At 40.8% G+C, this 243,954-nt stretch overlaps 12 protein-coding genes across 29 annotated transcripts; 5 read left to right on the forward strand and 7 right to left on the reverse strand.

Annotated features, from left to right (window-relative positions):
* The first annotated feature begins 7,861 nt into the window (after window positions 1-7,861).
* On the forward strand, window positions 7,862-20,797 carry CHRNB4 (cholinergic receptor nicotinic beta 4 subunit). Its single transcript, XM_003209356.5, has 6 exons — window positions 7,862-8,300; window positions 12,575-12,720; window positions 13,988-14,032; window positions 14,158-14,267; window positions 17,128-18,100; window positions 20,013-20,797. The coding sequence occupies exons 1-6, from the start codon at window positions 8,246-8,248 to the stop codon at window positions 20,151-20,153; spliced, it is 1,470 nt and encodes a 489-aa protein (XP_003209404.1). The 5' UTR covers window positions 7,862-8,245; the 3' UTR covers window positions 20,154-20,797.
* Window positions 20,798-25,670: 4,873 nt separating this feature from the next.
* Window positions 25,671-32,261, forward strand: CHRNA3 (cholinergic receptor nicotinic alpha 3 subunit). The gene is made up of 6 exons (XM_003209357.5): window positions 25,671-25,884; window positions 27,132-27,271; window positions 27,342-27,386; window positions 28,325-28,434; window positions 29,661-30,672; window positions 31,290-32,261. Exons 1-6 carry the CDS (start codon window positions 25,830-25,832, stop codon window positions 31,416-31,418), a joined length of 1,491 nt encoding a protein of 496 aa, XP_003209405.1. The 5' UTR covers window positions 25,671-25,829; the 3' UTR covers window positions 31,419-32,261.
* On the reverse strand, window positions 32,262-47,084 carry CHRNA5 (cholinergic receptor nicotinic alpha 5 subunit). The gene is made up of 6 exons (XM_085234341.1): window positions 44,931-47,084; window positions 39,522-39,673; window positions 39,049-39,093; window positions 37,780-37,889; window positions 35,972-36,803; window positions 32,262-34,068 (listed from the first exon to the last, which is right to left on the reverse strand). The coding sequence occupies exons 1-6, from the start codon at window positions 45,046-45,048 to the stop codon at window positions 33,907-33,909; spliced, it is 1,419 nt and encodes a 472-aa protein (XP_085090467.1). The 5' UTR covers window positions 45,049-47,084; the 3' UTR covers window positions 32,262-33,906.
* A 3,113-nt stretch (window positions 47,085-50,197) lies between these two features.
* On the reverse strand, window positions 50,198-57,645 carry PSMA4 (proteasome 20S subunit alpha 4). 3 transcript variants are annotated; one of them, XM_085234343.1, is made up of 9 exons: window positions 57,491-57,645; window positions 57,254-57,282; window positions 57,048-57,090; window positions 55,960-56,122; window positions 52,564-52,641; window positions 52,265-52,353; window positions 51,414-51,544; window positions 51,075-51,198; window positions 50,198-50,600 (listed from the first exon to the last, which is right to left on the reverse strand). In XM_085234343.1, exons 2-9 carry the CDS (start codon window positions 57,254-57,256, stop codon window positions 50,446-50,448), a joined length of 786 nt encoding a protein of 261 aa, XP_085090469.1. In that variant the 5' UTR covers window positions 57,257-57,282; window positions 57,491-57,645; the 3' UTR covers window positions 50,198-50,445. The 3 variants fall into 3 exon arrangements, with proteins under 3 accessions (XP_085090469.1, XP_010715646.1, XP_085090470.1); XM_010717344.4 differs by lacking the exons at window positions 57,254-57,282; window positions 57,491-57,645 and having other exon boundaries at window positions 56,965-57,090; XM_085234344.1 differs by lacking the exons at window positions 57,048-57,090; window positions 57,254-57,282; window positions 57,491-57,645 and adding an exon at window positions 56,980-57,000.
* Window positions 57,646-57,968: 323 nt separating this feature from the next.
* HYKK (hydroxylysine kinase) lies at window positions 57,969-63,765 on the reverse strand. Of its 2 annotated transcripts, none has more exons than XM_085234342.1 (5): window positions 63,614-63,765; window positions 62,925-63,266; window positions 61,466-61,608; window positions 59,047-59,230; window positions 57,969-58,864 (listed from the first exon to the last, which is right to left on the reverse strand). In XM_085234342.1, exons 2-5 carry the CDS (start codon window positions 63,259-63,261, stop codon window positions 58,392-58,394), a joined length of 1,137 nt encoding a protein of 378 aa, XP_085090468.1. In that variant the 5' UTR covers window positions 63,262-63,266; window positions 63,614-63,765; the 3' UTR covers window positions 57,969-58,391. The 2 variants fall into 2 exon arrangements, with proteins under 2 accessions (XP_085090468.1, XP_010715644.1); XM_010717342.4 differs by having other exon boundaries at window positions 63,545-63,700.
* Window positions 63,766-67,220: 3,455 nt separating this feature from the next.
* IREB2 (iron responsive element binding protein 2) lies at window positions 67,221-89,418 on the reverse strand. 3 transcript variants are annotated; one of them, XM_085234339.1, is made up of 22 exons: window positions 89,261-89,417; window positions 87,407-87,496; window positions 84,256-84,421; window positions 82,978-83,115; window positions 80,807-81,031; window positions 79,375-79,444; window positions 78,042-78,225; window positions 77,403-77,542; window positions 76,535-76,706; window positions 75,685-75,785; window positions 75,021-75,137; window positions 73,657-73,816; window positions 72,729-72,864; window positions 71,975-72,059; window positions 71,265-71,421; window positions 70,853-70,977; window positions 70,486-70,590; window positions 70,103-70,245; window positions 69,214-69,361; window positions 69,005-69,127; window positions 68,155-68,340; window positions 67,221-67,633 (listed from the first exon to the last, which is right to left on the reverse strand). In XM_085234339.1, the coding sequence occupies exons 1-22, from the start codon at window positions 89,277-89,279 to the stop codon at window positions 67,523-67,525; spliced, it is 2,901 nt and encodes a 966-aa protein (XP_085090465.1). In that variant the 5' UTR covers window positions 89,280-89,417; the 3' UTR covers window positions 67,221-67,522. The 3 variants fall into 3 exon arrangements, 2 of the variants coding, with proteins under 2 accessions (XP_085090465.1, XP_085090466.1); XR_014885993.1 differs by lacking the exons at window positions 67,221-67,633; window positions 68,155-68,340; window positions 69,005-69,127 and adding an exon at window positions 69,904-69,978 and having other exon boundaries at window positions 69,218-69,361; window positions 89,261-89,418; XM_085234340.1 differs by lacking the exons at window positions 82,978-83,115; window positions 84,256-84,421; window positions 87,407-87,496; window positions 89,261-89,417 and adding an exon at window positions 82,133-82,155.
* A 15,682-nt stretch (window positions 89,419-105,100) lies between these two features.
* On the reverse strand, window positions 105,101-125,759 carry CRABP1 (cellular retinoic acid binding protein 1). 2 transcript variants are annotated; one of them, XM_085234027.1, is made up of 4 exons: window positions 125,649-125,759; window positions 116,888-117,066; window positions 114,037-114,150; window positions 105,101-105,425 (listed from the first exon to the last, which is right to left on the reverse strand). In XM_085234027.1, exons 2-4 carry the CDS (start codon window positions 117,053-117,055, stop codon window positions 105,375-105,377), a joined length of 333 nt encoding a protein of 110 aa, XP_085090153.1. In that variant the 5' UTR covers window positions 117,056-117,066; window positions 125,649-125,759; the 3' UTR covers window positions 105,101-105,374. The 2 variants fall into 2 exon arrangements, with proteins under 2 accessions (XP_085090153.1, XP_085090154.1); XM_085234028.1 differs by lacking the exon at window positions 125,649-125,759 and adding an exon at window positions 117,381-117,548.
* Window positions 125,760-135,614: 9,855 nt separating this feature from the next.
* On the forward strand, window positions 135,615-143,161 carry SKIC8 (SKI8 subunit of superkiller complex). Of its 4 annotated transcripts, none has more exons than XM_010717340.4 (11): window positions 135,615-135,690; window positions 135,852-135,895; window positions 135,988-136,015; window positions 137,265-137,370; window positions 138,237-138,409; window positions 139,506-139,654; window positions 139,850-139,943; window positions 140,679-140,772; window positions 141,461-141,553; window positions 142,088-142,166; window positions 142,878-143,161. In XM_010717340.4, exons 2-11 carry the CDS (start codon window positions 135,884-135,886, stop codon window positions 142,965-142,967), a joined length of 918 nt encoding a protein of 305 aa, XP_010715642.1. In that variant the 5' UTR covers window positions 135,615-135,690; window positions 135,852-135,883; the 3' UTR covers window positions 142,968-143,161. The 4 variants fall into 4 exon arrangements, with proteins under 4 accessions (XP_010715642.1, XP_003209407.1, XP_010715643.1 ...); XM_003209359.5 differs by having other exon boundaries at window positions 135,633-135,700; XM_010717341.4 differs by having other exon boundaries at window positions 135,663-135,767.
* Window positions 143,162-143,982: 821 nt separating this feature from the next.
* On the reverse strand, window positions 143,983-149,122 carry DNAJA4 (DnaJ heat shock protein family (Hsp40) member A4). The gene is made up of 7 exons (XM_003209360.5): window positions 148,981-149,122; window positions 147,489-147,669; window positions 146,490-146,594; window positions 145,517-145,744; window positions 145,204-145,434; window positions 144,661-144,761; window positions 143,983-144,586 (listed from the first exon to the last, which is right to left on the reverse strand). The coding sequence occupies exons 1-7, from the start codon at window positions 149,110-149,112 to the stop codon at window positions 144,368-144,370; spliced, it is 1,197 nt and encodes a 398-aa protein (XP_003209408.1). The 5' UTR covers window positions 149,113-149,122; the 3' UTR covers window positions 143,983-144,367.
* A 134-nt stretch (window positions 149,123-149,256) lies between these two features.
* ACSBG1 (acyl-CoA synthetase bubblegum family member 1) lies at window positions 149,257-183,488 on the forward strand. Of its 7 annotated transcripts, XM_085234011.1 has the most exons (17): window positions 149,265-149,393; window positions 150,011-150,054; window positions 150,608-150,687; window positions 154,282-154,400; window positions 160,279-160,346; window positions 168,406-168,623; window positions 169,234-169,322; window positions 170,082-170,202; window positions 170,679-170,759; window positions 173,506-173,655; window positions 175,473-175,649; window positions 176,195-176,376; window positions 177,389-177,622; window positions 178,085-178,302; window positions 180,942-181,081; window positions 181,664-181,910; window positions 182,947-183,488. In XM_085234011.1, the coding sequence occupies exons 4-17, from the start codon at window positions 154,351-154,353 to the stop codon at window positions 183,021-183,023; spliced, it is 2,052 nt and encodes a 683-aa protein (XP_085090137.1). In that variant the 5' UTR covers window positions 149,265-149,393; window positions 150,011-150,054; window positions 150,608-150,687; window positions 154,282-154,350; the 3' UTR covers window positions 183,024-183,488. The 7 variants fall into 7 exon arrangements, with proteins under 7 accessions (XP_085090136.1, XP_085090139.1, XP_010715638.2 ...); XM_085234010.1 differs by lacking the exon at window positions 150,011-150,054 and having other exon boundaries at window positions 149,257-149,393; XM_085234013.1 differs by lacking the exon at window positions 150,011-150,054 and having other exon boundaries at window positions 149,257-149,393; window positions 160,282-160,346.
* A 598-nt stretch (window positions 183,489-184,086) lies between these two features.
* IDH3A (isocitrate dehydrogenase (NAD(+)) 3 catalytic subunit alpha) lies at window positions 184,087-196,267 on the reverse strand. Of its 3 annotated transcripts, none has more exons than XM_085234021.1 (11): window positions 196,097-196,267; window positions 194,939-194,977; window positions 193,285-193,368; window positions 191,887-192,001; window positions 191,154-191,341; window positions 190,742-190,875; window positions 190,061-190,163; window positions 189,917-189,981; window positions 188,255-188,339; window positions 187,633-187,785; window positions 184,087-185,741 (listed from the first exon to the last, which is right to left on the reverse strand). In XM_085234021.1, exons 1-11 carry the CDS (start codon window positions 196,121-196,123, stop codon window positions 185,658-185,660), a joined length of 1,077 nt encoding a protein of 358 aa, XP_085090147.1. In that variant the 5' UTR covers window positions 196,124-196,267; the 3' UTR covers window positions 184,087-185,657. The 3 variants fall into 3 exon arrangements, with proteins under 3 accessions (XP_085090147.1, XP_085090146.1, XP_003209409.2); XM_085234020.1 differs by having other exon boundaries at window positions 194,915-194,977; XM_003209361.3 differs by lacking the exon at window positions 196,097-196,267 and having other exon boundaries at window positions 194,915-195,022.
* Window positions 196,268-196,456: 189 nt separating this feature from the next.
* On the forward strand, window positions 196,457-231,561 carry CIB2 (calcium and integrin binding family member 2). The gene is made up of 6 exons (XM_003209377.5): window positions 196,457-197,416; window positions 205,082-205,116; window positions 216,063-216,174; window positions 225,131-225,278; window positions 225,379-225,574; window positions 230,441-231,561. The coding sequence occupies exons 1-6, from the start codon at window positions 197,366-197,368 to the stop codon at window positions 230,460-230,462; spliced, it is 564 nt and encodes a 187-aa protein (XP_003209425.1). The 5' UTR covers window positions 196,457-197,365; the 3' UTR covers window positions 230,463-231,561.
* The last annotated feature ends 12,393 nt before the right edge of the window (window positions 231,562-243,954 follow it).

Consider the following 243,954-nt stretch of genomic DNA (forward strand, 5'->3'; position numbering starts at 1 on the left):
TGGATGGGAGACAGAAACCTTTGGACTCCACTACAATAACTGTATTTTTTTCCTGGCAGACATCTTATGTGAATGACAGAGGAATAACCCATATGTGTCAACGTGTTATCCTAAAAGCCTCAGTGCACAAACCAGCCATTACTATACTGGCACAGGATCAACACAGTGAAAGCAAGGAAGGATGGAGCAACGTGCAGTTCTGCCTCAATGAAGAAGCATGATTTAAAGAAATCAAGGGAAGTTCTTCACACGTCACAGCGATGTGCTCTGCAGCACAGCACTGCTGAGTTTTCCAAATGGCCACGTATGCACCAGAAAGTTATCTATTGCTATTAGCATCCTGCAGAATACAGGGGCATCCTGAAAAGATAAACAATTTTACAGTGATCTTTTTAATACAATTCTGTCCTGTGTAAAATTCACCAACTTCAGAGAGAAACCTCAAACTGCACTATCCTGAGTACGATCTGCAGGTCTGGCACTACACCATGAAATTCCACAAACTGCTTGAAAATATTGTGATTTATTCATAATATCTACTTCTATCATTCAGTAGAGCTTGTCTCAATAACTTACCAATTAGTGCAGAGCACACAGTAGTACTAAACCACCTTACAATTTCTATCTGCCTCACTGAATGTGTGTTTGCCTTTGCTCGGCCTGCTGACTCTTTACTGTCTGTACTCCTGGGACCCCTATGTTTCATTGCACTGCAACGTTGTACACTTTGTAATTTTTGGCAGTCATAGTAAACAGTTGTTTGTTGTAGGATTTCACTACAGGCTGCTGCAGATCTTTCAGTGGAAAGGTATAAATACTGAAAAAACTGGTTTGATAAAGTAGAATAAACAAATTTGAATTAAAAGGGGCAATTCTACTGTTCTAATTCTAGAAAGCACCTTATAAATACAAAAACCTTTTCACTGAAGCTCTGTCAAAGGATGTAACTCTGCTTTTATGGGAATGCTGGAAACTAGCAAGAATTAAAGCAACTTGGCAGGCAAAGAAGCATAGCTTCTTAGCCCAAATAACGTAGCAAGATAGATGAACATGAAGCTTCCTACTCCTGGAATTTACTTTTAAACTTTTTACTTCAAAAAGTGAGAGCACACAAAAATGCTTACATCACACATAGGAACACCCTCATATTAGCTATGTCCTTAAACATGCACATACTTTGCTCTTCTTTTGTTAAGTTCATACAAAATGCAGACATTGCAGGAATGACTTGGGCTTCATTTACAGTGTTTTAAAAGAACGTGTAACTGCCACCAAGCTGATACTCCTACCTAAGTTAGGAAGGAGCTTCTGGGATAATACGTCTTTCTGGAGCAAGCATCAAATTCTTTTTGGGTCACAGTGTAGAGACTGAAAGGAAGAGTTATTTCATCAGCGAACAGAAAAGAATAACTGACCAAACCTCATGGTTGAGATCCTGGTGAGAACTAAAATAAGCATATTTCAAACTCAGGCAGGAGCTGTAGCAAATATCAACAAAAACTTGTGATCAGCAAGAGCAAAGGCTGTAAGTGATCTGTGGACTAAAATGAGCATAGATGTAGTCTTAGAAGAAAACAATGCAATTATCTTAGATATTTCTATAGCACCTGATGTTTTGGAAGTGAAGTTAAACACTGAGACCTACTTTCTCTTCTCTATATGAATCAAAAGCCTTGAAGAGAGGAAGCTGGAGGGAAGATAATGGCTGAGTTCACAGTGGGTGTGAATTAACTTCCCAAGATACTTCAGCTTCATATAAAACACGGAAAAATGGTTACCTAACCTAAATCCATTACAAATCTTAAAGAACATGATGAGCACCATGAAGTGGACTGAGAAATGTGCAGTAAATCGCTGCAAAACATGGCATTTTCTTGCATTCTGCCATGCTGAGACTATCTTGCTTGAAATATTCCCCAGCATTCCATTTTCCGTTGACAGATACTTTATCTACTGAAACTTTAAAAGCACTTTCCCCTAGTTAGAATTTGGTTCCTCTCCCCCTTTTATATATGTACATTCTCAAAGGCATCAGTAGGATCTCCAGTGCCTTACATCAGCTGCCTACATAAATCTATTTTATTTTATTAGGCCATGTTGTTCTGCAGTGGCCATTTCATAGGTCTATTTCCCATCTCCTCCTCATCATGTTATACAATCTCACTTGAAAGATTTTTGTATTTTTCATCCCAAGAGAATTCACCTCAGTAAACTTCAAGGAAGAATCTAGAGAGCTGGAGAACATCTTTTCTACCAAAGACATAAGAGTGACATGCACTCTAGAAAAATCAATCTATTTTATTCAGTCATTATTTTCTAAAATTAAGAAGAGAATTTACACTCAGTTTACAAATTCCTCATCCTGTTCTTATTTTCTTATCAGTTGGAATTTTGCATTACACAAACTGAGCTAAAATTCAACCATATCTCTGAGTTTCTTTTGGATCTTATTTGTGATTTTTCACAAAGGAAAACCTCTCATTAACTCAGTGATAGAATTCAATTGCACTTCCCTTTTTTAGCCTCCATTAAATCAGCAGCTTGATAATCAGGAAATATTATTAGACTCAAATCCCCATAAGGTGTCTGTCTTCACTTTCTAACCACCAAAGTCTATACAGAGGATGGTTCCTGTAGCTATTTTTACCTTTTAACATTTATCCAACACTCATGAGCCATCACAGTCATACAACATGAAGTACATTATAAATTTTGAGTTTTGTTCTTCAGTATGCAATCTCAGCTTCAGAATGAAAACCATTTCAAACAGTGTCTTGGCATGAACTCAGTAACACTGTTTAGGGTTTTGGTAGAGAGTGTTTCAATGAGGCTATCCCTTAATGCTGTAATTCATGAGCTGGGCTTAATCCTGCCATGGTACAGTTTATATGAGATTTATATGTCAGTTTATATGATTTAATGGAGGTGAATAGTTACAGCATCACAAAGTTTAGATTAAAAGACTCATAATCATTGGTTAACCTAGGTTATAAGAGTGAATAATGAACATGGGCTTCTCATTTCTACCACATTCACAGTAATAGATCACCATAGTGAGAAAAAAATATAGCTCTGACTTTACCAAATAACTGATATTAGACTCTACCACGTTGTCCCAAAACAGAAAAGCTAGCAGGCTAAATATTCAGGCTATCCTCAAACATTTTATCAAACCTTTTCCAGCTCCTGAACCTACTCAGGCGTGTCCAAGCTGATGTACTCAGGAGAACGTTCCTTTTCAATAAAGCACTAGTTCTTTCCAGCCTCAAATCTCCTGAATACCAACAAACGTACATCTCAGATGTATCTCAAAAAGCAATACTTGAATAAATGTTTACTTGAATAATTAGGCTTTCAGTGGATACACTTAGACATCATTAAAACGGCTTGTTACTATGCTGATGCTGGTCAGCACAGAACTGAAATGTTGGACTGTATGTGTGAGTAGCAGGTTAGGCTGCAATGAATCTCAAAGCATATAAGAGGATGCAAAAAAGATTGATAAAAATAAAAGTATAATCTCCAAAACAGCATAACACACCCTCACCTGCTGCTTCTGCAGTGCTTTAGAAAACACTCTGGAACTGTTAACATTTGTGCAGTTTTTAAGGTCAATGATGCTGACAATATTAAGTGTCAGATGCTTTACTGCCTCAAAGAAAGTACAAATAAAACTCATCTGCTAGTTCACAAAACATACAGAATTATAGCTAGAAAAAATCAACCAGGAAAGGAAACCATTTTTTACCATGAGTGGTTTTATCTACCATCAGACATATTACAAGATCAAAAGGTGGCTTTTTCATTGATCCTTAATCATGTGTATTTTGATAATGAGAGCCAGATCCACATCTATTTCTATGGAATCATTTATATGCATCATTTGTGTTATTATCATAGTCACAGCGTTATTACTGGTAATTCCCTGGAATCACAGAATCAGAGAATTGCACGGTTTGGAAGGGAACTCAAGAGGTCACTGAGTCCAACCTCCTGCTAAAGCAGCTCCCTGCAGCAGGTCGCACGGGTCAGTGTCCAGATGGGTCTTGAATATCTCCATAGAAAGAGATTCCACCACCTCTCTGGGCAGCCCGTTCCAGTGCTCTGTCATCCTTACCAAAAAGTTGTTCTTCTGCACGTTTGTATGGAACTTCCTATGTTCAAGATTTAGGCCATTGCTCCTTGTCCTATTACTGTGCACCACTAAGAGCCTGGCCTCATCCATTTGCCTCTCACCTCCCTTTAGATATTAAAATTAATCAGATTCTCCATTATGCACTGATGACAACTCTCTGGGCTCTGACAGTCAGCCAGTTCTCAAGCCACCTCAGCATCCACTCATCTATCTCACACTTTCTAAATTTCACAACAAAGATATTGTGAAACATCCAGGGAGACATTTGAATGACCTAGAAAGGGTTTGGGGCAGATAATACTATGATGACGTATCAGGCATCTATATGCAGTATCACCATTGTCCCAAACCTTAAAGGAGTGTTATTTGATAATTTGGTAGCTACCACAGCCCTGTCTTGTACCATCATTCGCAGAAGTGGGATGGAATCGTACTCTTTCTGAGGACAGCTTATTACAAATACTCATCCATGTTGTTCAGATTCCACTTGGAAGGCAAATATTAACACACTGATGCAGTAGGAAGTGGACTTCATGAATTCATTTCACACATAGGCCACCAATGTATGGTTTGTCTCTGGATGAAAACTCACTATCCCTTACAATGCATCTACTAACCCTTACCAAAAAAAAAAAAAAAAGGAAAGGAAAGAAAAAAGAAAAAAAGCTCAGTAAATTCCAAAAATAAATACAAAATAGATGACAATATACCAAACATGATACATCCATCCATCCATCCATGCCCTTCCCCCTTCGTCCTAACAGTAACTGTCTGGTATGAGGACATGAGGACACAGCTAGGGTCATCCAACTGCAGTGCCAGTTTTGTTTTGCTTTGTAGACTTAGCAATGCTGTAGTATGACCTGATTTAATGAGGCTACAGCAGAACAACTTTTCCCCCCAAAATCAGCACTAGAATGGCTGAAGTACCAATTTGGTGTAATCTCATCTCTAACAGAACTGTATCTGTGCTAATAGGGAAAAAAAATATTTGAAAAATGCAGAATGTTAGTTTCAATACATCTGTTCTAGTGAAGTCCTTTGGAAAGCATTGATTGGGCAAAACCATGATTTCACCTGCAAGTGGAACACAGTGGCTATTTACAGAACTTACTTGTAAGGTTCAATCTTTCAGCTGATCAGAATGCCAAGTCTGCCTTGATGCTGATGAGATGAGCCAGGACCTTGGCAGATATCACTGAAGTTCATTCAGATGTAAGATGCTAGAAATACAGAATTTGCCATTAGTTGACATTTTCTGCAGTAACTTTCAAGCAGAAAGTGACAGCTATTCTGCAAGCACAAATCTAAGTCAATCTCATGTGTTCTGTAATGCCAGTGTTTTACAGGATGATCTGAAGTCCCTTATTGATTCAGTTCAGGCACGAGTTAAGCCTTGAAATTCATTTATATGTCATAACTGCTAGAAACTAATTGTGGCCTTCCACCTTGAAGTTTTTTTGTGCTGTTGTTTTTCCCAGTGATATCCCTATATCTGTACCTGTCTCACTGTGGTGAAAAACTGCAAACCATGCTGCTTTTGCTTTGGAAGCTCCAGTATTTCCTCTCTGAATGAATATATCTTAGTCAGTTTTGTTCTATCTTGAGCTGCTATTCAATTCTTAAGCATCAAGCAGTGTAGATGGTGCAAGCTCAATGCTTCAGGGTCTATACATCTGTTACTCCTGTGACTGCTGCTGAAGCATAGAGTCCAGGTTGGCAGATGGAAGATTTGCCTTTGAGGAGAAATAGGTCATATATCAGAAAGTAAAAATATAGAAACAGATGCAGTCTTTCTTCCCCAACAGACTGGTACTTTACCCAACAATACCCTTAATAACTGAAGGAGCAGCTACTTGAGAGCAATTCTCTATACATTATGGAAGGTAGCATTGTCTAGCAAACACAAGAGTGTAAGAGGTCTGATGACACGGGTCTCAGACAAGGTACAAGCCGAGTACGCGGTGGTGAGGAGCAATAAGCAGGGGGTTCAGTGTAAATGTTTCGCTTGGGACATACTAGAGTTTTGACTGTTAAAAGAGAGTCATTTTCTTTGGGAAAGCTCAATTTCTACATGTGCTTCATTTCTCCTCTGCTTTTTTCCAGCTTAGATTTTTACCACAGTTAGTCCATTTACATGCAGTTACTCGGATTCCGCTGGCGTTTTTCATCCAAGCACTGTCCTTACAGTGACTGTTCTGTTTGTTCTCATCCCCAGTCAGTTCCCACACTAATCTGAAGGAAGAATTCTAACCTCACATGTAGGCCAACTCCAGCTAACACAAAGTGAATAAGAGAGAAAAGGCACTAGTAGAAGCACAAAAAAAGACCTGCAGTAACATGCAGGAGCTAGCACAGGGGATCTCTGATACCAGGCTGAACCTAATCTTTAAGGTGAGCAGCAGTGGCACATTTATGTTCATACGGTTAGTGAAGAGGCAACAGCAAGCTGTAGTTAGTAGTTAGAAGAAATCAAAGGCCGTTATTTTTTTAAATAATAGTTAAAATGACCCTGTAAAGTTTGGGAAATTACAACTGAGGGTGCTACATTAAAGGAGAGTGACAAAGGTGAGAAGGAACAAATCATACCTCTCATGATAGAAGGTTGCAAGTTTTTTGAAGAACTACTGAGAAGTCTCAGTAGAGGACGTGGTATAGCTAAAATAACCTGAGTTTTCAGAGTAAGGGAAGGCAACAGTTCAAGATACTTCATCAAAACTGACTCAAACCACCTTGTTTTAAAGAAGTAGAAATCCATGCTGTGAGTGCTTTTTTACTCTTCGCACTGAACTCATCCTCCCCACCTACAGAAATGAGCCCAAAACAACTGATGAACTGGTCAGGGATGCAACATAGTTGTAGATAACACAATTACAACAACAACGAATTGAGTAAGGCTCATAGTAGCTCCTTTAAAGACAGCAAAAGAACATACTGGCCTATTTAGTGGAAAAAAGGTGGCTAAAGTGCCTAGGGGAAGGTAAATAATTGCTCAAAGCAACACTGAGAGTTTGCCTTAAAACAGCAGCAGCTGACCTTCTCCAAAAAGCTGCAGTTCCGCAGCAACTGTGCTATATGCAGAAATAAAGATTAAGTGCCTAGTGCATACAGAGGTTATGCTGGTAAATCAGGAATGTCTCCACTGGGAGTCTGACTGCTGGGAGGTGGGATGAGAGCAAACTGCATCCTGCGATCAGCTTAAACAGAGAGGAATCTCAGTACATAAAATAGTAATTACAGGATTAACATCTGTTTTCTATGAAGAAGCTTCAGTCTGTCCTACGGTGCTTGCAAAGGACAGGTAAGTTCTTTTTTCTCCTTCCTTCCACGTGTATTTCCATGGCAAGTTTCAAAGCACCCAATACTGTACACTCTGCTGAACTCCTCAGCTGTAAATGACAACTTCCACAGAATTTCCCTATCATTCCTTTGGAGAATCTTCATGGCTACAGCCATTTATCAGCAGGCTGCATTTATTTTCTTATGAAATCCAGCCAAATGCTACAGACAACAAATTCCCCCTCTCTCTTCTGCAGCTCCCAAAAAGCCTTTTGGAGTTCATAGGATCATACGTGTGGGTCTTAGAGTGTTGTAATCAGGCAATTGAGCTTTTCTCTTGACGTAGAAGATGACCTCTGCTAGGTCTGTAATTTATTCACGTGACTTTTACTAACAGGTCCTACAGCACAAAGTTATATCCAGCTCTTCTCACGCTGCTGTTCCCAACTCCTGCATTTATTAACCAGAAAGCCTTCCAAATGTTATCTAGTAGCACAAATTAAGCAGTTTTGTTCTGCGGATCATGTTCCTTAGCTTGCTCTTTCATTTCCTCTCATTCAACATTATCACATTATGTTCTCTCTTCTTATGTGCTTTTCCTCTACACAAAGCTCTTTAAACAGCTGCAAAGGGGGAGGGACCACAATGCTTATGAAAACTCCACTTTGCAGAATGCTTCTGCCAGGTCCTACTGTCTGTCTCTTTCCAGGGATTTAATACCTCCAAGATTCAGGATTGCTTTTACATCTCTTGCTTGTGCAAACCTGACAACAGAGCCTACTGCCAGCTGTCTTAATTGAAGAGCAGTAACCACCTCTTCCTGTTACTGCCATGAGGAATACGTACACTCTCTTTCTCTTTGTAGTGGGCTCCTTCTATTTCAACGGTAAGTGATCTTTTCTTTCAGATACAGTTTGCAGAGCAGTGATAGCTTTTGTGGCTGGGAGGTAGGACAGTGATATAAGCTCTCAAACCGTTTCTACCACTTCAGTAGCTTGCAGACTTTAAGAAGATGCATGAAATATATTGTTTTAGTGTTGTTTCTGGCTCATTAGGTAGCAGCAAATCCACTATTATGGATATGTACAGACTGTAAGTTGGAGATAAAATGACAGAGTAGTAGGAAATTACAGTGATAATCACTAAAGAATGCTCCTTTTGATTCTTCCACGATCATCTGTGTCTGGAAAAGCAAGTAGTGACAGTGAAAAAATAAAAATGGAACTAAGACATAAGCCATGAGACAGATCTTCTCTACAATTATTGACCCAAGTTCATATATTTGCTAAGTTCTTACTTCCTAATCGTTTGATTTGTATGTAACTAGTGATTAAATCAAGTTGTAATATATAAATGCATGTTAAAAAATGTAAATGTCTATTAAGACCAGTTTTTTTTAGCCCATCAGCTTTTCTTGCATTTGTTTAAGCCAACACGCACAGCTCAGTAGCAGCACAGAACATTTACCACGGGAGCATCTTCCACAGGGCGACTCCACTGAAGTGTCTGGAGCGAAACTGAAACTGAATTAGGACAAAATCACATCTTTCTCGTATTTACCTATTCACATGTTTTTCCTTCTTCAGTCACTGAAAGGCAACTTTTGTAGACATCTGCTATGGAAGCAGAGTGAGGGCCTACCTTAGATTACATATGTTTAAACTCATTAGCATTTCCTTTTTATTCCCATTAATTGCAGTAGGAAAATTGAAATAGTCTTTACAATAAAATAAATTCACTGCTACTTCCATTGGAACAATAAGCATTCCAAATTAGTGCACATTACTGTAAGACACTATATTAACCTTTTTACTCGAGTCCACTGAGAAGTAACAACATCATTAAGTGATTTCGGAGAAGATAAATGTTATCTTGTTGCTGCATCCCACTTGCTATTTCCTAATTACAGATGGGAATTTGGTATGTCACCACTGTTGACATAAATCATATGTGATGGAGGAGAGAACAAAAAAGACAATATGTTGTACAAGGTATTATTTCTAAGCAAATATTATTTCAACAGTTATTAAAATGTCTGGTCAGCGATATGGGGAAACATTCCTTATCTTAAATGTTACCATTTAGACAGTGATAACTGTGCACATGCCTGTATCTGTCAACATTGCTCCATATTCTGTTCTATTCACACCTAACACTTTTGTAATGCCACTCTGAAATAAGCAATGAAGGACAGCCTGAAGAGATATTTCATTTTTTATATATAAATTAGACCATGTAAATGGGAAAAATTACACTGGGTAAAGAATCAAATCTGTTTTTGTTTCTTCTATTGTGAAACTAGAAGCATCCTGCAGCAATTTATTTAATGGTCATAACTCCCACAGAGAATACAAACTTACTGCAGAATCTGGACTGCAAGCTACAGGCAATTGCTCTCCTTGACACGGAACAGATGTGCAGCATGTTCAGTGAGGCTACAATTTCTTTAGCTCAGGATCCACTCCGGTACTTTTCCCCAATTACAGCTTCCAGTACACAAATACAGTCTACCCCCAGATGAAGGCTGCTTCATCATTCTTGCTAAGATCATCTGTCCAAAAGCATCATTTTACTCCCCGTAACATTTCTGTTGATGACTGCTACTTTGAAAAACAAAACAAAACAAGAATTAGCGAGCAGAAAAAAGAGCACTTGCATTTTTTCCAACTCTGAGGGGAAAAACATACGTATTCCAGTGCAGTCATGAACATCATGAAATGCACAAAGGACAAACTTGAATGACCGGTAATTTTGTTTTCATTAGGTGACATCTGGTTACAGTAATATTGGTAATGGAAAATAGATGATAAAAATGATTTTAGAACCATTCGTTTTTATAGTTTACTTACAGGAGATTGGACCTAGCAACCTTTAAAGCAGTGCATTGCTGACATCTAGTGGTATTGGTTGTAAGCATCTAATTGAAATTTTTGATATTTATTCTTGATGATTAATTATTATTATTGAAAGGCTGGGATGAGGTGGCGGTTTTGAACAGAATAATCCTTCGCTGTGGGAGCCCCTTCCCTAAAACAGAGAGGAGTTTCTCAAAGGGATTCATTATTTAACAAACCATTTTTATAATATGTCGTGGCAATTATTCATCTGCACAGTTTATTGACAGTGAAAACAATTCAAACAAGAATTCACTCTTTGCTAGCAGCACTCAGCACTGTATGAAACAAACCAAATGACAATCTACTTATATTTGAACTACAGCAGCCTGCTTATATCACTTACATATGTAGCAACAGGATTTTTGTTGAAAACAAAACAATAAAAATAACTAACCAAGACTCTCTCTAGTTCCCACAAGGCTTTTCAGCTATCCTTCTAAACACAAAATGATCCATTCTTGGGGTGCAGTCCCACTTTCTACACAGTATCAAGTTTAGCTCCATCTTGATTGCAAAACAGAAGGAAAAAAAAAAACAACAGAATCTGAAGCTTAGCAAGGATCAGCATAGCTCTAGCTTGATAAGCCTTTGATTAGGGGGGCTTACACTGAGAATGAACATAATATTAAAATATGACATAGTACAAGGGCTTTTATAATGACTTGGAAAGAAGTGCAAAGCAAGTGTGAATCAGAAAACAAACCAACACAACACTGGTATTCTCCAAGATGGCTTGAGATGTGCTTGAGAAGCCTACTCTGAAGGACATTGTTATGGTTAAGCATGTGTGGCACAAATGTCTGTGCCATAGCACATACTGGTTTTAACAGAATTAAAATGAGCCTGGTGAGTATCTCTTCCTTTCCCCAGAGCTTGAGTGAAAAAGCTGCTCGTAGAAAAATGAAAGATCTGTTTGACAAAGCTCTCTTCCATGTCTCTCTACTTGCTTACTGGATCATAAACAAGAAGTTCTTACAGTATTTATTAATCTGAGTGGAATTCAGAAGTACCAAATTTCAAGAGAGATCTGTCTCCCTCCAGTAGCCTGGAGCCCAGTTCACATGGAAACTAGACACCAAAACGCACACAGACCTTGGCTGCTTACGTACATCATTCTGGTCTTCCGACATCTGCCTTTCTCTGGATCTCATGGATATGCTACAGCATAAAAAGCACAATAAATTTAAAACACTTGTATGTGGTGTTTTACTGAGTGGAACCACTCAGGAAAGCAATTAAGCAAATATGCTGCAGAGACACTATTCTCATTTCTGCACTTTCTGGGGTAGCTCAGTACCCTTTCCTATTGAAGAATCAATCCATTCTCTGGACTAGAATCTGTTTTCAAAAGCACGCGTGTCCCTGTCAAGTGTATCACACAACACAGAATTACTCTACATACCCAGAACTGCTCCCATGCAAGGGGTCCATACAGTCAGCAGGATGTCACCAGGACCTTAGGCATCACTATTATTATGTGGCCAACAGAGGTTTGAAAAGTGTCATCAAAAAGCACAAGTAAGAACATGGAACAGATGCATTTACCTCTGGAGTTGTGCCATAAGTCATTGTGCTCCATGCAGAATGTTCAGGCTTGTTTGACAGCAGCTTGCTGATCCTGTATTTTGCAGTTACCAAACTAAATTTGAAATATCTCTGCTAGTCCAAATCAAATCAGGTTTTTTTTTTCCCCACATGAAGTAGGGGTTAGATAAGCACTTCTAATTTTCATAGAAAATCATTCTGAAACAGAAACATTGCAGGCTATCATTGCATGTTAGTGATAGCATGCTATCACTATGACTTCTGCAGCTCACCCACATTGATTGCTCTTTCAGTTTCTAAGTGCGACTGCAATCATTTTTCTGCCTCCTAAGACAGTGAAGAGAGAAGTCACACCCAGACTTCCTTCCCTGAGATCTTTGAAACATTCTTTCTCTGCTGATAAGAGCGTGGGTTTGCTTCCACTTTGCAACTGAGTTCCCAAAAGTACTTGTCAATCTGAGCTTCACCTCATACTGTAGAAAGAAACCCACGGCACCCTGATTTACCTGCTTTAATCCGTGCTCTGTGACAGACAGCCCACTTCAGCAGGATGTTGGTGCAAGCACCATTCCTTCTGTTCATGCAAGCCTACAACAATCATTAGAAGATCAAAGGCCCTCATTATTTCATGAAAATGATGTGATGCACAGGAATTCTGTGATCCCCACAGCTTGGCCCTTGGTGTCCCTTCTGTAACCCCTTATCTGATGTCTTACAGGAAGCACTGCAGCAGATGCTGAGGAAAAGCTAATGAACCACCTACTGAGTCCTGACAGGTACAACAAGTTAATTCGCCCAGCTGTCAACTCATCCCAGTTGGTATCTATAGAACTGCAGGTTTCCCTGGCACAGCTCATCAGTGTGGTAAGCTCAAATTAAGCTGTTCCTTTTTAATTCATTACTATCCGCTACATACTAAATAAAAGTCAGACTGTTGTTATCTATCCCTATTATTTTATAATTTACATAATATTTAGTAGGCAAGACCCATACGTGCAATTTACTGGTTTTCCATCTACAACAGGAAGATCAGTCTATGCCTAAGCAATAAGGATAGCAGCCAGATCTTCAATAAAATCCCACTGATCAAAAATCAAAATCATTCTATTATCTCAGTGCAGCTGACATAAGTTACACTAGGTCAGGATCTATTCTGTACTGTGTATGTAATACTAAGCCATCTTTTGCATTGCAAAATGCAAAATGTGGTTTACTGGTATGAAAACAAGCAAGAAGACAGCTTAAGATCCCACAGGATATCAGCAAAGCACAGTGAAATGTTGCCAAGAGAAAGACATGCTAGTTCTGCCAGGAATAGCTTAAATCAACCATTAAATATCAATCATAAACCATTAAATCAATCCTCATGTAAGAAACTCCCCACCTTCAATAAAATTGACTTCAAAGGGTCTGAAAGATATTTTTACTCCAACTTAACATGTGTTTAACAGTCCTTCCAAGGATTGTTGATGCCAAGACAGGTTTAGCCATTAACAGCAGCGTGAATAAAACCTAGCACATAAGTGGGAATGATTTCATGAATTGGGACTTTCAGCTCTGCTGCTCTTTCCCTGGGTGAAAAAGGATACAGACAGTTGGTTCTCTGCACGGGCAGGGATCAAGAATGATGCAGTTCAGTCCCTGTCTCCCTGTGCCTTCACTCTTCAGGCAGAAGGCAAAATAAATGATATTATGGGTTCTAAGAATATCAAGCATCTTCAGCAGCAAGAAAGTATTTTCTTTCTCTATAGAAATCTCTCCAATTCTCTGATCTTGTTCATTCAGTAGAACCCCAGATGCACAGATCTGCTGCAGATAAACTTCTACCAGTTCCATGAAGCAGAGCCTGCCAGCCCAGAGCTTTCATGACAAACCTTACATAAACTTTACACAAATTATTGGGCTCCTGGTGGCCAAAGTGTGCCTTCTGTTTCAAATCAAATCCTCAGGAAAAAAAAAAAAAAAGAATCAGCTTGTGGGGAGAAATTGTTCCCAAGTAACAACATTCATACCAGTCACAACTGTTTTTGTCAAAAGCCACTTGGAGCCATATACATGGAGAGTGACTATATATTGGCAGTATACTGCTGCAATAATACTGAACAACTTTTCTCATTGTCTTTCCCTGCAGAATGAACGAGAGCAGATCATGACTACAAATGTCTGGTTAAACCAGGTAAGAAAACCCACGGAAGCATGCTCTTGCAATCCACAAACGCAACTGCTTTCTCTCCATCATAGTGATTGTTTTGTTTGTCTGGTCTGGATACTCGCATCACAACTGTACAATTCCTCTCTTAGGAGTGGATTGATTATCGTTTGGCTTGGAAGCCTTCTGACTACGAAGGAATAAATATGCTGAGAATACCTGCAAAACATATCTGGCTGCCAGACATTGTGCTTTACAATAAGTAAGTAAAACATCCATAGTTTATGCAGACAGCAAACAAAATCATAATCGTGTATCAAGAAAAAAAGCATCGGAACCAATGAAATAGGTCCTATAAAATTCCAAAGCTAAATTATAGCTGGTATCAAGTATATCTGACAGAGGTATTGGCCTTAAAGATTTCAGCAAAACAAAGTCTTAGACATTCCAGCAGACCTGGGCCATGTCTGCAGCACGGGTTGTTACAACACCAGAACATCTCAGCTTACAGCTGAGACACAAGTCTTTATCAGATTAGATTATATGTCAAGCATGAGCTATAGGTACAAGCACAGCTGCACACCGACCACATTTCCAAAAAGACATTTCTATCCAATACCTTAGGCACTCAGCTGCATTTTTGCCTCTACTACTTCTTCTGTCCTTTAACACAGACTCCAGGACATAAACCTATTACAAAGTCACAGGCATCAGAATTCTGCCAGTTAACATTCATTTTCAAAACCAGATTATGTTCTATTTTCATAAAGCATTCAAAAATCGATTCAAAAATCGATTCATATCATGAATCTGTCAACATTTGACCCTGTTGCTTCACAGCACTAAGAAAAAGAAAAGCTTGGTAGCAGAATAGTCCAATACTGGCTTTCCACAAACAAATAACTGTCAATTTTTATGTCTGTTTGGTTTAAGTCTCTAGCAGATCCCTGAAGTAAATGATATCAAGTCTTTAAGAAAAACAAACAACAAGCAAAAACACACAGTAACTGAAATGTATAATGCAATTTCATGATACTTTGAAAACCAGTGAATTCAAGAATACATAATGGTTTACTAACATGTACAGATGGGAAACGTAGGAAGTTTATATATATCTGAATTAAGTCCCTGGAATCCTACTGCTGGAGATGGGCTTAGAGAAATATTTAAATACTAAAAACTACTGCGTTAGTCACAGAATAATTCAGCCAGTGGATTAGGATGTATTCTGCCTGGTCAAATCTTGTTCTGCTAAATTGTGACACTGCCCTCTGGCTTCTTTCTCCCTTATTCCCCAAATGGTAATGCTTAATGGATTGCAGGGGCAAGGAACTTTTTGAAAGCATCCTAAACGCATGGAAACAAGCTAAAGCATCCCCATATCAAACCTTTTACAGCAGAACAAAGATTCAAATTAAACCCTTAGATAAAGGACCAGCTCCTTTCTACAACTTTCTCCTGCAGAAGCAATGTTTCATAGGCATCAGCCTCAAAGCCAAGGGCAGCCCAGAAGTCTACCCACTATGTCATATGGCTAAGCTATTAACTAATTCAGGGAGACAGAGTATGCCAGAGAGATATCATTTATTTACTAAAAGCAAACAAATAATACCAAAACAAACAACAACAAAAAAAACACAGAATGGCAGAAAACTAAAGACTCCTAGCACTGTTGCCATTTGCTTCAGCATCTGGTTGGTCCACTGCCTACTGAACCAGCTACGAGGCTCCCACCAGCAGCAGGAAGCCTTTGCACAGCCAAACGTAACTGATCTGGAGAGCAGCAACACAGGTGCCAAGCTTTGGATGCTTGTATAAATTCCTTGCTTGGAAAAATCAGCCTTAGCACCAAAACAGCTCTATTTTAATGACATTTTTAATTAACTTTTAAGGAGCAAATGTCCCATTGCAGTAAAAGGGTACTTGTTAATCACAGTCAGTTGATATTCACTGGTTTATGCTTTGATTTTTCTCTTTTATTTTTTACACTCAACGTGTTGTCTCTACATTATATACATTTATTTACGTATTATCTCTAGGTTACACACATTTCTTTACAACTGTATTTGTTTATCGAAAAGAGATGGGATGTATCTAGTCTAGACTCATTTTTGCAGTCTAACAGTGCTAACCCAGTGTCAATAAAAGCAGTTGTGTTTCCTCAGTGGTCAAGAAAGAGTCACTGACAGCTGCTCCTCCCTGCTGTAACAATTTCCTTTGGTAGTAAGACTGGTTGAGTTTGTTGCATAGCACATCTGGAAAAATGCATTGAACATGCTTAGAAACATTAGATTTCAAGAATATTTCTCAGCAACTGACCACTTTGAATTACTGCCTCGGGACACTTTGCAGGTTAAAAAACCCCACGTTAATTGCCCAGAAATACTGGACAGGAAACCACTCTGAATGCTGACTGACAGTGATCTTCTCCCTGAACTAAAAGACCCATCATAACACACGAGACTCTCCTGGGGAAGTGCAGCATTCAGAGGAGATACAAAGCCAAGATCATTTGTGGGCATTAAGAACTCCGTGGCTTGTCCGTCCTGGTTTTGTAACACGCAAACATTAACTGGAATGATGTGATAAATTATAAACCACATAATTACATTTTCTCTGCCTGCACCCTCCCTGCATTTCCAGCTAACACTGCTCATCCCTATTTCCTTGTCTAAGTCATTTGGGAGTGTTGCTGTGTGCTCCTGGCTGTGGCTGTGTTCCTAATCAAAGGTACCTCCATTTTCATGCTGAACGATCCCGTTTTTACCCAGCTTTCAAAGATGCTATAAGCCTTAATTACTTTAAGAAATATTTAAACATACTTCGAGTTCTTTGGATAAAATGTGCGCATTTTTTAATTTAATCATCATTTTATAAAAATTGTTTACTGTAACTACTGGACAAAATATCAGTTCTCTGCCTGGGAGAAATGCATACATTAATCTCCCTGTCAAATTATATAGCTGCCTACAATGTAGAATTCAATACTGAAATCTTACCAACCTTCAACTCTAGCAGCTGAGGCCCACAAGACAAAGAATGGTGAAGTTTTTCTGTCTTGAACTTTTCCTCTTAATGTTTGCTGGTCTTCTCTCCTGTTTCTGCCCTGTTTCTTTCACTAGTGCGGATGGTACATATGAAGTTTCACTATACACAAATGCAATTGTACAGAATAATGGAAGCATTCGCTGGTTGCCTCCAGCAATTTACAAGAGTGCCTGCAAGATTGAGGTTAAGCATTTCCCATTTGATCAACAAAACTGCACCTTAAAGTTCCGGTCTTGGACGTATGATCATACAGAAATTGATATGGTACTGAAAACTTCCATGGCAAGCATGGATGACTTTACACCAAGTGGAGAATGGGACATTGTAGCACTCCCAGGAAGAAGAACTGTAAATCCTTTGGATCCCAATTATGTTGATGTGACATATGACTTCATTATTAAAAGGAAACCTCTTTTTTATACCATCAATCTTATAATTCCTTGTGTGCTAATTACATCCTTAGCCATCCTGGTGTTCTACTTGCCTTCAGACTGTGGCGAAAAAATGACCTTATGCATATCTGTGTTGCTTGCTTTGACCGTGTTCTTATTGCTGATCTCCAAAATTGTTCCTCCAACATCTCTAGATGTTCCACTGATTGGGAAGTATCTCATGTTTACAATGGTACTGGTGACCTTCTCGATAGTTACTAGTGTCTGCGTACTCAATGTCCACCACAGATCTCCAAGTACTCACACCATGCCTCCGTGGGTAAAGCTGGTTTTCCTTGAAAGACTCCCAGCCTATCTGTTCATGAAGCGTCCAGAAAATAATTCTCCACGGCAAAAGCCATGCAACTGCAAGAAGACAAGAGCAGAGAATCTTTGCATGGACCAAGCTGACTTCTACAAGAACTCTACTTACTTTGTGAACACAGCCTCTGCAAAGAAGTACGACATGAAAATCACTGACACTCTTGACAATGTCAGCAGCCATCGAGATTTTAGGTTAAGAACAGGCACAAAATTTTCTCCTGAAGTCCAAGAAGCAATTGATGGAGTCAGCTTTATAGCAGAGCACATGAAAAGTGATGACAACGACCAGAGTGTAAGTAAATCTCCAAACTTCTCTTGTCCTCCTCTGTAGCATGCTTTCTTTCAGGAAGGAGATTTGTTACCTTGAAGGCTTTAAAGATATTCTAGCGAAGGGTTAAAAAAAAACTTAATGAATATTAATTTGGTAAATCACTATGACCACACAAAAAGAGAACGCTGATCAGCAAGTCAGGAAACACCCTTGAAAAAGCTGTCTTGTCACCTTCAAGTAGTGTTTGGCAGGGAAAACAGTAATGCTGATTGCCAGGTCAGAGAGAACTCTATCTGAAAATATTTTTCCCCATCATATTCAGACAGACTGTAACACATCAGCTCATGTTAACCAGTGTACCTGCAGCTCAACCTCTGTGAACACCTGAAGATCTCTGTCTCTAATTCAGCGAGATGAGCTGCTATTTAAGTTGCTCTGCTACAGCAAACATGATGGGTAGAATCAAAATTCCAATGCCAGCAGAACTGATACTTCTTCCATTTGAGTTAAATCACACTTGTTATTGGCTATGAGAAGGACAGGATTCAGGACAGAAGCAAGCAGTGCTGCTGCTGTCCTGTTCACATGTCCTTCCCGAGCTACTAGCCAGCACATTACAGCTGGTGCAAACACACCACAGATAATGCTCAGAAATACTCAGGTGGTTCAGAGTTTTGTTTAGATCACAGTTAAGGAAAATTGCCAAGCATCCCCTCTGTCATCCTGCTCAGTCCTGGATCCCAGTAGGACTGTAAGTTCTTCATTCCTGCCAAGCAGACTAAATGAAGCCTGGCTTCTGATACTGCAGAAGTCCCTTGAGGAACATGCTGCTGAGTAGTTCATGTTTTCTATTAACTGAAATTACTGTCAATATAAATGAAGATAAGATGCTAACATTCAACACGACCTACCCGCATTGAAGCTGACTGAAAAGAAGCACACTTCACAGAGCAGGCAAAAAGTTTTCTAATAGCTCAGAAATCCTTGTAAGAATATGTTGCATTTTAAAAGATCCAACTGAGACTAAAAGCAACTTCCAAGGGTATTTCATACATTAAAAATGAATAGAATGCTTTTCACACAGGGTCCTCTGATACCATATATTACTGTTTTATGGATTCGTAACCTTAATTTCTGCTATCTTCCTTCGTGATCACGGCCTGATAACTGTTAGTGTGCATTTACTACAGCCTCATTTCAGAAGTGCAAAATTTCCATTAGCAGCAGTGGGAATTAGAAGTGTGTGCTGAAGGAAAAATTTGTCATGTTCTAATCTAAGAGACAAGATAAATGGTGAAGTCACTGAGGTGACAATGTCCCACATTTAATGAGAATCAATGACAGAGGAAAAATAATCATTCTTGAGATGCAAACGAAGATTGATATATTCATCCTTTGCAATGAAAGCCAGAAAGTCACTTCAGTTTGAGAACAGAATCCAAGACTACCTTATTTTATCTGTTTCACACACAACACAAGTAAGGCCGAGGGGATTTTAATAAAAGCAACAGTATTAATATTCATTAAATCCCTTGATTAAGAAGACTGCTGGTAAGAAAAGTCAGAGGCTAACCTTGTTTAACGGCAGTAATTACTCTCTCTCTTTGTCCAAAGAGATTAATAGCATCTGCAAATTGAAATTAAAGAAAAAAAGTCCTTAATTGGATTACACCGTAGGTCCTTCCGGAACACCAGGCAGCCATGCCCTGCACCTCACACATCAAAGGCAGCTAAGAAATATTTACAGTATATTTTTCTCCACTGCTGGGAATGGTAGCAGGAGAAAAATTCCTTCCCAAGTCTAAAGTAATTTTGTTCCCTAGACCTTGAGGTTTGTTTCCTTTTACTTTCATAAACAAAGACTGCATCAGCAAGAGGAAGAGCAAAATAACATGACAAATTGCTAATATCTTTAACTGGCTTTTTTTTCCAGGTCATTGAAGACTGGAAGTATGTTGCCATGGTAGTGGACAGGCTGTTTCTCTGGATATTTGTCCTTGTTTGTGTTCTGGGGACTGTTGGATTATTTCTGCAGCCGCTCTTTCAAAACCACATTGCTGCCACGAACCCTTAGCTCTTATCTCAAACTGTCAATGCCCACACAGATGCTGGGTCTCATCATGCTCTCAGCTTCCCTCTGCTAAATCCAGAGAGATGTCAGAAGAGTTGCTCTCCCATCGGATTTATGGTAGGGACGTGGAAAGCAGCAACATTATTTTGATAGGAAAAAATATATTAAAAAAAAAAAAAAAAGAATCATTTTTCCCAATGAGTTCAGTACTTCTGGTGATCTCATGGCTCTTTTTTCAACTCTCTGAAGCCAGAATATTAAAGAAAGACATTTCCTGTATAATATGCCAGCTTGGCTCACAAGGATTATTTATTAAAAGGGTATTTTATATACATTGCCTCAGGAAAGCCATTTTCTTTCCTTAGAACACTGCAGTTTCCTTACTACAAAGAAGGCATTTATTTCCTCAAATGCATCAAAATGATTTGTGTCTGATTTATACAGAGGTTGGTGGGTGGGATCATTGTTTAGCTGTGTTGATTGTGATATTTAAGACTGAACTGAGAAACAGAGCCATATTTCTGGTTTCTCATTGTGCTGTCCCTGCTAGTAGGTTAATCAACAGGGGCCAAATTAATATGTAATATTAACATTTATATGCTCTGTTCAGTGACAAAATGTAAATAAAATGCAAAAATTCTCCTTTATATATAGTCCTGAAATGTTCCTACAACTTTTAACAGCTCATATAAGTGGCATTCACATACACCTTCATGAATCTAAGGCTAAAAGTAGAAGAAAGCATCCTGGGGACAAACCAGCTGTGAAAGGTGGCTAAGACACCTGAGAACAAACCTGCATGTTTTGCTGAGGAGATGTTAAAGCAGGTTTAAATACCATCCTAAACAAACATGTATCTGCTATAAAAGTACACAACACGGGTAGTCTTGACAAAGAACGGATGAGGGCCTGAGCATCCTGCCACAGGACAATCCCACCAAACACTGTTTCAGCCTACCTCTTAACCTCCACAAAGAGAAGCACAGTCTTGATATTCTTCAAGCTAAACCAACCTCAGCTTCTCCTACAGGTGTTATCAGGACACACACCTAAGTTACAAGCACTGACAGGTACAACTAATGACTAGTGTACAAATTTGAAGTTCACTACTTGTGCAGGGGATCTGGCTCACCTGTTCTGGGGGAGGATTAGCAGACACTTAAAGCGGTCTTCTTCAGCAGGCTGCTTCTGGAGACACCTCTAGCCTGATCTGCTTTCATTAGAACTTAGTGATGTCCCTACCTTGATTACTGCTACACATAATGACACAGATATACACATGCCACAGAAACTTTCCTAATTGCTCACAGAAATTCCAGGACCTTTGCTGATCTATGCGTTCCCTCCCCACCTCTCCCTAAGGGTGGCAATGCTCTTGTCCTCTCCCAGACATTAACTGCTCTGGACATACCCCATGGGGCCTGGATGAAGGTGTGGAGTCAAAAGGGTTAAATCTGCTTCTCTCACCTCAAATGTCTAATCTTAAACCTAAATAGCACAGCTGTTTTGCTGCAGCAACAGAAACCGGCTGTGAGATGAGAGGCAACCCAAGGGAATGGAGGAGCACTTTGCCCATCTCAGGAGACTCCTCTGTGTTAGGTTATCTGCAAGCAGCTGCCATGGCATAGGATATCATAAGCACATGTGCACACAATGCCCCAGCTGCTAGGTAGTTCCTTTCTGCTTACAGAGAAGCCAGAGGGAAGCCAGAGCAGCTGCCGGTGCTGTGCAGTGTAAAGGTGGAATCAGTGAGTCAGCCTCAAACACTGCAGTCCACCCAGCAAACTGCTGCTGGGCCTGCCTGAAGCACAGAGCCTTTTCTGTGCTCCTCTCCCCACAACAGCACTTCTGTCTCTGTTGCACCCTCAGCCATCAGTCTCCTACCAGTCATTACCCCTCTCCCCAGTCCCATCTTTTCCACTTCTCCATTTGATGCTGCCTGAATGGAATTGAATTGAGGCCCCCAGAATTTCTGCCTCACGGTCAGTCTTACTCTTCACAAGTAGCCACAACTGACAACTGGCTCCATAACTGCTCCTTCAGACAAATTCTCTCTTGCAAAGACAAAAGTTTCAGAAATGATTTGGCATCTCAGCAGGCAGCCACCACAGAGCTCAAGCAAATGGAGGCCTCTGACCTGACAAACACAGAAAGGGCTCTCAAAAGGCACAGCCCTGCCCCCAGGAGCATCCCTTAGGAGCTAGGGCTCCTCATTCAGGATATGGTGAGCTCTGGTGCTTTCCTTATACCAGAGCCACCTGACACCTCTTCAATCATGAGTAAGGCAATATACTTTTCCCTGTTGTGCTTCGGAGAAATGATTGTATTTTTGTAAACTTGTCAGAAGTACTTTGATCTACAGAAAACTTCAGAATGGAAAATTTCACCCAAGTCGTAAAAGTTTTGAAGAATTTTATCCTCATAAAATCGCAGTTTGGAACTCAGAAATGCTACATTTGCCTCTCAGCAGCTCCACCTATGTAAAGCCATCCCAGCTTATCTTGTCAGACAATCACAGGGTTTTCCATTTTGATTTCTTGACAAAATTTCAAAAATATAAATCTTCCAGAGAAATGGAAGCACTAAAAATGTCAGACTACAGACCAACACAAATACAAGGTTCGAGTTCATCAAACAAGGTTTTTACAGCAATGTTTTCCATTAAAAAAAAAAAAGAACATGGTCATTCTGCTAAACTGTTTCAGTGAAAGCACTCAACCAACCTTTGCTTCCCTTCTAGTGAGGAAAAGGCTCTGGTGACACCATCTCCATTCCCTTCCATTACAAAAGCCTTGAACACAACATCCTGCGTGCCCTCAGAATGTGGAGCACTGCCAGCACCACCACACGTGTGCCATCTGTATCTGGGATTGTCTCTGCACTCCCACAGCGAAAACAAATGAAGACCAGCACAGACAGCTTTTAATAGCAGAAGCACCAATACTGCAGAGTAGAGTGGGAGAATAATCTTTTTCTCATCACATGAGTTGGTCATGATTTGATCTTAACAAATCTTATCAGAGAAACACACAAAGTAGGGACATGACATGACATGGGGTTTTTAAAAAGCAAAGGCAACGTGGATAAAATGCAGATATTCTTAGGTGGATGAACTTTCCCTTGCCTATAAGAATCCTTCTTCTATGTAGTTCTGCAATGCAGTCATGGTGACGTGTTCTTATCGTATCACTCTCCCCAGACATAGAAAATAATCCTGCTACAAACCTGAGCTGATTTACCAGGAGCTCCATCATGTGATGTTAGAGACAAAATATCTGTGCATTCAAACACAGCTGGACATTTCAGCAATTTGGCAAATAAACAAAATATCTGTATTTCTGGCTACAATGGCTCTTCACTGCTTCTAGAGATCAGCCATTTCCAAACTCTTCTGGTTTAGACACTGAATTTTGGGGAATATTTGGCCTTTGATGCTTTAGCTCATTTCTAGCTGGGACTAAAAAGAAACAAACAAAAATCCCAGTTGTAATGCTGCTCATTCATGGAAAGCATGAAGGCAAAATGAGAAGGAAGACAAGGAAACGTATCCATAAAGGGTTAAGCTACAAGACCAAATGCCTGTGTTTACTCTCTCTCTCTCTCTCTCAAAAAAAAAAAAAAAGAAAAAAAGAAAAAAAAAAGAAATAAAATCAAATGGACAGTAAAGCCTATTTCCTCAAAGCTAATAGAATTACAGAAATTATCCTAAGAGCATGTGTCTGGGGACGCAGTGAATGATGTTCTGAGAGATAGAGCAAACAGGATAAACAAGCTCTGTGCCAACAGCAGCTGAATCCAGCCTGATGCTCATTCTCCCGGCGCTACCTCTTAACAGCACCAAATGGGGTTGGCGTTTATTCTTCCCTAGCAGCAGGGAGAGAAGCACCTGGTGGGCACAGCCCCATGTCCCACACAGCTTCCCTCTCACCACCACCCAAAAGAAGGGTGCAGTCCCACTGTGCTCTCTCCCCTCCTCCTCCCTCCGCACCAGCTGCTGGATGTGTGCAGCAGAGCCCTGCATCACCTGGTTGTTCCAGGGGAGGCAAAAAGCAAGACTCAATTTAACACAGAAGCTGATGGGCACCTGGGGAATGAGCCACACTGCAAACCTCAATTTTGACTGAAAGGGAAACAAATCAAATGCTGGGGACTCTGAAAGGTTGATAGAGGATGATCCTTACCCAAACGGCTTTGGTTGTTTTTTTGTTGGTTTGTTTGGGGGAATTTTTTCTTTTTTAACTCCAGAGTTATGAGAGTTTTAGAGTATTTTATGAGTGAGAAAAGATTAAAACGATTATTTCTGCAGTGAAAACCTACAGGTCTTAAGAAGCTCTTCAAGGACAATGCATAGAGAGTAACCTCCACCAGAACTTCAAATAGAATGTCCCACTGTCCCTCATCTTCTTTCCCCAAAAGGTTTCAACAATAGGTACTTTTGGGATCGGGCTGGGATCTTACACCTTTCCTAAATCCCACCTTCCCAACTCATGAAAAAAAGAACTGTCCAAAGACAGTTACTCTGAAACTCTTTGGCCATGCTAGGCCTCCAACTCAAACCTCTGCTCTTATTGATCTCATCACTCTGCACTTAGATCCTAGCAACTTATGTATGTCAAATTGAATCACAGAATCATGGAATGGCCTGGGTTGAAAAGGACAACAATGATCATCTTGTTTCAACCCCCTGCTATGTGCAGGGTTGCCAACCAGCAGACCAGGCTGCCCAGAGCCACATCCAGCCTGGGCTTGAATGCCTCCAGGGATGGGGCATCCACAGCCTCCTTGGGCAGCCTGTTCCAGGGCGTCACCACCCTCTGAGTGAAAAACTTCCTCCTAACATCCAACCTAAACCTCCCCTGTCTCAGTTTAAAACCATCCCCCCTTGTCCTATTGCTATCCACCCTTGTAAGCAGCCATTCCCCCTCCTGTTTATACGCTCCCTTCAGGTACTGGAAGGCCACAACGAGGTCTCCCCAGAGCCTTGTCTTCTCCAAGCTAAACAAGCCCAGTTCCCTCAACCTTTCTTCACAGCAGAGGTGCTCCAGGCCAGTACGTGCTGAATTACTCCTTGGAACAGCACCATCCTTTTCTCACAATGAAGAAGCAGGCTTCAGTTAGGCACCTAGCACTTGTGTTTGCATGGATGAGAGATAGCCAAGAAGAAACTTTCAACATTCACAGCGTAATTGGAAATTTGGGTCTCATGATCTCAGTTTACTGCTAAATCACGCATCCCTAATACCAATATTCATTTTGGCACAATCCAATTATAAGATTTTCATTAACTAGACTTCTCCTAGTAACTTGGCACGAGCCTCTTACAAAGAAGGATTTTGTACAGCAACTGACTGAAAAAATCTTCAGCATTGCCAAATTACCACGTTCACCTACGTACCATTTCACGGACTTTTACCCACACTGGGAAGCTGCTCATTGCCCACAGTATTTGTCTGCAATTGATTCTGTTTTCCCTGCTCCGACTACCTGGGTAGCAGGGTCGGGGACAGCCCAGCCCAGCTGACAGGAGCGCACTGCGCAGCGCCGTGCCGGGGTGCTGCTGCTCACAGGCATTGCACGCATCACAGGAACGGAGCTGCCCACGCAGGCTGTGCTCGTACAATCCTGGCAGCTCAGCTCATCTCCGGCAGCCTCTGTCGCCAGGCTGTCATTCATAACACCATGCAGAGCATACACGCGCTCCTCTTAACTGCTGCTGTTTGCATCCTCTTTCAAGGTGAGTGATCCTTAATTTGTTTATCTGTTGTTGGTAGAGGAGGAACTGAGGAGGTGAGCAGGAGACGGCTTGGGTGCCAATTTATTTTAAGAAGTGTGGAAGCTTATGCCAAACTAAGGGATGAAATGTGCAGAATCCTACCACAGTTTGTTACACTGTTGGGCTTTTTTGTCTTGTTTTGCTTCTAATTCTTCCTTCTGAGGTAATTAAGTCATCCTGATTCAATATGCCAAACGAGACACACAAAGCCATATTAACGTTGAGAAGAGAAAGCACCTTACATGTAAAGGCTTGGTTTTATATACTGTGGAGCAATTAAGGACTAGAAGAGAGACAATATTAAAAAGTTTTAAACGTGTGCTGCAAACAGTGCCTTACCTCTGCAAACAAAGCAGCAAAATCTTTAAATTTTAAAAAACAAAACATTAATACGCTTATTCTGGAGATAAAGCGGGCAATAGATTTAATCCAACAGCTGGTGGCACACTAAAAGGCTGGCAATTTGGGACTGGCCATCATAAAGAGTCACTATAACTTAGCTTTAACGTGACTTATCAAAGAGATTGAGTATTTATTCCAGGAAGCCTTGATCTGGGAGATGAAGCACCAAAACAACAACCACACAACAGGGCAATGCTAGCAGTTCAGAAGAATCAAAGAAATATGTTCATTTTTCAATTAGCAACATGGCTTGAGCGATTTCGCTAATCTGAGAAATGAAATCACCTTCCAAGTGTTATCTGAATACAGCTACACGTGAGGGGAACTTCCTTGTCCCAGGGAAATAAGGGCTCTTACAAAGACCAGAAAGTAACACCTGCTGTTAAACACCTCAGCTCCATCACCTGCAGGTACCTCTGCTTCATTTATGAAAAATACTAGCCAGGAGGGTGAAAAGATAATAAATGTCCTCGCAAACATCTGTTGATTTACGGTCTAAAGGGGCTGCGGGGTTCATTCAGCAGGCGTTAGCTCTGTGCCTTTGACAAGTTTGCTGTAACACCCAGAAAGCAGCACAAAACAGGTCCTTCTGTTTGGAGCACCGGGAGCCGCGCTGCCCGCGCGAGACTTTAAGGAAGAGCCTCCTAAAAGGAAAGCGGTGCTGCGCTGACCGGTGCTCGGAGCAAACAGCTGCTGGACAGCTTAGCACACAGCCTCCCCACCAGCTGCACGTTGCTGTGCCGTACATCAGCACGGCTCAGGGTATCCCAGGGCAGATACAGCAGATCTCTGCCCTCGCCCCGCAGGCTGCGGCGGCTCCGAGCCCGAGCACCGGCTGTACGCGGCTCTCTTCAAGAACTACAACCAGTTCGTCCGCCCGGTAAAGAACATCTCGGACCCCGTCATCATCCAGTTCGAGGTGTCCATGTCCCAGCTGGTCAAAGTGGTGAGTGTTCGACCCCACCTGGCGCCCGCGGGAGGGCCGGCCCCGCGCCCGACACGCCTTTGTTTTACAGGACGAAGTCAACCAGATCATGGAGACCAACCTGTGGCTGAAGCACGTGAGTAGTGCTCCCCGAACCCGGTGGGACGAGCCCGGGACGAGGCGGCCGCCCAACGGGGTGTTGCGGGGATCACACGCGGAGCCTCTGGGCCGTTCCCCTCAGCGCCTCGCTGCCCGGCGCTCTGCTGCCCCCCAGCGGCACGCGGCAGCACCTCGGCACGCGGCGCGCACTTTCCCGCCTCGGGCCCTGTGAGAGCCCCCCTAAGGCTAGCGCACCTCAACCAACACAACCACCACCAACTCCTCACATCAGCACAGCGTTTAAATACGGGGCCTACGTCGGGGTGCAGCTGTTAAACTGAGGGCGATCAGCTGCAGCAGTATACCTACGCTCAGCGTAGTCCTCGAGCACCGTGTTTTGCTCTAGAATGTTGTCACGGTGGATAGGAAGGCACACGGAGGGGAGGCTCGGCACGGGGGTCTCTCAGGTCACACAGCCGCTCCGACACAACAATGCTACCTTTGCTTAAAAGGAACTTCATAGGTTAAAAAGGCAATTACTTACTGTGGTGGTCAGCATAACCAACTTAATAGGCAGCTTCATCTTAATCATCAATTTGGCTAAGCTGGGTTTTAATGAGCACTAATGAACAGTTGCTTGACTGAATAATGCCAGCTGGGTCTGTCCTTCAGTGCTTTCACACAGCAACCTATCAATCCATTTCCACTGTTCAGCAGTGCTTTTTGAGACCTAAGTTATTACTCCCATCCTACACTGCCTTCCTTTTTCACGTTGTTTCATTGGTACAGGGACTGAGTCACCTCTATACCCACACAAACACTTGACATGGATGCGTGATTAAGAAACATCTGATCATGGTGGTATCCAAAACAAAACAGCCTAAAAGCCATCCCACAGCACTTGCTTTGACTCTAGTCCATACGATTTTGATTTCTTGCAAACTTAATGCCCTTACTCATTTCTTCTCTAATTAGATCTGGAATGATTACAAGCTTCGGTGGAATCCAGTGGATTATGGAGGTGCTGAATTCATCCGAGTGCCCTCTGGCCAGATCTGGAAGCCAGATATTGTATTATATAACAAGTAAGACTCCTACATACCTGTTTTCTTAATTCGGTCATAGCAGCTCTAAACTCAAAGAAGGAAGATCTGTGTGAGATAGAAGCAAGAATTCTTTGCTGTGGTGGTGGTGAGGTGCTGGAGCAGGTTTCCCAGAGAAAGTGTTTTGCCCCATCCTTGGAAGTGCTCCAGGCCAGGCTGAATGGGGCTGTGAGCAACCTGACCCAGTGAAAGCTATCTGAGCCCTATGGCAAGGGCTTGAAACTATATGGTCTTTAAGGTCCATTCCAACCCCAACCATTCTGTGATTCTACAGGAGGAACTGCTGCTGATTTTTTAAAATCTAATGAATACCAACAAATTCAGTGAACTTGCTGAAAAAGCCTACTTTCCAATGTCCCATCTCTCTGCTACTTACATGCCATCCAAATCAGCATCGCTGGCTATGAGCCAGGTCCTAACCTGAAGGTGCAAGCACTGAGGGGGGGAGGAGGGTAGGCCAAAGCGAGGTATACTTTTTCCCTTCACAAGACCCCAATTTTACTACTGTTTTTCACTCTGCTGACAAGGGAAATGACAATAGGTTCCCTTGGACTCCAGTTTTCTTATCTGAGTCAGACTGAAACATACAAACAAGCTAGTTCTAACTTTCTATCCGTTAAACTCATAATTTGATGCCTTTCCTATAGCAGCATACAAAAGTAACAGCTAAAACACGACTGTGAAGAGCCAAACCATAATTAAATGGATCCCTCTGCTCTCAGTCTGATGTGTTTAACCACACAGATCCAAAGCCTAAGTCTGTGGAAGCGCAGTGACACTGCTACTTTTCTAACTGCACCATAAAAATGAAGATTACATTTTCAGTTTTACTTTTTGTATAAACAAATGTAATTGTCACATGGACCTTGATGGGACCAGGGGAGCGATACAAAACTTTAAAAAAGCCTCACTGAATACACAATTCAGGCAAAGATGCACCCCAACACTACTTAATGCCTTCATGGTCCGCAGAAGAGGTGGAGATATCAGTACTGCAGATACTGTTTATGAATTTACGAAGCTTTTATTTATTTTAACTATGATAATTTATGACAACCACTGACAGTCCTGCTTATTGACATGGAGCTGAATTGCATATGTAATTGCTGGCTTCCACCAACCGTATTAAAGATTTAATGTCTATGAACTGACAACATAAAACTATCTGGATCAGTTGCATCCTGATGTTATTTTCATTTGCTTTGCAGTGCAGTTGGGGATTTCCAGGTTGATGACAAGACAAAGGCCCTACTGAAGTACACGGGTGATGTGACCTGGATACCCCCAGCTATATTTAAAAGCTCATGTAAAATAGATGTAACCTACTTCCCATTTGACTATCAGAACTGCACCATGAAGTTTGGTTCCTGGTCTTATGATAAAGCCAAAATTGACTTGGTATTAATCGGCTCTACAATGAACCTGAAAGATTACTGGGAGAGTGGAGAATGGGCCATTATTAAAGCTCCTGGGTATAAACATGACATTAAATATAACTGCTGTGAAGAGATCTATACAGACATCACATACTCTCTTTACATTAGACGCTTACCTTTATTTTACACTATCAACATGATTATTCCATGTCTGCTGATTTCTTTTCTGACTGTATTAGTTTTCTATTTGCCCTCAGACTGTGGTGAAAAGGTGACACTCTGTATATCAGTCCTTCTGTCTTTAACAGTGTTTCTTCTTGTTATCACTGAAACCATACCTTCTACTTCCCTGGTGATCCCACTTATTGGGGAATACCTCCTTTTCACTATGATATTTGTAACTCTGTCTATTGTCATTACGGTATTCGTTCTTAACGTGCACTACAGAACACCCAAGACACACACCATGCCTGTGTGGGTGAGAACTATCTTCTTGAACTTACTTCCCAGGATCATGTTTATGACAAGGCCGACCAGCGATGAAGAGAATAATCAGAAGCCAAAGCCATTTTACACTTCTGAGTTTTCAAACTTAAATTGCTTCAACAGCTCTGAAATCAAAAGCTGTAAAGATGGCTTTGTATGTCAAGACATGGCATGCAGCTGTTGCCAGTATCAACGAATGAAGTTTTCTGATTTCAGTGGCAATCTCACAAGAAGTTCCAGCTCTGAATCTGTAGATCCTCTGTTTTCATTTTCAGTTCTGTCACCAGAAATGAGAGAAGCTATTGAAAGTGTTAAATACATTGCAGAAAATATGAAAATGCAGAATGAAGCAAAAGAGGTAAGAATATATTTTGCTATTTCTCAAACTGCATTTACAATCAATCTGCTTTGAAGAAAAAACAAACAACACAGACCACTGTTTGGTATAAGTAAATTACATAAGCTGTATTACAAACACATGCAACTTTGAATATAGATAATTTTGGGGAGCAGCTCTCTTGTACAATGTTCTCTTTATTGACAACACATCTCGCATGAGAACGTAATAAAATTTCAGCATTACCTACGAAATGTATACCAAACATGTAGGTAACTGTGTACCAATTCATCTGCAACATACTGTTTAAACACCAGTAGTGTATTCCAGTAAGCTTTTCTGGCTAATCTTGATCATCTAAGAACATAAAGTATCCACTGAAAGTGGATACTTTCAATGTTGGCATACAGAAGTAGTATCCCATGAAGTTTGATGAATTGGTGAACAACTTTCTGTATCTGTAGCAGCTTTTGATTTAGCACAAATAGCGTATTCAAACAAAGCTGCTTCAAGATGATTTCATCAGTGAAAACATAGGAAAGCTGAAAAGAATTCTTTGCACACTATGTGAAATATTCCTAATTGCTAATGCTAATTATTAATCTAACAAACATGCCTACTTAATATTTATTTTTCAGATTCAGGATGACTGGAAATATGTTGCCATGGTAATTGATCGCATTTTTCTATGGGTTTTCATCCTGGTATGTATTCTGGGAACAGCAGGATTGTTTTTACAACCTTTGATGACTGGAGATGACATGTAAAAGCTTAAAACATCACGCTGTGAAATCAAATAAAACTTGTGCCAACCAAACTCTGCACTCTTACCCCAGCACCTGATAGCTCTTCTGTGTGTTTCAGTAGTAGAATAAGGATCCCTCTTGACTTCAACTTTGCTTGACCTAGAAGGCTTTATTAAAAAAATGTGATAACATGAAAAAAAAATATTTTAAAAGTTTCTCTCCAAGTAATATGTGCTGTGCTTGCCAGCTCCTTTTCACGATAGCTGGAAAAGATGTGGGTTGTATGTAAAACTTCATAGGAACTATTTAAGAAGCTGCTGATAAACTGAAAATTATACAGACATTCAGAGAATCAAGACAGGTTCAGTACTTCAGGCTACCAGAGTTGAATGGAAGATACTTAACACCAGACATGATAGGACCTTTGGAAATAAGTTCATATTAATTTAACGTGTGCCCTGCTAAGGACGAAATGGTTTTGGAGGCATACATACCAAATGCTACAGAACACTGCCACCCAGTGTATAAACCCATCCAAACTGTGGGAAGAAAGGTCTGTGGGCAGGTTTGTTACGAAAGGATTAATAGGTGAGTAATAGATGATGGTTTTATTACAAGGGAAAGCAAGTGGATACAAAATACTCCTGTAAAGTATGCTAAAATTATGTCTTAGGTATGTCTTGTTTTAAATCAGTAACTGAAGATGATTTGAGAGCTTGGATAAACAATACAACAAAAATACTGTAATGAGATTTTTTTAAGTGTATAAATTGTTCTCTCTGTACCAAACTGGAAACTTTTTAGAGATAGTGGTATCAAATGAGGTAACATTTATAAAAATAAAGAGAATCAAGCTGTTGAAAATTGTGATTTTCTTTCATTTATTTTGACCAAGAGACAAAACTACATTAGTTACATCTCAGCACATTCAGAAAGGAGTTACGTAAGTAAAGACCCATGCTTCTGAGTCTATTAAAAATAATTTCATTCCACGCACACCTGAGGATGAGCTGGAAACCTCAAGGATTCCAACATATCTTCTTCATCCACAGATATTGTGATCTGATTATAGAAATGACTGAAAGAACCTTCATGCATTTGCAAAAATTGTTAGTTACTAGTATAAAGGCTGGAACTCTGTTGGCCACGCTGCCAATTACCCCATGATATAATTAAGAGTCTTCAGACATTATTGAACAAGGTACAGAAGGGGAGCTAAGAAGATACATGGCTAATATCCTTGGTTTGTTTTCTTTTCTGATAAGGGTAAACTGTAATAAGTAATTCAAAGCTAAGGAGGACTATAAAAAGAAACTTTGCATTTGGAAAGGAAACAAGATGCCCAAAGCTCTTGTGCAATTTTCACACACAGTTTCTGATGCAGTAATATTAGAAATACTGACAAAGTTATTATACTAATGGATTAAAGCAGACTGCAAATTCACTTTTAAAATAAATTATGATGGGAAAGCAGAAAATACTGATATCTAACGCCAGATGGAATTATTTATACCAACCAGAATTATTTATAATTTGGTAAAAAATAATAGCATGTTTTTACAGATTAGTTGGCATCATTTCCCTGTGCAGGGGACTTGAAAAGCTGTACATTAGCCCTGCAGGATACAGCTGTGTTATGAAGAAACAAAGAAACTAACAAAACCAAAAGTGTAGGAAAAACATTCTCTTCTAGAGTCTCTGCCAGAAATAAAACTTTTAAGAATAACAGCACTGGAATCAATTTGAAGAATTAACACCCATTATTTAATTAATGTAGTTTAGAGATATAATAAATAATTTTATTAATAATAATTATTAATTTTAAATATGAATATACATATATGAGATATAGCTGACACAGAGACATCAATACTCACGTATCCTGTAAGCATTTTAAGGCTCAATATATCACATGGTCACATCAGTATGGTAGAATTAACAAGATTTTAAGTTTAGCAGAAAATTCCACTGAGAATTTATAAAGGCATAACGCAGTCAGAATGCTCTGTTTATTGGTCTGCTGAAAAGGAAGGAAGTTCAAGTGATGTTTTTATCATAATTTTTCATTTACTGTGTAGATACAAGTTCTCATTTGCATAATATAATAAGTTGACAAACAACTCTATTGTGCAAGCATCTGCAAAAATTTAATAATAAATATAATATTTTCCACAGTAACTTAATAATGGGACTGCAGTGATCTTCATTAAAAAAATCTCAATCCTTCTCCTTCTCGGTAGGTGTCAGTATATACTGCTTCTAACACACACATGCAAATATTTGCAAAGGTCTTTGATTTTGACCTGATGTACAAGTATCTTCGTAGACTGGCACTAAGCACATTGACTTCTGTGAGTCCTACGTGTCATGCTTTAACAACATAATTTTTAAGTTTAGGACTTTATTTTTTTTTCCTATCAGAAACATGCCTACAAAGAACATGCATGGAAACTTAACACTACAAAACCTTTTTAGAATGATGTTAGCAGGAGACAGATCCAAAAATATCTTATGTATTTGTACTGCCTATATGCACAGGTACTATTATACTTGCCCATTTATGAATAACAGGAATAAATAACACAAGTGATCCAATTATTGAAACCAGAAGAAAGGCCCATAAGAACATTCGATCAAGCACCTGAGCAATAAATTTCCAGTCTTCAACAACCTAAAAAACAAAGAACATAAGAGCTGTCCAGTACGTGCAAGAGTGGGTGAAAATACAGCATCAGACTCTGCAGTAATTAATCACTTCACGTTTTCCTCCCCCTCCTAGTCAGGTCAATTTGATAACCCCCTTCTTTTCAATATATACATGTATTAATAAATCACACTGTGGCCCACAGCAGGAAAACGCTTCTCTCTACATAGACCAGTAAAATATGCAGCTAAAATGCTAAATTTTAGTGTATCAGTTGACCCTGATGAGCATTGAACATCCTCAGTTACACAGAGAGAAAATCAGTGTGCAATTTAGTAACATACTGGAGGATTTAGGATTCATGCCACAGCCTCACCATAGAGTCGGACTCCCAGGCAGAAGCTAGATGCTAAAGTTGCAAACAATTAGGAGCAGACAGCAGCTCTAGCATTACACATAACATCTGACAACTGTGAAGTTACTGGTGCATGGAATTACACTTCAGGAAGAACACTCACGGTGCTTTCAAGACTGTTTCCCTTTTTGAAAGGATTATTTGTATCTACACACAGTTTTGCAAGTACAGCCGATATAATCATGCAAGCAAATTAAAGCTGCCAAAAAAGCAACTTTCATTTCAGTTGGAGCTATCTGCATTTCCCAGGCCTACTGCATCCTGCAAGGCAAGGCTACAACACCAGCTGTGTAAACTTTATTTTCAACAACCAGGGCTAAAATCTTTCTGCAATCAAAGCCTGCATTCCCCAGAGGCCAAATAACAAAATGTAAGTGAATCCCCAGTCAGCTGTATGTTCAGTTCTGATGTTTAGAGTTGCAGCAACCAAAAAACAAAATACCTATCAACTCTCTTGCCACGTACAATTGAGTAAAGTAATTTAATAAAGAGAATCAACTCACAGTTTACTCAAAGCTATATTTAAGCAAACTGTTCTATTTGTGCTGTATATACATGGACATACTCTGCACTGTATATACAAGAATCCTATTTTGACGGTACAGTAGGTATTCAAAATCCAGACTGGGTCCCTTGTGATAATATCAGAGTACAGTCCTGAGAAGCTGCATGAGAAGAATTAATTTGCTCCAAGGCTAACATAAGAGTACATACCTCTCTCAGCAACTATTACAAGTGGTGCTAGTTTAAAGCAAGGAAGGAAAACTAATTTGTAATGATCTTACCTGCACAGCATAAATACCCACACTAAGGATAGCTCAGTGTGCAAATGCACAGACTGAAAAATATCCTTTAAATTGTATCAAAAGTTGTCAAAGGGAAATGATAACAGGGCTAGAAGAGATCAGTCAAGAGGTCATCCAGTCAAAGTCTGATCTCAGCACAAAATAATTAATCTATGGTGACAACCTGTATTTAAACTAATACAAATTATGGAATTTAAAATTGTCTACATCTGGAAAGAAAAAGGCTTAGCAGGAGTTATTCTGGAATTGTAAATCAAATGTATTTTTCAGGTAGCCTGCAGGTACAACACTAAAATGAAAAATATCTACTTCTTTCATTATGAAAACAACGTGTAGCAGCACTGCAGGTAACAATTACTGTACATGCTCTTGTAACAGCCGTGTGTCTCTGAAAATATTTGATTAACAACAAAATGGACTTCTATAAGAAAGCATAAATATGTCAAGAGTTCACGTATGGCATTATACCAACCTGGTACCTCAGTATTGGAGCATACCTTACTTCTTTCCAGCAGAAACAAGTGTATGACTTCCAGTGAAGTATAAAAACTAGAAAACCTAGCACATATTGAATGTGACCACATAGTGAACTATTCCTCCTTGTTGTTGTTGTGCTTCGTTTCAGTTGGCTTGTTCTTTTTTTTTTTTTTTTTTTTTTTTTTAATTTCCACTTTTAACAAAATGAGTTTAATATGACTAAAACACCCACCTCACGAACTTCATTTTCCTTCATAACATGCCTTGTGATATATCGGATAGAGTCTAGAGCTGCTTCCAAGGTGTTTCTAGACGATTCTGATCCACTCATATTTCCTTTTTCCTCCTTCTGAGCAAAGTATCTATCTACATGACTTCTCATGCAAAGCAGTTTGGGAAGTTTGTGAAGAAATATCTTGCGAACCCAAGGTGCCATGGCATTGTGTGTAGATGAAGAACGGTGATGAATATTGATAGCAAAGACTGTTATCACAATGGACAATGTCACAAATATCATAGTAAACACCAAGTATTCTCCTATAAGCGGGATAACTTTAGAAGACGATGGAATAATCTCTTCAATGACAAGAAGAAAAACAGTCAGAGATACCAGGACTGAAGTGCACAGGGAAATTTTTTCACCTTCATTTGAAGGAAGATAGAAGACGAGGACAGTTAGAAAAGAAAGTCCAATGCAAGGAATGATGAGAAACAATGTGTAAAAAAGTGGTAAACGTCTAATTATAAACGAATATGTAACAAAGGGATACCAGCAGCATCCATCAGTTCTATTTCCTTTGCTCCCTGTTGCAGTCACTATTTCCCATTCTCCATTATCAAAAAAGTCTCTTTTGTCAACATCATAATCTTCTAAAATTATATCAACCTGGGAGCCATCGTAAGTCCAGGAACCAAATTTCATAGAGCAGTTTTGGAGGTCAAAAGGAAAGAAGGTTACATCAATAGTACAAGAACTTTTATAATTTGCTGGTGGAGTCCAAGCAATGGTGCCATCATATTTTACCACAGTTTTAGTAGATGTCCCCTCAAAACGTCCATCTGCACTGAAAGAAAAAGAGATATATGGAGGAAGAGATGTTTTGTTATTGTTGTTTTAGCTGTTTGCTCCTTCTTTCTCCCCTTTCACCGCCAAAATTTTGTTTTGTGCTGTGTTCACAGTTTACTTCTTGTGATTGGTTGTTTTTTTGGGGGGTTTGTTGGTTCATGGGTTTGGTTTTTTTGGGGTGGGAGGTTTGTTGTTTGTTTTGGTTTTGTTTTTTAACCTGAATCTCACACAGCTAATTACCTTCACAAAAGTGAAGAACATTGTCAAGCCATTAAAAGATCTGTACAACTTACAGCAGCCCTGATGATTCAAGCAAGGGATTGTAGAAATCCTGACCTTTAGCAGCCTGACCAAACCCTGATCTTTCTATTGGTAATACAGCACAAATACTTCTAAATCTGGAGAAATACAATAATTGGGGAAAAAAAACAACCACACCACTTGTGCTCCACTTCCAAGCTTGAAATCATAATCAGTCTCTCTTGACTCACCAAGCCAGAAAACTTTAGAAGTGTTGCATATGCACCTGAATTGATTAGAAAGGTTCGTTCAAAACTCATTTCCTCTGGGGTCCATCAATTCTTGAAGAAAACAAACTTACTGTTAAGTGCATTTCATTTTAAATCCATGCCAAATATGAGTTACAACAGTATAAACTAGTTACTCTCCTCCAGCTGCATACTGCCTCTACATTATTAGCTTGCACCCAAGGCTGTGCAAGACGTAGTCTTCCAAATAACAGTTTACAAGAAGAAATGGAAATAAACATTTTGAAGAGACTAAAAAAGACACAGTAAAGAAATAAAATAAAACTTGCATTTAATGTAGCAACAAAATCACTGCATTTAGAGGCAAATTCTAAATGTACTAAACGTACATACACATACCACATACAAGAAGCCTCCTACAAGCAGGTTGGAGAGTAACGTTAGAAAGAGAAAAAGGTATTCTATATAAAAAGATTAAAATCTTACTTGTCATATAACACAATGTCTGGGATCCAAATAGAATCCGATGGGACACGAATAGATGTTATTCCAGCATACTCTTCAGGGTTCCATCTTAATTTTACATCTATCCATTCCTGTAGATGCAAGAGGTGTAGAAATCAGAATAAAGGTGGAGTTTATTTAAGCAGGACATGATCAGACAAAAATAGACATACAGGCAACTTAAAATAAATAAATGCATCACACTTCTGTAAGTTTTCTGAAATTCACATACAACACTGAATTTGCTGAACAGACAACTAACGACATTGTCCAGCATTTGTTTTTTATTATAAGAGCCACTTGACACTATTTCTGTACAGACCTTACAAGATTAAAATTTTTTTCAGAGCATGTTTACAGAAGTAAAAGTATTATAGAGATAGTATTTTATATTTGAACTAAAAGCTCAAGAGGGGCAAATGCTCAGAAACTTGCATTTTTCATCAGAGAGAATTGTGAATACATTCAGGTCAGTTCTTATTTCATTTGAGCTGACTTAACTGCAATAAGTTCTGCTTGCTAAGTAGTAATAAAGCTTTCTTGAAAATAAATGCCTGAACTTGCAGTTATTGGAGAGAAGAGAATGGAAAGAACAAGAAAAAAATAGCCAAAATAAAAATAATTTAGTAAGCCAGTAAATATAATTAGAACCTGCAACCACTTCTCTAAGTTAAATTAAAAATGATTTGTGAGAAGCATTTCCCAGGCTAATAGTGGCCACTAAGTTTAGCATGGGACTTGGATTATTATCAAGCCTGTAGCTTCCTCTTGCCCATAAACAAATGCTGTGATGAGGCAAATCAGCTTTTTATAGCAAGTACATACAACTCTGAAATTGAAAACTTCAGTAATAGTTATTCACTGAACGCCTGACAGGAGAAATATCTTAAAACAAATATATAAAAATATACACAAACCCTTCATACTTCTCTTAACACAGTTCTTGAAAGAAAACTTATTTTACGGAGACAATGATTTTCATCATGGTGATAACACACACCTTGCTCTATTCAGCAGCCATACAATGCAGACTCAAAATTCTTTTTATAAGGTACTCTTAAAAACATTTCACTTTTTTTAAACTGGATTTTGTAACAATTCATCCTTTCAAGCATTTCCAGTGACTTAATGTAAACATACTATGTAAAGTAAGAACTACTGCATCTGAGCAAACAAATATTTAGGAAAGTTACATCCAATTTTCAATTTGCAGTTACGAAACCTCAGAATTCACTGCTGTTTTATACATACCTGTTTCAGCCAGACATTTGTGGTCATCAGCTGATTCTTCTCATCCTATAAAAATGAAATGTATTTATTAAAACAAAATAATTGTATTGCACATAGTAACTAACTGCTACAGTTGATGCAAGTTTGTGATGTAAAAAACTGAAAGCACCCCTAAACCATTCCAGTCTTTGCTAATACACTTTTAGGAGAACTTTTAAAACTTAACAGTTATGTCCTTATATTATTTAACTGCTTAAAAAGCAGTATTTTCCCCCTCCTGTGATTCTCTTTCCTCTCTGCCTTTTTTTCATGTGACTGTATTTCATGCACTCTTACTGTTTTTCTATGGAAACAAGATGGAACAAGAAACCTGTGGAGGAAAAACTCCAAGTGGAAAAACCAACTGATTCGATTTGAGAAGAATTTGAAGAAAATAAGTTTTGGGGAAAAAAAAAAAGTGAAATAAAAGAAACAAGCTTATTTACTGCACATACCACATCTACTAGCTGAGAGATTGCAAGACCAAACTTGATTTTTATCGTGTCATTCAAGTGTTCCACTGGACGAACCCATCTTTGATAGTCTTCAAATAAACGTTTAAACAAACGATCTTCACTCTTGGCAATAAAAGAAGGTTCAGATACACCTGCACAATAAAAGCAACTTATTAACAGTGATTTAAACAAGTAGAGCACGTATGCGTGCATATGCTCAGGTAGTACTAAGTTTCTCATCCCCTTCCATCTAGAAGCATGGCCAAGGCTGTGTCAGAATGTTACAAAATGACCTGGCTATATAAGCACCTCAGTACTGCCAGCACATGTACTGCTTAAGAGATGAAGATTCTTTTACTACTAATAGTAACAAAGGCAAAATGCACTCATGTCATTTAACTTATAGCACTTACCACGTGCCATGCAACCATGGAAATCTCTAAAACTCAAAACTTATCTATGAGGAGTTGAAGTTCTACTGTTCTAAACCAAAGTGGTACTTTTAAAAACCAGCATATAGGCCTTCAGTACATTGCAGAGCTTCTGCTCCTGTTTGAAACGTAGCTGTCTTCACCTTGCTTCTTCTAACATTTGTGCACGTGTGACACGTAAACTTTGCAGTACTTGTAAAGTACTTTTCCCCACATCTTTTTTATTTTATAGACATGTGCTAATCTGTTTACCAGTAAATCCTCTATTTTTCTACAGACAGGAAGGCACCTTTCTTTTTTAAGTAATAGCATGCAGTCAGTCACTTCATTGTCAGAGTGCTCAGGGATCCATTTCACTGCCTGGAGACTGACTGATGACCTACCACAGCCAAAGTCTTTGTACAGTTAACAAAGAACAGCAAATTAAATGTCTCCTCCCATCTCCCTGGAGAACGGAATGTTTGGAAGAGCTTTGGAAAATAACAAACGATGACCCAGGAGGTCACACAGACCACCAGAATGCATGAACACCTGCTTCAGAAAAGGGGCTTGCTGCTCACTGATGAGATTTCAACTGACTGAAACTACTGCAAAAGAAAGACTTCATAATTATTACAGGCAGTCTAAGGGGCAAAGTAATCTAAAGATGTTCACAAACATCTCTTTTTAATGCACCATTATATAAAGCTACGGCACGACCTCTCTAGAAATGATGTGCTCACTAACAGTATCCATCTAAAAAAAGATGCATCGAAAATAGGAAAGCACCACAGAATGGCATAAACAGATTAAAACCAGAGGCAGACATGCACGCGAGGAGAGATTTAAAAGATTAATATTATTTTGCTTGGCAAGGAGGTGAATTTAGTGCACGCCACAGAAGACGATGAGGTAGTGAACGATGCTTGCAGAAAAATGACTGTTTAACCTTTCTTGTGAAAGAAGACAAAGGAAAGAGAAGGATCAATTAAAAGCAATGTAAGAGATCTCTATTTAAATGAAGTTTATTATCACAAATATTCAGCGAATCACAATGATCTGACACTGCAGAGGACTAACATTCCAGAATTGCCTAAGATTGCAGGGCTGTGGTTAGGGCAGGTAGCACGATGTTTGCCTGTCACTCATTTTTAACACGACCTGGATCAACAATGCTTGCATTTGTGGCAGACTTGGCTAGACTGAAGACACCAACTGAAAGGCACCAGAGCTCCCTGCCTGCAGCTGCACCCAGCCCAGACAAGCGCAGCACAGCAGTTTTGGTTTCCTCCCACCCATCACAGCACTCTGCTGGCAGTGGCAGCTTCTGCTGTGCTGTGCTGTGAGGGTCTGACCATGAGGGAATTTCTCCACCTCGGTCAGCATTGCTGGTCAGAACAGTGCAGCAGAACCACTATTATAAATTTTTACTGATATTTAAGCTCAAAGCCTCGTTAGCCAAGGGCTTTTTCCCATTCGTAACTATACACAGATTTGCCAAGCCCTGCTTATTACAGACATCTGAGAGAACACTTCCTGAAGACACAACTTAATTTCTCTGTTTCTATATCCCTATTTCCTCAATTATGAATAGTTTTGTGTACATTCCAGCCTAATGTTTCATAAATACATGATTTTTGTATGAGCATTAATTGCATTTTCCTTTTACAGTTCCAACGCTACCAAATTTTGTGAACAATTTATGAGCATTAATTGACCTTGAAGCAATGCAGAGGCAGAGTTGCACTGTCACAACTGTGCTCCTGTAAGATGACCTCCTGTGCACCAACACAGCACCCTCCAGGTACACACCATTTGCAGACACAGCTTCTCTTATGCTGAGCTAAATGGCGATGTGTGCCCTTACCACTTTTCCACGCTTAATAGCAAGGTTTTCAAACACCTCACACTCAGACCTACAGTATATTCACTGATTTAATGAGATTACCATATTTGCTAACAGCATAATTCAACTAATTATCTTCCTCTCTGTCATGGAAATACCCATACGTTTTCATGCTTCTAGCTCGCTTTTCTGCTTACTAATAATCTGTAAGAGGAAGTTATATCCAGAAGGAGGTTGGAGGCAGTAACAAAGTCTGAAGAATGGGCAAAAATAAAACAAGCCCTTCATCTTTCTCTATGTTATTTAATAGAACCACACAGCTCCTCCATTGCAAGGACTGCATGTGTCCAATTACTCTTCTTTGTGTATTTGCATGCTTTAAAAATTACCAAGTGTGTAACCGTTGTTTATTGGTGTTAGCACTAATTAAAAAAATCTGAAAAACTGGTGGTTAGCAGAAAAAGAAGAGAGCAAAAGAGGGGCAATACAGCTGGCAGCAAGGCAGCAGGCACTTGGAGGAGGCTACACCACTGGAAAAGAGCAGGAAGAAGTTAAACCTATGGAAAGGATGAGCAAAGTGGAGAACAAGCCTCACACTGAAGTGGGTTTTCAGCTCCTGAAGGGCCACTCTAAGCATGCCTGTACCAGTGCAGTTTTAGCCAGGTGGTGCTCAATAACTTCTGCAGCCTAAACCGCAGGTAGCTGCACTCTACAGTGATAAATCCTGGAGGCAACACTTACTTCTGTTTGCACCCAAAGCTCTCTCCACTCAGTCCTCCTCAGTGTGACTTTGTGTGGAGGACAAAATAAAAAAATCAAACCAGGAAGTGGCCAAAATTTGAATTCTGCAATCACAGACAATCATTTCTATGCCAAGAGCACTCATTTTTTGTATCATTAGCTTAAGAACATTGATGCAGTGGGAGCATACTTTTGACAGAGTTACAATGGGTTAAAAATCAAGTAGGAAATGCAATTAGTAACAGAAACAACTGGATCACTACTTGGTACTTTTTGAGAAGAGATCCATGGTGCAGGGTGCTTCTTAGAAGTCTAATATTATAATTTAGAATCTCTAGCACAGATTTCTTATTTAATATCACTACAATGAGAAAGAACACTATGAAGGATAATCATCACGTCCATATATCCGTATTTTATAATTAAAACTTGCTTTAATGGTATTCTAGTGTAGTGTACAGCCTGCTATCCATAAATCTGCCTGCTACAAACTGCAGCACACCCAACAGCTTGCCTGCATACCAGGGAGTTGCATTAACACAGCACACCTGCTTGGGTACACTTGCACATTCATTATGGCAATACTCTAATTTTCAGTGTCTTTCACATAACTTATTACAAATGAAGCACTTTGAAGGCTAAAAATGCAGTGGAAACACTTCGTATCTTATTCTACAACTGTCCCATGGCCATTTCAAGGGAGATTTAAAATTTCCACCTTTCCTATAAACTCTAAATTTTCTCCACCGAGCACTGGTGATTGTCCTCTGCATTCCCCGAGCAGATCTGGTCACATCAGATTACGATGGGAGCTGGTGACAATTTTAAGTGCAAGCCACAGTACTATTGCACAGACAGGAAAAAGTAGAGCAAGATTACTTTCAATATTAACTATACAGATCTTAAAAATATAAAGAAAAAAATATAAAGAAAGCTTAACACAAAGAGAGAACTCCCTGCCACTGCTTCATTAATCAGAAGATATATGTAAAATCACGACAAATCCCTCTACTCCTTAAAACTATCACAAGTTACAGTTTCTGCACGGGCTTCAGTTTCGTCAGAGGATATCTAGATATTTCCAAGGTTAAGAGTACAATCAAGACAGACCTGTGTTGCAGGAACTTGTACATATTTCCATTTATTTCAGGCTGTTCAAGTCATTTGGAGCATTTCTGTTTGCTCTCCCCCAGCACAGCAGTATCGTGCCAGCCAGCAGCAGAGCAAAGTGACGTATTGCAGACATGAAACTGTCAGAGATTTCCAACTGCAACACTGCTTAGCCCTAACCAGTATGAACAAAGGCATGTAGAAAGCAGGGAAAACAGTTCTTACATTCACTTGAATTTAAAAGATCAAAGTTTTCAACTTGATAATTGGAAAGTATAACTAGACCGTCCCCTAAGAGCTTAGCATCAAGAGATAATTACTGCTCGTACTAATGAGTGCATGTACAAATTTTATAATGACAGCAGCATGCTATACTGTCACGCATCCTGCGGTTCATCAGGAAATAGATACAATCACCTTCAGGCTGCCTGTTTGGAGCCCTGTTTTTGCTCCAAACATCTGCACTGTGGATTGTATCATAAAAGCACGGGGGTGGCAGGCAGCCCTCTGCGCTCTGCAAGGAGCGCAAGGATGAGCAAGTACACAGAACATCCACAGCCAAACTGTTTGCTCATACAGACCTAATCTAGAGGGTATGCATTGCAGAAGTAAGCATTCTAAGAATCACCAAAGAAAACATAAAGAGGAAAAGGGGGGTGGAAATAAACAAATAAATCCCCTTTGGGAGGGGAAGGCGCGTGGCTTCCTGCTGTCAGGAAGAAGCACGGGTCCCATCAGAGATCTCCACCATCTTCTGCTATGATGGAAAAGGCTGCATTTCCAAATACTGTGTTACAGTATAACCTTTTCAGTCACATTTCGCAGTAACAGATTGCAATTGTGTACGCTGAATTAAAAACAAGAGGGCGATGCAATCGAGTTCCCTACATAGGGCTATTTCGTAACTTTGAGCTTTCAGAAAAGCCAACTTTATTTTCCGTTAATATCCCTTCTGCTCGTATATTGCGACTCCCGGATTATCATTCTTTTTGGCAGAAGCCTTAGCAACGCGCCCATAAAACACTTAGAAATAATTCTCGATCAATAATTCCTTGAAGGAACATCAATTTTGCTCCTTCAAGCTTCGTTTCCCGCCCTCGCGCACTGCCTCGCACCCCTCAGCCCGCGCTGTGCCCGCAGCGGGCCGTGAGGCGGCCGCTCCTCAACTCCGGGAGACAACGCGCTGCCCCGCGCCCCTCCGCACCGCGGAGTGACAGCAGCGCTCCCCCTTCAGCCCAGAGCCGGGCTGCGGCCCCAGGGACGAGCGGTACCCCCCGCCCGGCTCCCCGCCGAGCGCCTTACCCGCCTGAGAGGCGCGGACGGCAGGGCCGGCTCCGGGCTTCCCGAGGACGGCTGCGAAGAGGCAGGTGAAGAGAAGCAGGGGGCGGCCGCAGCGCAGCCCGGCGCTCAGCTCGGCCATGGCCCCGCCGCCTCCGAGCCCCACGGCGGGCACGGGGCGCCGCTGCCGGCGGGAGGCGCTGGCCACGCCCCGCGCGGAGCGGCCGAGGGGGGCGAGGGGCGGGGATCGCCTGGCTGCCCGCCCTCACTCCCTCACCGCCTCCCTCATGGCAGCGGCCCGGGCCGGTGCTCCGCAGCCCCGCTGGGGTTCAGAGGTGTCGGCTCTCGGCTGTGCGGTAGGAGCGCTGCTTCTGAGGGAGAGCTCCGAGCCGGCGCTGTCTGACCGCTCTTCCACACAGAATTAGAATTACAGTTTTTAAGTCAGAATGGCTTGGAAGTTTTAATCGCAAAACAAATTAATAGATGCAAGCTAAAAAAAGACATAAGATAATTCCACCTGCCGCGGGTAGCTAACGTATATAATGAAAGCTCCTTACAGGACCTATTCTCAATACCTGGTAACCAAAAAGCTGGGAGAAGGGATAACTTTAAATGCACCAACTGTGAAATATTAGTGACTTTTTTCCTAACTTGCCATAATGTTAATACACAGAGTGTGCACAGCAACAGCAGCACTGGAAGCAGCCAGCACAAAGCGAGACGTGCTCACATGGAAGACACCGTTCAGATTTGTACTTTTAGAGAGGAAAGCTGTGGGAGATGGGCTGAGCAGCTCTGCACAGCACTGCCCACAACGACTTCCTCCAGTCCAAAAAAATGACCAGCATTTGTAGGTCCTGGAACGAGCCTTACTCAGAGTGGTAACGTATAACCACAACAAAATTCTCTCCTTCAAGTATTCATGCTCAAGTATAGAAAAATGGTGTGGCTATTTATGTTCAACGACCAACACGGCTACTTCAGCATCAGTCCCACTCTGAGTTGCTGAACTCTTGTATTTCTTATTGTCTGCCTGTCCTGCAGCCATGCTTGGGCTGCGTGTGTCATTGGGCTGTGTGTGTGACAGACATACTGCAGTCAGTGTGGAAGGAAGGCTGCTTACACAGGAGTTCCTCCCAGCACCCAGCATTGATCACAATGCTCTGCAGTAAGCACGCTCATTCCTCATATTGAGAATCTGCCTGTATGCTGCATGCCCTCCACCGTCAAAACATCCAGCGTGTGGCTCTTATTGTGAAGTGCTCAGTGCATAGGCAGTGGTCAGCACAAGATTGGAGAGTAAACGAAAGCCCAAAGCATGGCACGGAAATCAAACAAGCAACCTTCCCAACAATCAAACCCACCAACGCCGTATTCTTTCATGTTGCAGTGGAATTTGGATGTTTTCTGTGTGCTCAAAAAAATTACTGGGCATTGCTTCAACTGGAATTACAAATCTATTGTTTGTGATGAGTGCTCCCCCACTGCACTGCACCTGCTGCTCCTGACCTAAGGTTACCACACAAAGTCTATGTTCCTATTATCAGCAGATGAGCATGGTGTAAACGCATTTCAGAGCCACGTTCAGTTAGCAGAGCTAAACATAGCTGCCACTTCAACGTGCAGGACGTAGCTAACTGGATTTATTACATAACCGTGAATTTGTTTGCAGCTGCGTCCCAGCCTGACCAAACAGATGCTGGAAGATATAAAAGGATTGAATTGTCTACATTGCATGCCCAAACTTTGACTAAATATTTTATGTAGATCATCTGGCAATTTTGCTGTATTATTACTGGTATAGAAAAGACTACTAAACAAGAAACCTTTTTTTTTTCTTCTGATTTGGGCTTGGAGCAAAACGTTAATACTGACAGTAGCATGCTAAGCTTAATATTTATCGCTAAGTGAGACTGAAACAATTACAGAACTGCCTGGGCCCTTCTCAGCAGGAGCTGACAGCTGAAGGTCTCCACTGAAGTATGTGAATCCCCAGCAAATTGGCTGATGGCAGCTTTTACTGGGCACTGCGGAGAGCTTTTAACTGGAAAACCAAATGCCAAATTAATCACAGATAAAAACAGCAAACTGCTCCGTTCTCTTTGTAAAAAATCTTTTGGAAAAAATGTCTGAGAAGTTGAATTTTCTCCTGCTGAAAGCAGAGAACTATAGAGCCACTGAAGGGTACTCTCAGTTCTCTCAGATGAAATATTCTAGCAGTTTTTCTCATTGTAAGAGAAATGATTACAGTTAAAACCTGAAAACAAGGACAACTTTTACTGCACAAAAGCTGTATAAGAAGCTTTCCTTGAAGAACATAGAAGACATTTAAAGAGGTCTCACAACCTCAGTGTTCTGAAGGTACATTTCTCTTTTGTGTGACGTACCTGAGCGCGTTACCACCACGGACTTCGATGTCTTGTGTACACTTGGATGTGTTATCAGTGCATCACATACAGCTCTGTGCCCTCCAAAACCTTTACATTTAAATACGTGCAATCCTTAGCCTGTTCACTCATACAACACAGTAGAGAACTATTATCCCCAGTTTTAAGAATCTGAACTGAAAGTATAAATAAGTGACTCGAGGACATCACAAAACAGAAGCAGCAGCCAAATTTAACACATCCTTTATCACCTTGTGTGCTTTTTAAAGTAATTAAAACAAAATAATGGGATGACTAGGGACTTGCATCTGAAGTAACCTTCTGTGTTTCAGTGCATACTGTGGTAAATCACACAGGTAACAGTGCTAGAAGGTATATGCTCTTCATTTGAAAAGAATTGCCATTAGAAATTTCTATTTATTTATTTATTTAACTTTCATTATCTCTTAAGCTACCTAGAATAACAAAACACATGACCATTTATTAGGACAACCTATTTGTGAGTATTGTGTAGTACAATCTAGCAAGTTCGATTGTGCATCCAAGTAAGATATAAACCCTCCAGTCTTTAAATTTACTAACATCATATTGGGCAAACCATTGCAAGCAAATACTTTTACCTAATCTGAAAGACTTCCATGGGACCACATGAAGCTCTGGTGTCAAAATAACATCTAATCCATGGTAATAGCTAATATTTGATATACTCATGTAATACCTGGTAAACTCCATACTGGCACCAAGCACACCCAAAATAATACATAAATAAAAAAATAAAAGAGGAAAATCATTCTGATTAGCAAAGATAACTCAAATGCATCACCAGAATTAATTTTCTGGTCTTATGAGTTCTGTGTAGCTACAGTAGAGATCAGAAAATATAAAACATCCCAGCTTTTGATTATTGCAGAATCTGAGAAGTTCCCCTTTCACCAGCAAATGAAGCAGTTAGGCAAAGAAATAGTGTTGGTAATTCTTTAAACAAAGATCCATATGTACTTTTTACCTCTCTTCCTTAGAAACAGCAACATTTAAGAAACAATATCTTAATAAATCTATAAACAACCTAGAAATACTTCTACTACTACACCAAGACTTCTCATGTGATTTACACACATTGATGAACCCTGACTTAAATGCTGTAATGGATTTCTAGAAGACAGAAAGCACTTCTAGAGTCTGTTGTAATTTAAGTGATCTTTGACAAGTTGAAAAGAACCTCTGTGTCAGCACTGCTACTTTTCAGGCATATTCCAAGCATTATGAAACAACCATCATCAGGGATATCAGTGATTCAGAAATCTGCAAAAGATGCTGGTATTCTCTGATACCTTTAATGAAATATAAGAACACTGCATGCTAAATTCTCTACACATAAATGGAGCTTGAGGTATTTATACAATCCTTTGTTATGGAGATTAAATCTTACTGCATGTTGGCTGCAACTATTCAGGACTTTTTACACTATCATTCCTAGGTTATGACCTAAAAGAAAAGGTCTAGTATTGCACAAGGTGCAAAAAAACTCAGTCTAACCTTATTAGCTACAAAACTTGAATACTGACAAAGTACTAATTACAGAAGATTAAAGCAATTGAAACAATTGCTCTGCACTGAGACTTGGAAAATTCATAAGCAAGTCCTGTGGCTGCATAGAACCACATCACCCTTACCTCACTACACAAACAGCTGTGGCCAACATGAATGCAGTACATCCACACAAGCTGTAGTACAGACACCTGAATCCAGACTCCTTCCTCTGTTCTCAACACTGAATCTTAGAGCAATGAGACAAAAAAAAACAAAAGGGTTTTGTTGAGACTGATGATGGCAATGTATATTTTACCAGCCAAAAATTTCTGGGGTTGGTTAAAAATAGGATACACAGTATGGATTCACTCTGGTTCCTTAAAGTCTTATTAAATCCTGCAAACATCCGATATCTTTCACAGTGAAAGGCAAAAAGCCTGTACACATTCCCACAAAATCCAGTCAGTAGTGAGGCTGAATCATCATCCCCACAGTTTGAATTTCAGCAGATAGGACCTCTCAATTAAGAATGTTAATCAAGAGTGCTTCTCATCCTGCTTTTTTTTTTTTTTTTTTTTTTTTATAATACAACTGAAAGAGCATAAAAGAATTATCAGTTACTTGTTTGCATTTCCTCTGCAAACTTTGCGTTGCTTTTTTTGGAACTAGATCTTCATTATTTTGCATTCAGCATAGGGACAAACCAAACAGAAATTATTCTGATTTCTAATTCATGTACAAGTACTGTGATTCTCATGTGGTTCACTACTTTGCTTTCTACACTGTTGTTTGACAGACAAGGGAATTGAATTCTTTGGGGAAGTGTAAGTGACACTAAGCTACAGAATATAAAACATGCCTAGAGCCTTTCAGGATAAAATGTAGAATAATCAATGTAGCTTCAGAACTGCACACTATTTTCTTTAACTGTTTGCATTCAGACAAGATAGTGCATCATTTTAATGTGGCCTTTATAAAACGTCTTCCTAATTTGTGTGCACATAGTATGATTGATTTCTTAGAAAGCAGGCACTCATTCAAGGTTATGCTAAATGGAACACATTTGCTACAGGGCATGATTAACACATTACTGCTTGCATGACCATGGGTTTGATACAGCCTGCTACAGAAGGAAGCTGGCCAAAATTGAAACTTGGCATGCCAGTACATTCTATTTTGTTGTTTGTGAAATGACCACAAACTATTCCAGACCTTGAAGCCCCCTTCACTACTTGAAAAGGCACCCTCCTGCCTTGCAATTCACACACACAGCCTACAACTGGCATAAACCACGTTGTTATGTTTTAAAGCAATCGGTTCCCTCAAGGACAGCACATAGACAGGCATTACTGAGGAAATAAAGACACTCATCACTATTCTTCTTTAATTTTATTCCATAATAAAAAATAGATGAAAGAAAGGGTGTTCAAGAATTAAAGCAATTATTGGTCAATATAAGGAACAGAAAACTAATTATCTTGATGATGATTAAGGACCTGATTCAGCAGAAGTAATTCTGTGTTCTCCCATGGCATATTTGTAGGCTTCTACAAAACAGAAAACCAGATTACCTTTAACTGAAGCAGGTCCTATGCTATTTTCAGAACACTTGACCTGAAATTCTATTTATCCTTCTCTTTTTGCTCTTTTTCCTTCTTTTCACGTTCAGCTTTTGCTTCTTCCTCCTCATGCTGTTTTATCAACTGCTCCACCTCCTTTTGCTTCAGAACCCTTATTACTGTTTTTCCATTCTCTCTTGTCAGCGTTGCAATTTCAACTGAAACACAGGGAACAGACAGTGGCATTACATACCGTCCTTTTGAAAGAAAATCATCAGAAAGGTCAAGTTGTTACACCTGACAATGAAGCAGAGGGTTCTTGTCCTGCCTCCATCTAAAAAACTGCCTGATTGGCAAGCCGTGGCAGCAGTCTTTTTCTGCAGCAGCCCTGTTCTGCAGCAGTTCATTCACAGCTCTCCAGCGGTTCTTCCACCAGGCACAGAACCACTTCTGCTGCTGCACCGAGGCCTAGCCAAACCATGGTTAAGCACCTGGAGCTGGCCAAAGATCATCCTCATCCAAGGCAACTGCATGTCACTTAGCAAAGTTAATGAGGATCATCAAAATTATTTTCTTACATAAGCCCTAAAATCCAATAAACCACAGCTGAAGTATAAAAAATTCTCAACACACTCTCTATTTTTAATACATTTATATATTTATAAGTCATCCAGAACTAGAGAACTGCTTACCTTTCTCTGCAGAAAGTTTGCTGACATCCATGGTCTTATTTAGAACCTTAATGGCTAATGCGAGTGCAGTCTTTAAGGTCATTTCGCCTTCTTTGTAGTCTTGTTTCAGCATTGACACAGCTGCCTATGAATTCCACAGAAATTTAAATGGTATCATTGGGCAATCAAACTATTTTTTTTGCCAGATAATATCAGAACATGAGGAACTGTGTTTCTACAGTTATCCATTTCTGCTCTGCACTCACAATCAACAACTCAGCTTAATTACTACAGTGTCATTTACATAGTTTTTCTTTAGTTTGCTTTACTTTTTGAGAGAGAAAAGTAGAAAGAACTTACAGCACTGTTATTGCCAATGCACGTAGCTTTCCATCCTCCATAATTCCCACTGGGATCACTTTGATACAGCTGAAATCCATAATGCTTATCCCAACCGATATACAGCAATGAAACACCAAAAGGACGTTTTCCTGTTGGAAAGCAGGCCATTAGTAACCTAAATTCAGGAACAAGATTGGTCATAGTGACAATTACTTTCTTTGATTTCCTTTGTCAAATCCATTCCTGTGAAGTAGGATTTAACAGACTGTTCTGCACTTCTGTTACTTGAGATAAGCATTACAGCGTTTGTCCCTAAGTGCTGGGGGATGGGAGGCAGGGAGAACTAGCAGAGATTGCTTTCATTTAACCCCAGCAGCAGCTTATCTCCGTCTCCAAAAATTGGAATTTATCACTCCAGGACTTCAAATCAAACCTCAGCATTTAACTACGTAGTGGTTATTCAAGCATTTAACTTCTAAGAGTCAATCAAACACAAGTATATTAAAAGGTCATCCTTTCACAATGCCCATATACAAAATACCAGAATCATCCATTCATTTACTGAAGAACACTCCTCACAACATCATTTTCTAATATGTTATTTGATCCACAGAAATACTATTTTTTCAAGTGTTACAGTATTGATACCCTGCTTCTTTCTGAAGGCATTCACCAAACCCTAGAGCACTCAAAGCATTATAAGCAATGGGCCTGAGCCTCAGCTATCAATTCCTCAGTGACTATTTCTTGGTGTAACTTGTTACAGAAGAATACCTTTAAACCCTTCAGAGACTTGGATGCTTCAAATTACCTAAGAGAATCTTTCTTTAGACACTTAAAAACACTATGGTTCATTCACACTTCCTTACCTCCAAACTGTGTGTAAGCCTGCTTGATATCACACAGTGCAGTTACCAATTGCTCACAAGGAATGGGCTCTTGATATTGTAACAAATACCTATAGCATGAAAGACAAGAGCTCTCAAAATCTTTTGTTGACAGTATCCTGCTCCCACATTTAACAAAAGAACAAGTTAAAATAAAACAGATCAAAGAGGCTTTAAAAAAACAAACAAACAACTACTTGTGCATGTTCATATTGATTTAATACATAGACTGAATCCAACCTCAGAATTAAGCAAACCCCCATAACGAGCAGCCAACTTACCTCTGTGCAATCAGTCTCAGCTCATTTGTTAGAACATTGGCATCTGAAGTTATTCCTGCAACACTGCAAGCCATATCTCTGCAAAATGAACATATGAATTGGATTCCTATCAGTCCCCAAGAAATAGTCACATCTTCATACAACACTTCAAACACAATGCCTACTGCTGGGCTTCTATGATCAAAACTACTCAGCTGCTGGGTAGAAAAGATTGATCCTGCATCTAGAGTACATCCTAAGTCTGACATAACCATATTGCAAGAGCAGAGGCAGACAGCAGGAAATGAGCAGCTCAGTACATCACTGACATGGTTCTGAGGACCATACCAAAACAATTAACAGTGCTGACACCTCCACAAGAAGCACTGGCTACACAGCAGGACCCACGTAGAGGCCACTGACCAGCCATGTCAGAACCCATATGGACCCTCAGTGCAATCTGCTGACTCACATTGCATTCATATGAATGTAACTTACTGATATCAGCCATTAGAAAAGTAACTGCTTTAGCTGAAAATTCATCTTTGTTTTGTTTCATTAGCTCTTAATTTAGCAGATCTTTGTCAAATCTCATACTGCTATAGAACTTTCAGTACACAGACAATAATGCACACTTTTATATCTTAACAATTTCTCATAACAGCTGGCCTAGGCAGCCACTCCAGCGCACATTTTACATCACCTTGAAAATCCAGTACTTCCTACAGTTCCAGCTACTTTCAGGATAACACAGAATGGGAGATTGACAGATGAAAACCTACTTATGTTTCACAATGCATCTTACAGCAAGGTTTAAACTCCACCTTCCCTACAGGCAAGACAGCATAACACCGAACTTCTGGGGAAGCTAAAAAGGTCAAAGCAGTGAGATAAGCATCTCTGCTACAACCGTGGCAAAGAAAGCTGAAGCAGGTTTTATCCAATTTGTTTCAGTCTCATTGAAACACACAAGGAAAAAAAAAAAAGACTTAAAAGGGAATGCTGAGCCAGCAGTGTGCTCTTGCAGCTTGAAAAGCAAATGGTATCCTGGGCTCCATCAGAAGAGGGGTGGCCAGCAGGAACAGGGAGGTGATTGTCTCCCTCTACTCTGCTCTTGTGAGACCTCATTTGCAGTACTGCATCCAGATCTGGAGCCCCCAGTATAAGAAAGACAGGGAGCTGCTGGAGAGGGTCCAGAGGAGGCCACAAAGATGGTCAGGGGACTGGAGCACCTCCATTACGAAGACAGGCTGAGGGAGCTGGGCTGGTTCAGCCTGGAGAAAAGAAGGCTGCGGGGTGACCTCATTGCTGCCTTTCAGTACCTAAAGGGAGCCTACAAAAAGGAGGGGAATCAACTCTTGGAAAGGGTTGATAACTGCAGGACATGGGGAAATGGTTTTAAGTTGAGTGAGGGAAGAGGTTGAATGTCAGGGGGAAATTCTTTACAGAGAGAGTGGTGAGGTGCTGGAACAGCTGCCCAGAGAGGTTGTGGATGCCCCATCCCTGGAGGTGTTCAAGGCCACGTTGGATGAGGCCCTGAGCAGCCTGGGCTGGTATTAAGTGGGGAGGTTGATGGCACTGCATGTGGCAGGGGGGTTGGAAATTTACAGAATCATAGAATTGCAAGGTTGAAAACGACCTGTAAGATCATCTAGTCCAACTGTCCTCCCACTACCATTGCTACCACAAGCACTAAACCAGATCTTGTAGCTCCTCAACCAGATTCCTCTTGAACACTGCCAGGGACAGTGACTCCACCACCTCTCCGGGCAGCCATTCCAGTGTCTGACCACTCCCTGAGAGAAAAAGTTCTTCCATACGTCTAACCTAAACCTCCTCTGGTAAAACTTGCAGCCATTTCCTCGGGTCCTGTCTGTTGCCTGGGAAAAGAAGCCAAAGCCCTCCTCATCACAACCTCCCTTCAGGAAGTCCTACAGTGCAATAAAGTCTCCCCTGAGCCTCCTCTTCTCCAGACTAAACAATCCCAGCTCCCTCAGCCGTTCCTCATAAAACTTGTGCTCCAGACCCCTCACCAGTTTCGTTGCTTCTCTGGACACGTTCCAGGGCCTCAACATCTTTCCTGTAGTGAAGGGCCCAAAACTGAACACAATACTTGAGGTGTGGCCTCACCAGTTCTGAGTAGAGGGGGATGATCGACTCCCTGCTCCTGTTGGCCACACTATTTCTAATGCAGGCCAGGACGCCGTTGGCCCTCGTGGCCACCTGGGCACACTGTCGGCTCATGTTCAGCCAAGCATCAATCAACATCCCCAGGTCCCTTTCCTCTTTCCTGGTAGCATCATCCAGCCACTCATCCCCAAGCCCACAGTGCTGCAGCATGGGATTATTGAGGCCAAAGTGCAGGACTTGATCCTTGGCCTTGTTGAACCTCATCCCATTCACCTCAGCCCAGCGATCCAACTTATCTAGATCCCTCTGCAGTGCCTCCCTACCCTCAGGCAGATCCACACCACCTCCCAACTTGGTGTCATCTGCAAACTTACTGATGATATACTCAATCCCCTCATCTAGATCAACAACAAGATATTAAACAAGATGGGCCCCAGTACTGACCCCTGGGGGACACTACTCGTAACAGGTCACCAGCTGGACTTTACTCCATTAACCACTACCTGTTGGCCATGGCCCTCTAGCCACTTCCTTATCCAAAGAATATAGCTGTCCAGGCTACGGGCAGCCTGTTTCCCCAGAAGAAGCCTGCAAGAGACCATATCAAAGGCTTTGCTGAAATCTAGGTATACTACATCAACAGCCTTTCCCTCATCTACCAGACTGGTCACCCAGCTGTAGAAGGAGATGAGATTGGTCAAGCACGACCTGCCTTTCATGAACCCGTGCTGGCTGGGCCTGATCCCCTGCCTGGACGCCACGCACGTGCTGTGTGATCTCACCCAAGATGATTTGCTCCATAACTTTCCCTGCTACTGAGGTGGGGCTGACAGGCCTGTAGTTCCCCAGATCCTCTTTACAGCCCTTCTTCTAGACAGGAATCACCTTTGCAAGTCTCTAGTAATGATCCTTGAGGTCCCTTCCAACCCAGGCCATTCTGTGATTCAGTGCTCAAATTTGTGCATTCTGTATTTCCCTCCTCTTGTTACTTTGTAAACCAAAAACTCCCAGTTTAATAGCGATGCAATAACATTACCTTGCATGGGTAAGTAACAACAGGTTATTGCACCTAGGAAATTCTCTTCGGAAATAAAAATGTGATGCTTCTTCAGAAGAAGCACTGAAGCAAATAATAACAAAACAGTCATGCATGTCCAGAATGCTGCATAAAATTAATACAAACCCTCCAAACAAAATAAATCCAGGTTGAACGCTAAAATGTTTGAGTAACAACAATACTTCATCACAGGTAGCATCAGCAGACATCCAACCAGCATTTCAACTTACTCATTCAGTCTGTAGATTTTTTCTGAGAAGAAAACTTCATCGAGCAGCTTATGAATGTTGCGCCTCTCTGCAGCCAGCAGAACGCCGTCGTTGGCCAGGATGCCCAAGCAAGTACCTGCGTGTCCAATCGCCTCCATGGCGTACTCCACCTGGTACAGACGGCCTAGGAAACGAGTTAAATTGCAATAAGGCAGCAGTGCATGAGAACACATATGAGGAAAGGTGAATTTGCAAGAATTACACACATGCCTGTTTTGCAATTTAGGACTAGTTCCTCAGGCTGGGGCCAGAAAGTGAGTTTTTTGAAACAGAGGATGGAATCAGAAGTACGCAGATTTGATAAGGTAATCTTGGGCATAGTTAGTGTGAAGGAAAAATAATCTAAAGAGCAGATCTACTTCAGAAGAGACAAAATGGGTTTTAAAAAAAAACCTGAATCATTTATACTGGGCAGTTTGTCTCAAGAAAAAAATGACTTGCAAGTGCTGGTGTTACAAGATCACAGCAGCAGCAACAGTAACAAAATATTAATAAAACCCATCCACACTCAAAGTAAAGGTAAGGGTGATGATTTATTAAGGTACTTAAAAAAAAATAGTAGTGGAATTTGGTGTAAATATACAGATGTGAATATGGTCACACCAACACCTGATTACAAGAACTGAAAAGCCTTCACTTTGGTACTCTGCTGTACACAAAGCTACTGTGACAGGTGAATGTGGTTTGTGCAACTCACACAGAATCACAGAATGACCCGGGCTGGAAGGGACCTCACGGATCACGAATCTCCAACCCATTGCCACATGCAGGGCCACCAACCTCCACATTTAATACCAGACCAGGCTGCCCAGGGCCCCATCCAACCTGGCCTTGAACACCTCCAGGGATGGGGCATCCACAGCCTCTCTGGGCAGCTGTTTCAGCACCTCACCACTCTCACAGTAAAGAATAAAATAAATAAATAAGAACTCATATAGGGAAGGACACACAGTGCCCCCAACCAACCGGCCCTGTGCTGACCAGCGTTACGTTTGAGAAGCGGAATGGAAGGCGTGCCGTTCAATTAGCGATGTAGGGTCAAAAAGTACCTTCTGGAGAAAATATAGTGGTTCTGGAGTCATATCTTCGAGACTGCAAGAAGCAACAGCTCGTTAAGTACTGTCACCCTCTGCCGGAGCACAGCACCCCAAGAGGAGCAGAGCTCAGAACGGCCCCGTCCAGGTGGGCACTGCCGGTACCGCCTCGCCCGCCGCCCGCCGCCCCCCGCCCGCAGCCCCGCATCGCGCCCACTCACCATGGTGCTGGAGCGACAGGGCAGCGGGCCTGCAAAACATTACAGCGCGTTAAGGCGAGGCGGGCGGTCCCCACACGGCCCCCAGCCCAGAGAAACCCGCCCGACCCCCGCCTGTAGCCCGGGGCGCTCCAGGCCCAGAGTGCGGAGTCATCCCTCACAGCAACAGAGGCGGAACGAAGGCCTCACCGCCCGCCCCACTCCCCCTGCTCTCACTCCCTCCTTCCCTCGCTCACTCACAGCGTGCCGGGGAACGCGCGATGTGCCGAAGGGGCGCTGAGGTGCGGCCGGCGAGAAGCACCGGCCGTTACAGCCCGTCCCACAGCTGCACCGCGGCGTCGGAAATGGCCGCCGCGCCTGCGCGCTGCCTCCCCCAGCCCTAACACGTGACCGCGCCCGCCTCGGCCCCTTGCGCGCCACTCGGTGGAAGGACCGCGCAGCGCAGCGCTCCGCCATCTTTATGGGAAGGGACTTGGGGGGGTGTTGGTTGATGCTCGGCTGAACGTGAGCCGACAGTGTGCCCAGGTGGCCACGAGGGCCAATGGCATCCTGGCCTGCATTAGAAATAGTGTGGCCAGTAGGAGCAGGGAGGCGATCATCCCCCTCTACTCAGCTCTGTTGAGGCTGTACCTCAAGTATTGTGTTCAGTTTTGGGCCCCTCACTACAAAAAAGACATTGAGGCGCTGGAACATATCCAGAGAAGGGCAACGAAACTGGTGAGGGGTCTGGAGCACAAGTTTTATTAGAAGCATCTGAGGGAGCTGGGATTGTTTAGGTTGGAGGAGGCTCAGGGGAGACCTCACTGCACTCTACAACTTCCTGAAGGGAGGTTGGGGTGAAGAGGAGTTTGGCCTCTTCTCCCAGGCAACGAACAGGACCCGAGGAAATGGCTGCAAGTTTTACCAGAGGAGGTTTAGGTTAGACGTAAGGAAGAACTTTTTCTCTCAGGGAGTGGTCAGACACTGGAATGGCTGCCCGGAGAGGTGGTGGAGTCACTGTCCCTGGCAGTGTTCAAGAGTAGTCTGGTTGAGGAGCTACAAGATCTGGTTTAGTTTGTGGTAGCAGTGGTAATGAGAAGACAGTTGGACTAGATGATCCTACAGGTCATTTCCAACCTTGTGATTCTATGATTCCATGATTCTATTGCAGCCCCACCTCACAGGGCCGCCTCATGTACACTGCGGCCGTCTCAAACCACATCTTCTCCACTGCCTCCTGGCCCAGCGCATACATGTCCATCAGGTGCCTCCACCCCGTCCTGGCCGTGACCATGAGATACTCCGCGTTCTCCGGGTGCAGCAGCGCTGTGTGCGCCGCCATGACCAGCGACTGCGCGAAGCGGCCGCTCACCAGCAGGAACAGCGCCTCCCGCTCCGCGCCCGTCAGCGGCAGCACGCTCTCAAAGCCCGCCAGGACGTGTCCGCCCACGTGGAGCGGCTCTGCGCTCTCCACCATCATGTACATGATGGTGATGGCCGCCTCGAACACGTAGCAGCCGTAGCTCATGTCGCTGAAGTCCAGCACGCCCGACACCCGGTACTGCGGGGCCGCCCCGTGAGGGGAGCCGGGAACCACCAGAATGTTGTGGTCGTTGAGGTCCCCGTGGTTGATACCTAAATGCACAATGAGAAACGGTATTTAATAACTGCATTATATTGGTATTGATTGTAATGGTTTTTAATAACTGCATTGTGTTGGTATTGACTGCAATGGCATTTAATAACTATAAGCCAGGTGCATTGCCGCGCCTGTTTCCTGGAACAAATTGCGACGTGATTGAGAATAAAACACTCACAAGCTCGAAAACTGCTTATCTTGGGTGTGACTTTCTCTTTGAACTGCTGGATGACCCACTGCACAACATCTCGGTGCTCGTTCTGGCCCAAGGCATCCATGTACTGATCCAGAAGAGGGACGTTTGCCAGGTTCCAGATGAACTGATGTCGATGCAGACTTCCTACTGATGGATGATGGAATTCCTGCAGAAAGAGAACAAAATAGGCCATAAATTAAAATCCATACTTCATCCCAACAAGTAAAAGTAGAATCTGAAGGATTATTTCATCATAGAACGGCCTGGGTTGAAAAGGACCACAGTGTTCATCTAGTTTCAACCCCTTGCTATGTGCAGGGTCACCAACCAGTAGACCAGGCTGCTCAGAGCCACATCCAGCCTGGCCTTGAATGCCTCCAGGGATGGGGCATCCACAACCTCCTTGGGCAGCCTGTTCCAGTAAATAGGAAGATAGGCAAGCCTATCAATATCTCCATAAAACCTAAATGTTTTTTCTCCATTCTTCCAGTATAGATTATCCTAAACCCTTCGTCACTGAATCACTTAAAATCAATGGTGACTTCCTGCAGCGACAGGGATGCTGCTGCACAGAGGCCTTGCCAAGGCTGCAGTTGCACAGCTGGATTCTGTAGCTGGTGCTACAGAAGCTGCTGGAGCAGAAGCGACACAAACTGCCACATATGCACTCTGTGCATTTAAAGAGTTGAGCCTGAGAATCATCTGGCATGTGCAATGTCATTAAGACAGAAGTGCTTGGCAGAGCTGCTAGATGGAGCTTTGTTCTCATAAGAATGTGTACAGGCTCTCAAACATCCATACACTACACAGAGACCCCAGCAAACAGCCCCATGTGTGCTTCTCACTTCTCATGAGCAGTTGGCTCCTCTTAAAGAGAAACTCGGGTTTAGAATTAAGGCTGTTAGTTAAAGATAGCTAAATGATAGTTAAAACTGAAACTTATGTATAAGTAAGGAACAACACCAAGCCCAAAACAAAAATCACAACGGAGGATCCCTAATGCTGTACAGAAAACCACGTTGGTAGGTAGAATGCCATCTGGTGAGCAACCACTGCAATTTTCCCTGCACAAATCAACACAGAACTACAAAGATGTGGTAATAAAACAGAGATCTCAACAATTGCATGAGCCTTTGTTGCTGTCAAGTCATCAACAGCTGCTTATTTCCACTAGAAGATGTGAGACACGTCCAAACAAAAAAAGACACCAGAAAAAGGAAGTGGTGCAATGATATTTTGTGCACAAAAGAACACACGGCCTTACTGCCAAAGCAAACTGACTGGACAGAAGACAGGCTGTACATTCCCATCTGCCATCAGAAAATGTAATGCCTTAGCTTTAGTTTTGGTGTCAATGACATTGAGAAGTTTTGATGGTAATAACTGTAGTATTCTCTTCCTTAGATGACAAATCTTGGTACATGATAATCCATATATTAATGGCTTAAGAGCCTTTTCCATCAAAATTTGCTTTCTTGTCTACTAAATCCTCCTTGCAGGACAAGTCACAGGCATCTTTTGAGACTAGCTGGCCCATATAAATTATTTTAATCACATTATCAGAGCATGACCAGACTATTAAAAGGCAATAGTAAGTTATCTTTCCCAATGGAAAAACACCGTTGTAATTTCAGAATGTGGTTAGTAAAGCTAGCAATTCACATTTCATAACTGTCTGAAGGCAGTAGCCAGAACGCAAAAAGAAAAGGTTAATGAAAGGCCATAAATAATGCAAGAATTCTTTTATGTATCAAACTTAACTACTGGATGAGTTATCAGTTTATTATCCCATACAATTACAGAGTACAGAAATAATCTCCTATGCATTAAGATTATTTGACTGAAAGCAGTGGAACCAAGAGAAGTATCACACATCTCTCTCCATTAACACAGCTGGCATTACAGAAAAGTAAATGACTGCTACTGCTGCAGGAATGGTAACTGTTCTAATGGCCAGGAGGAACAGAGCAAGCCAAAATGAGTTCAGAAGAAAAGAAGGGCCAGCAGTACCCAACACAAGCATTTAATGCTTCGGAACCACTGTGCGTGCTTGGATTCAAGCAGCTAGGCTTCACTCTCCTTATTTACCAGGCTTCAAATGGTGTGACTTCTGTGTGAGCAAGAATTAATGCTGTCTCCCTTATTGTGGTACAAAAATGCATTGCAAAAGGATCACTGAGACTCTGCTATAAGCAGTGAGCGGTCAGGTTCATCAGGTTACTTGGGGCGAGATTTTAGCCGGTTTTACAGCATGGAGGGTGGCATCCAAAAGTTGAATTAAGCTCTGAAATCACCAACTTCTGTTTTAAAATCAGGAAAGCTGACAGAACAGTAAGAAACAGAGAGGAGAAATGAAATGTGAATGAAATCTGCAAAGCCAGAACAGCAAGAACTCACTCACCTCTGTGAGAGCTTTATCCAAACTGGCAGCTAGCTTACCAATATCATACAGAAGCTGAGTAGGTGCAGCAATTTTAGCCACAGGTGTGCCCGGCAGATAAGTCAGCAGTCTGACCATGTACTTTTTGTTTCCAGATCCGCTACCTGACAAACAGAGATAGTCGGTCACTTCAGCACACTCTACTGAGTGTTAGTTAATGCAAGAGGCAAACGGTTTCTTCACTCTCAGATGTGGCTGATAAAACCGATCTCAAAGACTTGATTTACCAGGACGTGATACAACCTTGCCACACCTGCATGCTGTGCTGGATGCCTGGTCCTTGTGCTTGGAATTAACCCTGCACACAGCAGCTTTCACTCAGTGCCTCCAGTCCCTCACCTACAGAGCTCTGTAGGTGCCCTCAGGAATCCCAGCTTCTATATGGAAGTTACAGAAAATGAAAGCAACGTGTTAACAGATTTTTTTCCAAGTACAGTTTAAGCAATTTATTCTGGCATCAGATCATAGATGGGTTGGAAGTGTATTTTACACCATTCTGTTCACAGACAGGCAAATCATTTATATCGTGATTTAGTCAATGTGGCTTTTTTGATTTTTTTAATTTTTATTTTTAAGTGCACAGATACGTCTGTTTTTTCAAATCATATGGAAATTGTTTTCAGAGTTGATTATTCCTCTCCTTAATTTGCTTGGCTGCTGGCATGTGAAGTTTGGACTTCCACAGGCAGTCACCTGACACCTGACCGTGTCCATCCTCTAACAGCTACATTGCAACTTGATCTTCTACTTTCGATAGCCAAAATTTACTTTAATTTTGGAGACTCCTTCTGTGCAATTTTGTCACGGTTACAATCAGTGCTGCATCTAAACTGTCAACCTAAAACAACTTTGAATGAATAGACCCAGAGAACCTATCGGGGCAATTTAACTGAAAAAGCAGTTGCAGGATAACCCGCCCTTCCCTATACTTGTAGTTCTTACTAAAACAACCATCTTCCCTCTAGTAAAACCAGCAGCGAGTCATCTTGCACCGTACCTCAAACCACACATACAGGTGCCTGCTGCAGTGCACAAATCTCACACCAGCACTGCTGCTCTTACTCTGCTCAAGGTCCAGCATCTCTGCTGGCTTTTTTGCACTGTGCAGGGCATTTGATGGACCTCGGCTCTGGCATTCTCAGCACAGTATCTATGCACCCCAAAGTTACTTCATGCGAGAAATCCTAGCTCAAAAGCTGAAAGGGAGGTGTGCAACAGCTTGGGATCTATAGGAAGTGCCAGAGCTGCAGGGCCTGGGAAATCACCCGCCTCCTGCAGCTTGCTTGGGCTCGCTCACAGGTGCCCAGCATTACTCCACGTTTGTGCCAGCGCAAGAGGGCAGGATCCAGAAGCGAGGCAGACGCCTGCGCTGCGACGAGGCGCTCGCATTCCCGCCAGGCGAGGTCCTGGAGCCGCTCACCTGCCCACAGAGACATGATGCTGCCGTCCTTCGTGGGCCGCGGCGTGGCAGAAGGGAAGCCGTGGGTGCTGAGGAACACCATGGCCTGGGTCTGCGCCTCGATGAGGGCGGGCTGCCGGCTGTCTTCCGAGTTGGTGATTTTGAGGACGTATTCTTCGGCCCCTTCGGCCTCACCTCCGCTCGAGACTCTCACGTGGAAGTTCTGATCGTCATAGCTGGGCAGGGGCCCGACCCACACCGCCTTTAATCCGAACACCTCGTCCACCAGCTCGGCCACCTCCTCCTCGCCGAAGGCCGGCTTGGCGGCTGCCCGCTGGTGGCGGTCTCCAGAAGCCATCGCGTCTGTGAGGGAAAGAGACGAGAAGAGGCGAGCCGTGCCGTGACGCCGGCAGCAATCGATAACCGTCGCAGCAAACGAACCACCGAGCCGGCCCCGTTCTCCCCCAGCGGTCGGAGCCGCGCGGACTTTTGCCCCGCCCGGCGGAGCGCCCGCTGCCCGGCCCGGCCTTCCCCGCAGCGCCCCGGAGCGGCGGCGGCCGGAGCTCGGCAGCAGCCCCGGGGAAGGGCACGGCGCGGCTTCCCGCCGGCAGCAAAGCGCCTGGCGGCAAGCGCTCCCCTACCAGCTCACAACAGGGCTGCATGCGTTAAAAGCGCGGAACGAAGCGGGCCCCTCTGCCTCGATCATTTACCACAACCGAAGCCGCCTTCGGCCCGCAGCGAGCCGAGCTCGGGGCTGCCGGCACTGCCGCTACGGGCCGAGCCCCGAACGCTCGGAGCGAAGGGCAGGCGGAACTGCGAGCGAACAGCAGGGCTGAGCTGCAATGGAAAGAGCTCTACGGTTACCGACACCGCCTCCAGCTCCTGGTATTCAGTCGGTCTGAAACAGAACAGCGTTCTGGCCGTGCCTGTGACTTAAAATGTGCCCCGAGTTACAGCCGGCACAGAACGTGACACAGCTGCGGTGTTACAGATCCACCACACTTGCAGCATCGCCTTCGTCTCCCAGCAGCACCGCCACCGCTCGGGAGGTGGGCGCTCACCACCTTAGGGAAGGTGGTATTTGTGCCTCTCCTATCGGTACGGTAACAAAGTCTTAAATAACTGAGCAGATGTGGTGGATACAAGTCTAATGCTGGGTCTAAAAAGGAGGTGTAAAGGATGGACAGCTGTCAGACAAACCCCCCATCAATTTTTGCAGATCCTACCAGTGCCTGCCATAAAACATAACCCAAACCAGGAGCCTGCCTGATCTACATTCTAAACGAGAGCAGACATCTTCCTGAAGAAAAATACACAAATTATTCCAAGGCAAATGACTGACAGAATATCCAGAGCTCAGCTAATGCAGAAAGCTTCCTTCTAAACCAGTAAGGCACACTTCGGAAACTATCAGAGAGATGCTCCTACTGAGCAAATCCAATGAATGCACAATTCCTTGCTCCCCCCAACTTCATATATTCTTACCAGTGCCATGTTAGTATCAGTCCATGCCTCCTATTCGAAATACATGGTGACATACAAGAACTGTGATACAATTTTCTTTATTAAAAATAATTTACAGTATCAGTAACATTTTATGCACAATTGTCATCAGCTGAACTTCTGGTAAGATATCTATACAATACACACTGAACTTAAAACTTCAACTCTTTTGTTGGCTTTGAACAGCAGACACTGATTTGCAGTTGCTTAAATACGATTAATATACAGAATTTCATGTCCTTAAACTTAGGTGTAAAATGTATAAACATCAACACTATCCCAAAGCTTGGTCATTTGGGAGGGCACAAAGAGTAAATGTTTAGAAAAACTGGAATATTCTTCTCCAAATCAAACTGGAGAGAGAATTCTAGGTTAAATACATCTAACACAGTCACTTCTTCAAACAGGAGTATTTTCTCCTATACTTTAAGATACTAGGAAGTCTAATTGAACAATGCTTTTTTTGTGTGATCACAGCAATCCTCTGCCTGCATTGTATCCTGCCACTGCCAGAAGCAGGCTTCACTGCTGCCCATCTCAAGCTCACAGGATCCTAGCAGTGAGCTCAAAGTTCAACGTCCTGCCTTCATTGCCAAGCTACTGACCTGACCTGATGGCACTCCCTGCTGCACAAGGGGAGGGGTGCAGGCACACGACCATGGATCATGGCAGCTCACTACTGGGTGAGAAGCAAGAGATGGGTACATGAACAGTGTGTTCCCCTCAGCACCTACCACCTTCAGGCATACCCATCTTAAGGGTGGGAGTCAGTCTGCACAAGTCACAAAGACATTGGTGTGGTTGGGAGAGGACCCACAGCAGCAACAGTAGCAGGAGCCTCCAGGTCAACAGCATCTGCACTTGGAGCTGCCTTTCACTGACATTAAGGCATAGGAGTGCAGCAGATTTTAAGTAGTTGCTATGGTAATGAAACCATCACGCTTCTTAAGAGATGAGTATTGGTGGCAACAACTCTAAGTCACAGCCCTTGAAATTGCACTTCACAATACTGGTTTACCTTGACATGGCTTGGATCACTGTCTCCTTCTGAGGCAAGGAGCGTCACTGCACTGGGAGGGCAGGAGGCTGTGCCCCACTCAAGCACTAGCAGTTACACAAGTATTTTAGATAGCCTTGCAGCTGTACTTCATTGATCTCCTGCACAAAGCATCATTATGCGTCAGTTCTAAAGTCAGATTTGTTCCTTAGTAATGAACATGCATTGTCTTCAATTATGAATATACCTTTGAGCTGGAAAAGAAGTATTAGATGCTGTTAGACAAGTAGTAAGATCTCAATTCTTGATAAAATTACCAGAATGTACCACAGAACAGAAAACCATTCAGCATTCAGTTGAATATACTATTAGAAAATGCATTGATTTATTACCCATATCAGTGGTATGAGTCACTGGAATAGTTTTTCTCATCTCAGCTAAAAGAAAAACACAGTAAAATTATTGGAACAGGTTATACAGAATTCCAAACCTTATGGAATTTTGTCTAGTAAAAAAAAGTATCAGAACTATGCCAATGGAATTGAAGTTTGCAGCTGAACTGTCTCAGAATTATGTTATATTGATATAACTGTGTCAGGGTTCATTTTTCAGGCTTTTAGGCATGTCACAAACATACTATTTAAGGATGCCAATAGTGCACATGTTGGTTTGCACGTCAGCCGGCTTAGCATCTAGTTATAGACTGAAAGCATACACAGTAAAACTAGTGGAGTCTTGGGGCAAGTTAGGACATTTAAGACAATGTTTATCAAGATCAAAAATCTAAAAGCATAATCTTGACATTCATAGGCAGGTTTCTGCAGCTTTGTCCTCCAAAAGCAATCCATCACTCTACAAACATAAGTGGTATCATGAAGCCGTTCAAGATACAGGAGCACAGAAATACCTGAAGCCATCAGTGAAGACAAACCGGCACAGATCAGCAGCTCTCAGTGATCAAGCTAAGTGATAAAACAAAAGCATTTCTGCAGAAACCGTGCATCTTCCATTAATGTTAAATACAAAACAGTTTTTATAAGCAATATGCTCATAATTAGATTTAGTGGAGCTGCAGTGGCCAAGAGCCAAATCTGTTCAGTATTCTGCGATCTTCAGCAGGGGAATCTGATGCCTGTTTGGAAGAGCCGCAAACTAAAAAACATTCCAAAGCATTAAAAGGCAGCATGGCTACCTCAGCAATTTAACATGTGACAAGTAAAACTGATTAGACATAGGCTGCATATAAAGCAGAGTAATTAAAGAGTCGTAATACAAATTCTTAAAGGTTAAAATACTGAGGGAAGTTCTCTGGCAAGTGATATCAGACAATACAGTAAAAACCAACACTACAGAGGACAAGCTTAAGGAAGATATGACAAAGTTCTCAACTGAAGGACACTGCAGCTTACCAGAATGCTGGGGGGGGGGGACTGCACTTCAACACCAGCCATGTACTGTGGGCATTCTCTTACAAGCAGAGATGTTGCCCACAAAAACACTGTACTTCTATAGCCCACAGCACTTCATGGGTTGATCGGTTTTCCATCTGGATCCGGAAGGGATATAATAAAATAAAATAATAAAATGGGACACAGGGGGCCTTATGTGCCCATCATTTAGTAAGCAAGACATTCAAAACTGAAGATCTATTTCGAGCTCTGGACGCCAAAAAAGCAAACCACCCATCTGTTTGGCTTTTAACCTTCCATACCACCTGCTACCCTTAAACCAACAGCAGTACACAGATTTACAGGTGCAAAAACTAAGTGAAACAACTGCAGAAAACCTTCTTACATAATAATCTTCAGCACAATCAGTTTGAGATTTCACACGGTTTATTTACAAAATGGTCTGAGAAAACATCCCCTCCATACTTACAGCTCTCTCTGCCATAACACACGTCGATTTTAGCAATGTTTAATAGCACCATTAGAATATTATTTAAAATCAGGAAGGATCTTGCTGCAGTTACAATGATTCACAATCTTTTACATCCATGGACGAAGTAACTTAGAGCACACTAGGGCTGTCTGCAGTTCCACAGTACAGATTCCTGGGTTCACACAAGGCATTTTCAGAGTTACCAGTTAGTGCGAGGTGCCCATACAGTCAGTAGCTACTATAAGAATCTTCGAGCCACAAAGTTTAGACTTCCACCATTTTTGTACAAAGTTATCTCCACATCGTTGTCAAACAAGGCAAACACGCTGAACACTTTCCCAGTGCTTGTCTTCAAAACAAAAGCAAACAGAGACACCCGTTAGGAGTTTCCCTTTCACTTCCCTTTACTTACTTTCACTTAGCACATTAGAAGCAAGTTCTGTCTCACACAAACTAATTCAATCTGATCATCTGCCACTGCACAACAGAGACACTGCTAGGAGCAGAAGACTTAATCCAACCACACGGTTTTGATCCAGTTGGGACTGTGCTACACACCTTCTGTTAGCAAGAAAGAACTTATTTCCCTAAGAGGGCACAAAATACTACCATATAGATACCTGACACAGGATAGATAACTGAAGCCTCCCTCAACTAATTGTGCCTTTGTCTTTAGAAGAACACAAATGAGATTCAATTCTACTTTAATACAGCGCCCATATTTGCACTTCAGTACAAACTTCAGGCCAAACTATCAGTTTACTTTCAAAGAAGATTAAGTATTTTTTCCTGCTTCCAATCATCAGGACTGAAAGCACAAGTTAATCATAAGCACGTGCAGTTAGAAATTCAAAGATACTACAGATATACCTTAATATCCAAAGTCATTTTGGGCGACAGCTCTGGAGGGAATAATATAGAGAACTGCTCTCTGCCAGTGAGACCCAAAGTATTTGGATTTTCTCCAGGAAGAAACTGAAGTGGAGCTATGCCAATTCCAATCAATTGACTTTTATGGACTTTTTCATAGCTTTCAGCTAGGACAGCTTTAACACCCTGCAAAGATACAAGCAATTCTGTATTTCAGTACAGTCAAAGTTAAATGCAAAAGTGAGCTTCAAATATTTTTACATAGAAAGTCCTGCAATTCAGGCATACGAGCACTTTGTATGAAGCCTGTAACTAGGGAACATTCTAGCTGTAAAACTAGACAACAGCAAATAAACCTCAACAGACCCATACAGTGTGAAAGAGTTTCAGAATGCATAGTGACTGTGCTGTAGCTGACAGGGATCAAGCGCCAGCTGGAATACAGTTGCTTCCTTTATTCCAGAGCTGTACAGAAATAACTGGCTAACTCAGAACATATCCTGAGTATTACTAGAAATTAGTTTATTATTAAAAAAACCCTAAAAACCTCTAAATACTCTGCAGAATCCAATCAGAGTCCAGCACTGGATGTCTAAGTTATCTCAAGAAGTCTGGAGACCTACATGATCTCACATGGTCAAAGTCAGAGCTACCCTTCTGACCAGTCATTCTCCTCCATGAAGTCTTTAGCATAAATTACTGTTAAGTAAAATGCAGGATTGCATTCAACCTTGAATACAGTTTCTAAATGTTTATGCCCCAAATTAAACATTATAAAAATATTTTTAGATAATAAAAAACCCCACAACACTAAAACCCACAGATATGAAAAAAACCAAACTAGCAGTACCAGTAGAAAAGGCCCTTTTGCTGCCCAGTCTCTTGAGCTGCCCAATCCGTACTTCTTTCCTGCTAAAATAATTACAGGAATGCCTTCTTTCTGGTACAGTTCCGCTGCTTCAAACACATCTAGCTGTGGAACAACAAAATTAAACAGCTTGAGTGAATGAGATCTTAATTCATATCATAGTTTTGAAGCAGCTTCCTAGGTGTTCTTACCGTTTGACCTGATGGAAAGTGAATTGTTTTAGGAGCTGGTTTTCCTATGAACTTGTTCAGAAGCTTGATATTAGCAAATGTACCCCTTGTCATCACAGCATCATTACCCCGTCGAGCCCCATACGAGTTGAATTCACGAGGTGTGAGTCTAAAATAAAAACACCATTTAAAAAGGAAGCCACTGTTTCAGAAATGATTTGCTTTAAAACAGTTCTATGATTACTTTAAGTACTGCAGCATCACTCAAAACCACTATGTTATCAGCACAAGATGTAAAGAACTATTTATCAAATGCAATCATTATAAATCATGAACATGTAAATAATTGCTAATTATTCATAAGTAAAGCTGCAATTTTAAATGCATCATTTATTACTTCATTATAAAGCATTATGAACAACAGTACAGTACTTACAAAAGAATCATGCAACAATCATTCCAGCTCAGGAGCTGCCACAGTAAAGCAGCATGTTTACTCTCTACCAGCATATGTATCAATAAACACTGCAACAAAAGTCACAGCTTTACTCAAATCAAATGACAAACTTAGGAATAAAGGTTCATTACTTTTTTTCCTTTCTTGTAACACTACTCATTCAAATGGAATACAAGTTAGAACCAGTCTGTACTGCAGGCTATTGCTTTGTCACACTCCATTGATACTGATTATAACACTCCTTTACAACATACCCAGCAGTGGTGAGGCCAAACCTTAAGCACTGTGTTCAGATTTGGGCCCATCAGAACAGGAAGAGCATTGAGGCCCTACAGCGTGTCCAGAAGAGAATAACAGAGCTGTGGGGAGTCTGGAGCACAAGCGTTATGGGGAGCAGCTGAGGGAGCTGAGATGGGTCAGCCTGGAGAAGAGGAGGCTCAGAGCAGACCTTACCCTTTGTTAGTCAGGTACTTAGCAGCAGCACTGCTCCTTGCAATGCTTCCAGCAGGAGATATGTGATCTGTGGTTACAGAATCTCCCAAATAGAGCAAGACATGGGCATTTTCAATCGGCTGTGGGGAAACTGGTTCTTTGGCCTAGGGAGGAAGGAAAATAAAACAGTTTTTTCCTTACTAAGAGCCTTAGAAACAAAAATATTTTTGCAAATATTAAGACACACTGATACATAGACTCAACTGATTCCAGATATACAAACAAATAGTATTTAGAGGACTGAGAAATATTATTGATGATAAAATCTATTACTTATATGGTGAAGCGTTACTGGAATAGCTGCTCCTTTACCAGTACATAGTGGGTAGATCAAACATACTCACAAGTTTATCAAAGAAGGAAGGACATCTGATATAAGTGGATTTCAAGTCCCAGGGAAATAAAGGTGACTCAGGTGCTTCCAGTGAATTCCATCGTTTGTTTCCTTTCTACACAGAAGTAACCAAAACCAGAGATATTGATTTATGGCCTACTTACATTCTGAAAATGACGATTTACTGGTGATCTTCTTTTGAGCTTGTTATATGTTACAAGTTATCTTTCTGGATATCATTAATACATGGTATGTATATCAGTCAAATTCTGATTTAGTGTAATGGAAATAAGTGGCAATCCAATTATATTCAACTGGAAAATATTATAAAGCAACAATGAAGTGCACTCTTATTTAGAATAAAAGACCATTCTCACCTCCATTTTTTCTTTCAATTCCTTAAACATTGATGATATCACACACTCTTCCTCCACTGTGTGTAGTTCTTTCCGCGTGGGCCAAATATCCCTTAAGTAGATACTTCTGCCATTAACGCCAGTGCCTGAGCAAGGTTTTAAGCAGAATGCTAATGAAGAAAAGTCTTTAAGACTGTTACTGTACATACATTCATATATACAGACACACACAGCTTTTCAGAAAACTGTATCTGAAGTGGATGGGTTTTTTTTGTTTTTTTTTTTGTTTGTTTGTTTTTGTTTTTTAAACTACAACACCAAAGCTTGCTGTGCTTTCTCTTTAAAGGCAGTGTTGATGTACGCTGAAATGCACAGGAAGAAACCCCTTCTAGGCATGCATTAGAAGCAGAAATATGAGGTCAAGAATACTCACCCAAAGGCTCAGTCTCAAAGTCTATTCTAACAGTGCCTGCAATAGCATATGCAACTACAAGTGGGGGAGAAGCAAGGTAGTTGGCACGGACACAGTCGCACAGACGTCCTTCAAAGTTCTTTGTTCCAGACAGCACTCCACAGGCAATGATATCACCCTGCAAGGTAGGCCTGTGGTTATTTCCCTAGGACCTCATGGTACCACAAACAGCTTACATTAGTTTTTGTTTTGCATTCTGCTTTAAATATGTAACCTAAACCTTCAACACAAAGGTGTTTTGTTCTCTGGTGCTGACCTTCCTTCTCCCATGAAGAGTTTCTAACCTTTTAGCTGACGTGCTCTCTAGCCACTTCAGTGAACTCCTGTCTTACTTCTTATATCCTTCTACTATTTCACAGGAGAAAAATGCTGCAGGTGTTTACACACTGCTGATACAAACCAGTCCAGGACATAAGTCTTGAAAATCCCTGCACATTACATCCTTTCTAAGATTAAGCTCCATGTATTCATGTTAGCGTTTATATCTATATGCCACACGGACTGTATTTGTTACACCTATTTCACATAATTACTGTTGTCTCCCTCTGAAAAGCAGATGCCTAACATCACACTGCAAGAATGAAGAGCTTTCTGCACAGAATACTGCATCTCTTGATCAGTTAGCAGGGCAAGACGTATGTTTCTGTACTCCCCAACCCTTACAACTCTACCTGCTTTATTGCATTCCTGATGGCTTCTGGAAGGGGAGCAGTGTTTCCAACACACGTTGAACATCCATAACCAACAACCTCAAACCTACATTGGAAAAAAAAATAATAAAGTAGCATATGAAAAGATGAAGAGCAATTTGTCAGTTTTTTTTTTTTTTAAAGCAGTAGTCACTAAGAGAAATTTTTCTTTTCCTCGTTTGGTAATTTGACTTTCTAGGAATTGCATGCCAGACACTGCATCTGATGAAGGCAGGCAAGATACAAGGTGATATTTTTGTAACCACCAATCTAAGCCAAGTCAAATATTTCTGTTCAGCATCACTGGTAACACAAAGGCAGTAACATTCTTCACAGAGTAATCCTGTAACACTGCACAGCTGTATGGACAGTGTAATTGTTACAGCTACTGAGCAACCAAAAGCATGCCCAACAACAACACAGGCTGAACACTAACAGACTGCCCTTAAGAATTCACATCCAGCTTCCATTTCTGAAATATAGGACTAAGTGCATTCTGTGAAAGCCACTTACATACACAGCTTGTTACTGAAAGTTAGAGTTCAGCTAAGGTAAAGATGTACACATCATAAAGTTGTAAGGTAGGAATAAAATGGAGTGAAGCTTAACTTCAACCAAACAAAATTAAAAGGACAAACTAGCAAACCTATGAATTAGCCATCCCAAAAAGCAGAGCAATCTGTACAAAACCCACATATACTATTTTCTAGAGTTCCAAACAGGAATCAAAACTTACCCAAGCTTACTGAGGTATGGTAATACTCCACTGGAACTGAGGTAATGTGTAACCATTCCGCTGCCTGGTGATAGACTAGTTCTTATGTAGGGCTTCACCTCTAGGCCAGCTTCAACTGCCTTTTTGGCCAGGAGTCCTACAAAAAGAGACAATTCATATTTTTATGTCCCTTAAAAAAATATCTACATTATGCTAACTTATTCAGCTAAGCATAAAGAATATGGGACCTTCAGTTTATTAAATTGGAGCAACTACTTGTGTGAATAAAGTTACGTAATTCATAGCAATATAATTCAGATTTCAGTTCTCACTTCTATTATATAGGTTCTGTAACAAAAATTTCACCACATTCTAGCTGACAGACAGTACTGCACTATCTGCTCATCTACTGATACAGGCCACACAACTTCAAAGGAAATCTTGCCTGAGCCACAGAAGGAAAACAGTAAGGTCTGAGCAGATTCTGGGAAAACTAGACACAACTTATGATGGGAGGGCACCAACTCCTCAGCTAGTGATAAAGGCAAAGGGCAATTTTTCAGCAATCTGGATTTTCTTTCCTCAGTGCTGCTAACCATATAGTGTTCAAGCCATTATCATCCAGGATGAAGGCAAAGCTAAAGCCTACCTCCTGCCACAATTGTGTCCATACGTGCATCCATTTGAAGACAGCCCTAAAACTTATCTGTAGAAATGCTACCAAGTAATTTTAGAATTACTATTATTAATGCTGCTTTATGACACAAACTTTGAGATTGTATTATTGGAGAGAAACTTGCATTGCATAACCTCCAAAACACATAGGCTTAGAACTACAAGTCTACTGTGTGACAATCTGAGGTCAAGTCGTTACAGAGAATCTACAAAAGTGAAGGTTAATAATGGCAAAACAACAAGGCACAGTTAGCTTCCATCAGACATAACACACCTGCAGCGAGCATGACAGATGGATTGCAGTTATTTGTACAGCTGATTACTGCAGCAATGACAACACAGCCATGAGAGAGCTCGTACTGGTTTCCTTCATACTGAACAGGTACAATGTCATTCTGTTTTTCAGCTGCAATCTGAAACCCTTTAACGCCAGCCTAGATAACAAAAACACACATTAGCAAATATTCATAGGCTCAAAGAATCACAGAATGGCTTGTGTTGGAAGGGACCTTAAGGAGCATCAACTCCAACCCCCCTGCCACAGGCAGGGCTGCCAATCTCCATCCAAATGTTGCACTACACAAAGTATGATATTGCAGGTAGATGAAGCAAATCTTCCTTTAGAGGAATATTCAGCTATCCCATTAGGAAGCCTTAAAGAGATTTTTGTGAAAAGCCCTCAGTTCACCTCACTTGTCACATATACAGTGTTCTTCATAATTATGTTAACTGCAACAATTGTGAATAAATGCCAGTCAAAGCATGGTTGACATCACACACACTTCCTGCTACAAATGAAAGATTAAGGATTTAAGAGTATACATCTGATTTCATAGGTTTTTTCTGAATTAGAGCCATACCCAAGGTTTTATTTGGAAGAGGACTGCAACTAAAAGCAGACTGCACTCTCCAGCTCCTCAGCACTGTCATCCATTATCAGCTATGATCTGTCCCCACCACAACTGATCATTCTGTATCATACATCTCATTACAAGCCAGAAAGGCTAAAGCCAAGACAGAATTTTGAAATTTAGATCGGAAACGTTTCCATTTAAGCTATTGCTAGACTTCAATTTTAATGAGGAAAACTAAAAAAAAACCCACACTAATTCTTACATCAGCTGTATTCTTAGATGCCTATGCATATTACTTAGAAAAAAAAATGAGCTTAAGAGTGCACTCTGAAGTGAAGCTTCAAGCAAAAATCCCTTGCTAGTTAAGGTGGATGAAAGAAGTTAAAAACTTATAACAGTGGGTACTTTCAAATCCTGGAAGTATTTCTGCATCTCTTAACAAAGATGATTTTTCTTCTTGTAATGTTTGGGAAAATAAGTAAAATGCTTTAAAAAAAAAATAAAATAAAAAAATATTCCCTGAACTTACATCAGTTAATTCTGATGTTTTCCCTCCATAGCAACTTAAATTGGCCAAGTAAGGATTTTCCAACGTCACATTTATGACAAGCACACCTAGGATTTACCAGCTACTACCTTAGGGACTCTTGTCAAGCAATAGAAGACTTCTTCAGATTATCTGTTCATATAGCAATAACTAGAGCTCAGCAGGTGTGCAGGGAATAAATAACATTTATGTGGATTTTAAGAAGTACCTTTTGAAGAACACAGCAGTTGTACAAACCTTTTCATTTAAGCAGGTTTGGAAGTCACTTTTCATGTTATTGACAGCCACTCTATCTTGGGATCTCTTGGGGCCACTGACATGAGGAATTATAGAACTTAAACTAATTTGCACTACCTAAAAAAAAGAGAAATAAAAGAGAAAAGCATGCATTGTCAATTCCAGTTTCACAATGTATTGAATGCACTCTGTAGAGATGCTCAGAATCTGTTTTGTTCAAAATGCCAGTTTTGAGACATTAAAACTAGCCTCCAGTTCCAAGCTGTTTCATTGTTGGTCACAGGAAAGCCCAGGTTAGGAGGCACCTCTGAGATGGAATCCAGCCTTCCATTGTAAAAGCAGCCCATTCAGCCAAACCCTCAAAAGGTTCTTAGTCAAAGTGTTTTATCATTACTTCTAACTTTTCCATCACCCCTAAGACTTGCATATGTACTTGGGAGTGACACAAATTCAAGATCTATTAGTTGAAATGAACATTATCCTTCTTCTCCTCTTTTCCCCCATGCCTGTCCATGCCTTGAAAGCATGCTCTGCTTAGTACTGTGAGTTAGTAAATGCTACTTCATTAAAGTACCAAAAATCATAGCAGGAGACAAAACTTAAATCCACAGCTGTTACTTGCCATGAAAACCAAAGAAAGAGCAATAAGTCATTTCAAGCATACCTGGGAATACTCGGGTTCTCTGGAAGAACTCTCATCATTTCTAAATAGCTTCACAGCTTTAAGATATGCTTCCATAACCTCAAGCTTGGCCTCATCGAAACCTTAGTAAATTTAAATATAATAAAGTTGCATAAAAACCCCACCAACTCTCAGAAATCAACACTTTTAATTGAAAACTGTCCTTGAACATTTAAAGCATTTCTTTTTCAAGGCATACCACTACACATTACACTCCCAAAGGAACTACTCAGGAATGATACAGAAATTAAAATACTGGGGGAAGTGTCTGGGTTTTTTTTGTTTGTTTAACTTTCCCTCTTCATATTAAGGAACAAAATAAGCTACTTAAACATCAGAAGTTGTAGCTAATTAAACTTACAGGTTTGCCCCTTAAGTTTATGAAGATTCTCCTGTATTAAGACTTACTTGTTTAAGACAGATCACATGTTTAGCTGATAAAATCCAGCAACGCTGGCTACTGTTAAGAAATCTGATTTGTTTGCTCTGTCTGTTGCATGTCTGCATGTCTGTTATTAAAAATTCTTAATTCAAACATGTCAGATTTCAGCTTCAGAAATGCTTAATAATTCAGGTAAGCTTTCTTATCTATTTGTTACCCCATGGTCTTCTCTATTAGTTCTAGCTTGAAAAGAAATGGATATTCTTCTGCCTTAGTTTAAGGCGTCAAAGTCTTCAAATGGAAGAAATCACAGTGAAAAAAATCAGAAACACGCTGTGTTTTGATTCACTGTTTCATTATTTTGATTTGGTTTTGTAGGGACATTTGATTTTGCACTGCCACGTATCTGAAACTATTACAGCGAATGACTTCCTAGGATTTCATCTTTACCTGTATGCTTTAAGTGCTTCAACGTCACATTATCAACAGGGAAAAAGCTCAGCATAGCACCGTATTCGGGACACATATTTGCTATTGTGGTTCGATCTGCCACAGACAGTTGGGAAACTCCACTCCCAAAGAACTCCACAAATTTTCCAGCGACTTCAGCTTGCCTAAGATGCTGTTTAAAAGAACACAACAACATCTGGTATGCAAAGAGACAGTGGAAGCAATGCCTATTGCAAATAGCAAAAAACCCCACTGCCTATGAGATACTGGAATACTAAATTCAAGGCTGGATGTTGACATCATAAGACACTTCTATTGGCAGTGGTGTTTTTCAGATGTCCAAGGCAAAAACAGATGGATGCTTCTCAAAGCATCACACCAGAAAGAACATTTTCAAAGCAATTAAACTTCAAAGCAATTAAATGCTTTGACACTGGCTCTCAACCAACTAGAAAAGGAAGTTTTGTGCCATGCTGGCAAAGCCCTGGCTTCAGAAGGTACATTTTTTAGTTATACCAATTCATAACTACAGGTGGACCTTTTGTCATGCAACGCCTCAGGAAAAAAGGGTACCCAGAAGAAGTTTAAGCTAGAAGAGAAGCTTGCATGCTGTCAAAAGAATAGGAAAAAAAAAGAAAACAAGGATTCTGTGAGCTCTCTCTCCTACAAATAGGCTTTCTTTTTTTAAGAGAGCTTATAAGCAATCCATTACGTAAGACAAACAATCTAGAGGACTATTAAGCAAAAACTCTTAGACACTGTGGGAATCTTTCTGCATTACTATAACTAAAGGCATGCCAAAAATCCTGCCAGGATTTCACTTCTCAAAACCCACGGATTGCTCTGTCTGAGCAGGCACTGAACTTACCTTTGTAATGCCCAGAACAATGTCTATGGATGTAGCAAGTGGGCTGGCTGTGCCCGTCAGTTCACACCCAACCACCTCAGGCAGAGTGAGAGTAACTGGCATCCCCAGCATCACAGCTTCTGTTTCAATTCCCCCAACACCTGCAATGAAAATATTACCTTGTTTTTCCATCAGTCCAAGTAAACAGACACTAAATATTTCCAAGTTCTAAAGTCTAATAAAACCCCTCCTATAAGCTAGAGGCCACAGCAAGAAATACAGGTGTTTTCTATTAAATATTTGCACATGAAAAAAACAAGCAAGACTACGGCTGAAGTTGTTTGACTTCACATTTAACTAGAAAGATATCCTGTATCTAAGTTTTACTTTCCACGATGAAGAAAATCTTAATCCAAATTTTATAGTACATGCACAAAAAGCAATCAGGATATCAAAAGGTTTTTGGCTTTCTTTTTTGATATTTTCTTTAAATTGAATCAAGCAGTTTTTTGTGGTAAGAAATTTCAGTAGAGACAAAAAAAACACATTCTGAAAATTCACAACTGAGCCTGAAACAACTCTAGGAAGTAAGAAAGTATTTCTAAATAATGCTTCAGTAAGCCTTTCAAACTGCTGTCAAGTTACTGTTAGCATACTTACCCCAGCCCAAGATACCCAAGCCATTTACCATGGTTGTATGAGAATCTGTGCCAACCACGCTATCTGGATATAGGAAATCTTTCACGTCAAATACAACTCTTGATAGATACTCCAAATTAACCTGGTGTGCCATTCCAGTCTCTGGTGGTATTATGGAAGTATTCTTGAAAACTTTTGAACTCCACTGTTTTGTTTTTTTTTTTCCCAAAACGAGGAAAAGAGAGAGATTTTCTCAGGGATTTATTCTTTTTGGAACACAATTAAATCAACAAAGCTGACATGCAATGCTATTTGCTACTTATGTGCCTTGTGTTCATTATTCCAACAGTTACATGAGTTCCTTGGATCCCATGCATTCTTAAATGGTTAACAAACCCACACACTCAGTTCTGTTGAAGGCTGAATCAAAAGTTCCTAGCTCCCAAACGCAGGGCTGTACCAGGCTCTTAATTTCTAGCTCATGCAACTGATTTTCAAGCACAGCCAAGACTAATATTTAGACAACAGAATTAGATTTCAGTTTAGGTTAGACATACCTGTGTGGGACTAAGGAAGCAATTTATACAAGTGCCTTACTACATGCAAGCTCAGGAAGCCACATAGCTACAAAAGAAACTGCCATGGAGGCTCGTTACAAAATCCAGCTCAGTGGTTTCCCTCTTCTTGTACACAGGCTGACCTGCAGCTTTTCTGAAAGTCTCCTAGTCTATTTATATGAAAAGATTTTTAGATCATTTGATCAGATTCCTAAACCACATTAAATTAGTGGATGAGGATCAAACACCAATGCTGCAGATCCTTGGCTATAAGGAAGCTGACACTCACCACAAGATTTGCATTCAAGACAAGTCTGCTGGCACTGCTGCCTAGTTTGAGAGCAGCAATTCTTCACTATCAGCTTCCATTTAATATTTCCAGTTTCAGTAAGATTTGCAACACAGGCATGGATAAATAAACTTGTTATCTGAAAAGCTCATTGTGATCTACAGCACCGAGTTCATGAAATATCAGTCTTGACTGCAGTTTAATAAGTGTTTACTTTGTCCAGTACCTTCACACTGACAAGACCAAACCAATCAGTAAACATTTTTTCAAATGAGACTTAAATCTTCTCTCCCCTTTACGTGACACCTAGATTTACAACTTCTGCTGTCTAGCAATTTTAAATTGAAATTCATAAACCTGTTACTAGCCCATTTTATACTCACATTAAACTCAGATTTACAGCCTGACAAGCTACATTCATTACGTAAACTTGAACACCAGGAAGCAAACAAAGCAAGATCTCACGCCCACCAAAACATGCAATATACGAATGCACAGGTGCACATACCTTAAAAAACTGAAGCCTCTCTCTATTTCTGCCAAATTCCATCTCTTGATTTTTCAATACTGTCTCAGGCCTAGAAAGACAGCAAGTTTACAAGTACCATCATAAACTATTTCAAAAGTACAGAAGAACAAGTTGTTTTTGCTTGTTTGATGAAAGACAGTACAGTCTAATAACATGAATTTGATATCTTAAGTGATATTAAGATGCTAATATTCATTACAAAGGAGTAATCCACAACTTAAGAGAAATAACCTCTACTTTGAGAAAGAGAACGAGGAAGGGAATATAGCAGGGGAGTTGGAACTAGATGACCTTCGAGATCCCTTCTAACCCAAACCAAACTTGATGATTCTGTGATTCTATGAATATACATGCCTTGCAGCAGGAAGAAAGAGAACCCTCAGTATTACAGAGGTGTATTTTATTGCACACCATGACCTGTGAGGTGTCAGAAGGTTAGCAGTGTAGTGTTCTACAGAGCCCCAAAGGACAGCCATCATTAAACTGCAGCTTAACAAATGACACTGCTGGTTTCTTGCCAGTATAGCCAAAAACATCACTAATTCTGCATTCCCACACCTGTACTGAGCAGAAACGCTTGCATATGCATAATATTACAAACAACCAGCTTTTAAATTTTACCCCAGTCAGGCACAAAGAGATAGATCCTTGAAGAGTCTATGAGAGAAAAGGAATGGCAGCTGAAAGAAGATTACAAGTAACTGTCACAGATTGAATGGACACGATGGACTGTTAACAATATTGAAAATCTGGAAAAGAAACAGATGAGGATCCCCTGTGCCATTACACACAAGCAGAATGTACAGTGAATTTCAGCTGAGTGACTGAGTTCAGCTCTTTGAAAGAGTAGATACAGCAGAACAAGGGGAAATGGTTTTAGGTTGAGGAAGCGAAGATTTAGGTGGAGGTCAGGGGGCAGTTCTTTACTAGGAGAGCAGTGAGGTGCTGGAACAGCTGCCCAGAGAGGTTGTGGACACCCCATCCCTGAAGGCGTTCAAGGCCAGGTTGGATGGGGCCCTGGGCAGCCTGGACTGGTATCAAATGGGGAGGTTGGTGGCCCTGTCTGTGTCAGGGGGGTTGGAGATTCGTGATCCTTAAGGTCCTTTCCAACCCGGGCCATTCTGTGATTCTGATTCTGTGACAGATGGAACGTGAAACAGAAGTGATGTTTAGGCTAGTCCATAAGGGCTAGAAACTCCTATAAAGATCCCACAGGTAAAAAAAAAAAAAAATACTTTTAGCCATAAAAATCAATGTTTCATTGAGGCTTATCTGGTAATTAAGGGAAGTCTCAAAATGCAATTAAAAACAACATTTGAACTGTTTACCAAATCACATCTCTATAGACTGTCACAAGCAGAGCTTAAGAACACAGAACGATGCAAACAATCGAAGGAGAAAGTTTTCATACTCAGGCACTGGCTGAAGGTGAAAAGGGCAGAGGATAGGTGTGTTCTCTATCTGTGCAGAGAACTGCCCCGAGGCACGGCTCAGCTCCCCAGCACTGCAGGGCCCCTTGCAGCTGCTCTGACCCCGGCACGGCAGTTTCCGCGGCTGTCCCTTCAGCGGAGAAAGCTTTGCTGCTGTCAGCTTCTGCGCCTCACCGCCCCCGGGGTTCGGGGCGTTCTGTATTGCACTGCAACAGTGAACAGAAGAAGAATATCAGTTTTGTTTGCCCTCCCCACCCCACAAACCTTTCGGAGAAATAACTTAAAGAAGAAGAAATAGATCTCGTTTTATTCTAACCCTAACGCAAAGTTAACTCTCGCTGAATAAGCTCCCTTAAACGTAGCAAAGTAATAACCAAAAGTGAACTGCCCTGGATTGCCTGAAGCTCTGACACCATTTGACACCATTAACTTCTCCCATTTGGTCACAACAGATCAGAAATATTCATAAACCACGCTGCAGAGGCTAAACTCAGGGCTTTAACATTTGAAGGGCTGGGCGGAGCCTCATCCAAGCAGTGAGAGATGCTGCATATGTTTCTTACTCCAGAGCAGTTCTACACATTCATTAAATTAATGTCAGAATGATTTACAAGACAAAGACTTCTCAAGGAAAGAAATGAGGCTTTCCTATTCGAGGTGGCTTTTGATATGAATTATTAAAGGTTCAGATACATTTGATGCTCACGTCAACTTAGTCAGAAAACAGAAATTTGGTTTTATTTTTAAAATAAGAGTCCATCTAGTATGCTATCCATATTTGTGCAACAGCTTTCCCATGAGAGCTAAGAAAGCAGTTGTAGTGAAAAGGTGAATGATTTAGCAAATACTCAAATGTTTAAAACAAATCATTGATTTTAAGTAAATCCCCTGCTCTCTGCTGCTTTAGCACAACAAGATACTTAGTTATCTACTGGTAGAACAGTGCAGGGCCACAGAGGATACCCTGTCTTAATTCTATGAGTCTATGATGAGCAGGAGATGGCAGTTGTATAAAAGCAGCACAACCCACCCTGGGGAGAAGGGTTTCTTATCATAGGTCAGCAGCTGCTGAGATCCTGCAAGCTTTCCAGAAGCCAAAGGACAGTGACAGGCTTTATCGTTACAAAGCAGCACGCTGGGAGACTCTTGCCAGCACTCGGTGCTGCTGATAATTTCAGGCTAGCCCCATTGAAATTGACTCAGCTGTCCCTGAATGGACAGAACTGCAACAACACGCATGCAACACCACCTCAGACCTTCTTGCTTTTCACTCTGAGCTACTAACCCAGCTGAAATCCTGCATGTACCTGGACATCCCACAGAAGGATGCCTCGCACAACCATACCCAGCTGCTACAGGCTTTTGTCCTGGATTTTTAGGAATTCAGGAGGAGCTCAAGAAATGTATACAGGTCTGCATGAGTCTGCGAAGGCTCTGTGATGAATGGAGGTAGGGGTGGAGGGGAACTACATGATGGGAAACGTTCAGCAAATGTGGAGTAAAATTCACGTTTTCTTCTGCAACATTATCTTTTTAGTGCAAGGCAGCCCCAGGCTGTTCTCATCACATTACTGCCTGTCAGGAGAAGAAAACCAGGCTGTCAGTCTTCCAGATGTAATACTTAGCCAGACTCCTACAAGTATGCTGTCTCCACGGCCCTTTTTTCATCTGCAGTAAAATCAAGGCCTATATAAAGTCACAGTCATAACTTAGAAGCTGAAATTACAACCTTTCAGTACATCCAGTAGTACTGCCAAGCCATTTCTCCAGAACTGTGAGAAGGCACTTGCATTCAATACTAATCAAGAAAATAACTTTTAACAGTAGGAACAGCACAAAGCAGGAATTACAGCCACTCCACCTCATTCTCTTGAGACATACTATTTTCTGGAAACCATGACGGATCCAGTTTATTTCTGCAATTTCTTGCCCAGAATTTGGGTTACCAAGTCAGCTCCAAGCATAACACCTCAAAAATCATTCTCTCTCCTTCTACAGTATCACTTTCTCCACTTTCACCAGTTCTCTTTCGGGTGCTATCAGGTCCATTTCAAGGATGAAGATTTGAGAAGTGATTTACCAGGGTAAGCAGACAGTTTGGTACAGGGTAAAGGGCATGGTTCATGAAAAGGGAAGAAAAGAGATATGTTACCATTTGCTGAAATCAATCTGCAGAGAATGGTCAACAGTGAGATCAGTTGGACAGGCAGGGTTGACTTTCACAGGATCTCCTCCAGCATTTCTTACTGCTTCCCTCATTGCAGCGAAATCCACCATTGCAGGAATTCCACTAACAGAAAAAAAAGCAAAGTAGCACAATAACACGGGACACACATGCATTAAACTCACAAACCTCTTTGTAAGCCCAGATCTACTCGAGTTCTATTTCAGAAGTTAAAACCCTCCTGTTTTATTCTCCAAATTGTAGAAGTGAATGAATTGACACTAATTCACAACAAGCAACAGCATGTTTTAAGGTAACAGACCTAAAAAACACCAACACCTTCAAGAAGACAATTATATTTGCTCTTGTGCCTTGCTACGTTTCTGAAGCATAATGTCCTTCACTTTAAAAAAAACACTTTTAGATGCATATTACCTTATAAATATTTATATGAACACTGCTCAAGCTATACTTTAATACCTCAGTATATATTGCTACTCTTCTTACAAAGCCAGTCCTTTCTGAAGCTCACAGCATATTACAGAATCAATACTCTTGTTACTATTACACTGACAAGTACACTGGAAGCACACAACTGAAGAGAGAACACAGCATTACTTAAATCATTTTTATTTTGCCTGATATCATTACTTTATTACCATCGCTTTCTTTCTAAAACTGTCTCGTTCATAAATACATCATTAATTAGACTCCAAGACATCTTCAATTTAACACTCCCAAGTTGCTGAAGGAGAGTCCTTACCTTACAGCTATGCTATACTCAAACCACATCAAGCTATTATCTTCAGAGACTTTAATATATGCATCATTCATTGTTTCAACTGGATTACACATACTGGTGGAGCATGCAACATTAAATCTCCAGTTGTGTGAAGCACAAACTCTGTGTTTCAATGAACTGTCAGCCATCTGGCTACAATCTAAACGCCTCCATTTCCATTTGTGTTTTGGCATTAATCCTGTGAAACACCCACTGCAGGCCAACAGCTTCACCTTCACCAATCCACAGTAAAACCAAGGCACCCTAAGGAACAATTCCTCTTCTTGTGCCACATGTAATTGTGATGCCTCTGCTAAACAGCAGAAGCAGTGCATGCATTTCTGCTGACAAAGAGAGAAACTTCAATATCCAGCAGCTAGGTGCCATTTATTGCCAAGCTGAAGTACACATGCTACTCACTGAGTTCTCACAGGTTATTTAACATTTTTTCCCCACACACTCACATATGCAAACACTCTACTTACGTAAAATCTTGAAGAACAACTCTGGCAGGACAGAAGGGCACTTCGACATCGTTCTGCTTTGTTTTCCAGTCTAAAATGTTCATAGCATCTGTTTCTTTCACCAAGAAGCCATCACAGTTACGGATGCTGGATTCAAACAACACTCGTATGGAATAAGGCAGAATATCTAGGGCAAAACAAAACAACTGGCTTAATTAGTACGACACCCCCAACTCATTGATGTCTTTTTCAATTACTATTTCACATTTCTAAGGAGGTCCACTACAAATTAGAAGGAAGAGAGCTATGGGAAACAAGCTGTCTAGTTGCTTTGGGGTTTGATCTTCACTATAAAATATGGAATGGTACAGCATGTACATTACAGAAGTTGAGTTATACTGAATTTGAACCAAAGATACCAATGTTTGCACTGCGTGACTGCACTGAGTTATGCCAGCAGCAGATAGGAAGGTAGGCTGTGCTGGCAGGAGATGCACACGAGGTACATAGAGTTGGGGTTACTGATCAAACAGAGTGGGAGAAATGCAACACCTAGTAGAGTATTCTAAGAAGTTTTTATTTGTTTGCTCATTTCACCATCTCATTACTTGAGATATCAAGCCAAAAGCAACCAGTGCCTGATACTTTCTTCTTTAAAAAAAACAAAAACAAAAACAGAACCCACTGTGATTCCAGGACCAGAAACTCTTCTGATACGTGCTATAAAATTAAACATTTCATAAAATACAAAGAACAACCTTCCACTGAACATAACTTCCAGTGCTTTGTCTCTGATCTGGGCTAAGGTACTGAGAAGAAACAGCTTCCTGTCATGGACAAACTGAGAGAACTGGAAATGAGGAAGAAAAGAACTGGGAGAAAAGGAGAAGCATCACTGCAAACAAACAAAGAATTCACATTTTCCTTCACGTATCATTCTTATCATCATAATTCAAGCAGGCAAATAACTTAATAATAGTGAGAAGTATGAACAAGTTAGTAGCAAGAAGGGAGTTAAACAACTCAGTTGAGGCTTAAGAAAACAAAAGATTTGTTGATCAGTAAGTTCATTCACAAGCTGCTAATAAAGACTTACTGTTCTCATCATGCATCTTGCTGAGGTATTTACTGTTGTCTAACTAGACAAGTCATTCAAAATAATATAGAAACATCATCAATTTTGAATTTTGAATATTTGAATCAACTCGAATACCACCATTTTTACTTATAAGTCAAATTAACAGAACAGAACTGCTTGATTTATTCCTTACAAGTACAGTTAGCAAGGGGTGCTGTTTTGTACAGGTAGCAGTCATCAGCAATGGAGGATGGATTACTTCACTCTACCGGGGCTATCAAACTAGCAGAGTATCCACAGCACTGTGCGTGGTTTTGGGCCTCCCAGAACATGGGACATCTCAACAAATCAAAGCATACCCAATGAAGGGCCTCTAAGATGGTTATGGGGCTGCAGAACGTGTCACACAGCTGTGAGAGAGCTGCACCTGCTCAATCTGAGGACAGAAAGCTAAGTGCACTAATTGTAGTCTTTCACAGTTCAATGAGAACTGCAGAGAAGGTGAAGCCTGCCTTCTAAGAAGTGCATGCTGAAAACACAAAAACAGCCACAAGGTGCAGGAATAGATACCACAGTCAGAAGATGATGTGACAGGGAGGATGAGTAGGCACAGGATTATGAAACGCAGCGGAATCCCCATCCTTGGAGACTAAATAATAATAGGTAATAGGTGAACAGTTGGACTGGATGATCTTTTAGGTCTTTTCCAACCTTGGTGATTCTATGATCCTATGATTCTAAAGTGAGAAAGGCTGTCCAAGTCAGCCCCAGTCCCAGCAGCAATGCAGGCCCAGCTACCATTTTACCCATAACAGATCACTACCTTCAACATCAAGAAAAAAAGTAATAAAATCAGATTTTGCCCCCCCCACCAAATCAGCAAATAAATGAATTAACAGTTGCATCAGAAATCTGATTAACTTGAACAGGCACTTATTGTCAGACCATGGTCAGAAGCCCCAAGGCAGAGGGCAAACAGGGCAAGAACCAAAATTAACGCTCTAGCAACAAATTCAATTAACAATTCCAGATAATGGATTTCTTATCATAATCATCCACACTGCACCTAAATTCAGTATCTTTCTAATATTCAGTTAATACAAGGCTTCCAACTTCTGCCCATCAATTTGTATTGGCAGAGAAAGACCACCTTAACTTATTCTGCTTGGATTCATTCTGTGAATATTTTCAAATTCCACTGCTGCTCCAATCTTTCTTTGGATATCTTAGCTAGAAAGCAGCATCTTCTGTTTGAATTTTCACTACAGGCCCTTCAAAAAAAAAAAAAACACCTACAGAATGGGCTGATTTTGCTGCTACCACTTCACTGCTTCTTCTCAGACAAAGCAACAAACAGAAACATTTTATTTTGCCCCTTCTCATGCTCATTTGAAAGATTAACTCCAGTATTACATTAGAAATTTGCAAGAGCACACAGCTGTCGCACAAAGTTTGCAGCAGCCATTGTTGCACTAGAAAGAGCTCCTCCCTCTTTGCTTCAAAAACAGGGACATAATTACTGCTGTCAAACATGGGCTTGAAGTGAAATACTCTGTAATTTTTTGTTAAGAAATGTATCTTCACCAAACCGCAACTGAAAGAAGATCCCAAGTAGCTCTAATATGTACCTCAAGTATCTTAGGAGTTTAACAGGAAAGCCAAGAGAATCACAAAAATTCTGATTCACCTTCAAGAGTACAACCCATTCCATCTGATTGCGACCCACAGCTCTCTGCTTCTGCATTTCTGTCCCATCCCACATTACTGCACAAATGCTTTTTATTTTTTAGGAGCCATTCAGACACAGAGCCCAGAAAAAAAATCTTTTTGGCACCTATTAGTGATACATTGCCTGCTAATGACATGCTGAGATTAAGGATTTGTTTGTACACCACCAGAACTCACCCTTCCACAGCAACTGCAAGAGCTATCAATCAACTTCATAAAACAATAACAAGGTAGAAAATTATAAGCTTCCAAATACATGTATTAAGAACTCACATACACACTGCACCTCCTACCACTTCACAGCAGTAAGTGGTGCACATTTACTGCAGGTACTGCCCTCATTACAAACGTAGAAGTTAGCATTACCATACTTGGTGCCTCCAAGCTTTGAGACATTGTAGAACCTCTTTTGTGGATAGTTTCTTAGTTCTTCAATTATGGGCTGGTAAGGGCTTCCTGAAAAAGAAAACACAACAGAGTTATAGATATCACAGAATCTTTTGAGTTGAAAGAGACCATTAAAAACCACCTGGTCCAACTCCCCTGTAATGGTCAGGGACACCCACAGATCCATCAGGTGCTCAGAGCCACCCCAGACTGATTCTGAATGTCTCCAGGAATGGGAGACATCAAATAACAGGGCAACCAGAGAGCCAGAGCCTTAGTGCAAAGAACAACTTCTTTACATCCAATTTAAAAGGCCCCTCTTTCAGTTTGAAACCATTTCCCCTTGTGGTACCACAACAGACCTTGCTAAAGAGCTTGTCCCCTTCTTTCTTACAGCCTCTTTAGATACTGACAGAATACTCTCAGGTCACCTCACAGCCCACGCTCTCAGCCTGGAGGTGTTCCATCACTCAGGTCACTTTTGCGGCCCTCCTCTAGATGTACTTCTACAGGTCCATGTCTCCCTTGTGCTGAGGACCCCACATCTGAATGCAGCCCTCCAGGTGAGGTCTCACAGCAAAGAGCAGAAGGGCACATCCTCCCCTCACCCTGCTGACCACACAGCTTTGGATACACCCAGGATACGGTTGGCTTTCTGGGCTGCAAGGGCACACTGCTAGCATACCTGAGTTCTACCCTTACATCCCCCAGCTTGTACTGGTACTCAGGTGCACACCCTGCTCTTGGCTTTGCTGAACCTCATGAGGTTCTCCCAGTCACAGCTCAGCCTGCCAGGTCTCTCTGGACGGCTGCCTCCCGGCCCTTGGGCGTGTCGACCACAGAAGGCCTGGTCAGTGATAGAAGACTCTTAACACCAAGTTTTCATTTCTGATTTTACCAAAAATAATACTCCTCTGGGGTTTTACATAAATTACATATTGAGATGTTCTAAACGGATTAAGACACCTGATGAGATAGCTGTGTGATTAAGATGAACGTTAATATTACCAGGTATGCACAGGTCATGCAAATTACCGGTGTAGTCAGAAGCCTTAACACACATTTGACCTTTATTGTCTTTGTTGACCATCTAAGAACGGACTTAATGACTCAGATAAGGGATAGGCACGTTACAAAGAATAAATCACGATGTGCCAGGCTGACAACAAGCAAGAGACAAGAACAGACCAACATATTAAGCAAAAATACCTCTTCAAGAAGATCGCCAGCTGGCAAAACAAACGTTTTAATTCAATCGCTAGCAAACTAAACGGGCAGCGCCAACGCCAGCTCATCAAACCTGAAGAATTTCATCGAAGCTTTACGGAATTCAAACCCGGATCACAAAGAGCGGGGAGAAAATGGACCCGGCTGCGCCATGGCGGGGCCGCACGACGAGAGCGGCACAGCGCAGCGCTCCGCAACACCGCCCTTTGTCTGCCGCCCGGCCGCTCCGCACCGCGGCCACAACAGCGGACAAAGGCTGCGCCGCGGGCAGCCAAACAACGCAGCACCCGAGAACGGGGAGAGATCCGACGGCGTCGGGCAGGGATAACGGAGGGCGAGCGGGAGCCGGCGCCGAGCAGCGGCGAACAAAGCGGTTCCTGCGGGCGAGACCGGGGGTCCCGCAGCGGCGCGGCGCACAGCCGCCTCCCCCCCATCCCAGCCGAGAGCCGCGCGCTCCTCCTCCCCGCAGCGGGGGCCGCGCTCCAGCCGGGCCGGGACAGCCGCACCGCCGGCCGGATGAAGGGCCGAGGCGAGGCGCGGGGGTCCCGCCGGGGGAGCGGCACGGCCCTCGGGAGCGCGGGCGGCGGCCGGCCCGTTCGCACTGACCTGGCCTGAGAGCGTCCATCGCCGGCGACCATATTAGCTCTGCGGGGAGGGGAGCGGGGCGCCGGGGGGAGCGGGGCCCGGGCGGGGCGGCTCGGCTCTCGCGAGATTACGCCGCCCCCGCCCGGCTCCCACCTGCCTCCTCGCCTCTCTCGAGATTCGCCGTCGTGCGGCTGCGCGAGGAACGCGCGGTGTCGCGAGATCTCGCGCGATGGGCGGAAGTGGGCAAGTGAAGGCGCGGAGGCGGTTCACTCTCGCGAGAACTGCGGATTTAACGACGTCGGTCGTGGGGCGGGGCTGCGGCGGGAGGCGGGCGGTACAGTTCGTCGGCACGTGAGGGATCCGCTGAGAGTTAACGCTCGTTTCTCATCCTCTGGGATATTAATTATCTCAGACCGCTGTTTATACTTCATTCAGCGATAGCGATTCTAGTTGTCTCTGTGAATGTTGCTCTAAAATGATGGCGCTCCGGAAGTGAAGTTTGTTTTAATCCTCTACAAGAGCTGCCGTTGGCACGGATCTGCACAGCGCTAAAAGCCCTCCCGGAGCCCCTGCCTGACATCCGGCAGGCTGCCAGTAAATCAGATGGTAATGCTGCTTACACATAGCTGCAGATGGGGTCTAAAGTTCAGGCTGACTATAAGGAGAGGTTCAAGTACCTCAAAACTTAATTCTGAGGCTCAGATTATTTTATAGCCCAAATGGTATTTGGGAGCATCGCCTCATCGTGATGAGTTCATAGCACCAGAGGTGTTCAGCAGAGTAAACATGCTTAATTTGAAGCACCATATAGTAATAAGATGGCAAACTTCTATTACTGCAAAATCACTCTATTTTCAGGTTGCAGAAAATCACTTTTCCTAGTTTGCTCAGTGGGGTCTACGCATATACAAAGTCTGTTTTCAGAGATGATGGGAAGAAGAAGGGCATTTTGTGCAGATTAACTGAGCCCTGAGCATGAGGTCTTCAGGAAGTACAGGCAACTGGGGAACCTCAAGCTGCACTGTCCAGTGCTCACGGCAGTCTGTGAAATATCAGGCTTAACAGCCGTAGAGATGACATCTGTTTTGATTCAGGCTATAGTTGTTACTGACATGCTTGTTTTAAATGGATGGCATCTGTTGCCTTCTTTCCTGAACGCTGCAGGAAGATGTGGAGGGAGGCACAGTTCAGTTTTCCTACCTCAGGATTTCTGCAAGCCTGGCTCACAGCAAGTTCTGTTTTTTGCTCAGTCTTAGAATTTGATTAACTGCACTGTAACCCAAAGGACAGAGAAGGATGCTTAAGATGTGCTGAAGACTTCTTTTTTTTTTTTTTCACTGAATAAGGTTTTTATCAAGATAAAATCCAGCTCATGAACCTAATGAGACCAGTATCAGTCTGAGACAATAACACCATATCATTGTTTTAGCAAATGCTCCTCAAGTTGAGACTAGGTAAGAATCCCCCAGACTTGTGAATTTAGAAGAACACAAGAGGCATGTAGAGGTGGGAGTCCGATGGGGGATTCCAGTCATCCCATCTAAATGCTGAAAAGCTCTACCAGGAGAAACTTTCAGTTTACACCCTAAAACTGGAGTGGTACCTGAGCCAACCAGTTTGCCTCTCAGGTCCCCCACCACTGCAGCTGGTGCAACCAACATGGGCTGTGCTTCCTTCTCAGGTGCAGGCAGGGATGCGGGCTGTGTCCTCTTCAATGCCTGTTTGGCAGCTAGAATTAAATCTTCCCTTCACAGCTATTGTAGCCTCCAGGAGGCTGGTTTGAGTGGCTCCTGCAGATGGCATCTGCCTCCTGGAGATGGAGCAAAATCCACGCTAGACTACAGCAAGTCTCATTGGATGAGGTGTGCGAGAGAGTGATCAAAGATGCTTAGACAAACTCTGAGCCCTACTTCTGTGCCTGCTGCTCAAATCCCCTCGTTGTGCAGTTCTCACCATCTCACCTCCGCAAAGCAGCGCCTGACTGCTGCCCTGCAGGCAGGTGAGGCATCAGCTTGCTGCAAGCTCGATGTCCAGGGGACAGGAGAGCAAGAGGAGCCCAACGCGTCCAACGCTCACAGCATCATTCAGTGCAACTTCATGTTGTGTCCTGGTAACCCCCGCTCTGCTCTCTGCTTTCCAGTTCTGTGCTGAAGGCAGATGCTGGGGAGCGCAGGGAGGATGTGGATGGAAGCTGCTGAGCCTGAACTAAGCACCCAGTTAAGAGGCAGATGGGGAGAGAAAGGAAGGCAAGGGTCTGAGCTGAGCGGAACAGGATGGTGCAGCTTCCAAAGGAGGGACGACGACAGCAGGAAGTGGCGATGGCTGGAAGCGTTTTTAAAACCAGTTGGGGAACAGCTGTGCTGATTTTAATCCAACTGGACTGAAGTGCCTCCAGAAGAGTCATAAAGCCCTTTCCTACCTACCGCCCATGCAATAAAATGTTAATCTCAGCTGAAAGTCTTTGTTCTCTTAGTGGTATTTTTCTATTTAGAGGTAATACACTGCTGCCTCCAGTCAGAGGCCCCACTGTACTATGGATATGTAACTAAGGCTGCTCCTGCTGCAACAGCTTTAGCATCTGAGAGACAATGGATAGCAGGAGAACCCAGAGTCCTACTGACCACTGGGAGCAGAGGCACAGCCCTTCTGTTGCAGCAGCACTGCCCTATGTGCCGGAGAACCCCCAGCACAGGTAGGTTTTTTGAGGAGGAGAACAGTGTGGCTGTGGGGATTTTTACATGTGTGTGGTAGAAAGTCTAAGAGAGCTTCCATGGCAAGTTCAAAAGGAGCAGGCTGAAGTCCCAAGAGCAGGTGTGAGAAAGGTTCTCAGTAGCATTTGATATATCAATAGAGGAGAGGCCATGAATGGCTTCGGGACCATTTCTAAGCCATCCTAGGGAGAGCAGTAGTTGGTTTCCCTCTGGGATGTCACATATTCCCTTGATATTCATATGTCATGTGGTTGACAGTTTAAACCTAATCAATGTAGGCTGCCAGCTTTCAGCCCTGACCTGTAAGTATCAATGGTACGTGTGCCTCCCACACTCATGCCTTGCTCTCAACAGATTTTAGTGACCACTGGTTTTTGCTGTACACACACCAGGCCTGTCCTGCAAAGCATGGGCTGAATGCTCAGGGCTCACAAGGACTCGGGTGATGCCCACATTAGCACTCAAGAAACGTGTGACAGAAGTGAACTGAGTTTCAATTTTTGCACCAGTTCCATCCTTCATTCTTCTCATTTCCCTCTCCAGAATTTCTGGCTCAAAATATATTCTTTCTATTCCTTTGCACATGGTTTGTGTCCCCAGGTTTCTTCAAAATCAGAGGAAGTGGCACAATAGAAGTGTTTCGGCTTCTTTCTCTCAGATCTCTTCTTCATTTCCAGGGATTAGGAGAATCTCCAGGCCACCAAAAGCTCTTACCGTAAGCAGACATCTTCCGTATCATCAGATATGGAAGCTCATGACATTATCTAAAATAGGAAGAGTAACTTCCTATTAGTTTAGCTGGACTAGTTTTGCACTGTTGAGTGCTGAAATTACTGGGCTGCTTTCTGTTAGAGGTTGCTTTTTCAGTCAAAACCCTATGCTAAACCTACTATGTTGTCCTGGCTACTATTCTATCACTGACAGTAGAGTTTGAAGCCTATTTGGTGTTTCTTGGCAAAAAGAACTGTATTTCTGCCAAACATTCTGTTTTCCATCTAATACTGCTCACTGAGATATCTGATTTTGGAGAGGGCTCTAAGATGCCACTAACAGTGTCTACCAGTGAAGGTAGCGAGGCCATCAACTACTTCCATTATTTCACATGTACTGTTCTTGCTTTCTCAATCTTAGCAGCGATTTGCCACCTCAGACTTTTGCACACACTACTTAGAGGTTTTAAATAAGTCTTTATCCCTGTAGCTGTTGTATAGTTCTGCCTTCTGCTGCATTAATAAGCCCCATTATGCTGTTATCTTTGTTGCTATCAGAACCAAAAGCTAAAGTGAACTCTAGTCATAGCTTGCTTCCATTATTATCTTTATTGGCATTTTTATGTAACCATTTGTCTTCAATATCTGCAGCTGTATCCTGAAGGATTTTGTAAAGGTACATACAATATTTTCCTCTCATGAGAGCTTGGTTTTAGTTCAGCGCTTTCCCCCCTCCTCCTGCCTATTTAAAAGAAAAAAAAAGTTTCCACTCCGTTGCTGTCTTAAGAGCATAAAAAGCATCTCACAGATGGGCTGACTACTCACAAAGAGGCAAGAATCTTAAAATCCAGCAGATCCCAGTCTAAACTCCACTCCTACCCTGCTGCATTATGAATTAATGTCTTGATGTCATATTTTTCCCACCACTGCTTTCAGCAAACTCCATCCTTTTCATTTCCTCTGTAGCTCTACTTACAGCTGGCAAACTAATCACTGCCTGAGCAATGCACCTCAAAATATTTGTTTATGCTGAATGAGTCTAGCTGGATTTTCTGTTTCACATCATCTGCTGTTCATGTTAATCTGTATCAATGTTTGGTTCACGGTACTGAGCTCAAAGAACAATTATGTTATTGAGGGGAAGGAAGTGAGGCTGTAGGAAAAAAACTTAGTATGAGCTAGCTGTGAAAATGGGTGTTTAGCATACTTTTAGCATGATCAGAAGCAGAGGTTTTTTTCAGTGATTCAGGTAAGACAATTTTGAGGTCATCGTGTGGACTTAAATTAACATGCAATTCAGTTTCTTCCCGCTGCAGGGTCTGCGGGGGTACAGACCTCTGTTCCCACAGCATGTTTATCACTGCAAACATCTGGCTGAGATTTAGACTGCTGTTGAACACAGGTAATTTCAGCTTCACTCCATTGTTTTCAGTCAATCCTCCAGCAGCCTTCCTTGCTTTAACCTAGATTGTGAGCAAGTGCTTTCTGATGACATTTCAGAGGAAACTAATTTTGCACTCAGACTGAATTATGAACAGATTCATCTGTGCCCCGTACTCTGTGCATGAGCAAGTTTATTTTCACCTCTGCCCTGGAGCAGCAAATCCTTAATGACCTGTTCTTACACACAGACTCACTTGCAAAGGCTCAGCCTAGGGAGAGAGAAGCATTCCAGGACTTTTCTTCCTCTGAAAGCAAAACTGCTGCTGGCAAAAGGTGCCACAGATTTATACATATTTTTCAGAGGCCTCCAGAATTTTAACATGCAAAATAGATGCAGGAAAACAAAAGCCTTAATTAAGGCTGCAAAACATGCCAGAAGACTGATAATGACACCCCAGCAATCACCACAGACCCCAGTTGGATTGTGCTAAGCAAATTCCCTGTCCAATTGTGCTGCCTGAGTGGAGTGACATGCAGTCAATAATACACCATGTGGACAGCAAGATACCAGTATTGGCTTTGGAGTGAGATGTCCTTACTGCCTTTTGAGCTCTGGGATCAATAATGAGATAGGGGGAAAGAAAAATGCAGCAGGAAGGCCAGCTGCTCAAAGAACCCTGTTAGGTTGATGTATGTACCAGTGGATTTCTACATGAAAGCAGCAACATTGAAATGGCCCTTTGAGAATGATGTATCAGTGCTAGCACTGTTAAATAGCAGTTTACATACATCACATATGAAGCAATTTTTGCTTTGTCCATTAATTTCTGCAAATTATGCTGCCCTTTCTCTTCCTGTTAAAGGTGCTAATGCACCTGCTGTTGCAAACCACAAACATGTCCTTACTGTTTTCCCACAGACACCACTGTTGTCTTGTTCACGCATTATTAAAGCTTATCCCTCTTACAAGGGGATGGTCTGATGTAAGCCTCACTGGCACTACGACATTCAGGCAAGCTCTCACTTCATAAGAGGGACTGGTCCAGAGAAAGTGCTGAGTATATGGACTAAAAACGTGCACTCTCCTACTCCCAGATATGGAAGGGTTTAAGTTTACTGCCTGTCACTGACTGAGAGTGTCCTCCATATCACAGTAATGAATAACACAACTCTCCTTTCAGCCCCCTCTCAGGACAGCCCTAGATTTAGACCTGCACACGTATACTTGCTCAACCAAGTGGAGTGTCCATTGAAGCTAAGACACGGATGCAAAGAGGAATGAAATCAGCTGCAGCAATTCCTGGCACAGGGGGCCAGAGCTGATGGGCTTCCTTCCAGGGACATCTGGTCATTAACCCTCACAGTATAAGGGCTTTTAGGTCCTTTCATTCAGGACAATGGGCTGCATGGTAAGAAACGCTAACTTCACGCGGCAGAGGCTTAATCACACCTTTTGGGACTTTAAAAGCTGGTAGCTATTGATTGAGGCAAGGGTGGTGAAACGAGGTCGCAGCTGCCTTCATCTTTCATATGGGGTCCATGGAGACCACACCAAGTAGCGTGCAGAGCTCCCTATTGATTCAAGTGGCTTGGCAATTAAAAAGCCCCATTTTCATCCTTTCAGTAATGTCCCCTCACCAGATGAAGCCCAGTGGGCTCAATCAGCTCTCACGGCTGCCCAAACTGAGTTGGATGCACTCAGCTGTAACATCAGATGAACGCTGAGCACAACTTCATTTCACACCAAATGCCCCGAGATCCATCCTGCATACGGCACAGATGGGGCAGTGTTTCCATGCCACTTCTTTCAGGCCCAGATTGAACCAAAAACCCAGTGAATGGTGTGGCTCTGGAGAAAGACCTTGCTGTGAGGAGAGCCAAGAGAGGAAGCACATAAACAAGACAGTGTGAACAATTTATTTTCTGTTCTAATCCTCCTCCTGTGCCTCCATCTTGCCATTGAAATATGAGAGGTGATAACCTGCACATAGGTCATCTGAACCCTGTGGGACTTTTCTCATGACATCCTGTGCCTAGGAGTGCCTCCCTGAAGCAACACCATACACTGAAGCTTGAGGGAACCTCAAACTGCCTTTGTACATCACCTGGCACTGTGCAGTCCAGGGCAACAGGAGGGCTCGGTCGTCTTGTGAGTAACAATGGCAAAGGTGCAATCTCAGCCCACAGCCAACTGTGGGGCCAAAAGCACCCACTGACCTCCCAGCAAGGGAATAGATGTGTCTTTCATCACTCACTTTGTTGCACAAACAAAAGGCCATTTCATTTTCATAGCTACAGTTCTATAAAACAGTATTCAAAAGGGCACAGGTTATCACGCACACAGATGATCAGGCAGCTAAATGATGAATTCAGACTACCAAGATGTCCAGAAACAATAGTGGACTTTACCACATGTTATGAGAACACAACATCTCAGATCTCCATGCAGGCTGAACACCTTCTGACAGTTCTTGCAACACAAACAATTCAAAGACAGTCCTTATTATATTGATAAAAGAAAAATGCTGCCCTTAAAGTCACATGTAGAAAGACCACTATTTCTGTTTCTACAGTGAGAAATGCAATTGGCACTTTACAGATGAATCTTAAAAGAAAATCCTCATATCCACACCAATGGTTTCCTGTGACAGCCTTGCACCGTGATTTCCCAGTGCAGAAATGTGTGCATGACCAACACATGCAGCCTCTGAGCATGTCGCTATATTGCTTTCAGGTGAGCAGCCCTGGACATCTTGATTGCAGACTGAGGCATTAACTAGGGGAAATTATGGGCTATGTAAGACATCCCTAAATATAAGGAGATTTCTGCATCTATTTTCAAAGGATAAAAGCATGTCCCATGCAAGCATTTTAGTAACTCATGGCCACAGTCCCTGACCACCCACTTTCATATCATTTCATGCACCGTGGTGCCTTATTCCTACATTCACCTGTGAAGACCACATCCTGACGCTTGCCAAGCAGGGACAGAGCAGAAACAAGAGCTGCTTCCTTGCCCAAAGAAGTGGTTTTGGTCTGCTGATCTGCATGGGCTGCATGCATAGCATTCCTAACCTGTGCTGCACATTTTTGTGATAGTTATGTCATCTCACATGTTATTACTATGGATATCTCTCCAAAGCCATCTGCTTCCTTCCACCTTCTGCAGAGATTTGGTGGGCTCCACTGGGAACATAAGGCACAACTCCAGAGTAAAGTGCGTATTTTAAAAAGCACCTTTGTGTATATATGGGTAACAGTGGGAATAACCTCCTTGCAAGACACAGTGCAGATTTGCAGGAATCTGCTGCCCAGATCTCAGTATCTCAGAAAGAGTGTACTCTTCCCATGGCTGGGTGAACATCAGGGAGATTCACGCCATTCCCAGACAGCAATCACTAGGATGTTTGTACTTTCTCATCATTTCTTTGAGGCTGATCTCATCTATCTATGACCAGTCTATGTGGGCAGTTCTCTTTACAAGCTGTACTTCAGTGGGCTGCCATCAGATTCTTCTGCTCCATCCAAAGCAAAGAGTGGCTGCTCTCAGCTGTCCCCAGGGGCCACTGCCTGCTTCTGCCTCCTACCCCCAGCTGCAATGCTGCTGTCTGAGCTCTGTAACTGTGTCACAGCTCAATCAGCTCTAAAACCTTACGTAACTCCAGTCTCCTTATGGAGACACAGCTTGGAAATTATTAACCTGGTATCTTCTTCTTCAAGATATAGCCTCATTCTCCTCACCTAGCAATTTTTTACTTATTTGCTTTGTGTTAGTAGATGATAGAATCTGGTGAACGGGCACCTTAATTATTGCAGCATCCAAATGATAGGCTTCAGGAAAAGTGATAATTACTTATTCAAAAATTTCATAAAATTAACAAAATACGCTCAAGATTAATTTAACAGGCACTACACATACTACATGCAGTTAGCATATGCATTCATTTAAACTTGGTAGAGAGGAACATCACTCTTTCACAGGACATTGGGGTCAGCGGCAGTGGAAACCACTGTTCGTCCAAACAAGAACACACGTCAAGCAGTTCAGGGACCTGCAGCAATTTGTTCAAATGTGTGCAATACAAAAAGCATACTAAGAAGCTCTTCCCAGGCTTTTCACTATAACAGAGAATTCAAATTCCTCCTTAAATTCTGTTTCTCAGCCAAAATCAAGAAGAAAAAAAAAAGGTGGAAAAAATAATGAACTCCCTCTCTCCTACTCCCTACCTTGGAACAGATTTAGGGCTTTATTTTGAGGTCCTCCTATGCTTCCACCTATTACACCTTTGATTTTTTTCTGCTTCTACCTACTAATGAAGGTAACACACAGGATAATGTGACTGAGGAAAGAGCTGTTTGAGTTTTGTACAGAAAACCTTGTGCTGCAGTGTCATCTGCACGGCCAAACCAAAAAGCTTTGGGAAGGCAGCAGAACAATCCATGGCACAGCAGTGTTCACGCTGCCCACAGGAGTGCACAGTGCTCCCATCAGTCACTGCAGCTGTGTCAGTGTGCATCTCACCCCGTGTTTTGTCTCAGCCCCATTCGCCAGGGTTGCAGTGAGGTCTATGCAGTCATGCCATGTCTGTCTCTCAGTCAGACAGCAATGAATGACTTCAATGAATGTGGTCACTTTCTAACAAGCTGAAAGAAAGGCAAGAGGGCACCGTGTTCATCTTGAGAACGAGGCTCTCTGGTGTGATGGCTGCTTCACACACACAAATACATGTACACACTACACCCCTTTTCCTCCTTTTTACCTTTCTTGAAAATGGATTATTGCATTCACTCCCAAATCCCAAAGTATCTTCCTAGATATTTTTCCAGCAGGACAAAACGCCAGCAATAAATCAGTGGATTTATTCACTTTGCTGTAATTTCAGCAGTGGCAAAGGAGAGACCTCAGTCCTTTTTACAGCACTGACCATTCCCACAGCTTCCCTGTGGCTTCATGACCCGCTGCAACAAAGCCAGTGACCATAACATTTCTGTTTAGACTGTACTAACAGAGCCCATTACAGATTTTTTAATATTCTTCACGTCCATCACAAAATATTCCTATCGGTTCATTAAGGGAATGAGGAAATAAATCACACTTGAGAGAATATGATGCCAGTCAGATCCAGATGATTCCAATTTACTTCACTAAAATACTTTTGATTAAAACACATTACTGGTGACGTGTCTGAAAAGGAACTTGGACTTCAGCCTCTGTAATAACTGCAATATGTTCTCAGTCTCTAGCCCTGCCACAGACTGCATAAGCTCATTGTTAAAAACTGCTGTGAGAGTTATTAGGTGCATGTTTCAGACACACAGACTTCTCACAGGCTGATGTCCTGGCACACCCTATGTGGGATCATCTGCAAATTAATATCATTATTCAGTTGTTCCAGACTCTCTATGCACCGTATAGTTGCACAGTGTCAATTTTACATAAATTTCCACATATGGAACATTTTAAAAATCTCCCAGCTGCAGCAAGAGAAATGGAAAGAAATAACTTCAGCCACTAGCAACCTCCTAATAGCACCAGAATCTCAGCATTGACATGGACAATAAATCAGTGCTCAGGTCTCTCTAACACTGATAACATTGCTTTCCATCAAGATTGCTTTAAATCACTGATCTTTCTCCAGAGATGCTAAGCTAAGCTCTCATGCTGCGGGTGTGTGTTGCAGGCTCGTGTCACCAGGCAGGGTAGAAGCTAAATACAAAAGGAGATAAAATGTTTTATGTTACTCACATTAAGTAGAATCTGCAACTCCTTGCCCACTAAAACTACCATAGATTTTAGTGGTGCTGTTTGTCTCAGCCCATCTTGGGATGCCAAAAATTCTCAATGCATTTAAAGGGGTGATTTCAGTGGAAGTTCCCTTTGTCTTTTTGATGGATGCTGCCATTCCCTGTGTAAGTGAGACACACAAAGGTGAGGGCTGGGATTCAAGCAGATGGAGGTGTTTCCAAGACATGAGGCAGACCAGCTGTATGTCTGCCAGCCTGCTGAAGGGATATGCAGGCTCACTGGGGTCTCAGAGAAGGGCCTTAGGCACTGGACACGAGGGGAGAGAGACTTTTCTCTGATCCCCTACAGCTATTCCTACCTCCAGTTTCCAGGAGATCACTTGATTTCCAGTTGTCCCCTTATCTCCCAGCAGAGGCAGCTACTTAGACATGAAAGCTTTCGCCCTTTGAAAATGGAGTGAACTCATCAGACCTATGGTGAAATCTTGTGAAGAATGACATGGAGATACATATCTACAGAGCCTTTAAGGATATGTTGCTCAGTCAGCCACCTGCAATCTCACCTCCTTCCTGTCTGAGCGATTGAGCTGCCTCTCCCAGTGAGGAGCAGCTGGTTTGGGCAGGAGACAGCAGTGTCTGGTAGGAGACTGTGGTATTCCCTCCACAGAAACCATCTCAAGCCTCACCATCTTCCTTTCCTTTGTCACAGTGTGTGACCATACAGCACATTCTGATGGGAAATTATACTCAAGCCTGTAAACCCAAGTAGCTGCCAGATTCCTTTTTGTTTTGAGTAGATGGCAAAACAACAGAGTGCCTGCCATAGATCATGTTGGAGGACTGTCACTACAGGCCCTCAAATGGAAACAGCATGAGAGTTACAGGACAAGTTCCCAGCTTCAGAACTCTCAGAACTTTGATTTATCAGAGTGCTGCAAAAGTCAAGTGAGAGTGAACTGAAATTTCAAGAATCCAGGTGGTATTTTCTGCCTCAGATCCAAACTGGCTTCATGTTCTGGGAGGTAATGTGGGGACTGCTGAAATGAAGGAATGACCAATAAGTGGTATGGCATCTGTTTCCACCTATTCCTTCATTATTACAAACAGCACTTTTTCACCAAACTCCTCAGCCAGTCATCTGTAATATCAAAGAGAAAACTATACGTTGTTCCACTTCTGACAGGGTGATATTCAGACAGCCCATATTTTAACAGGGCTCTGGATTCTGTAGCCCCATGGCATTTGGACTTCCTGTCAGCAGAAATAGATCTCTTTGCACTAAGAATGAACTACAGCAGCACTAGCTCTCCAGGGCATGCAGCACGCAGGGGTTCAGCTCTGTTTCTGTACAATAGTAGTTGGTGGTACAGATATGTGTGAACTGAATAATTCAAAGTAATGCCACATTTCTGGCTAAGAACTTTTTATTATTACTGAGTTTCCCACAGTAGATTTTTTTTTTTTAATTGAGCTTCACTGCCTGATCTGTTTACTGGTTAGGATATTTATTTTTCCTGTAGAAAAGAAAAACAATACAAATTTTATGAGAGTGGCATCAGAACAAAGTATGGAAAATCAAAGGAGAATCCTAAAATGAACTCTTCTTGCCTAGGGCAGAAAATATGGCTGCTGTATTCCTAGTGTTCCACATGTGTAGAGAAGTTTTGTTTTCGTGAGATGTTACACATACTCCAAGTAGGTGCAGGTATCTGCATAACCCCTGCTTTGTCTTACTGGAGCAGGCAGTTATCATCAGTCCGCACAGCATGGCCCCAAGCCTGCAGACATGTTGGCTGGAAGTCAGCTGCCTCATCACAGCCACCTATGTTGTAATGCCCTCAGGTTTCGTCCCTGGTCTGCCGCTGCCTCTCCAAAAAGGCACAGATCTCATGCACAGCCTGTTTTATATGCTAGTGTTGTGCAGAGGTCATGAATACTCAGGATATCTAAAATCACTGTAGACACCTACATTTAAGAAACTGAATATTCACTTGTGCTGTAACCTTAAACTAACGGAACTGCAGAGGCAGCTGCAAGACAAGGCCTTTATGTCTTCTAGGGAGGAAGTCTTCCCACCTTCTCAGCTATCTGCACCCTGCTGGCTTTGTGTGGAGAAATACAACTCTATTTAACCATAAAGGAAGAGTTTCCAAATGCATTGATTTGTACAGTCATAAAGTTCATAGCAACAAAGACCAACGGCCATTTGGCTGTTGCCACTGGTCACTAGCAGACCTCAGAAGCCCAGATACTTGGGCAGAGAGACTTGCAAGACAGCAGTCATGCAGTGAGCGGTCACCACAAAATGCTTGTAACAACCGAGTGCTTCCAGGCTGAGTGAGAAAGTGCTATCTAGAACATAGAAGCGCAAGGGAAAGGAAATTCCTGCATCTCTGGAGAAGGCAGTGTTTGCTGACACACATAGCTGTGAGCTTAACTGTCCCTGGCCCCACTGTTTGCTCCATCTCAGGCCTCACAAAGAGTCTCTTTGAATTGGATCTAGAAAATAAGATCCATAAATGCACTGGAGCCCTTCTCAGGCATCCAAATACTATTAAGCAGTCAACAAACCCTCTGTGTAACCCTTAGGTGCTCCATTGTCCTGGTGTCTGCCTATAAAACCCCTCACTCCCAAGCGCACAGAATGGCTACCCGCAGCTTTGAGGATCCTACTCTGCCAAATAACTGTTTAAGGTTCACACACTGTGACACTAAGTTTCTGTAGATGCTGGCTACAGCAGCCCTACTCTGCTCCCAACACCTCATCTGGGGAGAGGTGCATTCACGGTTTTTTTAATGCAAAAAGTGAATAAAACTGTCTCTGTTGGTCACACTGGCATTGCTCTACTTCCATGTTCCCTGAGGGGCCCAATCTCAGCAAAGAAGAGAAGGGCAGGAGATGACTGCAAAGCCTCTGGCCAGTAAAATCATTCAAAGTCTTCTGTGCCTAGATTTGAAGAGCTTTTAAATCCAGGAAGACTCGCAAAATGCAATTTGGCCTTTGCAGTATTTTAAGAATGAGCCATAAAACTAACACCCTGAACCAGTTCTAGTCCCCATCACATGAATTTACTCATGTGCCAGTAACTCTAATGTAAGGTAATGTAAGATGAGGGTTCCATACTGAAATTACTAAAGAAAGGAACTTCTTTCATGCCAGACTGTAAACAAAGCTTGGGGGAACAGTTTAAATCCTGGAAGAAGAGAATTCTCAGTTATGCTGAGTAGCTCATATCTCAAGAATCTGTTTTCAATCATAACCTCTACAACCCGGATTCACAGCTCACACTTTACTACTTGAACAGCAGTTGCCAACTGGATGGAAACCTAACTTGGTATTTTCCAGTTGATGGGAAAGATTTCTGAAGGATATTTGCTGGAGCAGCATGACAGCTTTGCACAATTCTTGCTAGAAATGAAACATAAACATCACTGGTTCCATTAAGTGCACTCAATTGCTCTAGACAACCAATGAGGTTGATACCAATACCTTCCTAAATCCTCACAGACCATATGCCAGGGCAGAAAAGCTAACTGTCAAGAGCAGCAATTTTCTGGAATGTCTAATATTAAATGGAGAGGTTGGTGGCCCAGCATGTGGCAGGGGGGTTGGAGATTCATGATCCTTGAGGTCCCTTCCAACCCTGGCCATTCTCTGATTCTGTGAATGGCAAAACAGTTGTGTTACCCAAGTCTGCTACTTGCCCCCTCTGCTTGAATTGGTCCCCACACCCACCAACCACCTTCTGACTCTCTCCAGAGTCAGGAGTTGGAGGTAAAACATCCAGCAGTGTTGGTGGGATCCTGCTGCTGCTGCAAGGGTATGGCATGAGCCAGCATGTTTTACAAGACAAAGCTCCTTTCTTCTGAGCCTTGATGTGGCAATAAACAGTTTTGTTCACACCACTGAGAAGGTTTGAGCAAGTCCTGCCTGGCGCTTTTTATGGAGTCCTTTTGGCACAGCTGATTACACAAACAAATCCAGATACTCCTGTCATTGATATTTTGGGGGGAGAGGAGAGGGAGGGGAATAATAATGTGACTCTTCAAAGATAGAAATTAAAGATATATGACTGTCATTCCCCTAGGATTTCATTCTCATCAGTGGGTAGCAGCACCTAATTCCAAAACAAAGTGAACTAGTTTCATTTTGTGCTTCATTGCAAGCTGTCATGCAGTGCTTTTAATTGGCACCAAATGAGACAAGATCTTGGAAATAGGGTTTGGCTGAAGGTTGAAGTGTGGAAGGAAGAGATCCTCCTTTTCAGCTGCAATATCATATACTGCATGCTAATCCTAGATAAAGGTGTGACTTGTCAGAGAGCAGAGGAGACAGAAAACATCCTCTGTTTCTCTCCTGTTGTGCTGCTATAGCTCACAGTGTGATACACAGAACAGGTAGCTATTTTCTCCACAGCAACTGATGAATCCTGTTGAGGGGATTCCTCTGCATAGCTTTGTGAGTCATGAAGAGGCAAAGTTATTTGTTTGCCATAAATGTCCCAGGACAATCGAGATTTGGATCTAGCAGTTCAGTGACTGGGACATACACTGTGCTACCTCTGAACTATTTCACAATCTGCTATGATTGAATGACGTGAAGCAGATAAATGATTTTTGCAAAGTTGAAAATTAGTCAGATAAGCTTGGAGACTGCACTGCAATAAGTAGTATTTCTACTGTCTAGCTGTAGATCTTCAAACACTGAAGAACAGGCAAGTTCCTGGTCCATCAGAGTAATGTCACAAGTGAGAAGACAGGAGAAAAGCAGCTTTCTGCAGCTTCATATTTTTTTACGACCAACATGAGTAAAATCTATCAGATTCTCCTGGCTCTCTGATCAGGTCTGATGTGTTTGGGTGTGATGACAGTAAGCAATAGTTATAATCATGGCATTATTTGTCCTGTAAATACAGCTGTGCTTTGTGCTTGGTTAGCGAGAATTTCTACAAGGAAAGCAAACCTCTACCAGTTCAAAGTAAAAACAATTTCTCTCCTTGATCATCCTTCAGAGGTGCAACCAGAAAGAGAGCAAAGAGCTCTCCTGGTTTTGTCTCATTCTGCTGAATCACAGCCCCAGTGATCACAGGACTTGTTCTTCGATGCCCCTTGCACAGTGACAGGTCAGAAGAAGGAAAGAAGCAGGCATCCGGATTTGAGAAAGCAACCTGCAGCTCTGTGAAAGGCCTTGCAAAAGGCTGGCAAACAGCACTGATATTCCACACTGACTTCCAAAGAGGTGAAGAAGTGCTTCAATCCTAATCAAAGCACTGCTGGGTTTGCTATTAAAAACACCCCAAAACAGCTGGGAGTTATGCCCAATAAGTTTAATAATTGGTAAAACCATTGCAAATGACAACTACAGAGTACAAAGCAGACGCAAAAAAAAATGACCACATAAAAGTGAGAAAGGAGTAACATCTGTGATGAAAAATAAAGTAAAATACACTTAACAGGATACAGATTCAGATATAACACACACGGTCACATACAACACCGCATTATAACAGCACACACAAATACTCATTCTACTGGGGCTTTCCACAGCTCTCCACTTCATCCCAGCTGACAAGTAAATGGATGTTTCTACTCTCTTACATAAATTCTTGTGCACACAACATCATCAGCACCAAAGGTCTGGAAAAGAAAAAGAAATCAGTCAGAACGAATGGAACCAGTAAACACTTAACATCATTTTTAAAGTTACTTTTACTATAGTAGATCTACAGCAGAAATACAATTTCCTATGTCTTCTGACAGATGAAACTAAAGAAAGGAATCATTTTGGACAAGAAATGCACTGCAGGTGACCTCTTTTCCCAGGCACCATGAATTTTGTCAGAATGATAAATGACTCAGAAATTCCCTCCTTCTATAGTTTCTTGGCATGCATTTATAAATAAACATGAGAAAAGAAAAAGAATTTGGAATGTACTGCTGTTATATTTAGAAACAGTTGCAACACTTTGAACTGGAAATGCTGGGGGTGCAGTCAGACTGAATGGCACGTTAGAAAGGTATTCTTTGATATTTGCAGGTGTAAATCAGAGTAGTTCAAATGAAGCCACTGAAGCAATGTTGTGAGTGTATAAGAACAACCTGCGAACATAATGCTGCTGCAAGATGTTGACACACCATGCTTGGCTACTGAAACCTTCTCTCCCAAGATGTAATGTGGGCATCGTCAATCACAGCCTCCTTCCAGGATATACTGACTTTAACCAGTGAATTAGTTAGCTAGGTAGGGATCTGAAATGAGGGCATATAATGGAGAAAAATGTAGCGGAGATGGAACTCATTTCACATGACAAAAACTGTGAAATCTCACAAATGCTTGATCACTGCATATCTGAGAATTGTTGACTTAATACAGACTATGTTTCATTACCATTGGAGCAGGGGCTAATTTACTCTCTTCAGTGACCAGCAACAGAACCCAAGGGAACGACATAAAGCTGCAACAGGGAAAAGGTTCTTCACCGAGAGGACAGTCAGGCACTGAACGGGCTGCCCAGGGCAGCAGTCATGGTACCCAGCTTGCCGGAATTCAGGAAGTGTCTGTTTAATGCTGTCAGACATACGGCCTGATTTTTGAGTGGTCCTATGTGGAGCTGGGAGTTGGACTCAGTGATCCTTATGGGTCCCTTCCAACTTGGGATATTCACTGATTCTATGATCATCCTATTTCTCATGCCAGATTCAGTATATCCTCAGCATATTTGGATTTTCCACTTACTAGAGTTGGTACTATATGGTGTAATATGAACAGAAGCAGAGTTTTAGATATGCATCTGAAAGCCTGTGTTTTTGTTTTTTTTTTTTTTCATTCTGTAGTATTGCACTTAGAAGACAGTTCTACATCAGTCATATTGCAGTACGGATTATTAGGACATTTAGGCATGACAGAGGTTGTGGCAGCTGCCTCAGAAAGACACCCAAACACAAAATCATTTTATGTGACTGTATGCCTTTAGGCTAAAATCAAAGCAAACAATTAAACATAAAGGAAATAAGCATCCAAGAATGAGGAAATACTGCCTGCAAAAGAGCTACAAGCACACTACATGTCAGCTACACTGACATTGCCAGCTCCAAGCTCACTGCTAACAAGCTCTGAGATGGGATGCTTGGCTGTAATAACTGCCAATGTCTCACTGAAAAATATAATTAAGACCTACCCCAGAGTGTTATGAAAATTCAGCTGGACTTTATTTGTTTTTATGCTTCCTATGCTTACTCTGGCCAATATTTCTTCATAAGGATTTGGCTTGGAAACTGCCTCTGGCACATATTTTATTCACTTTACTGAGGAAAAAAGCCTTTTAGTATTTTGGATGGTGAGAAATGACAAAGATACAGGCTTTGTTTTCATGCGTAAAAAGAGCTGATCATATTAATCTTTATATACATTTTTAACTTCTACATGAAAATGTCTGAAAATGAACACTAAAGAATGCAGCAGTGCCCTAATGCCCACAGCAGCAGCTGCAAACACCCTCACTTTGGCTTCCTCTGGCATCTCCAAAATTATACACAAACGTGCAATGACTTTAGCAGGAGCCTTCCCGGAGATAGGCGGTCAGAATCAAGATCATGGAGAGCTTGAGGTTTTGTGTAGACTAGAAAGTCACTGACAGTCATTGCCTTCCTGTGGTACAATCAGGCACTGCTAAGCATAGTGAAGTTTGGGTCCTCACTGCTCTTATTTCCGTGCTGGAGTGCATAAAGAAATGGTTGTGATTGTCATTGTTATGTATGTGGTTTAAATGCAAAAGGAGTTTCCCTATCTTAATGTAACTTGCAAGCATTGTTGATAAAACTCCATGTTGTTAAGCCATGCAAAGAGGAACATATTCAAACTTGCTGCATTCCTTCTCTTGTGGTTAATCACAGAAAAGTCTAATGAACAGCTGGGCCCAAGTGCAGGGGAAGAACCAAAACAAAAGGCTGTTATTCTTACACCCTTCACACTTACATCCTTCTATCAGGGGTAAGCTTAGTACTTATCCAACTCTAGAATGGAATGAAGCACTAGCTCCTGTCAGAACAAGCAGACTTTATGCATTTTTATGACTGAAAAGAGTAGAACTTCATAATAAGCATTATCCAACAGATTCATCTGTTCCAGTTCACTCAAGATTTCATGAGTGCTAACATCATTAGAGACTAAATGAAAATTACAGGGCAGTATGTATTATTGTACGAGTCAATCTGCTTTGTAAAGGCCTTCTTTTCAAACATTTCTTGCGGAACCTTTGTGATACGTGGAGCAGACAGTACAACCAGGAAAACTGTCACTGAAGCAATCGCCTGGGAAAGATCACTTCTGCCTGTGTGTGTGCAAAAATCCCATTCTCTGCTCATGACTGACCAATCTGCAGAGCCACCTCTTACAAAGAGAGAGGGAATACATCAGCAAATAAATGGAGAAGATGCTACATAAATGAACAGCACTTTCCATTCCCAGAAAAGGCTTTGCACATACAGACTTCCATGTGTACACTCACAGAGGCAACACTCCCTAACAAGATGAAAGTATCTATAAATCTCTAGATGATGACACTTCATCCACGATGATAAACTAACATTATACAGCATAAAAATACAAATCTTCACAAGAAAGCCATATTGTATATTTCCTTTCTCCTCTTGAGTCCCATAGTCTTTCAAGGAGATTGATTGTTTTGGGAACATAGTCACAGAAGATGCAGCCCTCAGCTTCAAACTCGGATGCTACTAACAAGCTACCCAACATACAACTTCACTTTCTGCAGGACAAGACTATGCAAAATCAGGTCATTCATCAATATATTTGAGAATGTATTTGAGAACTGCTGTATTATACAGCTGCCTCAGAGTAATGCAGCAAATGAATGGCAGAGATAAGAACAGTCTTTTAAGCCAGTTCCCAGCAACCATCTAAGCTGCAGCTGATATTATGCAAGGCTATCCACAGGGTCAGATGCATCCACCATACAGACAGCTTTGGTTTCTTTCTCTGCTTCATGTTTGGGACATGCCTCAGATCAAGCTGTACTTGTACTTGTACTGAGCAAGGGCTGCAGGTCTACAAGTTCCCCTTTTAAATCTCCTCGGGGTAAATACTAAACTAAAGCACTAGGTAAATGCAACACATATGTGTGCATGATTACAGGTCTCAGAACTTTTATCAAGGCTGCTTTTAGCGAGGTCAGCAGCAAAAACCCCCAGTGACCTCCATGAGGTGTCCCTCCTTTTGATAACTGATTGTGGTTAAGATAATTCCTCCAGAACTATAAAAAACAGCTTAAACTATTTAGGGAGTTTAACGCTGTTTGATACAAGGTTTAGGCACATCACAAATCTCAGCATTCAGCTGAAAAATATATTTCCAAATCTGCGTTTCTCACCTGCTATGTTTAACTTTAGAAGCCAGCAACATCATTTAAAAATGTTCACTCACTCATCTAGACTCCACAGTTCACCAGTTTTAATCAACCATGTCATGATTTTTCTGGGAAGGAAAAGGAGAACACAAACCATGTTTGAACTCCCCCTAATGTGCTGATCTTTGACCCTTACTATAATTGATTCTGAGAACCCCTGTGTGATACATGAACTGTGTCAAATGTGGTCTAAGGCTGTTTTTAAAGACCCTCTTCAGTAACCATCCACTTTAAAATGTTTGTGTTATAGGTTAAATTAAAATCTACAGAGGTGTGAGCAGCTATGAAAGCACTGAGGCAGATAAAGTAAAAATATAAATGTTTCTCATTTGAACAGCTAGCATTCAGAAGCAGCATCCTTTAAGTTTGTAAGAGCAGACCTTTTGTTCTGACTTACACAAGTGATTGATAGCTCATTAGTGTCCTTGATTAAAACACACAGCAAGAGCAAAAACATTAATGACTATAAGAGAAAAGGGATGGAAAAAGATGTTAGAATAGCCTAAATCCCAGATCTTACTTTTCAGACAGACAAATGAAATACATACTTTTGTGTTAGATTCCAGTCTTGATTGCCCAAGTGCTAATTCAAGTTGCTTCTGTGTTGAGTTGTAAACAAGGTTATCTATGCTTTATAGATCTGACGTCCAATAAAGTCTAAAGATACAGTTACAACAAGCAAATCTGGACTTTGATGGGGATCTATACTTATCATTTCCCTTTGCCTGAATATTCCTTTTTTAACCTTGATTATCTGCTACTTCTAAAAATGCAGCACTGCCATCCTGGCAAGTGCATCAGATGAGATTATCATTAACATCACTGATGAAAGCAGTTGCAATGTTCTTGCACATTTACAGCACCTTTTTTATAAAGCAGAGCTTGGTCATAAATCCCTCACTCTGCTAAAAGGACTCTTCCAGTGGGACTTTAGATCTACATCCCAAACTACAAGCCAAATATTATTTATGCTACTAATAAGAGTCATCTCATTCCCCATGCTGCAAGCAGTTCAGGAGAAGTAAAGATGAACATAACTGATACCTGAAATTAAAGGAAACTTTTGCTAACTGAATAGTTTGTTCTCAGCATCTATGTATCAGAGGACACGATGTGCCATGAAAGACCACCATACTGCTTTAGGGGAATATCTTTGAAGAACACAAGAAAAATCTGACACAATCCAGAAAAGACTGATAATTACATAGTAATAAGGTTTCTATTTTAGATCTATGGTAGTCATAACAATTAAACACTGATTTGTTGTTGTTTTTTTTTTAATATGTGATAATAAATGCATTTTATTGAACATGCTGTGTTGGAAAGAAAAACACATCCTCTTGGAAAATGTCATATTCTAATGGACCCCCTAAGCCATGTAGCACATTAGATTAAAAATTATGAGGCAAAGCACCAAGATTTATGCAGCTACTATTAGCAGAGTAAAACCCATTCCTCACTCCTTACCTATTGCCTCAAGCCTATTTTCCATTAATGCCTGAGAAGTCTAACACATTTAGATTCCTTACTGCAACTTTTTGCGCACAGAATATGAGTTTTATTGAGTTCTTCTGCAAATGCATTAATAGCTACGAAGAAGAATGATGACTTCCTGAAAGAATTCTTTGGCTGTAGAAACAGGAGCAGAGGGTATGAGAAGTATCAGCTTTACAGGGTTCTTAAACTGCTACATCACAGGGTCTCCCCGTGAAGGACGAGAAAATATTTCTTAGGTAAGAAAGAAGGTTTGAGAAGCGTGAAGATGGGAACTGTTAAATATTTGAATTGATGCAGGGAGCAAAACTGCAGAAGAGTGAATTTGAATTTTGGGCCCTAAGGATCCCTAAAATAGCTGGGATGATCAAGGGAGAAAGGGGGGGGAAGACAATGACATCCCACTGTGATCTCAGTTTGGAAGAAGCAAGACATACGAGAGTCTACAGACTCATACACAAGGAGGATTTCTAAGCATGAGATACAATAATCTAAGTTAAAGCTGGAGAGATGATGAATGCAAACACAGTTGAAAGGCAGAAGCTCAAAAGGGATCCCAAAATTTCCCACTAAGAGCTCCTATTCCTACTTTGCTCCCCATCATAGTCAAGAGATGCACCTCATGCAAACCCTACGAGTAGTTTAGCCTTTAAAGAGAATGGTCTGGATGAATATTCCAGGCTTCTAAAATTAGGGGCTACAGGAAAGAAAATTTGAGCTTCCCTTACTCCCTTCTGTCCTCCTTCAAACACAAAGCCTCCCACATGGATTCATTTTGGCAATCTTAACTTCTCCAAATGAAGCAGAGACCTCACACTCACTACAGTTTCTCTTTGGAACACCTCATTACTGAGCTTCAGGGTGTCAGAAGATTTTGAACATCCTGACTCATGTGTTTAAAAGATTTGGACACTAAGGGACTTGAAATTTTATGTCTTGAGGACTAAGTATTGGCCTAATATTTAACGAAGCAAAATAGGCCATTATGCTTCAGAAAGGAGACAGAAGACTGGAATTGCATACCATATTAAATAGTGAAAAACAGGGAGAATGATCTCAACCACTTGGAAGCAAACACTATGTTTTCACAATGGCCACAGTAAAATCCTACCAAGACATAATCTCAGCTTGCAGGCAAGGAGAAAGGGATCAGTCTGGGGAATCAAAAGCCAGGAAAATTACCTGGGATCATGATCAGCAGAACATGAGTTTCCAAAAAGTAATTAAGAAAGTCTCCAGCTAAGAGTGGAGAGATGAAGTTGCTACTGCATGAGGTGCTAGTATGACTGATGGCAGAATAGCACATGTGATTCTGGCATCCATAGGTTAGAAAGGAAATAAATAAATTAGAAGGGCTTATAGAAGCACTGAAAGAATGATTCAAAAATAACTCGTTCGATGTTGAAGGGCTCGAGGGATTTAGCCTAGCAAAAGGAAGGTTCTTCTAAGAGGTGGCTTCATCAGTATTTGCAAAAATAAATGTTAGGAATATTATTTAGATTCTTCAATATACATAATACACAATGGCAGGAAGTTGAATATAGACAGATACAGATTAGAAAGAATGCGTATATTTCAGTGGCAATGAAATGAACCAGTAAAAATCACTTCTTAGAAGTTGTTAGTGGTCCTATAACTGAAAATACTAATGATATATAATAATGTACATTTTCGAATGTACATCCTAATCTGAAAAAGAATTATTTCAGAAAAGCTCAACAGACTGATTATGCTTTGCAATCTTTCTACTGCTCTGCTTTCTTGACCAGCCTCACTCTTCTACCCCAGCTGGGTACGTTCATGTTGCTGATTCCAGGAGGGAAATGTCTTAGGATTGCCTTTCCTGCTTTGCTTTGAACTGCTTTTTTTGCTTGAACTTTCCTTAACAGCTGCCTCACTAGTTTATTGTTAAAGTAATAAACTACAAAAATGTATTAGAAAGCTGGAAAAATTAAAGTTGAGAATTCATTTTATTTGGTACGTTATATATAAAGATGAAGCAGAAATCAAAGTACTTTGCCTCCATAACTTTTGGGATGATATAAAAATGTCAGTGATTAATTCAAAATAAATGATCCAGAATTACAGTGTTCTTTCAGCAAAAACCAGTTCCACTTTGTTACCAGCATGATCTTTCTCATAAGGGGTGGATGAACAGTTTGAAGAAGTTGGGGCTAACAGTAATACTTTAAAAGCTTTCTATTTATACTTGGCTAGGTTTGGGTCCTGTTTTTGTTTCATATGCACTATTAAAAACAGAGCTCCAACTGCTTTAGAGAAGCATTTGGGAGGTTTGTTTTTGAAATTGCAAGAGTTTAATTAGTCTGATAGTCTGAAATAAAAATTCCCTGTTTGATGTTTTCTTACTTGTTGCTCCAGCAGCATCTCTTCCATGCCCAAACCAATGAGGCACAACAGTTCAGCCAACTGATTTATGCAAAATAAAAGATTCTGAACTTGAGCTGAACTGTATTACATGTAACTCAGAAAAATTGTGTCTATATTCAGTTCTGGATGTCATTTAATTATGAATGTGGATGGATTCCTAGGGAAATATACATTAGAGTGAACTCAATTCTAACAGAAGTACGTACAACATAAATAAAGAAACTGCTCATGATTCATGGCATGAATGGAGAGGCAGTTGCAGAGGTGCTATTGCAAATGCTTGAAGTAACCCTGCTGCCATATGGAAGGTCACAAAGGAGTGGGGGGATGTTGGCTGACAGCAAATGTGCAAACGTGCATATTTGTAGCAAACTCACGAGGGCAGCTCTGAATTGGATTGAGAGATGGTCAAGGAGTAGGGAGTTGTGACAGAGATTGGGAAGGAATTGTGGTTCTTCATAAACAGAATGAGATTAGAGCATACCAACAACATGCCACATGTCTCCTATACACCATGTGCCCGTGTATGAGAAGCATCACATTAAACACATGCTTATAAAAAGAAGGTTCTCCAGAAATGAGGTCAAATGCTTTGATCTCCCTCTCACCAGAGAAAATCTGCAATAAATCAAACAAATTCTTTGGAGTTACTGTGGACGTAGAGAGCAGGAGTGGCCCACTTATGATTATTCTACCAGTGAAAACATGGTGAAAGATATAGCAATAAAATGCAAGTGAGAACCTGCATAAATTTGCATTTTTTCTTTAAGAAAAAAAAATACGAAAAAGAAAGGAAAAGATTTGATGTGTGAATTGTACTGCAGAGAACTATGAGAATGGCAGTTTTTCCAGATGGATTTAAGAAAAGTAGTAAGCCATGCTACATAGCAAAAAAAAGCTGTTAACATGGTGCACGCATTGGTTGGGTCAGAGGTTCTTACCAAAATCAGCTCATCGTTAGCTAGTTCTCGAGTCCAGTATGTTTTAGGACCATCTCCCTCAATAAGAGTTTGTTTGCAATAGATCTTGTTTTCATTCTCCCAAGTGGCCAAACTCTGCAGGCAAGAAAACCATTAGGAATAGCATTAATTATATTCTCCAGCAGCATGAAGCAGAGAGACAACAATGAGCAGCAGTGAGAACAACTGCTGTAAAGGAGTACAAGACAGATAAAGGCAAAGGGAAACAGACCAGTGGAAAGTGATGAAATAAAAAATAAGTTGTAAGGTTTTGTTTTAATAAGTATATAATAGCAAAGTAATTGTAGACGTGTCTTTTCAATGTAAATCAGCACTTGTTTCTAAACTCAAAAGCCGTTCTCATGAATCGCTTGATGTTGAAAACCATTGTTTAGAAACATGTGATAATACAGTGCCCACATTCCCAAATACCTTGGCACACTGGTTTGATGTGACGTATTACTTGTCCCTAAGAAGTCCCCTTAGAGTAAAAGCATCAAGAGTACTGTGTATCATTTTGTGGTGATAAATAATGCAGCAGTTGCCACTTATAACCTTCCATGCTGTGTGGCACCCAGCCAAGTTAGCTGTATGTTAAGCAGATATTGCACTAACAACCCAGGATAAATCACAGCTACAGCTCCATTACAGGAACTTGGTTAGAATTCCAGTGTTTGTGATATTTCTTTTTTAAGGCTCTAGGTCTGCTGATTGAAAATACCCTTGGGCATTTTTCGAAGCATTTGAATAATGATTATGAAACCACAGAAAAACAATTTAAGAAAATATAGGATTTCGTTTAGCTTTCACAAATAGGCAAGCCCTGACTTTCTGTTGCTTTTCACTCTAGCACTGAACTATTATTCTGTAGGGCAATGGAACAGCTGTGCAGAAGGATGCCCTGTAATGAATGTGTGAGTAATTGCTTTACAACTAGCACATGGGAGACATTCATTAGTCCATGATTATATACAAACATGTGTGCACATATGTAGGCACAAAATGGAGTTAACACTTCCCAGACGTTCTGAGGGGGAAAACATTAAAAAAACCCTTTCCTTTGATCTAAAATTAGCTGTTCACTTTATATATTTATTCCAAAACAATAGGTTTTTAAGCCAACAAGCCTCTTCAAGTGGCAGTTACAGAAGCTATGCCTTTCAGTGAACTGTGTTGGACTCTTCTTTGTTTTATGAACAATGGATCAAGTTAGTTGGCAGGACAAAACCCTCCACCCCATCAAGTGTATCACAGCCTATCACCAGTTAGCAATTTTTTTCCAGGTATTGCAAATTATATTCTGAAGTATTATTTTGTATTATTTGTCGATTTCTGCTCCACGGCCACATCTTGGCTCTATATATCCAACAGTACAACTAATTCCTGAGTCTGGACTATAAATAATTTCACAACACGTGGAAAAAATTTACTACTTCACAAAACACATTTATTTCAGACTTTTCTAACCTGCAAAGCCTACAGCCATAATTATTGTTTTTCCATCTGCAGCAATAAATCCTCCTCTAGAAAGCAGGTCACATTTATTGTGTATGAATTATAGATGAAAAAACTACTTTTGCTGAGCAAGACAAATTAACAGCCAGCAACATTTCCTGAACAAACTGTTAAATATATGATAACTCACCCTGGAGATGAAGGGGGTTGATTTAAGTATTCGCCATCTTCCAATATCTGCCTCTCTTTGTCAAATTTTAAATTCACAACAGTTGCACTGAAGATACTAAGTTTACTCTGATTTTTTAATTGTTCAAATGGTCTCAGAAACTGGCCCAAGAATCAGCAGAGATTATAGATTGGCTAATAGGCTGTTGCACCACCACAGGCTATCATAAAAACCATATTCTTTATTTGGGACACTTCTACTCTTTACTCACACACCTTTCTCAGGCAATCTTATGAATGTCAGTGAGTCAGGTACTTGGGTAAAGGATTCCATACTCATCATTTGTTAACTTTTTTTGAAAGACAGCACTGATCAGAGCCCCGTTCTCCAGTACCCTCAATCCCACGTACCTACATCAGCAAGAAGCCAGGATCAGATCCTGCTGACTTAACAATATTATATCCCCTCCACAGCCATTGAAGTGGCTTACAAAGGGTAGAGGAGCAGGGGCTTACACAGAGAATCAAACCCCAAACACTCCCTCTGATGCACTTCTGTATAAGGAGATGGTGTAACCGTGGCTGGTGTAACACTGTCTGGAAGTCTACACTGCTAAAGATTTACCCAACCAGCAATCTGAAAATGTGAATTTGCAAAGGAATGACAGATAATTTCAGCCCCAAATAACCAATGTGAACCGCTTGTGAAGTTGTCCAACTGATTTCTGGAAAACAGTTATCTCAAGTTTGTGCACTAAATCCTGACTCTTAAGGAGTCTCTCACTCCAGTGCTCCCATGTCCACACCGAGGAGGGGGACCGGGGACAGCCTTCACTGTAGATGAGGTCTTTAAGAGAGACGGAGGCAAGAAGAGCTGGACAAAGCCTTGGCAGGCAGGGAGCTGGCAAGCAGATACTCAGCTATGCCCTCACCACCTGTCATGCTCCGTTACCTTCAGATTTCAGCTTTGCTCTGTCCTGCACGCCAGAGAATGTTGGTGAGCTGCAATCACCAAGACCCCCCCTCAGAGTTTCTAGGAGGAAGAAGATGGAGGACAGCAGATGTGTTAATCCCATCTAAAAGGAGTTTGGTATGGAAACTGGGCAAACACTGTGGATCTCACAACCGGGGCAGCAGCTCTGCGCCTCTCAGCGTGCACAAACACAGACACACACACACACAGACACCGTACACACAGCTCTCCTCTTACCCTGCATTTTCGGCCATCCACCGTCTCCTCCTCGAAGCTCTCCCCGATTTTGAAGTTGATCTCCGTGGTGCGGACAGTGGTGGAAGTTTTGATGTAGAACTGGTCCCCGTCCTGGCGAATCTCCACGTGGGGTTTGGAGGCGGCCGCCACCGCCACCTTCCTAAGCATGGCGTTGACACCTGGGCGAAGCGGGGAGGAAGCAGAGTGTGAGTTCGCCAGCTCGCCCAGCACCGGTCCGGCTCGGGGCGGGGGGCCGAAAGGCAGCGCTGCAGCCCCGCGCGGAGAAGCCGCGGCTCCAAGCAGAGCGGTGCGGCAGATCCCCGGGCAGAGCCGCCGGCTCTCGCAGGTGAATCCGCCCCGCGATTCCCGGGCAGGGCTCGCAGCCTTCCCCGCGCCGCAGCCCCGAGCCTTCGGGCGGCACCGGGCACCGCGCCGCTGCGGCCGCCCCGCGTCCCTTCCATCGCTTCGTCGCCCCAGCCCGCCCCGAGCTCACCCAGTGCTTTAAGGAGCTCGTCGAAATTCTCGCTGCTCCTCATCTTCCAGGTGCCGGCGAAGTTGGGCATGGCGGGGCGGGCGGCGAGGACGCAACGCTGCTGCTCGCTCTGCGGCTCGGGCACCGTGTGAGCGAGGCGGACCGCGGCGGCGGAGGGGAGCGCGGGTCACACCCACCGGCCCCCAGCCGGCCCCCAGCCCTTCCCCCGGGAGCGGCGCACGCCGCCAGGCTGCCGTCCCCCCTCCCAGCTCTCCATCCATCCATCCATCCATCCATCCATCCATCCATCCATCCACACCCACCCACCCACCACTCTCTGCTCCGCAGACCTCCTGAGGCCGCCCGATTGCCACTCGACCAGGCGCTGGGCGCCGAGGACTCGATGACAGAGCACAGAGGCAGCCGGGGAAAAACGGAGAGCAACGCAAATGGGAGAGGAGTCTGGGGGCTCAGGGTGCACCGCTCCCAACCTCGCTGGGCCGAGGCGCGGAAGCACACCATCGCACCCCGTGCCCGAGCTGTCCGGGAACACCCGTGTCAGCTCTGGAACCCGGGGTGAGCGCGTCCCCAGAACCGCTAAGGCGGACGGCTCCAGCAAAGGGGTGCTGGGGGGACAAGGCCATGCGCAGGGCAGGTGGCTGGAGCCGTGCAGGACAACAGCACGTGCAAAACCCGTACGCTTCTGCAGTTACAGCCACGCTCCTGCATTGCTCGGCCGCAGGTAGAGGATAGAACCGAGGGGCTGCGAGGCATTCCACCTGCATCCCAAGGAGCAGGGCCCATCGTGGTCATAGCGGTTCGTGGAGAAGCACACCAAGCCTCGTCCCGCTGCTCTAAACATCAGCATCTGTAGCTGTGAGCACCCACCCTCACCTTGATGTATTTTCATGATTAGTTCCATTGCTTGGAATCCCCCAATTTCGGGCCAGAGGTGCTGGACTGAAGTTCCTCACTGTAGCTGATTTATCCACATGATTAAGAGGAACAGGATTTGACGGGTTAAAACACACAGACTAGTTCTGCTGCTATTGTGCATAAGGAAATACTCTAGGATTCAGAGGGCTGTGATTTCCCACTCAGAACAGAGGCAGATGTATTTTAATGATAGGAAGCCCTTTGCTGAGCTGGCTCCCTGCTACATTCACAGCCATTCGTCACTTGTTTCACTCGCTCTGTGAAATGACGAGCTGGTTCCTTGAGGTATGTTTAAAATGTGTTCACCCCTGGAAAATGTGCAGATCTGGGACTTACTGCAGCCATCTGGCAGGAAGGGTTCTGCAGTTTCTATAGAGTGAAATTTGCTCTCATTTTCCACCCCAGGAAAAGCTTTTCTCCAGTACAGCAGAACCAAATATTTCTCTGTTTGGCGGTCATTCTTTTTCTACTGAATTTTTTCCTCTGCCTTTTTAGGACACTCTGGAGACCTAGCACAGCTCTGTATCTGACATATTCTGATGGAAAATGTATTTTATTCCAAGAAATGAAAATTTTGGTGGGAAATACCTGTTTTCAATATCAGTTTCCTCTAGAAAAACAAACAAACCAACCAAATCTGGGCATAAAGTATTTCTAGTATTTCAGTATTTCTGAAATAATTTGTTTAAAGATTTCCAGTCACCTCAAAATTAAAACAAAATTAAATGCATCCACCCCAAAAAAAGGAAATGCAAAAAAAAAAAACAAACAAAACACAAGACTCACAAGTGCCAGTAATAATAATAATAAAAACACCAGGGGGGGAAAAAAAAAAAAATCACAAAGCAAACACAAATGATATCTCCATGGCAGGTGGGCTCAAATCTTATGAACAAAAAGCTGTAAGCCCAATGAGCCGGCAACAAATCTGTGTATTGCCACAAAGCAGTACTGAAACCCCCTGCAGAGTGCCTCAGTTTCAGCTTGCCAGTTACACCACTGAAAGCACACTGCCATAATCCAGGCTTGCTTCCAGAGCCCCACAAATAAGTGCACATGGACCCAGTGGAAGCAATGCAGCACCTGCAGGACAGAGATATAATAATAACAAGCAAAACCAAGTAGGAACCATCCACATCTACCTAAGCAAGATAACTTGACCCAGAAGATTTGAAGGGGAGCATTTTGGTCTTTAAAGGACCACTTAATTTCCACTACTACTCTTCATTTGCTGCACTGCTGATCTGAACAAGGATTCCCGGAGACGTTGGCTGTGAAGGTGTTTCTAAGAGGTAGGACCAGTTTTCAAGGTGTTGGACTGTGGCCACTGACCTGCCTCATGCATGCTGGCCAGGAGAGAACCTTCAGAATACCCTTCATTTAGAAAGTGTGGAGGAACAATTTAGAAAGCTAGAAGGAACAAGAGCCTGCAGGTGGCAAAGACTCTTTTCTGCATGGTCAGCACATTGAGCTACTCAGCTCAAATACGTTTCTATTTAGTTTATAATCTTGTCTAAAGACTGAGTTACTAACTCACCTATACAGTACATTCTTGGGTGTCTAACTGGTGTTGTCTGACAATATGCACATGTTTACACCTTATTACACATAGAGCAGCTTTCCTTCTAGTGCTACAGACTGGGCTCAGCAGCTCTTTAGAATCAGACCCCAAAATTCAAGCACACACAGAACTGTGCCTCTGAGACTCAGGGTCACTGCTGCTAGCGCAGGGCTGGAGGCAGGACCACGTATTTCCAGAGCAAATATTTTCCTTGCCACCAAAAGTTCTTCATATTATATATATATACATATATATATATGAAGTAATTGAATTCATCACCTACATTCTTCCACATTATCCTTCCTGCATGCATCTTCTCTTTCTTTTTATATAGTTTGTTTTCCCATTCTGTTTCAAAAATATATTTCCTCGTTCTTCTGCGTTTACCAATTCATTTAAAAAGTCAGCAGGAGTTGAACTGCAATCTCATAAAGTACCTCACTTCACTCCAACAGAAGTTTAAAAGCAGAACAACTCTTACATTCCAGGTCCTTAAGACAGTGAACTTTCAGTGAGTAAAACATGTGGGATTTTTTTTTTCTTTTCTATTGTATGAAAATATTGGGATTGTAATCCCACTGCACTGTGGTATATGAGTCCTCTCTTAGACTGATATGGCAACAGAAAGAGAGAATTTAAATTGCAATAAATTTCAAATGGCTTATGTACCAGTTACACGAATTAATTACACATATAATAAGAATATTCAAGTCAGTAAGGGGTGAGATTCTATTTTATAAGCTCTGATCATATCAGTTAGATCAATGCTATTAGGTTATTATTATTATTTTTAAGGGAGAGGAAAGAGACAAGGAAAAAATATGAAAAGCAGCATAAAGGAAGTCAAGAGAAAGGACAAAAATAGAGATGGGGTGCAAGAGCCACAACGAGTATAGTTAGAATAAAAAGAGAGGAGACAGACTAGGAATTCTGATTAGCTTACTTCACATCTTGGATCACACAAATGAAGAGCAGAGAATATCACTATGTCAGAAATAACTCAAATCTGTACCATCATAAAGCGAGGGCAGCTCCACTAAGATCTGAAAGCTATACTGATTTACATAGCTGGGAATATTGTCTGTGGACTTCAACCCTCATCATAAATTCTTTCCTACAGCAGCAGTAGCAGATATGTATCAGGTCATGCTGAAGTAACCAAATAAATGGTAGTTACACCGTTCTTTCAAGACCCTTCTTTATGTAATTTCCTCATTCATGCTATGGAAAACAGGTTGATTTCCAAAACGCCCCTGTCAGCAGTTTTTTCCCCTTGGCATTTATTTTATTCACCTGAATCCCCCAAGGCTGATCTTCCCCTGCAGATGGACCTAATTAATCTCTCCAACAGTGTCACTAAGACAAAAGAAAGTAATATATGTACAGATGGGACCAGGGCACTCCATCATCCATCCAAATAAGTGACCAGTAATGTGACCAAAACTATCCCCTTGAGGTTATTGACTGACCACTGTGAAGCCATACAAAGCTCAGGGTAAACAATAAATTTTTTTTACTAAGGTGGTACCCCCAAAAAAGAAAGGCTTAAAGAAGAGTATAATAAATTATTTCTGACATGAATAAATTATACAACTGGAAGGCAAATTGCCATCGTAAATTTATCTGCCAAATTAATTTAGCGTGGGCCTCCAGCATGACAAAAGGTGAAATGTAATACGAATGTATTCAATGGTGTCTTGTATGTCTTGTATATTCTACTGCACTCTCATTAACAGTGGAAAGAATACCCACTAATTCCAAGCTGAAATACTCATGGGATTTCAGCCTGTTTCAAATGATGTTTTGGGAATGCTTCTGTCCAGACAAGCACATTCACTGCAAAAAAGATTATGAAGATCTCCTTAAGCAGTAAAATCATTATTACCTGCTCACAGGCAACCTAAGGAAGAGACTAGGCTAGTGGAGCAGAGGATCAGAGGCTGCTGTTTGCACAGACTGATGTACAGGAGTGCTCTGAAGCCAAATCTGTCTCCTGGGCTCACCAGGTGGGGTCATACTGGCCTGCATTACTCTCTAAGAAAGAAAATCAAGCCTTCTTCAAATCAAGTAAGGTTCTGTATGCGTGCACCACAGTCAGGAACAAGGTTGCTGTTTCCCTTTTAAATAAAAACTCATACGGTGTTTCAAACAGAAGTCTCTGAATGTGCGCTTGAGTCAGGAAATAGGTAGAGATACTGACAAAGCAACTCTGAAAACCCTGCCTCCCTGTTGAGCTATGTTGAGGTACTTTCTGTATGTGGCCACAAGAAATAACTGAGCGAGGATAGGGAAGTGAGAGCAGTGCTCTACATGTTATGTAGCCTTGATGTATTTCAGCTTGTGACATTGTTGAAGTTTGGTCGTTAGACTGCAAATACTCCCCATCATCACTGATGCTGAGAAGTTGTTGTTCTCTCATAAAGAAGTTATCATTGCATTAGAAATCAGTGATGTTCACAGAGGCTTTCAGAAGCTCTGTAGTTCTCTTTTCCTTAACAAAAGGTATTAGTAAAGCTGTAGCTGTCAATATGAAAGCAATCAAACTCTGTCAGTTCCTCTCTAAAGATGACTCAGGTCTATTAAGATTTAGTCAGGCAGATGGACCAAACTGGTGCATGGATTATCTTAGATATTGGAGTCTCTTAAAGGATCTTTGTCTCTAGGGATAGAGGACCATGTTAGTCTTTATCTGAATGTCCAGAAGAAGAATGAGTGAATTCAAAGGAGCATATTTCCATTTAGGTCTGGTCTGAACTCCCAACAGGGCCATGTCCTGAAGCTATAGGGGCCCTAACATTTGCACAATCCCAGATTTTACTCTGCTGCTCTGACCTTTGTGTATATGTTAAATTCAAAAGCTTTTTACTACATCTGGCAGACAAAAAAAAAAAAATTAGCATTCCACATAAATTAGAACCAGGAAACAGGAATCTCATCTGTTAATTCAATTTAGAATTCCAAATGTGTTATCAAAGGTTTTCCATCAGCCTACCTCAAAACAGTCATAAGTCTAAGGGTTTGGAGCTAATCGTACCAGTATAAGGAACTGTTCCAGTGAAGATACATCTGTTTATGTCAGAAGACAAAGTCCAGTAAGATGTAAGCATAAGTGTTCTAACTTGTACCCATCCTTCCCTCCCATCTTTGTTTTGTACTGCTAAACTTTGCTTAGAAAACAACCTTGAGTACAACTGCTGCTTCATTGTTAACCCTCTGACCTTCTAAACTAATATCATTTGCTCTTTCTAATTCAGGAGGCTTCTGGGGCTTATTAACTAAACAGGCCAAGTGACTGTTCCCAACTGAAACCAGCATCTCTGACAAGGAGGTCATTGTTTCCCAGGCTCCCTCTCTAGTAGTAGATCTGTGGACTTCAGACTGAAAAGGAATAATGCAGACATTCTTTGTCTACACATTATCTGGGAAGCATCAAGATAACTTGAGCCACTTCCTCATCATTAAAGATTTCAAGGGTCACCTCTGGGGACCCAGGTGGTTACAGCCAGTTTTAAAACCTGGATGCTGATATTTGTAGGAAACTATATGAGGTACCTAAATTAAAGAAACTGTCTTCACTATTAATAATTGTTTAAGCTTGCACTGATTGCAGTGGAAGAGAAGAGTGCTTAGCACATAGCTGAATAGTAGTGTTTTTATTTACAAGTCTCACTATGTACTTAAAAGACTAGCTGGATGCAATCACATTTGCACATGATGAACAAAGTTCTTAAAAGACGATGCTGTATTCAGACTTGAAAAAATCATGGATTCTAACATGTAAACTTACAATGGCGCTCGCGAAGAAATACCTGTTTTTGAAAATTCTTTCAATTTTCTTTAGGTAAGACATAGCAAGTCTGACGTTCTGAGTGGTTGTGACGGTTGAGAGATTTTTACTGGGAAACCAGAAATTCTGGCTGAGGTACAGGACCTTGCTGCAAGGGGTTTCAGACTTTTAGAAACAGGTGTATTTGTGCTAAAAGATTACATGAATGTCAAAATAAGTCACTTTCAACAGAATGTGCCTCATGTTTGAGAATCCCTTCCTCAAAAGAGTCCCTTCACAATCTAAGAAATCTCCATCCTGCATGTCCCAAAATGTCTTTGTACTTCTCTTATTTTTAAGACAATGAGTGTAAATTTTCTGGAGTATGAAGGAGACTGTAGTTTCCATGAGCACCACCTAGTGCAGAGCATGCTTCGTGCCACATGCAACCTCTTCCATCTGCATCACAGATGCATCCAATCTTGAGCAGTTTCCTATGGACAACATCCATCAATAATGTTAAATGGAAAAAACATGGGAGGAAGACATATTTTGTCCTTCATTTGTGATCTCAAGGTATGAAAGTAGGAGTTACTGTAATTGCAGAGATAGTGCAACTAAATTCAGGGAGATGTTTTCATAAAAGCTGATACACAACCAATAGAGAAATTATTAACAATATTAAAAGAGCACAGCATTAAAGGGAATTGCTGAACTTTGAACACTGTTGTGTTGATGTAACCTCTCTTTTCTGGGCAGAGAGGACAGAAAAAGAGGACACAAAGAAGTTGCAAGAATGCAAACTTAGGCTCCTAAGTCATTTAGTTTCTTTCAGATGTTTCAGTTTTTATTTTAATACAGTGCTGCCTCTCCTTGCAAAATAGACCAACATCTTTCCAGTTCATAAATCTAAACAACAATCCTTAACCACAGATCTCAGAACAAAAAGTTGAAATCTTCCCTTTTGCCATTAATTGTTGTGTGTCAGTGAATAAAGAGCATGAATAAAGAGCACTCTCCTCATCTGAACTCAGTATCTGCCACCAATGTCAGATGGCTATGGCTTTCCAACTCACACAAAGTGATACTTTTTTTAAATGTAAAAAAAGGTATTGTTCTATCATATAGACTGTGTCCAGGCATATGAAGTTTATAGAATGAGAACTGGCATTATATGAACATTTCAAAAATACCAAACTAAGTCTACATCAAAACAAGTTCAATAATTCAGTGTAAATAGACTATGTCATAACAAATTTTTTTTTTTCCCAACTAGGTATTGTTTTTTAATATTGCATTCAAAAGGCACTCCAAGGATTAAGGTCCCTGTTACACCAGGTGCTATAGATCTAATTGCCTACTTTTCTTCACTCATAAGTAATTGTGAATGATATTTTCTTGGCACAAATAAATCAATGTAAATATCTGAGCTACAAACCTAAGCAGAATTTCTCAAGAGAAATGTAGCCTATATGCCAGGGACATAACTTACCACAGTTGGAGATGAACAAATAGAAGTATGTTAATTCTGATTTTCCTTAATGAGCTATGACAGAAAGTCACTAAGCTGAACGTAACTTTCTTTAATGAGAGAAGTTCTGCCCATAGTATCACCAATTTTGAATGGACACCCTCTCATGTGTTTTTCTGGTTTCTGAAATTATGTGGTCTAAATTCATTGTTGCATGAGTAATGGTAACAAAAACAGGCTTGGACTGAGCAAAATATAGAGAGACTTCCTTCCAGAAGAAAGAAATGCTCCAGAAGCAAGATAGCTAGGAGGGCTGTCTGTGATCTAAAATAAGAGGGAATAAATGGTAGAGATCAGGGCAGCAGACCATGTTCAGGAGCTTGTTGTGCTTCAAAAATCTGAACTCACTGTCTGTTAAGAATAAAATAAGTGTGGCTGAGAAATCCCTTTTCAGTGACTCAATGGCCAGATTACTGATGCTGAAGGTTTGACTGGAACCAATGATCTTTCAGCAGTAAAGGTTCTGAAGAAAACATATCAAAGCACTTGACTCACCAAGGACTTCTGTGGACTGGAGAGAGGTGTGGCACAGGTGGCATGGTGCTAAGGCAATTGATCTGTGAGATAAATAACACTCCTTCCAGGTGCCAGACGTATGAGCTGCATCTGCAAATGAAAAACCAAGAGGAAAGAGCATGGATGAGTGGAAGGAACTAAGAATCAGTGTTTTGGTTCAGTCACAGGGAATGGCAATCTCTTGGTAAGGGGCTCATGGCCGGATTGCGATAGCAGCAATAAATATTTTTACTACTGTTATTTGTGTGAGAGGTTTGTTGATGATTTCAAGAGATCACAGTTCCAGAAACAGCATTTGCCTTTGGGAAATAGACTAAGCACAGCTTAACAAGGAAACATTTACACTGAGCTATTATGGATGCAAAAAAAAAAAAAAAAAAAAAAAAACAAGATTAACCATGCTTTTTAAAGTAAACTGTGTATAAGCTCCTGACTTACTGCTGTTGAAACAGACCTTCATTTTGCTGATTTATTTATTGCTTAAGAAAGACATTGCCTGCAGCTGTGATTAGACAGAATATTCTTTCACAGTAATCTCTAATGCACTTCCCATGTTTTTTAGTCTAATGACTGTGACAGACTGGTTTGCTGCTGGCTAAAGATTTCAAATGTTGTTTTGCCTGACAGTTCTAAAGGGCTTAGTTGTACCATACACACATGCAGCACGTAGCGTGACACTGACTTCATACTGTACAGCACAGCTCTAATTGCTTGTGGTTGGTAGAAAGCCCATAAATATATATAATGTACTACTGGCATAAGCTATCATCTCACACAATGAAAATGATTCAAATAGTCCTTTCAGCTAGCACACATTTAAAATGGAGTCCCCAAGCTTGGAAAAGGCTAGGCAAAGAAAGAGGTGCAGTATGTAACCGGTTATCCTGTACTGAGGGAACAGGTCTGTACAGTCAGCTCTGAAGTGTCACTCCTTCCTGTGAACCCTGTGACATTAGTTATATCTGACAAGAAGAGTAGGTAGGCACCGTGCTAAATATGATGCAGTCTCAAAATATCAAGGACAAGAGAGATAGGAGCAGAAAGGAGAAGTGACACACTGAAAATACAAATAGACAACAGAGTGTGCATGTGGAAATCATTGAAGCTGGCATGTTTCCTGAAGCAGCAATCCAGAGTGCTTACAGAACCTGGAACTTCATTCTCAGGACAGACCTTGGCTCTTACCAATAACACCCATTAGTAAGTTGGGGAAAAAAAAAATCCACACCATGGTCTCACCATTGTAAAGACGTATCAAAAGTGAAAGGTAAACAACAGTAGGTAAGGCAGCTAGAACTCATAGCCCTAATAAAACACATTGACAATCCTGAACATTGTATCTAGAAGGCCATTTACTGCTGCTGGTCAAATGCCCAATAGCAGCAGGTCAACACTGATTTCAGTACACTAGAATTGTTTGTTTACCAGCCCTGTGCACAAATAGCAATAAAAGAGAGGTCGTTCATTTGTGATATCACTGCTTGTTTTGGAGCAGCTCTGCTTGATTGACTCTTCATTGTCTGTACACAGCACATGGTGTGGTAAGAGATGAGACTATGAGGCCAGCACTGTGTGCACAAGCAGAGAGATGATGGGAATAGTAGAACTTAATTTACAAGCTCTCAGGCACACAAGCCAACTATTGGAGTTGTAAGTTCTTGGCTTTTCTCCCAGGCTAAGTGGTTCACTCGCAGGATAAAAATTGATCTTGGAATTTTATCAAAGAACATAAAGAAAATTCACTTCCCCTCATCTGCAATGTAGAAAGAATGGTACTGTAGGAATTTAATGCTTTAAAAAATGAAGTAAGCCAAATAGTATGTTTACATGAAACCAATATAATTTAAAGGAAAAGAAATCATATCTGTCTGATTTTCTAACAAATTCCTAGAAGTAAAGAATCAGAGTAAATACATTCCTTTAACATACTTTTCAACTTCTTTATTCTGCGGGTTGTAGTATCCAGTACGTTGACATTTTCTTCAAATTCTCTTTGGAACCAGCTCTGCTGGCTGCAGTTTGGAGATGAAAGGGAAAACTCGTAGGTTTTAACCAGGACTGTGCATGGCCCCTATGATCATCCATGAGCATGCAGTAACAGTGTCACAGCATTTAACTTAAATATTCCAATCTTATTTCCTTACTAGAGCTACAATGTAAAGAAGATAATTTTCACAGACCTTCAGGAGGAACCCATGCAGCACCTATTTCTGTATTCATCTTATCCCTTGAAATTGGTATGGTCTTTTGCCAGGAGGGAATATTTACAGTGATAGCATGAAAGAAAGCTCGGACGTTCAAGTGAGATGCCAGACTTGGAACTTTGTCGTAAAGAAAAGCAAACAACTGCTGTAAGAATCCTTGGGATATCCCCAACTTGGCAGGAAAGCACACTGAGAGTAAGTCTCTGGGTCAGGAATAGAAAAATAAAGGGGACTAATGCACCTGCACAGTTTCAGAGGAACACCAATGGTGTAGAGCACTGCAGGGGCAATGTGGCAGAAGATAGATTTCCATTGCAAATGCTAATATGTTCTGCTGCTTTAGGAAATCATTATTATTATTTTTTACCACTTCAAACAGTTCTAGAAATCCCCCATGAGAACAGATGCTGCTGTACTGATAGTTAAGGACTTAGCCAGTCAAAATGCACATTCCTTTCATATACACACTTCTGTATACAGCACCTCCTCACCATTTTCCCCACAAGAAACAGAACTGTGCAGTACTACACAACTAGAATAATCATACTTCATCTACAAGACTGATTCCACTGTTAAGCAAGCTTTAATAAAAGGCAGAGTTTTACCTGGAGCATTATGAAAATTGAGCAATTAGACATATTAGAACTATGTGGAAGTTTTCTAAATTAGCCAGGGATGCAGTATTGCAGTTGTCACTGGCTATGAGTTATTTGATTATGCAAATCACCCATAGTTTCTTACTCCAGTTATTTTAAGGGAGGAGCTGAGGGATGTTACAGCAGTCAGGGTGTTCATGCACTGGCATCTGTTTACTTGTAATGCATGTTAATATGTCAGTGCATCTGTTCTTGTTACTCTTTCAAAAAGACACTGATTTTGAAATCAAGCCAACATTTCATCTGGAGATTTATTATCCAGTAATAATTCAGGAAAGATTTTCCTACCCTTTCTCAGAAGGAGTTGTAGGCAAACTTTCAAGTCTGCCCACTGAAACCAACTAGAATGCTCCAGCAATAACACAGTGCTGCATGTGAAAAAAGAAGCAAACTTTGGCACTCAATTGTTGCTACTGTGATTATTGCAGAACCTGTTATACTGAGTGACAGACGACAAAAGGGCCAGAGTTCTTACCTATAAACTTCTTAGAGTATCTTCGCTTTAAAGGTCTTTGGAGTTAAATATAAGTTAGTTGTCTTCACATGATAAAGATGTGAAACAGAAAAGCCTGGGTAAATGAGTCAGAAGAACGGTTATAAGCAAAAGCAAATCATCAAGGCAGAAAAATGAATATTGTAGTAGCTTAATTAAACTCCACAACCTTTAGAGACAGATGTATAATTATGATCCTGATGATGATTGCTCCCCTCCGTCACTGCAGCAGCACCAGGTCCCATAGAGCAAGGTGCAGCCATGTAATGGGTAGCAGAGAGCTCTGCTCCTGTGCGTTTTTCCCCTGTCTTACCCCCCATCTCTCTTCTCCAACTGCACACATTTAAGTGTTGGTTCCCTGGGGCTCAGTGTTTGCACATTCTGTCCAGCTTGTCTCATCTCAGAGAAGTGACCTACGAGAAATGCACCAGCTAGACCTCACCACAGAGAAGCAGGCAAAAGGAAGACAGCAGTAGCAGTCTGAGGAAGTTCAGACCTGCTTTACTAATCAAAGCAATCCAACGAGGCTTACAGCAGTTTGCTGGAAAGTCAGCCACCAAAACACTTGGAAGGACCTGAGACTGTTTTCCCAAGAGATTTAATTCCTCCAGGGGCAGAGCCTCTCTTCAGTGCCTCACACCTCCTGCTTGGAAACACCAGAACACTGGGCAGCTGTCACATTAGATTTTGTCACTGTGCCCTAATGCAGGAAGACTGGAAAGTGACCCAATTCATGTTTAAAAAAAAAAAAGAAAGCAACAACACAAAGAATTTGTGCAGACACCAGTACATGGATGGCAAAGCAGATTGTCTTTACTCAGACAGTTGAGATCTTCTTGAAGGAGATCAATTGTGAAATCCTTACAGACAGACTCACTGTACAACAAATAGATTCCGTCCTGCTTTTGGAGGAAATCCAGCTCTCGGATTCAATATATTGCTTGCTAAACGCAATCAAAAAACCTTTGGCCTCAGTCTTAGGCAATATGTTCCACTGAAACCCATAATTACAATCTGCTTCACTTTAAATTAGCATCTTACCAGCAATGCTACAACATTTCTATTAACACATGCAATAACCCCAGGAACATCCCATCTCCAGAACAGCAGCTGATCTTGCTGTGATTTGCACAGGAGATGTGTATGCACACACAGCATAACTGGCCAAGGCTGACGCTGTCACTTCCAAAGTTAGGCTGCACATGACTACACCCTAGCTTTCCAGGACTAAAAGTTTCAAAGCCAGTCTGCAGCTCACATTAAATGGCCTTTTCAGCTTTTGTGCACTACCCCCCATTTTATGCACGTTACTCCCTTCTCTGGAAGCTGAAACCTGGCACAGAAGGCAATGTGTAGAAACAAGAGGTGATTGATGTTTGATTTTTTTGAAATATCCCAGCTGTATTTATGGTGGCTCTAGAACTTCAAATAATGCTCTTTCAATCACTACCAGTAACCAAAACTGGATCTAGGATTAGTAAATGAGAGCTAATGACTGCACTTGGTAAATTTGTATCGCAAGGGCCTAAAAGATCACCTTCTTCATTCCTGACTGCAGAAGTTGGGATCAGTTGGCAAACGTTTTCCTGGCTGAGGTGTTGTTACAGAAATGCTGTACGTCCCTCAATTAAGAAACACTAAGAGCTGTAGCTAGCTGGGTCACAACCCAAACGCAGCTCAGTACAGCAGCACAGACTCATAACTCCCTTTCAAATAAATGCAGAAGGTACAAACTCCTGAGAGGAGCAAAGACTACCTTGCTAACACTTGCCAAACATGCTGCAATGACCACATCTAGGACTCTTCACTCTTAGCACCTCTAAGCCTACTCCTGAGCGAGCAGATTCAGTGGGGCTAACACTATACAAGAAATACATCACGTGGGACCTACACAGTGGTCAATTCACATATAACACCTATGATTTCTCCATGCCATGCTTCTGCTTCTCTCACTAACACATCACTAAACACAGGCAGTCATCACATTGGAACTCTGGATTTTTTTTTCCATTATACGAAGCACCTATGGGTGGTACAATGCCAGGTGTGAACAAAGCAGACATGATGGGAGCTCACAATAGAGGAAAGCACACAGCATATTATGAGATATGTACAGAATGGAGTGCACAGAGCACTTGAACTTGTGCTCAGGACCTAGTAAAATCTGTAAGCCAAGAAAACCTGCTCTCACTGCACAGAAATAGTATGATGAAGCACCACTGTAAAATGGGCTTCCACAGCATGCAAACAACAAAAAGATTTAATGAATGTATACTATCTCATTGAAGCACCCTGCCCAGCAGTAGCTGAATGTAATGTCTGATGGTGTGCCATGCTTAGTCCTCCTCCCATTGACTTCCACAGGAGCCAGGGCATGCAGAGCACTGGCATTTATTCTCCAGTGTAGCTCCTCTGAGTAAGATTAATACCGTCAGTTTGACTCACAAGGGTCTGGGAGCCAGACAAACAAACTGAGGAAGAATAAGGCTTTCTCTCAAGGAGGCTAGGACACGAAAGAGGTTGCCCAGCAAAGTCATCAAAGCAAACAGCATGAATGGAGCAGTGTTGATGAAGACAGAAGTGGCATTGAAGGCTGCAGTAACAAAGAGAGGCAGTGACATGAAGAAAAGTGGTAAAGTAATTGGCTGGTTGAGCCAAGTGAGGGTCCGTGTAGCCTGCCCACTAGTAAACCATGCCAATGGATACCAGGCATTGGAGATCCAAGTGTCCATTTATGTAAATACGTTCTAGACAGTGACACAAAAATATAGGAATGAACACTAAGTCCAACTTCTGAAAATATTCTGAAAGTATCTAAGCTAATTACTCGAAACCTCCTTTCCATCAGCTGCCAATAGATGAAGGGTACTGATTTGAGTTTTCTTACTAATTATTCTCAACAGTCAGAGTTGCATTCTCCACATTTGATGCTGTAGAAGTTTTTTTTTTTTTCCATATCAAAAAGATTGTTAGAACTACAGAGATGCTACAGTGCCAAGTTAGTTTTCAGCTCCTCTCTCCAATAAGAAGTAGGCTTCAAACCAATTCAAGCACCTAACTGGACTGTTACTTTATGAAGAGAATCCATGAAGAGTATAAAATTAGTAACATTTTACAAGCAAATACCCTAAGACTGGAACCATCATGTCTTTATCTGTAATGAACTGTGAAAAACTTGGTCAGGCAGAGAACAAGTTCATGGAATTGAGGATGTCCCACAGCAGGTGAGGAAAACTGCTCTTCTCCTCCCTGTCCCTCAGTTCAATCCTGACAAACTAACACCGGATGTATCTTTTATCATACTTGATTTTTATATACTCATTCAACATTTCAGGCTCATGTGGATGTCTAAGAAACTCTCTTTAATCCACCTCTGCCCCCAACAAAAACAACAACAACAAACAACAGAGAAGCTACAAGAGAGAACAGAATCAAGAATGAAATATCACAATTCTGATTAAATGCAGAAAATACTTGAAGGAAGAACTGAAGTTTCCCAACAAAGAGGAAGAAAAGACAAAGCGAGAGCAATGGCTGGAGTCAGTTGCCACCCAGCACAGATCAACTCTTAGAAAGTCTACAGTGAAAAGCATTCTTCTTTAAATAATTCCTTTCAAAATAGCTGTGCTCTGAAAAGCTTCTCTTGACCTATAAATGCTATAACCTAGAGATTGAAAGGCCTGTAATTACATCTCTGCTCTGCAGGCAGTAGTCGGGATAAGGTTGCTTCTGAGGAGGAAGTCCAGTTTTTAGGATTTATTGGCTTAATTAACTGTTTTACTTTCCTCTTTTCTTCCCAGAAGAAGCTATTTAGTCACTCCAATCTCACTGCTCACCTCATTCATTTTAAAGCAAAGTGCTTTCCAGGCCAAGCTGTCCTCTTGCCATTACCCTACAAAGACAATTTGGGGGTAGAACAGTAGAGTGCCAGGCAGAGATTTGTACCTACAAGTGCTAAGCATTATTTTCACTCCTGTTTGGCTCAGTCTCTAGCAGCTTTGATTTTCTTTTCTTCTATTGTCTTTCTAAATAACTCACTGCTTGTTGGATGAATATATAGAAAGGTTTTCTTCCTTGCTAGAGAAGCAATTCAGTATTTAAGTGCAAGCCTAAAGCAGTGCCAGCATGTAGGTACACAACTGGACTGATTCAAAAGTGGAACTGCAAATTGCAACTAAGATCTTATTTTCTGTGGCTCTTGCTTTTCTCTCTACTGTCATGACAGTAACATGCTACAGCACTGATAGGTGAATTATACATGCTCATACACGCTCTGTAGCAATTAGACAGACCAATACAGTGGGAAAGGTGTTACAACAAAGCTGTGATGACACAAGGACCAGCGCAATAGAAAGGTGCTATAAAGGAAGGGAAGAAGATTGCTCACCCATATCAGAAAATTCCATGTTCACAAGGGAAAGCTCCATCAAGGAGAGAACTCCGGGAACAGATCTTTCCCTGTTGGCAGCCAGTCCTTAAATGAGGTCTAAGAGAGGTGCAGCCAGGCTCCACTCCTTCTGGTCACACAGCTGCACTGCCTTCACCTGTGCTCCCAGGGCTGACCGGGTCCTTTCCACAGGTGCTCAATCAGTGGGTCAGGCCAGGACTCAACAGTTCCCATATAACTGTCTTTCAAGGAGAAAGTGTACGTTCTATGTGTAACTGTCTTTGTGGAACTTGATGAAGGGGACAAGTACTTGAAATGCATGAGCAAACTGCAAATACAATTCCAATTCACTCCCAGGAAAGCAATCTCTCAGCGGTTTCCTAGGGCACGTTGGGCAATGTAAGCAGAGGAATCCTGCCACAACTGTTCAGAGTCCCTAACACAGAAGTATTCGGCTGATTAACGTGTCACTGTGAGTGCCAACCTTTTGCTACCACAAGGAGCGGAGATTATCTTGATGCTGCTGCCCCACAACGGGCAGATGGTGTAAATCCGCATGCTGACCTCGAGCTCTGCGTGAGGCAGCTCTTTGTTTTCGCAGTGCCTGCAGGCACTACAGTTTCTGTAGCTGACCCTACACAGAACCCTACTGTGGAAAATCAAACTTGAAATCCATAGATCAGCCCTGAAAGGGACCTGTCATCCAATCCAACCCTATGGTGGCAGTGGTGTTACATGGTCCTTTCCAAAATGACCACGTTGTTCCATCCTCAAGTCATCTCTTATACTTTCCCCCTATCTACCACAGATAACTTCAAATACTGATATCACTTTTCTCATCCCCACTACTTAATGGATTATTTACTATGGACGAGGGAGAGGAGCTAATGTGGCTGACAACATGTGAATGTTGTAATGCTCATCTAAGTGCAGAGCAGAATCTCATAGTTAATTACCTTTATGCTGTAGGAAGGCTTGGATGACCTTGAGATCTTGATAAATTTGGCTTTTGAGAAAGAAAGGCTGGGCAACTGTTGAATGGTGAATCCTGATCTGAGTTATGAGCTGGCTATGACAGCAGTCAGCCTATTATTTTTGAAACTGGCTGTTCTGTTTGTCCTCTTCAACCGTGCTTTAGGCTGGGAACTTCCTTTTGCAATTTGGGTATGACATCTCAAAGAAAAACAGTTTTAACCTAAATCACTTCTAGCTGTTCACAGTATCAGGGTGATCCTGCTGCTCTTAAATTCTTCCAGTCTTCCTTTGTAACACTGTTTATGAAACACGCATACGCTCATAAAGTATTGTTCTGATGAGGGTTAAAATATCCATACAGACACAAAGCACTTTAGCGCTCCAGAACAGGGCCAAATAAACAGAGACACGCTCTCAGCAGCCATTCTAAGCAGGCTGTTTGTCTACAAACATGTGGAATGCTGCTTCAGATCATCCTCTTGATGCAACAAAGCAGCATCTAATCACTCTAACAAATACAGATTTGTGACATAAGTGATGTAGGAAATAACCCACAAGCTCACTCTGCACTTGCAGGAGAACAGTATTTTTTCTGTGCAGGTCTGAGATGTTCTGAGTACTAAGTAAATATCGGTGCTCAGGAGAGTTCAGCACAGTGTGAAAATTCTCCGTGGACTGGAAATACTTGAACTGTCAAAGGCTGTATAACAGTACTGTATACAGATCGCAGAACCCAGTCCTGCCTATGAGGTGGAAGTGCTATATTTTAAGCACAAATTTAAACGGAAGAATTCTGGGGAGAATCCCGGTAGGACATGTAAATACAAAGCTGTGACTGCAGCCCCAGAGCTGCTATGCGGTGAGCCAGCAGCCCGCGGTGAGGCGGGTTTGGGGCTGGCAGAAGCAGCCGGGATGGCACCGAAGGGCACTACAGTTATGTCCACACCGTCCAGAAATGCTAACTGCTTTAGGACAACTACAAGACAGCGGCTGGTTCCACACATAACGTTGGCTGTTTCAGTGTGACCAGCTGAGGAACTTGCGAAGCACACAGCGCAACGCGAGCGGCTGAGCACAGACCCGCGCGCTCAGCCTCTCGGCTCCCACAGTCGCCCCGTGAGGGAGGTGCGCGGTGACCGTTAGAGCGCGAGGAGCCGCGCTCAGCGGTACCACATGGCGGCGCTCCGTGGTCGAGGCGTGGAAGAAGGCCGCGGGATGGGCGCTCTTGCCGCGCTCTCTGTGGTGCGTGACCTCATCAGTGTGCGACGGCGGCGACAGCCGTGGCGACCGGAAGCTGTGTGCGTGGGTACGGCACGGTACTGTAACGGCGCGCCGTGACGGGGGTGAATGCGGCAGCGATAGGGTCCGGGAGGGCCGCACGGGGTGAGGCGGGCGGGGGGGGGTGACAGGAGAGTCCCTCGGGCCTTTATCCGTGCGTGTCGCGCCTAATGGATGCTCTCCTTCCAGAGCGTTCCTGCTGAGGTCGCTTCCTCTCAGACATGACCACACAGGTAAATCAAAACATAGCATTACTCAGACTGATCGCTACTTGGATGGATTTTTATGCTTTTTATGCATAATACCAATTATTTTTTCTTTCTAGTATGGTATTCTCTTCAAGCAAGAACAAGGTGAGAAGGCACTAACTTGTACTTCTTAATTCTGGCTTCCTCGGGTGACGTAGAATAGATTTGCTACTGCGATCACCGGGGGTGTCCATGTTATGTGTACATCAGAGCAGCTTTCAGTACAAACAAAATAGCTGCTGTGTTCAGAGCAGTGAGAGCTGGGTGTTACTGCTGCTGCACAGCAGGCAGCTCTTCCTGACCAGCAGCAGGGTGATTTGTTTTGCTGATTGGACTCTCGTGCGTTCTGAAGCTGTCCTGGGAAAGGTGTAGAGGCACTGTGGCTGTGGTGGTGTGTTCTTGCAGCAGCAGGTGCAGTAGACTTAGGATCAAAGCCACCATGATTTCTGCTTGATAAAACTTCCTTCCGTAAAATTTTCTACTAGGACACAGATGTTTGGACAAGCAGTCTTAAAATGATAAAACAACACACACAAAAAGAGTAATTTTCTGTTTTAATCTCCTTGCTGGGGGGAAGAGTGTGTTTTGTTTTTAACAAAGTACTTCAAGATGTAATAGAGCTTCCAGTCTGCTGGGAGTAACTGCTGTAAAAATTAACTCTGAATGTGTTTAAAGTTTGTCTTGGTGGATGATTCTTATGTCTTCATCAGATAGCTTGCAGCAGATGGATAGTATAATCTTAGCTCTTTTAGTACACCTGAGGGCTACTAAACAACTTACAAGATAATTAATGCTAATTAGGAGACAGCCCATGAAGTAACTGAGAGAGAGAGAGAGAGAGAGAGAGAGAGAGAGAGAGAGAGAGAACAAGATGACAAGGAGAGTAAGCAGTATGAGTAACAATGGCAGGTTATTTAGGGCATAAGGAAATAAAACAATCAAAAAACAAAACAGAAAAATGGGATGGGACCTCCCGGAGCTCCCAGTCAGACAGAAAGCTTTGTTGTAAACTAGATAACACAGATTTATTACAATTGTTTATTATTTCATTGATTAAGATACAGATATCTATGTGAGAATGGTAACAAAGAAGGGCTCTGCATTGAGATGATGCTCCTTTTGCATTAGGCTTGTTTATTTGGAGCTTTCTGTGTGTGGAATATTGCTTCTGCATGTGCTTAGCAATTCTCCCTTTTCTAGGAACAGACTGTATATGTTTGCCCCAGGCATGTAACTGTGTCACATCTAGATATTCATTGGCCTATCTGCTCTGCAGGAAGTAAAAACTGGTTGCTGTCTCACATCAAAAGAGAGTACTTTAACTTTTAGTTTCTACGCTTTCATTCTCTCTTAGCTCATGATGATGCCATCTGGTCAGTTGCCTGGGGAAAGAATAAAAAAGATGGTTCTGAAACTGTGATCTCTGGTTCTTTGGATGATCTCGTGAAAGTCTGGAAGTGGTAAGTGAAGTGCTTTGTATTGGATGCTATGAGCAGTTTTAACCCTGGGAAGTTGTTGGTACGGAGTTACAGCAGTCTTAAATTTGCACAGGCTGCAAGGATGTTAGAAATTACATCAGAGAAGGGGTAGCATAGCATACAGCTCTTCTCTTGAGCAGGCCTTATCTTTTTCTCTTGGAGTGGTAGCATTCTGGGATGCTTTACATTTTTAAGAACACAAACCCTTTTGAAAAGACATCACATTTTCCACGCCTTTTACCAGTTAGTGGTAGAACTTGTATTTTGAAGCCAAAGAATTAGAAATGCAACTTTTTATGAGGCATTGGGAAGGAATGTGTCTGCTGTGACGTGAATAACGGGAGCAATATAAAAAAGGAAATGTCATCTTCCTTTCTGATAAAAATAAATAAATCCTTGTAATCCTAATAAAGTAGCACTGATGTGTGCTTTGGCAAAGAATTTTTTCTCTCCCTCAGATGAAGATAGGCGTGTGCTTCACTTTAGTTACTTGAGTTGCTCTGTTGTGATATAAAAATGTTAGTCGTTGTTTCATGTTATGGAGGCAGATGAAGTCTGTTGTGTAAGTACTCATATATTGCTGTGGAATGGTGATTTCTGTGGGAATACTTAGAAATGTAAAATGAAGTACTTACTTTGCATAAATATGAAAAATAATTAATTTGTTGGTTCTTTCCTTTGAGTAGCATAGACAATTTGTGCATTTCTGTCTTTGCTTTTCACTTAGATTGCCCCCTGGCTGACCGAAATGGAGAACTGTGGGTTATCTTGTTTGTTCTGTCTGAGGTTTGAGACTGATAAAGTACTCCTCAGCTATTCATAACTTTTTTTTCCCCCTGTAACAAAAGGAATGATGAAAAATTGGATCTACAATGGACATTGGAGGGTCACCAGCTAGGTGTGGTGTCTGTGGATATCAGCCACACGGGTTCCATTGCAGCATCCAGCTCCCTAGATGCTCACATTCGCCTTTGGGATTTAGAAACTGGCAAACAGATCAAGTCAATAGATGCTGGCCCTGGTAAGACACCAGTGTTAAGCTGTGTGTATATAAGATGTGTACTAACTAACACTAGGGGATAAATACTGGACAGTGTATAACTAGAGTACATGAGATGACTGGAATTTTTTCCAAATCTTTCTTTGCTTGCAAAATCTTAAATTCTTAATGATTTTTACCAACTCATCACAAAGTAGTACTGTAACAATTCCCATACAGATACATAAAGCAAAATGGAAACCACTTTGCCTCTTCCACATATATAATATAAGGATATGTAAATAAAAAAAAAAAAAATCACAATTCAGACTGGTTATAAAGTCTGAACTTGCTAATGATATCTAGTTGTGCATTGAATTTGAGCTGTGTATGTGATGCTTATTTATGCAGTACATTCAAGCCTAAGGGAGCAAGGCAAATTACAGTAAAGCTGAAGTCTGTTGGTTGATGTTGCATTCTCCAAGTTGAAATGCAGATTATTTCATTATTGTCTTATTCTAAATATGTCATTGATCCACCGGCAAATCCTTTATTTAAGAACAATTTTGGAGTGCTTCGGGTAATTAATAAATTATTAATAAATTAATATATAGGTCTGTAGAAGTGCTTGAGTTATATTGTGCCAGGTAAACACATTACCTGACTCTCAGGTTTTTTAATTCACTCACAAGGCACGTTGGTCCACGTTGCATTCTTTTATCTGCATATTTCTCCTGTGTCTTCAGTGCTTTGCTAGCTGCTAGCATTTCTTTCTTTTACTGGCTTAACATCTTTTGTCATGAGGAGAAAAGAATTCAGACTTCACTCAGTCTTAATTCTAAACCTGTTGTTACAGGAGGAGCTACTAAAACCAAGACCATGGAAGAAAATAGCATTTTTCACTAAGCTGAAATAAACGTTTTGTGCTGCACTGCATTAATTATGTAGAAGGAAGTTAACATTAATGAGCTGGCCCACTGTTACTCTCTACACTGTTACACTGTACACTGGAGTTTGGAATATTAAGAATAGCACAAACGTACGCATCCAGAACTGCCATCGTTGGATAAGGGCCAGCAAAAGTACTCAGATAACTGAATTTTTGCTGCTGTTTTTTTTTTTTTTTTTTTTAATACAGTTGATGCTTGGTCCCTGGCTTTTTCACCTGATTCCCAGTTCCTTGCAACAGGAAGTCATGTGGGAAAAGTAAATATTTTCGGTGTTGAAACTGGAAAAAAAGAATATTCTCTGGACACTAGAGGAAAGTTCATCCTTAGCATTGCATATGTAAGAAGCACAATTAATAATTTCTTAAGTGAAATATGTTGTAATGTGTTGTCAATCAAATTTTGTTCTTCCTTCAGCTAATTTCTATGTAACATTGTCAGCCATACTTTGTGACAAGGTGCCAAGAGCACTGGGGAGGTACATAGCAGGAATTCTTACAGTTGTTAAATGCATACTTCTTGTCTTGTCTTACAGAGCCCAGATGGAAAATACTTAGCCAGTGGAGCAATAGATGGCATTATCAATATTTTTGATATTGCAACTGGAAAACTTTTGCACACGCTAGAAGGTAATGAGTTGCATATTTGCATTATCTAAGTTATTGTTTCACTCAAGAAAATGGATGGATTTAACAAGTCGTTATCAGATAGAACAGCCATGGCATAAATGATGTTTCTTTTCCATTAGATCTTATTTATTTAGTGTACTCTAACACATAATATAAACTCAGGCTTGTAGTATAAATGCCTACCTTAAAATGTAAATATCAGTCATGCTTAACTCAGTTTTTAGACTGCAGTTTCTTCTGGTGTTGCACAGTTGTGTATTGCACAAATGAGGCAAATTGTGCTACTGTGCATGTGGTTTTTCTTCTCATTATGGTGTCAGAGAAAACAACTGAACAAGTTGTAAAAGATGCACGTTTTTAAGATAAATGTGCTTTTAATGTTCACGCAGTTGTGCCCAGTGTATAATAAAGAACCCAACAACTTCAAACATGATGAATCATGTTAGAAAGTATGATGCTCGTCCTATCAGAAAGCAGTGTGAGATCAGAAAATCATACATTTTCCTATATTAAGATCCACAGCTGTGCAAACAGGAGAGTACTTTTGTGTTGGAGTAGACATGCTTCAGCATTCAAAGCTCTGAACTACCGCCAATTTCCACTGTACGTTGTATGAAGAAGCAAAAGCAGAGTGGTTGCTTTCTTTTAGAAATGCTGTTCTGGCGTAACTCCTTACTGTTGCTGTCATTAGTAAGTGAAGAGCTACGTTGTAAGCCATGAATACTTCAATTTCAGGTCATGCGATGCCTATTCGTTCCCTGACATTTTCTCCAGACTCTCAGTTACTTGTAACTGCTTCAGATGACGGCTACATCAAAATCTACGATGTGTGAGTTGTCATTTTGCAACACATGCTAACAGTAAAGTAACTACTTTAAAAGGCCAATGCTGTAATAAATACAGCAAGCTCTCCACTCTTTCTAATCCTGTTCAGCTTTTGGAGATCACTTTATCTAATGAATAACCTTAGCTTAAGTACTAAAACACAAATCCTCTAGTTTTTAAAAAGCACTTAGGTGGATGGTAGCCTTAGCTTGCAGACAAATGACTTTTCTCATATTTGGCCCTGTAGGGAACAGGTTGTTTTGTGTATCTGTCCTGTGTATCATCTCAAACATCTGTAACCAACAAATGATACTGTGTATGACCTTTTTCTCTTGCACTATGCCAAAACTTAGAAGACCTTGGGGAGAAAAGGAACCACCTCAGTGATCTTCACTCCCCTACACCTGCATTACTGTGCCTTCTTCATAGAAGTTTTTCAGGTCCAACATTTCTTCCACCTATGCATCTTTTTAGTGGCCTCTTTTTAACTCTTGAAATGGAAAAAAAAAGAACTTATTTCAATACCATTCTGCTTGGATGAAAAAATGTCCAAAAGTCACCTTCTGTAATCTTTCTGTTGAACTGTTAGGAGTACAGTAACTACAGTATGATCTGATTGCTTTTTCCCTGGAGTTTAGAAGGCAAATATTGATGTTATAATTCTGTGTTTTCTAAATTTGTTCTTTCTACAGACAGCATGCCAACTTGGCTGGCACACTGAGCGGTCATGGATCCTGGGTATTAAATGTAGCATTTTGTCCTGATGATACCCATTTTGTTTCCAGGTACTAACGAGTTAAAAATCCTTTATGCTTATTTAAAAAAAAAAATTATAAAGAGAAATCGATCACGAAGTAGCTGTGTTCAAACATTCCAATAAAAGGCTCAAGAGACAATCTGCAACATAATAGCAATTGTGAACAGGGTAAGTCATCCCAGTGCAGTGTAGTTCCCTCCAAGTGAAAAACATCTTAACCTCTAAATGGGCAATTTGATTCTAGAGACCTGAAAAGCTGTTATTAAATAAAAAACAAGTACAATCTACTGTAGTATTACATGTTGATCTAGTAGATTAACAACTCTTCAAACAGCTCAGACAAGGTGACCCAGGTTTACATAACATGCATTTTTTTTATCTTTGTATCAAGAATCTTGAAAGAATTTTCTGGCTAAAATGGGAACCTTCATTTTTATGTTGCATATACAGGACCAGTGAATGTATTTTATAGGTCACTGGAACCTGCTGGAAGACACGTGTCTTTGTTTCTGAACTGCAGTTAATCTATTAATTTAGGTGTTGATCAATATTACTTTTTCAGTTCATCTGATAAAAGTGTAAAAGTTTGGGATGCTGGAACAAGAACCTGTGTTCATACTTTCTTTGACCACCAAGACCAGGTATGTTAGGAACTTAAAACTGTTCTGTCTACTGCTGCATTAATTCTCTATCTTAACAGGAAAATGTAAGGTGTGCAGTTATCTGCATTTGTGTTTAAAATTAGAACTATAGCTTTGGGATTTATCTACATCTTGCTATAATGAAATCCTCAAATTGTTAGTAATTTTTAGATACTTAATATCAAACTAATATTTCAAGGGTAGAGATAGATGTCTTCCACAACTCATTTTTAGAGGTTCGAATGAGGACAATCCCAGATGGCTGAAGGAATTCTTATCAAGCTCCACTGTTTTATCTTTGTCTGTGGTCTTATTACTTCAGACAGCACACAGATGTGTAAGGGGGAAGTATTATAAAAGCTTGATAAGCATCCTTGATACTTCATCCTTAAATGCCTGTAATGTTACTGTAGACTCCCAAGAGAGCAGTCTAAGAGCACATAAATCAAGCCTAACATTTTCAAACTGGGGCAAGTACACATGGGTAGTTTTCAGATATGTAGAGGATGAATGATCTGTGGCCAGTAGGAAGGTAAAGTCTTTCCAGACAACTAGAGGGCACACTGCTATTGAACCAAATCACCTCAAATGGGTTATTCTTAAATGATCCTCTTTTGCTTCTTCTGGTCAGTATATAGAACTTGCTGCAAAGACAAATGCATTTTTGCCTTACTGTTTTCTCTGATAATCTTCCTTATGTCCTATTTGCAGGTTTGGGGTGTGAAATATAATGGAAGTGGGTCCAAAATTGTATCTGTTGGAGATGACCAAGAAATCCATATTTATGACTGTCCTGTTTAAATGTCTTGACTTAAATGCTTTGGTTTTCTGCTGTAGCATTTCTTAAAAATACTGCAGTCCTTGTATTATTACCTTTTTAATATTAAAAAGCATTTTAGTAATGCTGAAGAAATGAGATCATTTGTAATTTCAATTCTGTTTAGCATGGGAGAAAGCTTTACTTTTTTAAAAATAAAAGCTACCGCTGCAATTAATTTGTGGTTTTTGGAGAAACATTTGTAGAAGGATAGAGTCGTGTAGAATAACTGCTCAGTTAAGCTACCACTGGTATTTGTTCCCTGCCTTCACAGAAATAGATGAGAGCGAGAAATTGTTGTTCAAGCTGCTCAAACTTATTTTAGGAGTAGGGAAAGTGACAGACATTAGGATAGGCTTTGCTCATCTTCATGTTGCTCCTGGAAGTGAGAGAGGGTCATTTAAGTTGAACAGCTGTTCCAGTAATTGTATGGTGACAGGTGCCTGAGCATGGTTTAATCTCAGTAAGGGGCAGTACACCTCTTTTCAACTGTGACTTCAGTGATTCTGCTGCAAGGAAAACAGCTCAGAGGGATAAGTCATCTTTTTACTATGCTATTTCATGGTCTTAGAAATGGGAGTAGCATAGCCAAGGCAGGTAGTTTCATAATAATATGTATCTTAATCAAAGCTGAAATACCTACTGCCCAAGAGGAAACAACACTTTCTAGAAAAGGTTGAGGTATGATCTCTCAAAAACCTAAGTTCTAGTTTTATTTGGAAGCATTATGGTGTATGTCATTCTGAAGCACAGAGGACGCTATACACATTAAGGTTGTAGATCTGTAAGTTCTTACACTTGCAATAGGCTAGTATTCTTTTAATGCTTAGCTTTATGTAGAGAAGAGGGAAAAGATTATTATGGAGGAAGAACATTTGATATACAAGAGGAATACAGCTAACAGGGCTGCAACATGCAAAGTTAAGTATACAAAGGAGAGCAGGGACTTGAATTTATGTAGAGATTCTAGATTGGCTGAAGAAGTACAAGAAAAAAACAAAAGGTGAAGTTCTATTTATTAGAAGTAACTTCTGCTATGTTTTATTCTATGAAATTAATTTTTCAGTATGAAAATATTTACATAAGACACTACTCAACTTCTACCAGTATTGTGAGAGTCTTATATAAATAGCATCAGTGAAATAAACTGAGAACCTTCAAAGCACAAGGAAACATACCAACTCAGTTGGTTCTCAGCTGTGTGACATTTGCTTTATATATAAAGACAAGAACACAATATAAATTAGTTACAAAAAAAAAAAGTGATACTGACAGCGCAGCAACTCAATTTGCTGAACACAAAGACCACAAGCAGTGGCTATTTCAGCCATGCAGTTTTCATTGTGAAAATTTACATTTTAGGCAATATCAACTCCACCTCAATTTAAGATGTCTGACACTGTACACCTGTTCTTGGACCATCCTCATCTTCTTCATATGCTTCTCCTCCACTGTTACGGTAGGTTTGCTCACTTGGGTCAAAATCTTCAAGGTCTACTTGATCCATCTCATCTGTAATCATGACATCTTCTCTTGGAGGAAGTAGAGCCTCCAGCATATTCAGTTTCTCCCTTGGAAGCCAGTGCTGCTCTGGAAACTGGACCTAGGATTTATTTAAAATTAAGTTATTTCTGATGCTAATAATTTGTTTGCTGCAGTAAATAAGCAGTCACTTACCAGAAACTGTATAATTAAGCTGCCTCTGTCCATTGGAGATTTGTAGATAGGCATCCCTTCATTGTAGATACACTTCAGGTCACCGTGTTTTATCACTTCACCTACACAAAAGTTGGGAGTTGTTTAATGTGATGGAAGTTCAACTATCAAAAGCAATGTTTTGTTTTCTAAAGACTAGGGAAAATTGTGGATTGAAGAGTACTAAAACCAAACTGAATAAAAGAAACACTGAAATAAGCTCCTTAAGAGTATTTCATCTACTGTAAAAAATAAAGTCAGCTAATTCAGCCTGGTGGCTGTGCTAAGAGAAGCAGATGATCTAATACAGTTTATAGACTTAAATCCCATAATTGAAGTAGAGATTTCATAAGAAGCATTTGACATCTTTAGCTGTAACTCCACATGCAATATTTAGTTGTCACTCTTTTCAATCCTGAATTAAATGACTGCAAGCGTAATTATAGTTTGTTGCAGCAGCTGATTAAGAACAGACAGCATAATCAAACAAGCATTTTGTACGTCACCAGAATTCTGAAGACCTACCTGGTCTAGATGATATGACAAGGACTCTGTTATCAAGAGTTTCAATAGTCTTTTTGAAACCACATAAAGCCTCTGAGAGTTGAATTCTCATTTTTGTAATTAAGTCATGGCCTCGTCTCTGAAAAACACCATGATCCTTTTGATCAAGCACAATTATGACATCACCAGGCTCCAGATCAGGCTCCTGATCACCTTCTCCATGAAACACTATCTTTTGACCATCTTTCATACCTACAGGAAAAGAAAGCACTTTATTCTCTGCAGACCTATTGGACTGGGAATAGAGAATACACAACAAATACTCAGTTCTCACCTTTATCAACATGAACTTCTATGATCTTTTTCTCTCTTACAACCTTACATCCATTGCAGTTGTCACACCTGTCCTTTGGATTTATTCTTTCACCTTGGCCTTTGCATTCTGGACACACAGTCTGGATTTGTTGTACCATGCCAGGTCCTATTTGCTGAACAAGAACTTGCATTCCTCTTCCTTTACATACAGGGCACTTTTCTACTGCACCTCTCTTTCCACCATAACCTATGGCAAGAAGAAGTTAAAGATATTTCAAAGACCAGAATTAGTCTACAATAGTCAAGCTAAAACTCACTGACTTCAGGAGAACCTTTAGAGTAACTCAGAGTCCTTCTATAACATATTTCCAGTGTAATTACAATACAGTTTCTATGACAAACATGTCTCACAAATTAAACATTTTTACATAAACTAGTCAAGTTATCTAAGCACAGCTTATTTTACTAGTCTTTTCCCCTCTATCCCTCAATACATCTTTGTTTTCAATTATCAACATACAGCATTCCAGAGATGAATATGCTATAAACACCCTGGAAAGAACTTGCTTACAAAATATTTCATTAAGTACTACAACACAAGACCGCATTAAGTTTAACCTCAAGACCAGACATCATGATACTTAAGAGTTGTAAAATGAGTTGCTTAATTGAAGCTAGCCTTCTACCCACAATGATTCAAGGAAAAAAACCCAGCTAGTTATTAAAGCTTCTAATTAAAGTATTTAAGTGTAATTTTCAGGGAGTTTATGGGCACCTTAATCAAGCCCACCATTAGATCAATAGCTTAACACCACTGCGTTTAGGAAGACAGCCTTACTCGTGGCTAAGCACTGGCATAAAGCAGTGCAAAGAAGCAAGTACACTGATAAATATTCAAGAAAAACAGAAAATTCACTTTGTTGCTAGTCTTCCACTACATTCTTTAGAAGAATCATGGAATAAAACGTGTTTGAAACCACTACTTATTTTACCTTCACATTTCCCACAAATAACATTTTTTTGCAGTGCCAGTTTCCTTGTAGCACCATTATATAAGTCTTCAAGAGATACACCTAGCTGGTGCACAACATTCTTGCCTTAGAGAAAGAGAAAAAAAAAAGATTAATTCTGGTTCAGCAACTCAGAGGACTAATGCTTATTTAAAGGCTTCTATACTTGTTTGTACATGCAGTCTCACTGAAGAAACAAAGTTAATTCCAGACTTGGAACAGAGCTCATCCCCTTAAAAGCAGGTGCTATCAGCTTCCACTGAGCAGCACTCACTTAAGTCAGAACATAAAGTATAGCTGTAGTTAAGCAAAGCATCATTAACACCACTCTATCCCTACTCTTTCCCCGATTTTATAAGCTTAACTGAAAGGAAAAAGATGCAAGGACACTACCAGCTTCAGATCTACTCAATTTAGAAATGGCTATTAGGCCTACCTACGTATGCCACTTCATAGCATAGTTTCAAAGTCTTTATAGCAAGTTACTACTCGCTCTTCCAGCAGACACTGGAAATGAAAAGAAGCAGTTGTGCTTTTGGCAGCATTATATGCTCAGCATCACAATTTCTCTCAAATCTTTTCCATTTAGATTTAGAACAACTTCAGCTTAAGTTGATGGTGTCCTTTGAAGCAAGTTGCCCAAAGCACATGAGCAAGTAAGGTACAGATTTTGAAAGATGATAACTTAAAACCCATCTGCTAGCCGTCTCAACCACCATTTCCCCCTCCCCTAGAGATTACCCACACCCATTTTAACAAAAAAAAAAAAAAAGCACAACTCAGAAAGATTGCTAATAGCTACATCATGTTATCTACTTAATTTTGCTACTAGAATAACTAATATTATAGTTTACTTCATCTATTGTTTTAGCTAGTAAAACCCATACTATGTGCACTTAGCAGAACAGCAGTACTACAGCACGGGTGTTTTATGCTTAAGTGCATGGTTAGAGTTTCTAGAACTTGTTTAGAACTGTGTACCTCTTCTCTCTCTATTCATTCGGCCTCCACCACCAAAGAACATGTCAAAGATGTCCATGGGTGAAGAGAAGCTGCCGCCACTCAGGCCTCCTTCTTTAATAGCCTGCTCCCCACCCTGGTCATAGAGGTCCCTTTTCTTTGGGTCCGACAGAACTTCATATGCCTGGGATATGAGTTTAAACTAAAAAGAAAAAAGAAGCTCTGAACAACTATGACCAAGAGGAAAAATAAGCCTCTCATTTACAACTGAATCTTCAGACTGAGCCGCTTTAACACTTACAACATTCATTCTTTTCCAAGAGGAAACTCCCTAAACAATTAAGTCACAGACCCTACTAGTACACTTTAGTCTATGAAGAACAGCTCCTTTCTCCCTCCCACCCACCAAGTGTTACAAGTGAACTTAACCCAGAGTCACATCCAGCTTACAGGCGTATGCTAACTGCCCCTTTGGTGATCACTGGTTGCCAACATTATATACTCCTAACACATCTGTTAAGAAAGGGGGTATCACATTATCGCTGTCCCGAGTGGCTCCCCGATGGTCACTGGCCAGTGCCAGTCATTCTAGAGCTAAATGGAGATGCTTTGTAGACACTGAGCTCCTACAGCTAGATGAAATTAAGACGGTACTTTTAACTTTAGTTGACAAGACACTGGTGTTCTACTCATTACACACGGGAAGACTTAAAATACAAATCAAAACATCGTCATAAAAAAGAGATTATTTTTGAGTAACTATTCCAAGGTTCCTGTCACTAAAATAGTAGACAAACTAACCCCAGCTATTTTTGAACACAATTTGCTATTACTGAGATGACGAGCTCCAGTGTGAACATCATTTACTTATGGACAGGTCAACTGGCGGGCCAAAATTAAGAGCAGATGTTAGCTGAGCTCACTTTACTACTTCACTAGTTTTAGTACTCTGAGTTAGTGTACCAGATGCACAGAAACTGAAGCTTCCTTTCCAGCAGTGAGATATCAGACCAATTCACAGAAAGATGCAGCAATCACCCAAGTCTGATTGGCTTTCCACAGTCTTCCAGCCGCGATGCTCGTTCTCAGACAAGAAATTAAGTTCAGCGGGTCTCTCTCAGTGCCTGGGACAGCTCTGTTTGTAAGCAGAGCACTCACGGTGTAAGCCATAGGATGGTGACCCCATCCGCCAGGATGCGCTGATCTCAGGGCAAGCTGCCCGGCAGCACGGCACCGCGAGGGCACCGGGGGCTCCCCTGGCTCTGCCCGCTTCTAAAGCATCGCTCCTAGGACGGGACTCAGGCCTACGAGCGCAAGCAGAGCACTAAGACCCGCGCTCAACCATTCACCCTCTGCAGTAGGACGGCTCCCAGCGCAGCCCTGCCCTCAGCACTGCCACCGGCCGCGCTCTAACAAAGGCCGCCCCAGGAGCCGCCCAGCCGAGCACGGAGCCCAGGCGGGGCTACCAGCACGGGGACCGCCGCCACCCCCCGCGGCCCGGCCCGCAGCCTACCCGTTCGCCCTCGCTAGGGTTCTTGTCGGGGTGGTACTTCAGCGCCAGCTTGCGGTAGGCGCGCTTGATCTCCTCGGAGGAGGCGGTGGGTTTCACCTGCAGGATGTCGTAGTACTCCGTCTCCTTCACCATGGCGCTCTGCGGGGACGCGCCGCGCCTACAAAGCCTGGAACGCCTACAGCGCGCCTAAAGGCCGCAGCCGCTCACCGCTGCCCGCACCTCACCGCCGCAGCGCGCTCAGCGACCTCAACGATGGCCGGCGCTCCGCCTCTTCCGCGGCTTTTATAGCGGCGCCGGCCGAATCTTCTGGAATGACGCCGCGCTACGTCACGGCGCTGGAACGGTCTGGAACCCGTGCGCGTGACGTCACCGCGGGGAGCGGAGCGCCAGGCGGCGCCTCAGGGGGCGGGAAGGTGACAAGGGGCGGGCCGAGTGGAGCTGCGTGTTGGGCGGGCCTATGGTGGGGGGGGGCTGAAGACTCAAGCTGATTAATTTGTTATGAGGTGATGCGTCGGTTCTGTGAGGAGACGCTGTGGTGTGTGCGCTGTGGGTGTAACAGGGGCTCTGAGCAGCCCGTTTGCTGCTAGAAGCAGTAGTTAGTGAGTGTTGTCCCAGAAGTGCAGCATGGATGAGTCTCTTTGTTTTGTGTTCTCTCTCTTAATTGGAGTGAGCTACTGGATTACCTTTACTTTATCTTTGCTTTCAAATATTTGTTTTCTTTCATTTTGCTTCCGTTTGGTATTTTAACCTCATTATTTATTGAGAGAATTAGCAAAGTAGGAGGAGTTGGTGTTTTGAGGCAGAGCGAACACAGAGTGTATTACCTGTGCTGCTTTCATAGAATCATAGAATGGCCTGGGTTGAAAAGGACCACAATGATCATGTAGTTTCAACCCCCTGCTATGTGCAGGGTTGCTGACCACCAGACCAGGCTGCCCTGAGCCAAACCAGCCTGGCCTTAAATGCTTATCTTGATAATTGAAGATAGTGTTATGCCTCTGAAGCAAAGCAAATGCATCCTCTTTTCCAGTACTCTGCTATGGAATGGAGTGGGAATCCTTATCTCTATACTCAGTAAGAAAAGTAGTACAGCCTCTAAGCATGCAGGCATGTTTCTCAGCAATTGGAGCAGTTGTTCCTTTCTCTACTCAGCTAACCTGGTGTGCATCTCCTGGTGTGGTTGCCTCCTCAAATCTGTTGCTCCAAATTAGCAGTTGTGTCCCTGTTTTTCAGTTGAATATCTGATCTCTCTTACTCTTTCCCTACTTTCCTTCCCGCTGCATGTAATACTACAAATCTCATTGTCAGTTTTTACTTACAAAATACTAGCTTGCATGCAGGTGTGCACAGCAATAAAAAAAAAACACAGAAGCTCTCTTCTCTCCAAAAAGGCAGGACTGGGAGCTGGGGAGCAATCGGCTCCTGCTGCCTGTTTTGTTTAACCACCAGAGGACTTTAACTTTGGTTTTTGACATGGATATTCTCACTGCTAGCGCAAAACTAGTCAAAACAACGCCTCCCATCTGGCCTTTGCAGCATTTATTATCTTTATAGGCCTCAACAAGTATGCATTTTATTTTTCAATCTCTACTGTATTAAATACTCATACAATCCTTTTGTTTTCTAGCCATGCTGCGTGTCATAAATCATGCCTTCTGAACTGTGAAACTGTTACTGAAAAGAGCGTCCTGTCTCCTGGTGATGCAGGTAAGAATACAGTCTGTTAACTGAAGCTCAGTTTCTTTGAGCACTGCTGATTTTTGTAAACAGGTTCCCAAAAGGACCTGTAAAAACTCAGGAGCCTGAGACCTTAAATTTCTGTTTTTGCTAAAGTTTGCTGCTGTACTCTCTCACAAGGGTGGAATCTGAATCATAACAAACTTTCTGTCTTGTTGAGCTGGATTTTTTTTCCAAGATGAAACAGGTATCAGGATTTCTACAAATGCATCAAGAAAATAACCTTTAAATAACACTTCTAACCAATCATTCTTAGTTAAAATATGCTTCAGAAAGATTATATGAAAAGTAGCAGTCTAATGTAGTGGACCTTACATGGTGCTGGAGTTCTTTGCACAGATAGAGTTGTTGAAAAGGATATTCTGTGCAGAAGCCAGAAAGAAGAAAAATGTGTTTCCTCTCGGTGAAAAGTAAAAGATTGAAATGATGGTGTTTGCATTATGTTGTTAGGGTAGCATACAGTGAATGACTAGCATCTTTAGAGGATTTTTCAGAGCTGAGTTTTAATTAAGTTACCATAACCTGCAGTAATTAATTTTAAATAACTGTAATGCAACAGAGTAAGGGCTGTTACTTTAGTACTGCTTTGATTGATTAAAGGCTATGTATCTTGAGGTGGTTTATGCCTATAGGAAATGTGACTCAGATACAACTGCATGAGTGAACACTTGTAGGAAAATATCAGATGGCAGGTGATCTGTGGTCCAATCTGCACTTCTCAGAAGGAAGCAGTATAATTGTTTATAGATATGCTTGTCCTCAGGCCAAAACTTGTTTTGACCTTACAGGGTGTTCTCTCCAGGTGCTCACAATCAGCTCTCTCTTCCTTGTGTGTGTTGATGCCTACTTTTTTTTTCTCTCACAATTATCTTCCTTAATCACTACAAGCTGTAGCTGAAAACAAATCTCAGATGCTTTTGTTATAGATGCTGTGACTCCAGAAGCTTTGTACTAATTGATCTATTTCTTTTTTCTAACTGTGGAACAGTTATTTAGAATGCAGAGTGCATTGTTCAGAAAAGCAGAATGTAATTCTTGTTGCTGTGGCGTGGCCAATTAGAGAAAATATTTTTACAGATATGGCTATTGGAAAATTTAGTTATTTAAATATGAATATATGACAGCTGGTTACATTTGTGAATAGCTAAAATTTATACATATCTTTGGTATGTTTTGGGGCTCAGTTTAAGACTTAATGGAAGAATAGGAAAAGTCATGTTTAGAAAGATGCTTGGGTTTAGAATTCTGAGACCTGCTAGCAGTTAAAGGTAATTGCTGAGCTGATTTAAGTGTTTTAGCTAAAAATTTTGAGGCCTTTTTAAATTTTATGATATATATATATATACGTTTATTTATTTCTAATATGAAAATATTTTGTGTAAAGGCCATGTCTAATGACAGTAAGTGTAGTTATCAGCCATTCAGTAACAAAGCCAACTAGGGGTTGGTATTAATAGCAAACTGAAAACCTGTCAGGCTTTAGGAGGGTTGATTTGAAATAAAGAAAGAAAGATTTGAAGTGGTGCCATTTTTGTAAATGTCACAAAGCCTTGGCAGTAGGAACTGTAAAGCATTATAGACACTGTTGGTTATTGAGGGAGTTTTTTTGATTGTTTTTAGACTCCACCCACTGGCAGCATGAAATAACAATAGGACTGGCAGGTTAACATCACGCCTCTAACAAAAAACATCTACACCAAGATGTTTGTTACCAGTTACATGATATCAAAAAAGTGTGAATCACACAGTTACATTGCGTGAGTCAACAACCTGCTTAAACTAACTGGAATGAACAGCAAAGAACATCCAGAATTAGTATACTCCTCCATTCATTTTAAGTTTGTGGTGAGGCAAATATTCCTGCCTTTAAGGGAGAAAAATGAGAGCGCGCAGCTCTGGACAGGTTCATGTTGCCATAGCAGTACTGTGCATTAACCCTGAAATGTCCTGTTCCAGACATGAATGGGGTGCCATACAGTGCACTCGCTCTGAAGCTGATCTCTGCACTGTGGTTGAGTTACTGGCTGTAGTAACAACACTGCTTTGTTCTGGCATCTGCAATATTTCTGTTTGGCATCTTGTGACAGTGTAGGGTTGCAGTGACAGTGCATATATCAGTCCCTAATTCCTGGCAGATTCCAGCTATGATTGTAAAGGACATAAACAGTAGGTGAGCCTTATTCACCTCTTAATTTCCTTTATAGTTTTGTAAGCCTACCTGTTCAGAAAGCTCACCTATAGCCTGGAAAAAGAGGCCCATTCCACTGCAGAAGTTCAGGCTGTGAATTTGATGCAGTCTTGTGCAAGTTGCAAGCCAGCAGTAAAGACAAAGGTGGCTGTGCTAACAGCATCATATAAATTGCAGCTTGTAAAAATCATTGGAAGGTGAGATCATTCCGTACAAGTTAGCATCATTTACTAGGATTTACAATTTGAAGCTTGAAGAGTACTTAGAAATGTACCAGGACTGCAAAGACAACTTAGCTGTAGTTTCTTGCAGCACAGCATTCATGTTCTGTAGTTAAAATGACAGGATTGTTTGTAGCTGACAATTGCAGGAAACTTAGTTTGACACAGTCATGAGAGTTTTCTGTTAAACAGTATTATGTAACACACATTAATATCAAATTGTGTTGTGCACAATTAAGCATTTGTGCATGATGCAAGATACTTTGGAATAAAATACTATTCTTTCTATAAAGCTTCTATAAAGTTTGTTGGTCTTACATTTTCCTAATCAATGTGGCTTTGTACCACCAAGCAACATTCTGGAGCGTGTTTTGTGGCTCTGAGAGCAAGTGGCATGGCACAGCTTGCATCCCTCTCTCCTCCTTTCAGAAGTGTAGTCATTAACACAGTCTTCCAGGAGCAGCCCCTGGCTGAAGTTATCCCCTATATCTGTGGGTGTAGAGTAGGGAGGTACCAGTGGGCTCAGCCTGAAGCCATCCCAGGGAAGCTGCTCCCAGTGGGAAGGTTGAGCTATTCCCTGGGTCTTATTTACTTGCAGAAAAGTAGCCAAAGTAGCCAAACTGGGCTTACTGCATCCTGGGAAGAAACTGGAGTTATGTGTAGAAACACCTACAGTATTCAACAGGTCTGTGTTGGTGTAGGCAGTGAAGTGCTAGTAGTTGTAATGCTGGAGGAGGTGCCTGGCTGTTGCTGTACCGGGTTTCATAGGTATAACTGACTTCAGGGAATTTCCTAATGTAATTAATCTGTGTTTTCCTCAAGGAAACAACTTTGTTGAGTGTTCTTTTCTGGAAATCATAGTAATAAAAATAAGAATTGCTTCAACTTGTGTAAACGAATTTGTTAAAAGTCTTGTCAAAAGAAAACATTTGCATTTTAAAGCATTGTAGACTCATTAAAATTCTTCTCATGGATAATTAAAGAGAACTGGATTAAAAGGAAAGTTTAACAGTAAGCGGCTCGCAGCACTGCGACATTTCAAGCATGTTAAAATCAGAAAGAAACAGCTTTTGTGGCTGTAGTCTCCTCCTCTTGTATTACGTGTTGTTTTTCCAACAAATAACCAGTTACCATCGGTTTCTTCTTTTGTCCAAGTTGCTTATTTATGCCTGACCCGCACAGTTCTTCAGCATATTTGTGACCAGCCTCAGAGGGTGTGTCAGCATGCCTAACAGTGGGGAGACTCTTAAGAAAAATCTACAAGATGAAAATGGGTAAAGTAGCTTAATTATTTATGTTAACAAACTGATTTTTGGATTTTTTTTGGAACTTCACTTTCTCTTCTATTACCCAGTGGATCCATGAGGACCTTACATGCCTCATAGGGACTCAGTCTAATGCAAGATTAGAATTATCCTTGAATGAGATAAAATGGTAATGAAAATTCTAAATGGTTTTATTCTATGTTGACTCCTAGTTTGGCGTTAATCCTAATAACTTAATTCACTATGAACTGTGTTGCTTATATCATATCTGCATATATCAAATTATATGGTATTCATTTTCTAGCACAGAGGCTCTTAGCCCCAGAAGTAGGCTCAGCAGAAGTTTGTGCATAGCAATTCTTACAAAAAGTGTATTTAATTCCTGTGGCTCAGCTACTCAGAGCTCAACATAAACGTGGAATACTAGTTGAAAATACTAGCCAGCTATTAGTGCTCCAGCAAATTAAATTATTAATGTGAGATTGCAGGCCTCCTCAAATAACAGAAGATAGCAAAGTTCTGAAAGTGAAGAAAAGAACAGTCATGCTGCTGAGCCGTTCCTTTACGAGTCTCCAAAGGATAGAGCAGTACTGAAGACTAGAAGTTCAGAACTGTCTGCTCTGCACATGCTACCATTCATATTGTGTCTCTGAATTGACTGAAAAAAAACATCCTTGTTGCAGCTGTGACTATAAGTCTTCCCTGTAAAAATGGAAGGGATAAAGTTTGGGTGGTAATTTGCCTTTGTTATTGAACATTTGATTTAAAAATGTGCTTGGTGTGTATATTGTTCCTGAAATTCTAAGGAAAGAAAATCAGAGGCTAGAGCACTGACTGCTTTCCATGCATTCAAATTCCTTGCCTTAAATACATCGTTTCTTGAAGAAATCTGGGTGTAGTTGTTGTTTTCTAAGTAGCGTTGTCCACCTGGTGTGGTTTGAAGTCGGGTGAAGTTTCTTTCTTGGTGCTGGAAGCAGGATTTCAGGTGAGGAGAACCAGACAAAGAATATCTATTCAAGCGAGATGGGCAGAGCTAGAAAGAGCTTTTGTAAGGCTGAAATTCAGTGTGACCTCAAAAAGGAGGGAGAGAGGAGGTAATGAGTTCAGCATGACCTAACTGCTGGAATTCCTTTCACACACATACTTCTCAGCTGTCTGGAAAACAAAAGATCAAAATATACAAGTTGGGTTTTGTTTGGTTTGGGTTTTTTTGCAAATACAAATCTGCTAAAGGTGTGTGCCAACTGTGGCTTACAGCAAAATGCCTTTCAGCTATTATCTTTTTCTTTAGTGCTTTGTTCTTCATTAAACTTTTGTGTTGCTTTTAAGTAAACCTTTGTGTGAGAAGAAGCTATATTAATAACTTGAGAGACTGTTATCTGGTGCAATCTGAGAAGACTGATTGTCAGATCAGCTGAATGTTTTTGCAAGAGTAGGTGCATGTTTGCACTCATTTGTGGCCCCCTTCTTAAGTCTCATAAGGACACTGAAACTAATTAGAACCCAAATCTAACCAGTTCTTTAAGGACAAAGGGAAATTTTAAATAGAACGATTGGGAAAGTATTACAATATTGCCCCAATTAAAAAAGAGGATTAACTGGTAAATAAAACCAGTTATAATAGACAAAAAGGACCACAAGGACCTCTTAGCTGCTTAAGGTTAGCTGCTTAAGAAGGTAAGGCTTCTACATGTAATATGAAGTTAGGATTGGAGGAACTAATGTTACATGCTGCTACTGTCCTTTTCCTTATGCAGCAGAACACAAGGAAATATTTCCTAAATGTCTGGGGTAATAATTAATAGCATCTCAGTCAGGAGATGTAGAAATTCCTACTTAGCTATTTGTGTTGCTTACAGGTTTCTGTCTATCTGATGAGCTATCAAAGCTTTGGCACTGTGTAATGTTGATTTAAATTTGAGTGATTTCACCATCTTTGTCTCAATCTCTGACAGATGTGTGAGTCTTAATTTATTTTCTTGCGCTCCCCCCTACCTCCTCCCCCCAGAGTTCTGTTTTAAAATGTTCGACTCAGCACTTGCAAGACACGAGAGAAACTGGGAAAGGATTACTCATGAAACAGGATCTGGGTGATGTTTAGTAGCTGAAGTTTCTGAGCAAAGTGCCAGGATCATTCAGGTTTTCAGAAGTACCCATAGGCAATGTGACTGCCTGCTTTTTTGCTGAGTAAAGAATTGCCAGGTGATTACTTAATGATTTCATCTTGAATTAAAATGGCCCAGTAATGCCTGACTCCCATTAGAAAGTGCTTTGAAATAAGCAAATGCAGACCCAAAACACACTGCCAGAAGTAGCTCTGGCATAGGCTCAAGCTGGTGGATTGCATACAGATAGGTTGTCCTGGAAATCAGGTAACAAAAGCTGAGGGGGAATAAATTCTCACTGACTTGAGAAAGGCAGAAAGGTTCTGCCATGGCAAAAAGTCCATGTTTTCCAATTCAGCCTCATTTGTGTACTTCAACTAGGGTTTATTTTTAATTGGGAAAGACTTAAGGCAACAAAAGTACTGACTTGAGGCCACAAATGGGATCTTCTTTTATAGAATGGTACCTCCAAATCCCATATTATGTCAGGAAATACTGTTCAGAAAACATTCTTGCTAATGGAGTTGTGCAAAAGTATGTTTTGATCAGTTCTAGCTGGTCAACACTGTGTAACATGAACTCATTTTGGTCTAACTGGCATGCCAAAGTGACCTATCAGCTCCTGTGTGTGCCCTGCAGAGGTTTTGTGTATTAGCTTTGGGATCATGCTTCTGTTTGTTTGCCTAAGCAAGCAAAACAGAAAATAATCTTTTAGATAGGTAGGTGTATTTGGGAATGTGCTATGCCTACACTAATAGCCTTACATGATGTATGTAGGGTGCCAGCCTTAACAAAGTCCAGATTTCAAAAGCACTTTGGTTGCGATAGGGCATCTTAGCACCTGTATGGGAACTGTTGAGTCCTGGCCTGACCCACTGATTGAGCACCCGTGGAAAGAACCCGGTCAGCTCTGGGAGCACAGGTGAAGGCAGTGCAGCTGTGTGACCAGGAGTGGAGCCTGGCCGCACCTCTCTTAGACCTCATTTAAGGGCTGACTGCCACTGGGGAAGGATCTCTTCCTGGAGATCCCTCCTTGGTGGAGCTTTCCCCTGTGAACATAGAATCTTCTGATACAGGTGAGCAGTGTTCTTCCCTTCCGTGATAGTGCCTTTCTATTGTGCCAATCCTTTTGTCATTACTCCTCTGGTGAAACACCTTTTCCCATCATATTGATCTGTTCAATTGTTACAGCACCAAACATAGTTCTGCAGCACGTTTTCTCCTTGCAGCAGTATACTTAACATGCTTGCGATTCAAGCAGTCCCACACTGTTGTTTCAGTTTTACTCCAAGAATGCCACATAACGTAATCTTTATAGAGTCTGTAATTAATTTTTTAAAAAGGTTAACACCACAGAAAAAGTTGAAGTATCAAATGATATTAAGAACTGTATTCTTTCACTCTGGAGTGATGGTTCTGTATAATAGTGATGTTCTGAGTAATAAATTGTTGATAAAAGAGAATTTTGCACTTTGAGAGCAAAAAGTCTCAAACTGCTTAGTTGGCTGAGGCAGGTAACAACTGCTTTGCAGAGTGTTACAAACTTGGGTGCTTCTGAAGGTGTTTGATGTGTAGAGCTCCTTGGATTACATTTGCATGTTAAAATGCTACCAGGCTGAGTCCAGAAGTTCAAGCTTGCTGGTTGATTTTTTCACATTACACTGCTGATGTTTAGGGAGCAAATTATAAACCAAACCGGTATCTTAGAGCTTATCTGGGTGGGAATAAAACTATAAGGGATTTTCCTTTGGGAGAAATGGTTACTTATGATTATTTCAAGTTACAAGTAGTCTCACAGAAGGTTATTCTATTAAACAACCAATCATATCCATTTTCTTCTGAGTTCTTTTTTGCCATTATAGGCAAAAATACCATTCAGTTATCTTTTAACTAAGACTGTATTTGTCCTAATTTACTAAAAAAGTAAGGATTGAAAAGTATTCAAAAAATAGTTTAGTTTGCACTAGGTTTCTGCTTGCAAAATGCCATTTTTCTTTCAAATGGGAACAAGTTTGAGGGTTAAGTGCTTCAAGTTGACAGACATACTTTTAAGTGATTTTAGATGCTTTTATTTATTTTTATCATCAAATTTACCTTCCTGGACTGTTGCTCTGTGTGTTACACTTCTTTAAGCCACCATTCTCCCACACGTCAAACAGATTTACCTTTTCAAATACAGTCTAATCCCCCTCTATATTTAAATTACTCTGTTTCTCATCAACATCTGCCTCCACCCAGCCAGTGACTATTTCCAGAGCCTAAATCTCTGTTTATTGAACAAGCTCTTTCATGTTTTGCCCCATTATGCCATTAACAAGAGGAGAAACATCCTCATAGGCAAGCAAGTGATGATGCCTTATTTTCCATCAGCTGTTTTTGCAACCTGTGCCTCTGCTCTGAGACAGCAATCTGCAGCGAGGAAGAGCTGAGCAGGGACTGCCACTTCTGATGAGTGAAGAACTGCAAAAACAGCTGTGTTCTTCTGTAGGAGCCTGGTTTGGATGAGGCTTTCTTAAAGTATGATTTCATTGTGAATAACAACTAGTAATAAATTCTTGGATTGTGCCACAAATGCATATTCTATAAAATGGAGTTGTTAATGCAAGATACAAAATAATGTGTGACAGTGCTTGGTCCCACTGCTTGCTATTTGACTGTGCTGTGTTTAAAAACTACTTTGGAAGTTGTTTGTTACTTTTTTTTTGACAGCTGGGAAGGGCATTGTTTGGATTTTTCTTCTGCGTGAACTTACCGTGTTACAGAGGAGAAGAACTTGAGCCTCGTTAAGGACTCTGCCATTGTTCTGAGGAAGGAAGTGGTGATCCAAAGTTGTTCTCAGCCTCTGAAGGCTGCTGATTCCCACCCCTTGTTTTATTAAATGAAGTAAGATCAAAGTCTGCATGCTGAAGCCTTCACTGAAGGACAAGTTCTTTCCAGATATTCAGACTATTAGTGTCAGCTATGGCTATTAACTATTAAATATAGATGTTGAGAACATATACATTTCACTGGGTCATATTATTTTAATGCATCAGATAATTCATCAATAACAGTATGGTTTTTAATATTCTGTTGTTCATTACTTTATGCACTTTTACATGCTCCTTTGTTATTTAGATTTTTTGCTTCTATACTTTGCAGTATGTTACTTTACAAACTTTGAATTATATTATCTGTTTAAAATTTTATTTAAACTTAAACCAAAGAATGTTAATTTAATCCATGCAATAATCAGTTGCTTTGATGCAGTTTTTGAGAAATATGTTGTTGTTATTATGAACTGAATCTCATTCTTTTCCTAGTTTTAAAAAGAAAACAAGGAAAGACCACCAAACCCTAATCTCATGCCTTCACAGATATCAACAGTGATAATTGATAAAAAATGTAATATAAATATGCAGGTAACATGGTCAAGGTTAGGATTGATCATCCATTCTTTATACTCACACAGATGATGGCTTCTGAGAGTCACATCTACTGTCTCCATCTTGTGTGTTCCATGATGTGGAATCTAGCACCCTCTCAATAAAATACAAATGTCATCCTTACTGACTGAAGGTTTTTCCCTGTCTAACCTGATTGTAGAGCATGCAAAAGAGAAACAAAATGTTCTTTGTTCATCTGAGCTGTATATTGATTTTCCTGTTTGTATTTCTTACTATTTTCCTGATGTGTGTTTTTGTTTTTGTTTTTTTTTCCCCTTGCCTATACTGTATGTGGATTGCAGTGGATCTTATTAGTACTCCTGGAGTTACATTTTTAAAAGTTCTCTCTTCTTTCAGAAGAATGGCTGATGGACAGCCTGTCTGCAGAGATTTGTTGGCTGATTCTGAAGACCAGGAACAAACAGGTAAGATGTGAAAGGGGATCTTTGGAAATTGAATTCTTTTGTAGAATTTTTAGTTGGAATCTTCATATCTATGCTAGTGAACACACTGACAGTTTTTCAGAGCTGGGATAAGAGGATGCAACCAGAGAATAAACTCAGGTGAATCAGGGCAAGTGAAAAAATGTCACAGAATCACAGAGTCACCAAGGTTGGAAAAGACCTACAAGATCATCCAGTCCAACCATCCACCTATCACCAATAGTGCTCACTAAACCATGTCCCTCAACGCAACCTCAACACAAAATCCAAACATTCCTTGAACACCTCCAAGGTTGGTGACAAGGAGCTCTCTGTAAACTTGCATGAATTCAGTTAGTTTTTGTCTCTATTTGTGACAATTATTAGACAAAAGTAGAAAGTAGCTTGATCTCCATCAAATTTGCCCTCATTGTGGTCTTAGCTTTGGTATGACAGCCTGCTTACCAGCTCTTAGCTATGAAGGGTTTGGCATAGAGTGTAATAACTGGGGGCTGCAGAGGAATATCTATCTTCTGATCAGTCCTGCGCTGTGTTGTAGCAAATACATCCTACTGTAACTTTAAACCAAATGCAGTATTAAGTAAAAAGAGTTCTGTTTCTGTGTGGCCTAAGGGAAGTTTAAGGCAGAACGTAGCCAGCTTCTTTGGAAAGTTTGCAGCCCTGAGCTGCTGTTGCCTTGGTGAGGCAGCTACTGCTATCTGAATTTGCTTGTTCAAACAAGTTGTATTTGTACTATGAGACAAGTGGAGTAGCGACTGCAACTGGATCCTGAAGAAATGATATCTATGTGGCAGATTGTATGCAGATCTACATGTGTATTCATACACACTTGTATTCATGTGTGTGTAGTCTTCAAAAAATACAATATTTGATTCACAATTGTTTTCTTTTGTTGGATTTTTTTTAATTTTTAGTCGGAGTGTTTGGGTTTTTGTTGTTGTTCTTTTTTTTAACAATTGAACTAGTAGGCATCTGCACTTTGAAATTTTTATGGGTAAAGGTGGCAACTACCTTTTATTTTCAGATGTTTCAGAGTGTTTTATTGAGTTATTAGACACATTGAATGTGTAGATTATTACTGAGGCTGTAATTCTACAGAGTACTTATTTGCATGCTTGTGAAGATTCTGACCTATTTTTCTAAAAGCATTTATCTGGGACAATGGTTACTGCCACCAGCTATCTGCCCTGCTTGTCTCCCAGAGGTTCCTGTTGGCAGGAGTTTACAGTAATATGCTGGTCTGTAAACCACAGTGCTCCGGAAGGAATGTGTGTGCCGTTCAGCCACTCCTGTGTGGGTTACTATGGACTCTGTAAGAGAGGTGGGGTGAACAGCTAAAGGTGGAAGCCAGTCAAGCTATTCCATCATAATTTTCTTGTGATCACAGGACACTCTCTATTCATTTTAATTAAGCAGTTCCTTTTTTTTATCTTACATACGTTTCTAAATTGATGCATCAGGAGCTTACAATTGAAGTTAGTCTTTGTCTTTTATTTGACTTTGAGAATCGGTGGCACCACCTGCTACCATTTAAATGAGGAGCAGTGTTCTACTTGGAAGCACCTCACAACTATGCAAATGATTGGCATGGAGAGGACTAAATGTCAAATGTGTGACATGTAGCAGTGCCCATGCTGTAAGTGGGTCTGTTGTGTATGTAAATAGAAGGGAGATTGCGATGCTTTCTAGTTGTGAGCTGTCTTTTTTTTTTTTTTTTTATGTTCTCTGACTTCAGATGTAAGTTTGTCTAATGAAGACCTCAGGTTGTTTTGGAATTTTTTTCTCTATTCTTTTCCACCAGGTTATACAAGCTCATTTCTATGGAATCAGGCCATATTTTTGTTTTCCTGATAGTGTGCATATGAATCCAGAATAGCGTCGTTCTGGGCAGGAAGCATTATATTGGCCTTAAGTCAGTGTAAAATTAGATGAGAACTCGTGTGCTGACTATATACTGATGAAATTGCAAGATAATTTATTGGAAAAGACATCTGGAGAGAAGTTAGTCTAGCTTTTTACTCAAAGGTAGGCTCATTGCCTCGTTCAGCTGAGTTTTGAAATTGTCTAAAGATGGAGATTCAGCATCCTCTCACTTCCTGATCTTGATCTTAGCCACCTCTATTGTGAAATTAGTTTTCTTCCTCTAGTAAGAATTTTCCTTGTTGTCTGCTGTCTCTTGTCCCTCTGCTGTGTGCCTCTGAGAAGAGTATCTTTTCAAAAACCCCCTGCCATCTGTGTTAGATTCACCCAACTCCTTCTCAGGCTTCTCTTGTGTATTGTGCTCAAGCACTCTGAATACCTGAGTCCCTCCACTGGGCTTCTGTCAGTTTGTTACAGTCCATTGCTCTGGGACATCCAAAGCTATATGCCACCCCTGGTGTTAGCTCACAAGTACTGAGTAGGGGGACATAATCGCTTCCTTAGATTTGCTGGCTGTGATCTTGCTAATGCAGCCCAGGAATTAGCCTTTCAAGAGTGTAATACTGACTCTCATACAGCTTGATTGCCACCAGGAACCACAGGGATTTTTCTGCTGAACCAGAGTGTTTATTCTGTGTGCTGACTTAGCATTTATCACTGTTGAGCTTTGAGGCTTGCATCAGCCCATTGCTCCAGTTTGCTTGAGTCCATCAGAAAGGCAGCCTCACCCTTTGGCATGTTGACCAATTCCCCATATTTGGTGTCATTTTTGAAGCTGGTGAGGGTGCATTCCATTGTCCAAGACAGCAATGCAGTCATTAAAACAGTGTTTCCAGGACTAACTCCTGAAGAATGTCGCTTCTAATTGACTGCTGGCTAGACTTGGAAATGTTGACCACTGTTCTCTTGTTCTCTGAGACTAATCATCTTGCCAGTTTTTCATTCACCTGATATTCCAACTTCAACCCAATGGGGTTTGGAGGGTCCAAACCCTCCAAGTCTGACTGCTATGGGAGGCCTGGTTAAAGACCTCGTTAAAGCAAATGACATGCCACTTTTCTCTTCCTCCCATCTACACAACCATAGTGGAAGTCAATTAGGTTGGACAGACTTAAATTGGCTTTGGTATATCCATTCTGGCTGGTCTCAGTCACCATTTTATGCCCCACAACGATTTCTAGGAGGGTTTGTTCTATAGTTTTTCCTGAGGTGAGCCAGATTGCCCTCTATTTACTTGAATACTCTTTCTCTCTGGTTTTGCAGATGATTGTGACATTTGCCTTTTTTCTGTCACTAGGAATCTCAACCAGATTGCTGTATTTTTTCAAAGGTGATAGAGAATAGGCTTGGGATGATGTGGGACCTGATCTCTGATTGTGAAGAAATGCATCTGGGGCCACGGACATTTCTGTATATGTCCAGTTTACATATGAGGTTCCTACTTTGATCTTTCTCTGCTATTGTAGGTAGAACTTTTCACCTGACACTAGGCACAGAAACTTGGGAAGCCTTTCAGTAAAGACCGAGGCAAAGGAGGTACTAATACATCATCCCTTTCCAAGTCCTGTCAGTAAGCTGCTCATTATATCCTTGGGTCTTCCTTTGTTTTCTGATGTGCATGTTGTCCCTCACTTAACTGATTTTGAACTTTCTATCTCTCTATGCCTGGGCAATGTCTCAGTAGTGATACTTCTCCTGATTACACCCTCCACACACCTCCATTTTGGTGCTTTGTAATTAGTTTTAAGAGCATTATTGTTGTTATGAAGCTTATTTTATAACCAGTTGTTTGTTCTGCTGCACCACTCCCTCCATGTCACTTTGCAGAAGCATTTTTGAAGGGTATTTTATATCTCTGATCCACTGTGGTAGATCTGCAGTGCAATATATTTTCTTTTGACTGAAAAATATTCCCTTTTCATCCACTGGGAAAGGTGAAAGCATCTGTGAACTAGAACACTAATATGGCTTGTTTGTTTTTTCTAAGTTAAAAGCAGTCCAGCTATTTTATTCAATGTAAAAAAAAATTTTTTTAGAGAGAGTTTAAAGCTACAGGTTTATCATGAAAAATGGACAATATAGCAGAATTCCATCTTCCTACCCTAACTGTGGTTAGGCAAGCAGCAGGAAAAGATGTTGGTTTGCTTTTGGAAAAAAAAAAATCACTCTGTATGTATTCTGACTCATAGGAAGTTCTGTACCTCTTAGTTCAATCTATTCATTGACATGAGAGAAGTTTGGTGCAGATGCCAGGTTTTTTGATTCCAACCTGTTTGTAAACACTCATCTCCAGTTATCACTGAAAAGAAGTTTAGCTTTCAGGGCTGGAGACATGCTGAAAGGAAAAAAAAAAAAAAAAAAAAAACCAACAAAAAACAAGAAAGGTAAGAGGAGGAATGATGTGTTTGTATTGTCAGCAGAATGTAATGGCATCACAGCTGTGGAATCTGGGATGATGACTGCCTATTAAAAAAAAAATGCCTCCAGCAGAGAGCTGAATGCCTCTACCAGTCATTAGAGCAGGGTGATGTTTTTCAGGAAGTGGCATGTAATCAAAACAATGTTGTGTGAGTTAAAAACTGAATGAGTTTCAAGCAGAAATTAAATCATAGTTTCTACTTTTCAGGGCATATCTATGGCCTATCAATTTGAGCTGAAGTCAAATTACTAAGGGCAATATGGTTAGGTTGTGGTTGGACTTGATCTTTAAGTTTTTTTCCAACTGAGTAGTTCTGTGATTCTGTGATTCTATGCTGCAGGGACAGGAGTGGATGGGACTTAGAATATCCCAAATTGGAAGGGACCCATAAAGATCATTGGTGCTGGCTCCACACAGCACCACTCAAAAGAGGGACCATATTTCTGAGAAGGGGCTCAGTGATTCAAGATTGAGTGCCTGATTAAAATCTGTGTTGCTTTTTAATTTTATTTTATCTAATAAAATGTGTTTTGTTTTTTGTTTTTTTTTTTTAAGCAAATACTTTTTCACCATCTCTAAGTGAGTTACTGAGGAAATAAGCCAAGGTTGAATATTAGTGAACAAAGAATCATTTGAGAGTACAAAGTATAGTGCAGGTAGGAGTTACTGAAAGGAGTAGGAAAGGAATAAATAGTCTGCTCTGATCGCTTGCTTCTGTTGTGGGTTTTTTTCATTATGCTCTCTAAATCTACAAGTGTATTATGTGTCAGTGCTCATAGTTTATTTAAAAGATCCTTATTCTAATTTCCTCTTAGGTTTCAGATGGTGAGTTCATTTCCAGCTTGGACATTGCAGTTTAGCTTTCAGCTGCTGGTGTGGCAGGACACCTATTTTGCTTTTCCCAAAGTATATAATCAGTTCATTCAGTGTTTAGCCAGGCATTCTTTCCCAGGCTCTTTCTGAAAAGACTGAGCCTCCACTTAATGTCCCTTTGCATACTGACAACAGAGCATGTTGTTCATTTTCTGCTGTTTTTACAAAATCTGTAGGAGAGAATTCTTAAGGTTTTTTTTTTTTTTTTTTGCTTTTTATCAAGACTTAACAACTATCTTTAGATTTAAGTTTTACCCATGAGTTCATGTGAGTACAGATATTGAATGTAAAAATTGATATTCCATAGCTGTATATAGTCTGTTACTAAGGTGCCTTGCTGAGTCTGTGACACTAATTCTGTTCTTAGTCTCAATATGAATACATTGTCTACCAAATGCCTGCAGTGAAAACACTGTCATTATACAACTTCTGTAATGTTATTTGAGGAATAATACTAATGTTTTTGGTTCACTTGGAGAGACACCGAAAAGTGCTTTTTTATAATTTTATTAAAATAATATGCTGACTAGAATGTTGTAATTTAGCTCTTTGTGGTGCGATTTTTGTTTTCAACAGAGCACTCACCCATCTTTGCACACCCACACCTGTGATCCCTCCCATCTTTGTTGATTTAGAAGCCAGAACATCAGACAGAGTTTTTTAACCAGGCTTTGTGACAGTGTGGGAAAATAAGCATTTATATTAGCAATAGCTTCCTTCCCTGATGGGCTTGTTTCATCCTCTTCATACCAGAACTGGGGTTAAGTGCAGAAATACCTGCTTTGCCCTCTCCACTTATAAAATGTTCGGTGGGTGCCACTGGTTTACACTGTGGAAGTCTCTTTGTCCATTACTTAGGATCTTCTATTACTGTTTGTTTTCTGAAATACCTGGATTTATGGAGCCTTTTATTCACTGACCTTAATACACATGACAATATTGAGTAAGGCTCCACACCTCTATTTTAAAATTGTTATATGCAATTCATACATGAGAAAATGAAGGCAAATTGAGATTAAGCCTTAAGATTTCTGTTTATTGCTGTCACTATTAATTTCCTGACAAACAGAATAAACACAAGGCTGTGTGTCAATCAGGAACAATAATCTCAGATTGATACAATCACAGCTTTGATAACTCCTTTCACTTTCTGCATCAGGGCTTGTATCCTCTTGTCTGGGAGGGGATTAGAAAGGTAAATCAACCGGTTTTTGTTTTTTTTTTTTTTTTTTTCAAAATGATGTCCACATGCTGAGATATAGCACGAAGGCAGTGAAATTTTTGGAGCAGTTTCATAGAATTGTCACAGCAAATTACGCTGGCTCTGCTATTTTCCTTAGTAGTTATACCTTGTTCAGTTGATTAAGAATCTGATTTTCTATAGTCAAGTTACAAGACCTCTTTTTTGCTGCAAAGAAATTTTCCAAGTGATTTATGAGCTTACAGTACTTCATATGCCTCTGATTATCTATGCAGATAGGCCTAACTTGAGGGAGGCTGCAGGTGTGTCCTAAAGCAAATCCAGATATGATGGACATATATAATGTATATACAATATATGTTTTTTATATATATATATATATATATATATATATAATGTGTATAACAAGTGATGCACAAGCAGTTGCTCACCACCCCCTGACCGATGCCCAGCTACCCCCAAGCAGTGGAAGAAAGTGAGATGAACTCCCACCCCCTTCAAAACTCCTTCTGCATGATATCATACAGTAGAGAATATCCCTGTGGCTAGTTTGAGTCAGCTGTCCTAATTCTGTTCCCTCTCGGCTCCTTGGGCCCTTCTCTGTGAATAGGCATGGCCCTGTGCAGCACCACTTAGCAGCAACTGTCGACACCACCACTGTGTTATCAACATTGTTTTTCTCCTAGAACCAAAACATAGCATCATATCAGACACTCTGGGGAAAACAATTCTGTGTCAACTGAAGCTAAGACAATCAGAAATTTCAAGAAGTCGTATTTTGTTATGTTTACTTCTTACAAAGCTGAGCTATTTTGTCTGATTTTCTTTTTTTATTCCATTTCTTTGTAGAATGTTTTTAATGCTTATGTTGAAAAATATTTCTTAATTTGAAAGTAAATCTAAGGGGAAGAATGTTCTTGTACTGTTTCTTTCTGAAGAATGGGAACTAGCAGCTATTTTTCAGGAGAATTGTGTGGGTTTTGTGGGTTTTTTGTTTGGTTTGTTTGGTCGTCTTTTTAAGAATTCACCTGAATTTTGCCAGCTAACTAGCTCCTAAATTCTCTTAGAATTGTATTTGTATTAAGTCTGCTTCCTGCTGGGTTTGCAGCAGCAAAGTTGCAAGCCAAACTCTTTGAGGCAGTCATTAGCTGTGAATGCCAGGGACTGCTACAGTCCTCGGCACATCCGTGAAAGCCAAGTGACATAAGGTGGTGCTCCCTGCTTGAGTCCTGTCCTGCCAAAGAAGCAGGAGCAGGATTAAAAAAGAGAAATGACTGAGAAGATAATTAGAATGAGGGAGACAAGAGAAGGAGGAAAAATATGAAATAGGGCAAGGTGGTGGTAAGTGGAGATGAATATCTATATGTAGGTTACTCCAAAAGTAACATTCCCATGGAAATAAATAGGAAGTTACAACAGAAACAAAGAGCACAATAGCACTATTTGTGGGAGCAAATTCTCAGCTACAAAGCACTTTTTCAGCACAGTAACTTCCGTTAGCTGTGCATTTTCACCGGTGATGAACAAGAGCCTGCAAGCAGTGCTTGTAGGAGTCTGTAGTGGGGGGGTGACCCACTGTTGCTGCAGTACTTTTCAGTAATGTACCCTCACAATGCTTTCCTTTCCAGAGTCTTTGTGGACTTCCTTTGCTGATGGCAGAGTCAGACTGAGAATAGATAACTCATGTCCGCAGACTCCTATAACAGTTCATCAGATGTTCAAGGAGAGCCTCGAAAAGTATGGATCTCTTAATGCTTTGGCCAGCAGAAAGAATGGAAAGTGGGAGAAGATAACTTTTTCAGAGTATTATTGCTTTTCGAGGAAAGCAGCCAAGAGCTTCTTGAAAGTAGGTACAGAGAGCAAAACCAATTCCCTTTTCTCTTTGTCTCCTTAAAAAAACAAATTTCAGAGGTTTCTTTTTTCTTTTTTGCCCTCTATTAACTGGGGATTGGCAGACACGTTCTTTATTGAAATAATAAAGATACAAATGGTTTCGGTCTTCGCAATAATAACATTGCTACCATTGCAAGTGTAAAACTGCTGTTTCACTCAAGTGTAGGTACAACGCTCAGCATAGGGCTTTAAGGTTAAGAGAAAGATAGTTGGAAAAAAAAAAAACACTTTGTCAAGATGAAAAGCAATTCAAAACCACTCTGAGCAGAGGCTAAGGCTAGCTCTCGTGGTGTTTCTGTCCACGTTGGAAAGGTCTGTTTTTCAGGCCTGTCTCAGCAGCAGAACTTAAGCAGGCAGGAGGGATGGTGGAAAGTTTAGATAATGTTTGTTACTGACAGGTTCCATTTTTGCCACGGATATTGGCATAGAGCTGGGGGTGGACGTGTCTTGTCAATGCTGGAATAATACAACTTTCCATCGTTTGTATGTGTTCTCATTTCTTGTGCTATATGTTTCTCTTCAACATGCCTATATCATATAACCTTATGCATATTATCTTTAAGCTTGGTCTTGAGAGATTCCACAGTGTAGCAATCCTTGGATTTAATTCTCCAGAGTGGTTCATCTCAGCTGTTGGAGCCGTGTTTGCTGGGTAGGGTTATTTACTTTGCTTTTGTGTAGGAATGTCAAGGTTTCTGTTTTGCTAGGTTTAGGAATTTGGGAAATTAGCACTTGGTGCCACATCCTGGAGGTTGTGCTGCAGCTGATGAGCATGTTCAGCAACCTGCTGGAGTCTCATAGCTCTCAATGTTATCTGCATTAGTTAGACACTCATGAATGAAACCTGTGACAGCTGCACAGTCTTTTGTCACTAGAATGTGGGAAACAGATAAGACTCCCTATTTTGTGATGTTTGTCTACAATGCAAATATTGCAGAGTAACTTCAAGTGAGCAAAGTGACAGATGAAATACTCGCTATCCTAATTCCTTATGTCCTGATATATTTTAATACAATTTAGATTTTACCTCTCAGTTTATTCCTGTGACAGTGAAATTCAGACTGATAATTGCATGCAGCTTGAACAGAAAGAGGACAAGTGTTTTTTAACCACTTTCTGAGCTAACTCCACTGTAGCCTTAATCAGGCAAAAACACAGCCTACAGCATCTTCTACTGAATTGAGTTCAGGCATTTATTTTGCATATATTGTTCCTGTATATCTGAAAACTTGAAACAAGCATGACATCTGTGATAATGTGCACTTCCACATCTTTATACCCCTCTCAGCTTTCATCTGATATCTTGTTAATTGCTTTCTGCATATTAAATACATCTATGTGTGTGTGCATATAAATCTAAATGTTTCAATATATGTATAAATATATATATATATACAAATTCTGGACCCAGAGGAATTGTCACAGGAATATATACAACCAATTCTCCAGAGGCCTGCCACTACATTGCTTATGACAGCAAAACCAACATCATGGTTGTGGAAAATCGGAAACAATTGGACAAGATAATGCAGGTATGAGGAGGCTGAGCAGTTACTTATAAGCCATATTTTCCATCCTTCTTGATGCTATATTGTTCCCAAATCCCATATTTGCTACCTGTATCATGGAACCTTTAATGGTAGAATAAGTTCAGAAGTCTGGTGTCTGGCACGGGTAACCACAGCAGCAATGGTCAACTTTCAGCTTGACCTTGCCTGTGCCTTGATATGTACTCTTGATGCAGTAAGAGAGCGTGCTGAAGAGACATTTTGGTGTAATTAGTTAATAGTTAAATCTTCTGGCTGAGAACAGTCTTTCTAGAGCAGTCTGTGTATTTTAGCATCTTTTTTTAAATGAAATGGTTATGAATTAGGGGGAAATACTTGGCGGAGTAGGGAAGTGGGAGGTTTCTTCTGTCAACCCAATTACTGTTTTGGCAGTACTTCAGTGGGGAAAAACACAAGATATGAATAACAAATTATAATAATTACTTTTTAAAATCTAACAGATCTGGAATCGTTTGCCACACTTGAAAGCTGTTGTGCTATACAAGGATTCAGTTTTGGAGAGACATCCAAATTTGTATACGGTATGTGAATGCTGGAATAATAATACCTTATTATTCTTAAGGTATTAATTAGTTGATGAATTTCTACTATCTTTGATCTGTGGAATGTCTGCCATTCAGAATGCATTGCTGTCTTCCAGCAAATATATTCAGAAGCTTCACGAGTGTGTTCTGTTTAGCTTACATGTAACTTGATGTTTGCTTGACATTTAAAGTGAGATCTACCTTGCTTAGCTGTCTTTTGTGTTAATGTTGGTTTGTTTGTTGTTGTTTGTTTTTCAGTTTTGATTAACAGAACACCTGTAGGCTTCTCAGGTGAGAAAGTGAGTTCTTACCATTTAAAAAAAGTTGTCTGCCAGCTCTAATCAAATCTGAATTGTGGGTAGTTGCACTGGATGCAAGAACATGATAATGCCTGTACTTTTACAGATGATATTTACATCTCATTTGCACCAAACTTCTGGTGTCAGGCAACATGTGAACGAATGAACTACAGGCTACATAAAGAAGGGCACATTTTCTTAGCAAATGCAGAATCTTCATATCACATGGCAAGAATAAAGCAGTAAAGAGGACAAATTCAGGATCAGAAAATTGAGTAGTAGAAGCTTTTACCCTAAGCAGAAAATATTTTTATAAAAATATTTTTAGTATGTTTTAAAAATGTAATTGAAAACAGTTATATAAGAATACAGAAGTCCCCTTTTTAAGTGCACTACAGATTATCAGAATCCAGTCTGAAAAATGTCGTAACAGCATCAAACTACTTACATTATTTCACCCATAGCATGCTGTTTATAATCCACAATGTTACAACACTGTACATATCGATATGGAATACTTCTACATCTATTACAAGAAAAGTGGAAGAAGATATTGCTGCTTATATTTCCTAGTGAAAGGAGTAAGGGCTGGCAGATAATTCTGGAACAGCACTTGCTGAAACATCAATGCTTGAGATTTTTGGAAGAGAGAATTAACGCATGGTTCGTTCTGTTACTGAAAGATACATTTGAAATCAACCCTGTTCAGGTGTGTTGGAACTATTTTGTCCGCAGAGAGGGGTAGCTGTGAGGAAGTCTGACAGTTGCCATAGTTTATATTGTGCAAAGGAGAAACTGGAGATCAAATTTCCAAAGGCAGAAATGATTATTTATCATCTTTGATCTAAGGTACTTTAAAACACATGGCATATGATAAAAGGGACTGCCATTTGACAGCTGAGATGTAATGAGCAATTGCTGCAGTAAGGACGGAGTTCTAGTTCTCTAATTAGCATGTGTTTCCAGAAGGCAGACATGGTCAGTAGCGTTTGTGGCTGTTTGTACCTTTCGTAGTCTGAAACAGGAGCACTCACTGTTGCAGGTACTGTTCCATAAACAAAGCCTAGGCAACAGATATACAGTGATTAACGCATTCTGGTATGACAAGACAGTAAGGTCAGGAAAGTAGGAGCAATTGTTAAGTCACGTAGAAACAATTACACCCTTGACAACACCAAACTTTCCAGAAGCTAGTTAAATAAACAGAGTATTCTGTGGGAAGAGATAATGTGTGATGAGTCCTTTACTTGCTGTGGAGCTGTGCTTTGTACTTACTCTCTTCCCAGATAGCTGATTTGGTAGAAGAAAGTATAAAATTTGGGACTGGTGGTTAGCAGCATGCTAGGACAGCATTTCTACCCAAGAAGAGGAAGTCTAGGTGCCACAGAGGCAAGTTACTGCAACCTTAGTAGCACATTGACAACAGCAAGGAGAGGTTTGAAAGAAAGAATGAACTCCCCCTCAGGCAGAGGGGGAGGTTTTGACCTCTGCTGTCCTTCACATCATCCCCTGTACAACTTCATGATCCTAGATGTGGCCTCTAAGAAATCGTGAAGAATGGAGATACTGCTCTATCTTGCTCTTGGATAACATAGTTCTGTAGCACTGTTTGAATCACCTGATCTCGATGGGGAACTGACCTTTTGTTACTGACTTCCTTAATTTTTATTACACGCTAGTTTTCAGTTAGCACTAAGATCAACAGTGTAACTAGCAGGATATTAGGTACACATGGTAGATTTGTCCTAGAACAACCAATGAAACAACTAATGAAGTGTAGAGGATAAAGCTCATCATGCTTCTCAGACCACTTTGTGCTGCACAAAAATCCAACATTGTGAAAGGTTTAGTTCATTCCAGACTGAAGCAAATTTGAATAGAAGCTGTGATCAGCATCGTATGTTCTGTTTGCTGTTAAACAGCAGGGATTTTGGGTAAGCATTCATACATCTAGGTGATGCTTTTGCCCAGAAGCTTTCATTCTTTTACCAAATATATTTATGTAATGGACAGGGAATTATAAGTGGAATATTGTAAGTGTACTTCTAAAAATGTAGACCCAGATTCCTTTGGAAAAGTCATTATCATTCTAGGTGTGGGATAGTAACATAATTGTATTCTCTATGACTTCTACATAGTATGCATCTTGGATGAGGGAATAGTAATACAATTTTTTTTGGAGATGATGAAGAGACTCATAGCAGCATAATTTCAGATAGTCTGTGTGCAGCTTGCACATAAAGTTATACAGTATTCTTATTGAGTTCTTAACACAGGCAGCTTCTGGGGAAACTTGCCATGGAATTGTGTTCAGAGAAAGACATTGAACTTTTCTGCCTTTTTCTTTTTTTTTTTTTTTTTTTTTTTAGACAGATTCAGTAACTTCATGTTTTTGACTTGCAAGGAGTCTTATGATGTCCTGTATTTTCTGTTGCATGTTCTAGATGGAAGAGTTTCTGAAGCTGGGAGATGACATATCTGACGCTACTTTAGATGACATTATTAACTCCCAAAAGCCAAATCAATGCTGTGTGCTAATATATACATCAGGAACAACTGGGAAGCCAAAAGGAGCTATGCTGAGTCATGACAATGTATGTACTTCAGACTTACCCTTGAGCACAAAAAACAGCACAAAAAGTATGAGGATAATATATGTTCTTGTGTTTTGAAAAGACTGCTACGTAGCAGAAGACTTTCAAGGGTCTAGTTTTGCAACACAGACAGTGAATTACAAAGCAACATTGAAAATGCAGTTAGTTGGTTTTGATAATGTATAAGCATGGTGAAAAATGAAACTCCATTCTAAGTAACACTTCACAGGTTTGAGTGTAGTTTATTATGAATCCACATCTTGTTATTCGCTGTCACTTCTCTTAAAAGAATGCAGAAGCATTACAGGTAGTGAGCAATTCACTCACATGTATGTAATCAGCACAGAAATATCTTGAAGGAGATCACAGTGGACTTGATAGACGAAAAGACTGACCTGCCATTGCAAATTCTATGTTCTTCTGTCTCAAAAGAGTCTGGTGTCACTTCCACGTTAGCTGCCAAACTATTCCTGGCTGATGATCACAAACAGGCTATTTTTATGTTGACCAACAGTGGAAAACATGCCTTGCCTGTAACTGCTGCTGCCTTCTTTAGTCAAAAGAAGTGTGCCACCGTCCATCTGTAAAAACCAACGCTGAGTTGGTCACAGGCACTCGTGCGGATCTGCTATGAGCGTGCCTGCGTGCTGTGAGGCTTTGGAGGATAAAGAGGATGAGCAATCTGTACAGACACGTTTCAAGGACATTCCAGTCTGCCTACTTTGTTTAAGTCTCTGATAGCTGCTCGACCAATGCTGCTGCCTAAATTTGAAGTGGCCTGTCCTGACAGCATGCTGCTCACTAAAAGCTTTTCTTGAGAATCTCGATTTTCTTAGGCAAAACATACTGTCAAGATAACCTTCACATTTGTTTTGAAGAAAAGGATATACTGTGATAGCGAGTATTGCATGTGATATGTACTTTTTTCCCTACCAAGTTGAAATAATTTCCTTTGAGCATCCCGGCCTAGTTAGTTTAGATTAATTAGAAATTTAATAAGAAAGCTGTTTCCTTCTTTCTGTCATGGACATATGTTCTTTTCCTCACATCCACGCATATGTGCGGGTCTTGAATGCATGACATTCTGATAACAAATGTGTATATGTTGCATCCTTCAACTGCATCTTCTTAAATAAAATAAGCAGAATCAGAAAGAAAAGGGGGGAACACTATACAGTTTCACTAAGAAGTCAAGCAGGAAATCTTTACCACTATTCACACGTGTGCTTCTGCTTGTATGTGTGGGGGAGGCCCCTTATGAACGATTGCAGTGAATTTCTGAAGGAGCAGATTGCTGCTGCTATCATCCTTGTTTGTGTTTAGCCATGTTATGACAAGTACAAGGCAATTAGCTTGTTGCAGTTACTTAACTATCCTGTGAGCTCGTTGATCACTGAGTAAAGATTGTTATTTATCAGGTAGGCATTTAGATACATGCTAGTGAGAAGTGGCAGTGTGACAGGAAATGTGCACAGGAGGAAAGCTGCAGAAGGCTGATCACTTTTTCTCCTTGTCCATTGAGGCCGTGGCTGCCTTCCTAACTGTGGTACTGGGGTGTGGGGAGTTGGTAGTGTTCATAAGCCAGTCAAGCACATTTACTTCTGTTATGTGCAAACCTTTGTTGCTATTAGATGAGTTCATGTTGCTTTTGACTGAGTGGCACCAGAGGAATAACAACCTGGTGTGTTGTCAAAGATTGCAATGTCTTCAATGAGTTCTGTGAGCAGATTCTTCATAGTTGTATTAGCGTATCTTGAAGATCCTTAGTTTGTGTTAAAAGGGGAAAAAAAAATGTGTTATATTTTTTATTTAAATAGATAACTTGGACGTCAGCACATTGCAGCAGAGCAGGAGATATGCAACCCGCAGAGGTCCAACAGGAATCCATAGTCAGTTATCTTCCACTCAGCCACATAGCTGCACAAATATATGACCTGTGGACTGGAATCAAATGGGGAGAACAAGTTTACTTTGCTGAGCCAGATGCTCTGAAGGTATCTGCCTTGCACTGCACCTGATTAAGATTGCACTTTTCAATCTAGGAAAACATCTGAAGGAGGAAATGTGATCTTAGAAGAGGCACAGAAGATGAAGATCAAGAGTCCTTATTTTAGGAACTACAGAACAATTAAATCCGTTAGACTTATGGTCTAGTGCTCTAAACTCCATTTACTTCTGTGGTAAAACTGCATAGAAAGAGTCTCTATCTGCAGTTAGGAGTGTGCCTGGAACTGGTCCCTTGCCTGTTCCCACATAAAATTCATAACTGATACAGCAGAGCTTGAGAAGAAGTCAGTTCCAGTATTTTTCCTGATTAAACAGCTAGCTTATGCTCACAATATTCTGAATGTGTGTGTAAAATTTGTAGTCTAGATCAATAAGCTTCTATTTTAGGCAGACAAATGTGGCTCTACTGTGGAAGAAGTGTAAGCAATTTTCGGGGGGAAATGGAGGCAGAATGCAGACTATATCACCAAGCCTCCTCTTCAGTGATGTGGACCTTCTGCAATGTTTTGAAATGATTTAACGATTTTAACAGGGCAGTTTGATCAACACACTGAAAGAAGTGCAACCAACATCTCACATGGGAGTTCCCAGAGTATGGGAGAAAATCATGGAGAAATTAAAGGATGCGTCTGCTCAGTCAGGATTTGTGAAGAAGAAAATGCTGTCGTGGGCTATGTCAGTGAGCTTAGAGAGAAACCTGAACTGCTCAAGCAGGTATGTATTGTCATGAGAGAGGTCTCCAGCATCCTGGAGTACGAGAGAATAGCTTGTCTGCTTGTAATTAGCTCTTAAGCATCAATGATACTCTCTACATATAAATAAGTAATATTTGACTTAGCAAGAGAGCAAATACAATGTAAAGGGAATATGTAGTTATCAATTACAGGAGGCTAATCATAAAACCAGTCTCCATCTTCCCTGAGAATGTATTGCCTAACTTTCTGCCTTCTGGGAATTGAACTGGTTGGTTTTCAGCTGGGAGAGGTCCTGGCTGCTTATTGGTTTAAGTAAAGGGCATGAATTTGAGTGAACTGTGTGAAAAAGGGAAAATCTTAATTTTGGGGCTGCCCAGATGTAAAGTGCCTTCTGACAATTTCAAGTAAGCACCATGGGAGCAGTAAAACTTAATGCAGACAGGAACTCACAGACTACCTCAAACCCCTGAATTCTCTGAGCTCTATGTTGTTATGTAAACACATTATTCTTTTCTTCTCTGTGAGAGTGCATAGATAGTGAATATTGTGAATTCAACAATGAATTGAATTCACAATTCTTTCCTGTTCCAAAGTTCTTAAGATCGGACACAGTGAAGTATGAAATGGCTTACAGAATATGCAATTCTTAAATATGTGGTGCATTGATGGCAATTTGCTTGTCTGATCTTTCAGCTTCTTGAAAGAGTCTTGCAAATTTCTGATTTTGGTGGTATTAGTTCTCAGAAATTATTTTAACTGATGAAGAATCAGGAATACAAAAGCATTGTCTTATGCAATATGGTTTTGTAGATGCTTTCTGAATTAGCAGTATTCAGAAGCTATAAGAGTTGGTGTTCACTTGCAATGAAAGACAACAAATGAAGAAAGAATTATTACTCATGTGAGTCTGTCAACTTCCACACACTAATGACAAATACATATCTAAAAAAGTCCTGCTTCTGATTTTGTCTTGCTAACTGTATGACTTCATCCAACTTACCGTCTCTTCCTATTTCTTGTTTTCTACTCAGCAGTGACTTGAAACAGTTTTGGACAAGGCTCGCAGACTACTTGGTGCTTGCTAAAATACGCAGTGCACTGGGTTTTTCTAGCTGTCAGAAGCACTTCTGTGGTGCTGCTCCTCTCAATACAGAAACACTGTATTTTTTCTTGGGTCTGAACATCACCCTGTATGAAGCCTATGGCATGAGTGAGACTACAGGTCCGCATTGCCTCTCGGGGCCATATAACTACAGGCAGCACAGGTAACTTTACAGTTCTTATTATATTTCATTATATTTATGAGAAGTGTACTACTGAGTTCAGCAAAGATGTTACCACTTTGAGGTCAGAAACTGAACACGTTGCCTCCATAGCATGCCAAGTCAAGAGCAATGAAAATGATCTACAGCATTTTCTGCAGAACAGTTAGTAAATGGGATGTGTAGTGTAGCTCTGACCTATGGTAGGATAACTTTCAAAACAAAACCTCTAAGATACAGAGAGGGAAAGAGCAGGAAGTATGAGCAAGATACACAGCTGAAAAGTGCCCACATATTCTACTGTGTTAACCCCAGTAAGTTATTTCATTCCTTTCCAACAGTTATAGCAGGGTGTTACTTACTATTGTTTACATTTTGATAGGTCCAGGGTGTTGGTATTGTAGATATCCTATCAATATTAAGTATTTCAGTGCTCCTTGTGTGTTTTCCTGCTTTTCCCAAAAGCTGTGGTAAACCAGTACCTGGCTGCAGAGTGAAATTAGTGAATGAAGATACAGAAGGCAATGGAGAAATCTGTTTCTGGGGAAGGACTGTTTTCATGGGTTATTTAAACATGGAAGACAAAACAAAAGAAGCCTTTGATGAGGATGGATGGCTGCATTCTGGAGATTTAGGAAAACTAGACAAGGATGGCTTTCTCTATGTCACTGGAAGAATTAAAGGTAATGAGGAAAATCTTGCATCACATTTATAATAACTATCCAGCACTGTTCAGTCATATATCAGATGTGGCGTGTCTCATTTAGGGACTGTCTTTTAATCACAGCTACATTAACCAAACAGAAAGTAAAATAAGCTTTCTGATGAGGAAGCCATGGTGTTCCCCATTCAGGAAAGGTTTCCTTCTAGTTTTTAACAGGTGCAGATACCTCAGTTCCTACAGTGAGGCTGTCCATCTCTCAGACCTTGTTATTATTAATAACAAATAGTATAAAATCATAATGCAGGTTTAGTGTGTCGTCTTTGATTCTAATGATCCTTTAAGCTGTCCAGTCTCCTCCTAGATCTTGCTCAGTTGTCTAAATTGCACACTAGAATGTTTAGTTGTTAACAGCAGGCAACTCTATTATGTAACAGTTATTGCTGTAGGTCAGAGCTAGATTCCTCTGCTTTTTGTGATACATTTACAGAGAATAGTATTGAAATTTGAGAGTACAGGACAATAAACCTAGGTGCTCTTACAGTGCACAGCTTGAAGTCTCACATGAATAAAAGTGGTCATTGGTTACTGAAGTACTTTCTCAAAATACACGCTCATAGAGTGAGATTTGTCATAGATGTGTAAACTTCAGATCTAAAAACTGAGCAACTATCATCATAGAATGTATGATGAATCATTAAGGGGATGACACGAGTGAATGAATTTGTCAGAGAGTAACATGGTGTTAGGCACCAGGACTTAAGTAGGTACTATTAATAGGCTGCACCAGATACAGTTACTTTGATTTTTAATTTGCTTTCTTATCTGATTCAATTTTGCTAAGTTTAGTGGTTAGCACCTCCTAGTCTCCTTCTGCCCTAATGTTTCTAATGTTTATGTTGCACTCACATCTTCATTGACTGCTGAACTAACAAGTGTTGCTCTACTTTCAGGTTAGGAAGACCGTCTGAGATAAAAGAACCACCTGTCCAGTTTATTTTTAGTTTTAATGTCTAACTAAGGTAAATGCAATAAAGGTAGTAAAGGAGCTTCTCTTCTAGTAATTGAAACAGGACTTCTTCCTTTAGTTCCTTTGGTCTTACAAGTTTTATTTTGTTATATTGAGCATGAAACCGTAGAAACTGCTTTCTGATATCTGAGATCCAGAAAAGTTGCGAAGCACAAAGACACTGCTAGAGAAGCCCAGACAGGGAATATCTGTAGGCATGTGCAAAAAGTTATTACAGTGATTACAGTTCTGTTAGCTGTGACAAAGCTGGCATTTCAGACTGAAAAATGAAGTGTCATGGAGCTTGTGAGAAGATCTAGGACAAAAGCTGGATTAAGACAAAAGGAGAGGAAAATAAAAAGATCTCCCAAAAGTTTGGGTACAAAATAACTTTGCTGTATTTTTGTGGTGTGACAGAAGTCTCTTACTCTAGAAACACTATGCATGCTTCCTCAGATGCATGCACTGAGTTAACTAGGGAGATAAATAGCATTCATAACTGTGAAATGAATGGCTACTCCATACCAGAATGCTGAGTATAGATTGGAAGTTATTTCTCATAGTTGCTCTTTATGAAGCAGTAGAGGTGTTAAGGACCAAACGTGTGAGTGCTGAAAGGGTGCCATATTTCCTTGATTACATCTACATTCTTTTACACTGACAAGGGAACCAGGAGGAACCAACCCATTCCTTAATGTATGCAGTAAGATGGATTATTACACACAGGACTGGTCTGCCATTGCTCTGCATTATTTCTTGAAGCATGTTACTGAACTGCTGCCAAGACCATTATTTGAGGGCAGTGAGAAGCCACCAGTGTAATGAAAACAGAATTGAAATTTGCTTAGATAATTCTCAATATCACAATGATTTCAATAATTATACATATTATACTTCAGAATTAATGCATTCAAAAAGAGTTGAATATTCCCTTATCAGTAAAGTTAGTGTCACTATTGTTTACAGACCTTAAAAATATTAAGTTATCAGTCTGTCATTAAATGCATATCATGTCAAAAGTAGGGCAGGAATGACTGCTTCCATCCTGAACTCTGTCTCTCAAATCTCACCTATCCCTCATCATGCTCCTCTTCTGCATTGCTTCTGTGCAGCTTTCCTACACTATTAACTTGTTTTTGTCTGACCCCTCTTGGTGGCTCTGAGAATTAGCTTTGATAGTGATGTTAACCACAAACTGCTTTTTGGTGAGTTAATGGTGTATTAGAGAGCGAATCCTCTATTAGTCTGGAAAAGAAGGTTGTTCAAAGAAAAAGTCCACATTATACAACATGTTGCATGTATACATTGGATATTGCACTACATATATATATATATATATATATGCAGATTGTTAACCTGTTACTGGATTACATGGAAAACATTATGCTATTTAAAACTCACACAGTATGTATGTGGGGGTAAATGTGTTACATGGAGAGAAAAATGAACATTTAAGCACATCCTTGGAAAGAATCAATATCTACAACTGTTATTTTGAAGACAATCAGACAAATAATTTGAAATAAGCTTGCTTCCTTTTGAAAACTATTGTTTTCTGCATATAAAAGTAAGAAAGGTAGAGCCATCCAGGAATTAGCCTGCTCTTTGAAATTAGATTTCAAGTAATAGCCTTTCTTTTTCTTTTGGTCTAGATTTGATTATTACAGCTGGAGGTGAAAATGTGCCTCCCATTCCAATCGAAGATGCTGTTAAAAAAGAGCTCCCAATTGTTAGTAACGCCATGGTGATTGGAGATAAAAAGAAATTTTTGTCCATGTTGCTGACCCTAAAGGTATACCAGTTTTAATACTGATTTCAGTGAAACTACACACCTGTACCCTAACAAAATGAGAAGGATTCTGAACTGTTAGAAGCAAGACCAAGAACTAAATGGGAAGGCTTTATTTCAAGAAAGCAATGTATGGCAACTGCAGGTCAAGTCGTGGTGGTCTGATCTTGTTATGGTTAGGTGATTGGCTAAACATTTTATATTTAAAAGTTCTAACTTCAAACAATGCTTCTGATTCAAGCTATTTACATTATATCACAATAATTCAATGTCCCCCTACAACAATGGACTAATTTGGAAAAGCTGGTAGAAATTTAAGGTTGCTGGACGGACTTTAATTGATGTGTTTTTGTTCTGTTCACATTATCTGCATATAAGCCAGAAATTTTTGCGTTTGGTAGCTATGTAGAAAAAAAGAGTATTGTCATCTCTAGAGATTCCTGCTTTTTCAGGCTTATGGAATGTTTGGGTGTAAATGCTGGGCTGCTTTTATTCTTACCAGACAAGGAGAACCTTATCAAATAATTATTTAATAATGCCTTGTAGGAGTAAGAATTTGATGATTATCTTCATCTGATATTTTAGTGCATCCTGGACCCAGATACATCGGATCCCACTGACATCCTCACTGAACAAGCTAGAGATTTCTGCCAAAAGATCGGCAGTAAAGCCACTACAGTATCAGAGATTGTAGCTACAAAGGATCAGGTGATCTACCAGGCCATTCAGGAGGGAATCAACAAAGTCAACATGAATGCCACTAATAGGGTTCATTGCATTCAAAAATGGATAGTGCTGCCAAGAGACTTCTCTATTTCTGGGGGAGAACTAGGTAAGATTTGCTGTTTTTTTTTTTTAAAGGAGTCTTTCAGTATCTAAAGGGGGGCTGAAAGAAAGAAGGGGACAGACTCTTTAGCAGGGGTTGTTGTGACAGTTCAGTGGGAAATAGTTTCAAACTAAAGGAGGGGAGATTTTTTTGGCTTGGACGTAAGGAAGAAGTTTTTTTTACAATAACAGTGGTGAGGCTCAGGCATAGGTTGCCCACAGAGGTGGTGGATACTCTGTCCATTACCCAAGGTCAGGCTGTGGGGTTCTGAGCACCTGTTAGAGCTGGGAGTGTCCCTGTTCATTGCAGGGAACTCGGATTAGAAGGCCTTTAAGGGTCTCTTCCGACTCAAATGATTCTATGATTTATACTAAAGGTATACACACAGTAGAGGGGCTGCTGATTTGTAAGTATCCAAATACAGTTCTATTTGTCAAATTCTGTATATGATCATTGGATTGAAGGAAGAAAAGTTAAGCAGCGTTTACAGAATACAAAACCTGGACTTTTTGCTATGCACACATGTAGAAGTATGCGGTCATTTAAGCGAGTAAAGCACTGTAGCTAAGTTTGAGATTGCTTTGGGTAATTATGCAATTCTGATTATTTTTTATGCATTAAAGTCTTAACTTCCAGTAATAATTCTGAAAAGTGATCATTAACAGCAATAAAAAAAAAAAAAGAGCACTAAATGAAAGATTGACAGCAGAGCCCAAAGCCATGTTATCTGCTTCTTTGAGTAAATTGGGAATTTACTCAAACTGGGAACAAAGTTTCAAAATCACTAGTCTTTTAATAGAAAAAAATAAAAACAGTAATAGTTAATAATCACCTGCTTATTTAGCTGCTTTTGAAGTGCTAATGATTACGCAAAGGCAGTCATGTGCCACAACTGCTTCTCACTTTTGGCAGATATCTAAACTAATGAAGTAGGTGTTCTTCCAAACAAAGGCTCTGTAGCAGAAAATCCAAAACCAAAGCTTAAACAGGGTAGGAATTCTTGTTTCTGTTTCTGCTTTTGTGATTAACTCCTTCTCCTAAGGTCCCACCATGAAGTTAAAACGGCTCACTGTGCTTCAGAAATACAAAAATGAAGTGGACTCCTTCTATGAAGAGTAAGAAGCCTTTCATCGGAGCAGTAAGAAAGATCTGTAGGCTACAGGAAGTATTTTCCTAATCAAAATCATTAAGGAAAACTTATGCTTGTTTTTATTTTGTAGTCTGTGGAATCATGCACTAGAAAACTGCTATGTTAATTTAGATATTCCCAATACTCACTTGATAGTTTGTCCTGTTCTGTACAGCGTGCCCATTTTATAATATGTATTTTACATTATGCCCTAAATGAGAGAGATTAATGATATCCTCATAGGTTGTGTGAAGTGAGTATCAGTTCTCTAAAGTGAAACAGAACAGTGATCTGCCCTTATAATTTGTTTGTTCTGCAGGAGGTTGCCTGGAACTTATGTGGTAAATGAGTAGTTAGCAGTACCTGTTTAGTAAAATAGTTATACCACTCTGGATATAAAGCTGATTAGTTTTTAAAATAACAATAATAAAAAATCCAAGGCCTGTTTTCTTTCATCCTAGGGAAAAGTGTATTTCTGTTCACTAGCTCTGCATTTTGGAGCCCTCTTCCGCTTCTAGACTTCAGAGACTTTTCTGAAAGCAGCAGGTCATCATTTTTTAAATCCACGTTGAAGTAAGCATTATAATTTCTCCTAAAACCAAACACTCACAGTTGGCAAAACAGTTCCTGAAAATGGAAAGATACAAAGTAGGTAATATGGGAGCTCTCACCTTAAAGCATAATTAACACATTTTTAAGTAAAAGTATTGCAACTCTACTTGCATGTTTCAATACTGATGGTGTACTAATGCTGACAAATGGGAGCATTTCTTCTTTCCCTTAGAAAATATAAATCATGTTATATGAAGGGTTAAAAGGGCTGCTGATAGTTCAGTCGGTGGCAGAGAGTTATAATGGATAACAACTAGAGAGTCTGCAGCCATCTTTCTTGATTTAAAACCAACTAACCATGCAGAGCAGAATATTGTTTCAGTGAAAGTTTCACCATCAATCTTAAACATCCTATAAACTTAAAAGTTTATTGCAAGTATCAGCAATCAGCTTAATGCATCAGACAAAGTAGGAGCCTGGGATTATCAAGACAACAAGCAGTAGGACTTCAAAAAGTTTATTTTTTTCCCCGTTTTGTGCGTAATGGTACTGCAGAAGGTTTTAAGATTAATCTAGAGGAAACAAGGAAGCAGCAGCTTGTAAAACACAGAAGGAAATAATACCCTATTCACCAAAAGCAGAGAGCACAAGAAATAAAGCTTACTGTCCTTCCTCCAACATGTTGTTAGGCTATACAAAACAGCTGGGTTGCTTACTTCATAGAGTTCTGCTAGAAGACATTATTCAAAATAGTTTTGATTCTGAAATAACAAGCCTGAACAGCCTCACTAGAAAGTAACTAAGAGGCGTAACACCTATAAATACAATTAAGCTTTAAGACATCTGGCTCTGGCAGTAGGTATAAAACTCGTGGCTAACACAAGTTTACAAACGTGCATTTTCTTGAAGGATATACTAAAAGGAGCATACCCTTAAGAAATCCAGGTCAGAATGGCCCATGATTACCTGTATGTGATGAAGAAGGAAGGGGAAAAAAACCAGGTGCTTTGGTGCTTACTAGGCTTAAGAAGCAGGAGAAGAAAGAAGTCTCTGATCCCTTGAATAGGGATGAAATGTATTTCTGGAACATAGGCACCAGAGCCAGACCTTCAATCTGTCTTCATTCCATTAGGACTAGTCTTTTACATTCAGAGTTTATAGAATAAAATCACTAGTCAGGGCAGTGAGACACACTAAGCAGGCTTCATAAAAACAAAGTATAACACAAAAAGCAATCCAGCAGAAGCCATGAAATATTTTGTATAAACTGGTGAAGTTAATAACTTCCCATCATAATACAGAGCAGGAATGAGTTTTTCTAATTTACTCGCGTTACAACTCTCTTGTAAATTAAGCTGTGTTTCAGAAAGGAAAACTTGTAAGAACTATTTTGATACAGATTTGAAAAATACCTTTGTTAATATCAGTTCTCACATCTAGCTGGTTTGATGTCTTTTTTTTTTCTCCCTATACATAAACAGATTAAATCTCTAAGATTTTGCAATTTTTTTGCATGCCCTTTGAAGACAAAGCTGTATTTCATCAATCAACAGACACCTAGAAGTGTTCCTTCATTGCTTTTAACACAAAATTGCTATTTGAAATTAGTTTATACCCGTTTCTTTTTATAATGTTTGTCTTGTGCTCTTGTTAGGCCAAAAGCCTGTCCTTTAAATTTCAGTAAGACTAATAACATAGCTCTAAGCATTAAGGTGCTGTAGCAATTCACTAGTTCTGGTTATGTTATATTCACATAATTTTTCTTTGTGAAAAATAAAAACCATCTAGTTGAAACAGCAAATGGTACAGTTACAGTGGCAAAAAAATACTTATTTTACATAAAAATGCTTACCAGGTAGAAACAAATAAATAAGACAGAGCACTTAAAGTCCACTGAAAGCAGGCACAAGCATCATCTGTAGCCATGGGGACTAAATTTATTAATGAAGAGGCCTTCCCTATAAAGTTTGCTCTCTTAGGAGATGAGCAAAATATATGCATATAGACACCAGGTTACATACTGTATGTTTGTGATGCATCTTTTCAGAGTTAATACGAATCAAATGAGAAGTTTAGTCTGTGTCCCGTACTCTGCTGCAGATCTCTTCTGTGAACTCTGAACACTTGGCATTACCTCCCAAGTCTTTTGTCAAAGCCTGAAGGAAGAAAAAATGCTATCATTGTAATGTTTAATGGAGCCAGTTATACCACTGCTGTGGTATACTATCCAATACTGATACAGTATTGGATATAGGTGAGAAGGAATACATCAAGTCTGAGTTTCTCTGCTTTCTACATCGCCTTCATCAACAGCAACAATACAAACTGAGGCAGGTAGGGAAAAATGAATAGGAGCATTGAGCATTGTTATCTGAGTGTTCAGATCTCAGTGAGATTTTATCTTTTAAGTACCTCCAGCAGTGAATTTGGACAAAGCTATCCAAAGTCCCTTGGCCATTTCATAATGTACTTAAGAGTTATGGACTTAAGTCTTCCCTAAGAAGTCTGTCCTTTGGAAGTAAAATTCATACATGATGGCTCAGTACAATGTCAACTAATTAAGAGAGTGTCATTCAGTAATGCTTTGGGTATATGTTTTATAAAGGAAGCCCACAAAGGAAAAGCACACACACAGCTCTTGAAATGCTGCATCTTAACGGTTGTCCAAGTTTGCTTAGTTGAGTTAAGGGATTGAAAAACAGGTAGTTAAACTTTCTTTATCAAGTACATCTCCTCTCTGGTAGCATGAAGACAGTAAAATGAAAGTAAATTGAAGTAGTCAATGTTGTTTGCCCAAACTTAGACAGATTAAGAAGTTTTGAGAGGTAATTTAAAAATTATTAGCGTTCTCCTTTTATCACATCCATGCAGATCTTAAATGGCTTGGGGCAGGGACGAAGGAAAGAAAGGGCAAGCATGAAAGGCGATATAGGTTACAATTTTAGGAACTTGTCATTTTTAAGCGCATTATGCTTTTTTCAATTTGAAAAGATTCTCTCCCTTGTGAGCGTGTAATCACAACACAGTAAGCAACTAGTAAACAAGTAGCCATATCACGCAACTTGTGCTGTTATCTTCTGTAGAATTACTAACCTGCAGATGGAAGATTTCATTTCCAGAGCAGTAAATGGGAACTGTACAGAAGCATCTCTCTATTCACTTGTAAGTTTAGTGGTTTGTTTGTTTGTTTTTTAAACTGGCTCCTACACACAGCAAGATAGCTGTAAGCAGACCACTTACGAAATGATGATAGTTTTTTACTTAAGCATGCTTGTTCTTTTTAATTACAAAGCAGCTTTGTATGCCTGTGCCCCAGATAATCACAGCAGCTAAACGCTAATTTTCCTTAAGGGCAATCTTTGGAATCTTTCCAATTATATTTTGGAAAGGTGCACCCAACTATTTTAACTTCCACCAGCAGTATTACAAGCAGAAATTCAGGTCAGGTTTGAGAGCACAGCTCCTTCCCCCGCACCAATACTATCTGAGTCTTGAACCTGCAGGCAGGTACACCTGCATAGAGAAAAAGTAAACACTGGATATCATTTTGCCCATAACTTATTTTGTGATTAAAAAGGAGCTGAGGTAAATAGAAGGAAAGAATAAAAGAAGTGACCTGAAAACAGGAGCAGAAGTATTAAGAGTCAGAACTGAGATGAATGATTAAGCCTGCATAAGGCAAATAATTGTCCTTTGCTCTAAGGTCTAGATTTAAATGTTAATGCACTATAAACTTCACAAGGGAAATACCACTATTTACTCAGATCTCTAATCCCTTTCATGGAAAACAGATTTGCAGTTCTAGCTTTTAGAGCTGTGGAAACCGAGACAGGAGGAGAGCTACAGAGCATCCCTGTTGCTGAAGAGGGCAAACTTAATACCACCAGAGGTAACATAACAACAATCACAGAACAGCAGCAGTACTGCTGTGATTCAGGCCAGTGAAGCAAGGTATCTTTTGTTTTAGCGTTAACATTCTAAGTTAGTTTTTGTTACAACAGGGTATCATTTGAATCAATTTTATGTATTTGCATGCTCTTATATTACCTTTCCATCTTTAATTGTATCAAAGCAAGCTGTCTCAATTTTTGTGGCATGCTTGTGTAGTCCCATATGACGCAGCATCATTACAGCACTCAGGAGAAGAGCAGTTGGATTTGCCAAGTCTTTTCCTGCAATATCAGGTGCTGTTCCATGAACCTAGAAAGAAAAATGGACCTGTCTGTTACAAAGTTAATATGGTGATTAACAGAGGACATTTGAAACATAATCCTCACACACAAGCATGCTGAAATGGAACTTACTTCACGGGGATATGTTTAATGGAAAGAGGATTGGAAAGAGTGGAACAATTCAGTCCAAAGGCATTAGAAAAGGGGAACTAGTTCAGTTAGTATCTCTCAGTTGTGCCTCTTAAGTTCTATTTCATGAAGTGTTTAAGAAAGAGGGTGAAAATGCCAATAAAAACACATGCAAAAACTTACGTGTAACACAAGCTTTATTCTTTTAGTAAAACTTCAAAATCTTAGCAGTAAAACATAGCTTTACAGAGAACCTACTTTTTAATAGCTACATTGTGCATCTTGGACAAGCTTTTAGATTCTCGAGTGGAGATAAAGTAGTTATTACTAATAGTTGATCAATTTGAATCTTGATTAAGAAGACTTACCGATTCAAAAATTGCAACTCCGTTAGCACCAATATTTCCACTTGGTGTTACTCCAAGCCCACCAATCAATCCAGCACACAAGTCACTGGAAAAAAAAAATTCTTATGTTTTTCCATGTAGTTGCCTCTCAGAGCTGTATTAAATTATCTTTGTTTCTCATTTTACTGCAACAGTAACCTACTCTAACTACCAACAAGAATAACACTGAGAAAGAACAGATGCTGTTAGCCACTTACACTGCTGGAACATCTGAGAATCTGCAGAACTAGTAGCAAGAGCCATTTCGATAGAGAGAAATGAAAAGGAGATTCCATACAATATCGTAATTAAGACACAGGCACAAGAGAAGCTACTCTAAGTACAGAATACCTTCAGAAGTGTCAAGAACTCGCCATAATTCAGACATGAAGTACCCTATATATATTTAAGTCTTATTTCCCTTGAAAAGGCCACACAACCCTTTTTGGTATATAAAATCCTTCTAAAAATCATGGAAAAAATTTGCTCAGGTGAAAGAATTCCTGGTTAAAGTTAGTGTATGTGACTTCAGGGACATTCTGAGTGGCACAACACTGGCTTTACTCCTCTCTTTCGTGAACAGCCCTTAAGTCATAATTCTGACCTCAGTGGATGATCAGACATCAGGAATTTGCATTTGGTTTCCTTGAAAATAAACATGGAGAAAGACAAATGAACTGTGCCCACAGTTTTCATATTGTCCTCTCAAAGCTGAAAGAACTGATAAAGCTCTCACATCTACATTTTGTAGCCTACCATTTCATTGTCTACAAGTTAGCTAACAGAGGACTAAAAAGCAGAAAGGAGGAGTTTGTGCAACAATCTTTTAAGTTAAATTGTTGTAATTGTTTGGGAAAGAAAATGGATACTCTTAAACTTTTCACTTAAGATATTCAGTGCTTCAGAGTAGAAATTTCTTCTGCATCTACTGAGGCCAAGAGACCTCCCTGGCGTTGTGCTCACACTTGAACAAAACATAGTGAGTGAGGCTCCCCAGTGACAAGAGTGCCCTTCTTCAAAAGATGACTCAAATTTATTGGAGCCTCCTTGAAGTATGAAAGCCTGCTGAAGGACTCTGCCTTTAGGACATCGGGTTGGCTATAGCACATTTTTTTCCAAATAGGAAATTTAATCCCAAGGTGAAAAAAATATAATACAAAACGCAAACAATGGGAGGACATTGAGAGGTTATACATTTCAATCTTCAGAATCATTTAACTATATGGCTAGTTCACTCTAAATGTGTTGGTTCCACAGTCATCTTACTCTATTTCAGTGCTGACAAGTGGCAAGTTTTTCCCCCATTATCAATCCAAGCACTCTGTATTACAATTGGAGCCATTAACTTCTTCACACTTCTGGAATAATTCATCCTCCACCCAGCCCTATTGGAATAACACTCATAGCCTCCACCAGCAAAAACTCCCTTTTACTAAGAGGAACGTTCTCATCATAATTTCTCTCCCAACAACATATGGATAGTGTTATAATACCATTGTTTCTTATCATTCTGAGAGTCTGATTTGTGTTTTAAGCTCTGGAGGGAGAAAATGGTCGTTCATCTGGCTAGCATGTAACCTGAATAATATCTGGAAACTAACAGTGTTACACATGCTGGGCTAGTTAAAATTGAGATCTCCATACCTGAGGATGTCACCGTACAAGTTAGGCATAACAAGCACATCAAATTGTGAAGGATCCTGAACCATCTAGAAAGAAGTATATTTTCATTAAGTTTAAGACTGTAAACTGAAAAAATAACCACAACTAAAACAAATAGATACTCACATTCAGACACACAGTATCCAGATACATTTCATTAAATTTAATATCTTTACAGTTTTCTGCTGCTTCCCTGCATTTTCTCAAGAAAAGCCCATCAGACATTCTCCTGCAATTAAGTGAAAGAATACTGCAGTTATTGTAAAGCAAGATATTCAGATAAAGAGAACTGCGTGCAACAGGATTAAATAGCAAAAAAATAGTAGACTGCAAGAACCTAATTACAACCATTAATCCTTTGTGTAAATATTTTAATAGAAAGCTATGTCTTTTAAATTTACTCCTAAGATGTTCCAGGAATTAATGCATGATGGTTAAACTACGGCTCCCAACTGGCTCCCTCCTTTACTGAAGTAAATTTACTGAGTTTATGCAGGTGATGATGCAAACTATCACACACAGTGTGGATCAGTTACCAGTGGAGTGTTTTGGCAGCTGTAGAAGACATCAGCTATTTTTCCTAGGTTAAGATTATTCTTAAACTAAGAGTTTTTGGAAGAAAGTCACAGCACTACCACAGAGTTAGTAAGAGAAGCACGCAGTGACTGCAGCCCTGCCAAGACAAGGTCAGTGTTGTCCATGTTACTCCCATTAGCATTCACACATCAGACATCTGAAGAAAATTGAAAAACAATTTATAATTAAAAGTATAGTACCACTTGTTCTTCAAAAGAAATGTCAACATACATAATGTTTGCCTTGTGCACAGCAGTAACATGGCTTCTCTGATTATTTCTAGCATACTCAAAAGCAAATTCTGCAATGCGCTTGCTAGCTTCCTCTGTGATTAGCTTGATGCTTTGCACAACGCCTTCAACAATCTGAAAGACAACAGTAGCATTACTAGTAGAAGTGGAAGTCTATTGGTGCAAATCAATAGTTTTGAACAACGTTCTGAACTACAAAATCACAGAGTTCTGAGTGAGGCAGTCTCCACAACACACACTACAATATAGGACCTTTTTTTTGTGGGGAATGAACTTAAAATCCAACAAACAAAAAATCCCACTGCTCTGCCTCTCAGTACCAAGCAACTGAGATGAGCAAAGTTCTTGTTAACAAGACCCAGAAACTGCCAAAAACACTCCCAGCAACTTACCACGTGCTCAATTCCACTGTATTCACCCTCTGTGTTCTCTCGTATTGTGACAATATTTACGTCTGTGTAAGGGGTTTTGTAGCCCTCAATAGAGACACAGGGACGTACGTTTGCATAGAGGTCAAAAGTTTTACGCAGCAGCAGATTCATCGATGGATGTCCTGCAGCAATTGGGGTTTTTAAAGGCCCTGAAGGAAAAAGAAATAATAGAGATGATAAAAACCACGGCATAAATATCACAATTGAAGCACCAGGTGGCGCTGTGAGAGAGGAACTGCAAGTTCTTATGTAACCCCAATGGTAAATGCCGCGGGAATTCTCCGTGCCCTCAGGAATACCACGCAGTGATATTCATCAGCTGTTCCAGGGCCAAATTGCTGCCTTCATTTTACGTGGAATGGGAGTTTATCAGTGCAAACAACATATGAAGATACTGTTCATTGGGAACTTAGCTATCACACACTCAGTGTATCAACTGCCTTGGAAAAGCATACTGTATCAAATCTGATACAGTTCTGATCAAAGCTGATATTTAGTAACATATTTCCTAAACATCAATGACAGTTACAGCTTTGACACAAATGACAGAGATTGCAAAGATCACAGAAGATTTCTTAATAGGCTGTCCTCCATAATTTGCCATCTTTTTGTGATACTGAGGAAGGAGTTTGGGTTCAAATCAAAGTCCCTGTAAAAAATGATATTTAATGTCAATATATTAACCCCAACATACCTTTTAATCCCATTTTGTTTTTATCCATGGATTCTTTGGCATCTGGAGGTATCATCCACTTTCCTCCTGGTCCTTGGATAGCTGTAACATTCCTTTCTTCCCACTGAATAGGAACCTAAATACATTTGCTCTGTGTTAACTTCAGTCTCATGGCTTTTGCTCTCAGTTTTAACTCCTCTTTCACAAAAAGAGATTAGGTTTGAGCCTTCCTAAACATCTTTCCTCTGATGAGTGACAGTAAATATGAGATGCTTGAAGTTGAACATAAAGGTGACTTTTAAAATGTAAATAATTGAAAACAAAATGGTATGAGCAATATTATACCAGCACAAAGTTAAGCACCACAAGACACTTCTCTAGCCATGACATACAGACAGCATTAGGATTGTGTTTACACACTGCTTTCTTGCACCTGCTACAGCTGTCACATTCCTCCTGACAAGAGACATTTAAAAACTGAACTCATTGAGAACTGATCTTCCAAACTGCATGGAAGAGAGTGCACAGCAGATCCTCCTGTTATCTGAATGGAAATCTACACATGTCCTGCAGCGCTTTCTGGATTTGCATTCACTACCCCTTGTCCATCAGGAAGAGCCACAATGAAAAGATTTAAGGCTGTTCATAAGCACATGGAACGAGTCCAAGCATAATGTAATAGCAAAATGCCCTATAAAACAAATAAATCAGAGTAAGTACTGCAAATATACACTTCTGTGCAAAGGTTTTACCTCACTGCACCTCCTGCCTGTCTCCCCAGGCACAGACAAAGCTATTACAAGGCTTCTCTTTGATTACATAGGAACTGCACCTTTTACAAATCTAAGTTGGACAGTTGTAAGATAAAATGAATATGCTTTGATACTGTTACTGAAGGGGAACAATTTGACAATAATTCTTCCTGAAGAACTACATTTTCTTCTAAGCAAACTGGACACATTCTTGTGAACTTCCTTGGATATGCTGAAACACAGTCCTCTTTGGACAGATGTAGTTCTCACATCACATAGATGAATGTGATACAACAGAATAATTGCCATTAGGTTTCTAACAATAAGGCAGTCCCCTTCACATGTGCTTTGATCTGCACTGAGGAGTCAGTGTGGATGAAAGAACATTTTTCTTTCGGTCACTCAGGATAGCTGTGTCAACCAGATGGCTCACATGATACACTGAGTTGACATTTCCAGCACTTAAATGCAGCATTTACTCTCAACTCATTACTCTTCTCCAGCTCAGACACTGCTGTGATATTGCAATCCTGTCTTTTAATATTGGAAGCTTCTGACTCTTTGTATTGCCAACAAGTTTCAGCAGCTTAAACACGACTTGTAACTAGTTAACATTTGTTGTTGTACTTAAAGCTACAATGCTCACAGCAAGACAAATGTGACTTACTTTGGCAGCATCAAAGATCTTCATGACAGCAGCAGAAATCTCCGGTCCTATGCCATCTCCTGGGATTAAAGTCACTGTTTGTACCTAAGTAAGGAAGCATCAGTAGTAAAAGGAATGAATGCTGTGTTTCACGTAGGAAACATTCTCATGTGTTGCAGGAACCAAGTAACTACTAGAAAAGAAAGTTTGAGTTACCAAAAATCACTGTGAAGAACAGCAGCAGTGGACAGAAGCAAGAGTGACTAGCTTGCTTTCAAAGGGAGGTGCAAACATTTTGAGACAACTGTCTAAAAATCTGCTTACTATTTTTGTTTCAAATAACATGTTTAACCTGAACAGCAGGTTCCTGCTCAGTGCTTCTTGAAATAAGTGATCTCAGAATGCTTTCTTCGTGAAAAATAGAGAGGAGGCAATACTACCTACTTACAGCTCTGTTTCCATACATCTCCCATATTATCTGCATGCTGTGTAATACTGACCCGCACTAGAAAAGATTTAAATTATGAAAAGCTTAAAAAAACAAACAACCAAAAGAAACCACCAACTCTATCTTAACTTCTCAAAAGGTTCTCAAAGAAATCTCAGGCCAATTTTTCATAATTATTATGATTATTTTCTTTCTGTAACATTCTCAATCTTCTCTCTTTTATCATCCCCACATGACCTAAACTGCACAGCCCAGGGTCACTGGACAGCAGGGAAGGAAGCTGCCTGTTGTACAAGAACAGGCATACAGCACTACTTGCCAAACCCCAATTACAATCAAGTGACGAAATGTGTGCCCAGCCTTCTCCCATGGGAATGCTCAGGATTTTAGTGTATCTTAACTGTTTTGTTTCCACTAATCAGAGCCAAAGAATTTTACTGTGCAAAGCTAAAGAAGCAGAGCTTCAGATAAGAGATCACAGCTACTAAGCAAGCAGGCAACCAATGGAATACAGGATTGGTTCCTGCTCCACAGCACAGCAGGACCTGCAGCAGAGAAGGTTCCACCTGATACAGTAAAATGAGGTACAAGCAGATCAGGAGGAGCCTTGCTTACATCTTCTTGTGCTGTGTAAGACACAACCTTCACTTCAGTTTGTCTCCACTAGTAGTTTTACATAACTTAGAATTAAAAACCACAACTCTTCCTTAAGTCCTGCCTAAGGGTACATGCAGCAGTGCTGAGCTCTACTTCCACCACTGCAGTTTTCAAGGCCACCTTCACTGAAGAAATGCCTGCAGGGACCTCAAGCACACACAGTGCTAAAGCACCTACACCAGTGCTTGAAATACGTTAAAGAGGGCCGTGAAAAGGCAGAACCATAGCTGTGAGGTACTCTAAAAGCAGCAGGATTTAAAGTAAATCTATTGCATAGCAGAATGTCTGCAAAAGAAAGAGGATGAGAAGCTTCTCAACAATCTCATTTGTCCATATTTGTCCATTTCAGAATGGGCAGAAGTTTCAGAAGCTTATGTCCATGTTTTGTGACAAGTAATCATTCCACATCTTAAGCCTTTTTATTAGCAAAATCACTAACCAGTGTAAATCCAGCTTGGCATTAAAAGCATGAACGTTCAGTTATTCAGGCCTTATCTTTTTCTTGAGAAACTTCTTAAATGAAAAAAATATGACTATCATACTCACAGCACTACTAAAACTTCTGGTCACCTGTTTTTGGTTTTTGAAAGCACCTAGCAGTCGAGAAACCTGCAGGAACATAAAACAAAAAGATGCCATCTTATTACACCAATGGACCTTCAAACAGTTCAATGCTGCAGCAATCACACTTTTAAAATGGTATCCCTTCAAGTTTCCTGCTTTAAACCAGGGCACAAATTAAAATGAAACAGAGTAACCATGGCTTTGCCAAGCTGCTGGGGAGCTGCTGTGTGATACCTCCGGGATATTCTTAGCACAAGGTGAGCTGAGGACAGCCGCTCCCTGGCCACACAGCAGCCCCAGCAGCAACTCCGGCTGAGGAGAAAAGCAAAGTGAGATGTTTGTTCCCCTACCAGCTGCCCGGGCAGCACATCTGCACCTTTCAGGACATGTTTGCAAAGCTGAGTCCCACCGTGGGAGCTCTCCCATTGGAACCGGGGTGCACTTTGTTCTCGCCTTTATTTATGTCTGTACGTTCAGGGCCGCAGCTCTCCGTGCACTGGGCAGGTTTTAAAAACCCAAGGGTGTAGGAAAGGCAGAAATCAGCACTGCAATGTGGAGCCCAGCCCGCACAGCACCGGCACAGAATGACCTCTCCTGCGCTCGGGGCGTCCCGCCATGCCGGGGAGCTGCGATCTCCGTCTTTCAGCAGCGCACACCGTAAGCGGGGCTGTGGGCACTGACGGCTCCGGGCAGGAAGGACAGCTCGCCGCGTCCGCTCCGAGGAACGCCGCGATGGCAGAGCCGCGCACGGCTCCTCGCCTCCCAAGGTCATCGCCACGGCTGGGGCGCGCGCCGCCGGGAACCCCGCGCTCGGGGCAGCGCCGCAGCGGGAGACGCGGGCCGGGACCGCGGGTAGGGACCGCCAGCCGAGCGCGCTGCGGCGGACCCGTGGATGGCCGCGGCCTCCCCGAGCCGCTCGGGATCGGCGCGTCGCGAAGGCCCCGCGGCAGGCCCGTACGATCGGGTCTTCCCCGCGGAAGCCCCGCAACGACGGACAGACGGCGAATCCCGCGGCGAGAGGCACCGCCACGACGGGAGGGCCGCGCCCCGCTCCGAGGCGGCCCCGAGCTCCGCACGCGGCACCGCGGCTCCAAGGTCACGCGCCCAGCGCGGCACCTGGATCCCGGGAAGGAACGGCGCCGCACCGCACCGCGCCGCACCTACCGCGGGCATCCACGCGGCCGCGGCCATGGCGCGCCCGGAGCTCCTCCGACCCCGCAACGTCCGCAGTCACCGACGGACCGGAACCGGCGCCGAGCGGCCGCGCGCTACCGCCCCGCCCCCGGGAGGCGGCCGCTGCCGCGCCTCGCGCTGCGCTGACGGCTCCGCCCCGCGCTTTGCTGTGAGGTCCGCGCTCCCGATCTCCGTGCCCGCGCCGTCGGACGGGCTACGTCAGCGCAGCGGTCCCGGCAGCGAGGAATGCTACTCCGCCGGTGTGTGTGTGACAGCCGCTGTCCGTGTGACTGACACTAGTGTCCCTGTGACCGACAGCCGCTGCCGCGCGAGGCCGCGGAAGGGGGCCGTAGGGCTGCGTCCGACCCCTCGGCACGGCTGCGCATGCGCCATTTTCTCCACGGAGTGAGCAGAGCTTTCAGGCGTGCATGCGCCGTGCTTTGTGGCGCGCGTTTCGCGCCGAGTCCCGTTAGTCGCTAAGCGGGGATGCGGCGCTCGGTTCGCGCTGCTCGGGGCGGGGTGTGAACTCAGCCTGCAGCGCTCTGCCCGGCACGTAATTGGGTGTGAAGCGATGAAAGCCGGTACCGATAACGTTAGGGTTAGAGCCTGGCTGTGTACACAGAAAAGCATCGATCTGTTGCAATTACTTATGCCAGGAGTAAATGTTGCTTAACGCTCAGCCGTTGAATTAAAACAACAAATGCAAACGGGGCAGGTGAAGGAGCGCGAGCCGGAAGGTTGGGCTCAGCCTACAGCGGCGCGGCGTGCCTGAGTTCGCTCGTGCTGTGCACGCGTCTCTTCGGCGCTCTTTTGCTCACTCGCTCGCTCTGCGCGTGTGCGCAGCAGCGCTGCGGTGCCGGGCGCTGCAGGGGCCGCCAGGCGGCGCTGCGAGGCGGCGGCGCTGCGCGGGGCGCGCTGAAGCACGGAGCGGAGCGGCTGCGAAGCCGTCCCTAACCGTACAGCCCTGCGCGTTAGGAGTCGTGAGAGCTCTGTGTGGAGAAGCATCTGAAATACGGAGAGAATGGCGTCGCTGCCTTCGCATGCCACCTGCCTGTGACTGCAGCGCCTGCCTCCTAGGTGCGCTCGAGTGAAAGGTTTTCCAGTCCTGCTTCCCTCCGCAGCCCAAAGCATTTCAATGCAGGCTTCGCGATTCTGCCGGCGCGTTCGCAGGGAATCCGTGCTCTAAATGCCCGCCGCACAGAGCAGCCCGGCTGCTTCCTATGGGATGCATCTGCATAAAGGAAGAATTCTTCTTCTAAGATGGGTAATAAGCAGACAATATTCACTGATGAGCAGCTGGATGCCTACCAGGTAAGATAGCTCGGGTGCCTTGTGTTAGAAGGGTGGGAGTCAGATCCCTCAGATCCCTCGCGTCTGGGCTAGGAAACAGCCTAACGTTCGTGGCCGGCTTGGGAAGGGCACTTTTCTTCTGTAATCATTTTACTGAGCGTTTCCTAAAGAAGGGAAAGTGTATCAATAACCTTTTTATAACCCGTGCTAACTTCTCTGTCAGTAGGGGCGAAAAAAATAGGATGTGTCTAGGTCTATGCCTAATTTCACTTCTGATAGTAAATCATAGCAATATGCTTGCTGTAAATCCAAAATAGATAGTGCTTTTATCCACTCCTGAGTGGTAATTTCTTTTTCTTACCAGAAGATGTACTCATTTAATGCCTTACGGATATTTTATTGGTGGTACTTTATTTGTGGCAGTCACACCAGCTGCATTTTCCATGCTCCAGGTGATGAATGATTTCCAGTCTTATCCACATTTTAGCATACCCCAGACCTTACTGAGATGGTTTGAGGGATGCCGTCTGCACTGTGTACACCTAGAACGAGTTTCTGAAAACCCAAGTTGGGCAGCAGATGAAATAGAAGTCTGCTGGAGAAGGAGGCAGGCGAATGCCTGCTACAAGGTGCAGGCAGGGCTGCTTGCATTGCTCTGTTCTGTGAAGTGATGAATACAGGCAGAATTAACAGTTTGAGAAGTCAGCGTTTAATTTCTCCCGGTAAGCAAGGGACATCAGGGCACACAAAAGTAAAACTCTTTATGTTTGCCTTCCTGAACCTTTACTTCTATCCCTGAATTAGAAACTGTGATTTTAAATACTAATTATTATTATTATTATTTCTGCAGTTAGTGCTACCATGGGCTTTTCACAGGTGTGAAAAGATTTATCCAGATGGAGTCGGTCTGGGGGTGTGTGCTGAGTGTGCTATGAAATGTTGTCCAGGGGCGACAATAAGCATACATTAAATTCTTATGAAATTCCATATGAAGTTCTTATTAAATTCCTAATCCTCTTGGTAGCAGGGATTCATACATGTGCTGTTCTTGCTATCATTGTATGAAACATGAAAATGGAGCTGCTTTAATTTCCACTCTGTCGCATATCTCACCCTCACCAGCAGTCCATCACTGTAATTTGTTAGTCCAAGGCACTGGTCTTAGGCTTGGCTGTCAAAGATCCTCAAAGGCTATTTTTTACATCCTTGCTAGATAGGCAAAAGGGGAATCACAGACCTGTGAAACACTACTGTCTGTCTTCCTTCTATCTTCAAAAGTGAACACAGAACAGAGCCCAACAGCAGCAAAACAAAACAAAATCTAAATGTAATTAATGTTATCTTCTTGACATAAACTGGCAAATGCAAGAGCCTAAATGTCATCCCTAATTCATTACTCTTCATGCAGAAATTGCCTTCCTCTAATGGCTTGTGCAGCCCCTGCCTTTCCTAATGCTGGGTAATTGATCTCAGAGCCTCGCAGTGGTTAGGCTGGTGCATTTCTCTGTTACAGGAGGACTTACAGCTCACTAGAAGGAGTAAAACATGCTTTGCAACAATCCATTGTGCATGTTGGTACCCCAGTGCACAGTCAAGTATATACAGATAAATTAACTTTCGCCATTACCATCTTTTAAACATGAGTTATTCTGGCTTTATAGCACCTGAATGTTATTTTAGTAGAGAGGTCTTTTTTTTTTACCTTGTAGGTTATGTTTTAAGAGCTTGTTTCATAGGAACTACTTCTGATAGGTAAAAGGAGGATGGAAAAGTGAGAAGTTTATTTGCTTAACATATGGTAAATTCACATGTAAGCAGCTTTATATGTCATGAGTTAAAGGTTAAGCAGCAGCAAAATCACCTACATGAGGAGCTGGCATACACTGATTTTGGGCCAGCAGTGTGTTATTGATGAAATAAAAGATCCTCATTTCATCTAAAGTTTTCAGAAATGCCCATTTATGAACATCTTAGTGTAACAGTAACCATATTGAAAGATCAGTTTTTAACACAACATTTAAATGAAATAATTGCCAATCTGTTCACCCAGAAGATGACCTCAGAGTTTTCAAATAGATGGCTGCTTCAATTAGTCCCCAGTAAGGCTGCTGGTGGGAGGGCCAGCTGAAGCTGTTTGTGGAGAAGGTGCTTGATATGATTCGGTGACATTAATCTTCTTATCATTCTTTTATTATTTTTTTTTTAATACTCAGAATAGGTAGAAGCCAATTAACTGAAGAAAAAGCGACATGTTGCAGATCCCCTAACACCTTGCTATATCATCTGGAAACTTACTCAACTGGTGGTGTTCTGGCTGACAGCTCTTTACATTTACATGAACCTAGTGAAACATCAGGGTAATCTAAGGAGTAGGGCTTTTGCAAGCGTTGGTTTTCTCTTAGAGATTCACCTCATCACCAAGTTAACCATGCCAGACAGTGGTTTCTGCTTCCTGTGCCCTTAAGAGTACTTGGCTGTTTTGGTGGTTTTGTTTTTAACATAAAATGCAAAATCTCCCCAAGATCTGGGTAGAGAAAAGGTAAGTGTTAGTAAGAAAGGTGTATTTCACTGCAATCAAATAGCACTTCAAAATGAAACTTCTAGAAATTGTATATAGGACTACTTCTGGATGCCAAGTTCCGTAATGAGAAAAGTAGTGAACCGAGAATTTAACTGTGAGTGGTGCTGTATGAGATACTTGAAGCAGTGGGAAATGAGGGCATTAAACAAAAGCAGTATCAGGGCCATATATTGGCCTCAGTGCACTGCATTATATTGAACAGGAAATGCCTCCAGGCTGTGCTTGGGTTTGGCCTGACTGCTCTTGGAGCAATCTCACTGCTTTCACTGTGGTTGTTTCAGTAAGTGCTCTGAATTTGATATGATTTCAGTTCTAATTGTTCCCTTAATAGGCATAACTTGGAGAATATAGGACACAAATATTTTATTTCAGATCATTCTCTTTATTCTAAGTCAATCATTTTTGCATTTGTTAATTGCTGGATTGTTTCCTGTAGGCTATTCCATGCAGCACAAAATAGGATGGTGTTTGTTCCAGTTGTCTTCGAGGCAGTAGTGCAGAAAGCAGCAATCATGTGAAATAATCACTGTGCTGTCTTTTCCACAAAAATGTGCCTATTGCAGAGCTAACTGTTTCCTTCTATTAAAACACATGTCAGAGTGGGACTAAACTATACTTCATGAGGAATGTGCAAAACCAGAGGAAATCGGGTACAGAAATGTCATATATAAGTTGAAATTAAGTCATGAAGATATCTGCTGTGCTTGGCTCAGTCAGGTTCTGTGATGAAAATGCCCCAACTTAGGGGGCAAGAGTGCCAAAAGCACACTCATCACAGGCCCTCCAGGATCAGAAGTGCAAAAAGCACTTCTCCCCTTGATAAAGTACTGCCATTAATGTGCAAACTTCCAGCAGCACAGTAATGAAGGAAGGCTTTTTTGAAATCATCCTGCAGCCCCATTCCGGTTTCAGGTTGCTGTTTGCTGCATCTATGGATTGAACAAAATTGCATTTGCTGACAGTCTGTTTCTTTGTTAGTACTTGCTTATGTCCGGCTGCTTTCACTCCAGTGCCCCACTGCTTCTTCTCACAGCTGCAGGTTTGGCCTGCTGAAACTCAGTGGGGGCTGCAGGGGTTTTCTGCATGTGTTTTTCTGCACGGTGATGAAAATACATATAAATGTGTTGCTGATTCAGTCTCACACAACAGCTCTATACTGGCCTCAATTGTATGGCAATTAGAATCCAAAAACAGAACTTCTGCACAGAATGGAGATAATAATACATCTACCGCATGAAAACTCATTTCATTTTATCTGGCACCTTTTAACTTTTGATCTGTGATTATTTAATACGATGATGTTTTCATGGTGTTTCAATTGAAGTATTCTTAGGCACACCGAGTCTTTTTGCCACAGTGCTAAAGATCACGTGGGATTTTCCAGATGAAACCTCTGAAATATTGCTGTACGACGTTAATATTTGAAATACAGCACTGAGCACCTCTCATTTCTTAAAAGCTGCTCAGTGAGATAGCTAAAAGGGATTCATCTGTCTTGGCCTGAGGATGCTATCTGAGTGCCTGTTCATCATTGGTTTGCTTCGTCTGTGGCCTGTTGGCATTTGTTTGAGACTGTCAAATTGGGACTGACTTTTGCATTGCAAGGACTTTGGTTTGGCTGCACTTATTTGCTTATAAAGCTTTCTGATGTAGCTGTTGCAGAAGCAGAATAAGCCTGCTCTCCTGAAATTATGCATATAATCGTACATGTGTTGTTGTAAAGGAGAAATATACATTTAGTCGGTGCAAGAAATGCCTCTGCACACTTGAGTGTTGCTGTTTTCTCATTCGTTTCTGTTCTTCAATTTATCTTCTCTTCCTTGCTGATAAATGTTACCTTCTCTGTACGAAATCAGTTTTATTTGATTGGCAGTAGATGCCACAGAACAAGTCACGTGTTCTGATCCTGGAAGCATGCCTCACCTTATGCTCTGTATATATATCACATGAGATTAAAGTTGGTTAGTTAATCAGTGCTCTCAGTATCATTATCTCTACTCCTATTTTTTGCTCAAATCCTGTCCACCTAAATATAAAGCAGAACTAATCTAGGAGCTTGTGATAAAGTCCTGAAGGCTAATAGGAAGGTAGCAGACCACTGTTTCTATGTTACCATCTGTCCTAAACTTGCATTCACCTGACACAGCAGGTCAAAGGGTAAAACACTTATCAGTTCTGTTTTTGCAAAACCCTTCTGTTGCTGTGTTGGTCTTAAAAGGAAATTCTAACGACAGAGATGGTTAATTCTGCTTCACAAGCAATGCAGAGTGACTGGCAGAAGGTCACAGTACCAGAACCCCATTCCTGGGGGTTCCCAAGGCCAGGCTGGATGGGGCTCTGCGCTGCCTGACCTGCTGGGTGGCAACCAGCTCATGGCAGGGGATTGGAACTGGGTGGGTTGTAAGGTTCCTTCCAACTGAGGCCATGCTATGACTCAGTGATTTATACAACCCAAGTGCACCAGCTGTCTGAGTCTCTTCTCAGCAGAATATTTTAAGAACCAGTTAAGCCACCTAAATGCCAAATATGAGAATAGAGTCCCATTATACAAGCTAATGATCTCATTAAAATCAATAGGAAATCTTCTGTTTGCTTTATGATATTCACTGTCTTTATTAGCCATAAGGACGTTAAGCAGATAATTGCTGATTTGTTGAAGTAGTATCTTATCTCCAAACAACCATTAGTGATCCTTTATATTGGACTTGCAATTAGCTCACTTCTAAGGGCACATGGACAGAGCAAGTGGGATAGCAGATCTTAGAAGAGAAGCAGGTTTTTCTCCCAGGCACTGGAGGAAGTAACGTTTCAAGGCAAGACCTCTGTTCTGAATAACTGAAAGCCGTAAGGGCCTGCTGTAGTGTTTCAGGACATTGCATAGAATTAGAAAGAAAAGCCTATATTTTCAAGATAAACTCTTGGCAGAAATCTAGAATTGCTACACATTATGAAAACTGCGTTCCCATTTCTTTAAGCAGTTAGCCTGTGCTCAGGTAGAGTAGGCAGGTTGCTCTTTAACTCCATGATTAACTAAAATACAGCCTATGTGATAACAAATGTGTTCTGTGACATTTGTTAATTGAACATGTTAGTTTACTACTTATTGTCTATCATTGTGTATTTTTCTGTATGAATGAAGTAGACAGAAGAAAATTGGATGAATCACCTCCGTGCTTCACTGCCTGAAGGTTTTTAATTAAATCAGAATTAAATTGCTGTTGTTCCAGCAACTACAAAATAGAATTATGCTTAGACCTGTGTTCCATGGTGGCTCCAATCCAACTTGGGGCTGTGCTTACAACAGAAAGGGCAGTCCTATACCTCTTTCCTGCCACCAATAGATACTTGCTTTAACTCTGTCCCTTATATCAGTGCTTATAGTATAAGTTAAACTGTGTTGGAAGGTGCAAAAAACAGACAATTGAGCAAAAAAGATTATAATGTTTTGAAAGTTTCTCAGTGGTGTTTTCACAAGATTCTGGAAGGTGAAGGGTAACTTGTCTTTTTCATCTTTATTTGCGTATCAATTCCCTGTCAGCTTTCTAGTTAAATAACAGTGCCTGCTGTTTCGTCAAGCCTATATAATTACGGGATGATTGCTGCACAGAGCATCACGATCATCTGTGAGACTGTACCTGCCTTTCACCAGTAAATGATGCATCCTTAAGTGGCAGTTTGATTGTAAGTAGTGAACAGGTTGGAATTAATGAAGACTTTCCCAGCTGGCTCCTGTTTCACTTTGTGCAGTTCCAAACAATGTGACATCTTTGTTAGCAGCTTTCAAGGTGCCTTCCTGTGCTGCCTTGTAACACTATTCTGCTGTGCAACACACGGAGGGGAAAGCTCTTCTGCTGCTGCTTTATACAGAGGAGAACAAGCAAACTGAGTAATTGATACCAGGCAGGACTGATACCTTACCTGGACACCTGAGACAAGCTGGTTGATTGCTTCAGATAGCTGTGATCATTCGCTTTTCCCTTCCTTTGAAGCAGCAAGCATTTATAGCCAGATTAATTCTCACCTTAGGAATGAAATGAAATTTTCTCTCGTTGCCTGAAGTGCAGAACAGGAGTGAGGGTATAACAGTTATATATACTCTTCAGTAGGGCTGATCAGGCCTGCTGTTCTTATCTTGTCACAAACTGCGTTTTATTATATATTTTAAATGTTTACATTAAAGGAGAAAGGCTGAATTTTTGAGCACGTCTGCCACATCCCCTGGGCCTGTGAGAGCAGCTGGTCGTCAAGGATTGTGTGCCTTTGTCATTGGAGCATTTGCTTCCATGCTCTTTCCCCAGCAGCTGGTAGCTCCGTGACACAGAGCTGTATATTATCCAAACCTATGGCCTGAAAAGGAAGCTGAACTGGTCACCCAATATTTCACTGCCACCACTGTTCCTGATTTTGGAGGCAGGGCAGAATTTGCCCCTAGCATCTAGTAGATAATATAGTGAAATTAGGGACTGTTTCCTTCCATTAATGCATGTGTCTGACTTTTGCAACACCTGCTAATATAACCTGTTTTGTGACATGTAGAAATACACAAAGTGCAAAATATTTCAGTGCTCAAATCGCCGTTCACTTGTGAAGTGCCAGTTCTCCTAGCAAAACTCTGACATTGATAAGGAGTGAATTGCAGAGTCCAGGTTACGAGATAGTTTTCTTAATCTGTTCGTTATTTATTGTGTTCTAGATCTGTTTGTCCAATATTTTTCACCTATATTTTATTTATTTTAATTTTTCTTCTGATCAATTCACATTGGAGGAATGTTTCAGCAAACTGAATTGTAGAATCATAGAATGGCCTGGATTGAAAAGGACCTCAAAGATCATCTTGTGTCCAACTATTTGCAAACAAACTGCATGTTTTTTCTCCAGGAGTTCCACTCTAAGAATATAATTTTTCCTGATAGCCCCGTCCTTAGAATATTTTCATGATTTTATAGCATATGCTGCTTTCTGAATCAAAACTAGATGGTAAACAAATGGCATCTTTAACGTTTTTTCTGCCAGATCTGAGTTTCCTTCCAAAAATATTAAAAAGTAATGATTTGCACTTACTTTCAGTGTTCATTTCATACAGTAACACCTGTTGTCTTTTACAGGATTGCACGTTCTTCACTAGGAAAGAAATCCTTCGGTAAGTGAGTTATATTACATTTTTCTTCATAATCCATGTGGAAAAAAATAAATCTTCCTTTCTGACTAGTGAGGAAGCTGGTTATTTTGAATAATTGAATGAGTGTAGGAGTGGACTTGGGATACATGCATAGTATGTAAATGTATCTAAGGAAAAAGATGTCAGGTTAATGTCCATACCATAGGTTTTTCTAGGGATCAGTAGAGAAGCTGTGACTGTATGAGAGGAATGTACTGCTCTTCTGCTCAGGTGTAAAGTGAGGGCTTGTTCTTCAGTCAATGTGGGCTTTAGCATGGGCTCCAGCATGAGAAAAGCTGGTGGAACATAAACACCGAGATGTGTCCTCTGATTTGTTTCCATAGGAACTCTTTCTTTAGTAAGTTGCTAAGGCTGGGATCGCAGTTAAGCAGTTGTGGGTCTCAGTGCTTGAAGTACATAGCGTTGTTTTGTTTCAGTTGTGATGGACTGGGTCAACCCAAAGTCATTCCTGTCTGTCTGTGCCGACTTCTTGCCTTGGAGCTTGCCATAGATTCTTGATCTTCTAACCTTCAGACTAAGGATCTGTGCAAATACAACATAGCTCCACTCGTATTTTTGTTTTCCTTGAGGATTTTTGCCCTAATAAGGAGGGAGGATGAATCTGTGGTTTCAGACCTAGGAGCTCACAATGTTCCAGGACTCTTGGATTTGAATCGTTTCTGAGATATAAGAGGTATCAGGGAAACAGCTTTTGTTTTCATAAACACTGGGAACTTCTCTCAAGTCAAAAATAGATGTGGTCTACGTGAGAAATGTTCTCTGCCTTAGCTCTGTTGGCATAAACCTCTGTAAGACATTCAGTAATTCTGTCAAGGCAAAAAGTAACGGTATGGTATTAGATGGGATGATTTATTTTTTTACAGGGGGAAAAAAAACGTGATATTTGAGTTAGTTTTTGGCATATTTTGTTCTCATTGCTCACAAAGAAGCACTTGCTCCTGATCAATGGACAGCATCTGTGAGACCACTGTGCAGTAGGAACATAGCAATGCCAGGGCTGAGTTTGGTCTGTGTCCCTTTTATCTAACTGTTATGGTTCAAAATTAAGTGCAGTGTTGTTTCATGTCAGGTTATAATGTGACTGAACTAATCAGAGCTTGTGTGGTGGCCCTAAATATGAGTTTAATGCAGGGTGGCCCCACCAGAGAGACTGGTCTCAGAGCAAGTCAAGGCTTCACAAGCGTGGGTAACTGTACCATGGAGGTGACTTCTTTAACCAAGCTTTCCTTAGCTGCAAACCTCCAGGAATGAAACACAATTGTTAGCTATAAAGAAGTGTCATGCTGTGTTTTTGTACCCTACAAGAGGCCTGCAGCTCAAATAACTACGAGTGGCCATTGTACGTTCTGTCAGGGCTGTAACGTTAGTTCTGCTTAAAGAACAATGACTTTGACAGCAGCAGAATTTGTCATCATAGTTGTCTGAAACAGCAGTTGTGTGTCAGTGATATTCCTGTAGTGTCATTAGTTGCAGTAGTTGGATACTGAATAAAAGATGTCCATGTGTAGCCACCAAATCTCAGATACACACGTTATACAACCAGGAAAAAAAAACAACCAAGCAGAAATGGCTTAGTCTTGCTTTCTGTGCAAAGCAAACCTTTGGCCACTTTCTAAGCCCTGAAAGAAACCAGAAAATACTCTTCTTCTGCTTCACATGAGCATCTCATTATACAGCTTGTGAAAGAAATTAACTGGGACTGAATAAATGAAAAGAAAATTGCTTTGCATTTCTCTAGTTCTCTTTGAAGTCTAAACTGAAAAAAAAAAACAACCAACACAATGTAATAAGCAGTTATTAATACTTATATTCATACCCTGTTCCAGTGAGGGAAATAATTACAAACTAAGGATTTTATCTTAGCACTTTAGCTCGGATTTGTCACTTGTGTTTGGTCTATCAGGGCATTTGGGCCCTTCCAAGGGAAGCAGTTATCAAAGTGTGACACTGTGCCATCTTTCGCTTAAGGATTGTTCTCTTTCCTGTTTGGGAGAGAAATATTGAAATGGATACCCTGAAAGTATAATTCTGCTGCAAGGAGGTAGATAAGTTTTTGGTGTTTGTACAGCTAACACACATCTAGAGAAGAAAAATCTGCACAGGTAGAGATCTAGAGTGTGTGTAGAACAGGCCTGACTTAAAGAATATGATTTAAAATACGACTAATTTTCTAGCAAGAATGCAGTCTTGTCAGGTGAGAATGGATGCAGAACTGTAAAATGATAATTATAGAGAGGAAGTAAGGATTCAAGCATCTCCCCAGCAGATGTAATTAGGAAACTGCTGAATCTGAACAGGCAGACTTTGTCACATCTGGAAAACTGCATTTCCAAACTGTAAATTTGAGCCATCGTGAGCAGCTGAGAAAATACATAGAGTGTACTTTGAAAGAGACCCTGTGGATTTCAGGAGAGGTTGTTCCAAAGGTAGGAAAAATGTCGTGTTATTCTGGACTGGATCTCCTTCAGAACTGTGTGATTTGAAACAGCATTCACAGATAATTTGTGATTTTTGTTTTTTAAATCCTTGCCTTGCAAGTGTGTCAGAGTAGAGGTCGTCGCTGATTCATAGGACTTGCAGATGAGGGAAGCAGCACAGAACTGTGGAAAAGATTCTCCTGCTACTTAAGAACAAGATTTTTTTTTTTATCTCAAAAAGATTGTCTGGGAGAGGAATTGAATGCTCTTTGTTTACTTTCTTACTCTGTTACTCATCTGTGTGCAACCAAGCACCTTGACAAATTGCCCCTTTAATTTGTCTGTTATACCCAGACTTCATATTTTGGTGCCTTTTAAGTGTGAGGAGAATACTCCCTTTGTTTATGTTGCAAGCTCTGCCTGGTAAGGATAACTGAAGCTATTTCTTCCTACAGAATGCTAAAACTGATCTTTGTTGTAGGTTCTGCATCCTGTTGCAGTGCAAATACAGGTCTGCATACTTCCTGAGGCTCACAGTATCTGAGAGATGTCACTGTCACCTGATAGACCTGGTCATTTAAATAGACCAGCTAAAACACAGTCAAGTGTTGACTGTGGCAAGTGGTGTTGGAGTTAAAATAACCCTGACAGGCTTTAATGAGCACTGGTTTTCTAAAAAGCAAAGAAATGTAAATAAATAGCCTTATGTTGCTGTTTTTCTCCACTCACTAATGTCCAGAGTGTAAGAGTGATACAAATTATAATGCCCTCTCATACTTTATTGTAAAATACAAATGCAGCTTCTTCCAATAAGAGCATATAACTCTTTGACTTGAGTACCATGAAAGCCTAATAGATTGTATAAGTGAAGCTGTAAGGAAAACATCTATTCCCTGGTAAGAGAACAAAGCATGCACTTAGACTCAATTATGTGATTTTTGTTAGGCCAAAGGAAACCCTCCTTCTTATGGACTGTGTATGGGAGATAAGGGAGCCTTTGACTGCATGATTGTGCAATATTGTACAAAAAAAAGTGAAAAAAAATCTACTTAAGAGAAACTGTGCAACCTCAGAATATTATCTGAGAGAAACAGATATTCTTGGGGTAAGAAATTAGGTTAATGGATGGTGGATAATAGATGCTCTGTTTCCAAAGTACCAGATACCAAACTGGATATTAATGTTTGATGTAGGTGCTTAGAAGAATTAAGTCATGGGAGTAATTCTGAAATAGCATGAAGTTGTAGGAGGAGGAACAGTCACTTGGAATTGTTATGTTTCCTCTTCTGCCTTATCCTCACAGTGTGATGTATCTACTTACTGAGAAGCTCTATACATGATGTGTTTATGATACGGCAGATATAACTGTCACTGACTGTATTATTGTGCTAAGTATGAGCTGTTGCTTGCTGTCTAAGGGATGGAGTAGAATCAAGAGGTGTTTCAGCATGGGCTAAATTCTCTGGGTGGGAATAAAAGGTTTTATAACCCCTCAATAATTGGCACTTATTGATTTGTCATATGTGCAATTTAGAAAGCAAGTAAATACTGCTGTGCCTTTCATTATGCATTGCAGAATGCTTTCAGAAGTGGCATGAAGGAAATGCAGATCCAAGGTTATTTAGTCTGAACTGAATTTCTAGTGCAGCTGCTGAGTTCAGTGAGTTGATCCAGCAAGGAGTAATCTTGCCAAAGAAAAGCTAATCGTTTTTTTGGCTGAAATGAACCTCTCTGGCTGGCTGGCTGGCTCACCACCTATTCCTGTGAGTATTAGTGATGATCCAAAAGAAGGGACACAGTTGTTTAGATGGGGGTAAAGGAATAAGTACTGCAGCTCCAATTTAGATGAATTTAATCTCATGTAAAACAGCATGACACTGCAATTAGGTGAAATAGGCTAAGTGGCTTTATCCTTCCCTCCCTGGGGAAAAATAGCCTCTGAGAAAACCCAAACAACAATAAATCTCTCTCTTTTTATTTATTTATTTATTTATTTATTTATTGGCTGATTTAATGACCTGAAACTGCTCTCTAAAGGATGAGTGCTGGAGCAAGAAAATGCAGCTGAAAATGAGGAAAGGAGAGGAGAGCTGCACTGTGCATTTCTGTGCAAGAGAGATGTTAGATTGACTTAGTATAGGACTTTGGTACTATGATCAACTTATGACCATATAAATGCAGGATGCTGTTGGGGGGCTCTGGACATGTTCTCCTCATTGATAATCCAGGTGTGAAAAGCAAAGCAATGTGTTTATAAACTATCAGCAAATAGGACAGCTCATGAATGTAAGGTGAGAAAGAAATGAGCGCAACAGAACAACAGTCTAGGAGGTGAAGAAACGCCAGTATGGGCTGCAGAAGAGGCAAACGTGGCTGGTGGAAGAGAAAAGCCATACACTGTTATTGGAGTTTCAGGTGACTATTAATCACCAGAAAAAATACACTCCTTGGGAAGTGCTTCACACAACTCATTGGACAGCACTTGTGAGCCCAGGACAAAAGGGTGCTGAAGTCTGGTGGGTAATGTAGATATTTGTATCACTGCTGAGAATGTATTATCTAAAATGCTTAGAGGACAGCTGACAAACGTTTAAAACCTTACTAATTTTTTTGATAGGTACATGCTAGGGCTTTGAAAACATGCTCCTTTGTTGCTCAGAATGTGGAAATTTAGTCCAGAACTTCAGGGCACAACTTCAGCATACAGACAGATTCCAGAACACTGGATCAGCTCCTGGATGCCTAGAACGTAATGCATGCTCAGAAGCAGCCACTGTGAATTTGCTGAAAGCAGATCTCCTTCATGAGTGGCTACTCTTGTGGATAAGAGAGAACAAACAAATGCAACATATCTTTATTGTGAAGAAGGCTGATTGTGTATTCCTGCACGTGTTAGCCCTTTCCTGCCTCTGTTATGTAAGTGCACGAACTTCTTGGCTAAGGTACATGTGAGTGTATTTTTTTTTTAAATCCTAAAAAACATTGAGCAGAAGTGAATCAGACACTGAAGATCAACCTTACAAAATCATATATATGTGCAAAATTAGCAACAAGCTGAACTGATATTCAAGCAGTGAAGTCCTAAGAGCTATCAGTAGGTAGCAGACAAAGTTGCAAATGTGGAATGCAATGTAGCTGCCAGTTGTACTCAAGGTTTGTGACAATGGGATTAGTTGGTATAAGTAAATTTTAAAAATAGATATCCCCCCCATACCATTTAAAATAAATAAGGAGAGGGGTGAAATTCTATTCCAGCCAGCATCGTTGGGACCTCAGTAGTTGGCATTACTGTTCAGAAAAGATTTGTTGTACTGGAAAAGATCTATTAGAGAGGGGGGCAAAAAAAAAAAAAAAAGAGGCTTAGGAAACAAACAAAAAAGCCCACCACACCATATTCATAGCAGCAATTCATCTGTTTGCTTAACATGCTTGTCTTGTGGTTGTAGATGGGAACGAGTGGTTAAGTTGTCTCCTGCAAGGCAGTGTTTCTCTTCCTCAGTTTTGTGGACCAGATTTTCTAGCAGCCAGCCTTTAACTCCAGTATTAACGCTTGCCTGCTAGCCAGCCCATCTGGTTCTATTTCTCCCTCTGACTAGTACTATTTGGCAAATACCAAAGCATTCAAACCCTGATTTCTTGGACGTCTCTTCTAGCCCAAAAGCACAAATTCTGTCAACTAGAGTTGTTTTATAATTTGAGACTGACTTATCCTAGCTAGACAGCTGCTGGAGGAATACGGCACTAAATCACCAAGTTGGGCACCAGCTGGCCAGTTTTACAGAAGAACATCTGTAATTCTGTAATTCTTGTTCTCTCTGCCTGTTCCTTGACGTGTCTTCGAAGAGAAAAAGATAAGGCTCAGAGAAGCCAGTCTGGCCCATCCAGATATGCTGGATTTTAAATCTGAAACCTGCCTGACAGTTGAGTTGGGAAGATAAGCTGACGTTTCCTACATGTGCCTGCAAAACCTTCCTTATAAGGGAGCAAATATAAAAAAGTGCTTGAGATGCATCTCCCCTCTGGAGCAGGCTGCTGTGCAGATGGAGGGAGAGGCTGGAACACAGCTTATGCAATCCTAACACCTCCTGTCTTTCAAAAAGTTTGGACTACATAAAGAAGGGTGAACTTGTGCTTTTGTCAGCTCTGGGGAAAATGGGGTTTGCCGAGAGGATGAAATTTGGGGGGGCTTTACACCATTGGGAATCTTCTAATTGTGTCTAAGAAACTACAAACAGAAGAACACACATCCTGAAGCTGATGTTGCTCTTGTTAATTATGTTTCTATTCTGTTGTTAAGCTTGTTTAGCCCCCCGAATGAAAGGCTTCTAGGCCATTCTTTATCACCTACACCTTCTGTGTCATAAAGTTTCCTTTATAATTCTTCAGTCACGTTGCACCTGGTTTGCTAGGCACAGGTGAGAATAACTCATTTTCAGTACTGACCTGTTTGGAGCCCGGAGCACTGTGTTCAGTTCTGGGCTCTCCAGTACAGGAGAGGAATGGAACAAACTGGGGACAGCTGGGCAAAGTGCCTCCTGCACAGTGGAGGGACTGGAGAGCCTCTCTTATGAGGGATGTCAGAGCAGGGATCTTTTCAGCTAGCCAAGAGGATGCTTGGGGGAATCTTGTCCATGTGTACTAATACTCGAGGAGAGGATGGAAAGAAAGTAGAACCAGGCTTTTCCCTGTGATGCTCGGTGACAGGACAAGAAGCACTGAGCTTTATGTAGTTATGTGAATGCTTTTACTCTTACATGTATTGAAAGACAAAGTCTTCCTAGTGACTACATCTTCTAGAATAAATTTATTGGTATAAATTATGCACCAAAGACATTTCTCATGCAGATTTTTTTATTTTACTGCAGGTGTTTTTGGAGGATATTTATTTAGTATTGGCTTGAGTGAGTTTGTACTGCTTCATTTTGCATTGCAGAGATGAAAGAGCACTTGACATTAACTAAAAGCTGGCAGAAGGCTCATCTATCCAACTTGTCTCTTATACTGCCTTTTTATAGATCTGATTTTGGTGTGCAGCTTTTTATTCTATACAAACAATGAAAATGACTTTGACTGGAAAGCAAAGAAGGTAGAAAGTATTTCAGTTTCCCCTTTCAGCTATTCCTACACATATCTCACTATTCTTTGTTCTGTATCCATTTGTCACATGGCCATCTATTGAGTTGGGACCTGAGTTCCTTTATGATGTTCCTATCTGCTGCCTTCAGATGCAGCACTATGTTTCCTGCTGTTTTATCTCAGTTATATATAGCCCTTTTCTCTAAGAGAGTGCTTTAACACCTTGCAATCTTTGGAGGCAGTAATTCTCTGAGGAATTGTTGCACCGTGGAGATTTGTGTATTAGTTACTGCATGCAACGTGTAATTGTCATTGCAAAAGCAGCAAGTGAATGTGTGATGGTGGTGATTTCACCTTGATGGGTAGCTGAACTGTGCCCCGTGGCTCACTCACGTCCACTCCTCAATGGAATAGGGGAGAAAATACAACGGGAAAGGTCTCAAGGGTTGAGATAAGGACAGGGACATGGCTCACCAATTATCGTCATGGGCAAAACAGAGTGAGCATAACAGAGATTCATGTAATTTATTGGCAACTACTACTGTGGCCATGAGATAATAAAAGCAAACTGAAAACACCTTCACCCGCTTCCATCCTCCCCTACCTCCCACTGAGCAGTGAAGGGGAACAGGGGCAGCAGGCAGTTTGTAACACTTCTCTGCTGCTCCTTCCTTCTCATTCTGCTCCCCTTCTCCATAGGTCCTTCCCACGGGATGCTGTCCTTCCCCAGCAGATCCTGTGTGGCCCATAGGCCACAGCTTGTCAAGCCCTGCTCTCTAACATGGGTCTGTACCATGTGTACATGTTCTTCTGGAACAGTGTGGTCCAGCAAGGATCCCCACAGGCAGCAGCTCCCCCAGACCTCATGCTCCAACGTGGGCTCCTCTCCACGGGCTGCAGCTCCAGCCCAGGACCTGCTCCTGCAGAGGCTCTCCATGGTCTGAGTTCTCCTTCAGAGCTCATCCACTGCTGCATGTGGAGCTCTGCTCTGTTTGGTGTCCATAGGCTTCAAGGCAACAGCCTGCTAGTGTGTGCATCCTGACAATTTGCATCACCAGGGCACTATAGCATCAATTGTAAATAAGTTCCCATCTCTGTCTTTTCATCAGCATGATGCATTCTTCCCTGCAGTCTGTGCAATGCTGTCTTAAATGCAGTTGCTTTTGCTCATAGCTGCTGTTGTCTCCAGAGGTTCAGAGGGGCTGAGTACTCAGGCCTGTCTCCAGGGCTATGGACAGGCTCATCAGTGCTGCTCTGGTCTCTGAAGCACTGAGTTCCCTGCATGTTACCAGGAGCTGTTCTACAACTCTTCTGTGTAACCCTTCTATCTGAACGAGAGGCAGTAGCTTTGATTTTGGTGGAAATTTTTTTATTTCATTCTCTACAGTTGATTTCTGGCCAGGTCAACCCACAACTCCTCCGAGCTACTTGGACAGTCTGCTGGCACTCTTGGCTAAATTTCGTTGTGCCAGTGAAGCTGCACTGCTATTGAATATGCAAAAGCAATCTAGAAGTTAGTCTTTTGGGTGGTATTATTAAAGTTGAGTGTACATTGAATACATTCATGTTGTTTAGCATTAAATAGGAGAGATACATTCCTGAATGAAATTCTTTCTTCTTCATAACATAAATCAAGTGGCCAGTGCTGTGGAGGCAGCTCTACGCTTGGTGAGATGTTACATTATACACATTAGGTTCTGAAGGCCACTTTAAAGCCTCTGCTTGCTTCCTTCTAATCAGTGAGCCATTACAAGCTTTTATCTTTTGTTTTCAGCACTCCTTCAGCACAGAGTTCTCATTACACAAGTAGCTTCTCTGTACCTTAACACACCCAGTGGTGACCTTGGGGACAATTAGACTTTCTCTCCAAGATCAGTAGCAAATTAATTTGATATAAATACACAAGCAGCATTAGTGTTAGAACTGTGTGAGCTCCCTCAAGGAGCTGTGAAACTTCTCTATTTTCATCAATTTCTTGAAACTTTGAGTAGTTTCCTAAGAGTTAGTGCTTATGCTAGGGAAATGGGTCAGTGGGAAGACCTGAAATGCCTGCGAGAGCAGATCAGTAGTTTGGGTTTGGGCTGAGTTAATTTGTTAGCACTTTGTTAGGGAATCATGGCTTTAACTCCAGGATTTAGTACATTAAGCTGAAACATACACCAATATCTGAAGGAACAGAGAATCATCTGCCTGTTAAAACATTTGTTACTACATCTCTTCTTATTCTCATCTGTGGGAAGGAAAACACTAGTAAGTGCTACCAGGTTTTCCTTTGCATCCTCAATGCAGAGTTACCTGTCTTGACAACAAAGGGAGCACATCCAGGAATGGGAAGGTAATGATGTAGGCATCCACAAGAATTCCTAAAAGCAGATAGTGCAGAATTTGTAGTCATCGCAAGGGCAGTGAGGCTGGTTGCAGACCAGCTTATGAATATACATAACGATCTGTTTATGGTAAATGGCAGCCTTTCCAAACCTATATGTACTTAAATAGCCCTGCAAAACCTCACATTGCTCCTCTGATAAGACGTAACTGTTTCTGTGACTAGGGCAGAGAGCCAAAGCCACTTTGTATTTATCAGATATGCTTCCTGTTCAGGGACATACTGAGTGAAAGAACACAAAGCCTTTCCCAGCCAGGTCACAACTGCTTATGAATTCAGATCATCCTCTGAAGTGCTTTCTGCTTCTATAAGAACAGAAGAAACGTTAGAGCTGTTGGCACAGGGGTTTAATGGTAAACCATTTCCAGTTAGTAATTAATGTTACTGAGAGATGTGTCAGAACAATAATACACACAGTGCCTATCAGTGCAGCTCCTGGGAGATGGCTGCTGGGGCTGGTTCCATATTGGTTGTGGTACTTGCTCCATCCAAGTCTGAGAGACTATCACCAATGGATTGCATGAAGGCTAGAGTATCACTGCTCTAGACTAACACACTTTCACTATATGATGTATGTCTTTCTCAGAACTCCAAAGGAGGCTGAGGGACTTCTGTTGTTTTTCTATCAGTTACCCACATTGAGTTATGCTGGATACTGCATCAAAGCTTTTCAAAAAGATGAAATTTGGCAGGTTTAGCTTTGTATGCTTAAAAAAAACAATTAGCTGGATTTGTGTCTAATTGCTGAGACTGAATGTTAGGAAATGGTTCTGCATGAAGAGACTGGCTGGGCACTGGAGCGTGCTCCTTAGGGAAGCAGTCACAGCATCAAGCCTGCTGGGGGTTCAAGGAGTGTTTGGGTGATGCTCTCAGAAAGATGATTGGATTTTGGGTGGTTCTGTCTGAAGCCAGGAGTTAGTGATCCTTGTGGATCCCTTCCATCTCACGTTACTCTATGATTCCATGATTCTATACCATATGAATTGAATTGGTTATTTAAGTTGGCTGTTTTTTCTACTTGCTTACAGGTTGCATGGCCGGTACCATGAAATGGCACCAAACGTTGTGCCCATGGACTATACAAAGGATCCTGATGTTAAACTACCTATGCAGCTTATAATAAACATGCCTGAGCTAAAGGTAAGGCTTCTCATTGCTTACAAACTGCACCTTGTTAGCTCTGTAAATTGTCTGCCAGAGGTTTTGCAAAGTAAGTTTGGTGCCTTGAAGCAGTGTGGCAACCAAGGTGTTTCCTTTGCTGTTACTGTTCTAGGGCATAGCCAGGTACAGAAATGGGAAAATATTTAGGTGGATGTTTCTCTTGCATAGATAGTTGGAATAGAATGTAAAGGAAATGAGGAGGAAATAAAACTAAATTTTATACTCTTTCCACTTTGTATATAGTGTCCTTTAGAAGCTAGTGGGCTTTGACGGGGTTGTTTTGGTAATGACTCCCTTAACAGCACTGCTTAGTTGAGGAATATGAGTATGTACTTTTCTGTTGTTTAAATAGTTACAGGAATGAAACCTATGATGTGATAGGAACAGGCTGTTCCTAGAATTTATAAAATGTTTCTTTCATCAACTGGTAGAGAGCTGTGCAGCTTTTGAACTCCCAAAGCTATGCAGCTCCTAAGGCTAAACAGTCCAGCTCTGGGTTAGTTTCTTACCAGCTGTTTGCATCGTCTGTGTCCTTGACACACTCAGTGTCCTTGACTGCCAGGGGTATCAGTGCAGTTCTGTCCTCTGCAGCTTACAAAGCTGACCCTCCTAGCTCATCTCTAACGAAATGAATGACATTTAATAAATCACGTAGGTACTGGAGTTTAAACAAAAATTATGCTTTGTCCATTATGCTGCTCTGTGTGAAGTAGAAACAGGATAGTTAGTAGGGTAATTCTAGGTTTGTTTATTAACGAGATGTTAACTGCAGCAACAGCATAAACCATTTGATTCCGACGTTGTGTGTGCAAATATGTTGAAATATCTATTAAAGACCCTAAGTTATGTGCCTGTGTAGTTAATGAAGAAGAAAGTGCATCCGGAAAAGTAATTACGGACTTTGAAAATAGATGGTATAAAGATCTTGCTGAAATGTTCTTTTCAGTTCATCAATGCGTAAAATATCTTATTGAGCATTAACTGTTCAGATCTCATACAAATATTTCATGTAAATTTTATTTTATATAACACAAATGTTTGCTTGTTTTTTTTTTTTTTTCTTATACAAATAAAGAAATCAGGCAAATCTGGAGAAATCCACAGTACTTTGCAAAGGTGCCCTGTGTTTTACTTACCTCAAACTGAATCCCAAGTGGAGATAGCAATACCAATTTCTAAGCTGATTATCCAGAATTAGATTGTTTAAAACATAATTAGACATCTAAATCAGTAGCCTGAGGTAAGTTCTAGCACAAGCAGGCTTAAGGGCCCATAGGTTCTGTGATGATGCATATTAAATAGATAATGGAGATAAAAGTTGGGAATTACAAGGCTTTCTCTAAGCCTTCTTTTTCCTCATAGGTTCAGCTGAATAATAAAAGCAGGTGAACAAAAAGAGAACAATTATGTACTACTTTTCAAAAGGACAAGGAGATATTTCATGAAGTTATCAGATAGATGGCTGATACAGCACATGAAAATATCGAGGAACTCGTTACCACGAGACATTCTGGAGACATCATGAATGTCATCAGAAATGATTTAAGTGCTTTTATAGAGCAGAATTCCACAGTTGCTGATAAGTTTTATGATTTGTATGTGATCTCCAACTCCAGAAGTCCCCCAAATATCCATTGCACTCACCTTTTTGAAAATACTTCCCCTATCTGCTATGGTTCCCAGTTAGAATTAGGCTGGTGATCTAGATGAACTGATAATTATGATAGTTGCTGTGTTCTACTTTTTTTTTTTCCCCTTAGAGGCAATCCATAGACCAGATGAATTTATTTTTAATGTCCCTATGAGATTTGTCTGAGATTATTTAATTAAAAGGACTTATTCTTAGCAATAAGCAAGAGCCAATTATATGATGCTTACCAGCTAGGTCAAAATGAAGATTATTTTTGTTGAAATAGGATTATTTACTGAAATGCGGACATGTTGGATGGGCAGACATATATAAAAGTGCAAATTAGTATACAGTATCACAAGTAACTAATGATCTTACCTATATGAATGTAAAGTAAGTGGATTTGTCAGTACCTGGCAGGATAAAATAGCCTGTGCTTCACATCACTGTGGGAGTATCTTGATTGTATTAAGCCAGCTAGTATTTTTGCTTATACATGCATATTGCATTTTTATCTTTGTAATTAAAATCCATCTTTCTTAAGGGGTTTTGATTCACTCATCCACTGTTGCAAGTAGTTTTCTCTCTCTTTAGCAGGTCATGTCTTATTCGCTGCTTTAGTGTCTTAGGTGTTTGTACTGGTGCTTCTGATGTGGAAGATCACTGTTTCTGAAGTTTTATTTTATTATTGAGCCTGAATCTCTAGGATATTGGTAATGCAATATGAACTGCTCTGGCTCGGTTATGAAGCCCTTAACTGCCAGCTGGCCTGTATTTGCTTTGTGAGAAATCAAGACAGGCTGATTTCAGCCTTCAGTTCAGAAAAGACAGTGAATAGTGATAATCACACATGTGGTTTTATTTGCTTTAATGCTGTAGGATCAGACACTTAGGAAACTGTTGATTCTATGAAAACATTAACTACTATTTTTACAGGACAGCAGAATGCTTAAACTGAGATATAAAATGTAAGTTTCGTTTTGAACCATAATTAGATTTTCACATACAAGAGCGTATCTTGCTGCCATAGCAAACATAGGTGGTAAAGGGAGCAGATTAAAGAAGTGTATTTAAAGTGGATCAAAATTGATCTTCTTGCACCCCTTCAAGTCCGTGAAGCTTTCTTATCCAGCTTTAGAATACATCATGAGGGAAATTGAACTTGATTCTATGACAGCAACAGGACAAAATTTGCTGTCAAATTTAATAATTCTCTCCCAAATCTCAAGAGACATGGAAGACTTTAGAAATATTGCTGATTAACCACTCATTTCAGGAACAGAGTTTGTAAGAGTTCATAGTGAGCTTGTTTCCAGTAAAATAACAGTCAAATGAAGATAGTAGATCTTACTTCCCTCCCCTGCCCCACCACGTCTTTCATAATATTATCAGTACAGGATTTTAAAATGCCAGCAGGGTTATCAGCCATAAACCTGGACCAGCTGTGGTCACTACGAATTTTACTACTTCCTATACAGATGAGGAGAAAGAAGTCTTTCATGCAGAGTTCATTTTCCAAGCAATGTGGTTATTTACTGCAGTTAATATGGAAAAAAAAAGTCCTTAACCTTTCCAACTTTTCCAGACTGTTAAACAAATTGTTAGTGTTGGTTCTTGAGTAAGTTCTCATCAAGACAAAGATTAAACTGATATTTGAATCTCAAAATAGAAACAAACAAACTAAATGTCTATTGAATTTTAATAAAATTAGTGCTAATTTCAATGCACCTGGCTTTTTTCATATGCACATTACACTTCTAGTTACTGGCAATGTTCAGCTCAATACCACTGCAGATTCTGACAAATGGATAGAATCAATAATGCACTTTTCTAAATTAGATTCTGCTAGTATAAAGAAACATCTTTACTTCATGCATTAATGTTTTGAGCCAGGGTGAATTTAAATATGATACCTGTGTTTCAAAGAAGAACTTACTTAAATTGGTAATGAATTTTTCACTAATTCATGGTTCTTAAGTTGAAAGTCAGGGCAAGCAATAAATAAATAAAGAAGGGGCAGATACTTTAAGTTGATTAGGTCTACCATTACACTGAAGTTAGCAGATCTAGTTTACTCCAACTGTTTCATTGTAGTCTCTGTTCTCTAATTTTGACCATTGTGGTTACGCAGGCAAATGTATCTACTAAATTAACGAGAGTATGTAAGCATATCTGAGATTGCAGCAATTAGTACTGAAAATATGTGGCAACACACTGAGCTGCTCAGTGTGAAACCATGTAGAAAGGAAAGATTGTTTCAAAACAAAACTGATTTCATTTGCCTTATCTCTGTCATTTTTTCATAGCTGGATGTAGGAATGGAGCCTGATCATAGAGGTCACATATGATCTGTGGAAGTGCACGTGTGGCCATCATCATTGTGCTGTATACATCCCTAATAGAAACTTCAAGCTGGTATCTGGTGATACAGCAGTCTTTGTGTCAAGAGTAGAGTAGGTTATAAAAGGGCTTTCTGGAGGGGAATGATTTTTGCTTCACTCACTTTACAGTCTGCTGCTTTCCATTTTTGTCTGATGCTCTGACTTCATTGATCCTCACAGGCCTTGTCATTCACTGCAGTGGTGAGTGAGGTAGTTCATAAATCCACACACGACTGAAACAGAATGAGCAGCAGGCACAGGAATCAGTCAGCAGTAAGAAAGGACACACAGGGAACAGTGAATTGGTCACCTTTCAGAATCAAAGTTTGCACCTTATTTTTTATGGGTTTGAGCATGAATGCATGCATGGTGCTTCAAAATAAAATAAAACCATTTCCTCTGATTTTAAGCAGTGCTTTGCAGACTGCTTTGTGTGTTTGGGCATCTCTGCTAGTGTCACTTGCATGGAAATCCCAAAGTGAAGTCCAGTTTATGTGGATGTAAAACAGAGAAGCATTTTGTAATGACTGCTCAGCCTCTCTGGCTTAGTTACCTTAACCTAAGGAGAATTGTTTCAGATTTATTTGCAACATCTTACTTCTAATACATAGTTTGTGCTAAAAGGATATTGTGCTTTAAATTAATTGGTCAAGCTGCAAAATGATTGCGAAATGGGTGAGGCAAGAGGACACACAGTGCTTTCATTGTGTGTGTTTTTTTCACACCTCTGATGGAAACGAGAGCAAGGTGTGAGTAACAAATGACATGGTAAGATTTGACTACAACCCCTGGCATGAGGCCAATGATAGTATTCATAGAATCATGGAATGGCCTGGTTCCAACCCTCTGCTATGTGCGGGGTCACCAACCACCAGACCAGGCTGCCCGGAGCCACATCCAGCCTGGTTTTTTTTTTGTTAGAAAACAAGTCATCATGATTTATCATATTGTATTCTAAGTCCTTACACCAGAATAGATATGATGGTGAATTAAAAATATGTAGAATACAGCTGCCTAACTAGAAAAGGCAAAGGTTAAGAAGATAGACTGCTCTTTTACAAGGATTATCTCAAGTGGCTTCAACATCAACAATTTGCAAAACAGCTGAGTTTTAGCTGTAATAGTTCTTCATCGTTTCTGCCTCATTTTTATTGTGAGAGGATGGAAAAAGCTTCTTAACAAGACAAATGTAGGTTTTCTGTTGTAAAAGGGTTCTTTCTTAAACAATTAGTACTTGAAGGAAGATGATCTATGAAGGAACAGTATCATTTTCCCCATTGCTCCCTCCCCCCATGACTTTTCCTTTAAATATGATGGAACCTTAATCTGTGCTCTTTAGACTAGAGGTAATGAAATTACAGAAAGGATGTGAAAAGTATCTGTGAAGGTAAACTAATACTTTCCATTGTGTAAACTACAGATATACTGCCTGAAGACACACAATATGAGAAAGTTAAAGGAAAGGAATCAATATGAGGAAAGATTTTATTTTTCATTTAGATTTTAGAGATACCATTTGGCAAAGAGTTACTTAAGAAATATGTCCAGGTCCTTTTAATTCATTGCTGGTATTTTCAAGGCCTCTAACATGTCGAGTAGATAATTCATCTTATGCAACCACAGTGTACTTAGTGAGATCATGGCTTGCACTTGGAATAAGAAGTCCTGGGTTTGATATTCACTGCTGATAGGAATATTTGCATCTGCGTAGTCCTTGTTTGTTATTCAGTGCTGCCTCTAAGATGTCAGTTTATAGCTGTTGCCATGACACAGTTCTGATGGGGTCAGTTCTGAAGAGAGTGATGCAGCTTTATAGAAATCAGAGCAATAGCATTTCTAACTTGTTGTTGTTGTACTGAGCATTCCCTAATATTTATACATTTAACAGATACATTCTTATGTATGTGCTTTGAGGAAGAAAGTGGGACGAATTGAATCCTGCTTTGTCTTGGTGATAAGCTGACCACTGAAAAATAATTGAAACAACAAAATCAATCAATTTTTCTGGAGCAACTCTCCATATCCGTATTCACAGGACAGGGGTATTTCCAAGCTCTCAAATCAGATACTCTTTTCAGTACCCACTGATGCATTTTATTTTTCATTGGCCTATTTTCTGCCTCTGGACAGTGAGTTCAGCCTCATGTTAATCTTTACCCTTTGAAGACTGTAGGAATGTTTCTTATTGTGAAGTTAGTTCTCTCTGTAAGCCATGCAGCAGAATTTTAATGTATTATTGACTGACTTAATGGTCTTTCATTTGGGACCATGACTCTGTGCTTCCTACTTCAGCTATCTTTTAAAACAACCTTAATCTTCACCGTTATCTCAGCCAGAAAGGTTGGAGTTATCTTGACATTTAGGAGTGCTGAAATCTCTGGTCTTCATGATTGTTCGGAGAAATTACGATTCTGAGTTTGATTTCTGAGAACTCTCCCACCCACAAAAGGTTGAGAGACACATCTGTGCTGTTTGCTGTTGGATGGCTGTTTGCCTTTTGGCAGGCTCCAATTGCTAACATGGAAGGGAGTCCTGGAGTGCAAACTGCGAGACTCAAGGGCATCCCATTAGCTAGTTAATGTATGTTGAGACCTATACTGCCATTAAGTTGCAATCTCCTGATGGATCAGGTATGCTCTGAGGATGTGAATAACCCTTTTAGCTTTTTTATGCAAATATCTCAAGATTATAGCCAGTAAGGCTGCCAAAATGTGCTCTTACATTTCCAGGGTGGTTTGACTTCCCAAATGTATTTAGATGTAAGACTGGCTTTTTCAAACCAGGCCTTATACCCGAATGTCTCTCAATTTCTCTGCAATTGCATCTTGCAACACACTGCAAGGAGTCATCCAATAGTGAGTCCACACATGGCCAATCACCTGAAGAAGAAAGGAATGCTGCTTTCCAGGAACTAGATGTTCTTTGAAATGTTATTTATGTGCACAGCCACAACTCACTAGCATTTGTTATGCTGATCCTTTAACAAGGATCCTTAAAAATTAAAATTGACTGAAAACGGTGTGTTGCATGTAACATGTAACTGACACATGGAGAAGGACACAGAGGCAAACTTTCATGGGCATTACTGCAGCTATGAAATCTGTGATATGACCACTTAGTATGAACAGGTACATTTACAGTGATTTTCCTGGAAAATAGCTAGAATTCTTCATTAGAACATATATCACAGAATCTAGACATTTAGATTCTACCAGGCTGTGTCCTCAAACATAACAGTCTTGTGCTATTGATTATGCTAAATGTAAAACAGCAAAGTACCTTTTTTTTGGGCTATGTACTACTAATATGTACATTGGGCTATGTACTACTAATACACAGCTGTCTCTGAAGTTAAATTCAACAATGAATTTAACACATTTTAATGATGTGCAGTAGCTTAAAAAAAAAGAGCTAAAGATAATGATGTCCAATTGAAATCACAAAGGAAATTTGGAAACATAATGACTTTTGTCATACAGAGATAGCTTTTAAAATATATTTTGCTACAATCTCCAACAGTGAAAACTTTGATATGGCTCTAATCTGTCAAAAATGTCAAGTTCATAAGGGAAATGGAAAATAGAAACTGAACCTGCTCCAACCTGGACTGAAATATTCAAAGGGAATTGTAAATATAACTCATGTACCTAATGCTTCTAATTCGTTTCTACTCAGGAGAAAGGAAACCTGAAGTGGATATTTGTGAGCTCGTCCGTTTTCTCCATACGACTTCTTTTAAAATCAAACCCAATGCTGCATGCATATTAAAAGTCATGTGTGATATAGCACAACTAAAGCTGACTGCATTTATAGGAGGTCAGTATTTTGATTGGCATCTTTGACTTCAGACAGGATCTGTAGAACAGCCTTGGCCAGGCGCCCCTCTCAGTCCAGATCACGTTCATGGGTTTTATTCCCACTCAGTTGGATTGATTTATAGCTGTTTTATAGAAATAACTGTGAATTCATCTTAGTTTTTATACGGCTGTGGGAAATATGTTGTTTTGTTGCTGTAAAAGCTTTTTTTTTTTTTTTTTTCCAGAGCAGTGAAGCAACTTCTCTGTGCTCGCTGGCTCTTGTGTTTATGGTTTTAGGATACTGTCTTTTGAGAGTGGCTTTGTTACCAACTGCATTGGTAAGGTGCTGGAATAGGATCTTAGAATCATCTCTGAAGAGATGAAATTTAGTTTAAAATTCTAGAATTCATATTCATTTCAACCAGAGGTTGGGTATTTTTTATAGCAGTGAAAATGAAAGACCTTTCTACAAGATGCTACTAGGGATACGATTCTACATCCTTAATAAACAGGCGTGGTTTGTTTGATGGTTCATTGGTGGTTCTGCATTAAGTAGATAGATAGCTATGTTTACTTCTTAAAATGCTTTCATAAATAGTAATCATTCCTCCAGCCCTGGGTCAGGTGCTGGCAGTGGTATAAAGTCTCCATTTGTTTTACTGACTTTCTCCTTAGTTTCTTCTACTGTCATCCAGTCTGCACCTACCAGCTTCATAATGCAGGAACAGTAATTCTCTTGATTTTATCAGTATGACAGCTTGTCAGGAACCAGTTTTATGCAAATGATATTCACACTTTAGTTCCTTTATTCTAACATTTATAAAGCAGTTGCTACTCAAGAGAAATGAGGTCAACACAAGTATTGAGAAAATGAGTAACAATGGAGCTGAGAAAATCTAGGCAAGAAGCAGTACTGTGCAGCAGCATGCTTTACTGACACTTTGTGCCATAACATGCAAATGTAAATTTTTGGATGCATTTTGGAAGAAAAAAGTTATCTGCAAGAAGAGATCTTCAAACAACTAACTACTATTTATTTGCAAGGAGTATGCACATTTGCTGATATTCCAAATAGGTGCTACTGTTTTGTTTGTTTGTTTTAAGTAATAAAAAGTTTGTATTTACAGGAGAATCCCTTTAAGGAAAGAATTGTGGAATCTTTCTCGGAAGATGGAGAGGGGAGCCTCAGCTTCAACGATTTTGTGGACATGTTCTCTGTGCTCAGTGAAATGGCTCCCAGAGAGCTCAAAGCTATCTATGCCTTTAAGATCTACGGTAATGTATTGAGATACTTTTGTATGTGTTTTGTATGTGTTTGCTGAGAATAAACGTGAGAGTTGCCGGTGATCTTTTCTTTGCTTCTTTTACTATTCAGATTTTAACACAGATAACTTCATTTGTAAAGCAGACCTGGAAAAAACTCTCAATAAGCTGACCCGAGAAGAGCTAACAGCGGAAGAAATCACTCTGGTTTGTGAGAAAGTGATAGAAGAAGCTGACATGGATGGTGATGGTAAATTAGGATTTGCAGATTTTGAAAACATGATTTCCAAAGCACCGGACTTTCTCAGGTATTAAGACAAAGATTGTCACTTTGCCTATTTTCAGGTATTCTTTCTGGCTGTTGGCTGTGTAGCACAGTGTAAGAAGTATCAAGCATAAGAGAACTGAGTTTTGCTGAGGAACTTGGAGGGTAATTTCTTACTCTAACTCAGTTTAATTCTCCAGAGCCTATTCCAGTTCTGTCCTAACTTAAGACTAAGAGCTCAATGACTCAGTTATCCCCTCCTTTTTTTTCTGTATTTGTGTGAATTTTTCAGGAAAATATTTTCATCTTCTGGAAGCTCAAATATATACAGTTTTCAACCAAGGGTCCCTGTTGTATAGAAACCCATCCAGTGTGCCAGGATTTTTATGTATTTATTTTAAAACAAAATTACAGATATCATGGCTGCTTCTGGAGAGGATTGCCAAAGCTCACAGTCAAATGGACTGTCAAATAGACATAGGAAATAAGACTGAATGTTAGAACTGAGTTAAAGTAGATTAAAATTAAAATTAATCTTAATGCTAACGGTGATTAAGAACTTTGACGTGTCCTGAAGAATACAGGAGAGTTTTTTTCCTACAATAAATTAAATTTCTAAGGAAAAACATTGTGAGGCAAAGATTCTGCTGTAGAGCATGAGGTCCCTGTGGATCCTAGGAAACATCAGCACCTGAAGATTATATGCTGGAAAGTCAATGTGAGTGTCTTCTATACATTAGAAATATATCAGGCACTCCTTGACTTACCAACAAACTTACCAACAGGCACTCTTTTGGAACAAGATATATATCATCATTAGGGTGAGATTTGACTGAGTACACGTAATATTTTGTTAGCACATATTTATAGCAAAAAAACCCAAACATTTTCTGCAGACTGGCCTTCTGTACAGAAGCTGCTGGGATCAGGTAGAATTTCACTAATTCAATGAAAAGGCTGTGCTGTACCTACAGAGCTGATAGATAGCACAGATCGAATGTGAAGAATAGAAGGAAGATGTGAAGAGTCAGCAGAAGCTGTAGTTTCAGAGGTTTCCTGTGCCACGACTGATTTTACTGCAGTGTTGTAGAAGCAGTTTGCAAGCTATGATGTGAAATGATATGAAAATCTTTTTTCATCTTGGTAAAATTGTCCCTTTTGAAAGTCTTTAGCAGATGAATGGGAGAAGTACCAACCTATCCATGTCCAGAGACAGCTGTAATTTCATCTGTTTTTGCATATCTCCATTTTTTGTGCCCAATTGAATACATTCCAAACTTTAATTTCAAGGAAATGGAAGTACTTATTGATTAATACTTTCAGTTGCTCATCAGCTCTGAAAATTAGACACATTGCATTAAAGCAATGGTTGCTTTTAAGAACTGATTGCTGATGAGCAATGGGAGATGTTGGATAACTATAGTATTCAGAAACTTTGTTTTGAAGCTGTAGGCAATCAGCATTTCTGAATACTGTCTCCTAGATTACCACATTGGTGCCTAGTATGTGATTCTTCAGAAAATGTTAAGTACTTTTACAGATCTCAGATTATTTTTGTTGGCAGTAAAGAAATTCTTTATTCTCTATTCTTTACCTTTTTTCCCTACAAAAAGCCACCTCTTCACATCATAAGAGTATAAAGTTTAGAATACAAGGTAGTTAGATTTTACCTGTGGCTTTGCCACTGCTTTGACATGAGTTCTCTGCAAAACCATATGTCATACAACTCTGTCTTTTTTATTTTGTTAAATGAGTCCCGTGCCTGCCTGACTTTTGACAAACATGGAAAATTTTTATAATATGATCTATTCAAATGTAAAATCTCATTAGTGAGGAAGAATATCTTCTTTGCCTTATTGATAGGAATCTTCAAATATCTTCTTTGCCTTATTGATAGGACTCTTGAAAGGTTTTCCTTTGCATACTCCTTTTTTGGAGCATTTATTTCATTTATTTCAGTTGTACATACTTAATACATGCAGCAGGCATTAATTTTGACACCATGATCCAGGCTTGTACTTGATATGAGCTCAAGTTCACCCACTGTATGTTGACTGATTTTTTCCTCATGTCACCACTTCCTTTATTTATGATATGTTTAGGTTTAATCCCTTACAGACAACCTTTGCAAGCTTTGTGCTGTTGTCAGGCAAATGAAAATGCACTTAAGTTTGTTGCTTGATTTGTGCTGCTGATGTTGATGACTTTTTGTAGAGACTAGAAGAAAACACTACTCATTGTTGACCAGGGAAGATGGTATATGCATTTTTTACTGTTATTCTGGAAGCTTGAGTAAGTTATAAATAAGTGGTAGTTGCTAGTTCAGAAAATTTGATTTCAGTAGGTTTCAAAACTGTTATCATTTAGAAGCTGCTTGTAGTGTAATGGAAGCATTTGGACTGTGAGCTGGCATTAGCTAAGTGTTCTGTTCTACAAGACTGGTTACATTTTCCACAGGAAATTGGTTTATAAATCATCCTGGAGGTTTAAGCTTATTCGAAGGCCTGAGGGTGAAACATACTATAACAATCTGAAATGGAGCTTGAGAAGAATATGGCATTAGTAACACCTGGGAGCTGACAAACCTAGGCAGTGAAACAACATATGAAACAAAAAGATGTCATTGTAAATATGCTATTCTGAAATATGTGGGCCTTTACTCCTGTGACAGCTGATATCCCGATTCTTGTCCTGTCCAAAGCTGAAGGGACAGCAACTGTGTCTTAGGTTCTGTGCATTCTGTAAGACCTCTTCTAAAGTGCAGATGATCTAGTTCCTAGAGACTAAAATCAGAGCTAGTGACAAATTGGCAAGAGGTTATTACTGAGAAAACGGTAGCAAGAAATTACTTTTATCAGTGTTTTCTAATTAGTAAAATGCTTAATTTTCAAGCTTCAGAATGACACCCAGAAATAGAAAAATAGTCTTGGACTTAGCAAGAGAAACATCACATTTACCTGCCTAGTCTGACCTGCTTAGGAACCCGAATGCTGTGCAACAGCCTAAGTGCAATTGGGAAACATTTTGCTTTGCTGTATATCCAACAAATAAGTCAATTGACACTTGATTTAATCCAGTGCCCTCTAATCAAATAATTTCAGAAGATGGAGGTTTCTCTTCACATATGTAAATCTTCCTGAGAGCCCGAGAGAAGGCTTGCTGTGCTGCTAAGTAGTTACCAGAAATGCCTTGTCCAACCATGGATTTTAACTGTCCTGGAGAAGGAGACAATTTGCAATGTAAATGATAAATCTATATTCTGCAGTTGACATAGGAATCAGAAAATAAGCAGTCATTCTTGTTTTATTCTTTATTCTATTACACAAAGATCTGAGGTTTCCAGCCCTAGTTTCTAGCTTCAGCTCATTCTCAAAACTGAGCACAACTGAGCAGATCTGAGATCTGCACCACAAATTTTTGTCTACCTCTTTCCTGCACTAAGTCTGATTTTTTCTGAGGATGTTACCAGTATCTCATTGTACGTATATCTTGTTGTAAATAAACTCTTTTATATAAAAGAAATATTACCAGTACCTCTGAATTTCCATAATTACTCTCTTACACACAAAGAGAGGGTTATTCCAAACAACATTTTTTCTTTCTGACAGGCTAATTGAACTTTACGTGATTCAAGGAAGCATTCTGACTTAACTAAGTTTGCCATCTCAGTCTGCAACCAGAATTCAGGTCCTTTTAATTACAATATCTAATTCACAGAGCAATACTTCGCAAATAAGGACAGCACATTTGAGAAATGCTTGCAGCTCAACTGCAATAAAACATAAACACAGTCTGTAAAATGACGTTGTGAACTGAAGAGCTGAATTACTGCTGTTTGGTGCAACTGTGGATATGATACTGCTGATATGATAATGCTGAAAGACCAAAAAGTTACCTTAGTTTTGTTTTTAAAGTGGTATCACCATTCTGTATCCTCATCATTATTGCAAATTTACCAGCTGCTTGGTTTGGCCTTTTGCTAACTGAATGTGAAGTCAACACTTTGCTCTGTCAGATTCTGATTTCCTGTGTTAGATAGTCAGTGGCCTTTATTAATGTTGTGGTAGGTTGCACCAGAGCCTTAATCAGTGGCAGTTTTCTGGAAGTTTCCTCAAGTAAATATTGCACTATTGTATGTCAGAAGAAAAGTGAGAATGTTCCCATCACAGCAAAACATAAGAACATCAAAATGGTAGTAATTTTCAGGTTAAATATTAAGTCTCTTCGCTGTTAAAGTCTAGTAACTGAGATGCAGGCCTGCGGATTGATTTTTGGGTCACTGTCAAGAGTTCAACCTCTGTATGAATATTAGCATTCCTTGCATTTGGAGTAGCTTCCATAGGTAATTTCTTACACTAAGTAAAGAACTGTCCAAAAAAATATTTTTGCAGATCAAATGGTATAGCTGCATTTCAAAAGGAATGGTGTAGTTTTATTGTCAGTCCATTAATGTCTTTATCAACAACTTATAACTGAAAATTAAAAAATATCGCCCTGTCCAAATATCATAAGACTTTTGATAAAGCAAGGGTTGGAAATTATTAGATCTGCTTTCAAAATGAGAAATCCTTTAAATGCTGTCACTCCTCATCTTATTATAATTCTAATACCAATTCATTTCTTATGCTTGATCTTCCTAATTGTTAGATATTCTGTAAAAAGGATGATGGTACTTTTGGGAGTAAAATTTAGTAGGTTTAGGAATGCATTTTATCATGAAATACTTCAATGTCAGTGGAAATGCACTTCAGTTTTTTTTTGCTTTCTCAAATGTCCTTAGTAGGAAAGAGAACAAGAGAGCAGAGATCCCGAGTCTTTACAGAACACCTTTCTTTATGTATTGTAAGGAGAATGTTGCACGTGGTGATAAATATTTATATATCTCTTAATATTTTTGCTTCCCTTGCAGTACTTTCCACATAAGAATCTGAAGAACTGTGTGTGAGCCAGTGTTGTCAGAATGATTTGTCAGTCCAGCCTATCTGAATCTCAGGCGCTTTGGGGGCTTCTGTCCTCTTCTTGTGGCTTCTTAGAACTCAAAAAATACTGAAATGATTCTGGTCTGCAAAGAGAGAGAAGCATCATTTGATCTACAGGATATTTGCAACAGTCACATTTTTATCTTCGCTGCTGGCATTCTGGCAAAGATGGCCGATTGCTGGGTTGTGGTTACTCTTTTCCTTTTTTCTTTTTTTTTTAACAGACAGAATCAGAATGTTACTAAAAGTATTTCCACAAATTTTTTATATTTACGAATATTTAATACTGCTCTTACAAGCAAAAAAAAAAGAAAGAAAGAAAGAAAGAAAAAAGCGATTAGCTTGGGTGACTTCTCCAAGAAAAAAAAAGCATGGGCCTTAAATAATGAGATGCCTCTATCACTGTGTTGTACAGCTGGGGATCTTGCATGGAAATTATCTTATGTGGAAGAACAGCAGTCAAGATCCAATTCCCAGTGTTGAAGACAACCACATCCCGGGTTTGCCCTTCAGTCACTGAAATGGCAGTTGCTGGGTTTGGTGCTTACCTTCAACTAATATTCTATGGATTGTCACGTCCGTATGAAACTTGAAATATTTGCATTTTGTATATGATTACTGCATATGTGATTCATTTCTTCCCAAGAGAAACTTTGAAACTGTGTCCTTATTCTCAGAGGGAGTCTTGCATTTTACTCTGTGGTCTGATAACCTTGAATAGAAGAATACAATCATCTATAATCCATGAAGAAATTAAAGAAGCACAGCACTATTACTAAGGACATAAAAAGACATTTTCTATCTAAACCAGCTATGCAATCTTTCCCATAACGTGCATGAATGCAGCTCAGTATTTCTCTTCCTCTCCAGCTGGAAATCAGCTATATTTCTTCTTTTTTTTTTTTTTTTTTTTTTTTTAATTCCAGTACTGTTTAGGTACTGGGGCCTGAAGACAATCACACATGTATTACTGTTCTAACAGTCAATAGAAGGGCTCTGTCACTTACATGGCTTCTGTATCAAAGTCATAACTATTAAAACTTTTGACGCATTTTGTTGTGCTTTGAGAATTTGTGGGCTGAGCACATTAACTTCCATTCTAGTCATCATTCCAATAACTGTAAACTTAGGTCTTTCAAGGCTGAAATATGTTATGCTCATTGAAATAATTGATAAAGTATAGAAATTCATCATTTTGCCATTTCTGTAGGCATGGCAACGCCCTCTGCCTTGGAACCTGTAATGGATGGTAAGCTTGAAGCTTGATTTGCAAGTATGGATGCACAGTATGCATCAAGAAACATTTATTGAGCAGTAGGGTTGGATGTTAAAAGCCTCAGTGGAAATTTTGAGTACCCGAGATATAAAAGACCAATTTGACATAAATGTAATGTTCCTATTGACAAAGGCCAGCACCATGTGAGGTTACATTGAAGGGTGTGAGAGAGGACAAGGAACTGCGGCAAAATGTAATGAAAATGATATCTGTAATAATGTTTATTTTGGACATTTCTTAGAATGAAATTAGAATGATCATATATTTAGTCAGTGGTATTTATAATATTTTACTACTTCCTCTTCCTGGTAACTGCTTAGATAAAGGACTTGGAGCCTGAAGTTCCTTTTATTTATGTATCCAAGTTAAAAGGTAACATAAATCAATCCTGATACTCAGTTCTGATTGAGTAAGAAGAGATTCAAGCCTCAATCTTCTTTATTTCAAGTAGATTAAATTAGATTAATTAGTTGATTCAAGCAGTTGGCAAGATATGGGCATTGAGAAATTATGTTAAAATTGCTGCCTCTTCATCAAAACATCAGCCTGATAACTTCCTATTTCTTTCAAGACAAGTTTAATCTTTAAATCTTTGCAAGATGTCTTTCTGTCATTTTATGATGTAGATTAGTAGTGACAAGTTGCAAGATTCGGGGTTGGGTTATTAAAAGGATCTTGATTGATTTCAGAGGTCAGTTTCCTTTGGCATCAGTGTTCTTTTTCTATATTTTAAAATTTACATTAGCCACAGTTCTTTCTTCCCTTCCTGACGCTGTGTGTCATTCCCCAATTGATTAATTCCCTATCTCCACTTAAAGGAACACCTTTGTTGCTTTGGAATGTACTCTGTGTATTTCTTAGGTCCTCCCGGACCTCAATGTCACCTAATAACAGCTGAAGAAATGCTTGGTCTTGCATTCAGATGCTTAACTCGAGCATCCATCCATGTGAACAGAGGCCCCATGAGCAAACCAAATGAGAATACTGTGAAGGAGTACACCTATCCACATGTAAGGAGAAACGTTGCAGAACACAGAAGGTACAAAGTCCTGAATGTGCTTTATCTCTGCTTTATGAAGTTTGAGTTGGACTTTAAAAATGAAAGAACCCATTTCACGTGGCAAAAAAGCTTTTAGAAGTGACTGGGTATTTCCATTTCTGCCTTCAAAAATGGACAAAGAGCAATTATCCAAAGCCCCTATGAAACCAGGTAGTGTGTTGTTATCTCTAGCTGATACACACACAAAGCATTTTATGGGCAAAAGGGATCTGGTGGAAGCGAGTAAATCAACATCTAAAAGCAAGTCACTTAGTAACAGGCTTTCATTCCACATTGTTTTAAAGGAATGCCATCAGATGAGATTCACAATGGCAGCCTGCAGGTTGCAGTCTCACCTCTGTTACTTCCATATTTATTTTCAACAACTTGATTGACTTCAGGGGAACTGACTCGCACGTCTGTAAATGGATCTGCGTGGAGGGAAGCAATAGCTCTTTTGCCGCAGTTCCTTGTCCTCTCTCACACCCTTCGATGTAACCTCACACGGTGCTGGCCTTTGTCAATAGGAACAGCCGCGTCGGACCTCCTGCCGTGTCCCCGCTGTCCGTGAGCATTTGCTCGCACTGCGGCTGCACTTGTGCCGCACTACCGCCAGGCGGCGCCCTCGCAGCGCAGCCCTGTTTCACATCCGTCCGTCCCGTATTCTCCGGACTGACGGTGGCTACAGCATGTCTTAATATTGAAATGGCCGTTAAATATCGAGCAGGTATGCACTTAGCAGAGATGAGAAAAAAATATGCTTTAGAAACGTTAATAGATTCAGATAATTTTTCTTTGAGAGCAGCCCTGCAGAGAAGGACCTGGGGGTCTTGACTGATGAAAAATTTATGAGCCAGCAGTGTGCCCTTGCGGCTCGGAAAGCAAATGTATCCTGGGCTCCATCAGAAGAGGGGTGGCCAGCAGGGACAGGGAGATGATTGTCCCCCTCTACTCTGCTTTTGTGAGGCCCCATCTGGAGTACTGCTACCAGGTCTGGAGCCCCCAGTACAAGAAAAACAGGGAGCTGTTGGAGAGGGTCCAGAGGAGGCCACAAAGATGGTCAGGGGACTGGAGCACCTCCCCTATGAAGACAGGCTGAGGGAGCTGGGCTCGTTCAGCCTGGAGAAAAGAAGGCTGTAGAGTGACCTCATTGTAGCCTTCATTACCTAAAGGGAGCCTACAAACAGGAGGGGAATCAACTCTTTGGAAGGGTTGATAACTGCGGGACAAGGGGAAATGGTTTTAAATTGAGGGAGGGGAGATTTGGGTTGGATGTCAGGGGGAAGAGTGGTGAGGTGCTGGAACAGCTGCCCAGAGAGGCTGTGGATGCCCCATCCCTGGAGATGTTCAAGGCCCGGTTGGATGGGGCCCTGGGCAGCCTGGGCTGGTATTAAATGTGGAGGTTGGTGGCCCTGCATGTGGCAGGGGGTTGGAGATTCGTGATCCTTGAGGTCCCTTCCAACCTGGCCGTTCTGTGATTCTGAAATAATGTAAAAAAAGCTAAGCATGGAGTTTTTGGTAGCAGTATATTAATAGAGGGGGAAATACTGCACTTGTCAGCTTAAGATCCTAACTTGAAATAGCTGTAGGATTGGAAGGAACTTCTCATGTTATTGCTCAGTGCACTTTAGCCAAGACAGACTGGAAATGAATCAGATGTAGGTGGCATTAATGGCAGTTGGGTGGCTGATGTCCTTAGAAAGACAGCCTGAGACAGAAGTGAAGGACATCACAAACATGCTTTGCTTCTTACTCTGTCTCATTTTGCGGTTCTGGGTGTCTTTCAGAGATGTTGGTGACACAAAGTGACTACCAGATTCTCTTTGGTGGGGAATAAGAAGAGACTGGTGGTGGTGGAAATAAAAGAACATCAACATTGCAGATGAGAGTGCCTTTGTTTAACTGGAAGTTCTGCCATTCTTGTCTGTAAAAAGACTTTTACAGTCTAAACTCTGAAATTCCTGCTGCCTTTTTACTTTGCTGCCTAATTTATAAGACCAAGGACAAGCCGACCACATCAGGCTCCTGTGTTTCACTAGGCTGCAAAGTAGATAACTCATTTGCTTTGTTCTTTTCTCAGTTAAGATTTTCTGAGATGGAAATATATTTCTATTTAAATCTGCATCTTTATCTGTTTTGCACACGTGATAAGTCTTGTAGCACGCTGCTGAGCATGTGCTCACAAACCCTGCTGTACAAACTGATGTATTCCCTCTTTTCAGTTCTGTGCAGCTACGGGTTGAGGCTGTATGTGCCTAAAAACGTAGGCCAGAATGTTTTCATTCTGCTAGAGAACTCTGGGCAGCAGTCCAACCTCCTCCTCTCTTTCTGTAACTTCTCCCAGATGCAATCAGTGGAGCTAGCAGCCTGCCAGCAGTGAGAGGTTCTGGCTGCTGCTGTGTGAAGGGGCTGGGCAGAACGGCAGCTGATGGAAGGTGTTTAGGAAAACTGAAGTCCTTTGGAAAGAGCACAATGAAGACGCAGGTACAGAGTGTCTGTTTACATGGCAGGAAATGGTTCTCTGCTCAGTCTCAAAGCCCAGTTCCTGCTGGACCAGGTTTGGCTTCTCAAAGAATTTTGATCCCCAGTACTTATGAGCTGCTCCTCACACCATTCTGGAGACAGAGCTGGCAGAAGCTCATGCTGATCATTAATAATCTGGCTTTAGTAATTAATATTCGGGGTTACTTCAGTGACACTTAGAAATAAATTAATTTTCAGCAGACATCTTTCCCTTGGGAGAAAATGATTTTCTACTTTGGAACCTGTTCGGCTGCGTCACTGTGGCCTAGCAGACCCTGAGAGAAAAGAATGCGGGGGTTTTAACCAAAGCATTCATTTTGTTTTTTGGGAAATGGTCCTGAAGCTTTTTTATACAATAAGATTCCACATAAGAAAATAAAATAATAGCAATTATAAAAATGTAGATTCAGAGGGAATTCCCTCTGTTGGAAAAATTTGAAACTGAGAGACTGTATTAGCTCAGCCTAAACAAGAGGGTTAAGTAATGTGTGTATTCTCAAAAACAAACTCAATTCCAGGACATTCACTGAAGCTTTCCATGTTTTAAAGTTTCCCTCTATTCTGTGGTGATTTCAGTGACCATCTTTCTTCTGATCTTTTATCTTCTGATAAAACCAGACACGATAAGGAAATATAAATACTCCTCGTTGCAATTTCACACATCCTAGGAATGTCAGCAGTGCCAGACTTTGCTGCTCCTCAGGTTGTTCTCCAAACTTCGGCTTTCTGCAGAATTTGATAGCAAACGTTTCTGATGAAATGACTCAATCCCATGTGACTCACTTTCGGTACTTTTCCATTTCCAGCTGCAAAAAACAAGCAGAATACGAAGAAAGAACAATTGGCATCTGAGAAAGTTGGTGTATCTTCAGGTCTTTTCCTTCAGCTGGGAAACTCACAAAATAACATACTGGGTTATTGATGCAGCAAGTCCAGCTTGAATTGCATGTTTGTTTTACTCGCTGTGGTAATTCTGAACTTGAGGGCCTGATCTCAACAGCAGGAGTGCTCCTTTCAGTATAGGCAGGCTTCAGATCACATCCGAGATAGACTGTGGTTAACAAATGATTATTTATGAAGAAATATGAATAAGCTATCTACTGATAGATTTATCCTGCCCTGAGGTAGGACTTCAATCACCTCTGTGACTGCTGAGGTAGCCATTTTCTAAACTCTTTTTCAGCTTAGAAATCCCGTATAAGGACAGGAGGAAAAGACGATTCTGGTGGTAATATTTTCATCAAGATTTCTATGTGATTTGCTTTCCATCTAGTACTATCCTTTTAATATTTCTGCTAATTGTGATACTGTGGCGGTGTCGCTGGCTACATGTTTCTACTTGAGTTAATTAAATGATGTTGACTCCTTTTTAATTTCAGTTTAATGATTTTTCTTGGTTTGCAATGGAAGTCTAGATTTTTGCTGCTACCAGCTTTGACTTATGATGTACAGAAGGAGTTCCTGGCTGGGCTGTGGATCCACATTAAGCTGTCCTTAATTTACACTTTTTAGTGCTCCCAATGAAAGTGTGACAAAAAGGAAAGGTTGTAGTCTACAAGAAACCCCATGAAATCAGGATACATCTGATCATTTTCCAGTCACTGCTTAGAAGTTAGCTAGTTAGCCTAACAAATATTGATAGTCCTTTTGTTTGCAGATGCAGCTCCAGTCTGTAAGTCCAGTGATGCATGATCAAAATGGTTGGCTTTTGGTTGTAGAGCACATATTTCTGACCCAAACTTTTACCTGGAAGCTTTACTGCCTGATATTCTTATCAGCTTGCAGAAAATGCATGTAAAGGAGTGAATGCTTGCAGTGTTTATTCCTTTACCACATCAAGGCCAACTGCAGCACAGCATGTGTGTGAAGGATTCAGTAACAAAACAGCTTTACATTTTTATTAAGAAGCCAGGTGAAGAGCGTTTTTCAGCTATAATTCTACTATCAGTGGTTAGTGGCTTGATGCTCAGCCTGTGTCACAACCTAATTTCCAATGTATTTCCACCATTTAGTAAAATGTGTTCTGTAATGCATGACTGCAGAAAACTCCCTAGATGCATATTTATCAAAAAACTAGCTTGAACTGGATTTCTCCTCACCATTAGCCAGAGAAGGGGATTTAACTATGTCTCTCTCTGCTCCAATCAGAGTTCTTGTGGTCTTGTAAAAGCTGATCTTTCTAGTCCTGCAGTCTTCCATCCTCCTGTTAAAATACTAAGAGGTTTGCTTGCTGCATGTAGCTTTAGAACAAATCTCTTACTTAGAGCTGAATAGAAATATTTACATTTAACTACTTGTACTTTTCATAAGAGCACAAATGCTTCTGTTCTTTCATACGCAAATGGTTTTAAAATAAATAGGAATGACAAATTTGTGATGGAAAATCCACAGGAAGTGGATTTTCCTGTGATAATTTCACCCATATAAATGAATCATTCTTCCCACAAATGAGAAACCAGTAAGTTTGGCAAACAAGGCCTGAATCCCTTGTTTTAAGTGTTGGACCATGAGATTCATTTATGTTGGCAGTAATTGGATCCAATTCCCATTGTTGCCAAAATGTCTGCATGGCACACTCTAGCAAGGGTGCCATCAGTCCCAGAGGTAATATAGGCATACCAGTACAGCTCTATTTTATATACACAGTTCTCCTGCCAAAACACTGCATCAACATAGCTGGTGCTGGTCTGGTGCTGTGTTGTACTGCAGTAATCAGTGTATTCCTAAGGCTTATTCTTAGCCAATGCTTCTTGTGCCAGGATCTGAATTCAGTTGATGCTAAATCTCTTTACAATTAGTGCCCCATGTCCTGCCCCTTTACTCTTTGCTCGAGTAGGTTTGTCACTTATTTCTTCAGGATTGTGCCTACTGTGGAATTGAAGAGTCTGAATCACCACTGAATGCACTGGCAGTAATTAAGTCATCTCAGTTGTCCTCCTCATCCATTTTTGGTTGCTGTATTTGCAGAATACGTTGCATTATATATCCGTTTTCAGTGAGATGTTCTGAAGACAGAAATTTTAAGAAAGAGAATCCAAGTTATTTGTTCCAATAAATACCACGATGTCATGCACTTCCCCAAACTCTTTCACTTCTCAGAACAAATTAATTGTTCATTAATCCATTCTTGATGAAACAGCATTTGGAAGAGCAGTTTATATGTCTGCATCTCACATTAAGCAAATAATTTGTTTATGCCATTACACAGCAGCATTGTGGTGGAGTAGCTATCTGATAACTGCTTACAGTTAACTCATGTAAACCATCAAAAGATTCCAGGTAAAAATTTGATTGCTAAAGCCATTCACTGCTTCAATAAGTTGCATATCCCACAAACTCTGTGATGAGTTCATAAATCATAAAAGGTAATAGGAATGCTTTCTACAAATATGTTATTGCTAGCTGTAAGCCAGCTGCCCTCAGGCTGATGACATATCAGTATGCAGTATGTTTTGTGAAGCATAAGCATTGTTTTACATCTGGTATTGTTGGTATTAGTATAAGGTGATGCTGCAAAAGATAGTTAGGATTTGAGGTGGAGAGAATGGAGAACATCTGCCTTTGATAAACCAAATTGTTCTTGGAGCAGTTCTGAACATAAAACCATAGCTTAGTCTTTAAGGACTAGTGTTCCTCTATCTCAACCATCTACATTTTATATCTTCTTCTAAGATAAATATCTCTCTTTCTATAGGTAAGCTGAATTTCTATTGACACTAATGTAGCAGGGCCAGAAAAACTGTTTGCCATGGCCAGGTAAGCCAAATACGGACAGTGTTCTGATGTAAAGCCAACTTTGGCACATACTGCTAGCAGAATTGGGTACTGGAGACCAGATGTCTGCATACAATGGGATAATTTTCCCCTTCCATTTTCTCAGATCATATCGTGTTTTCTTAGTCTTAGAAAGGACTTGAGTTTTGTTTGAGTCCAGATGTGAGTGATGTGACTTACTCTTCATTCCGTATTCCCTTGATTTTTCTCATGCTTCCTGTCTCAAGCCACAGCCAAAAGTTCCAAAACAGAAACCTACGGGAAAAGCCCTTCCCTGAAAATGTTTGTCTTGAACAGAAACAAGCAGCAAAATACATTTCCTGCAAAATAATTTTCTTATGGGAAATGTAGCCTGTGTCCTAGACCAAATGGTCTGCCTAAGTCTGCATATTTTTAGATAAGCTTTTCAATTACAGATTCTTATTAGAAGTACATGTAAGTGTCTTTCAGTTTCTCATCTTTAATTTCTTTTGATCCCACTCAGCCTTGAGAAATGTGTTCTCCCTTTGCTAGATCACTTGATTTCTTTCTTGAAAAGGGGTGGGTGGACCTGTGGTAAGTTAAAATTGAAAAAGATTTGAACAACACTGATTAGCAAAGAGCTCATGTGACCATTTGTTGTAACTTCTAACTAATATGTATAAGCATACCAAGCCTCACATAGTCCGCATCAGAAGAAAAGGTCTTTTCTTAAGCATTTAGGATGGAATTCTTACAGCTAAAGTTTGAACACTGGAAGATTTGCTCTACATCAACACCTGCTGTTTTACCATACTGCAAGAAGGAAGCTGGAGCAAATAGACTTTTCAGCTGTGACATATAATCCATGTGTGGATTAAACTGAGCATGCAACTACAGCTGAGAATTCCAGAGAATCCCCCTTCCTCCACTCTGACAGTGCAAAGGTAGGCTTCTGACCCAAGGGAATGTGTAAGAATTATGAAGTATTCCAATATGGATTGTACTAACCTCTTCTGTTTTCTCTCTCTGCTCCTGTTTTGCAGGATGACTCCTCAACATTTCCTTCCTTGTTCTAAGAAAGTTTGATTGACTGTCAAAAGTGATTTTGGACTTCCTTCCATTGTATGTCTGGGCTCATCTTTAAACTCTTCACCCCAGCATGACTTAAGCTGCCTGTACAGAGGAGTAAAGCAACCTTAAGCAGGCCCTTACTATGTTATTTTTCACTCTGTAAGGTAGTGCATGTAGAACTTCTTTGATCCATTCTACCTCACTGGATTTTTCCTAATTCTTGTAGCACATAGTGCTTCCATGTGATATGAAAAAAATTGCAGAAGGATTACATAAAGTCTTCTGTTAAACTTTGCCCTATGCTCTACTCTGATCTTTCTTTTCATTGGGCACTTCTTTGAGACTCCATTTTTTTTTTCCTAGGTTCTCCACTAGGAAGCAGAGATAAGTTACACATGGAAAGAAGTTCCACAGTAAGTAGCTGGAATAACAGAGCCTCATTGTTTCTGTGTCTCTTGCCCATTAATCTTCTTTTTTCCCCATCAGCAGTACTACGAATTCATCTGCTTATCATCTTCAGCATTTCCATCAAACTTTGTCACCGTTCTCTAGCCAGGATGGATCTGTAGGAAGCCAACAATTATGTGTGTTTGAATTGTCCTGTTCATTGCTACAGTAAGGTGCTTCTGGCTTTTATATTTGTTAGGGGTCACTCTCTCTCCTTTACATGCATACCAATTTCTGTGGGTTTCTTTACAAGTCAGGTTACAAATGTATGACTAGAAATCAAAACTGCCCTTCACTGAAGTGTAAAATTATTGCTTTTTCATGGTGAAGAGTTCTTAAGATGCAGTGCAACAGAAAGTAAAAGTGTTTTGCATCCAGTGTTTTGTACGTTCGGTGTTTTTATGTGAGACTGTTAAATTGAAGTAGATCTTTCCAGCTGAATCAGAAAATACAGATAAGCTTCCCTGCTTATTCAAGGTTTGTGTCTTTTTTTTCCATTTTGACAAAGAAGCACAAAGGTAGAATGTGACAGAGGAAAGGAGCACCACCTACTGGTCACAAAATGATGCCGGGGAACGAAAATGGTATGAAATTCTACCCGTCCGTTAAAACGTACAGACCGGGCAATTCTTGGCTGATTTGTTTGTGTATAAGGAAAGAATTTGTTCTGGAAATGCAATAACAGGGTGTTCTTCATGGGCACTGCGGTGACTGAGAGGCAGGGGAATTTAGAATGACGCCTGATGCATCTGAAGGAGGATGGTTCTGGCTGCATCAGAAGCAGTAATTTGAGAATCTTTTGCCTGTTTGTCTCCTGTGGTTTTAAAAAAAATAAAGAGCTTAGGAAAGATTGTGGTTCCTGATCTCCAAAGAATTTAAATAATAGTAGGCCAAAACCATTCAGTCTTTGAAACAGTGTACTCTTGTATGTAAGTTCTTCTATGCACAATCACTCTGTAACAGTTTGAAAATGTTCGTCTTGGCATCAACAGTCACAGAGAATTGGCAAAATGTTTTATTAGAATAGAAGAAAAATAATAATTTATCCTATATCTCAGCATGCATGTTTGGGCTGACATTGTGATTCAGGACTTGGGGGGGTTAATCACCTGTGGCTCCTTTGTTCCAACATAAAGAGTGGTTATTCAGTGTAGGCTCTGAAAAATACTGCTGGGTTTTATCTTTAGCTAAATCCTCACACCTTGGATGTTATCAGACAAGAGACAAAGCCATTCTTGTTTTCTTTTCTGTGAAAGGAAACAATTTGTGTTCTTAGTCGTCAATATTTTTGACTTGTGATCTCACTTTAATCAAAAGCAAGGTACATGTGTGCTGCTTGTAATTTACTGAAGGTTCCTGTGCTTCTATAAATATGATAGCATGATACTAGGATACACTAACTCTACCCTCTGTACCTCAGTATATGATGATAGTCACTCCTTGCCTTGCCCTTGCCCTCCAAAATCAAAATTTGTTCAGGAACTATGAGTGCTTATATTCACTGTAGGATAAATATGTTGTAATTGTAATACATTAGACCAGTCTCATCTTTTCAGAGTAGATACAGCTTCATCTTACAAGTGCAGTACAACATGTTGAAGGCCATCTTTGCCAGCAAAAAAGACTTACTAAAAAAATGATGAAAATTTTGGAGTAGAGAAATACACTCCAGGAAAAAAAAAAAAAAAGTCAAATATTTTAATGTTCAACAAGCATCTTAGTCCTCTTGGGAGTGTAAGCACTATTTCACTGTAAAAGAAATTCACTTGGCTATTGCAGTATGCCCGGGGATTACTTCAAACCAAAAGGTTCACTGGACCTCCCCTCTCAACAGAAGAGAAATCCCATCTTTGAAATGTAGCTATGTTTGTTTTCCAGACTTCTGCTAGCAGCAGAATGTCACCTATCCCACTTGGGCATTCTAACATGAAGACATGAAAGGAAGAAGAAGGGGAAGTGTTGTTTTCATGTACGTTTCCTACAGCAATTTAGAGATATGCTCCTATTATTTACCACTCCACATCTGATCTGTTTTGAAAAGGTTATACACAAAATAAGGAACTGATGTCTCCAGGAAGGGGAACTTGTTTACATGAATCAGCTGTAAAAATGGGGGATTGTCCTGCTTTGTGTGTTGTAAGGAAGCTGAGCAGCAAACTGAAAAAAGAGAAGTACTAACAGCAAAAGTTTTGTGGGCTTAGGAATTGATTCTGTGAGTTATTGGGAGATACAAATATTGATAGCCAAGGATTCAGTGTTTTCCACTTGTAATTTGTGTTCTGGCAAATGGCACATGCTGAGAAGGAGTATGATGCTATGAGAAGACCAAGAATACTTTGTGTTTGGAGAAAAATACACTGTGCAGTATGTAAGAGAGAAATCTGACTTGTCAGGGTCATTCCTAAGCAGGATCAACTCTTCTTATTTTCCATGTTTCCAAAAAAGCTCTCAACTGTTAACAGAACAGAGTCAGTCTTTCTAGTCTGAGAAAAAGAAAAAAAAGTGCCTGGCCCTAGTTTGCAACATTTAATCTTTTGGTGCGTCACACTTCTTGTCATGTGAATTGACTGGGAAGAATTCCATGCCTTAAGTTCTGTAGTAGGTTCATCTGCTAGCAGAATACTGCCTGTTTTCTCACTTGATGCATTTCTTACCAGTAGGTAAAATCCAGAGAGGAGGACTCAAAGTACTGCAGTCCTTTACATCAACATCGAAATGGAACCCAAGGACAACCATGCTAAATATTCAGGTTCTTTATATCCTTTATATCCTATAGTAGAGAACGAAAATGTTGTCTAGCATGTGACATAGTTACTTTTTACTGAAAAAATTAATCAAGGGATTTAAAAACACAGACAGAGTAAGAAATTTTTGAGAATTTAGGATTTCTGCATACTCTGAGAACTTCCAAACTAGCAGAATTCAGTTCATACATAATATACTCTTTACAAAAACACTACTGCAAACATCAGCTCCAGCCATTGCAACTATATAGACACCAAACCTTTTGTGGTATCTTTCTTTCTCAAGCTAAACAAGCCCATCTCCCTCAACCTTTCTTCACAGGAGAGATGCTCCAGCTCCCCAGGTGTCTTTGTGACCACCTCTGAACCTGTTCCAAAAGCTCAACATCGATTTCTTTGTGCGATGTTGATATATTTATTCATGAATATTCAGGCCGTTGATTCCAACTTTAAGTATTATGTGGAATGTGGACTGTGATCTCTTCACTGTGAGAGTTACAGAAGTTCTTTATTAACAATGGAAGTTCCCTGCAGTCCAAAATGGGCTGAGGAGTTCAGAGAAAAACATCCGCAGTTCAGCCTGGAATCTTCACGTGTCTAAAACCTGCC

The sequence above is a fragment of the Meleagris gallopavo genome, chromosome 12, assembly GCF_905368555.1.
Source record: "Meleagris gallopavo chromosome 12, MGAL_WU_HG_1.1, whole genome shotgun sequence".
Classification (NCBI taxonomy): Eukaryota; Metazoa; Chordata; class Aves; order Galliformes; family Phasianidae; genus Meleagris; species Meleagris gallopavo.

Excerpts from the sequence above, each read along its gene's own strand:
- CHRNB4 (XM_003209356.5), top strand. The coding sequence starts at position 8,246 with ATGAGGAATACGTACACTCTCTTTCTCTTTGTAGTGGGCTCCTTCTAT. Across the intron at positions 12,721-13,987 it reads TGGCACAGCTCATCAGTGTG|AATGAACGAGAGCAGATCAT; the intron begins GTAAGCTCAAAT and ends CTTTCCCTGCAG. Across the intron at positions 14,033-14,157 it reads CAAATGTCTGGTTAAACCAG|GAGTGGATTGATTATCGTTT; the intron begins GTAAGAAAACCC and ends TTCCTCTCTTAG.
- CHRNA3 (XM_003209357.5), top strand. The coding sequence starts at position 25,830 with ATGCAGAGCATACACGCGCTCCTCTTAACTGCTGCTGTTTGCATCCTC. Across the intron at positions 28,435-29,660 it reads GATATTGTATTATATAACAA|TGCAGTTGGGGATTTCCAGG; the intron begins GTAAGACTCCTA and ends TTTGCTTTGCAG. Across the intron at positions 30,673-31,289 it reads TGCAGAATGAAGCAAAAGAG|ATTCAGGATGACTGGAAATA; the intron begins GTAAGAATATAT and ends TTTATTTTTCAG.
- CHRNA5 (XM_085234341.1), bottom strand. The coding sequence starts at position 45,048 with ATGGCCGAGCTGAGCGCCGGGCTGCGCTGCGGCCGCCCCCTGCTTCTC. Across the intron at positions 37,890-39,048 it reads CAAATGTCTGGCTGAAACAG|GAATGGATAGATGTAAAATT; the intron begins GTATGTATAAAA and ends TTGCATCTACAG. Across the intron at positions 34,069-35,971 it reads AGGAAAATGAAGTTCGTGAG|GTTGTTGAAGACTGGAAATT; the intron begins GTGGGTGTTTTA and ends TTTGTTTTTTAG.
- PSMA4 (XM_085234343.1), bottom strand. Across the intron at positions 52,642-55,959 it reads AAAATCTACAGACTGAATGA|AGATATGGCTTGCAGTGTTG; the intron begins GTAAGTTGAAAT and ends TTCATTTTGCAG. Across the intron at positions 51,545-52,264 it reads GGCTTACACACAGTTTGGAG|GAAAACGTCCTTTTGGTGTT; the intron begins GTAAGGAAGTGT and ends GCTTTCCAACAG.
- HYKK (XM_085234342.1), bottom strand. The coding sequence starts at position 63,261 with ATGGCTTCTGGAGACCGCCACCAGCGGGCAGCCGCCAAGCCGGCCTTC. Across the intron at positions 59,231-61,465 it reads TGGATAAAGCTCTCACAGAG|GAATTCCATCATCCATCAGT; the intron begins GTGAGTGAGTTC and ends CTCTTTCTGCAG. Across the intron at positions 58,865-59,046 it reads GATAAGCAGTTTTCGAGCTT|GTATCAACCACGGGGACCTC; the intron begins GTGAGTGTTTTA and ends TTGTGCATTTAG.
- IREB2 (XM_085234339.1), bottom strand. Across the intron at positions 84,422-87,406 it reads GCTTGGAGGCACCAAGTATG|ATATTCTGCCTTATTCCATA; the intron begins GTAATGCTAACT and ends GTTTTGCCCTAG. Across the intron at positions 83,116-84,255 it reads GTTGTTCTTCAAGATTTTAC|TGGAATTCCTGCAATGGTGG; the intron begins GTAAGTAGAGTG and ends TTTTTCTGTTAG.
- CRABP1 (XM_085234028.1), bottom strand. The coding sequence starts at position 117,450 with ATGCCCAACTTCGCCGGCACCTGGAAGATGAGGAGCAGCGAGAATTTC. Across the intron at positions 114,151-116,887 it reads TGGATGGCCGAAAATGCAGG|AGTTTGGCCACTTGGGAGAA; the intron begins GTAAGAGGAGAG and ends TCTTGCCTGCAG. Across the intron at positions 105,426-114,036 it reads CTAACGATGAGCTGATTTTG|ACCTTTGGTGCTGATGATGT; the intron begins GTAAGAACCTCT and ends TTTCTTTTCCAG.
- SKIC8 (XM_010717340.4), top strand. Across the intron at positions 139,655-139,849 it reads TCATCCTTAGCATTGCATAT|AGCCCAGATGGAAAATACTT; the intron begins GTAAGAAGCACA and ends CTTGTCTTACAG. Across the intron at positions 139,944-140,678 it reads ACTTTTGCACACGCTAGAAG|GTCATGCGATGCCTATTCGT; the intron begins GTAATGAGTTGC and ends CTTCAATTTCAG.
- DNAJA4 (XM_003209360.5), bottom strand. The coding sequence starts at position 149,112 with ATGGTGAAGGAGACGGAGTACTACGACATCCTGCAGGTGAAACCCACC. Across the intron at positions 146,595-147,488 it reads AATGAATAGAGAGAGAAGAG|GCAAGAATGTTGTGCACCAG; the intron begins GTACACAGTTCT and ends TCTTTCTCTAAG. Across the intron at positions 144,762-145,203 it reads TGTCATATCATCTAGACCAG|GTGAAGTGATAAAACACGGT; the intron begins GTAGGTCTTCAG and ends ACTTTTGTGTAG.
- ACSBG1 (XM_085234010.1), top strand. The coding sequence starts at position 154,351 with ATGCCTAACAGTGGGGAGACTCTTAAGAAAAATCTACAAGATGAAAAT. Across the intron at positions 169,323-170,081 it reads GTTGGAGCCGTGTTTGCTGG|AGGAATTGTCACAGGAATAT; the intron begins GTAGGGTTATTT and ends TTCTGGACCCAG. Across the intron at positions 181,911-182,946 it reads TATTTCTGGGGGAGAACTAG|GTCCCACCATGAAGTTAAAA; the intron begins GTAAGATTTGCT and ends CCTTCTCCTAAG.
- IDH3A (XM_003209361.3), bottom strand. The coding sequence starts at position 195,007 with ATGGCATCTTTTTGTTTTATGTTCCTGCAGGTTTCTCGACTGCTAGGT. Across the intron at positions 193,369-194,914 it reads CCAGAAGTTTTAGTAGTGCT|GTACAAACAGTGACTTTAAT; the intron begins GTGAGTATGATA and ends TTCCTTACTTAG. Across the intron at positions 190,164-190,741 it reads GTGCACAAGGCAAACATTAT|GAGAATGTCTGATGGGCTTT; the intron begins GTATGTTGACAT and ends ACTTAATTGCAG.
- CIB2 (XM_003209377.5), top strand. The coding sequence starts at position 197,366 with ATGGGTAATAAGCAGACAATATTCACTGATGAGCAGCTGGATGCCTAC. Across the intron at positions 225,279-225,378 it reads CTATGCCTTTAAGATCTACG|ATTTTAACACAGATAACTTC; the intron begins GTAATGTATTGA and ends TTTACTATTCAG. Across the intron at positions 225,575-230,440 it reads AAAGCACCGGACTTTCTCAG|TACTTTCCACATAAGAATCT; the intron begins GTATTAAGACAA and ends CTTCCCTTGCAG.